The sequence below is a fragment of the Oncorhynchus tshawytscha genome, linkage group LG16, assembly GCF_018296145.1.
Source record: "Oncorhynchus tshawytscha isolate Ot180627B linkage group LG16, Otsh_v2.0, whole genome shotgun sequence".
Classification (NCBI taxonomy): domain Eukaryota; kingdom Metazoa; phylum Chordata; class Actinopteri; order Salmoniformes; family Salmonidae; genus Oncorhynchus; species Oncorhynchus tshawytscha.
In genome coordinates this window covers 76,453,271-76,741,628 of record NC_056444.1, presented here as the reverse complement: position 1 = coordinate 76,741,628, position 288,358 = coordinate 76,453,271, and the positions used below count along the sequence as shown (strand labels likewise).

The following is a 288,358-nucleotide window of genomic DNA, read 5'->3' as shown; positions in this document are numbered from 1 at the left end:
CCCTATATCTGTATATAACCATGTTATTTTCTTCTCCTTATATCTGTATATAACCATGTTATTTTCTACTCCCTATATCTGTATATAACCATGTTATTTTTTACTCCCTGTATATAACCATGTTATTTTCTACTCCCTATATCCGCATATAATCAAATCAAATCAAATCAAATTTATTTGTCACATACACATGGTTTGCAATGTTAATGCGAGTGTAGCGAAATGCTTGTGCTCCTAGTTCCGACAATGCCGTAATAACCAACAAGTAATCTAACTAACAATTCCAAAACTACTGTCTTATGCACAGTGTAAGGGGATAAGAATATGTACATAGAGATATATGAATGAGTGATGGTACAGAGCAGCATAGGCAAGATACAGTAGATGGTATCGAGTACAGTATATACATATGAGATGAGTATGTAAACAAAGTGGCATAGTTAAAGTGGCTAGTGATACATGTAATTACATAAGGATGCAGTAGATGATATAGAGTACAGTATATACGTATACCTATGAGATGAATAATGTAGGGTATGTAAACATTATATTAGGTAGCATTGTTTAAAGTGGCTAGTGATATATTTTACATCATTTCCCATCAATTCCCATTATTAAAGTGGCTGGAGTTGAGTCAGTGTGTTGGCAGCGGCCACTCAGTGTTAGTGGTTGCTGTTTAACAGTCTTATGGCCTTGAGATAGAAGCTGTTTTTCAGTCTCTCGGTCCCAGCTTTGATGCACCTGTACTGACCTCGCCTTCTGGATGATAGCAGGGTGAACAGGCAGTGGCTCGGGTGGTTGTTGTCCTTGATGATCTTTATGGCCTTCCTGTAACATCGGGTGGTGTAGGTGTCCTGGAGGGCAGGTAGTTTGCCCCCGGTGATGCGTTGTGCAGACCTCACTACCCTCTGGAGAGCCTTACGGTTGTGGGCGGAGCAGTTGCCGTACCAGGCGGTGATACAGCCCGCCAGGATGCTCTCGATTGTGCATCTGTAGAAGTTTGTGAGTGCTTTTGGTGACTACTCCCTATATCTGTATATAACCATGTTATTTTCTACTCCCTATATCCGTATATAACCATGTTATTTTCTACTCCCTATATCCGTATATAACCATGTTATTTCCTACTCCCTATATCTGTATATAACCATGTTATTTTCTACTCCCTATATCCGTATATAACCATGTTATTTTCTACTCCCTATATCCGTATATAACCATGTTATTTTCTACTCCCTGTATATAACCATGTTATTTTCTACTCCCTATATCTGTATATAACCATGTTATTTTCTACTCCCTGTATATAACCATGTTATTTTCTACTCCCTATATCTGTATATAACCATGTTATTTTCTACTCCCTATATCTGTATATAACCATGTTATTTTCTACTCCCTATATCCGTATATAACCATGTTATTTTCTACTGCCTATGTATAACCATGTTATTTTCTACTCCCTATATCTGTATATAACCATGTTATTTTCTACTCCCTATATCCGTATATAACCATGTTATTTTCTACTGCCTATGTATAACCATGTTATTTTCTACTGCCTATATATAACCATGTTATTTTCTACTCCCTATGTCTGTATATAACCATGTTATTTTCTACTATCTATATCTATATATAACCATGTTATTTTCTACTCCCTGTATAAAGCCATGTTATTTTCTACTCCCTATATCCGTATATATCCATGTTATTTTCTACTCCCTATATCCGTATATAACCATGTTATTTTCTACTCCCCATATCCGTATATAACCATGTTATTTTCTACTCCCTATATATAACCACGTTATTTTCTACTCCCTATATCTGTATATTACCATGTTATTTTCTACTCCCTATATCTGTATATAACCATGTTATTTTCTACTCCCTATATCCGTATATAACCATGTTATTTTCTACTCCCTATATATAACCATGTTATTTTCTACTCCCTATATCTGTATATAACCATGTTATTTTCTACTCCCTGTATATGTATATAACCATGTTATTTTCTACTCCCTATATATGTATATAACCATGTTATTTTCTACTCCCTGTATATAACCATGTTATTTTCTACTCCCTATATCTATATATAACCATGTTATTTTCTACTCCCTGTATATAGCCATGTTATTTTCTACTCCCTATATCTGTATATAGCCATGTTATTTTCTACTCCCTATATCTATATATAACCATGTTATTTTCTACTCCCTATATATGTATATAACCATGTTATTTTCTACTCCTGTATATAGCCATGTTATTTTCTACTCCCTATATCTGTATATAGCCATGTTATTTTCTACTCCCTATATATGTATATAACCATGTTATTTTCTACTCCCTGTATATAACCATGTTATTTTCTACTCCCTATATCTATATATAACCATGTTATTTTCTACTCCCTATATATGTATATAACCATGTTATTTTTCTTCTTTATTTTTATTAGTTATTCATTGTGACATGTCTTTTTTGTATTTTTAAAAGTATTTTAAACCTGCAGTGTTTGAAAAGGACCCACAAGTAAGCGTTTCACTGTTAGTTTACACCTCTTGTCTACAAAGCATGCATTCAAATAACATTTGATTTGATTTGAAGTCCTACACCCTATACACTTGTGGAAATTTGAGAGGATTTGACAGGTGTAAGCAATATGGTAGTAGTTCCACCTTGCCCTTTAATAGGCTAGGTGGAAGCTTCCCATATTGCTTCTACCAATAAAATCCGCTCTGATCTCCACAAGTGCACAGGGTTTAGGGGTCCATTTGTGATTAGATGTCTTACATGTCTGCCCTCCCCTTCCCCCCCCTCCCTCCCCCTCCCTCCCTCCCTCCCCCCCCCCTCCCCTCCCTCCCTCCCCCTCCCTCCCTCCCTCCCTCCCTCATTCTCTTCGGGTGTACCGTTTCTAAAGTGCTTATGATGAAAACAATTTTCTCTGTAAATCCACCGGAAAACACAGCTTTGATTATTTTTCTCCTCGGTGTGACTACAGGTTAAAGTTCTTTATCTCAGCTAGAGACTCTTCATAATGTCTCTCTAAAATATACAGTATAACACATTATAAACCAATATATACAGCATAACACATTATAAAGTGTTTTGGCTTCACTTTATAGGCGAGGATGGACCAAATGCCTCCAAGAAAAAACAGAAAAACAATTGTAGTCATAACTTGCACGCAACAATATGACATAGTTTCAACACATGGACTGGTGGTTCTGGAGGAGAGTCATTTGACATAGTTTCAACACATGGACTGGTGGTTCTGGAGGGGAGTCATTTGACATAGTTTCAACACATGGACTAGTGGTTCTGGAGGGGAGTCATTTGACATAGTTTCAACACATGGACTGGTGGTTCTGGAGGGAGTCATTTGACATAGTTTCAACACATGGACTAGTGGTTCTGGAGGGGAGTCATTTGACATAGTTTCAACACATGGACTAGTGGTTCTGGAGGGGAGTCATTTGACATAGTTTCAACACATGGACTGGTGGTTCTGGAGGGGAGTCATTTGACATAGTTTCAACACATGGACTGGTGGTTCTGGGGGAGTCATTTGACATAGTTTCAACACATGGACTGGTGGTTCTGGAGGGGAGTCATTTGACATAGTTTCAACACATGGACTAGTGGTTCTGGAGGGAGTCATTTGACATAGTTTCAACACATGGACTGGTGGTTCTGGAGGGAGTCATTTGACATAGTTTCAACACATGGACTAGTGGTTCTGGAGGGGAGTCATTTGACATAGTTTCAACACATGGACTGGTGGTTCTGGAGGGGAGTCATTTGACATAGTTTCAACACATGGACTAGTGGTTCTGGAGGGGAGTCATTTGACATAGTTTCAACACATGTACTGGTGGTTCTGGAGGGAGTCATTTGACATAGTTTCAACACATGGACTGGTGGTTCTGGAGGGAGTCATTTGACATAGTTTCAACACATGGACTAGTGGTTCTGGAGGGGAGTCATTTGACATAGTTTCAACACATGGACTAGTGGTTCTGGAGGGGAGTCATTTGACATAGTTTCAACACATGGACTAGTGGTTCTGGAGGGGAGTCATTTGACATAGTTTCAACACATGGACTAGTGGTTCTGGAGGGGAGTCATTTGACATAGTTTCAACACATGTACTGGTGGTTCTGGAGGGGAGTCATTTGGCAGAGTTGTTTGGCAGATAGCATGGGAGAGTTGGTTGAACACTCCAAAACTGTACATGTCCTACATAGCTATCTAGTGTTATATAAAACATTAAACAGAATCATCACATTTTCATAACTTAGAGTGCGGTACATTCCAGCTTTTCTTGGGATTTTTGTCCCAAATGACCCCCTATTCTTAATATAGTGGACATCGTTGCACATCATTCCTAATCGTTATATATCATTGCACATCATTACACATCATTATACATCATTGAACATCATTGAACATCATTACACATCATTATACATCATTATACATCATTACACATCATTATACATCATTATACATCATTGAACATCATTGCACATCATTGAACATCATTGCACATCATTGAACATCATTGCACATAATGCGTGATAGTACATATTCTGCTGTTCTACGGGTTTTTTTCACCACGATGCAAGATGCTCCTCTGCCCCATTTCAAAAACCAAACCAAAACAATAACAAATGCACCTGGGGCAACCAGTGGGTCTGTTTCACCTTACTCAGATCTCAGCTTTTAGGTTATCGGTCCTGCTACAGTACAAAGCCTGCATAGCTGTTGTTAAGGCTATCTGTCTTACTACAGTACATAACCTATTACATATCTGATGTTAAGGCTATCTGTCCTACTACAGTACATAACCTATTACATATCTGATGTTAAGGCTATCTGTCCCACTACAGTACATAATGTACTACATATCTGATGTTAAGGCTATCTGTCCTACTACAGTACATAATGTACTACATATCTGATGTTAAGGCTATCTGTCCTACTACAGTACATAATGTACTACATATCTGATGTTAAGGCTATCTGTCCTACTACAGTACATAATGTACTACATATCTGATGTTAAGGCTATCTGTCCTACTACAGTACATAATGTACTACATATCTGATGTTAAGGCTATCTGTCCTACTACAGTACATAATGTCCTACATATTTGGCTCCCTTTCCCCTATATAGTGCAGTACTTTTGCCCAGAGGTCTGTGCACTATATAGGGAATAGGGTGTCATTTCACATTGCCATGTGTCTCTGACTAGTTCACACAATCCTTCATAAATCCATTGGTATAAAAAAGGTAAGCAGTGTAAGGAGCATGTCAAGTGATGTCTTGCCATTTGGGATTGGGTTGTGGTTGGATTAGGTTGTGGTTGGATTAGGTTGTGGTGGGATTAGGTTGTGGTTGGATTAGGTTGTGGTTGGATTAGGTTGTGGTTGGATTAGAGGAGGTGTGACGCAATCAATGGAGGCTGGTGAGGGAAGGACAGCTCATAATAATGGACGAAATTGAATTAATTGAACGGCATCAAATACATAGAAACCATGTGTTTAAATATTTCAATGTATTAATTTCCAGCCATTACAATGAGCCCTTCCTCTAATTTAAAGTGCCACCAGCCAGCACTGAATGCATTTCTTTATATAGATGTTGACTTCCAAAATCCGAGGCGCTTTGCCACTAGTATCTGATGGAACCAAGGAGCAGCTGGGACATGGTTGTGAAGTTGATTTGAGGTATGCTACATCTGTCTACTTATCTGTCTTTTCATATGCTTGTTAAGCAGACAGGTACTACATTTCAAGCGTCTGGTCTCTCTCTGTGTGTGTGTGTGTTTTGTTTGTGACCTCTGACATTTTTCTCCCATTCTTCCATCGTTATTACCAAATTTCTCCTTCTGTCGACAACCACTCATGTTCATATACCTGCCAGCCCTTCCTCTCCCTCACTTCGCTCACACTCACCTCCCTCACCTTCCACCACCAGAGATCAAAACCTCTCCTCCATCATTCATCTTATCCATGGTTTCCTGCTATTTCCTGCTATCTAAACCTCCCTCACTCTAACCAGGTGCAGAGAAAAACAGAAGATGATGTACTGTACATTGAACAGTAACACTTTATTTGGATAGTCCATCTGTAGATGCTATACTGATTATCAATAACATTTCAACACTCTGCTAACCCTAACCCTAGCCTTAACCCTTATCCTAACCCATAAACTTAACCCTTACTCTAACCCTAACCTTTACCCTTACTCTAACCCTTACTCTAACCCTAGCCCAAACCCTAACCTTTACCCTTACTCTGACCCTAACCTTTACCCCTACTCTAACACTAACCTTTACCCCTACTCTAACCATAACCTTTACCCCTACTCTAACCCTAACCTTTACCCTTACTCTAACCCTACCCTTAACCCTTATCCTAACCCTAACCTTTACCCTTACTCTAACCCTAACCCTTACTCTAACCCTAGCCTTAACCCTTATCCTAACCCATAACCTTTACCCTTACTCTAACCCTAACCCTAGCCTTAACCCTTATCCTAACCCATAACCTTTACCCTTACTCTAACCCTAACCCTTACTCTAACCCTAACCTTTACCCTTACTCTAACCCTATCCTTTACCCTTACTCTAACCCTAACCTTTACCCTAACCCTAACCCTATCAATAACATTTCAACACTCTGCTAACCCTAACCCTAGCCTTAACCCTTATCCTAACCCATAAACCTAACCCTAACTTTTACCCTTACTCTAACCCTAACCTTTACCCTTACTCTAACCCTAAACGTAACATTTCAACACTCTGCTAACCCTAACCCTAGCCTTAACCCTTATCCTAACCCATAACCTTTACCCTTACTCTAACCCTAACCTTTACCCTTACTCTAACCCTAGCCCAAACCCTAACCTTTACCCTAACTCTAACCCTAAACGTAACATTTCAACACTCTGCTAACCCTAACCCTAGCCTTAACCCTTATCCTAACCCATAACCTTTACCCTTACTCTAACCCTAACCTTTACCCTTACTCTAACCCTAGCCCAAACCCTAACCTTTACCCTTACTCTAACCCTAAACGTAACCCTTACCCTTTACCCTAACCCTAGCCCTAACCCTAACCTTTACCCTTACTCTAACCCTAACCTTTACCCTTACCCTAACCCTAGCCCTAACCCTAACCTTTACCCTTACTCTAACCCTAAACGTAACCCTTACCCTTTACCCTAACCCTAGCCCTAACCCTAACCTTTACCCTTACTCTAACCCTAACCTTTACCCTTACCCTAACCCTAGCCCTAACCCTAACCTTTACCCTTACTCTAACCCTAAACGTAACCCTTACCCTTTACCCTAACCCTAGCCCTAACCCTAACCTTTACCCTTACTCTAACCCTAACCTTTACCCTTACCCTAACCCTAGCCCTAACCCTAACCTTTACCCTAACTCTAACCCTAACCCTTACTCTAACCCTAACCTTTACCCTTACTCTAACCCTAACCCTAGCCTTAACCCTTATCCTAACCCATAACCTTTACCCTTACTCTAACCCTAACCCTTACTCTAACCCTAACCTTTACCCTTACTCTAACCCTAACCTTTACCCTAACCCTAGCCCTAGCCCAAACCCTAACCTTTACCCTTACTCTACCCTAACCTTTACCCTTACTCTAACCCTATCCTTTACCCTTACTCTAACCCTAACCTTTACCCTAACCCTAACCCTATCAATAACATTTCAACACTCTGCTAACCCTAACCCTAGCCTTAACCCTTATCCTAACCCATAAACCTAACCCTAACTTTTACCCTTACTCTAACCCTTACTCTAACCCTAGCCCAAACCCTAACCTTTACCCTTACTCTAACCCTAACCTTTACCCCTACTCTAACCCTAACCTTTACCCCTACTCTAACCCTAACCTTTACCCCTACTCTAACCCTAACCTTTACCCTTACTCTAACCCTAACCTTTACCCCTACTCTAACCCTAACCTGTACCCCTACTCTAACCCTAACCTTTAGCCTTACTCTAACCCTAACCTTTACCCTTACTCTAACCCTAACCTTTACCCTTACTCTAACCCTAACCTTTACCCTTACTCTAACCCTTACTCTAACCCTAACCTTTACCTTTACCCTTACTCTAACCCTAACCTTTATCCCTACTCTAACCCTAACCTGTACCCCTACTCTAACCCTAACCTTTAGCCTTACTCTAACCCTAACCTTTACCCTTACTCTAACCCTAACCTTTACCCTTACTCTAACCCTAAAAGTAACCTTAGCAAACAGGTGCTTATCAATAGATACATTGTTGATAGTATGACCATCTGTAGAACATCTACAGATGGACTATCCAAATAAAGTGTGACTCATTGAACTGTTCTGTCCTCTGTTCTCCTCTCTGTTCTTCTGTAATTCTTATTAATAATGCCCATCCCACCATACCAAACAAAACAGGAACATATAAGAGCTGAACTGAAGACCATGTTCATTTCACAGTTCTGATACATGTCATGATATTTGATGGTGTAAATAATTCTCAGTCACAAAGTCAGTAGTGTTGATAGTGTGAAGTCAGTGGTGTTGATAGTGTGAAGTCAGTAGTGTTGATAGTGTGAAGTCAGTGGTGTTGATAGTGTGAAGTCAGTGGTGTTGATAGTGTGAAGTCAGTAGTGTTGATAGTGTGAAGTCAGTGGTGTTGATAGTGTGTGAAGAAATTGTAATTATTCGCCTACCTCCTCATGCCTTTTGCACACAATGTATATAGACTCTCCTTTTTTCTACTGTATTATTGACTTGTTTATTGTTTATTCCATGTGTAACTCTGTGTTGTCTGTTCACACTGCTATGCTATATCTTGGCCAGGTCGCAGTTGCAAATGAGAACTTGTTCTCAACTAGCCTACCTGGTTAAATAAAGGTGAAATAAAAAATATATATAAAAAAATAGTGTGAAGTCAGTAGTGTTGATAGTGTGAAGTCAGTAGTGTTGACAGTGGGTTTATTTTCCAAAAATGTTTGGCATAATGGCTGTTTTATCCACCACATCTACCAGCTCAGTAAAGTAAAGTAGTTATCTCTCTCTCTCGCTCTCTCTCTCTCTCTCTCTCTCTCTCTCTCTCTCTCTCTCTCTTTCTCTTCCTCTCTCTCTCTCTCTCTCTCTCTCTCTCTTCCTCTCTCTCTCTCTCTCTCTCTCTTTCTCCCTCCCCCTCCCCCTCTCTCTCTCTCGATGGCACTGTGTGGTTTTGGTTTAAAATAACCATTTCTGCCAATCACAGACAAACAGACCTTTCTTCGTCTCACTCCTCAGGGTGCTGATCAATCACTAAACTGAACCTAATGAACTTGAAACCATGGAAAGAACCCTCCATCTGACAAGTAGTGTGTTTCTTGAGATAAACAATGTTCTTGTTTGTGGAGAAAATGAGGGAAAATAACCAAATCGGCTTCCAGAAAACCAATAGGATTTACGGTCAAATTACATACAACAGACAACCATCCAATTAAATCTTCAACATTAATCTCTTGGAATGCCCTCATCCCATGACCCAAATATGGGGGAAGGGTAACAATGTTTTGAGTCATCATCACCTCACTCTCCTTTTAAACCTTCACTGCAATTTGTTCTATGCTATATTTTACATTCTGCAAAAAAAATCACAAGCTTGCTTTTCTCCTTGAGTATTTGTTGAGAACATTTGTCTAATAATTGACTAACAAGCTAGGCCAACTGTTGGCAGAATTTCCAGGGCAATTGTTTAATTTGCTAGTGTCAAAAGAGGTTGGACCGATGAGACCATCAGATTCTCCCGGAAAATTTCAACCTATAGCCTCCAAGACACTCAGACATGCTCCGAATTTGAATTAACATATAATTGAAGGTACTTAACTCTTTTGAATTGGCTAGATTTAAATTCAACTTTAAGGACACTGGATAGGAGGTGTGTCTCTCCGAACCAAGATGGCCGCATTTAACAATCATTGGCGGACACAACATAGGCATTAGCACCTTCTGTTCTCTGTCAACTCCTCTCACCGTCTCTCCTCTGGTCCTCTCGTTTTCCATAGACATACAAAACAGAAACCCACGAAACAGGTCGTAGCAAAAGACAAGGGCTTTGAAAACACAAAGACCCACAGTCACATTTTATATTTCACCCCCCCCCCCTCCTCTCATTTTCCCTCTCTGTCTCTAATATTAAGGCATAGCATTTAATACTATCCTGCCCTACCCTGTTGGGGTGCCTCAGACAAACACACACGCATGCACATGCACACCCACACACCCACACACACTCACATAAACCCACGCACACACACAAACTGGCTGCTAGGATGCTTTATGAAAAGCTAATGTCCTATCCACTTTGCAGGGTCCTAACCTCTGTTTCAATAGAATGTCTTCCGTTTGGAGCAATGCCTAGAAACAACCGTGACTAACATTCTATTTAAAAAAAAATATTGACCCTTTATGAAAGTCACGCTGAGACCAAGGTGAGCACTGTAGATACAAAACTATGCATATCTATACAATAAAAACACTTAATATACAACTAATCCACACTATCATACATACAAAACAAGCATTAAAAACAAATATATTCATCAATAAACAAGTCCTCTAACAGCCGTCTGAGAAGCCCTCGAGGCACCAATTCCTCAGATTTCAGTGTGTTTTGGAGATTGTTCCAGAAACACTAAAATCATTCCATCGGAGATCAAAGGGACCTCCAACATTAGCCATCCCTGAACCTGCATTTGATCCATGGCCTAATTTTAAAATATATATTTGACCAGGCAAGTCAGTTAAGAGCAAATTCTTACTTACAATGACGGACTAGGAACAAAATAGATGGCATCATGAGGAGGGGACATTATGTGGATATATTGAAGCAACATCTCAAGACTTCAGTCAGGAAGTTAAAGCTTGGTCGCAAATGAGTCTTCCAAATGGACAATGACCCCAAGCATACGTCCAAAGTTGTGGCAAAATGGCTTAAGGACAAGAAAGTCAAGGTATTGGAGTGGCCATCACAAAGCCCTGAACTCAATCCTATAGAAAATTTGTGGGCAGAACTGAAAAAGCGTGTGCGGGCAAGGAGGTCTTACAAACCTGACTCTGTCAGGAGGAATGGGCCAAAATTCATCCAACTTATTGTGGGAAGCTTGTGGAAGGCTACCTGAAACATTTGACCCAAGTTAAACAATTTAATGGCAATGCTACCAAATACTAATTGAGTGTATGTAAACTTCTGACCCACTGGGAATGTGATGAAAGAAATAAAAGCTGAAATAAATCATTCTCTCTACGATTATACTGACATTTCACATTCTTAAAATAAAGTGGTGATCCTAACTGACCTAAGATTGGGAATTTGTCTGTCTGTCTGTCTGTCTGTCTGTCTGTCTGTCTGTCTGTCTGTCTGTCTGTCTGTCTGTCTGTCTGTCTGTCTGTCTGTCTGTCTGTGTCTGTCTGTCTGTCTGTCTGTCTGTCTGTCTGTCTGTCTGTCTGTCTGTCTGTCTGTCTGTCTGTCTGTCTGTCTGTCTGTCTGTCTGTCTGTCTGTCTGTCTGTCTGTCTGTCTGTCTGTCTGTCTGTCTGTCTGTCTGTCTGTCTGTCTGTCTGTATGTCTGTCTGTATGTATGTACTGTATGTACTGTATGTGCTTGTGCGTACGTGCGTACATGATGAATGGTATCTAGGATCAGACGTCAGCAGGTCTTAACTGTGGCTGTGAGCTCACTTTCCACTAACTCCCAGCTTACATGGTGCTGCATTACTTTTGACCAGACCACATTAGGAACAAGGTGCCATTTCAGACACGGCCCTAATCTTAGAGCAGTTTACCACCAGAGATTCCTCCAACGTCACGCAGAGTTAGAAACAATTCACTGCTAGAACGGCCAGAAGACACAAAGCTTGGTAATAGGACAGACAGGCCAGGATGGGATCAGAACGTTATAAACCCATGGTCCTCTCTTTCCTGGGAACACACAGGCTCTCGCATATATACACACACACACATCCTGGTCTGGCCTGGGAACTACAGGGGTCATAACCACATTCATTTACAGATACTGAATGCATCCCTCCCTCAGATTGGCTGCTGCTCTCTGAAAGTAGATATGGATGACCAGATGAAAGAGAAACAGAGAGAGAGCCAAACAAAGAGAGAGAGAGAGAAACAGAGAGAGAAAGAGAGAGAGAGAGAAAGAGAGAGAGAAAGAGAGAGAGAGAGAGAGAGGCTATGTGCAAACTGCCCTCAAAATTAGGTGGAAACTGAGCTGCACTTCCTAACCTCCGGTGCCAAATGTATGACCATATTAGAGACACATATTTCCCTCAGATTACACAGATCCACAAAGAATTTGAAAACAAACCCAATTTTGATAAACTCGCATATCTGAGAGAGAGAGAGAGAGAGAGAGAGAGAGAGAGAGAGAGAGAGAGAGAGAGAGAGAGAGAGGAAGAGAAAGAGAGAGAGAGAGAGAGAGAGAGAGAGAGAGAGAGAGAGAGAGAGAGAGAGAGAGAGAGAGAGAGACAGAGACAGAGACAGAGACAGAGAGAGACAGAGAGAGACAGAGAGAGACAGAGACAGAGACAGAGACAGAGACAGAGAGAGAGAGAGAGACAGAGACAGAGACAGAGACAGAGACAGAGACAGAGACAGAGAGAGACAGAGACAGAGACAGAGACAGAGACAGAGACAGAGACAGAGAGAGAGAGAGACAGAGACAGAGACAGAGAGAGACAGAGACAGAGACAGAGACAGAGACAGAGACAGAGACAGAGACAGAGACAGAGACAGAGACAGAGACAGAGAGAGAGAGAGACAGAGACAGAGACAGAGACAGAGAGAGACAGAGACAGAGACAGAGACAGAGACAGAGACAGAGACAGAGACAGAGACAGAGACAGAGAGAGAGAGAGAGACAGAGAGAGAGACAGAGAGAGAAACACAGGGTGGCATAATGCATAACAAATAGAACAGCACATCCTAAAACAGCAAGTTTGTGTCTGGGACTTAACTCTGTTACTTAACTAGATTTTCACCTGGAGAGTCTTTCATGTTCAGCACACCTGACTTCAAATATAATTATACTTCTCTCAAATGCTTTGTGCTGTGCTTGATTTAGCTTGCCTGGTGCGATGGAATTGTCCCAAAAGTACAAAATTCCCCCATCTCACCTGGTAATCAAACGCTTGAACCAATTGAAAGAAAACTGATTCTATTTGAACCCAGGGCACAGTGTCTCAGAGTAGGAGTGCTGACCTAGTACTACAGACCTAGTAGTAGGTCATGTCCATGTAATCGTATTATTCAGTAAAAGGCTAAACTGATCCTAGATCAGCACTCATACTCTAGATGCTTTATGAATAGGGGCTCAGGTCTCTCTCTGTCTTTTTGTCTCTCTCTTCCCCCTCTCCCTCTCTCTTTTACTGTCTCTCTCTCTCCCCTCTCCCTCTCTTTTACTGCCTCTCTCTCTTTTACTGCCTCTCTCTCTTTTACTGCCTCTCTCTCTCTCCCTCTCTTTTACTGCCTCTCTCTCTTTTACTGCCTCTCTCTCTCCCTCTCCCTCTCTTTTACTGCCTCTCTCTCTTTTACTGCCCCTCTCTCTCTCTCTCCCTCTCTTTTACTGCCTCTCTCTCTTTTACTGCCTCTCTCTCTCCCTCTCCCTCTCTTTTACTGCCTCTCTCTTTTACTGCTCTCTCTCTCTCTCCCTCTCTTTTACTGCCTCTCTCTCTCTCCCTCTCTTTTACTGCCCCTCTCTCTTTCTCTCCCTGTCTTTTACTGCCTCTCTCTCTCCCTCTATTTTACTGCCTCTCTCTCTCTTCCTCACTTGTACTGCCTCCCTCTCCCTCTCTTTTACTGCCCTCCTCTCTCTCCCCCCTCTCCCTCTTTATTTGACTGCCTCTCCTCGGTCTCCCCTTCCCTATGTATCTTCCCCATATCTTACTCCGAATTCTTTCCCATATAATCTTGTATCATATAACAACCGCTTTTCCGGATAAAAACAAAAATATCTCACTGTCCATTCAGTGTTTTTATGCTCTGATAGCCACTCAGTCTCTATTGGCCTTCCTACTTCCTTCCCTTCCTCCCTCCTCCTTTGCTCCATCCCTCCTTTTCTCCCTCATTCCTTCCCTCATCCCTCCCTCCTCTCCATCCCTCCTTCCCTCCTTCTATCCCTCCCTCCTCTCCATCCCTCCTTCCCTCCTTTTCTCCCTCCCTCCTTCCATCCATCTCTCCCTCCTCCTCTTCCTCCCTCGCTCTCTTCTTCTCTTCTTCCCTCCCTGTGACCTTCTCCTCCCCCTCTCCTCCCTGATATTGAATAATGAGAAACAGCTATTCCAGGACCTTAGACGAAAGAAACTCTCAAATCTGCTCTTATGACTAACATGATGTTGTTGCCACATTTTTAAACCTCACTTCAAAGCCACTATATATTTTTTTTGCCTGAGATCAAATCTTTGCCGGTTATAGTATATGTACTGTATGTAGCCTATGTTACCTTTACATGATTGCAGTGCTATGAAAGTATGATAAAATGATGAATATTGGTAAATGTAATGGTTGAAAACCCCATTATTTTCTCTGAAATGCGTGTAAGGTAGAGCGTGTGGTGTAATTGCAGAGTCATTTCTGTTCTGCAAGTACGTTTAATTAGTTTGTTGTATTTTTTTATTTATGCATTTTTGAGGGCAAATCATTATCAAATTAACTTTTTGTTATTGTTGATGCTGTTGACATTATTGTTGTTGTAGACATCTTTATTCTGATAGCCCTTATTTTATTATTTTGAATGAAAGGTTGTTGTTAGCCTCTCTCTATTATGACCACACCTCAAGCCGCAAATGGCAACCTATTCCCAATATACAGTAGTGAGTGTGCTCCCTATTCCCATTAGGGCTCTGGTCAAAGGTAGTGCACTACATGGGGAATAGGCTGCCATTTGGAACACACACAAATATCTCAATCCAAAACACCGCTGAGCTTATTTTACACCGTCAGAGGGATAGTCTTACTGTATGTAGCTCTGTCCTATAATAAATCAGAATAGTTTTAAAAAATGCAGGACTGAGCCTTTAAACACACCTCAGCTTGTTATCATGGGCCAGACATCGCTAAAGACATCCATCGAATTATGAGCTGAGAATTCAGCCATAACCAATCATAGCGTGACACTCAGAACATTAGGCGTAACGATTTGGAATACATTATACACGGCAGAGGGGAATCCGGTAATTCAAGATATAAACACAACACTGGGACAGACTCACAGACACAGACTCACAGACACAGACTCACAGACACAGACTCACAGGCACAGACTCACAGGCACAAACTCACAGGCACAAACTCACAGGCACAAACTCACAGACACAAACTCACAGGCACAGACTCACAGACACAGACTCACAGGCACAGACTCACAGGCACAGACTCACAGGCACAAACTCACAGGCACAAACTCAGACACAGACTTACAGGCACAGACTCACAGGCACAGACTCACAGGCACAGACTCACAGGCACAGACTCACAGACACAGACTCACAGACACAGACTCACAGGCACAAACTCACAGACACAGACTTACAGACACAGACTCACAGGCACAGACTCACAGGCACAGCCTCACAGGCACAGACTCACAGGCACAGACTCACAGACACAGACTCACAGGCACAAACTCACAGGCACAGACTCACAGACACAGACTCACAGGCACAGACTCACAGACACAGACTCACAGACATAGACTCACAGACACAGACTCACAGGCACAGACTCACAGGCACAGACTCACAGGCACAGACTCACAGACACAGACTCACAGACTCACAGGCACAAACTCACAGGCACAGGCACAGACTCACAGACACAGACTCACAGGCACAGACTCACAGGCACAAACTCACAGGCACAGACTCACAGGCACAGACTCACAGACACAGACTCAGAGGCACAAACTCACAGGCACAGACTCACAGGCACAGACTCACAGGCACAGACTCACAGGCACAGACTCACAGGCACAGACTCACAGGCACAGACTCACAGGCACAGACTCACAGGCACAAACTCACAGGCACAAACTCACAGGCACAGACTCACAGGCACAGACTCACAGGCACAGACACACAGACTTACCGACACAGACTCATAGGCACAGACTAGATGTCAACCGATTATTATTTTTCAGCGCCGATACCGATTATCGGAGGGCCAAAAAAGCCGATACCGATTAATCTGCCTGCCACGTTCTGACCCTAGTATTTGTGTTATTTGTTTGTTTGAATTGGTCAGGACGTGAGTTGGGTGGGCATTCTATGTTTTGTGTTTCTAGGTTGGTTTTCTGTGTTCGGCCTAGTATGGTTCTCAATCAGAGGCAGGTGTTGTTAGTTGTCTCTGATTGAGAATCATATTTAGGTAGCCTGGGTTTCACTGTTTGTTTGTGGGTGATTGTTTCAGTGTCTGTGTTTGTTTCACCACACAGGACTGTTTCGGTTTTCACATTTATTGTTTTGTATATTTGTAGTGTTCTCGGTATTCTTCTTTATTAAAGATGTTTAACACTCACCACACTGCGCTTTGGTCCTCTCCTTCCCAGGAAGAAAGCCGTTACACTGCCGATTTGTATATATATTTGTAGTGATGACAAATACAACAATACTGAATGAACACTTTTATTTTATCTTAATATAACACATAAATAATATCTATTTAGTCTCAAATAAATAATGAAACATGTTCAATTTGGTTTAAATAATGCAAAAACACAGTGTTGGAGAAGAAAGTAAAAGTGCAATATGTGCCATGTAAAAAAGCTAAAGTTTCAGTTCCTTGCTCCGAACATGAGAACATATGAAAGCTGGTGGTTCTTCAATATTCCCAGTTAAGAAGTTTTAGGTTGTAGTTATTATAGGAATTTTGACGTGTCGACTATTTCTCTCTATAACATTTGTATTTCATATACCTTTGACTATTGGATGTTCTTATAGGCACTTCAGTATTGCCAGCCTAATCTCGGGAGTTGATAGGCTTGAAGTCATAAACAGCGCTGTGCTTCAAGCATTGCTAAGAGCTGCTTGCAAATGCAATAAAGTGCTGTTTGAGTGAATGCTTACGAGCCTGCTGCTGCCTACCACCGCTCAGTCAGACCGCTCTATCAAATATCAAATCATAGACTTAATTATAATAAACACACAGAAATACAAGCCTTTGGTCATTAATATGGTAAAATCCGAAAACTATAATTTCGAAAACAAAACGTTTATTCTTTCAGTGAAATACGGAACTGTTCCGTATTTTATCCAACGGGTGGCAACCCTAAGTCTAAATATTGCTGTTACATTGCACAACCTTCAATGTTATGTCATAATTATGTAAAATTCTGGCAAATTAATTACGGTCTTTGTTAGGAAGAAACCCAGTTTGCAACAAGCCAGGCAGCCCAAACTGCTGCATATACCCTGACTCTGCGTGCACTGAGCACAAGAGAAGTGACACAATTTCCCTGCTAACATGCATTTATTTGAACTAAATATGCAGGTTTAAAAAAATATACTTCTGTGTATTGATTTTAAGAATTGATGTTGATGGTGTTGGATTCGAAATGTTGAACATTGAGATATTAAAGACATGATAGATCAGCCACATACTATATAAAGGAGTGAGATCTATAGAAAGACAGAGTGGCTGTGGAATGTGCTGTGTGGACGGGAGGAGATCAAAGGATTGCTATAGGGGAGACGGATGGACATCTGTGGACTAGGCGAAGGAGGGGTTGAGGTCAGGAGGTCAGGTCAGATCCCCTGAAGGGAGTTATAAGGGTTTATTATCCTATTACCCTCTTCCTGTGGAACCATAAAATGTAAGGATTGGAGAGCAGGACGAGTGTCTTAAGTGGGATATATGATGTGATGTTGAGAAATGTTTTGCTGTCTAAATTACAGCTGTAAAGACCCTATGGGCAGAATTAAACTTCTCTAGTGTCTGTGAGTTATTAACTCTGAAAAATAATAACCTAACAATGGTTAGGTACATTTGTGAAACGAATGTGCTTTTTTCGCGAATGAGCTTTTGTTAAATCATCACCCGTTTGGCAAAGTTTAAGTAGGCTGTGATTAGATGAATAATTAACAGGCACCACATTGATTATATGCAACACAGGACAAGCTAATTAACCTAGTAATATCATCAACCATGTGTAGTTAAATAGTGATTATGTGAAGATTGATTGTTTTTTAAAAGATAAGTTTAATGCTAGCAACTTACCTTGGCTCATTGCAGCCACAAGGTCATTTTGACGCGGCACTCCCGTAACAGGTGGTCAGCTTGCCACGAAGTCTCCTCGTGGATTGCAATGTAATCGGCCATAATCGGCGTCCAAAAAGCCCGATTGCCGATTGTTATGAAAACTTGAAATCGACAGACTCACAGACACAGACTCACAGGCACAGACTCACAAGCACAGACTCACAAGCACAGACTCACAGACACAGGCACAGACTCACAGGCACAGACTCACAGCCACAGAGTCACAGGCACAGACTCACAGACAGACTCAGACACAGACTCACAGGCACAGACTAACAGGCACAGACTCACAGACACAGACTCACATACACAGACTCAGACACAGACTCACACACACACAGATGTACACAGACAAAAACAGACAGACAGACACAGGCACACAGAAATACACACACACACACTCACACATACACATAGATATTATCAATCAGTCTTGGAACCACACTGACATGAGTCCTTCTCTTGTCTCCCTCTGCTCTAACAGAGTACTATTCACCCCACTACCTCTCTCTCCATCTCTCTCCCTCTGTCTCCCTCTTCTTTTTCCCTCTCTTCCTGTCCCATCTCTCCGAACAGGGCTCTCACAGTGACAACACTCTCATTCAACCACAGCCACATTTTCCACCTCCACAAACATAATCATTATCACCACAATGAAGTGAATTATGTTAGCACTCACCTACTCTGGATACCCTGGAGAAGTATGTGGACATATACTTACAGATGTCTGAAGAACATATGTACACACGAGCGCACACACGCACGCACACACAAGCACACGCACGCACACACAAGCACACGCACAGGCACAGGCACACACACAACCTTGGCAACCTTGGCACCAGATGGAACGTTGGTCATAACATTCTGTCGACTCCTGTCTCCTCTCGTAGCAGACGTAGACATATTTATGATACAAAATACACCACCCACCTATACAGCACTACAAACTGTGCTTGTTCAAAATCTCAAATAATAGTAAGTAAGGGATGGGTCACTAAAGTCGATTTGACATGTAAATAAACCATTCATTCAAGAGTTTGTTTATTATTTATTTTTTTCATTCATTTGTTTGTTCATTCGTTCATTCATTCAGTACGGTGATTGGTGAGATAATCAACCCTAGGTTATGGCCTACTAGGAGGTTTAATCATAGACATACTATACATTCCCATACATGTAGGCTATATATTCAGTGCAAAACAGAACGAACAGAATTCCATCTAGATCCAGGTGCTGACTTTGGCAGGAACAACTATACTATACATATGTGTTTATACCTCATTTATACATCATTATAAACTGGGTGGTTTGAGTCCTTTATGCTGATTGGTTGAAAGATGTGGTATATCAGACTGTATACCACGGGAAAGTAAAATACATGAATAATACTATTTACTGCTCTAATTACAATGGTAAACAGTTTATAATAGCAATAAGGCTCCTCGATGGGTTGTGGTATATGGCCAATAAACCACAGCTAACGTCTGTATCCAGACGTCGTGCCTAAGAACAGCCCTTAGCTGTGGTATATTGGTGCATTCTGAAAGTATTCAAACCCCTTGACTTTTTCCACATTTTGTTACGTTACAGCTTTATTCTAAAATGTATGTAAAAAAAAATGTAGCTCATCAATCTACACACAATACCCCATAATGAGAAATAAAATAAAACATTTAAAACAAAGCAAAAAAACAGAAATATCACATTTACATAAGTATTCAGACCCTTTTACTCAGTACTTTGTTGAAGAGCCTTTGGAAGCAATTACAGCCTCGAGTCTTCTTGGGTTTGACGCTACAAGTTTGGCACAACTGTATTTGGGGAGTTTCTCCCATTCTTCTCTGCAGATCCTCTCAAGCTCTGTCAGGTTGATTGGCAAGCGTCGCTTCACAGCTATTTTCATGTCTCTCCAGAGATGTTCGATCAAGTTCAAGTCCGGGCTCTGGCTGGGCCAATCAAGGACATTCAGAGACTTGTCCCGAAGCCACTCGTGCGTTGTCTTGGCTGTGTGCTTAGGGTCGTTGTCCTGTTGGAAGGTGAACCTTTTCCCCAGTCTGAGGTCCTGAGCACTCTGGAGCAGGTTTTCATCAAGGAGCTCTCTGTACTTTGCTCTGTTCATCTTTACCTTGATTCTGACTAGTCTCCCAGTCCCTGCCGCTGAAAAACACCATGCTCCACCGTAGGGATGGTACCAGGTTTCTTCCAGGCGTAAAGCTTTCCATTCAGGCCAAAGAGTTCAATCTTGGTTTCATCAGACCAAATAATGTTGTTTCTCATGGTCTGATAGTCCTTTAGGTGCCTTTTGGCAAACTCCAAGCGGGCTGTCTTTTACTGAGCAGTGGCTTCTGTCTGGCCACTCAACCATAAAGGCCTGATTGGTGGAGTGCTGCAGAGATCGGTATCCTTCTGGAAGGTTCTCCCATCTCCACAGAGGAACTCTGGAGCTCTGTCAGAGTGACCATGGGGTTCTTTGTCACCTCCCTGACCAAGGCCCTTCTCCCCCAATTGCTCAGTTTGGCCAGGCGGCCAGCTCTAGAAGAGTCTTGGTGGTTCCAGATTTCTTCCATTTAAGAATGATGGAAAATACTAAATACTAATAATCTTGGGGACCTTCAAAGCTGCAGACGTTCTTTGGTGCCCTTCCCAGATCTGTGCCTCGACACAATCCTGTCTTCGAGCTCTACGGACAACTCCTTCAACCTCATGGCTTGGTTTTTGCTCTGACATGCACTGTCAACTGTGGGACCTTATGTCCAATCAATTGAATTTACCACAGGAGGGCTCCAATCAAGTTGTAGAAACATCTCAAGGATGATCAATGGAAACAGGATGCACCTGAGCTCAATTTCGACTCTCATAGCAAAGGGTCTGAATAAAGTATTTTTATATAAATTAGCTAAATGTTTTTTTTTAACTGTTTTTGCTTTGTCATTATGGGGAGTAGATTGATGAGGATTTTTTTTGTATATAATCCATTTTAGAATGAGGCTGAAACATAACAAAATGTGGAAAAAAGGGAAGGATTCTGAATATTTTCCGAATGCACTGTATAACACAAACCCCCCAGGTGCCTTATTGCTTAAATATACATTGTACTGTATACATCATTGGGGCTTGTTCTCAGAGCCTTCTAGGGGTTCTAACTCTGACTCTGAGTTTATTAACAACTTTACATCTTCACAGTGTTTACACTGTCTTTCCGTTGGCTCCATTTATTGTTACTCTAAAACATCCAGGAGGAGAGTTTGGTTATCTCTGTAAATATTGTTGGAGTCTTCCTGTTGGAGTCTTCCTGTTGGAGTCTTCTTGTTGGAGTCCACTGGTCTTTGGGTTTCTATTTGTGTGTCTAGATCATTTTGTGATGACGAAGTGAGATTGATACACCTCTATTGTATACCTCTCTCTCTTCTGCCCCATCCGCCCATCGATCCATCTCCCTGGTCTGTCTTCCATTCTCCTGTTCTATCCATCTCTCTCTTTCTGTCTTCTATTCTCCTGTTCTATCCACCCCTCTCTTTCTGTCTTCTATTCTCCTGTTCTATCCACCCCTCTCTTTCTGTCTTCCATTCTCCTCCTCTATCCACCCCTCTCTTTCTGTCTTCCATTCTCCTGTTCTATCCACCCCTCTCTTTCTGTCTTCCATTCTCCTGTTCTATCCACCCCTCTCTTTCTGTCTTCCATTCTTCTCCTCTATCCACCCCTCTCTTTCTGTCTTCCATTCTCCTGTTCTATCCACCCCTCTCTTTCTGTCTTCCATTCTTCTCCTCTATCCACCCCTCTCTTTCTGTCTTCCATTCTCCTGCTCTATCCACCCCTCTCTTTCTGTCTTCCATTCTCCTGCTCTATCCACCCCTCTCTTTCTGTCTTCTATTCTTCTCCTCTATCCACCCCTCTCTTTCTGTCTTCTATTCTTCTCCTCTATCCACCCCTCTCTTTCTGTCTTCTATTCTTCTCCTCTATCCACCCCTCTCTTTCTGTCTTCTATTCTTCTCCTCTATCCACCCCTCTCTTTCTGTCTTCTATTCTTCTCCTCTATCCACCCCTCTCTTTCTGTCTTCTATTCTTCTCCTCTATCCACCCCTCTCTTTCTGTCTTCCATTCTTCTCCTCTATCCACCCCTCTCTTTCTGTCTTCCATTCTTCTCCTCTATCCACCCCTCTCTTTCTGTCTTCCATTCTTCTCCTCTATCCACCCCTCTCTTTCTGTCTTCCATTCTCCTGCTCTATCCACCCCTCTCTTTCTGTCTTCCATTCTTCTCCTCTATCCACCCCTCTCTTTCTGTCTTCCATTCTCCTGTTCTATCCACCCCTCTCTTTCTGTCTTCCATTCTCCTGTTCTATCCACCCCTCTCTTTCTGTCTTCCATTCTCCTGTTCTATCCACCCCTCTCTTTCTGTCTTCCATTCTCCTGTTCTATCCACCCCTCTCTTTCTGTCTTCCATTCTCCTGTTCTATCCACCCCTCTCTTTCTGTCTTCTATTCTCCTGTTCTATCCACCCCTCTCTTTCTGTCTTCTATTCTCCTGTTCTATCCACCCCTCTCTTTCTGTCTTCTATTCTCCTGTTCTATCCACCCCTCTCTTTCTGTCTTCTATTCTTCTCCTCTATCCACCCCTCTCTTTCTGTCTTCTATTCTCCTGTTCTATCCACCCCTCTCTTTCTGTCTTCCATTCTTCTCCTCTATCCACCCCTCTCTTTCTGTCTTCTATTCTCCTGTTCTATCCACCCCTCTCTTTCTGTCTTCTATTCTCCTGTTCTATCCACCCCTCTTTCTGTCTTCCATTCTCCTGTTCTATCCACCCCTCTCTTTCTGTCTTCCATTCTCCTGTTCTATCCACCCCTCTCTTTCTGTCTTCCATTCTTCTCCTCTATCCACCCCTCTCTTTCTGTCTTCTATTCTCCTGTTCTATCCACCCCTCTCTTTCTGTCTTCTATTCTCCTGTTCTATCCACCCCTCTCTTTCTGTCTTCTATTCTCCTGTTCTATCCACCCCTCTCTTTCTGTCTTCTATTCTCCTGTTCTATCCACCCCTCTCTTTCTGTCTTCTATTCTCCTGTTCTATCCACCCCTCTCTTTCTGTCTTCTATTCTCCTGTTCTATCCACCCCTCTCTTTCTGTCTTCCATTCTCCTGTTCTATCCACCCCTCTCTTTCTGTCTTCCATTCTCCTGTTCTATCCACCCCTCTCTTTCTGTCTTCCATTCTCCTGCTCTATCCACCCCTCTCTTTCTGTCTTCCATTCTTCTCCTCTATCCACCCTCTCTTTCTGTCTTCTATTCTCCTGTTCTATCCACCCCTCTCTTTCTGTCTTCCATTCTTCTCCTCTATCCACCCCTCTCTTTCTGTCTTCCATTCTTCTCCTCTATCCACCCCTCTCTTTCTGTCTTCCATTCTTCTCCTCTATCCACCCCTCTCTTTCTGTCTTCCATTCTTCTCCTCTATCCACCCCTCTCTTTCTGTCTTCCATTCTTCTCCTCTATCCACCCCTCTCTTTCTGTCTTCCATTCTTCTCCTCTATCCACCCCTCTCTTTCTGTCTTCCATTCTTCTCCTCTATCCACCCCTCTCTTTCTGTCTTCCATTCTTCTCTTCTATCCACCCCTCTCTTTCTGTCTTCCATTCTTCTCCTCTATCCACCCCTCTCTTTCTGTCTTCCATTCTCCTGTTCTATCCACCCCTCTCTTTCTGTCTTCCATTCTCCTGTTCTATCCACCCCTCTCTTTCTGTCTTCCATTCTCCTGTTCTATCCACCCCTCTCTTTCTGTCTTCCATTCTCCTGTTCTATCTATCTCCCATGGGTTTACTAAAGCAAGTAGTTAGATCCAAACAAACGAGTAAAAGCCATCCTTTGCTCCTCTGTCACCTGTCCTTTAAAAGCCAACCCTCGCACCTCTATCACCTGTCCTTTAAAAGCCAACCCTCGCACCTCCAGCACCTGTCCTTTAAAAGCCAACCCTTGCACCTCTATCACCTGTCCTTTCCTCTCTTCATACCCCTGAGTGGTTGGGATGGGGTTGGCGGGGGGGTTGGGGTCGGGGGGGGCTTCATGACAACGATCAAGTTCAGTTTGCGTCGCTGGCCCCCGGGTGGGCGGAGTTTACTCATTTTAGATCATCCCATTGGTTCTTCATCTCTACCCTCTCTTGGGCAAAATAACTCCACCATTGATCGCAAGAGCAGCTAATGACCAATTTGATGGCTCCAACACAGTTACACCAAAATAAATCAAATCGAATCAAATGTTATTTGTCACATGCACCGAATACAACCTTACAGTGAAATGTATGCTTACAAGCCCTTAACCAACAATGCAGTTTTAAGAAAAACAAGTGTTAAGAAAGTATTTATTTCCTAAAATAAAACTGAAGTAAAAAAGGTTTTATAAAAATAAGAAGAAAATAGAAAAGTAACAACTAATTAAAAAGAAACAATAAAATAACAGTAGCCAGGCTATATACACAGGGTACCGGTACAGTGTCAACGTGCGGGGGCACTGGTTAGTCGAGGTAATTGAGGTAATATGTAGGTAAAGGTAAAGGGACTATGCTTAGATCATGAACAGAGACCAGGCGGCAGGTAGCCTAGTGGTTAGGGCGTTGGGCTAGTAACCGAAAGGTTATTAGAGCAAATCCCTGAGCTGACAAGGTAAAAATCTGTTGTTCTGCCCCTGAACAAGGCAGTTAACCCACTGTTCCTAGTCTGTCATTGTAAATAACAACTTGTTCTTAACTGACTTGCCTAGTTAAATAAAGGTTAAATAAATAAAGAGCAGCAGCAGTGTACAAATGGGAGTGGGTCAATGAAAATAGTCTGGGTAGCCATTTGATTAGCTGTTCAGGAGTCTTATGGCTTGGGGTAGAACCTGTTAAGAAACCTATTGGACCTAGCATTGGGGCTCCGGTACCACTTGCCGTGTGGTAGCAGACAGAACAGTCTATGACTAGGGTAGGTGGAGTCTTCGGCATTTTTTTACGGCCTTCCTCTGACATCTCCTGGTATAGAGGTCCTGGATAGCAGGAAGCTTGGCCCCAGTGATGGGCAGTTCACACTACCCTGTGTAGTGCCTTGTGGTCGGAGGCCAAGCAGTTGCCATACCAGGCAGTGAGCATCCAGTGAGCATCCAGTCAGGATGCTCTCAATGGTGCAGCTGTATAATTTTTGAGGATCTGAGGACTCATACCAAATCTTTTCAGTCTACTGGGGGGGAATAGGCATTGTCGTGCCCTCTTCACGACTGTCTTGGTGTGTTTGGACCATCATAGACCATAAAGTGGATACCAAGGTACTTGAAGCCTTCAACCTGCTCAACTATAGCCCCGTCGATGAGAATATGGTAGTGGCCCTGCAGCCTTGTGAATGTTGACTTTTTTTAAGGTCTTACTCACATCAGCTACAGAGAGTGTGATCACACAGTCGTCCGGAACAGCTGGTGCTCTCATGCATGCTTCAGTGTTGCTTGCCTCGAAACGAGCATAGAAGTAATTTAGGTCGTCTGGTAGGCTCATGTCACTGGGTAGATTACGCCTGTGGTTCCCTTTGTAGTCCATAATAGTTTGCAAGTCCTGCCACATCTGACGAGCATCGGAGCTGGTGTAGTGCGATTCATTCTTAGTCCTGTATTGACACTTTGCCTGTTTGATGGTTCGTCGGAGGACTTAACTGGACTTCCTATATGCATCTGAGTTAGAGTCCTGCTCCTTGAAAGCGGCAGCTCTACCCTTTAGCTCAGTGTGGATGTTGCCTGTAATCCATGGCTTCTGGTTGGGGTATGTACGTACGTACGGTCACTGTGGGACGACGTCATAGATGCACTTATTGATGAAGCCAGTGACTGATGTGGTGTACTCCTCAATGCCATTGTAAGAATTCCAGAACATATTCCAGTCTGTGCTAGTAAACAGTCCTGTAGTTTAGCATCTGAATCATCTGAACACTTCCTGCTTTAGTTTTTGCTTGTAAGCAGGAATCAGGAGGATAGAGTTATGGTCAGATTTGCCAAATGGAGGGCAAGGGAGAGCTTTGTATGCATCTCTGTGTGTGGAGTAAAGGTGTTCGAAAGTAAATGTAACATTCTGGTAGAAACTAGGTAAAAACAGATTTAAGTTTCCCTGCATTTAGTCCCCGCCTTTGGATGAGCATTTTCTTGTTTGCTTATGGCCTTATACAGCTCGTTGAGTGCGGTCTTAGTGCCAGCATCAGTTTATGGTGGTATATAGACAGCTACGAAAAATATAGATGAAAACACTCTTGGTAAATAGTGTGGTCTACAGCTTATCATAAGATACTCTATCTCAGGCGAGCAAAACCTTGAGACTTCCTTAATATAAGATTTTGTGCACCAGCTGTTTTTGAAAAATAGACTCCTTGTCTTACCGGATGCACGGAAAACCCCGCCAGCTGTATGTTATCCATGTTGTCATTCAGCCACGACTCGGTGAAACACAATATCTTACAGTTTCTATTTCCCGTTGGTAGGTTAGTCTTGATTGGAGCTCATTCATTTTATTATCCAATGATTGCACGTTGGCTAATAGGACTGATGGTAGAGGCGGATTACCCACTCGCCATCAGATCCTTACAAGGCAGCCCGACCTACGTCCCGATATCTCCAGCTCTTCTTTAATTGAAAGACGGGGATGTGGGCCTTGTCTGGTGTCTGAAGTAAATCCTTTGCGTCCGACTCGTTAAATAAAAATATCTTTGAATGATTGAATCTAGGCCGACATTTCTTCCATGTCCATTTATAGAGTGATAACATGGAAACATTCTCTTTATTGACTTTCCTGGCGTTATCCCTCCTATCTCTCCTCCTCCTCCCCTGTTTTTTTCTTCTTCTATCTCTTCCCAATATGCTTGTTCTGCTGTTTACCCCCCTCTCCCCCTTATCCCTAGAAAGGTGTGAGTGTGTGTGTGTGTGTTTGTGTGTGTGCGTTTGTGAGTGAGTGAGTGTGTGTGTGCATGTTGGTGTGTGCTCGTGCGTGCATATGTGTGTTTGTGCATGCGTCAGCAGTGCTACAAAAGAGAGAGAGAGGGACCAGGCATCACTAGAACAATAAACGAGGGAGAGAGATACACAAAGAGGAGGAGGAGAAGAAAAATAACAGATGATGAGGAAGATAAGGTACTGCGGGGAAGAGGGAGGACTATCAGAGAGAGACAGTCATCATAGCCAGGAAACATCTGCTCTTTTTATTTTATCTTTATTTAACCAGGCCAGTTGAGAACAAGTTCTCGTTTACAACTGAGTCCTGGACAAGATAAAGCAAAGCAGTGCGACAAAAAAAAAAAACACAGTGTTACACATGGAGTAAAACAAACATACAGTCAATAATACAATAGAAAAATCTATTTACAGTGTGTGCGAATGGAGTAAGGAGGTAAGGCAATAAATAGGCCATAGTAGTGAAGTAATTACAATTTAGCAAATTAACGCTGGAGTGATAGATGTGCAGATGATAATGTGCAAGTAGAAATACTGGTGTGCAAAAGAGCAAAAAAGTAAATAAAACCAATATGGGGATATATGGGGATATATGGGGACTCACCCACAATATATGGGGACTCACCCACAAACAGGACCAAGCCTGACCTGCTGAGGAGTGACGGACTCCATCCTAGCTGGAGGGGTGCTCTCATCTTATCTACCAACATAGACAGGGCTCTAACTCCTCTAGCTCCACAATGAAATAGGGTGCAGGTCAGGCAGCAGGCTGTTAGCCAGCCTGCCAGCATAGTGGAGTCTGCCACTAGCACAGTCAGTGTAGTCAGCTCAGCTATCCCCATTGAGACCGTGTCTGTGCCTCGACCTAGGTTGGGCAAAACTAAACATGGCGGTGTTCGCCTTAGCAATCTCACTAGGATAAAGACCTCCTCCATTCCTGTCATTATTGAAAGAGATCATGATACCTCACATCTCAAAATAGGGCTACTTAATGTTAGATCCCTTACTTCAAAGGCAATTATAGTCAATGGACTAATCACTGATCATAATCTTGATGTGATTGGCCTGACTGAAACATGGCTTAAGGCTGATTAATTTACTGTGTTAAATGAGGCCTCACCTCCTGGCTACACTAGTGACCTTATCCCCCGTGCATCCCGCAAAGGCGGAGGTGTTGCTAACATTTACGATAGCAAATGTCAATTTACAACAAAAAAAATGACGTTTTCGTCTTTTGAGCTTCTAGTCATGAAATCTATGCAGCCTACTCAATCACTTTTTATAGCTACTGTTTACAGGCCTCCTGGGCCATATACAGCGTTCCTCATTGAGTTCCCTGAATTCCTATCAGACCTTGTAGTCATAGCAGATAATATTCTAATCTTTGGTGACTTTAATATTCACATGTAAAAGTTCCCAGACCCACTCCAAAAGGCTTTCGGAGCCATCATCGACATGTCTCTGGACTTACTCACTGTCACAGTCATACTCTGGACCTAGTTTTGTCCCATGGAATAAATGTTGTGGATCTTAATGTTTTTCCTCATAATCCTGGACTATCGGACCACCATTTTATTACGTTTGCAATTGCAATAAATAGTCTGCTCAGACCCCAACCAAGGAACATCAAAAGTCATGCTATAAATTCACAGACATCACAAAGATTCCTTGATGTCTTTCCAGACTCCCTCTGTCTACCCAAGGACACCAGAGGACAAAAATCAGTTAACCACCTAACTGAGGAACTCAATTTAACCTTGCGCAATACCCTAGATGCAGTTGCACCCCTAAAAACTAAAAACATTTGTCATAAGAAACGAGCTCCCTTGTATACAGAAAATACCCGAGCTCTGAAGCAAGCTTCCAGAAAATTGGAACGGACATAGCGCCACACCAAACTGGAAGTCTTCCGACTAGCTTGGAAAGACAGTACCGTGCAGTATCGAAGAGCCCTCACTGCTGCTCGATCATCCTATTTTTCCAACTTAACGGAGGAAAATAAGAACAATCCGAAATTCCTTTTTGATACCGTCGCAAAGCTAACTAAAAAAGCAGCATTCCCCAAGAGAGGATGGCTTTCACTTCAGCAGTAACACCGGTTGTTTACAAAGCATATGACAAATACAATTTGATTTGAGAAACCAGACCACTCCCCACACTCTCAGACGAAAGTCTACTGTCTGTCTGAAACTGTCCCTTATGATCACTGTTAGGGGTAATGCGTTACAAAGTAAAGTGTTAGAGTAGCCTACTCAGATTACTTTTTGTGGTAACGAGTAACCTAAAGCGTTAGCTTTTCAATTTAAGTAATCAGTGTAGGAGATAAGTAAGGTTGTAACATAACAAGTTACTTTAAATGCAATGCAAGACTGCTTACGATTACCAGTCAACCAATACAGTGTTGCAAACTCCCGGTTTTACAGAAATCCTGGTTGGAGGATTCCAGGTTTCCAGGAATTTTACAACCAGGATTTCTGGAAAACCTGGGAATTTGGGGAAAATGGTGTGGATTTTGTAACCTTAGCTTTGTATTATCTCTGAAAGACAAAATGTTCATCTGTAGACTTACTTTAGCATCCATCCATCCGTCTTGTCACTACGGAAATTTCAGGTCTGCTAGCCAGACCATCCATCTATGTCCTTCACTACCATTAACGTGATAGAGCACAGTGAATAGATCTAATATAATAACTTGATTCTGGGATGAATAGTGGTTAGAGGCATCCTACTGTGACCATATGTATCATGTATGCATCCCATCCTATGTAGTGCACTATCTTTGACCAGTGCCCATAGGTGTTTGGTCAAAAGTAGTGCACTATATTGGGAATGGTGTGCCATTTGGGATGCAGACCACATGAATGGCATGCTGAGGTAGGAATAAATGTACAGGTTCATGAATAATTGAAATATTTCTTTAAATAAATGATTTAACGGACAATACATATATTAACATAGGATTGGTAAGGTGGAGTGAGTGAATAGATGGATGTGTTTCCCCTTGAAAGTCACCCAACTGAAACCTTTCTGTGTGTGTGTGTGTGTGTGTGTGTGTGTGTGTGTGTGTGTGTGTGTGTGTGTGTGTGTGTGTGTGTGTGTGTGTGTGTGTGTGTGTGTGTGTGTGTGTGTGTGTGTGTGTGTGTGTGTGTGTGTGTGTGTGCCTCCATATGTATTTACATGTTTTCCTACATTATCAGGACCCCAATTTCCTAACAATTCACCCGAATATCCTGAAAAGTTAGGAAAACAAAATCTTTTTTTGAAAAGTCAGGACTTTTTTTCAGGTCCTGAATGTATTATTTTGCTGTTTTAAATTTAAGGGTTGGGGAAAGGGGGATACCTAGTCAGTGGTAAACTGAATGCGTTCAGCTGAAATGTGTCTTTTGCATTTAACCCAACCCCTCTGAATCAGAGCGGTACGGAGGGCTGCCTTAATCGACATCCACATCTTCAGCACCCGGGGAACAGTGGGTTAACTGCCATGCTCAGGGGCAGAATGACAGATTTTTACCTCGTCAGCTCAGGGATTGAGCCAGAAACTGTTTGGTTACTGGCCCAACGCTCCAACCCTCAGGTTACCTGCTGCCCCATGGGTTAGGTTTAGGGTTAGGGAAAATAGGATTTTTAATGGTCAAAGATTTTTACATTCCAAAAAGTCCAGAAATGTAATGAAAATAAAGCTGTGTGTAAATAAAAAGAAGAGAAGGACAGTGTGGAATAAAGGTGGCTGAGCCTGATGAACTCTAAGCCCTTTACATCGACAAAACAACATTTTATTAGTGAAATAATCCTGCCAATATCTCTTCACCGAAATACAGCATCCGTCGAGCACATTGGGCCCAAATTCCTCACATGTCTTTGCTATTAACGAGACAGGTGACAGATAATAGCTTCCTCAGATGTTCCATACTGCTGCCAGCTCCTACCTTCAGCTCCAGGTGTTTTCCTGACACTACTGTCCTCCATACATCTCCCTCCCATCAGACAGAAAAGCAGACTGACGAACTGACGTTGGGCCTGGTTCAATGTATTTCTATCCCCCAGGGCAAAGGAACGTCCATCAGTCCATGATTGACCACATGATTGATTCACTGAACATTATACAACGAAGTGCACTGCAGAGCGTTCAACATCGCCATTAGAACAAGGACGTCTGGTCGAGGAAATGCTCAAATGCTTTGCATAAGAAAGTAAGGACCCTGATCAAAAGGACCCTGATCAAAAGGACCCTGGTCAAAAGTAGGGTGCCATTTGGAACGCAAGCTAACCATCTCAGAGGAAAACAGCAATCATTTCATTTCTGGACTCGTTACTATACTCCAATGCTGAGTTGGAAATGAGCCTTAACACGTGGGAGAATGCTCAGCCAGAGTAGGAGAACGTTTTAATAGAAGAGGACATTGAAATGTTTGCACTTGGGGTTCCACCATAGAAATAGAATGATACAGACTATGGGCAAAGATCTTTACAACTAAAGCAACATAGATCACAGTTTCCAATGGCAACAAATGAGTCATAGTGGAGAGGACAAGCAAGGAGGTGGGCAGAGCCAATCACCATCTAGTGAGATCCTATTGGCATGTTCTAGCATGTATCTGCGGGCAGAGCCAATCACCATCTAGTGAGATCCTATTGGCTTGTTCTAGCATGTATCTGTGGGCAGTGCCAATCACCATCTAGTGAGATCCTATTGGCTTGTTCTAGCATGCATCTGCGGGCAGTGCCAATCACCATCTAGTGAGATCCTATTGGCTTGTTCTAGCATGCATCTGCGGGCAGAGCCAAGCACCATCTAGTGAGATCCTATTGGCTTGTTCTAGCATGTATCTGCGGGCAGAGCCAATCACGATCTAGTGAGATCCTATTGGCTTGTTCTAGCATGTATCTGCGGGCAGAGCCAAGCACCATCTAGTGAGATCCTATTGGCTTGTTCTAGCATGTATCTGCGGGCAGAGCCAATCACAATCTAGTGAGATCCTATTGGCTTGTTATAGCATGTATCTGCGGGCAGAGCCAATCACCATCTAGTGAGATCCTATTGGCTTGTTCTAGCATGTATCTGCGTGTGCAATAACTAAATTCACCTTTGCACTCCGAAACAATTTTTATTTTGCAAAGCGTAAAGTCCACAAAACTTAGTGCTCTCTGTTCATAACAGATTCTAGTTTTGGGAACAGAAAACTGTATTGAGATAAAATGTTTCATTGATGAGAAGATTTGCAGAATGTCAGCCAAAATCCATCTCGTTCCATCTTCTCCCACTACCGGCTAGTGGGCTTCCTCTCACTACCATATTCTGTGGGTTCCATGTTGGTAGTCTCCTGCTCATGTTGGTAGGCTCCTGCTCATGTTGGTAGTCTCCTGCTCATGTTGGTAGGCTCCTGCTCATGTTGGTAGGCTCCTGCTCATGTTGGTAGGCTCCTACTCAAGTAGACCATTGTGATGTATTTAAAACTGCCGCAAGAGTTGGTATAGGCTTGGAAAGTGGAGATGTCACAAACTGCCAAAAGGTTAACATTACTGTAGACACCTCGCAGTTCTCATGCTTAGCTAGTCAGTGAAGGTTGTTATAGCACCTGGCATTACCATGTCTCCAAACATGATGCAGTATCTCCAGTTGTGATGGCAGTGCCAACACTTCAATGCAGCGTGTGAGTCTTTGTAGTCACGTGTGGTTAAATTAAAGCTGCAATATGTAACTTTTGGGGTGACCCAACCAAATTCACATAGAAATGTGATTTATAGATGTGCTGTAATGGGAAAATTGAGAGTGAGCAAATGTGAACGATGATGAAGTGATCAAGATTCCACCTGCTGACGCTAACCTGGCATGTTGTTTCAATTTGGCATTGTCCGGATGGGTGGCAGTATATTTGCATCTCACACCTTCCAGTGGAAATCTCAGGGGAAAAGATGATCCCATGGAAGTCCTGGGGTCACTGATACTACAAGAGGTGTGACGACTGATGAAAACTTGAATTGACGAAATTGGTGTTACTGTGTGAATTAAATGATCATGTTTGGATCGTTTCAAGAGTTTATAAAGATGCTGCACATTTTGATGTCTTATTGCATTGTATGTTTTCTGGTTGATATATTTCAGTGACTGGATTGGTCAAAACATTCAAATTGAGTTGATGAGATTAGAATCTGGGTGTTTTGCTCCTGCCTGTAATGAGTGGGCGGTGAGTCGGATGCAGGTGCAACAGTTTAATAAAACAACAAAACCAAGAAGATGACACTAACATAATGCAGAACACTGATACACAAGAACAATACCAACTGAGAGAACCTGGGAGAGTTATATATAAAGGGGAGGAAATGATGAAGGGAATCATAATGATTCACAGGTGCATGTAACATCGAGGGGAGCCCGGAGTACTCTGTCAGATCCCTACTGGACTCCCGACGTCGTGGGGGTCGGCTCCAGTATCTATTGGACTGGGAGGGGTATGGCCCAGAATAGCGGTGTTGAGTTCTGGTGGAGGACATTCTGGACCCCAACATCATCCGTGATTTTCACCTTTGCCACCCGGACCGACCCACTCCTCGTCCTCGGGGTCGTCCCCCTGGTCGGCGTCGTCCTGTGGCTAGAGCCGCAAGTCATCAGAGTACTAACCACCGGTCCTGGGATTCATCATTACGCACACCTGGCACTTATAGTTACACGCACCTGCGAATCATTACCTGGACTCCATTACCTTCATCATTTCCTCCCCTTTAGATGTCTCTCTCCCAGGTTCACTCATCAGTTTCTATTGTTCTTGTCTATCGGCGTTTTGCCTTATGTTAGTGTCGTGTTCTTGGTTAGAGTGTGCGGCTCTCCTTTATTTTTTGAAGTGTTCCACTCTGCTAGCCAGCACCTCGCCCTAAATAGGTGTGTGTGTCTTTCACCCCCTAAATCATTCTGTAATGTAACATGTATTTCATGTACACTGTAATTGTTTGAGTGTCAATTATTTCGTGATTAATAATTTAAATCTTTTACTTTCGGTTTTGAACACCACCTTCAAGTAGCTGAAAATACAATGTTTTTGGTGATGGAAAACAATATTTCACAGAGGTTTAGATGGTACAATGATTCTCTACACTATCCTAGCTGGTTTTGTCACATAAACTGAAATTAGGCGAACTATTGCAATTTTTGCCACCAGGAAATGGTGGAGCTATTTCTTTGTAGTGCATCTTTTAAATGTGTCTCACTGGTTTTCTGTCAAAGCGTTATTATTGTTTTCTTAAACAGACTACTCACACCCTCCCTGTCTGAGTTACATGGCATAATCAAATGTTTTCCTCCTGGCTATGATCACAATAGGTTTCCTCTTAGTGATTTACACCGGTCCTAGGCATAAAGAATAATATTTCTTTGTGTTTACGGGCTGCCTGATGTACTTTCATTAAGTGTTAACTATCCATCTTTGGCCAGAAGCCTTCCTCCTGCTGCTTCCCCTTCGTGTTCTCACTCCACTGGTTCACTTTAATAGAGGAGAAGTGGATCAGGGATTGATGTGACATCATGGCCACGTCCCAAATGACACCCTATTCCCTATTTAATGCACTACTTTTGACCAGGGCTCTGGTCAAAAGTAATGTCCTATGTAGGGAATAGGGTGTCATTTGGGACAAAGCCAATGTCCTGTTTGGAGACAGGATAATCATATTACACTCGTTTCTGAGAACTCTGGGCCGTGTTACAACTTCCATCGGTAGAACATCAAAAGAGTTTGATTGAAGGTGGCATGTGAGGAGAATCTGGCACTGCTCGAGTTCTAGAGCTCTCTGGCTTCAGTTGTGACATCATGGGACACTCCATTGGCTCAGGGCCAGCTCCATGCTGGTCTACTCTGCTCAAGCAGGGAGAAAGACAATACTCCTGGTAAAACACACTTTTATCTGTGTGCTTGTGGCGTTGAAATGAAAACAGAGACAGTGTACACACACAAACACACATACTGTGTGCACACAACAAAGTCTGTTTTTGAAACATATACACACACACACACATCCTCTCTCTATCATGATTAGTCAAGTCAAATTCATTTTAAGTGCTTTTAATCGGGGTCACAAAACATGTTACATAATTCAATATTGACCTACCTACACAGGTGTGTTGAGGTGCCAGGTAAGGTGTGTTGAGGTGCCAGGTAGTTTGTAGTTACCTACCTACCTACACAGGTGTGTTGAGGTGCCAGGTAAGGTGTGTTGAGGTGCCAGGTAGTTTGTAGTTACCTACCTACCTACACAGGTGTGTTGAGGTGCCAGGTAAGGTGTGTTGAGGTGCCAGGTAGTTTGTAGTTACCTACCTACCTACACAGGTGTGTTGAGGTGCCAGGTAAGGTGTGTTGAGGTGCCAGGTAGTTTGTAGTTACCTACCTACCTACACAGGTGTGTTGAGGTGCCAGGTAGAGTGTGTAGATACCTACCTACACAGGTGTGTTGAGGTGCCAGGTAGAGTGTGTAGATACCTACCTACACAGGTTTGTTGAGGTGCCAGGTGGGGTGTGTAGATACCTACCTACACAGGTGTGTTGAGGTGCCAGGTAGAGTGTGTAGATACCTACCTACACAGGTGTGTTGAGGTGCCAGGTAGAGTGTGTAGATACCTACCTACACAGGTGTGTTGAGGTGCCAGGTAGAGTGTGTAGATACCTACCTACACAGGTGTGTTGAGGTGCCAGGTAGAGTGTGTAGATACCTACCTACACCGGTGGGTTGAGGTACCAGGTAGAGTGTGTAGATACCTACCTACACAGGTGTGTTGAGGTGCCAGGTAGAGTGTGTAGATACCTACCTACACAGGTGTGTTGAGGTACTAGGTAGAGTGTGTAGATACCTACCTACACAGGTGTGTTGAGGTGCCAGGTGGGGTGCTTAGATACCTACCTACACAGGTGTGTTGAGGTGCCAGGTGTGGTGTGTAGATACCTACCTACACAGGTGTGTTGAGGTACCAGGTAGAGTGTGTAGATACCTACCTACACAGGTGGGTTGAGGTGCCAGGTAGAGTGTGTAGATACCTACCTACACCGGTGGGTTGAGGTACCAGGTAGAGTGTGTAGATACCTACCTACACAGGTGTGTTGAGGTGCCAGGTAGAGTGTGTAGATACCTACCTACACAGGTGTGTTGAGGTACCAGGTAGAGTGTGTAGATACCTACCTACACAGGTGTGTTGAGGTGCCAGGTGGGGTGCTTAGATACCTACCTACACAGGTGTGTTGAGGTGCCAGGTGGGGTGTGTAGTAGCCTACCTACACAGGTGTGTTGAGGTGCCAGGTGGGGTGTGTAGATACCTACCTACACAGGTGTGTTTAGGTGCCAGGTGGGGTGTGTAGATACCTACCTACACAGGTGTGTTGAGGTGCCAGGTAGGGTGTGTAGATACCTACCTACACAGGTGTGTTGAGGTGCCAGGTGGGGTGTGTAGTAGCCTACCTACACAGGTGTGTTGAGGTGCCAGGTGGGGTGTGTAGTAGCCTACCTACACAGGTGTGTTGAGGTGCCAGGTGGGGTGTGTAGTTGACTACCTACACAGGTGTGTTGAGGTGCCAGGTGGGGTGTGTAGATACCTACCTACACAGGTGTGTTGAGGTACCAGGTGGGGTGTGTAGATACCTACCTACTCAGGTGTGTTGAGGTACCAGGTGGGGTGTGTAGTAGCCTTGTCACAAACCCTAAAACAGGAAGCCTGGGGAAGTTCCAGGACAGAAAGCAGCTAAAGAGGAGTCGGAACCAGGTGGAAATCAGGGCTCTCCAGATTAGTGTCGTAGGAACAACAGTGCGTGAGGACAGAAAATGCCCATCATACTGTAGGCCTATCGCTGCACTGGCAATGGATGTAATAGGATGCGGTGCTAAGTGGATTCACATAGATGATATACTGAGAGATTGGAGAGTTTACAACTAGACAAAAAGCAAAGGTTCATTTGAGAATACAAATACACAGAAACACGGACACATTACAGACTTACCCCTTCCCCTCTTTGTTGCAGGATTGTGATATGTGATTCATCCACACTTACAATAGTTCATTTTGAATAATAGTTGAACAATTAAAACAAGTTTAACACTCTAAAGAATCAACACTTCATCACTTCAAAATGTACAAATAAGCTAACTGGTATGTAAATATTAGACATCTTAGTCTAAACAACAACAGATCATGGAGTAGTAGCAAGTAGGAATTTATTACTAAAGCATCATTTCAGACAAACAGAAAAAAGGACCTGCCCCATCCAGTATAGTCATCTACACACTCACTTTACTGACAGTACAGTAGCCTACACACTCACTTTACTGACAGTATAGTAGCCTACACACTCACTTTACTGACAGTATAGTAGCCTACACACTCACTTTACTGACAGTACAGTAGCCTACACACTCACTTTACTGACAATATAGTAGCCTACACACTCACTTTACTGACAGTACAGTAGCCTACACACTCACTTTACTGACAGTATAGTAGCCTACACACTCACTTTACTGACAGTACAGTAGCCTACACACTCACTTTACTGACAGTACAGTAGCCTACACACTCACTTTACTGACAGTACAGTAGCCTACACACTCACTTTACTGACAGTACAGTAGCCTACACACTCACTTTACTGACAGTACAGTAGCCTACACACTCACTTTACTGACAGTACAGTAGCCTACACACTCACTTTACTGACAGTACAGTAGCCTACACACTCACTTTACTGACAGTACAGTAGCCTACACACTCACTTTACTGACAGTACAGTAGCCTACACACTCACTTTACTGACAGTACAGTAGCCTACACACTCACTTTACTGACAGTATAGTAGCCTACACACTCACTTTACTGACAGTACAGTAGTCTACACACTCACTTTACTGACAGTACAGTAGCCTACACACTCACTTTACTGACAGTATAGTAGTCTACACACTCACTTTACTGACAGTACAGTAGCCTACACACTCACTTTACTGACAGTACAGTAGTCTACACACTCACTTTACTGACAGTACAGTAGTCTACACACTCACTTTACTGACAGTACAGTAGCCTACACACTCACTTTACTGACAGTACAGTAGCCTACACACTCACTTTACTGACAGTACAGTAGTCTACACACTCACTTTACTGACAGTACAGTAGCCTACACACTCACTTTACTGACAGTACAGTAGCCTACACAGTAAAGTGAGTGTGTAGGCTACTGTACTGTCAGTAAAGTGAGTGTGTAGGCTACTGTACTGTCAGTAAAGTGAGTGTGTAGGCTACTGTACTGTCAGTAAAGTGAGTGTGTAGGCTACTGTACTGTCTAAGACACTGCATCCTGAGTGGCACAGCGGTCTAAGGCACTGCATCCTGAGTGGCACAGCGGTCTAAGACACTGCATTCTGAGTGGCACAGCGGTCTAAGGCACTGCATCCTGAGTGGCACAGCGGTCTAAGGCACTGCATCCCGAGTGGCACAGCGGTCTAAGGCACTGCATCCCGAGTGGCACAGCGGTCTAAGACACTGCATCCTGAGTGGCACAGCGGTCTAAGGCACTGCATCCTGAGTGGCACAGCGGTCTAAGACACTGCATTCTGAGTGGCACAGCGGTCTAAGACACTGCATCCTGAGTGGCACAGCGGTCTAAGGCACTGCATCCTGAGTGGCACAGCGGTCTAAGGCACTGCATCCTGAGTGGCACAGCGGTCTAAGACACTGCATCCTGAGTGGCACAGCGGTCTAAGGCACTGCATCCTGAGTGGCACAGCGGTCTAAGGCACTGCATCCCGAGTGGCACAGCGGTCTAAGGCACTGCATCCTGAGTGGCACAGCGGTCTAAGGCACTGCATCCTGAGTGGCACAGCGGTCTAAGGCACTGCATCCCGAGTGGCACAGCGGTCTAAGGCACTGCATCCTGAGTGGCACAGCGGTCTAAGACACTGCATCCTGAGTGGCACAGCGGTCTAAGGCACTGCATCCTGAGTGGCACAGCGGTCTAAGACACTGCATTCTGAGTGGCACAGCGGTCTAAGACACTGCATCCTGAGTGGCACAGCAGTCTAAGGCACTGCATCCTGAGTGGCACAGCGGTCTAAGGCACTGCATCCTGAGTGGCACAGCGGTCTAAGGCACTGCATCCTGAGTGGCACAGCGGTCTAAGACACTGCATTCTGAGTGGCACAGCGGTCTAAGACACTGCATTCTGAGTGGCACAGCGGTCTAAGACACTGCATCCTGAGTGGCACAGCAGTCTAAGGCACTGCATCCCGAGTGGCACAGCGGTCTAAGGCACTGCATCCTGAGTGGCACAGCGGTCTAAGACACTGCATCCTGAGTGGCACAGCGGTCTAAGGCACTGCATCCTGAGTGGCACAGCGGTCTAAGACACTGCATTCTGAGTGGCACAGCGGTCTAAGACACTGCATCCTGAGTGGCACAGCAGTCTAAGGCACTGCATCCTGAGTGGCACAGCGGTCTAAGGCACTGCATCCTGAGTGGCACAGCGGTCTAAGACACTGCATCCTGAGTGGCACAGCAGTCTAAGGCACTGCATCCTGAGTGGCACAGCAGTCTAAGGCACTGCATCCTGAGTGGCACAGCGGTCTAAGACACTGCATCCTGAGTGGCACAGCGGTCTAAGGCACTGCATCCTGAGTGGCACAGCAGTCTAAGGCACTGCATCCTGAGTGGCACAGCAGTCTAAGGCACTGCATCCTGAGTGGCACAGCGGTCTAAGACACTGCATCCTGAGTGGCACAGCGGTCTAAGGCACTGCATCCTGAGTGGCACAGCGGTCTAAGGCACTGCATCCTGAGTGGCACAGCAGTCTAAGGCACTGCATCCTGAGTGGCACAGCGGTCTAAGACACTGCATCCTGAGTGGCACAGCGGTCTAAGACACTGCATCCTGAGTGGCACAGCGGTCTAAGACACTGCATCCTGAGTGGCACAGTGGTCTAAGACACTGCATCCTGAGTGGCACAGCGGTCTAAGACACTGCATCCTGAGTGGCACAGCGGTCTAAGACACTGCATCCTGAGTGGCGCAGCAGTTTTGTAACATTTGAAAAATGTATTTACTTACTTGAATAGGTTCTCCCACTGCCTCCGTTTATTAGGGTCCTTATGGTATTTTTGATATTTTATTAGGATCCCAATTAGCTGTTGCAGAAGCAGCAGCTACTCTTCCCGGGGTTCACACAAAACAGGAAACATGACACAATACAGAACATTAATAGACAAGAACAGCAAGGAGAGAAGTACGTTTTTTTTTTTTTTTTAAAGGCACACTTAGCCTACATATCAATACATACATACAAACTATCTAGGTCAAATAGGGGAGAGGCGTAGTGCCACGAGGTGTTGCTTTATCTGTTTTGGAAACCAGGTTTGCTATTAATTTGAGCAATATGAGATGGAATGGAGTTCCATGCAATAATGGCCCTATATAATACTGCACGCTTTCTTGTACTTGTTCTGGATTTGGGAACTGTGAAAAGACCCCTGGTGGCATGTCTGGTGGAGTATGTCAGAGCTGTGTGTAAGTTGACTATGCAAACAATTTGGGATTTTCAACACATTAATGTTTCTTACAAAATAACGGGCAATCTTCACTATTTTCAGTGGTAGTATATAACACACAGCATCTGTTCTACGGGCGTGTGGGGGGAGAGTTCTTGAAATTGATCATCCAATAAAAATCTTGCGGCTGGGAGCCAGCGGTCCATTCAAACTGTTTTTCCAATCGGCAACAACGTGATTTTGGAGGTATGGCAATGTGAGACTAGGTGTGTAGTTACCTACCTACAGTACACAGGTGTGTTCGGGTAGTGCCAGGTGGGTGTGTAGTTATCTACCTACAGTACACAGGTGTGTTCGGGTAGTGCCAGGTGGGGTGTGTAGTTACCTACCTACAGTACACAGGTGTGTTCGGGTAGTGCCAGGTGGGGTGTGTAGTTGACTTAACTGAGTCAGCCTATAGTTATTCATAGATTGTGGTATTCAGGTATTCATGGTGAACAGGCAGGCCACAACAGGAAACCCCATATTGCTTACCACAGGTTGTACATGTTTAGTAACAATGTTGTGAACAAAGGGGGGATTAAGTAACGAGACAGTGTGAAAACAACAAACTAATAATAAGGACAGGAGTAAAATGTCAGTGACGCAGTAAACACATAGCGACATCTTAAACAGTATTGTATATGTACACTCTCTCTCTCTCTCTCCCTCTCTCTCTCTCTCTCTCTCTCTCTCTCTCTCTGTCTCTCTCTCCAACAACAACAGCATCAACAACAACAACAGCATCAACTACCATATAGGTTGCAAACAGTATAGTATATCTAGCCTATTGCAATGGGTCTCTCTCTCTCTCTCTCTCTCTCTCTCAAAATTCAATTCAAAGGGCTTTATTGGCATAGGAAACATATGTTTACATTTCCATCGCAAGTGAGATAAATCATAAACCAAAGTGAAATAAACAATAAAAAATTAACAGTGAACATTACAATCACAAAAGTTTAAAAGGAATAGAGACATTTCAAATGTCATATTATGGCTATGCACAGTATAAGTCTATGTACAGCCTCTCTCTCTCTGATATAGTTCATTGGTATGTATAAAAACATTGGCTCCCCTCCCCTCTGGATGTTAGCTCCTCCTCCCATCCTAGAGGACAGCTAGTTTGACCCAGGAGGAGGGGAAAATGGGAGGAGGAGAGGGAGGGAGAGTGAAGGAGGGATGGTAATAGCAGACGGAGCTTAAATTCAGTCCAGTCAGTGAGTAGTCTCTCAGAGGTAGCAGAGGAGAGAGAGACACACACGGAGCCTGGCAACTAATGGATTACTCTCAGACTGTTGTGAACTACACAGCAGCCAAATGCCATTAACCACAAGGCAAATTCAGTACTGACATATTGACACACATTTAACTACAGCCTATAACACCCTACAAGCTCTGAACACATTTAGATCACATAACATTTGAGACAGACAGTTCTAACACTGGTCTCTTGATCTACATTAGCGTAAACAGACAAACTGATTCAATGATCCCTCACACAAACACAGAGACAATGACCATGCATGGACTTCAATGTTGAATCAAAGGGACAAAGATGTGAATTGTGGTGAGGATTTGGACACCTTTGTGAAACATCACTGAAGAGGATCACAAGCAAAAGTAAGTACAGTCCCTCACCTTTTAACTCACCTCAGCGTTTAGCTACCTTTCACTTTGTCTAGTAACGGAATCTTTCAGATGTTACCGCAGCTGTCTATTTGTCTGAGCACGGCAGTTTACAACAATTGATATTCAGTGAGGTGAGTGTGTGTGTGTGTGTGTCTATGTGTGTGTGTGTGTGTGTGTGTCTGTGTGTGTGTGTGTGTGTGTGTGTGTGTGTGTGTGTGTGTGTGTGTGTGTGTGTGTGTGTGTGTGTGTGTGTGTGTGTGTGTGTGTGTGTGTGTGTGTGTGTGTGTGTGTGTGTGTGTGTGTGTGTGTGTGTGTGTGTGTGTGTGTGTGTGTGTGTGTGTGTCATAAACAGACTTTGCATACTGACAGACATGATGAGAGACATAGCCTCGACATTCAGATGTGTGTCTCTCGAAAATAAACAGAGTCATGCTATGTAAATGTCGCCAGCTTTATGTCAACACACCTGATAGACTTATCTCAGTTAGTTCATTCCTTGGTGTGTGTGTGTGTATTGATTCCTATGGGAGGTCCTGAAATATGACTGTGTATAGATCAGCTAAATCATCAGTGTGATCCATTTTGATCCATTTTGATGTTGATGGAAAATGAGTCTCTCCTTTTGTCTCTCCTTTTGTGACAAGGACATAAAGGCCAGCACGCTATATGTGCTCCGTATATCACCTTAGTCTATTGACGCACCCATGCGTCAATCTAAGTAACATAATAAAGAAGCTAGAGATTATTTTTTGTTGCATGGGCTGTGTCTGAATCCGCCACATCCGCCTATGTCAGTCTTCCACATCTGTGGTGGAAGGTGGCCAATCTACAGCGGTGTTTGTCAGACCTTAAGACATCCCAAAAAATCTTCTCACAAAAACGCCTGTATTGTCCGAATGGTTGGCCTAAAAACGAACATTGTTTTCAAACAGACTTTTAGTTAAGTACAGAAAGGCCAGCACACTACATGCTCTGTATATCACATTTGATGACATTGTTTGACCTGATGATACTCTGGATTGAAACGTTGTCATTAAGGAGGTTAAAAGTGGTACAAGGTGATATTTGTATTATTCTTTACCTTTATTTAACCAGGCAAGTCAATTAAGAACAAATTCTTATTTACTATGACAGCCCAAGAACAGTGGGTTCAGGGGCAGAATGACAGATTTTTACCTTGTCAGCTCGGGGATTTGATCTAGCAACCTTTCGGTTACTAGGCCAACGCTCTAACCACTAGGCTACCTGCCACCCCAGCTTTAAGGTGCTATGAGGTGGTATAAGGTGCTATAAGGTGGTATGAGGTGCTATAAGGTGGTATGCGGTGGGATAAGGTGGTATGAGGTGCTATACAGTGGTATAAGGTTGTATAATGTGATATGAGTTGGTATAAGGTGGTATGGGGTGGTATAAGGTGGTATAATGTTACCACAGCTGTCTGTTTGTACAAGGTGGGGTGGTATAAGGTGGTATGAGGTGCTATAAGGTGGTATGGGGTGGTATAAGGTGGTATAAGGTGGTATAATGTTACCACAGCTGTCTGTTTGTATAAGGTGAGGTGGTATTAGGTGGTATGAGGTGCTATAAGGTGATATGGGGTGGTATAAGGTGGTATATGGTGGTATGGGAGACTGCTCACGGGCATCTGCAGGAAGCCTCTAATACCCAGAAGCGCTTTGCCGACAGACGCCGCCAAACTACGCCACTCTTTCACCCTGGACAGCTTGTGTGGCTCTTTACTAGAGGCATCCGGCTCCGCCTCCCCTGCAAAAAGTTCTGTCCTCCCTTCAAGAACCCATCACATCAACCCTGTCACGTATCGCCTCCAGTTACCCCATCAGTATAAAATCTCCTCGTCCTTCCATGTGTCTCTATTGAAACCGGCCACCTCCAGTCCTCTTCATCCTCCAGTCCTCTTCATCCTCCAGTCCTCTTCATCCTCTAGTCCTCTTCACCCTCCAGTCCTCTTCATCCTCCAGTCCTCTTCATCCTACAGTCCTCTTCATCTTCCAGTCCTCTTCATCCTCCAGTCCTCTTCACCCTCCAGTCCTCTTCATCCTCCAGTCCTCTTCATCCTCCAGTCCTCTTCACCCTCCAGTCCTCTTCACTCTCCAGTCCTCTTCATCCTCCAGTCCTCTTCATCCTCCAGTCTCAACCCACAGTGTGCCCCCACCGGTGGACGTTGGAGGGGAACCTGCTTACGCCATTCAGGCCATCCTTGATTCCAAAAGCCTGAGAGACCGCATCCACTATCTAGTGGACTGGGAAGGATACGGGCCTGAAGACCGGTCCTGGGTCCCTGACTAGGACATCCTCAACCCAGAGATGATTCAGGCATTCCACCGTAACCGTCTGGACCGTCCCGCTCCCCGACCTCGGGATCGACCCCCAAACTGATCAACGCAGAATGTCGGGTCAGTCCACGACCTTGTCGAACCAGCCTGTCGGACCTCGCCCCCAAGGTAGGCGGCTGCCTCTGCTTCCCAGCCCGCCTACTCCACACTCCAGTGGTCGACAGGGGGGGGTACTGTAAGGTTCTGTATTTAATTTCTTAGTCAACCTTGTGTTTTGTTCATTGTGTTCTTGAACATAGCCCTGTACATTGATTTCACCTGTGTTAGTTACTCACCTGATCTCATCAGCTCCTTATTTAGTTGAGTTCATTCTGTTTGTGCCTTTATGAGGTATTGTTCGTTTCGACTCTACTAAGCCTTTTCCTAGCTCGTTTGTGATAACCAGTTATAGCCTTCAGTCCTAGTTTTGTTTCACCTGCCTGTTTTCCTACCTGTGTATGACAATTGCCTGCCTGTGACCACGATTCCTACCTTCTGCGAAGGCGAAATAAACACCTGCCACGCTCTGCGCATTACAATGTCACATCCGGCTGTGACTGGGAGTCCCATAGGGCTGCGCACAATTGGCCCAGCATCGTCCGGGTTTGGCCGGGGTAGGCTGCCATTGTAAATAAGAATTTGTTCTTAATAACTAACTTGCCTAGTTAAATAAAGGTTAAATAAAAAATATAAAAACTAAGGTGGTATGAAGAGTATATAGTGTGTGGACCTTTCTGTTCTTTTCATGTACACCCCTAAGCCCAGTTTTGAGATTTTTGTAGGTTTTGGTTATCACTCCAACCATTTCTCCCTACTTCCTTCCCCCTGCTGTAGGGACACTCAGAGAAAGGGCAGGACACGCGTGAGTAGGATAGGATGACCATGCACTGACAGAAAGGTGAGAGCCAAGAGAGGCAGGGAGAAAATATAGACTCACCTTGGTGTGTGGACTCACCTTGGTGTGTGGACCCACCTTGGTGTGTGTGTGTTTTATGTGTGTGTTCGTGTGTGTGTGTGTGTGTGTGTGTGTGTGTAATAATAATTATCCAGATATACACTCATAAAGTATTAATAATAGACAGACGGAGACAAGATCTAAAATGGCTTTGATGGCTTTTCATATCGTTCATCTAATAAGGAAAATAATCTTGAAAATCTTCAATCATTACATTTGATATTTATGTTGATGACCATCCTTATAAATGGATGCTTGTTATTAAGTAAGAAGGTAGTAAATTCTTTAGTAAGTAATTCTTAGTAATTCTTTATGTCAAACACCCAGATGATTCCTCTCATTTCCTTCTTGGCACACTCTACAGTATTGGTATGCATATTTTAATCAGAGGAAAAGACAGATGTTCGAATTGCTTTCTTGTTTGTGCATACTGAGCTTCCATCAGGAAAACGAATGATCGTTTAGTATCAAAGGGTGTTTCTTGTTCTGATGATTCAGTTATACTGAACAAAAATATAAACGCAGCATGCACCAATTTCATCGATTTTACTGAGTTACAGATCATATAAGGAAATATAAGGAAATTCTTAAAACGACGTAGGTAGAGAAATGAACATTCTATTCTCTGGCAACAGCTCTGGTGGACATTCCTGCAGTCAGCATGCTTGTTGCACGCTCCTTCAAAACTTGAGACATTTGTGGAATTGTGTTGTGTGACAAAACTGCACATTTTAGAGTGGTCTTTTATTGCCCCCCGCTATTTAACTTCTTATGGCTGCAGGGGCAGAATTGAGTAGCGCCCAGAGTAAACTGCCTGCTCCTCAGTCCCAGTTGCTAATATATGCATATTAGTATTATTATTGGATAGAAAACACTCTGAAGTTTCTAAAACTAAATGATGTCTGTGAGTATAACAGAACTCATATGGCAGGCAAAAACCTGAGAAAAAAATCCAACCAGGAAGTGGGAAATCTGATGTTGGTTGATTTTCAACTCAGCCCCTATTGAAGTTACAGTGGGATATTGGTCATCTTGCACTTCCTAAGGTTTCCACTAGATGTCAACCGTCTTTAGAAACTTGTTTGAGGCTGTGAAGTGGGGCTGAATGAGAGTGGATTGAGTCAGATGTCTGGCAGCAGTCAGGCGCAGAGAGCAAAAGGATGTGGGAAAAAACACGCTTTAATGTCCAGGAAAAATAACATAAACAAAAGTAGGAAAACAAATGAACAGAAATATTAACGGACAGCGCGAAACCCAAAATGCAAACAAAATACACTCTAACACAAAACAGACGAACAAGCCCGCACGAAACAGAAGCGGGCTGAACCAACTTAAATTAAATTACCCCACCCTAACAACCAAACAAGAAACAGGTGATACCAATTAGACAAAACCAAACGAACACAGGACAAAGGATCGATGATAGCTAGTAGACCGGTGACGACGACCGCCGAGCGCCACCCGAAAAAGAAGGGGAGTCACCTTCGGTAATATTCGTGACATGGACATTATCGAACAAATCAAACATTTTTTGTGGACCTGGGATTCCTGGGACTGCATTCTGATGAAGATCATCAAAGGTAAGTGAATGTTTATCTTGTTATTTCTGACTTCTGTTGACTCCAACATGGATATATGTTTTTGTTCTCTGAGCGCTGTTCTCAGATTATAGCATGGTTTGATTTTCCGCAAAGCTTTTTTGAAAGCTGACACAGCGGTTGCATTAAGGAGAAGTATATCTTTAATTCCATGTATAACACTTGTATTTTCATCAACATTTATGAGTATTTCTGTAAATTGTTGTGGCTCTCTGCAAATTCACTGGACTTTTTGGAACTACTGAACATAACGTGCCCAATGTATCCTGAGATTTTTTGATATAAATATGAACTTTACCGAACAAAACATACATGTTTTGTGTAACATTAAGTCCTATGAGTGTCATCTGATGAAGATCATCCAAGGTTAGTGATTAATTATATCTCTATTTGTGCTTTTTATGACTCCTCTCTTTGGCTGGAAAAATGGCTGTGTCTTTCTGTGGCTTGGCTCTGACCTAACATAATCGTTTGTGGTGCTTTCACTGTAATGCCTATTTGAAATCGGACACTTTGGTGATTTTAACAACAAGATTACCTTTAAAATGTTATAAGATATTTCTATGCTTGAGGAATTTTAATTATGAGATTTCTGTTGTTTTGAATTTGACGCCTTGCACTTTCACTGGCTGTTGTCATATCGATCCCGTTAAAGGGATTGCAGCCCTAAGCAGTTTTAATCAGCTTCTTGATATGCCACACCTGTTAAGTGGATGGATTATCTTGAGAAATGAGGAAGTTTCACTAACAGGGATGTAAACAAATTTGTGCACAACATTTTAAAGAAATGTTTTTTTGTGCGTATCAAACATTTCTGAGATCTTTTATTTCATCTCATGAAACACTTTACAACTTGCATTTATATTTTTGTTCAGTATACATTTGGAACTTGTGTGGATATGATCCCCAAAATCTGATAGTTTTAGAGATTTTTCCAATAGAATCCTATAGGATTTTGTGTCACCTTTATCAAAATCCTATTGTACTACTTTTATCTTATTGGAAATAAAAAAGTAATCATATTGGATGTTATACGAATCTTGCAGTCCTATAGGATTTTGTGTCACCTTTATCAGAATCCTATTGGAATCCTATTATTGGACTACTTTTTTCTCTATTGGAAATCAAAAGTAACCGATTGGATCTATATTTTTTTAACTTTTTAAAAATTTGACAAAACATGCACATACAGGTTGAAGACGGAAGTTTACATGCACTTTTGTTGGAGTCATTAAAACTCGTTTTTCAACCACACCACAAATTTCTTGTTAACAAACTATAGTTTTGGCAAGTCAGTTAGGACATCTACTTTGTGCATGACACAAGTAATTTTTCCAACAATTGTCTACAGACAGATTATTTCACTTATAATTCCAGTGGGTCAGAAGTTTACATACACTAAGTTGACTGTACCTTTAAACAGCTTGGAAAATTCCAGAAAATGATGTCAGCTTAGAAGCTTCTGATAGGCTAAATGACATCATTTGAGTCAATTGGAGGTGTACCTGTGGATGTATTTCAAGGCCTACCTTCAAACTCAGTGCCTCTTTGCTTGACATTATGGGAATATCAAAATAAATCAGTCAAGACTTCAGAAAAACAATTGTAGACCTCCACAAGTCTGGTTCATCATTGAGAGCAATTTCCAAATGCCTGAAGGTACCACGTTCATCTGTACAAACAATAGTACGCAAGTATAAACATCATGGGACCACGCAGACATCATACCGCTCAGGAAGGAGACGCGTTCTGTCTCCTAGAGATGAGCGTACTTTGGTGCGAAAAGTGCAAGTCAATCCTAGAACAACAGCAAAGGACCTTGTAAAGATGCTGAAGGAAACAGGTACAAAAGTATCTATATCCACAGTAAAATGAGTCCAATATCGACAACCTGAAAGGCCGCTCAGCAAGGAAGAAGCCACTGCTCCAAGCCCACCATGAAAAAGCCAGACTACGGTTGCAACTGCACATTGGGACAAAGATCGTACTTTTTGGAGAAATGTCCTCTGGTCTGATGAAACAAAAATAGAACTGTTTGGCCATAATGACCATCGTTATGTTTGGAGGAAAAAGGGGGAGGCTTGCAAGCCGAAGAACACCATCCCAACCGTGAATCACAGGGGTGACAGCATCATGTCGTGGGAGTGCTTTGCTGCAGGAGGGACTGGTGCACTTCACAAAATAGATGGCATCATGATGCAGGAACATTATGTGGACATAATGAAGCAACAGCTCAAGACATCAGTCAGGAAGTTAAAGCTTGGTCGCAAATGGGTCTTCCAAATGGACAATGACCCCAAGCAAACTTCCAATGTTGTGGCAAAATGGCTTAAGGACAACAAAGTCAATATATTGGAGTGGCCACCACAAAGCCCTGATCTCAATCCTATAAAGAATTTGTGAGCAGAATGGAAAAAGCATGTGCGAGCAAGGAGGCCTACAAACCTGACTCAGTTACACCAGCTCTATCAGGAGGAATGGGCCAAAATCCACATAACTTATTGTGGGAAGCTTGCGGAAGGCTACCCAAAACCCTTCACCCAAGTTAAACAATTTAAAGGCAATGCTACCAAATACTAATTGAGTGTATGTAAACTTCTGACCCACTGGGAATGTGATGAAAGAAATAAAAGCTGAAATAAATCTAATTTCACATTCTTAAAATAAAGTGGTGATCCTAACTGACCTAAGACCGGGAATGTATACAATGAGTAAATGTCAGGAATTGTGAAAACTGAGTTCAAATGTCTTTGGCTAAGGTGTATTTAAACTTCCGACTTCAACTGTACAAACAACAACATACAGACACACACAAACATCCACAGCATCACCCCTTCCCAGACTCACCTGCTCTTAACCCCATCTCACGCGCTGCCTCAAGCTGACCTGTTCACCTTGTCCGGGACCTGCTGTTTTCGACTCTCTCTCTCACTACCCCACCTGCTGTCTCGACCTCTGAATGCTCGGCAATGAAAAGCCACTTGACCTGTTGCGCCCTCTACAACCACCGTGATTAATATTTGACCCTGCTGGTCATCTATGAACGTTTGAACATGTTCAAGGCCTTCATGGCCATGTACTCTTAGAGCATGGTCCCTGCCTTTCTAGGGAGTGTTTCCTAGCCACCGTGCTTCTACATCTGCATTGCTTGTTGTTTGGAGTTTCAGGTTGGGTTTCTGTACAGCACTTGTGACATGTGCTGAGGTAAAAAGGGCTTAATGAATACATTTGATTGATTGAACCCAACTAGGGCCGGCTCCAGGCATAAGAGACATAAACGGTCGCCTAGGGCCCCACGCTGTTAAGCCCCCCAGTTAGAATAATAGAATAAACAAGGTGCAAATTAGAAATTTGTGCATCAACAATTTTTCTATTGTTATGTCAGTCACTGACAGTCAGCGAACAATGTTTTTTATTGATAAATTAGTCTAGCCAGCTGTCTACAGTTAATCATGGTACTCACTTAGTAATCATGGTCTAATACCGCCCGGTTACACAGGGGACGTGCCCAGGGGCCCTGAATTCCATGGGGCCCTCATTGATTTTATTAGTCACTCTCATTCAGATATCATTAACATGGCATAAGTCGTTGGCAAAATGTGTAGAATTGCAGGAAATGTAGATTAAAACATATATTTTTCTCTTCACCAACCGAATCTTGCTTAAGGCCCTCAAAAGACTAGAACCGGCCCTAAACCCAACAACCCCCTTGGCCTTGATGGTCTATTGTGTAAATACAAAGATGTGTGCAAGTCGAACGGTGCCAACCTGAATTGACCATGACTCAAGGAGAGAACCCTCAATGCAAATCAATCAGCTACACAACTGTGTGTAATGCGGGTCGGTGAGTAATGGCTGTATCAGTGTGTGCAATGAGGTGTTGTCGGCTCTATTAACATTTAATAGGTTGTTTTGGCAAGGTATGCTATTGTGGGACAAAGATTTCACCTGTATTGTTGCATGTCTTTAATCGTGCTATAAAGGCTGAACTGCTGAAAGGGGAGTTATAGAGAGATTGAGTGGACAGATTGATGATGTGGGAGCTACAGGATACTTCAGGAGATCAAGAGAAGCCAGCTTCTGGATTTGACTTTCACAGTATAGGCTGCATAGAGAGTGTTTTGGACATGCCGCCCTCCGCAAACCGATAATGATTAATATGGACTGAAAGTTCATTTGACTTTCAAATCGACTGGACAAGGTCACAAAAAGGCAATACAACTCCTAAGTGAGTAGTCGGGGTTCTGATAGTTTGTGGTGTGGGAGAGTTAAAGTGTAGGTGGACAGCTAGAGGACAACACCAGTCTATAATGGTAATGTTCTGTTCCCATGTGTTCCAGAACAGAATACTGATCAGAGGTTCTAGAAGTGCACGGCACCCACAGTGTGTGTCAGCGACTGAATCATCCTGGCTCAGCTGAATAATGTGTTACTGATTGGTATGTAAGTAAAGTATTTGACAATATGGAACGAGCTGAGCAGTGTAGCATACAGCCGACTGCTCCACTTTAACGCTGCTTGCTTAGTTGGTTCCCAGTACAACATGTCGTAAGACAGAAAGCTCACACACAAAAGGTTGAGCCATGCATTTTTTCCAGGGAGGCAGGCAGATAGCTCTGTTGTTGCATTTGTTGTGTGTGTGTGTGTGTGTGTGTGTGTGTGTGTGTGTGTGTGTGTGTGTGTGTGTGTGTGTGTGTGTGTGTGTGTGTGTGTGTGTGTGTGTGTGTGTGTGTGTGTGTGTGTGTGTGTGTGTGTGTGTGTGTGTGTGTGTGTGTGTGTGTGTGTGTGTGTGTGTGTGTGTGTGTGTGTGTGTGTGTGCGCGTGCGTGTTCTTAACTGACTTGCCTAGTTAAATAAAGGCAAGAAAATAAAATATTTCTTATTGGACCATCATGGTTATATGGTTACTTTGACAATGTAAGTGTCAAAAAGAAGAAGAGAAAGATGAAAAGTTGGAAAGACAGACAGACAGACGGAGACAGTCATACAGACAGACAGACATACAGACAAACGGAGACAGACATACATACATACAGACATACAGACAGACAGACAGACAGACAGACAGACAGACAGACAGACAGACAGACAGACAGACAGACAGACAGACAGACAGACGGACAGACGGACATACAGACAAACGGAGACAGACATACAGACATACAGACATACAGGCAGACAGACAGACAGACAGACAGACAGACAGACAGACAGACAGACAGACAGACAGACAGACAGACAGACAGACAGACAGACAGAGACAGACAGACAGACAGACGGAGACAGACAGACAGACAGACAGACAGACAGACAGACAGACAGACAGACAGACAGACAGACAGACAGACAGACAGACAGACAGACAGACAGACAGACAGACAGATAGATAGATAGATAGATAGATAGATAGATAGATAGATAGATAGATAGATAGATAGATAGATAGATAGATAGATGGATGGATGGATGGATGGATGGATGGATGGATGGATGATGGATGGACGGACGGACGGACGGACGGACGGACGGACGGACGGGACGGGCGGGCGGGCGGGCGGGCGGGCGGGCGGGCGGGCGGGCGGACGGACGGACGGACGGACGGACGGACAGACAGACAGACAGACAGACAGACAGACAGACAGACAGACAGACAGACAGACAGACAGACAGATAGACGGAGACAGGCAGAGACATGGACATAGACAAAGAGTGAGATGGAGACAGAGATGGTCAGGCAGGGAACACAGAGAGAGAGGTTTGAAAGTTCTTCCATTTGGCAGACAATATTTAAAAAATATATATTTTTAGCTCTGAAGTTGAACCAACCGTTTTTATGAATGCCCGTACAGTATAACTCTGTCTAATTAGTGCTACCTGCTCGCTCTGCCAACCAAACTCAAACCCACTGCTCTTCTCTGTGTGTGTCTGCGTGTTTTTCCACACGTGTGTGCCTGCGTGCATGCGTATGTGAGTATGTGAAAAGGAGACATTCACATTTCGCACATTTCACATTCAGTCTCACAGCACATTTGGCACGTGTCTCATTGAGCCTGGTCTGACAGATGGAACATGTGTGAGCGGAGACAGAGAGAGGGAGAGAAAGACAGAATATTCCTTTGGAACTTTTGTGAGTGTAATGTTTACTTCACTTTTGCTTGTTATCTATTTCACTTGCTATGGCAATGTAAACATATATTTCCCATTAAAATAAAGCCCTTTGAAATGAAATTGAATTGAACTGACAGAGAGCGAGAGAGAGAGAGCGATAAAGAGAGAAAGGCATAGAGAGGAAAACAGAGAGGAGGAGATGGTGAAAGTTGTAACCGATCCCTACAATGTTTTCTCCAGCACTGTAACTACCTGTTTGGAGTCAGGGTAAATCCCTAAGGCACTAAAAACATTTCTATAAGCTTCTGTAAGATAGAGGGAGAGGGGGAGAAAAAGAGGGAGAGGAGAGGGGGACAGAGAGGCATGTATGGAGGTGTGAAGGGGGACAGGAAAACGGATGGTTCCAGAAGGAAAGCAGGAGGCAGGGATCAGGTTTATTTGTTTTAATCAGAGTAAAAGCTGCAGCCGTTATGTCAATATCAAATCATTTCTGGGTAACAATTAAGTACCTTACTGTAATAGATTTCCTTTTAAACGGCCAAAAATAGCTATTTTTGTCGTTGCAAAAAAACGATTCTCAAGCAAGAATTTTGCTAGGACTGTCTGGGAGTGGTCTGACTGGGGAGGGGAAAATGGAAAACTAGCTGTTATTGGCAGAGAGGTTTGGAACTCTCTTTGTTATTGGTCTATTAACCAATTTACCGCAAGGTGATGTAACCATGGAAAGCCGAAACTCCCACCCATGAGAACCTGCTGATTAGAAGTTCCTGTGTAGATTTGTATTTTCAACCAGGAACTATCAAGAAATAACACTGATACATTTTTTGACACCTTTACAGTGTTAGTTAGATGTTGTACAATATGATTAAAAAAACTGAATTTGGACTTTACTGGGCCTTTAAGGTAAATAAAGGCTCTGAGGGGAGTGTGGGGCTGGGCTACAGACCATCTCACAAAATATGACGGAACAATTTCTAATTCGCACGAAGGTTGTAAATGGGATTGTTTTCTGCCAGTGAGATTAGCAGATATTGGGCTGTATGACTCCCACCTCTCTAATAACTCTATACATCAAATAATCAATGTGAAAAATTACTGATGTAAAGAGTGGTGTGTGTGTGTGTGTGTGCGTGCGTGCGTGCGTGCGTGTGTGCGTGCGGTGCAGCTCTTCACCAGATCATTCATCAGTGAAAATCATGCTTATCGTGCATTTTGTGTAACATAGAGGCAGGGTTGCACGGGAAGAGGATTTTTTATTTATTTTATTATCTGAGAACAATATGACCCAAATAGCCTCCTCTTCCTTATATAACGCCTTATATAGGTCTTTTTTACTCTTCTCTTTTACTTTAATGCAATATACAATAACATGACCAACAGTGTCAAAAGCTTTAGACAGGTCCACAAACAAAGCAGCACATTTCATTGTAGTGTCTGAAGCATTGACAAGATCATTAATAACTCCAGTGGTTGCTGTACTAGTGCTCTGCCCAGGCCTAAATCCTGACCGGTTTACATTCAAAATACATTTCTCAGATAAAAAAGGTATACATTTACCAAGGCTGCACCCTCTACAACCACTGTGATTACTATTATTTGACCCTGCTGGTCATTTATGAACATTTGAACATCTTGGCCATGTTCTGCTATAATCTCCACCCGGCACAGCCAGAAGAGGATTGGCCACCCCTCATAGCCTGGTTCCTCACTAGGTTTATTCCTAGGTTCCTGCCTTTCTAGGGAGTGTTTCCTAGCCACCGTGCTTCTACACCTGCATTGCTTGCTGTTTGGGGTTTTAGGCTGGGTTTCTGTACTTTGGGATATCAGCTGATGTAAGAAGGGCTTTTATAAATAAATACATTTGATTTGTTTGATTTGATTCGAGAAGGCAGCCTTGAAATGGGGTGATAATTCTGAAGATCCCTACTATGCCCACTCTTATGGCGCGGCAGCACAAGAGATGATTTCCATACTTCTGGAATATTTCCTGAGAACAATGTTGAATTAAAAATGTGGGTTAGTGAGCCAACAATGATGGGAGCTGCACACTGAAGCAGACCAAATCAAATCAAATGAAATGTTATTGGTCACATACACATGGTTAGCAGATGTTATTGCGAGTGTAGTGCAATGCTTATAATTCTAGACCTGAAAGTGCAGCAGTATCTAACAGGTCATATCTAACAATTCCACAACAAAACCTAATATCTAACAAATTCCACAACAAAACCTAATACACACAGTTGAGTAAAGGAATGGGATGAGAATATATAAGTATAAAATATATGGATGAGCAGTGACAGAGCGGCTAAGATGCAATAGATAGTGAAGAAGAGATAGTGAAGGATACAGTATACAGTATATACAGTGAGGGAAAAAGTATTTGATCCCCTGCTGATTTTGTACGTTTGCCCACTGACAAAGAAATTATCAGTCTATAATTTTAATGGTAAGTTTATTTGAACAGTGAGAGACAGAATAACAACAACAAAAATCCAGAAAAACGCATGTCAAAAAATTTATAAATTCGTTTGCATTTTAATCAGGGAAATATGTATTTGACCCCTCTGCAAAACATGACTTAGTACTTGGTGGCAAAACCCTTGTTGGCAATCACAGAGGTCAGATGTTTCTTGTAGTTGGCCACCAGGTTTGCACACATCTCAGGAGGGATTTTGTCCCACTCCTCTTTGCAGATCTTCTTCAAGTCCTTAAGGTTTCGAGGCTGACATTTGGCAACTCGAACCTTCAGCTCTCTCCACAGATTTTCTATGGGATTAAGTTCTGGAGACTGACTAGGCCACTCCAGGACCTTAATGTGCTTCTTCTTGAGCCACTCCTTTGTTGCCTTGGCCGTGTGTTTTGGGTCATTGTCATGCTGGAATATCCACGACCCATTTTCAATGCCCTGGCTGAGGGAAGGAGGTTATCACCCAAGATTTGACGGTACATGGCCCCGTCCATCGTCCCTTTGATGCGGTGAAGTTATCCTGTCCCCTTAGCAGAAAAACACCCCCAAAGCATTATGTTTCCACCTCCATGTTTGACGGTGGGGATGGTGTTCTTGGGGTCATAGGCAGCATTCCTCCTCTTCCATTTAGCATCTCCTGGCTTCCAGACATAGCCTACAAGCCATTTTAGTCTAATAAATCCATTTAATATAGCCTACACTAATCCATTATTTATTTTAGACAGGTCTAAAGAAGTCTGATTTGAAGAAAATGTAGTCTATTTCAGAAGAAAATAATACTCTGAGTTGTCCTTATTTTAGGTCCTGATGTGGCTATGCCAAATGGCTGTGGGCTACACTGTTGCTCCTTTGCACCCCAGTGTCTCTACTTGCACATTCATCTTCTGCACAGTGGGACGGGTGTGAGGGGTTAGGAGGTAGGGAGGGGTGAAGTGAAGAGGTAGCGAAGGGTATGCCCAGAGGGCAACAGGAGTTGCCTTATGATCGCTTATGATTCTAGATTAAATATAAAACAGGGGCCACTGGGGTCTGAGGCTCAGACATAGGCAGGCCAAGAGATTCTCTAATGAGAGAGAGAGAGAGAGAACGAGAGAGAGAGAGAGAGAGAGGGGGGGGGAGAGAGAGCACACAAAATATATATAAACATCAGTGCCACAGGTAACTTCTACAAAGCTGTGAAAATATCTGAGGGACAAGGCAAGAAGGGCCTTCTTCACCATCAAAAGGAACATAAAATTCTAATTATCAATTGTGATCTGGCTAAAAATACTAGAATCAGTTATAGAACCCATTGCCCTTCATGGTTGTGAGGTCTGGGGTCCGCTCACCAACCAAGAATTCACGAAATGGGACACCCACATCCGTGTACAACGTAAAACACCAAATAATGCATGCAGAGCAGAATTAGGCCGATATCCGCTAATTATCAAAATCGTTTTTGGCCCTAAACAGAGAGTACACTGTTTCAGAATACCTGACCACTATGACTGACCTAAAATTAAGGAAAGCTTTGATTATGTACAGACAAAGTGAGCATAGCCTGATATTGATAGAGGCCGCCGTAGGCAGACCTGGCTCTCAAGAGAAGACATGCTATGTGCAGACTGAGGTGGAAAATGAGGTGGAAACTGAGCTGCACTTCCCAACCTCCTGCCAAATGTATGACGATAATAGATACACATATTTCCCTCAGATTACACAGACCCACAAAGAAAAACAAATCCAATTTTGATAAACTCCGATATCTACTGGGTGAAATACCATAGTGTGCCATTACAGCAGCAAGATTTGCGAATGAGTATTTCTCTCTGTAATAAAGCCTTTTTGTGGGTAAAAACAAATTCTGATTGGCTGAGCCTGGCTCCCCATTGGGTCGGCCTGACTCCCAAATGGGTGGGCCTAATTGCCTTCGTCAAAGTACCCAGACAAAGCCAAACGGAGAAGGGGACAACTGGCTACTGTGTCAGTGGTTGACAGCATTGTGAAGTTCCTCTCTGACATTGAAAACACGTGTTTGTTCAACCCAGAAGTAAGACTTGAGGCTTCAGGGCTGCCTACTGCGGTGACAGGCCATGGCTTTAAGTTTACGTCCACCATGGTGCACATAACCCTCAATCTTCTCAATCCTCCAAACAAATTACTCCAGACCAAATCAACAGATCTTTACACTGGAGTCAGAGTGGTCCGCAATGTGTTCTAGTGCGTCGATAAGCTGAGGTGTGACAGCGATTTCGAAGCCATTTGGGCACAGTGCCAGTGGCACTGACTCAAACAAATGATGACATTATGTAAGTACAAATCTCAAACAATATGTGGTGGACAGTACAGTAGGCCAGCAGGACAGAGGAGTGTAAAAGCATGTTGGATGCTGTCGTTGGTGAAATGTCAGAACGATTCAGCAAATGCAACAGTCAATTGGTGGAGGCCCTGTGTGCCCTTGACCCAGAGAGTAATGACTTTCTAGATGTGAAAAATGTAAAACCACTGCTGGATCTAAGTAAAACAGACTTGATTGAAGCTGAGTTCAATGTCGCTCACTAGTTTTTGCAGACTTAAATCGCCCGCTACAGCTCCAACGAGGATAAATGGACCCCACTTGATATCCTGCAACGATTCTCTGGGCCTCTCTCCTAATCTTCCTAATTTTCCACTTTGACAAACTTGTTCAGTCAGCACAATAGAAGAATGCTACACCCGAGGAAATCTAAACTAATCCAACTGGCATTTGAGTGTGATCATACAATAAGATGTTTAGGGAGAATGGAATAATGGCAGCCTATTCTTGGTAGCCTATTGGTTGTCGTGGTTGTAAAGGGAACTGTACGTAAACGTGTTTATGGTAGGCTGGCATTGCTTCATTGATTATGTGGGTCAAATCATTGTAGTAGGCTGTAGGCTGTATCTCACTGTAGTAGGCTGTAGGCTGCATCTCACTGCAGTAGGATGTAGACTGTAGACTGCATCTCACTGTAGTAGGCTGTAGACTGTAGCCTGCATCTCATTGTAGTAGGCTGTAGGCTGCATCTCACTGTAGTAGGCTGTAGACTGTAGACTGCATCTCACTGTAGTAGGCTGTAGGCTGTAGCCTGCATCTCACTGTAGTAGGCTGAAGGCTGCATCTCACTGCAGTAGGCTGTAGGCTGTAGCCTGCATCTCACTGTAGTAGGCTGTAGGCTGTAGCCTGCATCTCACTGTAGTAGGCTGAAGGCTGCATCTCACTGCAGTAGGCTGTAGGCTGTAGCCTGCATCTCACTGTAGTAGGCTGAAGGCTGCATCTCACTGCAGTAGGCTGTAGGCTGTAGCCTGCATCTCACTGTAGTAGGCTGTAGGCTGCATCTCACTGTAGTAGGGTGCAGGCTGTATCTCACTGTAGTAAATCAAATCAAATCATATTTTATTGGTCACATACACATGGCTAGCAGATGTTAATGCGAACGTAGTGAAATGCTTGTGCTTCTAGTTCCGACCATGCAGTAATATCTAATAAGTAATCTAACACGGTAATCACGACTACCTTTTACACGCAACTGTAAAGGAATGACTAAGAATATGTAGAAAAAATATATGGATGAGCGATGGCCGAACGGCATAGGCAAGATGCAGTAGATGGTATAGAGTACAGTATATACATATGAGATGAGTAATGTAGGGTATGTAAACATTATATAAAGTGGCATTGTTTAAAGTGACTAGTGATACATTTATTACATCCAGTGTGTAATTATTAAAGTGGCTAGAGATGAATCAGTATGTTGGCAGCAGCCACTCAATGTCAGTGGTGGCTGTTTATCAGTCTGATGGCCTTGAGATAGAAGCTGTTTGTCCCGTCAATGTAGATAAGGGGGTGCTCCCTCTGCTGTTTCCTGAAGTCCACAATCATCTCCTTTGTTTTGTTGATATTGAATGTGAAGTTATTTTCCTGACACTTCACTCCGAGGGCCCTCACCTCCTCCCTGTAGGCTGTCTCGTCGTTGTTGATAATCAAGCCTACCACTGTAGTGTCGTCTGCAAACTTGATGATTGAGTTGGAGGCGTGCATGGCCATGCAGTCATGGGTTAACAGGGAGTACAGGAGAGGGCTGAGAACGCACCCTTGTGGGGCCCCACTGTTGAGGATCATCAGGGTGGAGATGTTGTTTCCTACCTTCACCACCTGGGGGTGTCCCGTCAGAAAGTCCAGGACCCAGTTGCACAGGGCGGGGTCGAGACCCAGGGTCTCAAGATTAATGACGAGTTTGGAGGGTACTATGTTGTTGAATGCTGAGCTGTAGTCGATGAACAGCATTCTTACATAGGTATTCCTCTTGTCCAGATGGGATAGGGCAGTGTGATTGCGATTGCGTTGTCTGTGGACCTATTGGGGCGGTAAGCAAATTGGAGTGGGTCTAGGGTGTCAGGTAGGGTGGAGGTGATATGATCCTTGACTAGTCTCTCAAAGCACTTCATGATGACAGAAGTGAGTGCTACGGGGCGATAGTCGTTTAGGTCAGTTACCTTAGCTTTCTTGGGAACAGGATCAATGGTGGCCCTCTTGAAGCATGCGGGAACAGCCTATTGTAGTAGGCTGTAGAATGTATCTCACTGTTGTAGGCTGTATCTCACTGTAGTAGGCTGTATCTCACTGTAGTAGGCTGTCGGCTGTAGGCTGCATCTCATTGCAGTAGGCTGTGGGTTGCATCTCACTGTAGTAGGCTGTAGGCTGCATGCATCTCACTGTAGTAGGCTGTATCTCACTGCAGAGGCTGTAGGCTGCATCTCGCTGTAGTAGGCTGTATCTCACTGTAGTAGGCTGTATCTCACTGCAGTAGGCTGTAGGCTGTATCTTAATCTAGTAGGCTGTATCTCACTGTAGTAGGCTGTAGGCTGTATCTCACTGTAATAGGCTGTAGGCTGTATCTCACTGTAGTAGGATGTAGGCTGTATCTCATTGCAGTAGGCTGTGGGTTGCATCTCACTGTAGTAGGCTGTTGGCTGCATGCATTTCACTGAAGTAGGCTGTATCTCACTCCTGTAGGCTGTAGGCTGCATCTCACTGTAGTAGGCTGTATCTCACTGTAGTAGGCTGTCGGCTGTAGGCTGCATCTCATTGCAGTAGGCTGTGGGTTGCATCTCACTGTAGTAGGCTGTAGGCTGCATGCATCTCACTGTAGTAGGCTGTATCTCACTGTAGTAGGCTGTATCTCACTGCAGTAGGCTGTAGGCTGTATCTCATTGTAGTAGGCTGTGGGCTGTATCTTAATCTAGTAGGCTGTATCTCACTGTAGTAGGCTGTAGGCTGTATCTCACTGTAATAGGCTGTGGGCTGTATCTCACTGAAGTAGGATGTAGGCTGTATCTCACTGTACTAGGCTGTAGGCTGTATCTCACTGTAGTAGGATGTAGGCTATCTCACTGTAGTAGGCTGTATCTCACTGTAGTAGGCTGTAGTCTGCAGGCTGCATCTCATTGTAGTAGGCTGTGGGTTGCATCTCACTGTAGTAGACTGTAGGCTGCATCTCACTGTAGTAGACTGTATCTCACTGTAGTAGGCTGTCGGCTGTAGGCTGTGTCTCACTGTAGTAGGCTGTAGGCTGTGTCTCACTGTAGTAGGCTGTAGGCTTTATCTCACTGTAGTAGGCTGTAGACTGTGTCTCACTGTAGTAGGCTGTAGGCTGCATCTCATTGTAGTAGGATGTGGGTTGTATCTCACTGTAGTAGGCTGTATCTCACTGCAGTAGGCTGTAGGCTGTATCTCACTGTAGTAGGCTGTATCTCACTGCTGTAGGCTGTAGGCTGTATCTCACTGTAGTAGGCTGTAGGCTGTATCTCACTGTAGTAGGCTGTGGGCTGTAGGCTGTGTCTCACTGTAGTAGGCTGTAGGCTGTATCTCACTGTAGTAGGCTGTAGGCTGTGTCTCACTGTAGTAGGCTGTAGGCTGTATCTCACTGTAGTAGGCTGTAGGCTGTATCTCACTGTAGTAGGCTGTGGGCTGTATCTCACTGTAGTAGGCTGTGGGCTGTATCTCACTGTACTAGGCTGTGGGCTGTATCTCACTGTCATAGACTGTGGGCTGTATCTCACTGTAGTAGGCTGTAGGCTGTGTCTCACTGTAGTAGGCTGTGGGCTGTATCTCACTCTGGTAGGCTGTAGGCTGCATCTCACTGTAGTAGGATGTGGGCTGTGTCTCACTATAGTAGGCTGTGGGCTGTATCTCACTCTGGTAGGCTGTAGGCTGCATCTCACTGTAGTAGGCTGTGGGCTGTGTCTCACTGTAGCAGACTGTATCTCACTGTATCAGGCGGTTGGCTGTTTCTCACCCTAGTAGTCTGTGGGCTGTATCTCACTGTAGTAGGCTGTAGGCTGCATCTCATTGTAGTAGGATGTGGGTTGTATCTCACTGTAGTAGGCTGTATCTCACTGCAGTAGGCTGTAGGCTGTATCTCACTGTAGTAGGCTGTATCTCACTGCTGTAGGCTGTAGGCTGTATCTCACTGTAGTAGGCTGTAGGCTGTATCTCACTGTAGTAGGCTGTGGGCTGTAGGCTGTGTCTCACTGTAGTAGGCTGTAGGCTGTATCTCACTGTAGTAGGCTGTAGGCTGTATCTCACTGTAGTAGGCTGTAGGCTGTATCTCACTGTAGTAGGCTGTGGGCTGTATCTCACTGTACTAGGCTGTGGGCTGTATCTCACTGTCATAGACTGTGGGCTGTATCTCACTGTAGTAGGCTGTAGGCTGTGTCTCACTGTAGTAGGCTGTGGGCTGTATCTCACTCTGGTAGGCTGTAGGCTGCATCTCACTGTAGTAGGATGTGGGCTGTGTCTCACTATAGTAGGCTGTGGGCTGTATCTCACTCTGGTAGGCTGTAGGCTGCATCTCACTGTAGTAGGCTGTGGGCTGTGTCTCACTGTAGCAGACTGTATCTCACTGTATCAGGCGGTTGGCTGTTTCTCACCCTAGTAGTCTGTGGGCTGTATCTCACTGTAGTAGTCTGTGGGCTGTATCTCACCGTAGTAGTCTGTGGGCTGTATCTCACTGTAGTAGTCTGTGGGCTGTATCTCACTGTAGTAGTCTGTGGGCTATATCTCACTGTAGTAGTCTGTGGGCTGTATCTCACTGTAGTAGTCTGTGGGCTGTATCTCACTGTCGTAGTCTGTGGGCTGTGTCTCACTGTAGTAGTCTGTGGGCTGTATCTCACTGTAGTAGTCTGTGGGCTGTATCTCACTGTAGTAGGCTGTGGGCTGTATCTCACTGTAGTAGTCTGTGGGCTGTGTCTCACTGTAGTAGTCTGTGGGCTGTATCTCACTGTAGTAGTCTGTGGGCTGTATCTCACTGTAGTAGGCTGTGGGCTGTATCTCACCCTAGTAGTCTGTGGGCTGTATCTCACTGTAGTAGTCTGTGGGCTGTATCTCACTGTAGTAGTCTGTGGGCTGTATCTCACTGTAGTAGTCTGTGGGCTGTGTCTCACTGGTTATTTGGATCTCCATTCACCTTCTTTTAGTTGTATTTGTTTACTGTTCATGTAACTAAATGTATAGTAGGCTGTGGGCTGTATCTTAATCTAGTAGGCTGTATCTCACTGTAGTAGGCTGTATCTCACTGTAGTAGGCTGTAGGCTGTATCTCACTGTAATAGGCTGCGGGCTGTATCTCACTGAAGTAGGATGTAGGCTGTATCTCACTGTACTAGGCTGTAGGCTGTATCTCACTGTAGTAGGATGTAGGCTATCTCACTGTAGTAGGCTGTATCTCACTGTAGTAGGCTGTAGTCTGCAGGCTGCATCTCATTGTAGTAGGCTGTGGGTTGCATCTCACTGTAGTAGACTGTAGGCTGCATCTCACTGTAGTAGACTGTATCTCACTGTAGTAGGCTGTCGGCTGTAGGCTGTGTCTCACTGTAGTAGGCTGTAGGCTGTAGGCTGTGTCTCACTGTAGTAGGCTGTAGGCTTTATCTCACTGTAGTAGGCTGTAGGCTGTGTCTCACTGTAGTAGGCTGTAGGCTGTAGGCTGCATCTCATTGTAGTAGGATGTGGGTTGTATCTCACTGTAGTAGGCTGTATCTCACTGCAGTAGGCTGTAGGCTGTATCTCACTGTAGTAGGCTGTATCTCACTGCAGTAGGCTGTAGGCTGTATCTCACTGTAGTAGGCTGTAGGCTGTATCTCACTGTAGTAGGCTGTGGGCTGTATTTCACTGCAGGTGGCTGTGGGCTGTAGGCTGTGTCTCACTGTAGTAGGCTGTAGGCTGTATCTCACTGTAGTAGGCTGTAGGCTGTGTCTCACTGTAGTAGGCTGTAGGCTGTATCTCACTGTAGTAGGCTGTAGGCTGTATCTCACTGTAGTAGGCTGTGGGCTGTATCTCACTGTAGTAGGCTGTGGGCTGTATCTCACTGTACTAGGCTGTGGGCTGTATCTCACTGTCATAGACTGTGGGCTGTATCTCACTGTAGTAGGCTGTAGGCTGTGTCTCACTGTAGTAGGCTGTGGGCTGTATCTCACTCTGGTAGGCTGTAGGCTGCATCTCACTCTAGTAGGATGTGGGCTGTGTCTCACTATAGTAGGCTGTATCTCACTGTAGTAGGCTGTAGGCTGTATCTCACTGTAGTAGGCTGTGGGCTGTGTCTCACTGTAGCAGACTGTATCTCACTGTATCAGGCGGTTGGCTGTATCTCACCCTAGTAGTCTGTGGGCTGTATCTCACTGTAGTAGTCTGTGGGCTGTATCTCACCGTAGTAGTCTGTGGGCTGTATCTCACTGTAGTAGTCTGTGGGCTATATCTCACTGTAGTAGTCTGTGGGCTATATCTCACTGTAGTAGTCTGTGGGCTGTATCTCACTGTAGTAGTCTGTGGGCTGTATCTCACTGTAGTAGTCTGTGGGCTGTATCTCACTGTCGTAGTCTGTGGGCTGTGTCTCACTGTAGTAGTCTGTGGGCTGTATCTCACTGTAGTAGTCTGTGGGCTGTATCTCACTGTAGTAGGCTGTGGGCTGTATCTCACCCTAGTAGTCTGTGGGCTGTATCTCACTGTAGTAGTCTGTGGGCTGTATCTCACTGTAGTAGTCTGTGGGCTGTATCTCACTGTAGTAGTCTGTGGGCTGTGTCTCACTGGTTATTTGGATCTCCATTCACCTTCTTTTAGTTGTATTTGTTTACTGTTCATGTAACTAAATGTATAGTAGATTTTGTAATGCCTTTATCAATGTAATATTTTGTTTACTCGGCTTGTTATGGCTGTTATGTTCTCTTCGCATTCATTCGTTCACAGCTTGTCAGTATTCTAAGCCAAACCGCTATTCAGTATTTTTGTTTGCATGCATAAATAACTTGGCTACTACTTTCAGCATTTAGTTTGAATTATTTTGGTAAGACATCTGACGGTATGGCTGCATTCACGTAAGCTGTATATCTCTCTCGTAGCCTCTATTAATTACCATAACGGCTTTAGTGTGTATGGTGCTGTCCATTGTGCTGACACAGTCCAGCGGAGATAGGCTTATAGGCTGTTATTTTAAAAAGTACTCAATCAATGGTCTTGGAGTTTCGGCATATGAACTTGATGTTTATTGTGGTTTTGCGTGATATAAGCAGGATTCAAAATAATTCCAACGCAAGAACCCTCCAAAATTGTGCCCCCCTCGCTGATTTTAAACTGTCACTTTACCCTGATATGGCCACATACGCATACTGTACCACACACACACGGGCGTGCACTCACACACACACACACACACACACACACAGATGTACGAACGTGCACGCGCACACACACACACACACACACACTTCAGAGAGAAAGAGACTGGTTCTGCTCTTCTTCTTCTCTCTTAATCACTCCCTGCCTGCTGAGCAGAGTGGGCCAGCCCATGGGCCAAGGTTAGAGCGATGCAGCTGTGTTGCGTTGTCACGCCTCTACAGCTGAGCTGGGTTCAAATACTATTTGAAATCATTTCAAATACTTTATCTGTACTTGATTAAACTTGTCTGGCTTAATGGACCAATATAATATACCCAAAACTTTAAACCCTGCCCATCTGGTAATCTAGACAGTATAGTGCAAAAGCTCAAAGTATTTGAAAGATTTCAAATAGTATTCGAACCCAGGTCTTCTCTACAGATACATTCCTCTGGCAGAGAGCAGGACAGTTGGTAACACTTTAGAAGAATAAGTCATGCTGTATTATCACACTTACCAGGCAGTATAAACATTATTTCTAGCAGCAAATTGCCCATTAAGTGGCTGTTGTAGAACTGATTGCAAACCTTGTAATTTCTTGTTAGTCATACCCAATTAAGAAATAATATGAGTGGAGCTATGTAAGTTTCCAAATATATATTTCCAGAACAACCTGACCTCTAACTCTCAAAGTGAGTATTATACCCAGGTAGTCTGTTATTGTAAATAACTAGTGATTCTTAACTGACTTGCCTGGTTAAAGAAAGGTTATATACATGTAAATAAATACCGGTATATAAAACGTATATTCAGATGGATTTTACATCCCACTTCCTGATAACATCAGTCATGTCACACCTGTTGTCACCATGGTAATTCTAGAACCATTATGACCTAGTTACCTGTCCCTTCTTCTTCTTCTTCAATTGTCCACCTTCTCCTCCACCTGCCTTATCTTTCATCTGTCTTCACCTATTCTGTTATTATTACACCTAATCTGGGTAGCTAGTCCTCTATCCATACTCTCAGCACTCTCTCTTCCTCCACCACCCCTCTCTCTCTCTCCTCCTCCTCCTCCACCCCTCTCTCTCTCTCTCTCTCTCTCTCTCTCTCTCTCTCTCTCTCCTCCTCCTCCCCTCTCTTTCTCTCTGTCTGTTTATTTGGTCTCCGTATCCCACGACTCTGTTTCTCAAATTGTCAGTTTCATTCATATCAATTATATTTACTTTTGTGCTATTTATTTATAAATGGGAGAAAATAAACTGGATTTTATTGGGATCAAGAGAGGGTGTGATTGGAGGGGAGAGAAAGAATGTGAACATAGGAAGGCAAGAGAGAGAAAAAAGAGAGAGAGAGAAAAAAGAGAGGGAGAGGAGGAATGTATGGGGTATAAACGAGGGATGAGAAAGATTATGAGAGCGAAGGATAGAGGGATAGAGATAGAGGGATACAGGCAGAGAAGGATAGAGAGAGAGAGAGAGAGAGAGAGACGGGGGATAGATAGAGGGAGAGAGAGGGGGATAGAGGGATACGGAGAAAGAGAGAGGGAGAGAGGGAGAGAGGGATACAGAGAGAGTGGGATAGAGGGAGAAGAAGTCATATCAAGCCGGGGAAAGTATGAGAATGAAAACAGCTGAAAGCAGGATTTATGTCAGACAGAAGGAGAGAGTTAGACAGACAGACCAACAAACATACTGTAGAACTGTTACCAACACTAAATAACTGTCACCAACACTGTGGCACTGTTACCAACACTGTGGAACTGTTACCAACATACACACTGTAGAACTGTTATCAACACTGTAGAATTGTTACCAACAGACACACTGTAGAACTGTTACCAACAGAGTAGAACTGTTACCAACAATGTAGAACTGTTACTAACCCAGTGGACCTGTTACCTACACTGTGGAACTGTTACCAACAGACACACTGTAGAACTGTTACCAACACTGTAGAACTGTTACTAACACTGTGGAACTGTTACCAACAGACACACTGTAGAACAATTACCAACACTGTGGCACTGTTACCAACACTGTGGAACTGTTACCAACACTATGGAACTGTTACCAACACTGTGGAACTGTTCCCAACACTGTGGAACTGTTACCAACAGACACACTGTAGAACTGTTACCAACAGACACACTGTACAACTGTTACCAACACTGTAGAACAATTACCAACACTGTGGAACTGTTACCAACAGGCACACTGTATAACTGTTACCAACACTGTAGAACTGTTACCAACACTGTAGAACTGTTCCCAACATTGTGGAATTGTTATGAGCACTATTGAGCTGTTACCAACACTGTAGAAATGTTACCAACACTGTGGAACTGTTACCAACACTGTGGAACTGTTACCAACACTATGGAACTGTTACCAACACTGTGGAACTGTTCCCAACACTGTGGAACTGTTACCAACAGACACACTGTAGAACTGTTACCAACAGACACACTGTACAACTGTTACCAACACTGTAGAACAATTACCAACACTGTGGAACTGTTACCAACAGGCACACTGTATAACTGTTACCAACACTGTAGAACTGTTACCAACACTGTAGAACTGTTACCAACATTGTGGAATTGTTATGAGCACTATTGAGCTGTTACCAACACTGTAGAAATGTTACCAACACTGTGGAACTGTTACCAACACTGTGGAACTGTTCCCAACACTGTGGAACTGTTACCAACAGACACACTGTATAACTGTTACCAACTCTGTGGAACTGTTACCAACACTGTGGAACTGTTACCAACACTGCAGAACGGTTGCCAACACTGTGGAATTGTTACCAACACTGTGGAATTGTTACCAACACTGTGGAATTGTTACCAACACTGTAGAACTGTTTCCAGCACTGTGGAAATGTTTCCAACAGACGCACTGTAGAACTGTTGCCAACACTGTCGAACTGTTACCAACACTGTGGAACTGTTAACTGTTACCAACACTGTGGAACTGTTACCAACACTGCAGAACGGTTACCAACACTGTGGAATTGTTACCAACACTGTGGAATTGTTACCAACACTGTGGAATTGTTACCAACACTGTAGAACTGTTTCCAGCACTGTGGAACTGTTTCCAACATACACACTGTAGAACTGTTACCAACACTGTAGAACCATTACCAACACTGTGGAACTGTTACCAACAAACACAATGTATAACTGTTACCAACACTGTAGAACTGTTACCAACAAACACACTTTGGAACTGTTACCAACAGACACACTTTGGAACTGTTACCAACACTGTGGAACTGTTACCAATAGACACACTGTAGAACTGTTACCAACACTGTGGAACTATTGCCAACAGACACACTGTAGAACTGTTCCCAACACTGTGGAATTGTTATGAACACTGTGGAACTGTTAGCAAAAGCTTGGAACTGTTAGCAAAAGCTTGGGACTGTTACCAACACTGTAGAACTGTTACCAACACTGTGGAACTGTTACCAACACTGTAGAACTGTTACCAACACTGTGGAACTGTTACCAACAGACACACTGTAGAACTGTTACCAACACTGTAGAACTGTTACCAACACTGTGGAACTGTTACCAACACTGTGGAACTGTTACCAACACTGTAGAACGGTTACCAACACTGTAGAACTGTTATCAACACTGTAGAACTGTTACCAACACTGTGGAACTGTTACCAACACTGTAGAACTGTTACCAACACTGTGGAACTGTTACCAACACTGTGGAACTGTTCCCAACATTGTGGAACTGTTACCAACAGACACACTGTATAACTGTTACCAACTCTGTGGAACTGTTACCAACACTGTCGAACTGTTACCAACACTGTGGAACTGTTAACTGTTACCAACACTGTGGAACTGTTACCAACACTGCAGAACGGTTACCAACACTGTGGAATTGTTACCAACACTGTGGAATTGTTACCAACACTGTGGAATTGTTACCAACACTGTAGAACTGTTTCCAGCACTGTGGAACTGTTTCCAACATACACACTGTAGAACTGTTACCAACACTGTAGAACCATTACCAACACTGTGGAACTGTTACCAACAAACACAATGTATAACTGTTACCAACACTGTAGAACTGTTACCAACAAACACACTTTGGAACTGTTACCAACAGACACACTTTGGAACTGTTACCAACACTGTGGAACTGTTACCAATAGACACACTGTAGAACTGTTACCAACACTGTGGAACTATTGCCAACAGACACACTGTAGAACTGTTCCCAACACTGTGGAATTGTTATGAACACTGTGGAACTGTTAGCAAAAGCTTGGAACTGTTAGCAAAAGCTTGGGACTGTTACCAACACTGTAGAACTGTTACCAACACTGTGGAACTGTTACCAACACTGTAGAACTGTTACCAACACTGTGGAACTGTTACCAACAGACACACTGTAGAACTGTTACCAACACTGTAGAACTGTTACCAACACTGTGGAACTGTTACCAACACTGTGGAACTGTTACCAACACTGTAGAACGGTTACCAACACACTGTAGAACTGTTATCAACACTGTAGAACTGTTACCAACACTGTGGAACTGTTACCAACACTGTAGAACTGTTACCAACACTGTGGAACTGTTACCAACACTGTGGAACTGTTCCCAACATTGTGGAACTGTTACCAACAGACACACTGTATAACTGTTACCAACTCTGTGGAACTGTTACCAACACTGTGGAACTGTTACCAACACTGCAGAACGGTTACCAACACTGTGGAATTGTTACCAACACTGTGGAATTGTTACCAACACTGTGGAATTGTTACCAACACTGTAGAACTGTTTCCAGCACTGTGGAACTGTTACCAACATACACACTGTAGAACTGTTACCAACACTGTAGAACAATTACCAACACTGTGGAACTGTTACCAACAAACACAATGTATAACTGTTACCAACACTGTAGAACTGTTACCAACAGACACACTTTGGAACTGTTACCAACAGACACACTTTGGAACTGTTACCAACACTGTGGAACTGTTACCAATAGACACACTGTAGAACTGTTACCAACATTGTAGAACTGTTACCAACAGACACACTGTAGAACTGTTACCAACACTGTGGAACTATTGCCAACAGACACACTGTAGAACTGTTACCAACACTGTGGAACTATTGCCAACAGACACACTGTAGAACTGTTCCCAACACTGTGGAATTGTTATGAACACTGTGGAACTGTTAGCAAAAGCTTGGAACTGTTAGCAAAAGCTTGGGACTGTTACCAACACTGTAGAACTGTTACCAACACTGTGGAACTGTTACCAACACTGTAGAACTGTTACCAACACTGTGGAACTGTTACCAACACTGTGGAACTGTCACCAACAGACGCACTGTAGAACTGTTGCCAACACTGTCGAACTGTTACCAACACTGTGGAACTGTTAACTGTTACCAACACTGTGGAACTGTTACCAACACTGTGGAACTGTTCCAAACATACACACTGTAGAACTGTTACCAACACTGTAGAACTGTTCACAACACTGTGGAATTGTTATGAACACTGTGGAACTGTTACCAACACTGTAGAACGGTTACCAACACTGTGGAATTGTTACCAACACTGTGGAATTGTTACCAACACTATGGAACTGTTACCAACACTGTGAAACTGTTACCAACACTGTAGAACTGTTTCCAACACCGTAGCGGTTACCAATCTGTAGAACGGTTACCAACACAGTGGAACTGTTACCAACACTGTATAACTATTAGCAAAACCTTGGAATTGTTACCAACACTGTAGAACTGTTACCAACACTGTGGAACTGTTACCAACATACACACGGTAGAACTGTTACCAACACTGCGGAACTGTTACCAACAGACACACTGTAGAACTGTTACCAACACTGTGGAACTGTTACCAACATACACACTGTAGAACTGTTACCAACACTGTAGAACTGTTACCAACACTGTGGAACTGTTACCAACACTGTGGAACTGTTACCAACACTGTAGAACGGTTACCAACACTGTAGAACTGTTATCAACACTGTAGAACTGTTACCAACACTGTGGAACTGTTACCAACACTGTAGAACTGTTACCAACACTGTGGAACTGTTACCAACACTGTGGAACTGTTCCCAACACTGTGGAACTGTTACCAACAGACACACTGTATAACTGTTACCAACTCTGTGGAACTGTTACCAACACTGTGGAACTGTTACCAACACTGTGGAACTGTTACCAACACTGCAGAATGGTTACCAACACTGTGGAATTGTTACCAACACTGTGGAATTGTTACCAACACTGTGGAATTGTTACCAACACTGTAGAACTGTTTCCAGCACTGTGGAACTGTTACCAACATACACACTGTAGACCTGTTACCAACAGACACACTGTAGAACTGTTACCAACACTGTAGAACAATTACCAACACTGTGGAACTGTTACCAACAAACACAATGTATAACTGTTACCAACACTGTAGAACTGTTACCAACAGACACACTTTGGAACTGTTACCAACAGACACACTTTGGAACTGTTACCAACACTGTGGAACTGTTACCAATAGACACACTGTAGAACTGTTACCAACATTGTAGAACTGTTACCAACAGACACACTGTAGAACTGTTACCAACACTGTGGAACTATTGCCAACAGACACACTGTAGAACTGTTACCAACACTGTGGAACTATTGCCAACAGACACACTGTAGAACTGTTCCCAACACTGTGGAATTGTTATGAACACTGTGGAACTGTTAGCAAAAGCTTGTAACTGTTAGCAAAAGCTTGGGACTGTTACCAACACTGTAGAACTGTTACCAACACTGTGGAACTGTTACCAACACTGTAGAACTGTTACCAACACTGTGGAACTGTTACCAACACTGTGGAACTGTCACCAACAGACGCACTGTAGAACTGTTGCCAACACTGTCGAACTGTTACCAACACTGTGGAACTGTTAACTGTTACCAACACTGTGGAACTGTTACCAACACTGTGGAACTGTTCCAAACATACACACTGTAGAACTGTTACCAACACTGTAGAACTGTTCACAACACTGTGGAATTGTTATGAACACTGTGGAACTGTTACCAACACTGTAGAACGGTTACCAACACTGTGGAATTGTTACCAACACTGTGGAATTGTTACCAACACTATGGAACTGTTACCAACACTGTGAAACTGTTACCAACACTGTAGAACTGTTTCCAACACCGTAGCGGTTACCAATCTGTAGAACGGTTACCAACACAGTGGAACTGTTACCAACACTGTATAACTATTAGCAAAACCTTGGAATTGTTACCAACACTGTAGAACTGTTACCAACACTGTGGAACTGTTACCAACATACACACGGTAGAACTGTTACCAACACTGCGGAACTGTTACCAACAGACACACTGTAGAACTGTTACCAACACTGTGGAACTGTTACCAACAGACACACTGTAGAACTGTTACCAACACTGTAGAACTGTTACCAACACTGTGGAACTGTTACCAACACTGTGGAACTGTTACCAACACTGTAGAACGGTTACCAACACTGTAGAACTGTTATCAACACTGTAGAACTGTTACCAACACTGTGGAACTGTTACCAACACTGTAGAACTGTTACCAACACTGTGGAACTGTTACCAACACTGTGGAACTGTTCCCAACACTGTGGAACTGTTACCAACAGACACACTGTATAACTGTTACCAACTCTGTGGAACTGTTACCAACACTGTGGAACTGTTACCAACACTGTGGAACTGTTACCAACACTGCAGAATGGTTACCAACACTGTGGAATTGTTACCAACACTGTGGAATTGTTACCAACACTGTGGAATTGTTACCAACACTGTAGAACTGTTTCCAGCACTGTGGAACTGTTACCAACATACACACTGTAGACCTGTTACCAACAGACACACTGTAGAACTGTTACCAACACTGTAGAACAATTACCAACACTGTGGAACTGTTACCAACAAACACAATGTATAACTGTTACCAACACTGTAGAACTGTTACCAACAGACACACTTTGGAACTGTTACCAACAGACACACTTTGGAACTGTTACCAACACTGTGGAACTGTTACCAATAGACACACTGTAGAACTGTTACCAACATTGTAGAACTGTTACCAACAGACACACTGTAGAACTGTTACCAACACTGTGGAACTATTGCCAACAGACACACTGTAGAACTGTTACCAACACTGTGGAACTATTGCCAACAGACACACTGTAGAACTGTTCCCAACACTGTGGAATTGTTATGAACACTGTGGAACTGTTAGCAAAAGCTTGTAACTGTTAGCAAAAGCTTGGGACTGTTACCAACACTGTAGAACTGTTACCAACACTGTGGAACTGTTACCAACACTGTAGAACTGTTACCAACACTGTGGAACTGTTACCAACACTGTGGAACTGTCACCAACAGACGCACTGTAGAACTGTTGCCAACACTGTCGAACTGTTACCAACACTGTGGAACTGTTAACTGTTACCAACACTGTGGAACTGTTACCAACACTGTGGAACTGTTCCAAACATACACACTGTAGAACTGTTACCAACACTGTAGAACTGTTCCCAACACTGTGGAATTGTTATGAACACTGTGGAACTGTTACCAACACTGTAGAACGGTTACCAACACTGTGGAATTGTTACCAACACTGTGGAATTGTTACCAACACTATGGAACTGTTACCAACACTGTGAAACTGTTACCAACACTGTAGAACTGTTTCCAACACCGTAGCGGTTACCGATCTGTAGAACGGTTACCAACACAGTGGAACTGTTACCAACACTGTATAACTATTAGCAAAACCTTGGAACTGTTACCAACACTGTAGAACTGTTACCAACACTGTGGAACTGTTACCAACATACACACGGTAGAACTGTTACCAACACTGCGGAACTGTTACCAACAGACACACTGTAGAACTGTTACCAACACTGTGGAACTGTTACCAACAGACACACTGTAGAACTGTTACCAACACTGTAGAACTGTTACCAACACTGTGGAACTGTTACCAACACTGTGGAACTGTTACCAACACTGTAGAACGGTTACCAACACTGTAGAACTGTTATCAACACTGTGGAACTGTTACCAACACTGTGGAACTGTTCCCAACACTGTGGAACTGTTACCAACAGACACACTGTATAACTGTTACCAACTCTGTGGAACTGTTACCAACACTGTGGAACTGTTACCAACACTGCATAACGGTTACCAACACTGTGGAATTGTTACCAACACTGTGGAATTGTTACCAACACTGTGGAATTGTTACCAACACTGTAGAACTGTTTCCAGCACTGTGGAACTGTTACCAACATACACACTGTAGAACTGTTACCAACACTGTAGAACAATTACCAACACTGTGGAACTGTTACCAACAAACACAATGTATAACTGTTACCAACACTGTAGAACTGTTACCAACAGACACACTTTGGAACTGTTACCAACAGACACACTTTGGAACTGTTACCAACACTGTGGAACTGTTACCAATAGACACACTGTAGAACTGTTACCAACATTGTAGAACTGTTACCAACAGACACACTGTAGAACTGTTACCAACACTGTGGAACTATTGCCAACAGACACACTGTAGAACTGTTACCAACACTGTGGAACTATTGCCAACAGACACACTGTAGAACTGTTCCCAACACTGTGGAATTGTTATGAACACTGTGGAACTGTTAGCAAAAGCTTGGAACTGTTAGCAAAAGCTTGGGAATGTTACCAACACTGTAGAACTGTTACCAACACTGTGGAACTGTTACCAACACTGTAGAACTGTTACCAACACTGTGGAACTGTTACCAACACTGTGGAACTGTCACCAACAGACGCACTGTAGAACTGTTGCCAACACTGTCGAACTGTTACCAACACTGTGGAACTGTTAACTGTTACCAACACTGTGGAACTGTTACCAACACTGTGGAACTGTTCCAAACATACACACTGTAGAACTGTTACCAACACTGTAGAACTGTTCCCAACACTGTGGAATTGTTATGAACACTGTGGAACTGTTACCAACACTGTAGAACGGTTACCAACACTGTGGAATTGTTACCAACACTGTGGAATTGTTACCAACACTATGGAACTGTTACCAACACTGTGAAACTGTTACCAACATACACACTGTAGAACTGTTACCAACACTGTAGAACAATTACCAACACTGTGGAACTGTTTCCAACAAACACAATGTATAACTGTTACCAACACTGTAGAACTGTTACCAACAGACACACTTTGGAACTGTTACCAACAGACACACTTTGGAACTGTTACCAACACTGTGGAACTGTTACCAATAGACACACTGTAGAACTGTTACCAACATTGTAGAACTGTTACCACAGACACACTGTAGAACTGTTACCAACACTGTGGAACTATTGCCAACAGACACACTGTAGAACTGTTCCCAACACTGTGGAATTGTTATGAACACTGTGGAACTGTTAGCAAAAGCTTGGAACTGTTAGCAAAAGCTTGGGACTGTTACCAACACTGTAGAACTGTTACCAACACTGTGGAACTGTTACCAACACTGTAGAACTGTTACCAACACTGTGGAACTGTTACCAACAGACACACTGTAGAACTGTTACCAACACTGTATAACTGTTACCAACACTGTGGAACTGTTACCAACACTGTGGAACTGTTACCAACACTGTAGAACGGTTACCAACACTGTAGAACTGTTATCAACACTGTAGAACTGTTACCAACACTGTGGAACTGTTACCAACACTGTAGAACTGTTACCAACACTGTGGAACTGTTACCAACACTGTGGAACTGTTCCCAACACTGTGGAACTGTTACCAACAGACACACTGTATAACTGTTACCAACTCTGTGGAACTGTTACCAACACTGTGGAACTGTTACCAACACTGTGGAACTGTTACCAACACTGTAGAACGGTTACCAACACTGTAGAATTGTTACCAACACTGTAGAACTGTTTCCAGCACTGTGGAACTGTTACCAACATACACACTGTAGACCTGTTACCAACAGACACACTGTAGAACTGTTACCAACACTGTAGAACAATTACCAACACTGTGGAACTGTTACCAACAAACACAATGTATAACTGTTACCAACACTGTAGAACTGTTACCAACAGACACACTTTGGAACTGTTACCAACAGACACACTTTGGAACTGTTACCAACACTGTGGAACTGTTACCAATAGACACACTGTAGAACTGTTACCAACATTGTAGAACTGTTACCAACAGACACACTGTAGAACTGTTACCAACACTGTGGAACTATTGCCAACAGACACACTGTAGAACTGTTACCAACACTGTGGAACTATTGCCAACAGACACACTGTAGAACTGTTCCCAACACTGTGGAATTGTTATGAACACTGTGGAACTGTTAGCAAAAGCTTGGAACTGTTAGCAAAAGCTTGGGACTGTTACCAACACTGTAGAACTGTTACCAACACTGTGGAACTGTTACCAACACTGTAGAACTGTTACCAACACTGTGGAACTGTTACCAACACTGTGGAACTGTCACCAACAGACGCACTGTAGAACTGTTGCCAACACTGTCGAACTGTTACCAACACTGTGGAACTGTTAACTGTTACCAACACTGTGGAACTGTTACCAACACTGTGGAACTGTTCCAAACATACACACTGTAGAACTGTTACCAACACTGTAGAACTGTTCCCAACACTGTGGAATTGTTATGAACACTGTGGAACTGTTACCAACACTGTAGAACGGTTACCAACACTGTGGAATTGTTACCAACACTGTGGAATTGTTACCAACACTATGGAACTGTTACCAACACTGTGAAACTGTTACCAACACTGTAGAACTGTTTCCAACACCGTAGCGGTTACAGATCTGTAGAACGGTTACCAACACAGTGGAACTGTTACCAACACTGTATAACTATTAGCAAAACCTTGGAACTGTTACCAACACTGTAGAACTGTTACCAACACTGTGGAACTGTTACCAACATACACACGGTAGAACTGTTACCAACACTGCGGAACTGTTACCAACAGACACACTGTAGAACTGTTACCAACACTGTGGAACTGTTACCAACAGACACACTGTAGAACTGTTACCAACACTGTAGAACTGTTACCAACACTGTGGAACTGTTACCAACACTGTGGAACTGTTACCAACACTGTAGAACGGTTACCAACACTGTAGAACTGTTATCAACACTGTAGAACTGTTACCAACACTGTGGAACTGTTACCAACACTGTAGAACTGTTACCAACACTGTGGAACTGTTACCAACACTGTGGAACTGTTCCCAACACTGTGGAACTGTTACCAACAGACACACTGTATAACTGTTACCAACTCTGTGGAACTGTTACCAACACTGTGGAACTGTTACCAACACTGCAGAACGGTTACCAACACTGTGGAATTGTTACCAACACTGTGGAATTGTTACCAACACTGTAGAACTGTTTCCAGCACTGTGGAACTGTTACCAACATACACACTGTAGAACTGTTACCAACACTGTAGAACAATTACCAACACTGTGGAACTGTTACCAACAAACACAATGTATAACTGTTACCAACACTGTAGAACTGTTACCAACAGACACACTTTGGAACTGTTACCAACAGACACACTTTGGAACTGTTACCAACACTGTGGAACTGTTACCAACACTGCAGAACGGTTACCAACACTGTGGAATTGTTACCAACACTGTGGAATTGTTACCAACACTGTAGAACTGTTTCCAGCACTGTGGAACTGTTACCAACATACACACTGTAGAACTGTTACCAACACTGTAGAACAATTACCAACACTGTGGAACTGTTACCAACAAACACAATGTATAACTGTTACCAACACTGTAGAACTGTTACCAACAGACACACTTTGGAACTGTTACCAACAGACACACTTTGGAACTGTTACCAACACTGTGGAACTGTTACCAATAGACACACTGTAGAACTGTTACCAACATTGTAGAACTGTTACCAACAGACACACTGTAGAACTGTTACCAACACTGTGGAACTATTGCCAACAGACACACTGTAGAACTGTTACCAACACTGTGGAACTATTGCCAACAGACACACTGTAGAACTGTTCCCAACACTGTGGAATTGTTATGAACACTGTGGAACTGTTAGCAAAAGCTTGGAACTGTTAGCAAAAGCTTGGGAATGTTACCAACACTGTAGAACTGTTACCAACACTGTGGAACTGTTACCAACACTGTAGAACTGTTACCAACACTGTGGAACTGTTACCAACACTGTGGAACTGTCACCAACAGACGCACTGTAGAACTGTTGCCAACACTGTCGAACTGTTACCAACACTGTGGAACTGTTAACTGTTACCAACACTGTGGAACTGTTACCAACACTGTGGAACTGTTCCAAACATACACACTGTAGAACTGTTACCAACACTGTAGAACTGTTCCCAACACTGTGGAATTGTTATGAACACTGTGGAACTGTTACCAACACTGTAGAACGGTTACCAACACTGTGGAATTGTTACCAACACTGTGGAATTGTTACCAACACTATGGAACTGTTACCAACACTGTGAAACTGTTACCAACATACACACTGTAGAACTGTTACCAACACTGTAGAACAATTACCAACACTGTGGAACTGTTACCAACAAACACAATGTATAACTGTTACCAACACTGTAGAACTGTTACCAACAGACACACTTTGGAACTGTTACCAACAGACACACTTTGGAACTGTTACCAACACTGTGGAACTGTTACCAATAGACACACTGTAGAACTGTTACCAACATTGTAGAACTGTTACCAACAGACACACTGTAGAACTGTTACCAACACTGTGGAACTATTGCCAACAGACACACTGTAGAACTGTTACCAACACTGTGGAACTATTGCCAACAGACACACTGTAGAACTGTTCCCAACACTGTGGAATTGTTATGAACACTGTGGAACTGTTAGCAAAAGCTTGGAACTGTTAGCAAAAGCTTGGGACTGTTACCAACACTGTAGAACTGTTACCAACACTGTGGAACTGTTACCAACACTGTAGAACTGTTACCAACACTGTGGAACTGTTACCAACAGACACACTGTAGAACTGTTACCAACACTGTAGAACTGTTACCAACACTGTGGAACTGTTACCAACACTGTGGAACTGTTACCAACACTATGGAACTGTTACCAACACTGTGAAACTGTTACCAACATACACACTGTAGAACTGTTACCAACACTGTAGAACAATTACCAACACTGTGGAACTGTTACCAACAAACACAATGTATAACTGTTACCAACACTGTAGAACTGTTACCAACAGACACACTTTGGAACTGTTACCAACAGACACACTTTGGAACTGTTACCAACACTGTGGAACTGTTACCAATAGACACACTGTAGAACTGTTACCAACATTGTAGAACTGTTACCAACAGACACACTGTAGAACTGTTACCAACACTGTGGAACTATTGCCAACAGACACACTGTAGAACTGTTACCAACACTGTGGAACTATTGCCAACAGACACACTGTAGAACTGTTCCCAACACTGTGGAATTGTTATGAACACTGTGGAACTGTTAGCAAAAGCTTGGAACTGTTAGCAAAAGCTTGGGACTGTTACCAACACTGTAGAACTGTTACCAACACTGTGGAACTGTTACCAACACTGTAGAACTGTTACCAACACTGTGGAACTGTTACCAACAGACACACTGTAGAACTGTTACCAACACTGTAGAACTGTTACCAACACTGTGGAACTGTTACCAACACTGTGGAACTGTTACCAACACTGTAGAACGGTTACCAACACTGTAGAACTGTTATCAACACTGTAGAACTGTTACCAACACTGTGGAACTGTTACCAACACTGTAGAACTGTTACCAACACTGTGGAACTGTTACCAACACTGTGGAACTGTTCCCAACACTGTGGAACTGTTACCAACAGACACACTGTATAACTGTTACCAACTCTGTGGAACTGTTACCAACACTGTGGAACTGTTACCAACACTGCAGAACGGTTACCAACACTGTGGAATTGTTACCAACACTGTGGAATTGTTACCAACACTGTGGAATTGTTACCAACACTGTAGAACTGTTTCCAGCACTGTGGAACTGTTACCAACATACACACTGTAGAACTGTTACCAACACTGTAGAACAATTACCAACACTGTGGAACTGTTACCAACAAACACAATGTATAACTGTTACCAACACTGTAGAACTGTTACCAACAGACACACTTTGGAACTGTTACCAACAGACACACTTTGGAACTGTTACCAACACTGTGGAACTGTTACCAATAGACACACTGTAGAACTGTTACCAACATTGTAGAACTGTTACCAACAGACACACTGTAGAACTGTTACCAACACTGTGGAACTATTGCCAACAGACACACTGTAGAACTGTTACCAACACTGTGGAACTATTGCCAACAGACACACTGTAGAACTGTTCCAAACATACACACTGTAGAACTGTTACCAACACTGTAGAACTGTTCACAACACTGTGGAATTGTTATGAACACTGTGGAACTGTTACCAACACTGTAGAACGGTTACCAACACTGTGGAATTGTTACCAACACTGTGGAATTGTTACCAACACTATGGAACTGTTACCAACACTGTGAAACTGTTACCAACACTGTAGAACTGTTTCCAACACCGTAGCGGTTACCGATCTGTAGAACGGTTACCAACACAGTGGAACTGTTACCAACACTGTATAACTATTAGCAAAACCTTGGAATTGTTACCAACACTGTAGAACTGTTACCAACACTGTGGAACTGTTACCAACATACACACGGTAGAACTGTTACCAACACTGCGGAACTGTTACCAACAGACACACTGTAGAACTGTTACCAACACTGTGGAACTGTTACCAACAGACACACTGTAGAACTGTTACCAACACTGTAGAACTGTTACCAACACTGTGGAACTATTACCAACACTGTGGAACTGTTACCAACACTGTAGAACGGTTACCAACACTGTGGAACTGTTATCAACACTGTAGAACTGTTACCAACACTGTGGAACTGTTACCAACACTGTAGAACTGTTACCAACACTGTGGAACTGTTACCAACACTGTGGAACTGTTCCCAACACTGTGGAACTGTTACCAACAGACACACTGTATAACTGTTACCAACTCTGTGGAACTGTTACCAACACTGTGGAACTGTTACCAACACTGTGGAACTGTTACCAACACTGCAGAATGGTTACCAACACTGTGGAATTGTTACCAACACTGTGGAATTGTTACCAACACTGTGGAATTGTTACCAACACTGTAGAACTGTTTCCAGCACTGTGGAACTGTTACCAACATACACACTGTAGACCTGTTACCAACAGACACACTGTAGAACTGTTACCAACACTGTAGAACAATTACCAACACTGTGGAACTGTTACCAACAAACACAATGTATAACTGTTACCAACACTGTAGAACTGTTAACAACAGACACACTTTGGAACTGTTACCAACACTGTGGAACTGTTACCAATAGACACACTGTAGAACTGTTACCAACATTGTAGAACTGTTACCAACAGACACACTGTAGAACTGTTACCAACACTGTGGAACTATTGCCAACAGACACACTGTAGAACTGTTACCAACACTGTGGAACTATTGCCAACAGACACACTGTAGAACTGTTCCCAACACTGTGGAATTGTTATGAACACTGTGGAACTGTTAGCAAAAGCTTGGAACTGTTAGCAAAATCTTGGGACTGTTACCAACACTGTAGAACTGTTACCAACACTGTGGAACTGTTACCAACACTGTAGAACTGTTACCAACACTGTGGAACTGTTACCAACACTGTGGAACTGTCACCAACAGACGCACTGTAGAACTGTTGCCAACACTGTCGAACTGTTACCAACACTGTGGAACTGTTAACTGTTACCAACACTGTGGAACTGTTACCAACACTGTGGAACTGTTACCAACACTGTAGAACGGTTACCAACACTGTAGAATGGTTACCAACACTGTAGAACTGTTCCAAACATACACACTGTAGAACTGTTACCAACACTGTAGAACTGTTACCAACACTGTGAAACTGTTACCAACACTGTAGAACTGTTTCCAACACCGTAGCGGTTACCGATCTGTAGAACGGTTACCAACACAGTGGAACTGTTACCAACACTGTATAACTATTAGCAAAACCTTGGAATTGTTACCAACACTGTAGAACTGTTACCAACACTGTGGAACTGTTACCAACATACACACGGTAGAACTGTTACCAACACTGCGGAACTGTTACCAACAGACACACTGTAGAACTGTTACCAACACTGTGGAACTGTTACCAACAGACACACTGTAGAACTGTTACCAACACTGTAGAACTGTTACCAACACTGTGGAACTATTACCAACACTGTGGAACTGTTACCAACACTGTAGAACGGTTACCAACACTGTGGAACTGTTATCAACACTGTAGAACTGTTACCAACACTGTGGAACTGTTACCAACACTGTAGAACTGTTACCAACACTGTGGAACTGTTACCAACACTGTGGAACTGTTCCCAACACTGTGGAACTGTTACCAACAGACACACTGTATAACTGTTACCAACTCTGTGGAACTGTTACCAACACTGTGGAACTGTTACCAACACTGTGGAACTGTTACCAACACTGCAGAATGGTTACCAACACTGTGGAATTGTTACCAACACTGTGGAATTGTTACCAACACTGTGGAATTGTTACCAACACTGTAGAACTGTTTCCAGCACTGTGGAACTGTTACCAACATACACACTGTAGACCTGTTACCAACAGACACACTGTAGAACTGTTACCAACACTGTAGAACAATTACCAACACTGTGGAACTGTTACCAACAAACACAATGTATAACTGTTACCAACACTGTAGAACTGTTAACAACAGACACACTTTGGAACTGTTACCAACACTGTGGAACTGTTACCAATAGACACACTGTAGAACTGTTACCAACATTGTAGAACTGTTACCAACAGACACACTGTAGAACTGTTACCAACACTGTGGAACTATTGCCAACAGACACACTGTAGAACTGTTACCAACACTGTGGAACTATTGCCAACAGACACACTGTAGAACTGTTCCCAACACTGTGGAATTGTTATGAACACTGTGGAACTGTTAGCAAAAGCTTGGAACTGTTAGCAAAATCTTGGGACTGTTACCAACACTGTAGAACTGTTACCAACACTGTGGAACTGTTACCAACACTGTAGAACTGTTACCAACACTGTGGAACTGTTACCAACACTGTGGAACTGTCACCAACAGACGCACTGTAGAACTGTTGCCAACACTGTCGAACTGTTACCAACACTGTGGAACTGTTAACTGTTACCAACACTGTGGAACTGTTACCAACACTGTGGAACTGTTACCAACACTGTAGAACGGTTACCAACACTGTAGAATGGTTACCAACACTGTAGAACTGTTCCAAACATACACACTGTAGAACTGTTACCAACACTGTAGAACTGTTCCCAACACTGTGGAATTGTTATGAACACTGTGGAACTGTTACCAACACTGTAGAACGGTTACCAACACTGTGGAATTGTTACCAACACTGTGGAATTGTTACCAACACTATGGAACTGTTACCAACACTGTGAAACTGTTACCAACACTGTAGAACTGTTTCCAACACCGTAGCGGTTACCGATCTGTAGAACGGTTACCAACACAGTGGAACTGTTACCAACACTGTATAACTATTAGCAAAACCTTGGAACTGTTACCAACACTGTAGAACTGTTACCAACACTGTGGAACTGTTACCAACATACACACGGTAGAACTGTTACCAACACTGCGGAACTGTTACCAACAGACACACTGTAGAACTGTTACCAACACTGTGGAACTGTTACCAACAGACACACTGTAGAACTGTTACCAACACTGTAGAACTGTTACCAACACTGTGGAACTGTTACCAACACTGTGGAACTGTTACCAACACTGTAGAACGGATACCAACACTGTAGAACTGTTATCAACACTGTAGAACTGTTACCAACACTGTGGAACTGTTACCAACACTGTAGAACTGTTACCAACACTGTGGAACTGTTACCAACACTGTAGAACTGTTACCAACACTGTGGAACTGTTACCAACATACACACTGTAGAACTGTTACCAACATACACACTTTGGAACTTTTACCAACAGTCTAGAACTGTTACCAACACTGTAGAACTTTTACCAACACTGTAGAACTGTTACCAACACTGTAGAACTGTTACCAACACTGTAGAACTGTTACCAACACTGTAGAACTGTTACCAACACTGTGGAACTGTTACCTACAGACATAGATGGGTTAGCTGACAACATCACAAAAACGATGTGCGCACTTCCATAGCGCAGAAGTCAGCCTGTTGTTGTGATTCTGGATGTTTTGACTGATTTCATATCAATGTTAATATGACTAACATTCGCTATCTAGATAACCAACATATGTAACAATGTATTTGACAAACAAGTGCTAATTGTGCTAATTTATTTATGTTTTCAATTAACATTGGAGCCAAAAATATAGCTTACATGTTGTCAATAATTTAAGCCAACCTGTTCTATTTCGTCCCATAGTTGCGCACACCTTGATTTAGTTGCTAAACAACCAACCCATCTATACTGTAGAAGTGTTCCATAAAAGCACAGCTTTACTGACCTACATACACACTGACAGGAAATATGCAATAAGTTGAAAAGTTGAATCACATGACAATATTTGACTTGTTTGATTAAATATTGTGTTTGACTGTATTGTTCAAACATAATAATTTTGTGGTAATGGTGATGAATGATAAGGCCGTCAAATATTTGTTTTATAACAAGACAATGAAATGACCTGTAAAAGTTATTTAAATCTTCATGACAAAACCTACCAGGAAGATCGCAATCAATGAAACAAAGAGTCTGCGCTGGCCCTAATGGGGCCTATTTTAGTGCTCTGTCTCTCTCTTGCTGTCTCTATCGCTCTATATATCTCTCTCTCTCTCTCGCTCTCTCTCTCTCACTCTTTGTCTCGCTGTCTCACTCACAACACTCTCCCTCTGTCTCTCTCGCTCTCTCTCTCTCACTCTTTGTCTCGCTGTCTCACTCACAACACTCTCTCTCTGTCTCTCTCGCTCTCTCTCTCTCACTCTTTGTCTCGCTGTCTCACTCACAACACTCTCCCTCTGTCTCTCTCGCTCTCTCTCTCTCACTCTTTGTCTCGCTGTCTCACTCACAACACTCTCCCTCTGTCTCTCTCGCTCTTCCATTTCCTTGCTAGAAGCATGAAGCTCTATTCCCAAAATCACAGAGTTTGTGCCTGTTATATTGACCTTGGAAGAAGTCAATGAAAGATGCCAGAAGTTTTGACAAGATGTCTGGACAGAGACAATGATAAGACGTAGGAAGGAAGGGGAGAGGGATAGTAAGACAACTCGTCTGTCCAACAAATTGGGGGGGCAATTGAATATAATTTAATAAAAATGGGATTATCCCAAACTAACAAACCAATGGTTTATTATCAGATCTTAACCCGAAATGTTTATTTTAACGTAAACAAACAAGGTAAGCTTGTGACTCGCATGCTCCTTGTAGAGACCGGAGTTGGGATTTAGCACTCGGTTATTTCCACAGGCCCTCTGTGCCCTCTCCCTCCACAAACAAACTCAGGAAGCGATTTTATCGTTATTCTTTTTCTAAGGTTTCTGTTGTTTTATTTTTGTTATTACTTAGGCATGGAAAGTATCTCAGAGAAAACGGGTTGGGATGGATTAGGCCACTCCTCTCTGACATCTGCGCTGGCAGGAAGAAACAACCTCACTTCCTCCCTCTTCTCCGACTTCACGTCCCTCAACAGTTCTCATGGAGGCGCAGGGTCCTACTATTGGATTATCCCAGAGAACGCCTCAACCACCACGCCCCAAGCCTTACCCCAGCCCAGGGTGAGGGATCTGGGCCTGGCCCGGGCCGAGATAGGGGTGCTGGGCCTGGTACTGGCCCTGACTACCCTAGGAAACGGCTTTGTACTGTGGGTGCTGCTTCGCAGGAGGAAACAAAACGCTCCCATGCACCTGTTCATGGTCAACCTGTGTCTTGCTGACCTGGTGGTGGCGCTGTTCCAGGTGAGACTGACACCTCAGGGTATGGAGTCGACTCCAGTTTTCTTGAGATTGATCCCAACCCTGTTCTGGTTGCTAGGCACCACATTGGTGTACTCAACATCAGTAGCCTATGAGTGATCTATGTAATGAGGACATATTGTTACGGTACAGCTAGCTAGCATGACCACTCTAGTATGTTTACTAATGGCTTTGATTATAACAATATGAATGAGTCAACTATTCCCCAACCCTCTAACGTACTGACATACTGGCTGCACTTATGTATTGAGTGTGGACCTGTCAGTTAAGCACACATTCGCCCACCATTGTGTGGTGGACTGGGCGCAGTTCTCAAAACACAATGGAAATGGCCTGATCATTCAAATAAATATTATTTTTTATTCCATTGCTTTAGGAGCTAGTCTACTCTGTTTCTATATCCACACTAGCATCATGTATTGATTAATGGATTCTAAGTAGTATGCTAGTATCTAACATAGCAAAGTTTAATATCCTCCTGTTTCCTGTCCGTCCCTTAGGTACTTCCCCAGCTGGTATGGGACATCACAGGAAGGTTCCAGGGGCCGGATTTTCTGTGTCGCTCAGTAAAGTACCTGCAGATCGTAGGGATGTTCGCGTCCTCCTATATGATCGTTGCCATGACGGTAGATCGGCACTATGCCATCTGCTGCCCACTACAAGCCTACCGTGGTGGGTCTGTGTCGCGCTGGAACACCCCTATCATGACGGCCTGGGGCTTGGCCCTACTGCTCTCCATACCACAGGTAGGAACGCTATCACTGCCCCCTGACCCTAACCCTGACCCTAACCCTGACCCTAACCCTAACCCCGACCTTAAACCTGACCCTAACCCTGACCCTAACCCTGACTCTAACCCTGACCCTGACCCTGACCCTAACCCTGACCCTAACCCCGACCCTAACCCTATCATGGGGCCTGACCCTACTTCTCTCCAAACCACAGGTAGGTACTGTAGGGGACATTGAACCTACCCCTAGCCTCATGTCCACATCCCAGCTCAACCCTAACCCTAGCCTCATCCCTAACCCTAGCCTCATGTTCCCATCCCAGCTCAACCCTAACCCTAGCCTCATCCTTAACCCTAGCCTCATGTCCACATCCCAGCTCAACCCTAATCCTAGCCTCATCCCTAACCCTAGCCTCATGTCCACATCCCAGCTCAACCCTAACCCTAGCCTCATGTCCACATCCCAGCTCAACCCTAACCCTAACCCTAGCCTCATCCCTAACCCTAGCCTCATCCCTAACCCCAGCTCAACCCTAACCCTAGCCTCATCCCTAACCCTGGCTTCATGTCCACACCCCGGCTCAACCCTAATCCTAGCCTCATCCCTAACCCTAGCCTCATGTCCACATCCCAGCTCAACCCTAACCCTAGCCTCATCCCTAACCCTGGCTTCATGTCCACACCCTGGCTCAACCCTAATCCTAGCCTCATCCCTAACCCTAGCCTCATGTCCACATCCCAGCTCAACCCTAATCCTAGCCTCATCCCTAACCCTAGCTTCATGTCCACATCCCAGCTCAACCCTAACCGTAGCTTCATCCCTAACCCTGGCTTCATGTCCACACCCCGGCTCAACCCTAACCCTAGCCCTAACATGACAGCCTCTGCCTACTTACCGTTGATTTAAGCTTGACCACCGTTGACTTCACCCAACAAACCTTGAGGTAGAGCTGCCCTCAGAACAAGATGGAGGTAGAGCTGCCCTCAGAACAAGATGGAGGTAGAGCTGCCCTCAGGACAAGATGGAGGTAGAGCTGCCCTCAGAACAAGATGGAGGTAGAGCTGCCCTCAGGACAAGATGGAGGTAGAGCTGCCCTCAGAACAAGATGGAGGTAGAGCTGCCCTCAGAACAAGATGGAGGTAGAGCTGCCCTCAGAACAAGATGGAGGTAGAGCTGCCCTCAGAAGAAGATGGGGGTAGAGCTTCTCTCAGAACAAGATGGAGTAGAGCTGCCCTCAGAACAAGATGGGGGTAGAGCTGCCCCCAGAACAAGATGGAGGTAGAGCTGCCCTCAGAACAAGATGGAGGTAGAGCTGCTCTCAGGACAAGATGGAGGTAGAGCTGCCCTCAGAACAAGATGGAGGTAGAGCTGCCCTCAGAACAAGATGGAGGTAGAGCTGCCCTCAGAACAAGATGGAGGTAGAGCTGCTCTCAGGACAAGATGGAGGTAGAGCTGCCCTCAGAACAAGATGGAGGTAGAGCTGCCCTCAGAACAAGATGGAGGTAGAGCTGCCCTCAGAACAAGATGGAGGTAGAGCTGCCCTCAGAACAAGATGGAGGTAGAGCTGCCCTCAGAACAAGATGGAGGTAGAGCTGCCCTCAGAACAAGATGGAGGTAGAGCTGCCCTCAGAACAAGATAGAATAAATAGAATAGAATAAAAGTAGATTTCCCATCCAGGATGGAAATGTATACTTGGCATCACCTGACATTAAAATAATCACATGCACATGCATTCTCACATCACATACACTTAAACCAGTCAGTCCATCCTACTGCGTAAACTGAAAACATAGAGGACATTGATACATTCGCTCACAAATGACTACTGCTCCAACTGCACTGGATAGATGAGTACATATACCGGTACAATTTACACTGCACTTAGTTGTCCTACAGCACAAGCAACAGCACTTGGCCTGAAGCGTCTGCCAGAGGGAAACCTTACAAATTGAGGGTGTAGTAGAGGGTGGGAGGGGTCTCCACCTGCGGGTGTAGTAGAGGGTGGGAGGGGTCTCCACCTGAGGGTGTAGAGGGTGGGAGGGGTCTCCACCTGAGGGTGTAGAGGGTGGGATGTCCACATTGATGTGGTGGGCACTTGACCGGCACAATTCTTGAAGGTTGTTGGCCTGTTTAAAATAGCCGTCCCCATCTGACGTAGCATCTTTAAAAAATTGTCCCACCAGAGCCATGTCATCTGCGTACTTGAAACGGCTCACATTGTTTCCTTGGATTTTCATCTCGTTAGAGTATATAGAGAACAACAATGGTGAAAGGACACAGAGAGGGCCCCATTCCTGAGGACCCTCTGTGGTCAGGGTCAGTTAATCAGAGAGGGCCCCATTCCTGAGGACCCTCTGTGGTCAGGGTCAGTTAATCAGAGAGGGCCCCATTCCTGAGGACCCTCTGTGGTCAGGGTCAGTTAATCAGAGAGGGCCCCATTCCTGAGGACCCTCTGTGGTCAGTCAGTTAAAAAGTCCTTGATCCAACATGTGAGGCCTCCGGTGACATTCAAGTCCAGCAGTCGTTTCAGCAGTGTGTGTATATGCATTGTATTGAAAGCTGAACTAAAATCAATGACTAAAATGTGTGCATATGATTTTGCATGTTGAAGGTGACTAGCCACCATGTTCACCAAGGTCAGGGTAGCATCCTCAGTCTCCCTCTGTGCCTTATAGGCAAACTGTAATGGGTCCAGTTGCTCTGCTATGGACAGGGTAAGGTGCTTACTGACAACCCTTCACCATGCATTTGGCCCAAAGGGGCATGAAGGCCACAGGTCGAAAGCCATTTGTTGATTTGGCCCTTGGCTTCTAAGGCACCGGTACAATGGTTGGCACCTTCCAGGAGTTTGGCACTGTGCAGGTGCTCAGCAGGAGTTGAAACAGTTGTGTGAAGACTCTCTTGTAGCTTGTCGGTGCAGACCTTCATTACTTGCCCTGTAGTGCGTCTGGTCCCGATGCTTTGTGTGGCTTAATATGTGACAGGCATGAGGCCACCTTGTTCTCTGGTATCTGAACAGGAGAGGAATTGGGGATGCTGTCACATATTTGGTTGACATTCGTCTTTAAAAATCAACGGTGTCAAATCTTCCTTCAGGTCATTTACAAAGGATGTACAGTCTGCAATGTGATTGTTCTCTGTTCTCTTCCTCTCTCCTCCCATCATTACATTCCGTCCCATGCTTGTCTTGGATTGTTCTCTGTTCTCTTCCTCTCTCCTCCCATCATTGCATTCCGTCCCATGCTTGTCTTGGATTGTTCTCTGTTCTCTTCCTCTCTCCTCCCATCATTACATTCCGTCCCATGCTTGTCTTGGATTGTTCTCTGTTCTCTTCCTCTCTCCTCCCATCATTGCATTCCGTCCCATGCTTGTCTTGGATTGTTCTCTGTTCTCTTCCTCTCTCCTCCCATCATTACATTCCGTCCCATGCTTGTCTTGGATTGTTCTCTGTTCTCTTCCTCTCTCCTCCCATCATTGCATTCCGTCCCATGCTTGTCTTGGATTGTTCTCTGTTCTCTTCCTCTCTCCTCCCATCATTGCATTCCGTCCCATGCTTGTCTTGGATTGTTCTCTGTTCTCTTCCTCTCTCCTCCCATCATTGCATTCCGTCCCATGCTTGTCTTGGATTGTTCTCTGTTCTCTTCCTCTCTCCTCCCATCATTGCATTCCGTTCCATGCTTGTCTTGGATTGTTCTCTGTTCTCTTCCTCCCATCATTGCATTCCGTCCCATGCTTGTCTTGGATTATTCTCTGTTCTCTTCCTCTCTCCTCCCATCATTGCATTCCGTCCCATGCTTGTCTTGGATTGTTCTCTGTTCTCTTCCTCTCTCCTCCCATCATTGCATTCCGTCCCATGCTTGTCTTGGATTGTTCTCTGTTCTCTTCCTCTCTCCTCCCATCATTGCATTCCGTCCCATGCTTGTCTTGGATTGCCTGTACAGAACCTCTGCTCCTAAATTCATTTTCTTTCTCCTTTACAGCATCCGTATCTACTTTCAGGAAATAAAACTTAATTTAATTTAGGCACATTTTCAATTTCTTAGACACCCTTGGCTACTTTTAGGGAAATAATAATAATTTTTGTGTTAATGACAGTATCCTCACAGAACTGGATGTAAGATGTGATACTGTCTGTCAACTCATGGGGTTCCCTACAACGGTCAAAGAACCCCCCACAGTCTGTGACATCAAAGCAGTCCTTGAGCTCCTCCCTGCTCTCCTCTTTCCATGCCTGAATGGATTTCTCTACAGGTTTTCTGCATTTCACCAGCTGGCTGTATCTCGATAGGAGACGGACAGCGTTATGGTCTGATTTTCTGATGGATGCTCTGCACACTGCCTTGTATGTGTCATCTATGTTGCCACAACACTGTTCCACAATGCGCGTTGAGCGAGTCGGACAAGTGACGTACTGTTGCAGAGTGGGGAGGAGAGAGCGTATTAAAATCCCCAAGCACAAATGCTGTCTGGTCAGCCGATCGTGAAATTGAAGCATTGAACCAGTCTGTAATCCTGTCAGCAGCTTCCTTATTGTTAGGTCCAGGCACGTATACTATATATACACTGCTCAAAAAAATAAGGGAACACTAAAATAATACATCCTAGATCTGAATGAATGAAATATTCTCATTAAATACTTTTTTCTTTACATAGTTGAATGTGCGGACAACAAAATCACACAAAAGTTATCAATGGAAATCAAATGTATCAACCCATGGAGGTCTGGATTTGGAGTCACACTCAAAATTAAAGTGGAAAACCACACTACAGGCTGATCCAACTTTGATGTAATGTCCTTAGTACAAGTCAAAATGAGGCTCAGTAGTGTGTGTGGCCTCCACGTGCCTGTATGACCTCCCTACAACGCCTGGGCATGCTCCTGATGAGGTGGCGGATGGTCTCCTGAGGGATCTCCTCCCAGACCTGGACTAAAGCATCCGCCAACTCCTGGACAGTCTGTGGTGCAACGTGGCGTTGGTGGATGGAGCGAGACATGATGTCCCAGATGTGCTCAATTGGATTCAGGTCTGGGGAACGGGCGGGCCAGTCCATAGCATCAATGCCTTCCTCTTGCAGGAACTGCTGACACACTCCAGCCACATGAGGTCTAGCATTGTCTTGCATTAGGAGGAACCCAGGGCCAACCGCACCAGCATATGGTCTCACAAGGGGTCTGAGGATCTCATCTCAAATCAAATCAAATTTTATTTGTCACATACACATGGTTAGCAGATGTTAATGCGAGTGTAGCGAAATGCTTGTGCTTCTAGTTCCGACAATGCAGTAATAACGAGCAAGTAATCTAACTAACAATTCCAAAAAAAACTACTGTCATACACAGTGTAAGGGGATAAAGAATATGTACATAAGGATATATGAATGAGTGATGGTACAGAGCAGCATAGGCAAGATACAGTAGATGATATCGAGTACAGTATATACATATGAGATAAGTATGTAAACCAAGTGGCATAGTTAAAGTGGCTAGTGATACATGTATTACATAAGGATGCAGTCGATGATATAGAGTACAGTATCAACGTATGCATATGAGATGAACAATGTAGGGTAAGTAACATTATATAAGGTAGCATTGTTTAAAGTGGCTAGTGATATATTTACATCATTTCCCATCAATTCCCATGATTAAAGTGGCTGGAGTAGAGTCAGTGTCATTGACAGTGTGTTGGTACTCTCGGTACTTAATGGCAGTCAGGCTACCTCTGGCGAGCACATGGAGGGCTGTGCGGCCCCCCAAAGAAATGCCACCCCACACCATGACTGACCCACCGCCAAACCGGTCATGCTGGAGGATGTTGCAGGCAGCAGAACGTTCTCCACGGCGTCTCCAGACTCTTTCATGTCTGTCACATGTGCTCAGTGTGAACCGGCTTTCATCTGTGAAGAGCACAGGGCGCCAGTGGCGAATTTGCCAATCTTGGTGTTCTCTGGCAAATGCCAAACATCCTACCTGAGGTAGCGCCTCGGTATAGGCTACCTCAGGTAGTGCCTCGGTATAGGCTACCTCAGGTAGTGCCTCGGTATAGGCTACCTCAGGTAGTGCCTCGGTATAGGCTACCTCAGGTAGTGCCTCGGTATAGGCTACCTCAGGTAGTGCCTCGGTATAGGCTACCTCAGGTAGTGCCTCGGTATAGGCTACCTCAGGTAGTGCCTCGGTATAGGCTACCTCAGGTAGTGCCTCGGTATAGGCTATCTCAGGTTTGTACCTCGGTATAGGCTACCTCAGGTAGTACCCCGGTATAGGCTACCTCAGGTAGTACCTCGGTATGGAACACCTCAGGTAGTACCTCGGTATAGAATACCTCATGTAGTACCTCGGTATAGGCTACCTCAGGTAGTACGTCGGTGTAGGCTACCTCAGGTTGTACCTCGGAATAGGCTACCTCAGGTAGTACCTCGGAATAGGCTACCTCAGGTAGTACCTCGGTATAGGCTACCTCACGTTGTACCTCGGTATAGGCTACCTCAGGTTGTACCTCAGAATAGGCTACCTCAAGTTGTACCTCGGAATAGGCTACCTCAGGTTGTTCCTCGGTATAGGCTACCTCAGGTAGTTCCTCGGTATAGGCTACCTCATATAGTACCCCAGAATAGGCTACTTCAGGTAGTACCTCGGTATTGGCTACATCAGGTAGTACCTTGGTATAGGCTATCTCAGGTAGTTCCTCGGTATAGGCTACCTCAGGTAGTTCCTCGGTATAGGCTACCTCAGGTAGTACCTCGGTATAGGCTACCTCAAGTTGTACCTCGGAATAGGCTACCTCAGGTAGTACCTCAGAATAGGCTACCTCAGTTAGTTCCTCGGTATAGGCTACCTCACGTTGTACCTCGGTATAGGCTACCTCAGGTAGTACCTCGGTATTGGCTAGCTCATGTAGTACCTCGGAATAGGCTACCTCAGGTAGTACCTCGGTATTGGCTACATCAGGTAGTTCCTCGGTATAGGCTACCTCAGGTAGTTCCTCGGTATAGGCTACCTCAGGTAGTTCCTCGGTATAGGCTACCTCAGGTAGTACCTCGGTATAGGCTACCTCAGGTAGTACCTCGGTACAGGCTACCTCAGGTTGTACCTCGGAATAGGCTAGCTCAGGTAGTACCTCGGAATACGCTACCTCAGGTTGTTCCTCGGTATAGGCTACCTCAGGTAGTTCCTCAGTATAGGCTACCTCAGGTAGTTCCTCGGAATAGGCTACCTCAGGTTGTACCTCGGTATAGGCTACCTCATGTAGTACCTCGGTATAGTCTACCTCAGGTAGTACGTCGGTGTAGGCTACCTCAGGTTGTACCTCGGAATAGGCTACCTCAGGTAGTACCTCGGAATAGGCTACCTCAGGTAGTACCTCGGTATAGGCTATCTCACGTTGTACCTCGGTATAGGCTACCTCAGGTTGTACCTCAGAATAGGCTACCTCAAGTTGTACCTCGGAATAGGCTACCTCAGGTTGTTCCTCGGTATAGGCTACCTCAGGTAGTTCCTCGGTATAGGCTACCTCATGTAGTACCCCGGAATAGGCTACTTCAGGTAGTACCTCGGTATTGGCTACATCAGGTAGTACCTTGGTATAGGCTATCTCAGGTAGTTCCTCGGTATAGGCTACCTCAGGTAGTTCCTCGGTATAGGCTACCTCAGGTAGTTCCTCGGTATAGGCTACCTCAGGTAGTTCCTCGGTATAGGCTACCTCAGGTAGTTCCTCGGTATAGGCTACCTCATGTAGTACCCCGGAATAGGCTACTTCAGGTAGTACCTCGGTATTGGCTACATCAGGTAGTACCTTGGTATAGGCTATCTCAGGTAGTTCCTCGGTATAGGCTACCTCAGGTAGTTCCTCGGTATAGGCTACCTCAGGTAGTTCCTCGGTATAGGCTACCTCAGGTAGTTCCTCGGTATAGGCTACCTCAGGTAGTTCCTCGGTATAGGCTACCTCAGGTAGTACCTCGGTATAGGCTACCTCAGGTAGTACCTCGGTATAGGCTACCTCAGGTTGTACCTCGGAATAGGCTAGCTCAGGTAGTACCTCGGAATAGGCTACCTCAGGTTGTTCCTCGGTATAGGCTACCTCAGGTAGTTCCTCAGTATAGGCTACCTCAGGTAGTTCCTCGGTATAGGCTACCTCAGGTAGTACCTCGGTATAGGCTACCTCAGGTTGTATCTCGGAATAGGCTACCTCAGGTTGTACCTCGGTATAGGCTACCTCATGTAGTACCTCGGTATAGTCTACCTCAGGTAGTACGTCGGTGTAGGCTACCTCAGGTTGTACCTCGGAATAGGCTACCTCAGGTAGTACCTCGGAATAGGCTACCTCAGGTAGTACCTCGGTATAGGCTACCTCACGTTGTACCTCGGTATAGGCTACCTCAGGTTGTACCTCAGAATAGGCTACCTCAAGTTGTACCTCGGAATAGGCTACCTCAGGTTGTTCCTCGGTATAGGCTACCTCAGGTAGTTCCTCGGTATAGGCTACCTCATGTAGTACCCCGGAATAGGCTACTTCAGGTAGTACCTCGGTATTGGCTACATCAGGTAGTACCTTGGTATAGGCTATCTCAGGTAGTTCCTCGGTATAGGCTACCTCAGGTAGTTCCTCGGTATAGGCTACCTCAGGTAGTTCCTCGGTATAGGCTACCTCAGGTAGTACCTCGGTATAGGCTACCTCAAATTGTACCTCGGAATAGGCTACCTCAGGTAGTACCTCAGAATAGGCTACCTCAGTTAGTTCCTCGGTATAGGCTACCTCACGTTGTACCTCGGTATAGGCTACCTCAGGTAGTACCTCGGTATTGGCTACATCAGGTTGTACCTCGGAATAGGCTAGCTCATGTAGTACCTCGGAATAGGCTACCTCAGGTAGTACCTCGGTATTGGCTACCTCAGGTAGTTCCTCGGTATAGGCTACCTCAGGTAGTACCTCGGTATAGGCTACCTCAGGTAGTACCTCGGTATAGGCTACCTCAGGTAGTGCCTCGGTATAGGCTACCTCAGGTAGTGCCTCGGTATAGGCTACCTCAGGTAGTGCCTCGGTATAGGCAACCTCAGGTAGTACCTCGGTATAGGCTACCTCAGGTGTGCACCAGATAGATGACATGCTGGCTTATTGTGTTTTGCTTTTTGTGTGTTTGTGTGAATATTGATGTGTACTGTATATTGTTGTGTATATTGATGTGTGTTGTGTATATTGATGTGTTTTATGTGGATAGATGGGTATACAGGACTGATCTGTGAAAGAGGCATTGGTCTCAGCATGACTAAAGGTTAAGTAATAGTCTCAAAGGGACACTTCTTCCCTGACCCCAGAGCCTGCAGTCAAATTCAAGATATACCCATTTTCGGCTTGTTTTTTGTATCATGAGTTCAGTGGAAGTTTCCTAGACAGTGTGGCCTCCTGTTCTGTTAGTTAGAAATGTACAGTGCCTTGCGAAAGTATTCGGCCCCCTTGAACTTTGCGACCTTTTGCCACATTTCAGGCTTCAAACATAAAGATATAAAACTGTATTTTTTTGTGAAGAATCAACAACAAGTGGGACACAATCATGAAGTGGAACGACATTTATTGGATATTTCAAACTTTTTTAACAAATCAAAAACTGAAAAATTGGGCGTGCAAAATTATTCAGCCCCTTTACTTTCAGTGCAGCAAACTCTCTCCAGAAGAAACAATGCAAAACGTTATGTTTGGCGTAAAAGCAACACAGCTCATCACCCTGAACACACCATCCCCACTGTCAAACATGGTGGTGGCAGCATCATGGTTTGGGCCTGCTTTTCTTCAGCAGGGACAGGGAAGATGGTTAAAATTGATGGGAAGATGGATGGAGCCAAATACAGGACCATTCTGGAAGAAAACCTGATGGAGTCTGCAAAAGACCTGAGACGGACGGAGATTTGTCTTCCAACAAGACAATGATCCAAAACATAAAGCAAAATCTACAATGGAATGGTTCAAAAATAAACATATCCAGGTGTTAGAATGGCCAAGTCAAAGTCCAGACCTGAATCCAATCGAGAATCTGTGGAAAGAATTGAAAACTGCTGTTCACAAATGCTCTCCATCCAACCTCACTGAGCTCGAGCTGTTTTGCAAGGAGGAATGGGAAAAAATTTCAGTCTCTCGATGTGCAAAACTGATAGAGACATACCCCAAGCGACTTACAGCTGTAATCGCAGCAAAAGGTGGCGCTACAAAGTATTAACTTAAGGGGGCTGAATAATTTTGCACGCCCAATTTTTCAGTTTTTGATTTGTTAAAAAAGTTTGAAATATCCAATAAATGTCGTTCCACTTCATGATTGTGTCCCACTTGTTGTTGATTCTTCACAAAAAAATACAGTTTTATATCTTTATGTTTGAAGCCTGAAATGTGGCAAAAAGGTCGCAAAGTTGAAGGGGGCCGAATACTTTCGCAAGGCACTGTATTTGGTTTTGACTCCCTCACCACTCCCTCCCTCCATCCTCGCCCTTTTCCCTCCCTCTCTCCCCCCTCCTCAATCTGTCCCGTCCTTCCTCCCTCAGTTCTTCATTTTCTCGCGGTCGGAGGTGTCTCCAGGAGAGTTTGAGTGCTGGGGTCACTTCGCTGAGCAGTGGGGGCTCAAGGCCTACATCACCTGGATGACCCTAGCAGTGTTCTTACTGCCAGCACTAATCATCACCGTCTGCCAGGTACTGTCTACTACTGAAACGTGCACGCGCACACACACACACACACACACACACACACACACACACACACACACACACACACACACACACACACACACACACACACACACACACACACACACACACACACACACACACACACACACACACACACACACACACACACACACACACACACACACACACACACACACACACACACACACACACACACACACACACACACACACACACACACACACACACACACACACACACACACACACACACACACACACACACACACACACACACACACACACACACACACACACACACACACACACACACACACACACACACACACACACACACACACACACACACACACACACACACACACACACACACACACACACACACACACACACACACACACACACACACACACACACACACACACACACACACACACACACACACACACACACACACACACACACACACACACACACACACACACACACACACACACACACACACACACACACACACACACACACACACACACACACACACACACACACACACACACACACACACACACACACACACACACACACACACACACACACACACACACACACACACACACACACACACACACACACACACACACACACACACACACACACACACACACACACACACACACACACACACACACACACACACACACACACACACACACACACACACACACACACACACACACACACACACACACACACACACACACACACACACACACACACACACACACACACACACACACACACACACACACACACACACACACACACACACACACACACACACACACACACACACACACACACACACACACACACACACACACACACACACACACACACACACACACACACACACACACACACACACACACACACACACACACACACACACACACACACACACACACACACACACACACACACACACACACACACACACACACACACACACACACACACACACACACACACACACACACACACACACACACACACACACACACACACACACACACACACACACACACACACACACACACACACACACACACACACACACACACACACACACACACACACACACACACACACACACACACACACACACACACACACACACACACACACACACACACACACACACACACACACACACACACACACACACACACACACACACACACACACACACACACACACACACACACACACACACACACACACACACACACACACACACACACACACACACACACACACACACACACACACACACACACACACACACACACACACACACACACACACACACACACACACACACACACACACACACACACACACACACACACACACACACACACACACACACACACACACACACACACACACACACACACACACACACACACACACACACACACACACACACACACACACCCTTAATCATCACTGTTTGCCAGGTACGACAACAAGGACACAACACAGTGTGATGACAGAACAAACATAGAATAGAAATTAGTCCTTTGCCTTTTTCCCAAGACACACAGACACATACACACACACACATTGAGAGGAGCAGCGTCAGCCGCGGTGCGATGCTCCTGGAGGGTGCCTTGTTCTACGGTACAACCTGGGATCAGAGACCAGCAGCCCTCTTGTTACCAGTTCAGTTCCCATTTCATTATCACCCGCGTCTTAAACTATGGCTTTTTCCCAAATTGCACTCTATTCCTTAAATAGGGCACTATATCAGAGGAGGCTGGTGAGAGGAGCTATAGACAGGAGGCAGAGGAGAAGACAGGCTCATTGTAATGGCTGGAATGGAATCAATGGAATGGTACCAAACACATCAAACAAATGGAAACATTGATTTCATTCCAGCCATTACATTGAGCCTGTCCTCCTATTGCTCCTCCCACTAGCCTCCTCTGCACTACATAGGGAAAAGAGTCCTTTAGGCTACTTGCCACCCCCGAGGCAATGAAATACACAGAATCCAAAAACTGAAGCATGTCAAGCATGAATAAAACGTGTTCTGTTTTGATGGAGCGGTATTTGGCAGGCATTGTTGAACAAGCTCCAGGTGGTCAGTTCTATCAGATCAGACTGAACAGGCTCAGTGGCTGGTGTTATGTAGCATCCCGTGGGAGTTGTTTCCGATGGCCTAATTAACACAGCCCTCTGTAGACTCCCTGCTGTGTGGCCAGCCTGTCAGAACACTACCCACCGTGAGGTACCCCACAGGGAACCAGAATATCAGACAAATGAACCAGAACCCAGCCAAAGATTAAGGACATTGAATTAATTAAATATTATTTGAAATCTTTCATATACTTTGAGTGTTTGATTTAACCTGCCTGGAGTTCCCCAGATCGGTGTGTTTGCCATTTCGGTGTGTTTGCCATTTCGGTGTGTTTACCATTTCGGTGTGTTTGCCATTCTATTGGTTCCAATGTTCAAATCAAATCAAATGCTATTCGTCACATGTGCCGAATACAATAGGGTGTATACCTTACAGTGAAATGACCCTAACCGACAGTGCCGTTTCAAAAAATACAGATAAGAATATGAGATAAAAGTAATAAGTAATTAAAGAGGAGCAGTAAAAAATAACAATATATACAGGGGGGTGGCGGTACAGAGTCAATGTGCAAATGCACCGGTTAGTTGAGGTAGTATGTACATGTAGGTAGAGTTATTAAAGTGACTATGCATAGATGACAACAGAGAGTGGCAGTGGTGTGGTGTGGAGGGGGAGGGCAATGTGAATAGTCTGGGTAGCCTTTGACTAGATGTTCAGGAGTCTTATGGCTTGGGGGTAGAAGCTGTTTAGAAGCCTCTTGGACCTAGACTTGGCGCTCCGGTACCGCTTGCTCTGTGATAGCAGAGAGAACAGTCTATGACTAGGGTGGCTGGAGTCTTTGACAATTTTCAGGGCCTTCCTCTGACACCACCTGGTATAGAGGTCCTGGATGGCAGGAAGCTTGGCCCCAGTGATGTACTGGGCAGTTCGTACTGCCCTGTGTAGTGCCTCGCGGTCGGAAGCCGAGCAGTTGCCTCCGATGGTGCAGCTGTAGAACCTTTTGAGGATCTGGGGACCCATGCCAAATCTTTTCAGTCTCCTGAGGGGGGATATGTCTTGACATTCCAAGTTCAAGACTGTCATGGTGTGCTTGGACCATGTTAGTTTGTTGGTGATGTGGACACCAAGGAACTTGAAGCTCTCAACCTGCTCCACTGCAGCCCCGTCAATGATAATGGGGGCATGCTCAGTCCTCTTTTTCCTGTAATCCACAATCATCTCCTTTGTCTTGATCACGTTGAGGGAGAGGTTGTTGTCCTGGCACCACACGGCCAGGTCTCTGACCTCCACCCTATAGGCTGTCTTGTTGTTGTCTGTGATCAGGCCTACCACTGTTGTGTCATCAGCAAATTGAATGATGGTGTTGGAGTTGTGCTTGGCTGAGCAGTCATGAGTGAACAGGGAGTACAGGAGGGGGCTGAGCATGCACCCCTGAGGGGCCTCCGTGTTGAGGATCAGTGTGGCGGATGTGTTGTTACCTACCCTTGCCACCTGGGGTGGCCTGTCAGGAAGTCCAGGATCCAGTTGCAGAGGGAGGTGTTTAGTCCCAGGATCCTTACCTTATTAATGAGCTTTGAGGGCACTATGGTGTTGAACGCTGAGCTGTAGTCAATGAATAGCATTCTCAAATAGGTGTTCCTTTTGTCCAGGTGGGAAAGGGCAGTGTGGAGTGCAATAGAGACAGCATCATCTGTGGATCTGTTTGGGCGGTATGAAAATTGGAGTGGGTCTATGGTTTCTGGGATAATGGTGTTGTTGTGAGCCATTATCCGGCCTTTCAAAACACTTCATGGCTACAGACGTGAGTGCTACGGGTCATAGTCATTTAGGCAGGTTACCTTATTGTTCTTGGGCACAGGCACTATGGTGGTCTGCTTAAAACATGTTGGTATTACAGACTCGGACAGGGAGAGGTTGAAAATGTCAGTGAAGACACTTGCCAGTTGGTCAGCGCATGCTCGCAGTACACGTCCTGGTAATCCATTTGGCCCTGCACTCTTGTGAATGTTGACCTGTCTAAAGGTCTTACTCACATCGGCTGCGGAGAGCGTGACCACACTGTCTTCCAGTACAGCTGGGGCTCTCATGCATGTTTCAGTGTTATTTGCCTCGAAGCGAGCATAGAAGTAGTTTAGCTAGTCCGGTAGGCTCGTGTCACTGGGCAGCTCTCGGCTGTGCTTCCCTTTGTAGTCTGTAATAGTTTACAGGCCCTGCCACATCCGACGAGCGTCAGAGCCGGTATAGTACGATTCGATCTTAGTCCTGTTTTGACGCTTTGCCTGTTTGATGGTTCAAAGGAGGGCATAGCTGGATTTCTTATAAGCTTCCGGGAAAGCGGCAGCTCTAGCCTTTAGCTCAGTGCGGATGTTGCCTGTAATCTATGGCTTATGGTTGGGGTATGTACGTACGTACGGTCACTGTGGGGACGACGTCATAGATGCACTTATTGATGAAGCCAATGACAGCTGTGGTGTACTCCTCAATGCCATTGGAGGAATCCCGGAGCATATTCCAGTCTGTGCTAGCAATCCTGTAGCTTACTTAGCATGTGCTTCATTTGACCACTTTTTTTTATTGATCTAGTCACTGGTGCTTTCTTTTTTCATTTTTGCTTGTAAGCAGGAATCAGGAGGATAGAATTATGATCAAATTTGCCAAATGGAGGGTGAGGGGGAGCTTTGTGTGCATCTCTGTGTGTGGAGTATAGGTGGTCCAGAGTTTTTTTCCCTCTGGTTGCACATTTAACATGTTGATAGAAATGAGGTAAAACTGTTCCAGGCAAGCACAATCAAGCTCAGCCACAGTATTTGAAATTATTTCAAATAGTAGTTGAACCCAGGTCTGATCAAATGATGACCTTAACGTGGTTTGGCAGGACATTGTTCTAAGACCCAGACCTGGCCTGCTGGAGTCATGTGCTTTTTTCGGAAACAGAATTTAGGACTTTTAATTGAGTTACAAAGGACAATAAGTCTGTGTTGGGATGATTGGGTTTAGGAATCTGTTCCAAAATAGTTTTTTATTGTCTACGTAAATTTTTTCTATTAGTTTTAACTATACTGAATAAAAAATATAAGTGGAACATGCAACAATTTAAAAGATTTTACAGTTCATATAAGGAAATGTGTCAATTTAAATAATTTCATTAGGCCTTAATCTATGGATTTCACATGACTTTGCAGGGGCGCAGCCATGGGTGGGTCTGGGAGGGCATAGGCCCACTCACTTGGGAGCCAGGTCCACTCACTTGGGAGCCAGGTCCACCCACTGGGGAGCCAGGCTCAGCCAATCAGAATTATTTTTTCTCCACAAAATGGCTTTATTAGACAGAAATACTCCTCAGTTTCATCAGCTGTCCGGGTGACTGGTCTCAGATGATCCCGCAGGTGAAGAAGCCTGAAGTGGAGGTCCTGGGCTGGCGTGGTTACAAGTGGTCTGCGCTTGTGAGGTCGTTTGGACGTACTACCAAATTCTCTATAAAGACGTTGGAGGTGGCTTATGGTAGAGAAATTAACAATAAATTATCTGGCAACAGCTCTGGTGGACATTCCTGCAGTCAGCATGCCAATTGCATGCTCCCTCAAAAGTTGAGACATCTGTGGCATTGTGTTCTGTGACAAAACTATACATTTTAGAGTGGCCTTTTATTATCCCCAACACAAGGTGCACCTGTGTAATGATGATTCTTGATATACCACACCTGTCAGGTGGATGGATTCTCTTTTTTATTTTATTTAACCTTTATTTAATTAAGAACCAATTCTTATATACAATGAAAGGCCTCCTAAGAGGGGTGGGGGCTGGGATTAAAAATATAAACACAGGACAAAACACCCATCACGACAAGAGAGACACCACAACACTACATGAAGAGAGACACCACAACACTACATAAATAGAGACACTACATGAAGAGAGACACCACAACACTACATGAAGAGAGACACCACAACACTACATGAAGAGAGACACCACAACACTACATAAAGAGACACCACAACACTACATAAAGAGAGACACCACAACACTACATAAAGAGACACCACAACACTACATAAAGAGACACCACAACACTACATAAAGAGAGACACCACAACACTACATAAAGAGAGACACCACAACACTACATAAAGAGAGACACCACAACACTACATAAAGAGAGACACCACAACACTACATAAAGAGAGACACCACAACACTACATAAAGAGACACCACAACACTACATAAAGAGAGACACCACAACACTACATAAAGAGAGACACCACAACACTACATGAAGAAAGACACCACAACACTACATAAAGAGACACCACAACACTACATAAAGAGAGACACCACAACACTACATAAATAGAGACACTACAACACTACATAAAGAGAGACACTACAACACTACATAAAGAGAGACACCACAACACTACATAAAGAGACACCACAACACTACATAAAGAGAGACACCACAACACTACATAAAGAGACACCACAACACTACATAAAGAGAGACACCACAACACTACATAAAGAGAGACACCACAACACTACATAAAGAGACACCACAACACTACATAAAGAGAGACACCACAACACTACATAAAGAGACACCACAACACTACATAAAGAGACACCACAACACTACATAAAGAGACACCACAACACTACATAAAGAGAGACACCACAACACTACATAAATAGAGACACCACAACACTACATAAAGAGAGACACCACAACACTACATAAAGAGACACCACAACACTACATAAAGAGAGACACCACAACACTACATAAAGAGAGACACCACAACACTACATAAAGAGACACCACAACACTACATAAAGAGAGACACCACAACACTACATAAATAGAGACACTACAACACTACATAAAGAGAGACACTACAACACTACATAAAGAGAGACACCACAACACTACATAAAGAGACACCACAACACTACATAAAGAGAGACACCACAACACTACATAAAGAGACACCACAACACTACATAAAGAGAGACACCACAACACTACATAAAGAGACACCACAACACTACATAAAGAGACACCACAACACTACATAAAGAGAGACACCACAACACTACATAAAGACACCACAACACTACATAAAGAGAGACACCACAACACTACATAAAGAGACACCACAACACTACATAAAGAGAGACACCACAACACTACATAAAGAGACACCACAACACTACATAAATAGAGACACCACAACACTACATAAAGAGAGACACCACAACACTACATAAAGAGAGACACCACAACACTACATAAAGAGAGACACCACAACACTACATAAAGAGACACCACAACACTACATAAAGAGAGACACCACAACACTACATAAATAGAGACACTACAACACTACATAAAGAGAGACACTACAACACTACATAAAGAGAGACACCACAACACTACATAAAGAGACACCACAACACTACATAAAGAGAGACACCACAACACTACATAAAGAGAGACACCACAACACTACATAAAGAGACACCACAACACTACATAAAGAGAGACACCACAACACTACATAAAGAGACACCACAACACTACATAAATAGAGACACCACAACACTACATAAAGAGAGACACCACAACACTACATAAAGAGAGACACCACAACACTACATAAAGAGACACCACAACACTACATAAAGAGAGACACCACAACACTACATGAAGAGACACCACAACACTACATAAAGAGAGACACCACAACACTACATGAAGAGACACCACAACACTACATAAAGAGAGACACCACAACACTACATAAAGAGACACCACAACACTACATAAAGAGACACCACAACACTACATAAAGAGAGACACTACAACACTACATAAAGAGAGACACCACAACACTACATAAAGAGAGACACTACAACACTACATGAAGAGAGACACTACAACACTACATAAAGAGAGACACTACAACACTACATAAAGAGAGACACCGCAACACCACATAAAGAGAGACACCACAACACTACATAAAGAGAGACACTACAACACTACATGAAGAGAGACACTACAACACTACATAAAGAGAGACACTACAACACTACATAAAGAGAGACACCACAACACTACATGAAGAAAGAGGAGAAATGTATTTTTTAAAATCTCATTCCAGATCCGGATCTTCAGAGAGATTCACAACAACATCTATCTGAAGTCAGAGAGGATGGTGTCAGCAGAGCTCAAGAAGAACAATGCTGTCATCTTCCGCTTCCACAGAGTCAAAAAGGAGGACGGTAGAATGACAAGGGAGCGGGGGAGAGGAGGAGGAGGAGGAGGAGGGGGGGGAGGAGGAGGAGGAGGAGGAGGAGGAGGAGAAGGTGCGAGAGGAGCTGGAGGAGAAGGGGGAAGAGGCGGGAGAGGAGGAGGAGGGGGAAGAGGAGTAGGAGAAGGACAGCTTCTAAAGACTATGAACAACAACCCCTCCAGCTCCCCCTTCTCCCCCCTGTCTACAGCTGTGCCCCCATCAGACTGCTATGACTACCCGTCCCCCTGCCCACAGTGCAGCAGCAGTCACAATGACCACACAGCAGCAGCAGTGCAGCAAAACCCCTTCAACATCCCAGATAACCTCCCCGTCCCCTCCACCACTGTCCTTAGTGACCGAAGGGGCTCCAGTACAGCTGTAGTTCCCAGATCACATGGCTCCCATGGCCCAGTCACCTCTGGTGGATGTAGTGGTGGTTCAGTGCCTCCTAACAATGGCGGTTGCTACTGCCATGAGTCCTACACCTCCTTCGAGCTCCCCTCCTCAGCCCGGCATGTCCCCTCTCCACGCCCCTCCCTGGAGTACCCTCCCGCACCCCCACCCCCTGGCCCTGACTCCCCCTCCATCTCCAAAGCCATGTCTAAGACGGTGAGGATGACTTTAGTGATAGTGTTGGTGTACACAGTCTGCTGGTCCCCCTTCTTCATCGTCCAGCTGTGGGCCGCCTGGGACCCCAACCCTCCAGACCAAGGTAAGAGGTCCAAGAAGCACACACGAACGCACATACAGGGGCTGTGGCAGTCATTACACTTTGTCAGTCGGTGATTGTCAAGGAAATAATTGCTGGTGTCCCGTAATTGACCGTTAATTAACATAAACTTATTTATCATCTCCTGGCTTCCACGCATAGCCATTGATGTAGACCTTTGGAACATCTACATTTAAAACATCAATTTAATATAGCCTACACCATCACAACAAATCCATTATTTATTTTAGACAGGCCTAAAGAAACATGATATTAATAAAATTTAGTCTATTTCAGAAGAACAGAATAGCATACTTCGTGATTTCCTTATGTTAGGTCCTGATCTGGCTATGCCATATGGCTGTGGGCAATACTAGTTCATTTAGCAGACAAGATTTGCTTATAATTCCGTGGCATTATTTTATATGTTATAGTATGAAGAATACAATTGAACATAGCTGAATAAAATAGAAAGGATATTTTCTCCAAACGATTTCTGAGGGAGTGCACACAAATTAACAAAGAAACAGGTCCTCCTTTATGCTTAACTTAGAGTTATTTATGCAACTTTAGTTGTGATTCAAAGGTTGGGCTATATGTTTAGATTTTTTGTACATTCTAAGGCTGCATTTCAAATGATGATTTGAAAAAAGTCTCATGAAAGGCATGAGCTCTGCTCAGTTTCTTGTGCAGGCTGCACACACTTCATCAGTCTCACAATTTGACAAGCACTTAATAATGCATTGAATTTCCCGGTGGCATCCCCTTTGTGTGGCTGTAATGCCCCCTAACCCATGCCTTGTGTGGCTGTAATGCCCCCTAACCCATGCCTTTTGTGGCCAGTGGCCGTTGTGCCCTGGGCTAAATATAATAATTATAATTCCCTTCTCCTGGCTGCGTGCTCTGAAGCACCTCTCACTCACATGGCTCTCTCAGATATCTACATTATTATTAGCCAATGCCCGTCACGTGATTGGGTCTTTCTCACTGCCCACTCTTTTGTTTGTCAGCCAACAAGATGAGTAGGCCTGATGAACAGGAAAAGCACTAGCCTATGTCAATCTACAATTCCAAGTAGTATAAAAATCGCCCTATTCTGTTGGTCAACTTGTCCTTCTGTGTGAGAAATAAATATTCCAAACACTCTGGGACAGTTGTGGGATGCGATAGATCCCCAAAGCAATGAGGCTGATGCAACAGATCAGAAGGTTTAGCTTAAAATGTTGATAAACTATGAAGCTATTTCTTCACATTATAAGAGCAGCAATGTGCACATGGCAGTAGGCTATAAGGGCGAATGTTCCAAATTCAATCAATTAGTGGGAAAACACCATTCTTAAAAGTGATCACAAATGCATTAACGCTTTAAAACTTGTTCAGGATTGGTGGGTCCCCTGCGGGACAGTTTAGCTGAAGTAGGCTAATGCGATTAGCATGAGGTTGTATGTAACAAGAATATTTTCATTTTAAGAAGTTATTTGGCCACTTTAGTTGTGATACAAACCTTATCAAAACATATAGACCTATGGGCTAGGCTACATGAGGTGTGATACTAACCTTATTAAAACATATAGGCCTATGGGCTAGGCTACATGAGGTGTGATACTAACCTTATTAAAACATATAGGCCTATGGGCTAGGCTACATGAGGTGTGATACAAACCTTATTAAAACATATAGGCCTATGGGCTAGACTACATGAGGTGTGATACTAACCTTATTAAAACATATAGGCCTATGGGCTAGGCTACATGAGGTGTGATACAAACCTTATTAAAACGTATAGGCCTATGGGCTAGACTACATGAGGTGTGATAGTGACCTTATTAAAACATATAGGCCTATGGGCTAGACTACATGAGGTGTGATACGAACCTTATTAAAACGTATAGGCCTATGGGCTAGGCTACATGAGGTGTGATACTAACCTTATTAAAACATATAGGCCTATGGGCTAGACTACATGAGGTGTGATACTAACCTTATTAAAACATATAGGCCTATGGGCTAGACTACATGAGGTATGATACTGACCTTATTAAAACATATAGGCCTATGGGCTAGGCTACATGAGGTGTGATACTAGCCTTATTAAAACATATAGGCCTATGGGCTAGACTACATGAGGTGTGATACTAACCTTATTAAAACATATAGGCCTATGGGCTAGACTAGATGAGGTGTGATACTAACCTTATTAAAACATATAGGCCTATGGGCTAGACTACATGAGGTGTGATACTAGCCTTATTAAAACATATAGGCCTATGGGCTAGGCTACATGAGGTGTGATACTAACCTTATTAAAACATATAGGCCTATGGGCTAGACTACATGAGGTGTGATACTAACCTTATTAAAACATATAGGCCTATGGGCTAGACTACATGAGGTGTGATACTAACCTTATTAAAACATATAGGCCTATGGGCTAGACTACATGAGGTGTGATACTAACCTTATTAAAACATATAGGCCTATGGGCTAGACTACATGAGGTGTGATACTAACCTTATTAAAACATATAGGCCTATGGGCTAGACTACATGAGGTGTGATACTAACCTTATTAAAACATATAGGCCTATGGGCTAGACTACATGAGGTGTATGACTATGATTTGAAAACGTTGCAATAAAAGGCATGCGCTGTTTCTTGCCTTACTGCACACAAGCTGGGCTTCATTCACAAGTGATAATGTATCATTCACAAGTGATAATGTATCATTCACAAGTGATAATATATCATTCACAAGTGATAATGTATCATTCACAAATATTTTCACCGATCAGACTATTCTTGATTTAATCTTGTCTTTACATATACTAAATAATATATGTGTGAAATTAGTTTGGATTTAGAATGGCCATTATCATGCACCTGTCTCGGAACGGGCAAATACATGTCATCTATGCACTTCAATAGCGAATGGAGGACGCAAGCAAAGCAATGTGCTTAATATTAGGAAACTTGAGAAATAAATATAGTCAGCCTATAAAAAGCTAATGGGATCTCTGTTTTCTCACGCAAATTAATAGCCTAAAGATATGATGCGCAACATTAGCTCATGGGCTCTCATTAAATCACATCAAACTATATTTGCCACATGCAGGCTAAAATAAAAAGTAATAATAAAAAGTACCACAATAAAATTAACAATAACGAGTCTATATACAGAAGGCACCGGTACCGAGTCAGTGTGCGGAGGTACAGTCTAGTTGTGGTAATCTGTACATGTAGGTGGGGGTGAGGTGACTATGCATAGGTAACAAACAAACAGCGAGTAGCAGCAGTGTACAAGAGTGGTGATTTTTATGAATTGTCCAGCAGTCTAATGGCTTGGGAGTAGAAGCTGCTGAGGAGCCTTTTGGTCCTAGACTTGGCGCTCTGGTACCGCTTGCCGTGCGTTAGCAGAGAAAACAGTCTATGGGTGATGGGAGTCTCTGACAATCTTATGGGCTTTCCTCTGACACCACCTATTGTATAGGTCCTGGATGGCAGGAAGCTTGGTCCCAGTGATGTACTGGGCTGTTCGCACTACCCTCTGTAGCGCCTTACGGTCAGATGCCGAGCAGGTGCCATACCAGGTGGTGATGCAACCAGTCAGGATGCTCTCGATAGTGCAGCTGTAGAACCTTTTGAGGATCTGGGGACCCATGCCAAATCTTGGTGGTCTCCTGGGAGGGAAAAGGTTTTGTTGTGCCCTCTTCACGACTGTCTTGGTATGTTTGGACCATGATAGTTCGTTGGTGATGTGAACATCAAGGAACTTGAAGCTCTCGACCCGCTCCACCATAATCCTGTCGATGTTAATGGGGGCCTGTTCGGCCCGCCTTTTCCTGTAGTCCACGATCAGCTCCTTGGTCTTGCTCACATTGAGGGAGAGGTTGTTGTCATGGCACCACACTGCCAGTTCTCTGACCTCCTCCCTACAGGCCGTCTCATCGTTGTCGTATTAAGTGTTTGATTTGATTTTCAATTACGTTTGCATTGATGTCAGAATGATTAGAGGGACAATAGTGCCGAATTTGACTGAGGTCATGACCGCCGGTGTGTCGGTAATGCGGTCACCATAACAGCCCTACACATTCACACACACACAGAAACACGCATGCACATAGTACACACAGAAACACACACACAGAAACACACACTGAGCACACTGAGCTCCTCTGTATGTCCAAAAACACCCTGGAGTTTGCCTTAGATTTCAATACAGAGTGAATTTGATTCCTTTCAACCTCTAGACCCCAAGTCGTATTCTAAGTTTAATTTTGGGAATAAATCTATGGTGAATATAATATTTTAGTCATTGAGGTCAAAATAAATATGATCTTCTCTTCATATCCAGAACAGTGGAGGCTGGTGGGAGGATGTCTCATAATAATACAACGCATGAAAACCAAGTGTTTGATCAGTTATACCTGTCGATTTATCCCGTTGCATCCATTACTATGAGCACTTGCTCTGATTCACTGATTGACTATAATTTATGTAACACCACCGTAACATAACTCAACTCAACTAGCACTCTGTCAAGTGTTGGAGAGAAAGCCTATGTTGTTGTCCAAGTTTAGCTGGCAGTGCATGGTAAAGCAAAGCAGAGCACATCAATAAGCCAAGTCATCGCTGACAGTACAGCTGCCTTCCAACTTCTAAACTCTGGGTTTATTTTTTCTTCTCTCATCTGAAGCACAGAACACTCCTCAGCGTCAGTAAATTACCTGTTTTCATCCCCTGTTGCTCGCACACCCCTTACAGGTGTTCACATTTGTGTCCTAGAGAGGGAGGAGGTCAGTGCAGAGAGGGAGGAGGTCAGTGCAGAGTGTCCTAGAGACGGAGGAGGTCAGTGCAGAGAGGGAGGAGGTCAGTGCAGAGAGGGAGGAGGTCAGTGCAGAGTGTCCTAGAGACGGAGGAGGTCAGTGCAGAGAGGGAGGAGGTCAGTGCAGAGAGGGAGGAGGTCAGTGCAGAGAGGGAGGAGGTCAGTGCATAGTGTCCTAGAGGCGGAGGAGGTCAGTGCAGAGAGGGAGGAGGTCAGTGCATAGTGTCCTAGAGGCGGAGGAGGTCAGTGCAGAGTGTCCTAGAGACGGAGGAGGTCAGTGCAGAGAGGGAGGAGGTCAGTGCAGAGAGGGAGGAGGTCAGTGCAGAGAGGGAGGAGGTCAGTGCATAGTGTCCTAGAGGCGGAGGAGGTCAGTGCAGAGATGGAGGTCAGTGCAGTGACCTAGAGAGGGAGGAGGTCAGTGCAGATTGTCCTAGAGAGGGAGGAGGTCAGTGCAGAGAGGGAGGAGGTCAGTGCAGATTGTCCTAGAGAGGGAGGAGGTCAGTGCATAGTGTCCTAGAGGTGGAGGAGGTCAGTGCAGAGATGGAGTTCAGTGCAGATTGTCCTAGAGAGGGAGGAGGTCAGTGCAGAGTGTCTTAGAGAGGGAGGATGTCAGTGCAGATTGCCCTAGAGAGGGAGGAGGTCAGTGCAGAATGTCCTAGAGAGGGAGGAGGTCAGTGCAGAGTGTCCTAGAGAGCGAGGAGGCCAGCACAGATTGTCATACATAAAAACTGAATATCAGAAGTTAGAAGTGGCCTAATTATATAGGTAAAGTTTCAAGGTTTTTGTTCCAGAAGGAAATTTACAGGACTTGTAATAGAGCCAAAAACTGGGGAATCGTGAACAGTTAGTACCATTATTCAGTACGGAAACGATTATATATTCATTTTTCTCTGTTGTTCCCAAAGAAAAGGAGGGGATTTATGACCTTTACCTCTTTATTGTGGTGTCCCAAGTGGCACAACTCATCGATCCTTTTCACGGATGGGCTATTACAGCAGACGACTGGAGATATATGCAATGTCTGATTTGTTATTTCTACCCATCTACCAATCACGTCCCTTTATGAGCCTTTCGAAAAGCTCCCTGGTCTTTGAAGTTGAATCTGTGCTTGAAATTCAGTGCTTGACTGAGGGACCTTACAAATGTATGAGGGACAGAGGAAGGGGTGGTCATTCAAAAATCATGTCAACCAACCCCTTTTATTTCACACAGAGTGAGTCCATATAACTTATGTGATTTGTTAAGCCAAATTTGACTTCTTAACTATACTGAAGAAAAATAGAAACGCAACATGAATCAATTTCAAAGATTTTAGAGAGTTACAGTTCATTTGAGGACATCAGTCAATTGAAACATATTTATTAGGCACTAATCTATTGATTTCACATGACTTGGCAGGGGTGCAGCCATGAGTGGGCCTGGAGGGCATAGAACCACCCACTTGGGAGTCATGCACAGCCAATCAGAATGAGTTTTTCCACACAAAAGGGCTTTATTACAGACAGAAATACTCTGTTTTCTTTGCACTTTGACATTATGGAGTACTTTGTGTAGATCAACGACAAACAATCAGAATTACATCTATTTCAATCCCACTTTGTTGCGCAACAACATGTGAAAACAGTTTAACTGTAGACTTTCTATAGGCTCTGTACCGTATATGTCTTTGTCTTGCCGTGTGTGGGTGTGTCTTTGCGTCATGTGTCCTCTCTCTCTATGTAGGCGTGGCGTTCACCATCCTGATGCTGCTGGCCAGTCTGAATTCATGTACCAACCCCTGGATCTATACCTTCTTCAGCAGCTCTGTGTCCAGGGAGCTACAGGCCCTGTTACGCTGCAGACCAAGAACCCCGCGCAGGGGCTCCATACCTGACGACTCCACCACCACACACACCTCCACCACCACACACACCTCCACCACCAAGGACAGCCTCTACTGACACACACACGTACGGTACCAGTCAAAAGTTTGGACACACCTACTCATTCAAGGGTCTTTCTTTATTTTTTGCTATTTTCTACATTGTAGAATAATAGTGAAGACATCATAACTATGAAACAACACATATGGAATCATGTAGTAACCAAAAAATTGTTATCTCAAATATATTTTATATTTGAGATTCTTCAAAGTAGCCACCCTTTGCCTTGATGAAAGCTTTGCACACTTTTGGCATTCTCTCAACCAGCTTCACCTGGAATGCTTTCCCAACAGTCTTGAAGGAGTTCCCAGATATGCTGAGCACTTGTTGGCTGCTTTTCCTTCACTCTGCGGTCCAACTCATCCCAAACCATCTCAATTGGTTGGGTGATTGTTCCAGGTCATCTGAAGCAGCACTCCATCACTCTCCTTCTTGGTCTAATAGCCCATTCACAGCCTTGAGGTGTGTTGGGTCATTGTCCTATTGAAAAACAAATGATAGTCCCACTAAGCGCAAACCAGATGGGATGGCGTATCACTACAGAATGCTGTGGTAGCCATGCTGGTTAAGTGAGCCTTGAATTCTAAAAAAAATCACAAGACAGTGTCACCAGCAAAGCACCCCACACCATCACACCTCCTCCTCCATGCTTCACGGTAGATCTCACAAAGACACGGCGGTTGGTCTCAAATTTGGACTCATCAGACCAATGGACAGATTTCCACCGGTCTAATGTCCATTGCTCATGTTTCTTTGGCCCAAGCAAGTCTCTTCTTATTGGTGTCCTTTAGCAGCGGTTTCTTTGCAGCAATTCGACCATGAAGGCCTGATTCACACAGTATCCTCTGAACAGTTGATGTTGAGATGTGTCTGTTACTTGAACTATGTGAAGCATTTATTTGGGCTGCAATTTCTGAGGCTGGTAACTCTAATGAACGTATAGTCTGCAGCAGAGGTAACTCTGGGTCTTCCTTTCCTGTGGCGGTCCTCATTAGAGCCAGTTTCATCATAGCGCTTGATTGTTTTTGTGACTGCACTTGAAGAAACTTTAAAAGTTCTTGAAATGTTCCGTATTGACTGACCTTCATGTCTTAAAGTAATGATGGACTGTTGTTTCCCTTTGCTTATTTGAGCTGTTCTTGCCATAATATGGACTTGGTCTTTTACCAATCTATCTTCTGTATACCAACCCCACCTTGTCACAACACAACTGATTGGCTCAAACGCATTAAGAAGGAAAGAAATTCCACAAATTAACTTTTAACAAGGCGCACCTGTTAATTGAAATGCATTCCAGGTGACTACCTCATGAAGCTGGTTGAGAGAACTTCAAGAATGTGCAAAGCTGTCATCAAGGCAAAGGGTGGCTACTTTGAAGAATCTACATTTTTGTAGTATTGTATTATTTCATAGTTTTGATGTCTTCACTATTATTCTACAATGTATAAAATAGTACAAATAAAGAAAAGCCTTGAATGAGTAGGTGTGTCCAAACATTTGACTGGTACTGTATATACACACGTGTAGCTATATAGAGAAGACACAAGCACAAAATACACACACACTTCACCGAGAACAGCTTGTACTGTCTCTCTCTCTCTCTCACACACACACACACACACACACACACACACACACACACACACACACACACACACACACACACACACACACACACACCTTTGACCATCGGACAGCCCGCACTGACCCCATCATGGAAACAAGGACAGCTGTGTTATGGCCGGGAAGGAAGGACCCCTATGAAATATCACCTGTCTGTCTGCCCCTTCTGTCTCCTCACCCACTCACCGAGGAGGTTGTTATTGAACGAGAGGAAAAACGTGAGTGAGCCATGAAATACAGACCTAAACAGCATGGAATATAAACGTACTGTACATTGATTCATTTGAGGCTACTGTCTCTACATCTCTGTTTCTGTCTAAACAGAATAGTACAATTATAGTAGGAATGTGATTCCCTTCACGGCTAGTCACTTCACCCCATGCAAGAGAACAGGAGGAATGAACTGCATGCCTAACGTACAAAGCTCGCTACGACTATGCAGAGAGAGAGAGAGAGAACTGGAAAGGACGTTTCTTGGAAGAAGAACAAACACAGGATGACAGGGATATTACAACTCTGAGAGCAATCCTTCGAGAATGGTCAGAAGAGGGAAAGCATTATGGATAAACTTCAGTAAATCAACAAAATGGATTCTAAATGCATGCTTGAGGTGGAATTCAGAATTCATCAACTCAAGTTTCAAGAACAGAAAGAATGAACAATGGTGACTTGTGAAAGGCTGGGGAAGAGAGGAGAAACACTCAATGATGCAGTAACATCAGGCCTAGAGAGGTATCTGAATAAATGATACTAGACACAAGAGAGAGAGAGTAAGAGAGAGAGAGAGAGCAGATATATATAGTACTTGTTAGAAGTGCAACACCACCCTTATGTCTGAGTGTCATGTGTATAACTCATAAACACAACGTGACTCTTCACACCCTGGCTGAGAGACACACTGAGGTGCACAACTAATTAACTTCTGTAAATAACAATGAAAGATATGAAAATAAAGATATCACATTGCTAATATGCAGTGATTGACCATATCTTTGATATGTGGTGTCAAGTGCACGCACAAGTAATAACACAGCGTGTAAAATAAATAAAGGAATTGATCGAATGCAGACCACACAACAAAGGAAACTACAAATATAACTTTTTGCAACAGCACACACCAGTGTATGACCATTCCATTTAAATCGATTCAAATTGTATAATATATTTATTTAAAGTATGTCAGAGGAACAGTACGATCATTAGTATTTATAAATTGTGTAAGAGATTATGATGAATGCATGTACGATATCTATCCTATAATTGTAAAGGCTCCGACAGAGATGTACTTGAGAAAAGTGATACAGAACAAAAAAGACGAAATACCAAATATTTGAATACTACAGTATCTATATAGGAAACAAAGCATAATCACATGTTCAAGTCTTAAGCACAGTAACAATGCAGATGACATTTCTAAAATGAATTTAGCACACTTTAGTAGGCCTAAAATGACTTGTATTGTTTAAATATAGAATGAGAGCATCAAATCCAATCTAATCACATTGTATTTGACACAGGCGCCAAGTACAACAGATTACAACCTTACCGTGAAATTAAAAAGTTAAGAAAATATTTACCAAATAAAGTAAAGTTTTAAAAAAGTAACAAAAATAATCCTTAGTGTATTATGGTGAAACTATCATTCCGTTGATATCAGGATCCAAATTAGCCTGGTCTCAGATCTGTTTGTGCTGCTTAGCCAACATCTATGGTCATTGTCATGGCAAGGCAGACCAAACAGATCTGAGACCAGGCTAGATCCAAGTCACTCACAGCCAAACAAAGTGCCTGTATTGTTGTAGCAGCAATGTAAGATATAGTAGAGAGAGCCTAGCCAGGTCCTAGATCTGTTTGGGCTGTCTTGCCAACTGACCAGTTGGCACAAGACAATACAAACAGATCTGTGACCAGGCTAGGGCCCCCTCCTAGGACAATATGATACAGTATTTACTTTAGTTCTAGGGCCTCCCTCCTAGGACAATATAATACTGTATTACTGTAGTAGATGTGTCTCCCTCCTAAGACAATATAATACATTATTTACTGTAGTAGAGGGGTCTCTCTCCCAGGACAATATAATAGTGTATTTATTGTAGTAGAGGGGCCTTCCTTCCTAGGACAATATAATACTGTATTTACTGTAGTAGAGAGGGTTGCCTCCTAGGAAAATATAGTATTTAACTGATTGTAGTAGAGGGGCCTCCCTCTCAGGAAAATACAATACTGTATTTACTGTAGTAGAGGGGCCTTCCTTCCTTGGACAATATAATACTGTATTTACTGTAGTAGAGGGGCCTGCCTCCTATGGCAATTCAGTACTGTATTGACTGTAGTAGAGGGGCCTCCCTCCTAGGACAATACAATACTGGATTTACTGTAGTAGAGGGGCCTCCCTCCTAGAACAATACAATACTGTATTTACTGTAGTAGAGGGGCCTCCCTCCTAGAACAATACAATACTGTATTTACTGTAGTAGAGAGGCCTCCCTCCTAGAACAATACAATACTGTATTTACTGTAGTAGAGAGGGTTGCCTCCTAGGAAAATATAGTATTTAACTGATTGTAGTAGAGGGGCCTTCCTCTCAGGAAAATACAATACTGTATTTACTGTAGTAGAGGGGCCTTCCTTCCTTGGACAATATAATACTGTATTTACTGTAGTAGAGGGGCCTGCCTCCTATGGCAATTCAGTACTGTATTGACTGTAGTAGAGGGGCCTCCCTCCTAGGACAATACAATACTGGATTTACTGTAGTAGAGGGGCCTCCCTCCTAGAACAATACAATACTGTATTTACTGTAGTAGAGGGGCCTCCCTCCTAGAACAATACAATACTGTATTTACTGTAGTAGAGGGGCCTCCCTCCTAGAACAATACAATACTGTATTTACTGTAGTAGAGGGGCCTCCCTCCTAGAACAATACAATACTGTATATACTGTAGTAGAGGGGCCTCCCTCCTAGAACAATACAATACTGTATATACTGTAGTAGAGGGGCCTCCCTCTCTTTTAGGATGAATCTAACCAGGTTATTATTAGGCAGACAGACAAACCACAAAGGACAGGGATCAGTTTCATATTACATCAGACTGTGAGTCATGCTATATGTTCCAGATATGTTTATATCTCTTATTTATTCTATGTCTAAACAAACGAGAAATGTAAATATGTCAGTTCACATTGTTACTTCCTTCTGTTGACGTATGTACAGATGTATGTTTTCGTTATATTTTCCATTCCTTTACTTTGAAATTATTATATACTACATAGACCCTTCATGCATGACATACTTGTGACGACAATAATCTGTTACAAGTGTTTTGTAAGATTATTACTATGAGCTACATACACTGAGTATACCAAACATTGCGAACACCATACTAACGTTGAGTTGCACCCCCCGCCCCCTTCAATTCGTCAGGGAAAGGACTCTACAAGGTGTCGAAAGTTCATTGCAGTTCTTGACTCAAACCAGGTACATCTGGCACCTTCTACCATACACCATTCAAAGGCACTTAAATATTTAGTCTTGCCCATTCACCCTCTGAATAGCACACATACACAACCTGTCTCAATTGTCTTAAGGCTTAAAAATCTTTCTATAACCTGACTCCTCCCCTTCATCTACACTGATTGAAGTGGATTTAACAAGTGACATCAATAAGGTATCATAGCTTTCACCTGGATTCAACTGGTCAGGCTACGTCATGGAAAGAGCAGGTGTTCATGTTTTGTACACTCAGTGTACGTACATGTTGTATCTTTATCTGTGTATAAAATTAAATCCATATATCAATGTGTCTACCAATTTCAAATCAAACTTTGACCAGTGTGGTTTGTGAACTGAACATATGTGGCCAGATGGTGCAGTATAAGTATAGGAGGTCAATTACAGTAGACTGATGGTCATGGTGACTCAACACTTCTCTATGATTTGTGTTCAATATTATGTCCTTGATACACTGCCGAGCCGAGCCAAGTCAAGCAGAACCGTGGTTTTCACATTCCTGAGCCAAGTCAAGCAGAACCGTGGTTTTCACATTCCTGAGCCAAGCTAAGCCAAGCAGAACCGTAGTTTTCACACTACTGAGCCAAGCAGAACTGTCGTTTTCACACTACTGAGCCAAGCCAAGCCAAGCCAAGCCAAGCCAAGCCAAGCCAAGCTGAACCGTAGTTTTCACACTACTGAGCCAAGCCAAGCCAAGCAGAACTGTAGTTTTCACACTACTGAGCCAAGCCAAGCCAAGCAGAACCGTAGTATTCACACTACTGAGCCAAGCAAAGCCAAGCAGAACCGTAGTATTCACACTACTGAGCCAAGCCAAGCCAAGCAGAACCGTAGTATTCACACTACTGAGCCAAGCAGAACCGTAGTATTCACACTACTGAGCCAAGCAGAACCGTAGTATTCACACTACTGAGCCAAGCAAAGCCAAGCAGAACCGTAGTATTCACACTACTGAGCCAAGCTAAGCCAAGCAGAACCGTAGTATTCACACTACTGAGCCAAGCCAAGCCAAGCAGAACCGTAGTTTTCCAGTCTGGTTACTCATGATCCACCATAGTTGCGGTAACCTTGAAGGAATGATGTGATAAGGAAATATCCACGCCAGTGTCAAAAAACTTCTGTGGGTTCTCTTCTGGAACAGAGATGGTCTTTATCTGTCCAGGACACTCTCTAGCCTGGCTTTCATATATTTTCAATCCGCCATAGGTAAGTTCACCAGGAATAACATGGTCACACAGCTATGTTCCCTAGGAATAACATGGTCACACAGTTGTTCCCTAGGAACAGCAGCTATGTTCCCTAGGAATAACCTGGTCACACAGCTACGTTATCTAGGAATAACCTGGTCACACAGCTACATTCTCTAGTAATAACATGGTCACACAACTACATTCTCTAGTAATAACATGGTCACACAACTACGTTCTCTAGTAATAACCTGGTCACACAGCTACGTTATCTAGTAATAACCTGGTCACACAGCTACGTTATCTAGTAATAACCTGGTCACACAGCTACGTTATCTAGGAATAACCTGGTCACACAGCTACGTTATCTAGGAATAACATGGTCACACAGCTATGTTCCCTAGGAATAACCTGGTCACACAGCTACGTTATCTAGGAATAACCTGGTCACACAGCTACATTCTCTAGTAATAACATGGTCACACAACTACATTCTCTAGTAATAATATGGTCACACAACTACGTTCTCTAGTAATAACATGGTCACACAGCTACATTCTATAGGAATAACATGGTCACACAGCTATGTTCCCTAGGAATAACATGGTCACACAGTTGTTCCCTAGGAACAGCAGCTATGTTCTCTAGGAATAACATGGCCACACAGCTACGTTCTCTAGGAATAACATGGTCTCACAGTTATGTTCTCTCAGAATAACATGGTCACACAGCTATGTTTCCTAGGAATAACATGGTCACACAGTTGTTCTCTGGGAATAACATGTTCACACAGCTACGTTCTCTAGGAATAACATGGTCACACAGCTACATTCTATAGGAATAACATGGTCACACAGCTATGTTCCCTAGGAATAACATGGTCACACAGTTGTTCCCTAGGAACAGCAGCTATGTTTTCTAGGAATAACATGGTCACACAGCTACGTTCTCTAGGAATAACATGGTCTCACAGTTATGTTCTCTCAGAATAACATGGTCACACAGCTATGTTTCCTAGGAATAACATGGTCACACAGTTGTTCTCTGGGAATAACATGTTCACACAGCTACGTTCTCTAGGAATAACATGGTCAAACAGCTACACAGCCGGCTAAGCGTGTCCATCTGTGGCACAACCACAACTAAAGACTAGAGAAACAAGAGGATGGGAACAAAAACAGAAACAAGATTTCCTCAAGAAATACAACATCGTTCCTAGAAACATTTCCCTATTGTCTATTAACATGTCTTCGCAGGGGCAGTCTTGCCTATCAGACTTGCCTGACCGGGGACGAACATAAAACACCAATGTCTGTTATAATCTTGAATGCTGTCAGAGGACCTTTATAGATGGCAGTCAGACCAGGACTAGTGGTCATTGTAATATGCCAGGTGCTCGGTTCAGAGCTCCGGCTGTGCCCAGAGGAATTTTTTATTACTTTAAGCATCTGCTTTGGCCTGCCTGGAGTGCCAGATCGACAAGGATCGCAGTTATTGGACTATTCTATTGTCCCGTTAAGCCAGGCAAGCTCAATCAAGCGCAGATAAAGGCATTTTAAATTATTTAAAATAGTATTTGAACGCAGGACTTTGTTCATATAGAGGACTCATGCTGATTGCATCTGGGTTCGGCTCATTCTGTCTGATGTCTCCAGTCAAGGTCACTTCTTCATTACAGAGACGGCTCTGCAGGGTCGGCTGCCTGGATCGGTGCGTGTGTGTGACAGGGTATGACAGAGCGTGTGTGTGTGTGTGTGTGTGTGTGTGTGTGTGTGTGTGTGTGTGTGTGTGTGTGTGTGTGTGTGTGTGTGTGTGTGTGTGTGTGTGTGTGTGTGTGTGTGTGTGTGTGTGTGAATGAGAGAGAGAGTATTAGAGAAATTAACAACCTGCTGTGTGACTGTATGAATGGCCTGCCCGGTGACATACAAGGTTGATGTAACAGAACATGATGTAACAGAATAGGAAAAGCAAACAATCTGGTCAGACCATCACGTTATTCAAATACAAAGCTTTTCTTTCTTTCTCTCTTTCATTCCCTTGATGACTTTTTATTTAGCGAGGCGTATCTAGAGACTAGTTGGTCAGAACAGCTGCAAATATTATTTTGGGAGTTTGTTTCTTACCAGGACAGGCAATTGCGGTGCCAATACTTACGACTAAAGTTGAACTGCAACTGTTTGCAACCTCATCAGTCATACTCTTAATATAGTCACACATTGTTTTGTTAAGCTGGATATCAAAATCCCCCAAATTGCTCTGTGAATACTTTTGACAGGAGTTTGTTTTTGTATTATTTGTATTATCGCTTGAGGTTATTTTGTTTAGCAGCCAATATAATCAGGGTGAAAGTTTATTGCTTAACACCCACCTGTTGTTGCCATGGTTATGGAGTGTTTAAAAAAAAAGGTTTTCTTTCTAGGCCTGTGTTTTTCCATACCTGTTGAAGAACCTGGGATTTGTCCAACCTGGTAAAAACAGACATGTGGTCCAGAGAGAAACAAGTGATATCTTTTTATGAGTGCTCTTTTCTTTCTTTTGTACTTCTTTTCCAGGTTTTATGGGAAACGTAGGTCTAAGAAAAATACCTGCTCTTGCGCACTTTACAATTGCATTTCACAGACACTGAAATATAGTATGTTAGCATGTCTGAGTCTTTTGAAATGTGTTTCAAAAGATAATTGCTGTGTCATGGTGCTGTGACCAGTGTGTGTGAAAGACAGAGAAACTCTCAGACGATTTACTCGGAGCCCACTGGGCATAACCCGGTAGAATCAACATTGTTTCCACATCATTTCAACCCCAAACATCGATGTGATGTCATTGAATCAACATGGAAAACTGATTGGATTTGCATAAAGTCATCAACGTAAGGGCATTTCGTCTTTTTTTCCCCTAAACTTTGAACCTAAATCTAATGACATGGTGAAATGTTTGATTGATTTCAAGTTGAATTCACCAAATCTGAACTTAACCAAATGTAAATCAAAATGTTGAATTGACGTCTGTTCCCAGTGGCTATTCCCTTTGAAGTGCACTACTTTTGATCAGAGTCCTATTATAGGGAATAGGGTGCCATATGGGACAGGCCCATAGGCCTACTCTCAGAGACAAACTGTAAAACAATTCCCATAGATCAATAGTGAGCGTTACAGCATATGAACCATCCGTTATTCTCAGTAACATACCAGTGTCTGCTGTTCAGCCACAGGTGGTACTCTACTGTATCAAACAAAATATATAACATAATAACTCTTCTATTACTGTTGATGGCTTATTAAACTGTTATGTTTAGCTCTTCAGCAACGAAACCCTCCTCCAAACTGAAGGGCCTCAACAAAGGCGTCCGTCCGTCCATCCGTCCGTCTCTCTCTGTATTTTTCCCTCTCTCTCTCTCTGTCTGTCTGTGGTAGAAAACAGCCGGTCGGGACCGGTAGCTACTACTTCATTTGAAATGAATTTACGTGACGCCAGTTTCCACTCCTATGGTGTCTGCGGCCCAAAGCCCCAGCCTGGCTGTGTGTGTGTGTGTGTGTGTGTGTGTGTGTGTGTGTGTGTGTGTGTGTGTGTGTGTGTGTGTGTGTGTGTGTGTGTGTGTGTGTGTGTGTGTGTGCGGAGGCCTCCGGAGCAGAGCCTGTTTTACACCTCCTGACAGAGAACAGACACAATGCTACACTACAGTACACTACAACCAAATTACCCCATTCTCTAATTCAGGGTTTCCCAAACTCCTCAATGGTTGGAGTGCCCTTCTCCCAATCCTAACCCCACACTCCAAAACCTAACCCCACACTCCAAAACCTAACCCCACACTCTAAATCCTAACCCCACACTCTAAATCCTAACCCCACACTCTAAATCCTAACCCCACACTCTAAATCCTAAACCCACACTCCCAATCCTAACCCCACACTCCCAATCCTAGCCCCACACTCTAAATCCTAACCCCACACTCTAAATCCTAACCCCACACTCTAAATCTTAACTCCACACTCCAAATCCACACTCCAAATCCTAACCCCACACTCTAAATCTTAACTCCACACTCCAAATCCACACTCCAAATCCTAACCCCACACTCTAAATCTTAACTCCACACTCCAAATCCACACTCCAAATCCTAACCCCACACTCTAAATCCTAACTCCACACTCTAAATCCTACATACGGAGCCAGAGATGGGCTAGCAGACAGACTCTCTGGCTGACTTTCTTTTCAACAACTATCAGTGAACTGAAGAAATGTTGATACAAGTAATGGGCTGTTGTATGTTTCATCGATCATGAGGAATGTGTAATCATTCACAGGACACGGCCCACCACATTAACTAATACTGTTACCCCACCCTCAAACAACTGAAACAAATGGGATTTCTCTTTTCAACAATGATGATGTTTCCCCTCTTCTATTTAATCTCTTATTCGTGTGAAGAATTTGTAACCTCTAGGTAGGCAGAACAATTACAACTAACGTATTTATTTACATCTAGTCTCATGAAAGTACTGTGTTGATATATTGTACAACTAATAAAGAAACAAAGAAAACTATTCCTGTACTTAAACATTTAAACCTTTCCCAGTGCACAAAACTGGTTGCAATGACACAATTTCAACCATATTTCAACCAGTAATGACATCTGTTCAACCAACTGTTCACTCTGGGTTGCTGACGTGTGCACTACTATTCCCTATATTCCAAATGTCTCTGGTCAAAAGTAGTGCACTAAATAAGGAATATTGTGCCATTTGGGACCATGACTAGGTTGACGGCTGAAGACAAATATAGTCGATGTTAATCGGAGAGGCCCTAACAACACAGCGGATGGCATTTAGATATGTAGTGTTAATCCAAGAGGCCCTAGCAACACAGCGGATGGCATTTAGATAGGTGGTGTTAATCCAAGAGGGCCTAGCAACACAGCAGATGGCATTTAGATATGTGGTGTTAATCCAAGAGGGCCTAGCAACACAGCGGATGGCATTTAGATATGTGGTGTTAATCCAAGAGGGCCTAGCAACACAGCAGATGGCATTTAGATATGTAGTGTTAATCCAAGAGGCCCTAGCAACACAGCAGATGGCATTTAGATATGTGGTGTTAATCCAAGAGGGCCTAGCAACACAGCGGATGGCATTTAGATATGTAGTGTTAATCCAAGAGGCCCTAGCAACACAGCGGATGGCATTTAGATATGTGGTGTTAATCCAAGAGGCCCTAGCAACACAGCAGATGGCATTTAGATATGTAGTGTTAATCCAAGAGGCCCTAGCAACACAGCAGATGGCATTTAGATATGTAGTGTTAATCCAAGAGGCCCTAGCAACACAGCAGATGGCATTTAGATATGTAGTGTTAATCCAAGAGGCCCTAGCAACACAGCGGATGGCATTTAGATAGGTGGTGTTAATCCAAGAGGCCCTAACAACACAGCGGATGGCATTTAGATATGTGGTGTTAATCCAAGAGGGCCTAGCAACACAGCGGATGGCATTTAGATATGTAGTGTTAATCCAAGAGGCCCTAACAACACAGCGGATGGCATTTAGATATGTGGTGTTAATCCAAGAGGCCCTAACAACACAGCGGATGGCATTTAGATATGTGGTGTTAATCCAAGAGGGCCTAGCAACACAGCGGATGGCATTTAGATATGTGGTGTTAATCCAAGAGGGCCTAACAACACAGCGGATGGCATTTAGATATGTAGTGTTAATCCAAGAGGCCCTAACAACACAGCGGATGGCATTTAGATATGTGGTGTTAATCCAAGAGGGCCTAGCAACACAGCGGATGGCATTTAGATATGTGGTGTTAATCCAAGAGGGCCTAGCAACACAGCGAATGGCATTTAGATATGTGGTGTTAATCCAAGAGGGCCTAGCAACACAGCAGATGGCATTTAGATATGTAGTGTTAATCCAAGAGGCCCTAGCAACACAGCAGATGGCATTTAGATATGTGGTGTTAATCCAAGAGGGCCTAGCAACACAGCGGATGGCATTTAGATATGTAGTGTTAATCCAAGAGGCCCTAGCAACACAGCAGATGGCATTTAGATATGTGGTGTTAATCCAAGAGGCCCTAGCAACACAGCAGATGGCATTTAGATATGTAGTGTTAATCCAAGAGGCCCTAGCAACACAGCGGATGGCATTTAGATATGTGGTGTTAATCCAAGAGGCCCTAGCAACACAGCGGATGGCATTTAGATATGTGGTGTTAATCCAAGAGGGCCAGCAACACAGCGGATGGCATTTAGATAGGTGGTGTTAATCCAAGAGGCCCTAGCAACACAGCAGATGGCATTTAGATATGTGGTGTTAATCCAAGAGGGCCTAGCAACGCAGGGAGGGCCATTAGACAGAGAGCAGGGAGAAAGAAAGGAAGGGTTAGCCATATCAGTACGTACTGTATGGGTCAGTCCCAGGTTTGGTCTCAGTTTATTTGTTCATTCCATTTACAGTACATCTCCTGATCCACTTGTTCCTTTGTTTCCCTTCCCAGTCATACCATAGCACAGGAACAGGCTTGGTGATTGGGAGTGTCTTCTATGCATGCTCTCTCTCACAGCTAACATGTACTTTGTACATTGTTTAGTTAATACAGTGTATATCGTGTTACCTGAACTAAAGTACGTTATTCTCTTATCACTGATCTTCACAAAAAATATTACATAATGTCAAAGTGAAAAGAAAATTCTACAAATGAAATAACTAAAATGCACAGTTTACAAAACATTAGGAACACCTTCCTAATATTGAGTTTCATTCTACAAGGTGTTGAAAGCGTTCCAAAGGGATGCTGGGCCATGTTGACTCCAATGCTCCCCACAGTTGTGTCAAGTTGGCTGGATGTCCTTTGGGTGGTGGACCATTCTTGATACACACGGGAAACTGTTGGGCGTGAAAAACCCAGCAGCGTTGCAGTTCTTGACACAAACCGGTGTTCCTGGCACCTACTACCATACCCCGTTCAAAGGCACAAAAATATTTGACCTGGCCCATTCAATAATGAGCAGATATTGCACAATGCAGGTGTGCAAAACTCTTATGAGACTTTCCCAAGAAGACTCACAGCTGTAATCGCTGCCAAAGGAGTTTCTAACATGTATTGACTCATGGGGGGTGAATACTTATCTAATCAAGGTGTACTAGTGTTTATTTTTCAATAATCATAATTTTTTGGGGCATTTTACTCCTACATAGTATTTTGTGTAGATTGTTGACAATTACAATTAAATCAATTTTAATCCCACTTTGTAACAAAATAAAATGTGAAGAAATCCAATTGGGGTGTGGACTTTTCTTTAGGCACTGTGTGTATATATATATAAATAAATATATACACACACACAACTGCACCATACGTGCGAGTGCGCACACACAAACCTATGTCCCCTTAAATATATATATCCTGACACCAGGCAAATGACCTCACATGTAGGCAGCAAATATGATAAACCACAGTGGTCATAAGAGTTAAGTAAAACAAAACAAAATACCCTGTTTAGTCAAAAGCTGGTTTTGGGAAGATTTGTTTGGTTTGTGTCCCAAATTGCACCATATATATATACTATATGCGTATACTGTAATACTCAATGTCACACTGTCTAGTTCCCAGCAGGCAATCACTAAAATAGAAACGCTTCCTTTAAATCCATCGATAAGCCTAGACCAGACACTGCTACTGTATAGAGGCCAGACACTGCTACTGTAGAGGCCAGACACTGCTACTGTATAGAGGCCAGACACTGCTACTGTATAGAGGCCAGACACTGCTACTGTAGAGGCCAGACACTGCTACTGTATAGAGGCCAGACACTGCTACTGTTAGAGACCAGACACTGCTACTGTATAGAGGCCAGACACTGCTACTGTATAGAGGCCAGACACTGCTACTGTATAGAGGCCAGACACTGCTACTGTATAGAGGCCAGACACTGCTACTGTATAGAGGCCAGACACTGCTACTGTAGAGTCCAGACACTGCTACTGTATAGAGACCAGACACTGCTACTGTATAGAGGCCAGACACTGCTAGTGTATAGAGGCCAGACACTGCTACTGTATAGAGACCAGACACTGCTACTGTATAGAGGCCAGACACTGCTACTGTATAGAGGCCAGACACTGCTACTGTATAGAGGCCAGACACTGCTACTGTATAGAGGCCAGACACTGCTACTGTATAGAGGCCAGACACTGCTACTGTATAGAGACCAGACACTGCTACTGTATAGAGGCCAGACACTGCTACTGTATAGAGGCCAGACACTGCTACTGCAGAGAGGCCAGACACTGCTACTGCAGAGAGGCCAGACACTGCTACTGCATAGAGGCCAGACACTGCTACTGCAGAGAGGCCAGACACTGCTACTGTAGAGAGGCCAGACACTGCTACTGTAGAGAGGCCAGACACTGCTACTGTATAGAGACCAGACACTGCTACTGTAGAGAGGCCAGACACTGCTACTGCAGAGAGGCCAGACACTGCTACTGCATAGAGGCCAGACACTGCTACTGTATAGAGGCCAGACACTGCTACTGTAGAGTCCAGACACTGCTACTGTATAGAGGCCAGACACTGCTACTGTATAGAGGCCAGACACTGCTACTGTATAGAGGCCAGACACTGCTACTGTATAGAGGCCAGACACTGCTACTGTATAGAGACCAGACACTGCTACTGTATAGAGACCAGACACTGCTACTGTATAGAGGCCAGACACTGCTACTGTATAGAGGCCAGACACTGCTACTGTATAGAGACCAGACACTACTACTGTATAGAGGCCAGACACTGCTACTGTATAGAGGCCAGACACTGCTACTGTATAGAGACCAGACACTGCTACTGTATAGAGGCCAGACACTGCTACTGTATAGAGGCCAGACACTGCTACTGTATAGAGGCCAGACACTGCTACTGCAGAGAGGCCAGACACTGCTACTGCAGAGAGGCCAGACACTGCTACTGCATAGAGGCCAGACACTGCTACTGCAGAGAGGCCAGACACTGCTACTGTAGAGAGGCCAGACACTGCTACTCTAGAGTCCAGACATTACTACTGTAGAGAGGCCAGACACTACTACTGTATAGAGTCCAGACACTGCTAGTGTATAGTGTCCAGACACTACTACTGTAGAGTCCAGACACTGCTACTGTATAGAGGCCAGACACGACTACTGTATAGAGTCCAGACACTACTACTGTAGAGTCCAAACACTGCTATTGTATAGAGGCCAGACACTGCTACTGCATAGAGGCCAGACACTGCTACTGCAGAGAGGCCAGACACTGCTACTGTAGAGAGGCCAGACACTGCTACTGTAGAGAGGCCAGACACTGCTACTGTATAGAGACCAGACACTGCTACTGTAGAGAGGCCAGACACTGCTACTGCAGAGAGGCCAGACACTGCTACTGCATAGAGGCCAGACACTGCTACTGCAGAGAGGCCAGACACTGCTACTGTAGAGAGGCCAGACACTGCTACTGTATAGAGTCCAGACACTGCTACTGTAGAGTCCAGACACTGCTATTGTATAGAGGCCAGACACTGCTACTGTAGAGAGGCCAGGCACTACTACTGTATAGAGGCCAGACACTGCTACTGTATAGAGGCCAGACACTGCTACTGTAGAGTCCAGACACTGCTACTGTATAGAGGCCAGACACTGCTACTGTATAGAGGCCAGACCCTGCTACTGTAGAGGCCAGACACTGCTACTGTATAGAGTCCAGACACTGCTACTCTAGAGTCCAGACATTACTACTGTAGAGAGGCCAGACACTACTACTGTATAGAGTCCAGACACTGCTAGTGTATAGTGTCCAGACACTACTACTGTAGAGTCCAGACACTGCTACTGTATAGAGGCCAGACACGACTACTGTATAGAGTCCAGACACTACTACTGTAGAGTCCAAACACTGCTATTGTATAGAGGCCAGACACTGCTACTGTATAGAGGCCAGATACTGCTACTGTAGAGTCCAGACACTACTACTGTAGAGAGGCCAGACTGCTACTGTATAGAGTCCAGACACTACTACTGTAGAGAGTCCAGACACTACTACTGTAGAGAGTCCAGACACTACTACTGTATAGAGTCCAGACACTGCTACTGTAGAGAGGCCAGACACTACTACTGTATAGAGTCCAGACACTACTACTGTAGAGAGGCCAGACACTGCTACTGTATAGAGGCCAGACACTACTACTGTATAGAGTCCAGACACTGCTACTGTATAGAGTCCAGACACTACTACTGTATAGAGGCCAGACACTACTACTGTATAGAGGCCAGACACTACTACTGTATAGAGGCCAGACACTACTACTGTATAGAGTCCAGACACTGCTACTGTATAAAGGCCAGACACTGCTACTGTATAGAGGCCAGACACTGCTACTGTATAGAGGCCAGACACTGCTACTGTATAGAGGCCAGACACTGCTACTGTATAGAGGCCAGACACTGCTACTGTATAGAGGCCAGACACTGCTACTGTATAGAGGCCAGACACTGCTACTGTATAGAGGCCAGACACTGCTACTGTATAGAGGCCAGACACTACTACTGTATAGAGGCCAGACACTGCTACTGTATAGAGGCCAGACACTGCTACTGTATAGAGGCCAGACACTGCTACTGTATAGAGGCCAGATGTTGCCATAGAGGCATATGAAATATTCACAATGTGTCATGAATGAAGGAAAAGACTGAAAGGAATAACATAGAACACACAAAAGTTTAATGATAAAACTTAGGGCGAAATGTTTGTTTAGCATTGTATTGCTATTATATAGCTTTAAATGTATTGGTTCCTGTGACAATCTTAGATAACCCGTAGAGGGACCTATATATAGATATAAAGTGATGAGGTTTCAGCTGGAGAGAGTGTGTAGCAACACTGTTTCATTATAATGGTGTGAACAACAGACATGCAGCACACAGCTGCCACACACTGTCCAGTTGAGAGTACTGCTAATTGGTGATGGGGGAAAAAACGTTTAATGAAACCAGGAGCACTGATTTGTGTCAAGCACTGCAATGCTGCTGGGTTTTTCACGCTCAACAGTTTCCCGTGTGTATCAAGAATGGTCCACCACCCAAACGAAAACCAGCCAATTTGACACAACTGTGGGGAGCATTGGAGTCAACATGGCCCAGCATCCCTTTGGAACGCTTTCAACACCTTGTAGAATGAAACTCAATATTAGGAAGGTGTTCCTAATGTTTTGTAAACTCAGTGTATTTTAGTTATTTCATTTGTAGAATTGTTCTTTTCACATTGACATTATGGAATATTTCGTGAAAATCAGTGATAGGAGAATAATATACAGTCGTGGCCAAAAGTTTTGAGAATATTTGCAGTGTTGACCCTTCTTTTTCAAGACCTCTGCAATCCACCCTGGCATGCTGTCAATTAATTTCTGGGCCACATCCTGACTAATGGCAGCCCATTCTTGCATAATCAATGCTTGGAGTTTGTCAGAATTTGTGGGGTTTTGTTTGTCCACCCGCCTCTTGAGGATTAACCACAAATTCTCAATGGGATTAAGGTCTGGGGAGTTTCCTGGCCATGGACCCAAAATATCAATGTTTTGTTCCCCGAGCCACTTAGTTATCACTTTTGCCTTATGGCAAGATGCTCCATCATGCTGGAAAAGGCATTGTTCGTTTATCAAACTGTTCCTGGATGGTTGGGAGAAGTTGCTCTCGGAGGATGTGTTGGTACCATTCTTTATTCATGGCTGTGTTCTTAGGCACAATTGTGAGTGAGCCCACTCCCTTGGCTGAGAAGCAACCCCACAAATGAATGGTCTCAGGATGCTTTCCTGTTGGCATGACACAGGACTGATGGTAGCGCTCACCTTGTCTTCTCCGGACAAGCTTTTTTCCGGATGCCCCAAACAATCGGAAAGGGGATTCATCCGAGAAAATGACTTTACCCCAGTCCTCAGCCGTCCAATCCCTGTACCTTTTGCAGAATATCAGTCTGTCCCTGATGTTTTTCCTGGAGAGAAGTGGCTTCTTTGCTGCCCTTCTTGACACCAGGCCATCCTCCAAAAGTCTTCACCTCACTGTGCGTGCAGATGCACTCACACCTGCCTGCTGCCATTCCTGAGCAAGCTCTGTACTGGTGGTGCCCCGATCCCGCAGCTGAATCAACTTTAGGAGACGGTCCTGGTGGTTGCTGGACTTTCTTGGGCGCCCTGAAGCCTTCTTCACAACAATTGAACCTCTCTCCTTGAAGTTCTTGATGATTCGATAAATGGTTGATTTAGGTGCAATCTTACTGGTAGCAATATCCTTGCCTGTGAAGCCCTTTTTGTGCAAAGCAATGATGACGGTGCGTGTTTCCTTGCAGGTAATCATGGTTGAGAGGAAGAAAAATGATTCCAAGCACCACCCTCCTTTTGAAGCTTCCAGTCTGTTATTCGAACTCAATCAGCCTGACAGAGTGATCTCCAGCCTTGTCCTCGTAAACACCTATGTTAACGAGAGAATCACTGACATGATGTCAGCTGGTCCTTTTGTGGCAGGGCTGAAATGCAGTGGAAATGTTTTTGGGGGATTCAGTTCATTTGCATGGCAAAGATGGACTTTGCAATTAATTGCAATTCATCTGATCACTCTTCATAACATTCTGGAGTATTTGCACATTTCCATCATACAAACTGAGGCAGCAGACTTTATATTTGTGTCATTCTCAAAAACTTTTGGCCACGGCTGTACTTTAGTTCAGGTATCACGATATACACTGTATTACCTACTACTCTTAAACCTTTGGATGCCATCTATCATAGTGCCCTTCGTTTTGTTATAGTTTTGCAGTTACAGTTTTGATACTGTATCTTGTATCAAAAGGTTCGGTGGACTTTGCTAAAGACCCGTAGATGTCTTCATTACTCCCTTTTTGTTTACAAGGCCCTACTACATAAACCGAACTAGGTAAATCTGCTTGTGTGTGTGAATAAATACATATATTTTTATAATGTGTATATTTATGTACAGGGCGCATTTGGAAAAGAGACCAAAGTCTCGATATGTCTTCCCTAAAATAACCTCTTCCCTATGTCTAACCTAAAATATAGGTTAAATAAAAAATGATTGACGTCACGGCCCCTCCCTGCTCTTTCTACTGGGTTTTGCTGTGCTTACTTCCTGCGGGAGATTGGTGGGCGGAGTAGGAGTGGTGGGCGGAGCTGGGAGGGTCATCAGTGCTTATGGGGCACACCTGTGAAAGTTCAGCTGTGGCATAAAGCCACTGTTTCCCCATTCTGCAAGAGAATCCTCTCTCCATGCATACCTTTGATTGTTTCTTTGTGGCGTTGGTAGTTGACACCTAATTTACTGACCTTTATGCCTCATCTGATTAGTGTTTACTTTATTTATGGAATAAATTCATTTTGTTATTCCATTACTCAGTGTGTGGTTTCCCATTGTTTGTTACAATATTGAGCCAGGTTGTAACACTTGTTAAATCCACTTCAATCAGTTTAGATGAAGGGGAGGTGACAGGTTAAAACTGAATTATTAAGCCTCGAGAGATAGATTGTGTGTGTTCCATTCAGAAGGTGAATGGGCAAGACAAAACATTTAAGTACCTTTTGAACAGGGTAGTAGGTGCCAAGCGCACCTGTTTGTGTCATGAACTGCAACATTGCAGTTTCCGTGTATCAAGAATGGTCAACCACCCAAAGGATATCCAGCCCACTTGACACAACTGTGGGAAGCATTGGAGTCTACATGTGCCAACATCCCTGTGGAACGCTTTCGACATCTCGTAGAGTCCATGCCCCAACAAATTGAGGCTGTTCTGAGGGCAAAAGGACAGGGGGTAGCAACTCAATATTAAGGTGTTCATAATGTTTGGTATACTCAGTGCATTTGACAAGAGAGCGAGATTGGAGCAGCCACTTAAAAACAGGCTCCTTCCTCCTGTCTTGAAATGTAGAGCATTCTCTCTCCTCTCCATCAAGGCATACCACAGTGTGACAGTTATCCCTACCCCCTGAGCCTTCCTCCACAAGATGAACATAACCACTGGTTCCATTAAGAGGTTGGTGCACTACATGGCACCCTATTCCCTACATAGTGCACTACTTCTGACCAGGACCCCTAGGGCTCTGGTCAAAAGTAGTTCACCATATATATGTCCACTTGGGGGACAATCAGGGTTTCGATAGAGGCCTCAGTCTCTTTAAAGTCATGCATGACACTGTTTACAGCAGTAGGCATGTGATGCAGGGATTTACAGATATGTTTACCACATAATACGACAAACAATTGTGAAAGGAGAGAGAAAAGAAAATAGTTCATATGGATGCTAATAAAGACATATACATTAGGGAAAAACTGGTTTTAAGCTGGTGTTTTTTTTAGAATTGATCTCCACAGTTCAAGTAGAAAGGATGTTGTGAGTACATTGGAAAGATAGTGGTGAGTCAAGAGCAGGCTGATATTTATTAGGATGAATCTGGTCCTGGAGGCAGAGCGGAGCGGTTTGCATTTTATCTGTGGCCAATGACCTTGAGCCTTATTGGAAGGGCACTTGTAATATAACTCTATGGCAGGACCCAAAGGGCTGACATTTGGATGTCAACCCTTAAGGACAAACTTGGCGATGACGTAGTGTCCCTATGAGTGACAGAACACTGAGCCAATCACAGCGCAATGCTCCTATTTTTTTGCCGACACGCCCCACCAGAAAACAAAAAAGACCATGTTTGTATGCGGCTTTATTAACTCAATGATAAATATAATTTGCAAACTATATTTCTATTGTTTGCAAAAAATAATATATTGTTTGCAAACTGACATGTGACACGTATTAAATCCAAAATAACAGGCAAGCCCCTAAATATTTTGTTGCTAAAAATGTGGGGCTCAAAACAGGTGGCTCGGCCCCACTTGCACTAAATGACAGGTCTCAACTGAAAACCTATACAGTATAACAGGAATCCAATTTCACAAATCCACCCTCCTACCCCTTGACTGTTAAGACACTGTTGGCATTTTGAAGCTCACTACCTAATTTGACATATTTTGTAATGCCTCATTCCAAGTGACAAACATTCCAGTGAAATTAGAGGGGGGGGGGTATCCTGCATTCCCAGTCTATAATCCAGCCATGGTAATGCATGTATGAAGCAGCAATGTCACATCACAGACTGTAGCATGATGTACTGCAGTACCCATAATGCAAGACAGTATTGCATTATGGGTGCTGTAGAACATGCCTCACACACACACACAGGGAGTAAGACACACTAGGATAAAAATCAAACCATTTATTTATTAATTTGACCACCGAGCAACAAATAATCACCAATCCTGAAATATTTGGCCTCAGCCAGCCAGTGCAACAACAGTTACATTTAGATCAGTCAGCCACTACAAAGTTCACAGGGGCTTTATAGTCTTGCACACCAGGGTTGGTATTCAGTGTCTCAGCGTATAATGCCTGATCTGGGATCAGTTTTGCCTTTCAGATCATAAGACCGAGGGGACCGAATGCTAGATCAGCACTTCTACTCAGACCCTTGTACGTACAGAACCAGCGTTTTTTAGAGTGTTTAGTATCAGTACAGATATCACATAATACATAAGTCCTTTACAAGAAAGACCATGAACTGATGGACAGATATACTTGTCTTTCAGGGGTTAAGTCCACTGGAAGATAAGCAATAAGCATGAGGCTGTGGAAGGAAGTCAGCATTGGTCAAAAGAAAGTCCTTTCACTTTCAAAACTTGGGGTTGCTTTTGAACAAAAATGACTGCACTCAGTGGGGTACATTGGGTTCGATTGAGGTGTACGTCATTTATTTTTGGTTGACAAAACAATGGCTTCTTCTAGGAATTGATCGAAAATAATCAGCCTGCGTTGAAAATATAAAATAATTACAAAACAAATTGTTCTAGTTCCGTATCTCAAAATGGATGGTGGCATATTGTTGTTCTGCCAAAGGTATGCTCAGGTTGGATTGTTAGAAAAATCACCAGCATTCAAAAATCTTTCAGAGAGACAGTTGTAGAGAACCTTGGGACGTGTAGTCCTTTATGCCTGGATGGTGCTCTTAGCGCTAAAAGCCAGGTAATACACCAGGATGCCAATGAGAGCAGCCATAACCTCAGTAGGCACCCACGGGCCGTTCCACGCTCCCTAGAATAGACAAGACAAAGCCGCAGTTAGGAAGGAATCTCAGATGAGAATGAGGTACACTAGGAGTTTCCAATTTTCAAATTGTATTGTGCGTAGAAGACACATCCATAAGTGGTGATCGGTATTCATTGGTTATGCTCTTCACAGACTCACCCTGTGATCTACATTGACAGAGAAAAGGGGCTGGATGGATTCTACATCCTCGTTGTTCCTCTGGGCCTGGATAAAACAAACAATACAAAAACAGACAAACATTTGCATATGGCTAAAAGCTACAGTATTTCTTTAATCAAATGGCAGGGGCACAAACAGACAAGCATGAATGCACCAGGGTTCCCGTTAGCCTGTAAATGACAGCGTTCAGCCTATAAAAAAAAAAAATAAGAAAAACGTTGATAAATAAGTGTTGCCGGCCAAATTGTCCGTGTGAGAAAAAGAAAACAATCCATTGTGAAATGCTTGTTATTAATTTATGTAAAACACCAGTGGATGTGCTCCAACTTCCAAGGCAAATATAATTCATAGGCTAATAAATCTTCAAGCTGCTTGGAAAATAATATTGGGTCTATCTTTACTTACACAAAAGACTTGAGATCCTAATAAAGGGAGGGGCAAAATTGGCGAAGAATGTGTTGATTATCCCTGTCTCCCATGTGTACACCGACAGGGTATTATTTCACACCCCCATAGGTAAGATCAACATACGACCCCCCCATAGGTAAGATCAACATACGACCCCCCCCATAGGTAAGATCAACATACGACCCCCCCATAGGTAAGATCAACATACGACCCCCCCCATAGGTAAGATCAACATACGACCCCCCCCCATAGGTAAGATCAACATACGACCCCCCATAGGTAAGATCAACATACGACCCCCCCATAGGTAAGATCAACATACGACCCCCCCATAGGTAAGATCAACATACGACCCCCCCACAGGTAAGATCAACATATGACCCCCCCCATAGGTAAGATCAACATATGACCCCCTCCCCCCATAGGTAAGATCAACATACGTCAAGTCACGACCCCACAATAGTTTAAATTACAATAAACATAACATTTGTTCACATCATCCAGTAGAACTGTAAAAATGGCTTTGGAAATAAGTGCTTTCATTCAATGCATAGCGCATGCCTTGATTCACAGGAGCATTGTAAAATAAGCTCGCTCTAAATTAACCTGCCTTACCGAATATTGTTTACAGTGCCTTTGGAAAGTATTCAGACTCCTTGACTTTTTCCACATTGTTACGTTACAGCCTTATTCTAAAATGAATTTTAAATATCCTCAGCAATCTACACACATCTACATGACAAATCGAAAACAGGTAAAGAAGTTCTTCCAAATATATTATTATAAAACAGAAAAACCTTATGTACATAAGTATTCAGACCTTTTGCTAGAAATTGACTCGAAATTGAGCTCAGGTGCAACCTGTTTCCATTGATCATCCTTTCTACTCCTGGATTGGAGTCCACCTGTGATAAATTCAATTGATTGGACATGATTTGGAAAGGCACACACCTGTCTATAGGGTCCCACAGTTGACAGTGCATGTCAAAGCAAAAACCAAGCCATGAGGTCGAAGGAATTGTCCATAGAGCTCCGATACAGGATTGTGTCAAGGCACAGATCTACAGAAGGGTACAACAAAAATGTCTGCAGCATTGAAGGTCCCCAAGAACACAGTGGCTGCCATCATTCTTAAATGGAAGAAGTTTGGAACCACCAAGACTTTTCCTAGAGCCAGCCAAACTGAGCAATCAGGAGACAAGGGCATTTGTCAGGGAGGTGACCAAGAACCCGATGGTCACTCTGACAGAGTTCCTCTATGGAGATGGGAAGGACAACCACCTCTGCAGCACTCAACCAATCAGGCCTTTATGGTAGAGTGGCCAGAAGGAAGCCACTCCATAGTAAAAGGCACGACAGACCCCTCACAGAACAAGATTCTCTGGTCTGATGAAACCAAGATTGAAGACTTTGGCCTGAATACCAAGCGTCACGTCTGGAGGAAACCTGGCACCATCCCTACGGTGAAGCATGGTGATGGCAGCATCATACTGTGTGAATGTTTTTCAGCGGCAGGGACTGGGAGACAAGTCAGGACCGAAGGAAAGATTAACAGAGCAAAGTAGAGAGAGATCCTTGATGAAAACCTGCTCCAGAGCGCTCAGGACCTCAGACTGGGGCAAAGGTTCGCCTTCCAAAAGGACAACGACCCTAAGCACACAGCCAAGACAACGCAGGAGTGGCTTCGGGACACTTGACAGAAGCTGGATCCCTTCTCGCCATGACCCCCCCACAGGTTGTTATATTATACAAATGTATTTGGAAGTTGTGTTTTATTACTGTGTAGGTGTTCTTCTAGGCTAAATGTTTTTTTGTTAATTCATTTATAATTTATAGCAGGGATGAAGACAACGGGTAATGTTTTGCTTTTCAATATAACCTGTCATGTTGGTATATTTTAACTTTACAGGCTAATATCTATTCTGTTAAGATGAATTACAATAATCTAAATGTGATTTTAAACACTGTAGGTGGACAGCACCCAATGTATATGGACATTTCTCAAACATCTGGTAAATTAAAATCTTTCCGGTCACATTGTCCAACGCCAAAGTTTCCCAACAGAATCCCTGGAATGCACCTACCTTATGCAGACAGCACGTGTGTGTGTGAGAGAGAGACACTATAGGGCCTACCTTGCGTAGAGAGCTGTAGGACTCCTCATCAAAGAACTTGACCTGGTATGTACCAGAGCTGGCCTGTTTGTGGGGCATGCTCCAGGACACCTGAGAAACAGAAAACATATGTCATACAGCTAAACACACAAGTTGCTCTTCATAAGTGCGTATTTGACATCTAGGGGCGGTTCCTGGACACCGATTAAGCCTAGTCCTGGCCTATAAAGCATTTTCAACTGAGATTCTCCATTGAGCATATTTGTTTTAGTCTGGGAAACAGCAGTGTGTGTGTATGACCAGAGCCATGTATTACCTGGTACTTGCCAACATCCTGGCCTCTAGTCACAGGGAACTGTCTTCCATTGACATCAGCATACAGAGCCACACTCTGTTGAAGGAAGACAAACATATATATATATATATATATATATATACACACACAATTACACATACATAAACTATATGTAGTTTGATAACTACAGTACCTGGGCTCCATTGGCACAGGCCAGGCTGAGCTCCACGATGAATACGGACTCAGAGGAGATGACGGCATCAGAAGTGGTGTAGGCAGAGGGTGTAATCACAGGGTCTGAACAGCTCTCACCTAAACAACAGACAGCAAAAACGTCTTTATTAGAGATTTATGGTATCAAACATTGCAAAACATGAACACATTACTTGTAAAGATATAGTTAACTCGCTAGCAAATTCTCATCAGTTAGCTACAGATGCTAACTAGCGAGCTAAGAGCTACATTTCCTTGACGTTAAGTAATTCTCTGAAATTACTTACCCGTGCACAGGCATACAAGAGCAAGAAACGCTGCTATTCTGGTCATCATGGTTGATTTATCAAAATGTGTTAACACGACTAAGAATTGTTGAACTAGTTATTTGGAGATATCACCAATTATTACAGCCACGTCTTCCTTCAAAAACCCTTTCAGACCGGTGCGCTGTAATGACGTGTACTGTATCCGCAGGATGCATTATGGGAACGTGACTCTGTTGACACGTCACCTCTCACTGATAATATATGAAATGTCTTTATTATAGGCCATTAGAATAAACTCCTAAAACAAAACCATACTGCATGATGGTACATTTATATTTAATCCAAAATCACAATTTAAAAATAGATGTACCAATCCCAGATCGGCTCTTTAAATAAACATTTGAAGGTTATTTAATTCCAGGTAACAGATACTGTGTTACTGCATTCCTTGAATTTGCCTGCTCTGATGTCGAGATCGTTCCTTGTATTGCACTGAAACTTGTATTGCACTGAAATTCATTTATTACCAACTGCTGCGCAATGTTTTAGGTCCTGACTTTCCCCTGAAAACAAAGTAACACAAGTAGGCTTAGATATACATTTTTATTTGATCAATAAAAATGCTAATTTCATTAATCCAGCCACAGCTATAGTATATGAAACCAAAATAAATCCCATTTCATTTAGCAGGTTAATGTGCTCCATTTACTCTAAATTTCAACCACTAAATTAAGAGACAGTAAATACCCAGTGAACAAAACATTAAGAACACCAGCTCTTTCAATGACATAGCCTTCACCTGGTCAGTCTATGATCCCTTACTGATGTCACCTGTTAAATCCACTCCAATCGTTGAATATTAAGGGGATAAGACCGGTTAAAGAAGGATTTGTAAACCTTGAGACAAAGATTGTGTATCTGGGCCATTGAGAGTGAATGGGGAAGACAAAAATTGTAAATGCCGTTGAACACGGTATGGTAGTAGGTGCCAGGCACACTGGTTGAGTGTGTCAAGAACTGTAACGCTGCTGGGTTTTTCATGCTCAACAGTTTCCCCATGTGTATCAAGAGTGGTCCACTACCCAAAGGATGTCCAGCCAACTTGAAATAACTGTGGGAAGCATTAGAATCAACATGGGCCAGCAGACCTGTGGAACAATTGAAAACTTGTGGAGTCCATGCCCCCCGACAAATTTAAGACATTCTGAGGGTAAAAGGGGGGTTCAACTCAATATGGTTTGTACACTCAATGTAGGTAATTCTGGCACAAACACAAAGGTTGTTTTTTAAAACAATACAGAGATATATGCACTTCTGGTTTACAATTATGATTTTCCCACCCACTGGATCAAGTAAAATACAGAGTAGGTATGTGTATATATATATATATATATAAAAATAACAGAGTATAACATATTATATTTCAGGGTACAGTTCTGAGTTGTTCATATAAAGACACAGTCTGTAACAGACAAAGATGAGAAGTTATAGACCAGTATAACAAAAATCTTAGATGCACTACGCAGAAATCTCTCCGCCATTTCCAGGTTGCTAAAATTCTAATAGTTCACCTAATTAGTATAGTGTAGAGAATCATTGTACCATCTAATCCGCTGTGAAATATATTTTCCATAAACAAAAATATTTTATTTCAGCTGGTGTACAAAACCAAAAGTAAAAGACGCAAAAACAAATTTAAGAACTGGAAGCATAGAAATAGAACAGATCTACCGCTTTTAGACTAGCTTTCAACGAGAATTAGATTTATAACATTTCTACGTGAATTTGGTCAGGTCGCCCAAAAAGTTACATATTGCAGCTTTAAGGCAAATTAAAGAGTACTTAAATTGATTTCAAAATCACAAAAGGCAATTGGTAAATCTTAAGACTTTGATATCTGTGGGAAAGATTCATCTGATAGTCACAGGTAAACCCTCTTTTTACGCTGCGGCTGTTTATCTTATATGCAGTCACTTTAACTATACATTCATGTACATACTACCTAATTGGCCCAACTAACTAGTGCTCCCGCACATTGGCTAACCGGGCTATCTTCAGTCACTTTAACCATATCTACATGTACATACTACCTTAATAATCAGTCTGACTAAGCGGTGTCTGTATGTAGCCTCGCTACTGTATATAGCCTGTATTTTTACTGTTGGTTTATTTCTTTACTTACCTATTGTTCACCTAATACCTTTTTTGCACTATTGGTTAGAGCTTGTAAGTAAGGATTTCACTGTAAGGTCTACTACACCTGTTGTATTCGGCCACGTGACAAATAAACTTTGATTTGAGACAGAGAAAGAGGGATACCTTATCAGTTGTGCAACGGAATGCATTCAACTGAAAATTTAACCCAACCCCTCTGAATCAGCGCTTCTACCCGCCAGGCTACCTGTAGACGTAAAGCTAAGCGCTGGACTGCGAGAAGAACATAAAACAGTCTATAATATTTCAGCAACATTTCAGTACCGTAAGAAACATAACCGTTTACACATTTTCTTTTCTACTGTACGATACATTGCAATTAGGAAAATAGGTGGACAGTATAACCGTTTCAAGTCTCAAAACTCTGCAGTGAACCGATATACCTAAGAAACAGTCGCTCAAATATAAATCACACAAACACATCTACATATAATACGTTTAAGTGGAGCTGGAGGTGTTGCTGTCTAGGCCATCATGTCCTGGGATGTAGGATGAACCTAGCAGAGAGTAGCTATAAAGTGCTGCAGTTAAATCTAAGAGACAGATCCTAACTGTTACTACTTCACTACAGCATGTTATTACAGATGCAGTTTGAGCCTCCTACTTCCTTTGTTTACACTCAAATGTTAAATGTGCTTGAAACAGCCAGGGAATGGTTATGGAAAGACAAAATGGTGTTAAATTGAAATAACATTGAAATACACAGACATGAATGAATGAATTAAAGGCATGCAGAGGGGAAGATGACATGGTCCCGTGTGGCTCAGCTGGTAGAGCATAACACTTGCAGCACCAGGGTTTTGGGTTTGAGTCCCACAGGGGACCAGTATGAAAATGTATGCACTCACTACTATAAGTTGCTCTGGATAAGAGTGTCTGCTAAATGACTAAACTGTACAAATGTAAAGTGATGAATTCGTCTGAAAGCGGTGTGTGTGTGTGTGTGTGTGTGTTTACAGGCAAGACTGAACCGCTCAACGGAGGAGCATTACTATGGAAATAAACATGCACAAACACACCCCCACTCTCTCATACGGCACACAGTTGTTCAAATATACGAGACACACCAAGGATTTGTATGTCATCCAACAGCATTGACTTGATGTGTGTGGTCGAAATGCGTGTTCAGAGCTCGCTGGTGAGAGGCCCCTTGCTCTGGATGTTTCTCATGATCGCCTGAACCACCTCAGAGGTGGTGCCCTGCCCCCCGATGTCAGCTGTGTGCAACTGCAAGAGAATAGTAAATACTGTGATACCAATCACATTGTCTGCTTCGGTCGACATTCAGAGGTTAAATATTTCACAATGTTGACAACAGAAATAACACAATTGTTGTTCTACACATTTCTTTCAGAATATTCTGCAACATCACTCTCCCCTGTATAGGTCTCAAAATGACTATCCATCACACCTAACTAGAGGATGCTGGTGGGAGGAGCTATAGGGCTCATTAAAATGGCCATCCTCCTGTAGCTCCTCTCTGCAGACACCTCAAAAAGGCATTCTACACGGGTAATAAATCAGTAGGTACATTAGAAACATTTTGAACACTAGAAGAGACTCTATAGAGAAGCATACATTTGATTACAGGTTGGACTAGAGAGTGTCAAAGATGAATTTGAGAAATGCCAAGCTATATTAACATAATTTTAAAAGAAAAACGCTCTTTATTGGCCTGTGCTCTGTTGATAACTGGCCAGACCGGTCTCTCAGGAGGTGAGCAGGCAGGTCAGGTGAGAGTACCGGGCAGGTCAGGTGAGAGTACCGGGCAGGTCAGGTGAGAGTACCGGGCAGGTCAGGTGAGAGTACCGGGCAGGTCAGGTGAGAGTACCGGGCAGGTCAGGTGAGAGTACCGGGCAGGTCAGGTGAGAGTACCGGGCAGGTCAGGTGAGAGTACCGGGCAGGTCAGGTGAGAGTACCGGGCAGGTCAGGTGAGAGTACCGGGCAGGTCAGGTGAGAGTACCGGGCAGGTCAGGTGAGAGTACCGGGCAGGTCAGGTGAGAGTACCGGGCAGGTCAGGTGAGAGTACCGGGCATGTCAGGTGAGAGTACCGGGCATGTCAGGTGAGAGTACCGGGCAGGTCAGGTGAGAGTACCGGGCAGGTCAGGTGAGAGTACCGGGCAGGTCAGGTGAGAGTACCGGGCAGGTCAGGTGAGAGTACCGGGCAGGTCAGGTGAGAGTACCGGGCAGGTCAGGTGAGAGTACCGGGCAGGTCAGGTGAGAGTACCGGGCAGGTCAGGTGAGAGTACCGGGCAGGTCAGGTGAGAGTACCGGGCAGGTCAGGTGAGAGTACCGGGCATGTCAGGTGAGAGTACCGGGCATGTCAGGTGAGAGTACCGGGCAGGTCAGGTGAGAGTACCGGGCATGTCAGGTGAGAGTACCGGGCATGTCAGGTGAGAGTACCGGGCATGTCAGGTGAGAGTACCGGGCATGTCAGGTGAGAGTACCGGGCATGTCAGGTGAGAGTACCGGGCATGTCAGGTGAGAGTACTGGGCATGTCAGGTGAGAGTACTGAGCATGTCAGGTGAGAGTACTGGGCAGGTCAGGTGAGAGTACTGAGCAGGTAAGTGTATTGCGCATAGTGACAAGTGTGCAGTGAGGTGAGAGGACTTGACTTACCTGAGTCTCGTTCATGGTCGTAAGGACTGCATTCCTGATCATAGTGGCATAATCGTGGAGCCTGAGACACACAAAAGGACAATGACTTTCATACCCTTTGTTCTGCCCAACAAGTCGACAGCAAATTCAGATTATACTGTACATACACATCATCATGGTTTAGAAACATCACCTTCATTAGACTATGCAAGGTGAACTCACTTGAGGTGATCTAGCATCATGCAGCTGGCCAGTAGCATGGCAGTGGGGTTAGCAATGTTCCTGTCAGCAATACTCTTCCCTGTGTTCCTGGTGGCCTGAGAGACATATAGAGAAAGAGCATATTGCCAGATCAATGATATACAGTGCATTCGCAAAGTATTCAGACCACTTTACATTTTCCACATTTTGTTAAGTTACAGCCTTATTTTAAAATGGATTAAATTGTTTTGTTTTTTATCCCCCTCATCAATCTACACAAAATACCCCATTATTAACAAAATAAAAAACAGGTTTTTATACATTTTTGCTAATTTATAAATAAAAAATGAAATATTACATTCACATAAGTATTCATCGATCCCAATGGGATAGAAACATTGTCTGTTGTTGGGGCATCTCAATAAACCACTGTGGAAGCATAATATTATCAGAGTTGTGGACACTACAGGTGCCCAGTGGACTGACCGTTTCGAAGACAGCATAGTCACGGCCATAGTTGGCCCCTGGCACCAGCCCTGGTCCTCCCACCAGGCCAGCACACACATTGCTAACCACATTACCATACAGGTTGGGCATCACCATAACGTCAAACTGCTGGGGCTTAGACACTAGCTAGGAAATGAGAGAGGGATAGGTTAACAACACAAATAAGCATTAGTAACACAGACAAAACAGACTTAAAATATATTTAAAAGCAGGGATAGGAACCTTCTTTGCCTGGTCCCAGATCTGTTTCTGCCGTTTCGCCAAGTGCCAACTCATGGCAATATCAAAGACCGCAGGAGTTGGTGAGTCAGCGCAAACCGATATGAGACCAGGCTAAAACTTACTGGTGTGCCTCTATCATAAAGAGAGCATTGATTTTCATACCTGCATGGTAGTGTTGTCGACTATCATGGCGTCGAAGGCAATGTCAGGGTATCCAGCAGCCACCTCTCGACAGCACTGCAGAAACAGACCATCTCCCAGCTTCCTGTAAAGGTGAGAAAACAGGATGTTCAACAACACCTTGGTTGTAATATATGTAATGTATACCAGATAGGTCTGAGTACTATCTATCCAAATGTAATGTATATGAAAAAACTATATCTTGCTAAGTAACTACTGTAAAAAAAAAATTAAAAAGTACCACGTAAAAGTAACAAAAAAAACCTTGTCCTCCGAAGAGGTGTATGGGCAAATAAAAATATATACAGTACCTGTCAAAAGTTTGGACACACCAACTAATTCAAGGGATTTCTTTATTTTCGCTATTATTATGGCAAGAAAAGCTCAAATAAACAAAGAGAAACGACAGTCCTTCATTACTTTAAACATGAAGGTCAGTCAATTCGGAAAATGTCAAGAACTTTGAAAGTTTCTTCAAGTGCAGTCGCAAAAATCATCAAGCGCTATGATGAAACTGGCTCCCATGAGGACCTCAGATTTCAGCCCAAATTAATGGTTCACAAAGTTCAAGTAACAGACACGTCAACATTAACTGTTCAGAGGAGACTACGTGAATCAGCCCTTCATGGTTGAATTGCGCAAAGAAACCATTACTAAAGGACACCAATAATAATAAGAAACTTGGTTGGGCCAAGAAACATGAGCAATGGACATTAGACCGGCGGAAATCTGTCCTTTGGTCTGATGAATCCAAATTTGAGCTTTTTGGTTCCAACCACCGTGTCTGTGAGACGCAGAGGTGAATGGATGATCTCTGCATGTGTGGTTCCCACGTGAAGCATGGAGGAGGAGATGTGATGGTGTGGGGGTGCTTTTCTGTTGACACTGTCAGTGATTTATTTAGAATTCAAGGCACACTTAACCAGCATGGCTACCACAGCATTCTACAGCGATACGGCATCCCATCTGGTTTGCACTTAGTGGGAATATAATTTGTTTTTGACAATGACCCAAAACACACCTCCAGCCTCTGTACGGGCTATTTGACCAAGAAGGAGAGGGAAGGAGTGTTGCATCAGATGACCTGAGCTCCACAATCACCCGACCTCAACCCAATTGAGATGGTTTAGGATGAGTTGGACTGCAGACTAAAGGAAAAGTACTCAGTATATGTGGGAACTCCTTCAAGACTGTTGGAAAAGCATTCCTCATGAAGCTGGATGAGAGAATTCCAAGAGTGTGCAAAGCTGTCATCAAGGCAAAGAATGGTTATTTGAAGAATCTCAAATATATTTTGATTTGTTTAACACCTTTTTGGTTACTACATGATTCCATATGTGTTATTTCATAGTTGAGGTCTTCACTGTTATTCTACAATGTAGAAAATAGTAAAAATAAAGAAAAACCCTTGAATAAGTAGGTGTGTCCAAACTGGTACTATACATTGGTTGCATTCTGACTGTACCCTTCTTCTGGAAGTGTGCACTTAACTTGTTCACTCCACCTCATGCTTTTCAAAGCATTGAAATAGCGTACGCATGGGCTAGGGGGCGGGGTCAGTTTCCACCATATTTGTTACACAAATGTTTTCTTTAAACATCTATGAGGCGGAGTGTACGAATGCACACTTTGGGGAAAAGGGTAGAGAATTGGACCGTAGCCCCAAAGTACTCAGAGTGTGAGTCATTATAACACATCTAGTGGAATACATAGACACCTCACTGACTGACTGACCTGACCTGCCGTCCCTGACTAAATGACCTGCCGTCCCTGACTAAATGACCTGCCGTCCCTGACTAAATGACTGACTTACATGATGTTGGCCTTGTGAACTGCAGTGACCCTCTTGCGACCTTTCTCCCGGGCCAATTTAAAGGCATACTCAGCGATTCTCAGGGAGTTAGTCCGGGTGATGATCTTGAGACACTCCACCACCCCTGATACACTCTACAGCACAAAGGGAAGGAGAGAGGGATGCTAACGCAGGTTATTTACAGCAAAGAGTGGAAATGGAAAAACACAAAGGGATGAGTTGAGGGAGTAAAATTGCGTGTCTGCCTGTGCGTGTGCCTGTGTGCGTCTAACCTCATGCTCCAGACTGCTGTACTCTCCCTCAGTGTTCTCCCTGATGATCATGATGTCAATGTTGTTGTGGCGAGTCTGAACTCCAGGGAGGGATTTACAGTGCATGACGTTGGCATACAGGTCCAGACTGGTGCTGTGGGACAGAGAGACAGAGATGGGGGAGACAGTGTAAGCTGACAGGGCTGGACAGAGAGACAGAGATGGGGGAGACAGTGTAAGCTGACAGGACTGGACAGAGAGATGGAGGAGACAGTGTAAGCTGACAGGACAGAGAGATGGTGGAGACAGTGTAAGCTGACAGGACTGGACAGAGAGATGGAGGAGACAGTGTAAGCTGACAGGACAGAGAGATGGTGGAGACAGTGTAAGCTGACAGGGCTGGACAGAGAGATGGTGGAGAAGGTGTAAGCTGACAGGGCTGGACAGAGAGATGGAGGAGAAGGTGTAAGCTGACAGGGCTGGACAGAGAGATGGAGGAGACAGTGTAAGCTGACAGGGCTGGACAGAGAGGTGGAGGAGACAGTGTAAGCTGACAGGGCTGGAAAGAGAGATGGAGGAGACAGTGTAAGCTGACAGGGCTGGACAGAGAGATGGAGGAGACAGTGTAAGCTGACAGGGCTGGACAGAGAGATGGAGGAGACAGTGTAAGCTGACAGGGCTGGACAGAGAGGTGGAGGAAACAGTGTAAGCTGACAGGGCTGGACAGAGAGATGGAGGAGACAGTGTAAGCTGACAGGGCTGGACAGAGATGGAGGAGACAGTGTAAGCTGACAGGGCTGGAAAGAGAGATGGAGGAGACAGTGTAAGCTGACAGGGCTGGACAGAGAGATGGAGGAGACAGTGTAAGCTGACAGGGCTGGACAGAGAGGTGGAGGAGACAGTGTAAGCTGACAGGGCTGGAAAGAGAGATGGAGGAGACAGTGTAAGCTGACAGGGCTGGACAGAGAGATGGAGGAGACAGTGTAAGCTGACAGGACTGGACAGAGAGATGGTGGAGACAGTGTAAGCTGACAGGGCTGGACAGAGAGATGGAGGAGACAGTGTAAGCTGACAGGCTGGACAGAGAGATGGAGGAGACAGTGTAAGCTGACAGGGCAGGACAGAGAGATGGAGGAGAAAGTGTAAGCTGACAGGGCTGAACAGAGAGGTGGAGGAGACTGGGCTGGACAGAGAAAGCCACAAAAGACCATTTGGGATAGAGATCGGTGCCCCATTAGCAGCAACAGAGCACTCAAGGAAGAGGTCCTCTGTCTTTTTTAAATAAACGATTGGATAGAAACCTTTACTTACCGGAGGAGATTGTTTCTGGACTTGTGGGAAGCAGGCAGGGTGTGGAGGGTCTCAATGTTACCTACAAACACACAAACAAAAACACAAGCATGTTGACTGTTTTATAGGTATTCTATAGAACAGTGTTTCCCAAACTAGTCCTGGGGACCCCCTTGGGTGCACATTTTGTTTTTTGCCCTAGCACTACACAGCTGATTCAAATGACCAACTTGTCAAACTTTGCTTATTTGAAATCACCTGTGTAGTGCTAGAGAAAAAAACAAAATGTGCACCCAGGGGGGCACCCAGGGGGGTGGGCAGGACCGAGTTTGCTATAGAATACAGACACAACGTATCATATGACACAGTGACTGACACAGCTGCAGTTAATGGACAATAGGATTAAATAACTAGAAGAGGCCTACAATTTGAATACAAAATCTCTTCAGTACTTCTCCCATAGAAAGTGCCTCCCCATTCAAGTGCATAATGGGTGGACTGGCAGCCATTTTTTAAACCTTTATTTAACTAGACAAGTCAGTTAAGAACAAATTCTTATTTTCAATGACGGCCTAGGAACAGTGGGTTAACTGCCTGTTCAGGGGCAGAATAACAGATTTGTACCTTGTCAGCTCGGGGATTTGAACTTGCAACCTTCCGGTAACTAGTCCAACGCTCTAACCACTAGGCTACCCTGCCGCCCCATTGCAAATGTGCCCATGAGTTCACCAGTCACATTGCCAGGGTTAGAGCTTCCAAGGCCTTCCCATGGATTCTACAGTTTCTCCTACCTTTGAGGGCCACTCCGTTACGGCGGATGGCTGTGATGGCGTTGTTGATGTCATCCTCGGTAGCTGAGCTGACATTCACGACCTCAAAGTCCACAGGTACACAGCTGAACCTATAGAGCACATTAACACGGAAGGATGTATGGGAAGGACAACTCAATGACTCAGTCATTCTACCTCAACTTATTTGTTGTACTGTACAACTATGGGCATGAGACATATTGATGTCTATAAGCTGAGAATATCCTGTTATGAACTTGGAACAAGATAGCCACTCACTACCATTCGCATTTAAAGGGATACTTTAGGATTTGGGCAATGAAGCCCTTTATCTACACTGAACAAAAATATAAACGCAACATGTAAAGTGTTGGTCAGATGTTTCATGAGCTAAAATAAAAGATCCCAGACGTTTTCCATATGCACAACAAGATTATTTCTCTCAAATGTTGTTTACATCCCTATTAGTGAGCATTTCTCATTTGCCCAAAAAATCCATCCAATTTACAGGTCTGGCATATCAAGAAACTGATTAAACAGCATGATCATTACACAGGTGCACCTTGTGCTAGGGACAATAAAAGGCCACTAAAATGTGCAGTTTTGTCCCACAACACAATGTCACAGATGTCTCAAGTTGAGGGAGCATGCTATTGTCATGCTGACTGCAAGAATGTCCACCAGAGCTGTTAACAGAGAATTGAACGTTCATTTCTCTACCATAAGCCATCAACGTTGTTTTAGAGAATTTGGCAGTACATCCAACCTGCCTCACAACCGCAGACCACGTGTAACCCAGTACCTCCATATCTGGCTTCTTCACCTGTGGGATTGTCTGAGACCAGCCACCCGGACAGCTGATGAAACTGTGGGTTTGCACAACCAAATTTCTGCACAAACTGTCAGAAACCGTCTCAGGGAAGCTCATCTGTGTGCTCGTTGTCCTCACCAGGGTGTTGACCTGACTGTAGGTCTGTGTCGTAGCCGACTTCAGTGGGAAAATGCTCAACTTCGATAGCCACTGGCATGCTGGAGAAGTGCGCTCTTCACAGCTGAACCCCGGGGTCAACTGTACCAGGCAGATAGAAAACAGTGTGTCTGGTGTCGTGTGGGCAAGCAGTTTGCTGATGTAAATGTTGTGAACAGAGTACCCCATGGTGGAGGTGGGGTTATGGTATGGGCAGGCATAAGCTACGTAAAACAAACAATTGCATTTTATCGAGGCCAATTGACGTGCCATTCATCCGCGGTTATCACCTCATGTTTCAGCATGATAATGCACAGCCCCCATGACGCAAGGATCTGTACACAATTCCCAGTTCTTCCATGGCCTGCATACTCACCAGATTTGTCACCCACTGAGCATGTTTGGGATGCTATGGATCTACATATACGACAACGTGTTTCAGTTCCCGCCAACATCAAGCAACTTCGCACCAGATATTGAACGGTTTTGTGATCCAAGCCCCTACATTTTTTTTTTTTAAAGGTATCTTTGACCAACAGATGCATTTCTGTATTCCCAGTCGTGTGAAATCCATAGATCAGGGCCTCATGAACTTATTTCAATTAACTGATTACTTTAGATGAACTGTAACTCAGTGAAATCTTTGAAATTGTTGCATGTTGCGTTTATGGTTTTGTTCAGTTTTGTTCGCCAGAGTCAGATGAACTCATGGATAAAAATTTAAATAATCTGCGTGCAGTTTGAGGAAAGTTGCTAGTAGATACCACAGACTTCAAGTCATTGCGCTAAAGCCAGTTAGCATTGTCAAGCGAAACGACCTCTAACTTCCTTCACACTGGATGCAGAGACAAAAGAAATGTATCCATTACTTCATCTGACTCTGGGCAAGTAGATAAAATCCTGAAGCATCTGTTAAATAAACTGTTAAATTAATTAACTGTTATAAGTGTTTATAAGCCATGAATGCTATGACCAGTTATAATACAATAAGCAGACCTTAAGAGCTCCCAGGCACATATTAGTGGCTATGTGTTTAGAAGATGTTGATGAGGTGCGAATAACAGCTTATAAACACGTTATAGACTGTTATAAAGCATATTTGACTGACCTGAAGAGCTCCTTTACGTGATTGAGCAGTTCTGGTCCAATACCATCTCCAGGTATCAGAGTTACAGTGTGTCTGCCACCATACTTCGCAGGAGGGGGCTGAAATGCATACATTTTTTTGTTATCCTTGCACACTTTTCTGTCAGAGTTACCAGGCTGCACCGAAAGCAAATCAAACTATGGTTGTGTTCCAATGGTGTGAATAAGGCGTGTTGTGTGTGTTGTGTAACGTGGGAATGTGATGAACGGTGATGTAATGCAACGCGGTACTTACAATGATTTGTCCCTATTAGTTGTAGAAACGGCCGGAAAAGCAGAACAATACAGTGAGAGATTAGCAAAGCACCAGAAAACAAACAGTTGCCCTACACCTCAGATTGCGAGCTCATTAATGATCCCGTCTCCCTAGAGGGGAGAGGGGAGTCTTGGATCAGGTTACAAATGCTCAGCCTAAAGGTGACAACGGAGTTAGTTAGCTAGCCAATTTTGTCACACCAAATCAACCAAACAATAATAAATACCAAGCAGAAGTGTCAAGAGCTCCATCTGAAATGTTTAAATCTGACAGAGTGGCAGTGTGAATCTTGTGCTGCTCATAGTAAGATACCTGGGTAGGCTAGCTACATCACCAGTACCATGCCTCAAATAGACATACTTGATAGCAAGCAAGCCTTGTGATTTCTGACAGTCAAGTGTACTAGGCAACTCACCATGTGCCTAAAATGCACATTATAAACTGGTTGGTTCGAGCCCTGAATGCTGATTGGCTAACAGTCGTGGTATACCACGGGTATGACAAAACATTTATTTTTAATGCTATAATTACATTGCCAACCAGTTTATATTAGCATTAAGGCACCACGGAGGGTTTGTGGTATATGGTCAATATACCACGGCTAAGGGCTGTGTCCAGACACTCAGCGTTGCGCATAACAACTGCCTTATTGTTTAAGTAAGAGGCCTAGCTACCCTGTTCTCTGCACACTCTGCCAGACAGCTAGCTACTGTGACCTCTGCCTGACAATCAGACTGCGATTGGTCTGGTTCATAGTTAGATTAATGCCATACATTGGCTTGGAAAATTTCCTCACACAAGCTCTACGAGCCAGAATATTGAATAAAATTATATTTTAACAGTTGTCTGTGTAGTTGGTCCTTTTGGCGGTAGGAATGTGAGACAATATATCCACAGGAAAGTATAATTAAATCACCTTATCAAAGTGCTGGTAGTGTGTTCACATTTCTATTACCTGAAGCATGTGCAGAACCATGTAAACACTTACAGGAGCTCAACAAGTACGCATCAGTGGTGTGCATGTATTTTCATATTGTGCACATGCATGAGGTGATAGAAATCTGAACACACTACCAGAGCTTTGAAACGTTGATTTAATTATACTTTCCTGTGACTATATTGTGACAACCCTGGGTTTTTCTAAGCACGGAAATCGACCCTGCCGCACGAGCATGCTTTTGCGGAACAGCTGATAGCGCGCCGGACCTCGGGCTAGAAGGTCGAGGGTTCGAGACCTGCTCCCTGCTGTTTCATTACAATATTGTCTCACATTCCTACCTGCAAAAGGAACACCCTAAAATGAGTTAACATTTAATTGTATTTAACAGTCTGGCTTTTATTTAACGCTAATTTCTGCCTGAAGTAGAATTCAACCCAATTCCACATCGGGTTGGTTTCCATGTAACTGTACTCTCTGCACATTCACAAGATCTAGCTACAGTAGGCCTACTCAAACCACCACAGATAGCCTATCTGATGCAGGTTCCAAGATGGGCACTCACTACTGTTGATTTCTCTCTGCGACTGCTCACTGTGGCTCCAAATACCTCAGGAAACAGAAGAACAGGACAGGGCGTTAGATAACTCAACTTGTGGTTCACGTGGTCGGTGAGTCCCTTTGGGTCTTTCTAGAGATAAGCAACAATACAGTATACCGTATGCATGTCAAATGAGAAAGTAGCAATGGGAGGGATATTGGTTAACACTGATAGTGACATGCGCTTCTTGCTAATGCTAACCAGAAATGACCTTGTATTATAGCCCAGAAACACAATTTCTCTCAATTATGTATGTAGTTTATTTGCCATCATAACTGTGAATCATAAAACTCGGTCTTACTTTTGCTGTCGTTGCCAACCGTCCACCCCAAATGGGTTTAATGATTTTGGACATTGATATCACTGCACTGGAGGCGGCCATCTTAACGGAATCCGACTAATGCCGTTAACGCGCATCTGCTCGTGCCCACGCTACAGAGAGAAGAATCGATAGAGGTCCTATTATAACATTATTGTATTATTAAATTACTAATAATTATTCGTATTCTAATTCCCAATTCTATGGAATAATATTGCCACATTAGAGCTCGAGCTGTTCATAAGACAGTTTACCATATAATTTTGTAATCTATTCTGCCTCCGTAGTATAGTTTATGTAATTATTTAGGTGGTGATATTCCCCCCCCATCATAACATGAACAAAATGTATGACGCGTGGAGGCACCTTAATGAGTAACCAATGATTTACTGTATGTACTGTACACACATGGGAGTAATGCCGCGTTCAAAACAACTGGGATCTCGGAGATCGCGGACTTCCGACTTCAGTGTGTTCAAAACCAGGAACTCGGAAAAAAATCTAATTCGGTTACTCCTGTCTCTTTCTGGGGCTCAGACGTTCCGACCTGAAAATCACTGACTTTGTGATTTGAATTCGTATTTTTCCGAGTTCTGAGTTGATTTGAACGCGGCATAACAGTGGAAAGACGCATGCGCGCAGACTCGAGGCTGACGTCACAGAAAATGAAACGCTCAAAACTAATCAGCAAGATCGCACGCTTGAAGAAATTAAGATAATTTCTACGTGCTTGTCGTAACTGGAACGATGCAAACACTACAGACGCTGAACTAAGCCTCCCAAATCATATTTTAGTGTCCAAGTTTGTCTTACCAGGAAAGGTGAATTTTCACGAAGGAAATCTAGATGAGTTTGCCTTGGAATAAATAACAGTGGGTGTTTCCTTTTTGCTCTCATTGCAGTGGGCGCCTTTCCACTTTTTGCCTTTGTCTTGTCGAATGCATCTCGAAATAACTATCTTGCTTGCTTGCCAAATTGTATCATTGATAGAGATTCCTGTAATTTGCTCAAAAGTATCCTTTTAATGTTTTCAAACATTGTTGTTTCAATGAAACTGCCACGAAATTACCAGAAAAGCCCATGTTCTTTCTAACATGACTATATTATTCTCATTGTTTTCTGTAGCACTACTTGCCGGTCTGTCTGCCTTAGCTTCTGAAGAAAATAAATCATGAGATTGGCAGGTAGGAGTGTGTCTTGTCTGTGAGAGTGTGTCCAGCTGTCTTTTTAGTTGTATCTAATGAATGTCATGTATTGTTGCTGAGAAAGAGCCTATTCTAATGGAATGTCGCTGTGTGCCAGGGCCTCTGCGAGCTGTTGCTGTGCTGCTATTGGTGGGCCTCACCTGGGTGTTAGCCAGCTCCATACTTGGAGGGGACAGCAACTTGGTGGTCAAACACTTCTTCAGTGGTAAGACGACGACAACCTTACTATCTGACGTCTAGCACCCACAATAGTACAGTGCCTTCGGGAAATATTCAGACCCCTTTACTTTTTCTAGATTGTTTTACGTTACAGCCTTATTCTAAAATTGATAACATATATTTTTTCTCATCAATCTACACACTACCCCATAATGACAAAGCAAAAACAATTTTGTTTTGTTGAAATGTTTGAATGTATATTAAAAAAAAAACTTATTTACATGACTTAAATTGAGTTCAGGTGCATCCTGTTTCCATTGAACGTCTTGGTAGTGTTTCTACAACTTGACTGGTGTCCACCTGTGGTAAATGCAACAGGACAAGGACCTTAACTAATTCAGGATCGGTGGGTCCCCTGCAGGACAGTTGCGCTATAGTAGGCTAATGCGATTAGCGCAAGGTTGTAATTAACAAGACCATTTCCCAGTACGTAGACATATCTGATATTGGCAGTTGCTATTACAGTGAAATAATACAATGCTATTGTTTGAGAGTGCACAGTTTTTAACATAAAGCTATTAATAATCAAGTTAGGCACATTTGGGCAGCCTTGGTACATTTTGAACAGAAGTGCAATGGTTCATTGGATCAGTCTAAAACGTTGCACATACACTGCTGCCATCTAGTGGCCAAAATCTATATTGCACCTGGGCTGGAATAATACATGATGGCCTTTCTCTTGAATTTCAAAGATGATGGTACAAAAAACGGTTGGCTTTTTCTTTGTTTTACCAGATCTAATGCATTCTCCTACATTTCTTTCACATTTCCACAAACTTCCAAGTGTTTCCTTTCAAATGGTACCAAGAATATGCATATCCTTGCTACAGGCAGTTAGTTTTGGGTATGTCATTTCAGGCGAAAGAGACGTGCGTTGTGCATCCATGCAACACTCACCTTTTTCTTGGACCATGGCCTCCCTGCGGCCTCAGTGGATTAGTCCACTGAGACATGCGCAAGTCAGACAGGTCTCTCATGCCATAAGAAAAATAAATATATTTGCGACTGCTTTATAAAACATCTTGGTCGACCGACCAACCGATCGGTTGTTTGGTTGAGGTCAGCCCTAGTTGACAATCTAGCGATCCCACATTCTTCCACAAAGTACAGCTAGCTAAATAAAATTAATAGTCAACACCAAACAATGACAAACTGTCACGCTGCTAATGTATAATACATGCAATGGTTATTGTTAATCTAAAATGAGCAATTCAATGTATACCTGAGAACCTGAAGTTGCCATCCCAAGTTTTAAACACAATAGCCTGGGGGATGGGTGCACCAAGGTTGGAAACCCCAAGGTTAAACAAAGCCTACATTATTGCTTGCCTGACCTTTGCCTTATCTGATGAATCTCAGTTTCTGCTGTTTCATGCTTATGAGAGCACTAGGGTATGGAGAGAACCACATTAGTACATGCATCCATCATGCCAAGTGTCAACGTTGTAGGCTGGTGATGATCGTGTGGGGTATTTTTTGAATTCATTGCCAATCAGGTGCATCCCTTCATGGCAGCAGTATATCCGTCTGCTAATGGATTTTTCAGCAGGATAATGCCCCTTGCCACAAGGCTAGGATTGTCCAGGAATGGTTCCACGAACATCAATCCAATTGAGCGTCTGTGGGATGAGATGGAACGAGATATTCGGTGTAGAGATGCACTACCAGAAAACTTGGCACAACTGTGGGAAGCATTGGAGTCAACATGTGCCAGCATCTGGACTGCTTTCAACACCTTGTAGAGTTCATGCCACAACAAAATGAGCCTGTGCTGAGGGCAAAAGGGAGTGCAACTCAATATTAGGAATACGTTTCTAATGTTTTGAAAGATAATTGTGTGTGTGTGTGCACTATTTTAATAGCAGGACACTGAAGAGTAAGAATTAGGCTGTTTGAGAAGGTTTGAATCCTAAGCAACCTGCATAGACATTGTTTGAAGTACAATAGACTAAAATAGCTTTGACCTACTACAGTAGCTGTGTGCTAAAAAAAACTTGGAGTAGGCATTGTGGCGCTCATGTGAATTTCCCTTTTTCGGCTTCAGACCAATGCCTACTTCTGACAGTTTTTAATAGGCTAGGGCTGGGAATTGCCAGGGACGTCACAATGCAATGGTTAAGGGCTTGTAAGTAAGCATTTCACTAAGTTCCTGTTGTATACCTGTTGTATTCGGCACATGTGACTAACAGTTGATCTGATTTGGAATACGATGTTATCACCACACTTAGTGCCGTCAGTATTCACACCCCTTGATTTTTTCCACATTTTGTTGTTACAGCCTGAGTTTAAAATGTAGTAAATGTAGATTATTTTTGTCACTGGTCTACACACAATACCCCATAATATCAAAGTGGAGTTGTTGTTTGACATTTTTATAAATGAATTACAAATAGAAAACAGATGTTTTGAGTCAAGTATTTAACCCCTTTGTTATGGCAAGGCTAAATACGTTCAGGAGTAAACATGTGCTTAATAAGTTGCATGAATTTTTGAATAACTATCTTATCTCTGTATCCCACACACACAATTATCTGTGAAGTTCCTCAGTCGAGTAGTGAATTTCAAATACAGATTCAACCACAGACTAGGGAGGTTATCCAATGCCTCTCAAAGAAGGGCACCTACTGGTAGATGTATTTATAATTTTTAAAAAGCAGGCGTTTAATATCTCAGAGTGGTGAGGTTATGAATTACCCTCTTGGATTGGGTATCAGTACACCCTCTCACTACAGAGTTACAGGCCTTCTTCCTAATTCAGTTGCCGGAGAGGAAGGAAACTGCTCAGGGATTACACAGCGGCCAATGGAGACTAAAACAGTTAGTTTGAATGGCTGTGATAGGAGAAAACAGGATAGATCAACATTAACTCATATCTATATTTTCTACAGGGACAAACGAGGAGCCAACAGCTGGTATGTGAGAAGTTAAGACCATTATTTACAGTGGCAATCACAAAAAGTAATCCTTTTGGAACCTAAACATTTCAATGTCAGTGGGACAGTGCTAATCTATGTCCCTCAGTTGAGCACCATATTCCCAGCTTGGGTACGCTTTCATTCTAATGTGCTAATTTGTGTGTCCTCTCCTCTTCCAGAGCCCAAACACCACAGGTACAAGTGTGGTCTGTCGGCTCCCTGTCCTCAGAAACATCTGGCTTTCCGCATCGTCTCTGGAGCCGCCAACATCATTGGGCCCAAAATCTGCCTGGAGGATAAGATGTGAGAATTATTGTACATCATCGGGGCCATCACACTTCTTACACCAATGTATCAATGTCACCACCAACCACCTCACTCTCTCCAGCTTGTCTCCGTTTCCTTTTATTTCTCATGAACTCTTTCTGCCATCATATCATCTTAACCCTGAAGTTTGTCTGAAGAGCTGAATGCAAGTATTTGTCTTATTTTGCTTTCCTTCATTAGCCTGATCCCAGATCTGTTTGGGCCATCTTGCCAAAAAATAACCGAAGGAGTGGTTTTGTCTGTAGCGTCTTTCTGTCTGTCTATGGTTGCTCCTTCATTGTCAGAGTGTAACAATGTATAGATGAACTCTTCAGGGGTTAGTTTCCTGAAAGTTTAGTAGCTCTAATCTCATCTTTCATCTACTGCCTACAATGGGTTTATGATCATCTTAAATCTAACCAGTAAATTATCACATTTTTATTGTTCACATACACATATTTAGCAGATGTTATTGCGGGTGTAGCCAAATGCTTGTGCTCCTAGTTAGTACGTTAACCAACCCAGGTAAAGTGTTGGTACTTACGGTTCCTCCAATCTTTCCTTTTCTCTCCCTCAGCCTTGTCAGCAGTGTCAACAACAATGTTGGTAGAGGACTAAACATTGCTTTAGTAAATGGTAATTAGAATAATCTCTGACAAATTGTTCAAAGTTATGTTTCAAGTTAATTTGTGCAGTTGTGATTTTGACTTGACTGTTGCACAGATTGCTAACTTTAAATGATTTCATGTTTCTGCTCATCAGGGGTATCTGGAGATCTCTTGGACACAAAATCATTTGATATGTGGGCAGGAGGTAAGAGGATTAAACACCTTTATACTGATGTCCTGGTGTCATTTGGTGCATGTTCGTAATATTTAAATGAGTTTATTTTATACATCATTATCTTGAATATTTTCACTGAGGTTAAAAGTTAAACGCCCCTCTACATATTGTTCAGTTAAATACAGTTTTTTTTTTTTTACCTTTATTTAACTAGTCAAGTCAGTTAAGAACAAATTCTTATTTTCAATGATGGCCTAGGAACAGTGGGTTAACTGCCTGTTCAGAGGCAGAACGACAGATTTGTACCTTGTCAGCTCTGGGATTTGAACTTGCAAACTTTCGGCTGCTAGTCCAACGCTCTAGCCACTAGGCTACCCTGCCACCACTTCATCCTACCCATCTGTCTTCCCATTCTCAGATGTTACTGACCTGTTGAAGTATCTCCTACCTTTACATGAGGGAACACTTGTGTTTGTAGCTTCCTTTGATGATCCTGCCACAAAGTAAGAGTCTAACATGGACATTACTAAGTGAGCCCCAGTCCTGTGCAATGCTTTCAGCGCTGTGTGGTTATAATATGACGCTTCATGGCACATGACTCACACACACAGCACTAAAGGGGTTGTTTTACAGTCACCACAATCTTGTAAAATGCTTAACAAATCCAAATTGAACATATTGACGACTTGTAAATCTACCAGTCTATTCTTACAATTGTAAACATTACTAAGTGAAAATTATATTTGGTGTTAAACTATACAAAAATGGTATGTTGTACTGTATGGCAGGGCTTCCCAAACTCAAAATGGACATTCATCTAGCTAGCCTACTTTACTGCGACTGTCTGTCTCCCTCTCCTAACACCCGCGGCAGATTAAATGACGAGGCTCGTCGTCTGTTTGAGGAGCTGGGTAGCACAGCAGTGAAGGAGCTCACCTTCAGAGACAGCTGGGTGTTTTTAGGAGCCAAGGGCATCGAGAACAAGAGTCCATTCGAACAGGTAGACTACCTTTACTTAAAGCCTAAACTATATATCATTTATACCGTACGAACAACGCAAGAGCGCCAAGCAAAATGGCTATCCAGCGTAGTTGCGGCGTTTATAATTGGATGTGCTTGTACATCTACGTGTGCAGAGATAAGGATACGTGACCTCTGTGATTACGCGTGATGACGTATCTGTACACTCACTGTTCTCCTCATAGCTCTGCTCGTAACTCTGTCCATATTATAGCTACACTGTGTTATATCTATGGCTGTCAGTGTTTGTTCTGTAAAGCCTAATGTTCTTACCCTCTCTCTGCCTGTGTCTCTCTCTCTCTCACACCCCCAGCGTATGAAGAACAGTAAGAACAGTAACAAGTACGAAGGCTGGCCTGAGTCTCTGGAAATGGACGGCTGTGTCCCCCTCCGTTCCCCTTCAGAGGGTTAAACACACTCTGCTTGTATCCCTCCCTTCCTCCACTCTTCTCAGATGATGCTTATGACCTACATGGATCCAATGCTTTTAAATACTGGGAGTGTGCAAGACAAGTGCACACTTTGGGAGAAGGGCTGGAGAGTTGGAACGCAACCTGTTTCTAAGGACTAGAACCTTTTGAGAACGAAGGGCCCTGGTTCTAAGGACTAGCACCTTTTGAGAACGAAGGGCCCTGGTTCTAAGGACTAGCACCTTTTGAGAACGAAGGCCTCTGGTTCTAAGGACTAGCACCTTTTGAGAACGAAGTCCTCTGGTTCTAAGGACTAGCACCTTTTGAGAACGAAGGGCTCTGGATTTAAGGATTAGCACCTTTTGAGAACGAAGGCCTCTGGTTCTAAGGATTAGCAGCACAGATCTATCTGGAGAAACTGGAGCAGCAGAAGCATTGACTATGACATTTTGACTCGCCTCGATTTACAGGCTTCCTCACATTCCTTCTCTTTAATGAAACTTGTGGACGGACTGGGACCATACATTTCCCCCTGCGTTTCTATCACACCGGCCCTTTTCTGAGTCTCTCAGCACCCATTATTAGCCAAACGATCATTTAGACAAGCCCACATAATGGGCTTAAGATGGCCCTATGGCCAGTCTGTCCCTAATGAGACATGAGTATGGTATTGGTTTTGCACGACTACAGTTGGATAAATGATGCTCTGTTACAATATCATGTAACTACAGGGAGGTAAAGACTCTTACAATACTTATTTTTTTTCCTTCACTTTTTGTTATTTTTGTCAAGTAACACGTGCTGCAAAGGACATCTTCTCTTGAGTGGACTGACTCACTGTCACAATGCTGGTAGCAAGCTGGCCTGATGGTTGATATGCTAACTTGTTGAAGCAACTGTTTGGACTTGACATTTGAACTAGGAATTGATTTAAGTGTTTGAGGCTTAATGTTCCTGAGAATGACCACGTAGGAGGACATGGATATTTCAGAGACCAAATGGTTGATGCACAGATAAGGGAACAAATTATGCTGGATAGAAAAAAATAATATATTAAAGAAGTAATGCCTGTAAAACCCTGCAAATGCACAGGAAGAGGGCAGATAAGGCTGCCTATATGAATGGAAATCGCGAACAGAATACAATTAGGATTCACTAGCAACATATTATTGCTGGCTGTTCTAGGAAGGATATTGTATGTTATGATAAATTAAAATTAAAATACATTAATATATATTTTAAACTATATGCATAGTTTAATATATTAAATTGTAGATTTCAATCTAGTTGTGCTAGCCTGAGTGCCAGTCTGTTTGTTCCATCATGCCAACTTGTAGTCATGTCAAACATTTGGCTTGACAAGGTGTAATGGAAGCACAAACATATCTGGGACCAGGTTAAAGTGCTAATAACCTCCACCTTTTATGTGAGGGTTACCCTGGGGTTCGGATGTGGGGCTACACCAATGCCATGATTACTGTATGTATGTGATGACCTTTGTATGCTTGCAATGCTCAGTGATGGAAAAGTACTGGGTAAATGGAGATGTACTGCTTTAGTTCTCAGGCTGAGAATTGTCTGCACCTGCTGACAGTCACACAGACTCAAGGCTGAGATAGTAGAGTGAGAAACCAGTCTAGACATGTTTTTCTCATTTTAGATACTTTGTATAACAATGTTAAGATATGATTGACGGTAGGTTGTATAAAGAGTGTTGTCTCTTGTTTCGCCACACAGATGTTTACTATAGACTATTGAGGTATTCTCTATGCAAAACTGTCTGCAATTGCATTTTATTACTAAAGAGTTTTATACCAAGGTTTCTGTGTCATCTATCTTAAAGGAAACTTACATCACCCCATGCAAAGGACCAACCAACATTTTCTGAAAGAGAACAGTGATTTCTGCACAGCATTTTACTCAAATACATTCTGTCAAAATTTTCCAATCTTGTGTATTTAACTTGGAATAGAACTAGTCTAGAATCTTATAGATACTTATTTTTACACCTCGTAGGCTATATTCATGGTTTGATTTCACACTAGAGTGGACTTCAGTGCCTAAAACATGATTGTACTGTTGGATAACAACACTATTCATGCTTTTACCTGTGTATCTCAGGCCTTGTCCTTACTGTTGTTTATTTGGATAATGTATTACTTATTTTATTTTTTTCAATTTGATAGGTATCTTGTGTATTTTGTCCTCTGAATTTTATTAAATATACACCACTTGTTACATTTTCAATACACTCAAAACAAACTTCGCAGAATGTTTTGGTCCTGGAATAAGTGCTTTGAGACGAAGTGAACTATAGAATTCTACTATTCATTTTTGTGACTTACACTTTTTTTCTTTTTTTTAAATAAATCTCTGTGTGCGGTGTGGTTCAGCCTGAGGGACAGTCTGTATGTGCTATCATGCCAATTCTTATGTCAATGATTGTCATGGCTTGACAATGAGCAGTGGAGTTCGCAAGAGCGCAAACCATCTAGGACCAAATACTGTTTTGAGTGAATATCCTATCCTTTAGGCTATCCTTTGTGGAGTATGACTGCATGTTAAGTATGTATTTGGTCATCTGATCTGGTCAATCTTCTTTACGGGTTGATGTAATGACAATGTGAACGATTGAAAAAGCTGATGTCAACTCAACGTACAGAAGACATAAACTGACCCTAGGTCAGCACTGATGCTCTTGAGACATACAGTGCAGCCCTTGGTTCCCTCCTGTCCATTATCTTAAAATCGAAGCTGATCCTAGATCAGCACGTCTCCTCAGTCTTGTTACATGCAGCCCCAGATCTGTGGGAAGTCATGCATAATGCCCCCATCTGCATGCTCCGTGAAGAATAGGAAGCAGTGTCATGCACCGTGGACAGACAGAAGTCATCTGTTTAAATCCATTAGGGGGCGCCAAAAGACGGGGTTATTCAGTTCATTCTGTACTTGTGTGAGTGCCTTAACAGGGGTCTGCGGAATGGGAAGAAAATGGCCCCCTTTCACTGAGATCTCCTTTTCCTCTTTGTCATGTTTTGTGGAACGTGATCATTATTCCATCTGTACGCTTTTGGGGCATTATGCAAATTCTATGCTAAACCCTGTCCTTGAATTTGAGCCGATGCATAAGAAATGGGGAAATGACGGCTAAACATCAATTTCACAAATGACAAGTCATAGATTTTTTTGTTACGTGCAATTACAGACATGTCTAGCATGCCCAATCTAAATGTAAGAAGAAGAACTCAATTGTCATGTAGAGCATATCATTTACATAACCGTATTTGCAAGACAACAATGTAATGGAGCTTACTACTGTGTAATGCAATATTTCATTCAAATGGGAGAGGCCACAACAGAATGGAGGCGAGTTGAATGCCGCCCTCTTGTGGCCCATTTCAGCAGCGCTCGCGTGCGCACATCAGAGCCTCCTCGCGGGTTGTCGAGAGGAATGGAGAAGCCAGCAAGCGCGTGCAGTTACACCTTGTACACAGATGGCCGTGTGACTCCTATCTTGTAAATTATGTACATAAAGTAACGTCTGAAGGTATCTGCATGTATAAGTGTATATACATTTATGTCGCATCATCTGTGTGGCACATACCGTTAGACCTCCTGCCTGCTCTAGTGTAGATTTAGAAAGACTCGACTCTAGTTGGGATTTTCAAACTTGGATTTACCGACACGCACTAATGGTGAAGCTCAAATTTTAAAAATGATATCATTTGAAAATGAGTCGTATCTTGCATAATCTGATGGAATATTGCTGTTAAAATCATTATAGGCAATGAAGTGCAATTTAAAGGTCGCTTGAGCAACGTTTGAAATAATTTGTGTAGCTACATAACGGAATATAAATTATAGGGCTTGTTTAGCTAGCTTGCTAGCTGTCTGTGTTACCAGTTTGCCTAAAAAAAATCAGAACGAACGTCACGAGATGATACATTTAGGTAAGTGCAGTTTTCTTGTTTTCTTGCTACATTGTTTCAATTGTAACGAATTTCCAACAGTGCTGGACAGCTTGGAATAGAATCCCTATTTCTGTTCACCAGGGTAGCTTAGGTGTTGCAATCTGTTATTGTACGCTAACTACCATGATGTCTAATTGGGGAGTTAAACGCTTCTACTCGGTGATATCGTGCCTCACATTTTCTTATTTAATCCCCAGCACAGGGCAGGCTTCAAAATGCATATATTTTTTCATAGGTTACATTGTTTGCGTTATGTCGGATTTCTGTAGTGCTGGATAGCCTAGTATTCGCGCCCGTGCGCCTGCTCCATGGAAAATGCAATCAAATGTATTATTTGCCAATTGCTTGTTACGTTAGTTTAGCTTCCCCTGCTGAAACAACAAATATATTGTCTTATTATAACCTGGTGTATCCATTTATGATTTTTGTGGGATTTCAATCTGACGTGTCAATCATAAATTATAGCAAACCCTCGCGCACTAGGTGACAACATGTATCCTGCCACGGCTTCTACAGTCTGTTCCAGCCAGCAAGAGGAGCCTGTTGAGGAAGGACCTGCGCTTGGCCGTGTTGTGTTTATTGTAAACAATATCAGGCTATAGGCTATAAACACCATCATTAATTGCGTTTTGCTTTTATGTTAAAGTCAAATTAGAATCCATCAACATGATGTGTCTTCTGACGACAACCACACATGGCCCTATACTACAGCCTGTAAAAATTACTATCATTGGCTGTCACTGGCTTGTCCATTTGTAAATCAGAATTGCCATTGCCAAATTATTATCCTCTTCTTTATTATTAAATGTTTTATATATATATACATATACATAGTGATGATTCAAAATACATATTTTTTGTTTAAAAAAAGTTTGTTAAAAGAGAGCATCAAAGCACTGGTATAATGTTTTATTGGTTCCCCCCACTGGGAGTAATAGCAGATGGTAGCGTTTGAAATGGCACCCTATTCCCTATATAGTGCACTACATTGAACAGAGCCAATAGGGCCCTGGTTAAAAGTAATGCACCATATAGGGGATATGGTGCCATTTTTGGTTCAGCCATGTCCTATAATAGTGATGTACTCAAGTCATTATCAGACCACTCCTTCTTGATAAAAATGCTGAGGACTTAATACATTAACCCCCTGATCCCAGTCACTGAAAACCATAAAGAGTACAGCTTACAATAAATCACTATTCTAATATAAACTATGAAACAGTTTGGTTCAGAGGTGACACTCAGTAGCATAGAAATAAAATGTGTGCCGTGGTCTGAGAGGCTTTGGCCATTCTGTTAATCCAATTTGATCAGTAGTATGATATGTAGTGGCCTAGACCTAAAACAGCAGGCCTGTCAATCCACCACGGGCGAGGGCGAGGGCTCCATCCACCACGGGCGAGGGCTCCATCCACCACGGGCGACCATGGACGAGGGCTCCATCCACCACGGGCGAGGGCTCCATCCACCACGGGCGAGGGCTCCATCCACCACTGGCGAGGGCTCCATCCACCATGGGCGAGAGCTCCATCCACCACGGGCGACCATGGGCGAGGGCTCCATCCACCATGGGCGAGGGCTCCATCCACCACGGGCGAGGGCTCCATCCACCACGGGCGAGGGCTCCATCCACCACGGGCGAGGGCTCCATCCACCATGGGCGAGGGCTCCATCCACCACGGGCGAGGGCTCCATCCACCACGGGCGAGGGCTCCATCCACCACAGGCAAGGGCTCCATCCACCACAGACGAGCTTCCATCCACCACAGGCGAGCTTCCATCCACCACGGGTGAGGACTCCATCCACCACTGGCGAGGACTCCATCCACCACAGGCGAGGGCGCCATCCACCACGGGCGAGGGCTCCAGGAATATTAAACCACTTTAGTAGCATGTGTAGTTGGCCTAGTTATAGTAATAAAAGTGCTCATTCAACCATAGAGATGGGAGCTTGAGTAGATGATGCTCCACTCCAGTAGTAGGCCTAGGTCCCTTCAGTAACATGTGTAACTCCTAATACTAAATGATTTCAGGTCAGAGGTGATCAGCTCAGTAGTATGTTGTATTAAAACAGCTTAATTCATCCATTGGGATCAGAGCGCCATCTCAGTAGTAGACCTAAGACACTTTAGTAACATGTTGTAATCCTGACTCATCACAGATACATCCGCTGATTAAGGCCCTCTCACCTGGATTAGTTAGACTGTTGAGTGGGAGAGGGGAGGACAAGGGACAGAAGAAAGGAGGGGACAGGAGAAATCAGTAAAGAGGAGAAGAGGGGGGAGGGGATGGGAGGACGGTGTTGGAGAAGAGGAGAGGGGACAGGGGAGGACAGGAGAGAGGGGGAGAAGAGAAGGAGACAGGAGAGGAGAGGGACAGGAGAGAGGAGAAGAGGAGAGTCAACAGGAGAGGAGAAGCGAGCAGAGAGGGGAGGACAGGAGAGAGGGGGGAAGAGAAGGAGACAGGAGAGGAGAGGGACAGGAGAGAGGAGAAGAGGAGAGTCGACAGGAGAGGAGAAGCGAGCAGAGAGGGGAGGACAGGAGAGAGGGGGAGAAGAGAAGGAGACAGGAGAGGAGAGGGACAGGAGAGAGGAGAAGAGGAGAGTCGACAGGAGAGGAGAAGCGAGCAGAGAGGGGAGGACAGGAGAGAGGGGGAGAAGAGAAGGAGACAGGAGAGGAGAGGGACAGGAGAGAGGAGAAGAGGAGAGTCGACAGGAGAGGAGAAGCGAGCAGAGAGGGGAGGACAGGAGAGAGGAGAAGAGAAGGGGACAGGAGAAGAGAAGAGAGGGGGAGTGGGACAGCAGAATAATAGACGGTTAGATAATACTCCTTCCTCTCACTCGTCTCTCTGAGTGATCTCACTCGCACTTGCACTCGCACTCTCTCTCTCTCTCTCTTCCCTCCTCTCTCTCTCTCTCTCTCTCTCTCTCTCTCTCTGAGTGATCTCACTCGCACTCGCACTCTCTCTCTCTCTTCCCCCTCTCTCTCTCTCTGAGTGATCTCACTCGCTCTCCCCCTCTCTCTTTCTCTTCCCCCTCTCTCTCTGAGGGATCTCAGTCCCCCCCTCTCTGAGGGATCTAAAGGTCCTCTGTGTGCTTGCTACCTACACTGCCCTCAGTGTCACATGCTTGACCTGGATTGGACAATAGTAGTTGTTGTGTTTTTAAGTCTTGGGTTCCTCCAATGGGAAGAGAACAACCACTGTGTGTTTGAGTGTTGTATGGAAGCTCCAAGTCCCAGTCTAAATACAGGACAGGAGAAACACTATCAAAGAGTCGGATACTGTGATGGAGATTATGATTAGAGGAGAGGAAGGAAGTTTAACTTCTCTTTTCAAAGTTAGATAAGGCATTTTATGTCTTTGAACATCTCTCCTCAAAATAGATTCTTATTGTAAACTGTGTTGTTGTTGTTGTTGTTGGACGGTCTGATGTCTGTGTACAAGTGCACATTTTCATTCAGCTTCTATCCAAATACATTCCTCTTCCTGGTATGTTGCTCAAGTCTAGACCTGTTAGCTGAAGCTGTGTGTTTTGGGCATTGATATACAGTTTAAGTCGGAAGTTTACATACACTTAGGTTGGAGTCATTAAAACTTGTTTTTAAACCACTCCACAAATTTCTTGTTAACAAACTATAGTTTTGGCAAGTCGGTTAGGACATCTACTTTGTGTATGACAAGTAATTGTTCCAACAATTGTTTACAGACAGATTATTTCACTTATAATTCACTGTATCACAATTACAGTGGGTCAGAAGTTTACATACACTAAGTTGACTGTGCCTTTAAACAGCTTGGAAAATTCTAGAAAATTATGTCATGGCTTTAGAAGCTTCTGATAGGCTAATTGACATAATTTGAGTCAATTGGAGGTGTACCTGTGGATGTATTTCAAGGCCTACCTTCAAACTCAGTGCCTCTTTGCTTGACATCATGGTAAAATCAAAAGAAATCAGCCAAGACCTCATACATTTTTTTTTGTAGACCTCCACAAGTCAGGTTCTTCCTTGGGTACAATTTCCAAACGCCTGAAGGTACCACGTTAATCTGTGAAAACAATAGTACGCAGGTAAACACCATGGGACCACGCAGCCGTCATACCGCTCAGGAAGGAGACGCATTCTGTCTCCTAGAGATGAACGTACTTCGGTGCGAAAAGAGCAAATCAATCCCAGAACAACAGCAAAGGACCTTGTGAAGATGCTGGAGGGAACAGGTACAAAAGTATCTATATCCACAGTAAAACGAGCAAGGTAGAAGGTAGAAGCCACTGCTCCAAAACCGCCATAAAAAAGCCAAACTACGGTTTGCAACTGCACATGGGGACAAAGATCATACTTTTTGGAGAAATGTCCTCTGGTTTGATGAAATAAAAATAGAACTGTTTGGCCATAATGGCCATCTTTATGTTTGGAGGAAAAAGAAGGACGCTTGCAAGTCAAAGAACACCATCCCAACCGTGAAGCACAGGGGTGGCAGCATCATGTTGTGGGGGTGCTTTGCTGCAGGAGGGACTGGTGGACTTCACAAAATACATGGCATCATGAGGAGGGGAAATTATGTGGATATATTGAAGCAACATCTCAAGACATCAGTCAGGAAGTTAAAGCTTGGTCGCAAATGGTTCTTCCAAATGGACAATGACCATAAGCATACTTACATAACCAAAGTTGTGGCAAAATGGCTTAAGGGCAACAATGTCAAGGTATTTGAGTGGCCATCACAAAGCCCTGACCTCAATTCCATAGAACATTTGTGGGCAGTACTGAAAAAGCGTGTGCAAGCAAGGAGGCCTACAAACCTGACTCAGTTACGCCAGCTCTGTCAGGAGGAATGGGCCAAAATTCACCCAACTTATTGTGGGAAGCTTGTGGAAGGCTACCTAAAACGTTTGACCGAAGTTAAACAATTTAAAGGCAATGCTACTAAATACTAATTTAGTGTATATTAACTTTTGACCCACTGGGAATGTGATGAAAGAAATAAAAGTTGAAATAAATCACTCTCTCTACTATTATTCTGACATTTCACATTCTTAAAATAAAGTGGTGATCCTAACTGACCTAAGACAGGGAATATTTAATAGGATTAAATGTCAGGAATTGTGAAAAACTGAGTTTAAATGTATTTGGCTAAGGTGTATGCAAACATCCGACTTCAACTGTAAATTAGTCAGACTGTCCCAGGTGTTGCTTTATATAGGCTCTTTACCCAGCATCTCTGTTCATCTCGGTATCCATCCCTCATCACATACGTCCAACCAGAGAAATAAATTAAGCTTTTACATGAATCATGCATTGACCCCAGGACAGTTCCAGTTACGGTATGCCTTTAGGATTTTCCAGTAGCCTTTGATTGAATACAAAATGACTGGTACTTGATACTTTGACTAATAGGACACATGCTTTCATCTCGTCATCAAAGTACTGTATCACTATTCATCCTTCTGAGATTGAAATGTAAGCTCAGATGTCTGAATGATAGATACCTGCTACTGATGTCTGAATGATAGATACCTGCTACTGATGTCTGAATGATAGATACCTGCTACTGATGTCTGAATGATAGATACCTGCTACTGATGATTGAATGATAGATACCTGCTACTGATGTCTGAATGATAGATACCTGCTACTGATGTCTGAATGATAGATACCTGCCACTGATGTCTGAATGATAGATACCTGCTACTGATGTCTGAATGATAGATACCTGCCACTGATGTCTGAATGATAGATACCTGCCACTGATGAATGAATGAATGATAGATACCTGCTACTGATGTCTGAATGATAGATACCTGCTACTGATGTCTGAATGATAGATACCTGCCACTGATGTCTGAATGATAGATACCTGCCACTGATGAATGAATGAATGATAGATACCTGCTACTGATGTCTGAATGATAGATACCTGCTACTGATGTCTGAATGATAGATACCTGCCACTGATGTCTGAATGATAGATACCTGCCACTGATGAATGAATGAATGATAGATACCTGCTACTGATGTCTGAATGATAGATACCTGCTACTGATGTCTGAATGATAGATACCTGCCACTGATGTCTGAATGATAGATACCTGCCACTGATGTCTGAATGATAGATACCTGCTACTGATGTCTGAATGATAGATACCTGCCACTGATGTCTGAATGATAGATACCTGCTACTGATGTCTGAATGATAGATACCTGCCACTGATGTCTGAATGATAGATACCTGCCACTGATGTCTGAATGATAGATACCTGCTACTGATGTCTGAATGATAGATACCTGCTACTGATGTCTGAATGATAGATACCTGCTACTGATGTCTGAATGATAGATACCTGCCACTGATGTCTGAATGATAGATACCTGCCACTGATGTCTGAATGATAGATACATGCCACTGATGTCTGAATGATAGATACCTGCTACTGATGTCTGAATGATAGATACCTGCCACTGATGTCTGAATGATAGATACCTGCCACTGATGTCTGAATGATAGATACCTGCTACTGATGTCTGAATGATAGATACCTGCCACTGATGTCTGAATGATAGATACCTGCTACTGATGTCTGAATGATAGATACCTGCTACTGATGTCTGAATGATAGATACCTGCTACTGATGTCTGAATGATAGATACCTGCCACTGATGTCTGAATGATAGATACCTGCCACTGTACAAATGCTCCCACAGTTTTATTGTGCAACGTTTTTATTGTGTAAAGGTCTTCATCAGGCTCAGATGTCTACAATCCTTTGAATGGCCTTATTTAGGTGTGTTGCCAGGCAGAGGACAGTGTAGCAACAACTCTTGTATTCAAACTTTTCTTTCTTTCCAACACACAGACAAACACATTCATACACACACATTCATACACACACACACACCTCCCTGGCGGTCGGTTTCGGTGCTGTGCTCACAGGATTAATCAGCAGGAGCTAACGAGCAGGCCTTTAACGGGCTTATGAGAGTTCCTCCATCTGTGTCCCCTCCTCCCCTCACCAGTGTCCCACCTCCCCCCTGTCCCCTCCTCCCCTCACCAGTGTCCCGCCTCAACCCCGTCCCCTTCCCATGTCCTCTTCCGTGGCAGGTCCTCGCCCTCGTTCCCCTTTCCTACCTGCGTTCCTTCATCCCCCGCCCCCCTTCCCCTTCATCCACGTCCCTCCCCCAGTCCTCGTGGGGTTATTTAAGATACTATTTGAAGAGGTAGGGTTTCAGAAGTTTTTGGAAGTTAGGCAGGGACTCCACTGTCCTGACTTTAGGGGAAGCTTGTTCCACCATTGGGGTGCCAGGACAGAGAACAGCTTTGACTGGGCTGAGTGGGAGCTTCCCTACCGCAGGGGTGGGATGCCAAGAGACCAGAGGTGACAGAACGGAGTGCTTGGGTTGAGATGTAGGGTTTGAGCATAGCCTGAAGGTATGGAGAGGTATTTCCCCTTGCAGCTCTGTAGGCAAGCACCTTGAAGATGATGCGAGCTTAGACTGGAAGCCAGTGGAGTGTGCGGAGGAGCAGGGTGACATGGGAGAACTTGGGGAGGTTGAACACCAGACGGACTGAGCTATTCTGGCTAAATTGCAGGGGTTTGATGGCAGCAACGGGGACCCCAGCCAACAGAGAGTTGCAGTAGTCCAGACAGAAGATGACAAGTGCCTGGATTAGGACCGGCACCACTTCCTGTGTGAGTAAAGGTCGTATTCTACCGATATTGTAGAGCGGGTCACTGCTTTGATGTTTGCAGAGAACAACAGGGTGTTGTCCTGGGTCACAGACATGCCAAGTCTCCCCGGCCCCCTGAAGGGTTTGAACCCACCTGTAGTGTGGGTCGATAGGGCAGCGTGGCACCGGGGCACCAATGCAGTGACCCCGATAGGGCAGCGTAGCACCGGGGCACCAATGCAGTGACCCCGATAGGGCAGCGTGGCAGCGGCACACCAAAGCAGTGACCCCGATAGGGCAGCGTGGCACCAAACACAAATAGATCACTATTTAAGTCAATGATGTCATAATGAGTGTATTGGCGGCGATTTGTGCAGTGATTTTATTTCTATGACCAAACTGCTGTGCCCTGGACGGAGCAATACGCCACAGGGCAAAACCCACCGAGCTTCTGCTCCTTATGCTCCTAGTCACAGTCAGTGGCCATGTCTGAATACCAATACTAGCACACTACACACTTAAACTGCATTTCGGCGTTTGATCTAGTAGAATTCACTCGTCTTTTCCGACATGTTTGACAACATCTGATAATGAGATAAATTGATGCGCTGTACCAAAATGAATGACTGGCGGGCATAGGATGGCGCCTTCCGAGTACTATTTCTACAAATTTCACATATTATTTAAAAAAAATGTATTGTATAATATTTAGTACACTAGTATGGGTATTCGAACACAACCAGCCACTCAGCCTATGGAAATATTACTATGCTAATGGAATCAAATAGCTCCAGTCATTTTCCTCTATCCCCAATCCATCCACTCTCATTCCTCTCTTTTTCTCATGTTCTCTGTCCTATTCATCCCTGTGCAAACAGTAGTTGTTTTTGTTCAAGCAGAAATGTAGCTATAGTCACTGCTTTCATTCACACAAACACTGGCATATTTAATCAGGGAGAATCCCCCACAACCCCCTTTTTTGTCTGTGCCCCCCCTTCATTTCTCTCTTGTTCTCTTTCACACAACATTTTTCCCACCCCTTCAAACCAGCCAGCCCCATTGCTTCTTTCTCCGCACATTTACAGTCGCTCTGGTCCAGGGTTAAGTGCCTTGCTCAAGGGCATATCAACAGATTTTTCACCAAGTCGGGTCATGGATTTGAACCAGCAACTTTTTGGTTACTGACCCAACGCTCACCTGCCGCTCTTTTTCTCTAAATCTCTCTCCCTCTCTCGTGCTCTCTCTCTCTCTCTCTCTCTCTTTCAATTTGGAACCTTGATGTCCCCTCTCTCCACTCTCATTCCCTTTCTGTCCACACACACACACACACACACACACACACACACACACACACACACACACACACACACACACACACACACACACACACGCACACACACACACACACACACACACACACACACACACACACAAACACTGCACCCCCCAACACACACATGCACGACCACGCACACAGTGAAACACAAACACACACTGGCACGCACCCCATTCCCCAGGCTCCTCCTTTGTCCGCCTGACTAAATCACCAGAAGTTGTTCAGTCCCAGGGGATTAATGTGTGTATGCCCATGAAGGGAGGGATGAAAAAGAAGGGAGAGAGGGAAAGCGGGAGCACAGTGTTTGTTATGTTTGCAGTGCAGCGACTCTATGGTACAGAGGGACCCTCTGTTGTCCATGTCCATGGTGTACTATGTGATGGAGACTGTGGTAGCCTAAATTGTGTGATGGAATTTAGTTTCCCATGCTTGCATTAGCCTGTACATTAACTACCTTTTCAAACTTTGAGTTCATGTTTCATTAGAGAAGTATGGGGTTACCATGTGATACATTTTACTGTAGCTAGTTTGTCATGTTTGCAGTAGACTGTAAAAAAAAATCTACTTTGAGTTCCAGTTTCATAGAGAAGTTTGGGGTTAAATGGAACTGAGCAGTAATTGGCAAAAACGATTCGTAATAATCACCTGAAAGAGTCATGATGATTTCTGCTGTGCATTAAAAAAATATATATATTAGGCTGCATGTCAAGTCTACACACCTATATGGTCCATAAAGGGCCTGGAGGGACAGGGAGGCAGAACACAGCTGGATGTTCAGATCTCATTACATGTAGGCCTACTTGATGTAACTCCATTATTGCAAGGCTGAAGGGATGAGATTCAGACCAGCAGTGACATGATGTGATTGTGAACATGTGCCTTCACACAAAAACACAGGGTCTACGATCCAAATGGCAACATATTCCCTATATAGTGCACTACTTTAGACCAGAGACCTATGCACCCTATTTCCTATATAGTGCACTCCTTTTGATCAGGGCCCTGGTAAAAAGTAGTGCACTATTTAGGAAATATGTTGCCATTTGGGACACACACCATACAAAGCCTCCCAAAACCAGGCTTTGTCTAAGCAGTATTTTGTTTGTTATCCTTATCTCTTATGACCACTGATATTTATCATATTTTGCTGCCAATTTGGGAGGTAATTTCCCTGGTGTCAGGATTTGTTATTTTTTTTAAAGAGGACATGTGTTTGTGTGCACGCACGTATGGTACAGTTGTGTGTGTATTAGAGGTCGACCGATTAATCGGAATGGCCGATTAATTAGGGACATTTCAAGTTTTCATAACAATCGAAAATCAGTATTTTTGGGCACCGATTTGGAATATATAAAAAAAACATATATATTTTTTTAACACCTTTATTTAATCTTTATTTAACTAGGCAAGTCAGTTAAGAACACATTCTTATTTTACAATGACGGCCTAGTAACGGTGGGTTAACTGCCTCGTTCAGGGGCAGAACGACAGATTTTCACATTGTCAGCTCAGGGGATCCAATCTTGCAACCGTACATTTAACTAGTCCAAGGCTATAACGACTTGCCTCTCTCTCTCGTTGCACTCCACAAGGAGACTGCCTGTTACGCGAATGCAGTAAGCCAAGGTAAGTTGTTAGCTAGCATTAAACTTATCTTATAAAAACAATCAATCAATCATAATCACTAGTTAACTACACATGGTTGATGATATTACTAGATATTATCTAGCGTGTCCTGCGTTGCATATAATCTGACTGAGCATACAAGCATACAAGTATCTAAGTATCTGATGGTAGGCAGAAGCAGGCACGTAAACATTCATTCAAACAGCACTTTCTTTGCGTTTTGCCAGCAGCTCTTCATTGTGCGTCAAGCATTGCGCAAACTTCTACAGATGCACAATCGAGAGCATCCTGGCGGGCTGTATCACCGCCTGGTATGGCAACTGCACCGCCCTCAACCGTAAGGCTCTCCAGAGGGTAGTGAGGTCTGCACAACGCATCACCGGGGGCAAACTACCTGCCCTCCAGGACACCTACACCACCCGATGCTACAGGAAGGCCATAAAGATCATCAAGGACATCAACCACCCGAGCCACTGCCTGTTCACCCCGCTGTCATCCAGAAGGCGAGGTCAGTACAGGTGCATCAAAGCTGGGACCGAGAGACTGAAAAACAGCTTCTATCTCAAGGCCATCAGACTGTTAAACAGCCACCACTAACATTGATTGGCTACTGCCAACACACTGTCAATGACACTGACTCTACTCCAGCCACTTTAATCATGGGAATTGATGGGAAATGATGTAAATATATCACTAGCCACTTTAAACAATGCTACCTTATATAATGTTACTTACCCTACATTATTCATCTCATATGCATACGTAGATACTGTACTCTATATCATCGACTGCATCCTTATGTAATACATGTATCACTAGCCACTTTAACTATGCCACTTGGTTTACATACTCATCTCATATGTATATACTGTACTCGATATCATCTACTGTATCTTGCCTATGCTGCTCTGTACCATCACTCATTCATATATCCTTATGTACATATTCTTTATCCCCTTACACTGTGTATAAGACAGTAGTTTTTTTTTGGAATTGTAAGTTAGATTACTTGTTTGTTATTACTGCATTGTCGGAACTAGAGGCACAAGCATTTCGCTACACTCGCATTAACATCTGCTAACCATGTGTATGTGACAAATAAAATTTGATTTGATTTGATTTGATTTGTGAGCCTTGGAGTTGTTGTTTCCCTTGCTCTGCATGTAATGACAATTACAACAATACTGAATGAACACTTATTTTAACTTAATATATCAATAAAATCAATTTAGCCTCAAATAAATAATGAAACATGTTCAATTTGGTTTAAATAATGCAAAAACAAAGTGCTGGAGAAGAAAGTAAAAGTGCAATATGTGCTATGTTAGAAAGCTAATGTTTAAGTTCCTTGCTCAGAACATGAGAACATATGAAAGCTGGTGGTTCCTTTTAACATGAGTCTTCAATATTCTCAGGTAAGAAGTTTTAGGTTGTAGTTATTATAGGAATTATAGGACTATTTCCCTCTATACCATTTGTATTTCATTAACCTTTGACTATTGGATGTTCTTATAGGCACTTTAGTATTGCCAGTGTAACAGTATAGCTTCCGTCCCTCTCCTCGCTCCTCCCTGGGCTCGAACCAGGAACACAACGACAACAGCCACCCTCGAAGCAGCATTACCCATGCAGAGCAAGGGGAACAACCACAAGCTCAGAGCGAGTGACGTTTGAAACGCTATTAGCGCGCGCTAACTAGCTAGCCATTTCACTTCGGTTACACCAGCCTCATCTCGGGAGTTGATAGGCTTGAAGTCATAAACAGCGCAATGCTTGACGCACAACGAAGAGCTGCTGGCAAAACACACGAAAATGCTGTTTGAATGAATGCTTACGCACCTGCTTCTGCCTAGCACCGCTCAGTCAGATACTTGTATGCTTGTATGCTCAGTCAGATTATATGCAACGTAGGACACGCTAGATAATATCTAGTAATATCATCAACCATGTGTAGTTAACTAGTGATTATGATTGATTGATTGTTTTTTATAAGATAAGTTTAATGGTAGCTAGCAACTTACCTTGGCTTACTGCATTCGCGTAACAGGCAGTCTCCTTGTGGAGTGCAACGAGAGAGAGGCAAGTCGTTATTGCGTCGGACTAGTTAACTGTAAGGTTGCGAGATTGAATCCCCTGAGCCGACAAAGTGAAAATCTATTGTTCTGCCCCTGAACGAGGCAGTTAACACACCGTTCCTAGGCCGTCATTGAAAATAAGAATGTGTTCTTAACTGACTTGCCTAGTTAAATAAAGATTAAATAAAGGTGTAATTTTTTTTAAATTAGGCATAATAGGCGCCCAAAAATACAGATTTCCGATTGTTATGAAAACTTAATCGGCCATTCTGATTAATCGGTCGACCTCTAGAAAGGGCAGTGTGGAGTGTAATAGTGATTGCGTCATCTGTGGATCTGTTGGGGCGGTATGCAAAATGTAGTGGGTCTAAGGTTTCTGGAATAAGGATGTTGATGTTAGCCATGACCAGCACTTCATGGCTACAGATGTGAGTACTACCGGTTGGTAGTCATTAAGGCAGGTTACCTTAGTGTTCTTGGGCACAGGCACTATGGTGGTCTGCTTAAAACATGTTGGTATTACAGACTCGGACAGGGAGAAGTTGAAAATGTCAGTGAAGACACTTGCCAGGTGGTCAGCACATGCTCGCAGTACATGTCCTGTTAATCTGTCTGGACCTGCGGCCTTGTGAATGTTGACATGTTTAAAGGTCTTACTCACATCAGCTGCGGTGAGCGTAATCACATAGTCTTCCGGAACAGCTGGTGCTCTCATGCATGTTTCAGTATTATTTGCCTCGAAGTGAGCTTAGAAGTAGTTTAGCTCGTCTGGTGGGCTCGTGTAACTGGGCAGCTCTCGGCTGTGCTTCTCATTGTAGTCTGTAATGGTTTGCAAGCCCTGCCACATCCGACGAGTGTCAGAGCTGGTGTAGTGCATCCACTGTATTGATGCTTTGTCTGTTTGATGGTTTGTCAGAGGGCATAGCTGGATTTCTTATAAGCTTTCGGGTTAGAGTCCCGCTCCTTGAAAGCGGCAGCTCTAGCCTTTAGCTCAGTACGGATGTTGCCTGTAATCCATGGCTTCTGGTTGGGGTATGTACGTACGGTCACTGTGGGGACGACGTCATCGATGCACTTATTGATGAAGCCAATGACAACTGTGGTTTACTCCTCAATGCCATTGGAGGAATCCCAGAACATATTCCAGTCTGTGCTAACAATCCTGTAGCTTAGTATCTACTTCATCTGACCACTTTTTTATTGATCGAGTCACTGGTGCTTCCTGCTTTAATTTTTGCTTGTAAGCAGGAATCAGGAGGATAGAATTATGGTCAGATTTGCCAAATGGAGGGTGAGGGACAGCTTTGTATGCGTCTCTGTGCGTGGAATAAAGATGGTCCAGTGTTTTTTCCTCTGGTTTCACATTTAACATGCTGATAGAAATTTGGTAAACGGATTTAAGTTTCCCTGCATTAAAGTCCCCAGCTACTAGGAGCGCCTCCTCTGGGTGAGCGTTTTCTTGTTTTCTTAAGGCAGAATACAGCTCATTCAATGCTGTCTTAGAGCCAGCCTCAGATTACAGCTATGAGTCTTCTTGGGAAAGTCTATAAAATCTTTGCACACATGGATTGTGCAATATTTGCCCATTATTCTTTTCAAAATTATACAAGCTCTGTCAAGGGGTTGGGGATCATGGCTAGACAGAAATGTTCAAGTCCATAGATTTTCAAGTAGGTTTAAGTCAAAACTGTAACTAGGCCAATCGGGAACATTCACTGTGTTCTTGGTAAGCAACTACAGTGTATATTTGGCTTTGTGTTGTAAACTATTGTCCACTGAATGGTGAATTACTGGTATAAAGCAGACTGAAGCAGGTTTTCCTCTAGAATTTTTCCTAAGCTTAGCTCCATCCCATTTCTTTTCATCCTGAAAAACTCCCCAGTTTTTGCCGATGTCAAGCATACCCATACCAGGATGCAGCCCCCACCAAGCTTGAAAATAAGGAAGCTGTTACGCTGTGATATTTTGTGTTGAATTTGCCCCAAACTGAAGGCTTTGCATTCAGGCCAAAAAGTGTATTCCTTTGCTGTGTTTTTTTGCAGGATTACTTCTGTGCTTTGATGCATGTTCTGGATTATTTCTATCATTCTTTTCTATCTGTCATTTAGGTCATTATTGTGGAGTCACTACAACGTTGTTGATCCATCCTCAGTTTTCTCCTGTCTCAGCCATTGAACTTTGTAACCGTTTTAAAATGAACAATGGCCTCATGGTGCCATCCCTAAGCAGTTTCCTTCCTGTCCTGCAGCTCAGTTCAGAAGGACGACTAGATCGTTGATGTGTCTGGGTGGTTTAATACATAATCCACAGCATAATTATTATCTTGACCATGCTTAATGACATATTCAATGTCTGATTTGTTATTCTTACCCATCTACCAATCACTGCCGTTCTCTTTGAGGCTTTCGATAAGCTCCCTGCTCTTTGTAGTTGAATCTGTGCTTGAAATTCAATACTTGTGTGTTTGTGTTTGTGTGTGTGTGTGTGTGTGTGTGTGTGTGTGTGTGTGTGTGTGTGTGTGTGTGTGTGTATCAAATCAAATCAAATTTTATTTGTCACATACACATGGTTAGCAGATATTAATGCGAGTGTAGCGAAATGCTTGTGCTTCTAGTTCCGACAATGCAGTAATAACCAACAAGTAATCTAACTAACAATTCCAAAACTACTGTCTTATACACAGTGTAAGGGGATAAAGAATATGTACATAAGGATATATGAATGAGTGATGGTACAGAGCAGCATAGGCAAGATACAGTAGATGGTATCGAGTACAGTATATACATATGAGATGAGTATGTAAACAAAGTGGCATAGTTTAAGTGGCTAGTGATACATGTATTACATAAGGATGCAGTCGATGATATAGAGTACAGTATCTACGTATGCATATGAGATGAATAATGTAGGGTAAGTAATATTATATAAGGTAGCATTGTTTAAAGTGGCTAGTGATATATTTACATCATTTCCCATCAATTCCCATTATTAAAGTGGCTGGAGTTGAGTCAGTGTCAGTGTGTTGGCAGCAGCCACTCAATGTTAGTGGTGGCTGTTTAACAGTCTGATGGCCTTGAGATAGAAGCTGTTTTTCAGTCTCTCGGTCCCAGCTTTGATGCACCTGTACTGACCTCGCCTTCTGGATGATAGCGGGGTGAACAGGCAGTGGCTCGGGTGGTTGATGTCCTTGATGATCTTTATGGCCTTCCTGTAACATCGGGTGGTGTAGGTGTCCTGGAGGGCAGGTAGTTTGCCCCCGGTGATGCGTTGTGCAGACCTCGGTTGAGGGCGGAGCAGTTGCCGTACCAGGCGGTGATACAGCCCGCCAGGATGCTCTCGATTGTGCATCTGTAGAAGTTTGTGAGTGCTTTTGGTGACAAGCCAAATTTCTTCAGCCTCTTGAGGTTGAAGAGGCGCTGCTGCGCCTTCTTCACGATGCTGTCTGTGTGAGTGGACCAATTCAGTTTGTCTGTGATGTATATGCCGAGGAACTTAAAACTTGCTACCCTCTCCACTACTGTTCCATCGATGTGGATAGGGGGGTGTTCCCTCTGCTGTTTCCTGAAGTCCACAATCATCTCCTTAGTTTTGTTGACGTTGAGTGTGAGGTTATTTTCCTGACACCACACTCTGAGGGCCCTCACCTCCTCCCTGTAGGCCGTCTCGTCGTTGTTGGTAATCAAGCCTACCACTGTTGTGTCGTCCGCAAACTTGATGATTGAGTTGGAGGCGTGCGTGGCCACGCAGTCGTGGGTGAACAGGGAGTACAGGAGAGGGCTGTACTCCCTGTGTGTGTGTGTGTGTGTGTGCATGCCTTTGTGTGTGTGCATATGTGTGTGTTTGTGTATGCGTGTGCATGTATACATGCCTGTGTGTGTGTGTGTTTGTGTATGCGTGTGCATGTATACATGCCTGTTTGTGTGTGTGTTTGTGTATGCGTGTGCATGTATACATGCCTGTGTGTGTGTGTGTTTGTGTATGCGTGTGCATGTATACATGCCTGTTTGTGTGTGTGTTTATGCGTGTGCATGTATACATGCCTGTGTCTGTGTGTGTGCTTGCGTGTCTGTAAATGTGTGTGTAGGAGAGAGTCAGTGACTGTGAGGGAGAGAGGGATGGGCTGTGTCAGTGTGAATGTGTTTGATGCACTGTGATAACTCTGTTCCATGGGAACTCCTTGCCCTGGGGACACTGGGGAATAAGCTCGTGTTTAAAGGAGATATTCCCCCGTGTCACCTATTTCCTGCTGAGGCCTTACCTATCGACCCATGTCTGTCTCATTCATAGACTCACTTATATAATGTCTGTCCCCTTTCCCCACTGTCTGGTCCCAGATCTTTTTGTGCTGTCATGTCCTATTCATTTTCAATGACCATAGGAGTTGGTAAGATAGCACAAACAGATCTGGGATCTGGGATCTGGGGCTAATGTCTGTCCTATATAATATGTTTGTCTCCACTCTGGTTCCTTTCCCTTGTTTGTGGTCACATCAATTGATAAGGTCAAAGGACAGGAAAGGACAAAGAGAAAAGTTCAGGTTAGCACTGTAATGTGAAAGAGGTATAAGTCAATTGAGAGGTTTGGAATACTATTACTGTAGCTACCTGACTAGACAGCAGCTGGACCTACAGTACATCTATGACATGTATCTACAGACAGAATAGAGTTTGTGCTCTTTATAGTTATAGTGTCTGCCTTTCATCTTTGTCTCAATCCTCATTCTGTAAACAGACTATAGCCTTAATGTAGGCCACAGATGGAGGAGCTTGCAATAGCATGTATTACTGTACTGTATGGTCTAAGTAGTAATGTACAGTGCCTTCAGAATGTATTCACACCCTTTGACTTTTTCCTCATTTGTTGCGTTACAGCCTGAATTTAAAATTGATTAAATTTAGATTTTGTTTCACTGGCCTTCGCACAATACCCCATATTGTCAAAGTGGAATTATGTTCTTCGAAATGTGTGCAAATTAATAAAAAATAAAAAGCTGAAATGTATTAACAAAGTATTCAACCCTTTTGTTATGGCAAACCTAAATATGTTCAGGAATAAAAATGTGCTTAAGTCACATAATAAGTTTCATGGACTCACTCTGTTTTAATTATTTTTTAATGACTACCTCATCTCTGTACACCACACATACAATTATCTGTAAGTTCCCTCGGTCGAGTAGTGAATTTCAAAGACAGATCCAGGGACATTTTCCAATGCTTCGCAACGAAGGGCACCTATTGGTATATGGGTAAAAAAAAGCAGACATTGAATATCCCTTTGAGCATGGTGAGGTTATGAATTTAGCTTTTGGACGGTGTATTAATACACCCTGTCACAAGAAAGATACAGGCGTCCTTCCTAACTCAGTTGCAGGAGAGGAAGGAAACCGCTCAAGGATTACACCATGAGGCCAATGGTGACTTTAAAATAGTTACAGAGATTAATGGCTGTGATTGAAAACTGAGGATGGGTCAACAACATTGTCGTTACTCCACAATACTAACCTAAGTAAAAAATAAGGAAGCCTGTTCAGAATACAAATATTCCAAAACATGCATCCTATTTGCAATAATGCACGAAAGTAAAACTGCAAAAAATGTGGCAAAGAAATTAACTTTATGTCCTGAATACAAAGCTTTATGTTTGGGGCAAATCCAATACAACAAATCACGGAGTACCAGTCTTCATATTTTCAAGCATGGTGGTGGCTGCATCACGTTATGGGTATGCTTGTCATCAGCAAGGACTAGGGAGTTTTTTTATTTATAAAAAGTAACGGAAAAGAGCTAAGTACAAGCAAAATAGTTCAGTCTGCTTTCCAACAGATTCAGCAGGACAATAACCTTTCAGCAGAGCAATAACCTAAAACACAAGGCCAAATCTACATTGGAGTTGCTTACCAAGACGAAAAGGCTGTTACTGTGTAATAGAGTAGCTACAAGTACGAGTTGACAGATATCGCTAAGAGTTGACAGATCGCTAAGAGCATCCCTCTGCTCATGAATGAATAATGAAGGAATGAATGGTCCATAGTACTGAATCATCCATTTTTAATCATCAGAACAGGATTTAGTACCACTGTATTGACTAATGGTCTCCACCATTGGTCTCCACCAAACACAACTAAAATTGCAACACACTCACTAAATTCTGATTGATGACAAAGTCAAAGTGAGTTCCTCAAACCTCATATTATGCTATGACAGATTCCTTAGTTTATGAAGTCTATGAAGTATGAACACTTTTTAGGAGTGCTGGGCTGTAGAAAACTTTGCTTAGTTGAACTGGCCCTGTCATCAGGGTTTTTGATTAACAGATTTTAATGGTTCCTTCCCTCAGAGTAGGCCTACATTATCTCAAGTCTCACCATACATGGGCAGCTTGTAGCATGGCCTGTTCTGACATGGCCTGTTCTGACATGGCCTGTTCTTATTTTTTTTAAACTTTATTTTACCAGGCAAGTTAGTTAAGAACACATTCTTATTTTCAATGACAGCCTAGGAACAGTGGGTTAACTGTCTGTTCAGGGGCAGAACGACAGATTTGTACCTTGCCAGCTTGGGGGTTTGAACTTGCAACCTTCCGGTTACTAGTCCAACGCTCTAACCACTAGGCTACCCTGCCAATCCAAATTGAATGAACCACCTGACAGTCTTCAGAATGAACCCAAAAACACTGGAAACATGGAACATGCCATCTGTGTTATCCAGCATCCTATTACTGGATAATTTCTTCAGCAGACTTATGAGGGTTGAAACTGAAAGAAACAGTCGGTATCGGCTGGCTGGCAAATTAAGGATTGTAGCAATTTAGAAGATAACATTTTGCTACTAGCTACTAACAACTGCAGAAATAGAAAATACATTGCAGAATATTGCCTTTTTTAGAAGGCAATCAACGCTTGAGATGGAACAGACACTGGGGAAATGCCTGGGAGTAACAGCATAAATTGGTGCTAGCCAGGCAGTGTTTAAAGTGTCCTATTAGGAATAAGTTACATTCAAAATGAGGAAATCATTCCTCTGAGGAGTGTATGAACATTTCTCCATTAATAAGAACAATTTGATTTGATAGGATTTTACACATTGTGAGCAGGCATTCTTTGACAGACAGGACTGACTGTGGAAAGGAATATAGTACCAGGATATAGCTGAGAACTTTGATTATTCTCAGATCTTCCCTCTGTGCAGTCCCCCACTGACCTCACCATCATACCCAGAACATTAAACAAAAACAATCTCAAACATCAAACTGAAACTGGTGTTCTTGGAAATGAATGATTTGAATATGACTTGAACAGTGGAAAGTTATTCGCATGTCTCTATACTAGCCTGCTGAATACTAATGTGTTTGTTTGTTTTCTTCACAGGATTTACCTGAGGAGATTCACCTTAAGACTTTGACAGAGAAGATTATCTAGAAGAGGAGGAAGAGGCCCTAGCTTCCCTCAGCTTCCCTCTCTTTCCCAGAGACATTAAACACTTTCTTCTGCCTCAGCGTGTGTATATAGTAAGATTGGCTGAGGCGAGGCTTTATTGAGGTGTCTATTGACTTTAGTCCCCTTGGTAAGGTGCACAGGAAAGGGTATGCACTTTAGGAGATGGAGAGAAAGAAAGTAAGGACAGAAAGCTAGGACGGAGTGGAGATAAGAAGCACTGTGCTGCTCATCCTCTTTATGCCTCTGTAAAGACTCTAAAGAAAGGAGAGAGCAGGACGGGAGCCTCTAGTGGCAGGGCCCAGCCCCGTAGTCACCAGCAACACTGGAACAGCAGCAGCCAGAGAACCTAGAAGGTGGGTAAGAAGAGGACCACAGAAAGAGAGGAGAGACGGGGACTGAACAAGAACCAGAGGGTCGGAGGAGGAGGAGAGGACGGGGAGCAGGAGGGGCATCCCCATGGCGACGGACCCTGGAGAACCCACGGGGACAGAGGACTCCTCAGAGAAAACTGATGGAGCGCGAGAGGAGGAGACGGAGCAGGAGGATGGCAGGAGGGAAAGGACGCAAAGTACCCCCTCTGACTTCCCCTCCTCCCAGGCTCAGGAGAGGAGAGCCGCCGAGGGTAGGGATACAGGAGAAGGACCAAGAGGAGGCGGAAGTAGAGGAGGGCGAGGAGAGATGGAGGACAGAGATGTTAAGGAAGAGGAGATACCTCCGTTTAGACCTATGTCTCTCTCCACACCCTCATCCCCGGCTGCGACCGTGGTGGCTTCAGGGTCAGGAGGTCACGGGCCGAGGCTGAGGAGAGAGAAGCGTTTCTTCAGGAAAAGTGTGGAGATCTGCGAGGAGGAGGACGAGGTGGCGGCAGACCCCCCAGAGGTGTCCCACTCCGCCTCCCACCTGGATTCAGTCTTCACCCTCACCGGGGCCCAGGCCGCTACTGCCACCGCCGCCTCAGCTTCCGCAGCCCTAGGACACGACACCGCTCACCATGACCCATCCAGCCCCAGCACCACCCAGGACCCCGGGGCCAAGGATGCCCCCTCCTCCGCCCCTGCCCAGACGGGGAAGGAGAGGGACAGGGAGCAGGAGGAGGAGGCAGAGATGAAGGCCGTGGCCACCTCGCCGGGGGGGAGGTTTCTGAAGTTTGACATTGAGCTGGGGAGGGGAGCCTTTAAGACCGTTTACAAAGGCCTAGACACTGAGACCTGGGTGGAGGTGGCCTGGTGCGAACTACAGGTAAAGATCAATACTCTCTCTTTCTAGTTCTCTCGAGGCTAGACACTTTTCAGACATTATGCCGACCCAAAACAAATTGTACTGCCTTGGATATGTTTTTTTCAGCACGCCTCCAGCAAGTATGATGGATGCATATGCAGACAAGCTCAGTACAGCTTGGTTTGGCTCGGCTCAGTTTTTTGCAGGCCAGATCAGTACAGCTTGGTTTGGTTCGGCTCAGTTTTATGCAGGCCAGATCAGTACAGCTTGGTTTGGTTCAGCTCAGTTTTATGCAGGCCAGATCAGTACAGCTTGGTTTGGCTCGGCTCAGTTTTATGTATGCCAGATCAGTACAGCTTGGTTTGGTTCGGCTCAGTTTTATACAGGCCAGATCAGTACAGCTTGGTTTGGTTCAGCTCAGTTTTATGCAGGCCAGATCAGTACAGCCTGGTTTGGTTCGGCTCAGTTTTATGTATGCCAGATCAGTACAGCTTGGTTTGGTTCGGCTCAGTTTTATACAGGCCAGATCAGTACAGCTTGGTTTGGTTCAGCTCAATTTTATGCAGGCCAGATCAGTACAGCTTGGTTTGGTTCGGCTCAGTTTTATGCAGGCCAGATCAGTACAGCTTGGTTTGGCTCGGCTCTGTTTTATGTATGCCAGTTCAGTACAGCTTGGTTTGGTTCGGCTCAGTTTTATGCAGGCCAGATCAGTACAGCTTGGTTTGGTTCGGCTCAGTTTTATGCAGGCCAGATCAGTACAGCTTGGTTTGGTTTGGCTCAGTTTTATGTATGCCACGGTTTGATTTCTGGTTTATTGCAACAGTGAGTAAGTATGTTAATTACATGTGAGTGGTCTCTAGAGGTAATGGCATGGAAGGTGTAGGGATGTAGTACTAATCAATGGCAACAATATATTGTGCTGATTTTACTGGTCTGTTTGGAAAATCTATAGCTATTACTTTTGTATTAAATTACACACACCATAATGCATGACTTCAAGTCAGTTGAAATCTTCCCAGGACCCGCACACAAACACACACACACACACACACACACACACACACACACACACACACACACACACACACACACACACACACACACACACACACACACACACACACACACACACACACACACACACACTCACACACCTAATGCTTCCCAAGAGTCTTCTCAGGAGCTTCTCTCTTCCCTGGGATAATCTCAGCCTGTTGTCTGCTAACTATTCAGTCTGAGATTCAGACTCACAGCAGCACATTGGAAACAGAAAGAGAGCGAGACAGAGAGACAGAGAGAAAGGGGGGGGTGTACTTTTGCTGCACTCAGGAACACATGAAAAATGCATGATATAGTAGTAGGTACACTCCGTGTGAAAGGCTAGTAGGCTAGTCTACCACGACTGTGTGAAAAGGCTAGTAGGCTAGTCTACCACAATTGTGTAGAAAGGCTAGTAGACTAGTCTACCACAATTGTGTGGAAAGGCTAGTAGGCTAGTCTACCTCGGATGTGTAGAAAGGCTAGTAGGCTAGTCTACCACGACTGTGTGAAAAGGCTCGTAGGCTAGTCTACCACGGCTGTGTGGAAAGGCTTGTAGGCTAGTCTACCTCGGCTGTGTAGAAAGGCTGGTAGGCTAGTCTACCACGGCTGTGTGGAAAGGCTAGTAGGCTAGTCTACCACGGCTGTGTAGAAAGGCTAGTAGGCTAGTCTACCACGATTGTGTGGAAAGGCTAGTAGGCTAGTCTACCACGATTGTGTGGAAAGGCTAGTAGGCTAGTCTACCACGACTGTGTAGAAAGGCTAGTAGGCTAGTCTACCACGACTGTGTAGAAAGGCTAGTGGGCTAGTCTACCACGGCTGTGTAGAAAGGCTAGTGGGCTAGTCTACCACGGCTGTGTAGAAAGGCTAGTGGGCTAGTCTACCACGGCTGTGTGGAAAGGCTAGTAGGCTAGTCTACCACGGCTGTGTAGAAAGGCTAGTAGGCTAGTCTACTACGATTGTGTGGAAAGGCTAGTAGGCTAGTCTACCACGATTGTGTGGAAAGGCTAGTAGGCTAGTCTACCACGACTGTGTAGAAAGGCTAGTAGGCTAGTCTACCACGACTGTGTAGAAAGGCTAGTAGGCTAGTCTACCACGACTGTGTAGAAAGGCTAGTGGGCTAGTCTACCACGGCTGTGTAGAAAGGCTAGTGGGCTAGTCTACCACGTAGGTGTTAGACTAGCGGAGTTGGCTGTGGAGCTAATGCTACATAGCAGCTGTGTCCAAACTCTCTCTCAAATGGCACCCTATTCCTTGTGTAGTGCACTACTTTTGACCAGAGCCCTATGGGTAATGAAGCAAATTGTTTGGAATTGAAATTTCAGTTTACTTCTTGAATTGAACGGATTGAAATGCAATTGTGTTAGAGCACTGCTTATAAGACTAACCACCTCCATTGCTCCCCTCTAGCCTTTAGCTCGATTTCCCTGTTTAATAACAGTACTGCGTTTTCAAATATTTGTAATGTTTTATTCAGATAGTATTGAAGTAGAGGGGTAGATGAATGAGGAGAGGAGACCCAGTAGGGAGGATTGATGTCCCGTCTCCTGGGGTGACAGACAGATATTTATGTGTGCTATGTGAACTGTGTTATGTGAACTGTGTTACCATTAGACCACTAGATCACGGGGCTCTACACATAACAACCTCTGTATCCTTCCACCTTTCAGCTCTGTCCCTACTGCTTTTACCGTAAATCACATCGAGTGTTACCACTAGACTGCTTGTAGAGCTATGACCACCAGCTCTGCTCTTACCGTAAATCAGTCCCACCAGCCAACCGACCGCTCTGGTTTAGATCACTTACCACTCCAACTGGTCACACCATCAAAGGCAGTCAGCAGCAGCCAACCATACCTAAGCACTTAGGAAAGCCAGACATCCTCAACCAGAGACTTACTGAGGCAGTAGTAGTAGTGTGTACCATTTACTTTGGTAGTAACATGTTTATTGTACCACCAGAGAAGGAAACCTGCACTATGATTGTATGAACTCTGCATTGGCCCTTATTTCAAGTAATGAAAACAGTGTTCTTGATCTTGGATTTGCAAACATACTCTAGGCCTTTTCCACCTTATGAAAACTGTTTAAAATGAGAGAGATGAAGTGAGAGAGGGAGAGCGTGGGAGGAAGGGAGGGATGGAGAGAGAGTTAGAGACTGATGAGCCAAATAGAGGATTAACATGGCATGACTCCCAGAGAGTGGCAGTCTGGCTAATGCACACACACACACATGGTTGGATTTGTGTGTGTGCCACACTCTCACACCTCTCTCACTAGCCCTCTCTTTCCCTCCCTCCCCCTCTCCTCCCTCCCTCCCTCCCTCTTTGTCTGCGAGAGTGAGTATACAGAGTGATCCAGGGAGTTAATTACAGTGGGTGCCTGTCAGGCGGGAACAAAAACCCTGCACAGACAGCACAACTAACTGGTCTGGGGTGGTCTGGGCTAGGGTAGAAACCCCAAAAACCCTGCACAGACAGCACAACTAACTGGTCTGGGGTGGTCTGGGCTAGGGTAGAAACCCCAAAAACCTTGCACAGACAGCACAACTAACTGGTCTATGGCGGTCTGGGCTAGGGTAGAAACACCAAAAACCCACCCCACTGGCTTGCTCACCCCAACCCTCTCTTCTCCTGTCAGCCCATTGAGCCCACACCGGCCTGACCCAATCCAGCCCAAATCCACCCAAACCACCCATTCCACCAAATCCACCCAAACCACCTATTCCACCCAATCCACCAAATCCACCCCAATACAGCCCAAATCCACTCGGTCTACCCAATCCAGCCCAAATCCACCCAGTTTACCCAATCTAGCCCAAATCCACCCAGTCCACCAAATCCAGCCCAAATTCACCCAGTCTACCCAATCCACCCCAAATCGACCCAATCCATCCCAAATCCATCCAATCCAACAAAATCCACCCAGTCCACCCCAAAATCCATCCAATCCACCCAAATCCACTCAATCCACGCTGTGTGGGAATGTATCAGTGTCCAAGAGTGTGTGACTGTGTGTGTGTGTGTGTGTTTAGAATGAGCCAGACAGCCAGGCGAGGGACAGCTGGATAAAGCTAGTGTAGCCTAGAGAGTAACCTATCCAGGTATGACTGGTTCGACCAGTCTTCTTCTTTTCTGGTTTTATGATGGTCCGCAAACAAATGTTTCTAGGTGCATGCTGCCATCTACTGTATGGGTAGTGAACGAGGAAAATTCTTCACACTTTCTCCACCTAGGAGACACACTAGACAGCCCTTACTCTTGTCACCTCTGTCTCCTTCACCATAAAAGGGCACTTCAGGAATTCGTTGCATGTTTGCCACCACAATTGCAGCATTTCGCCTCAGCTGGCATATGATATTCCTCCCGTGCCTTTGGAAAGTATTCAGACCCCTTGACTTTTTCCACATTTTGTTACGTTACAGCCTTATTCTAAAATTAATCAAAAATATTTTTAAAATCCTCAGGAATCTACACACAATACCCCATAATGATGAAGCCAGCACAGGTTTTTAGACATTTTTGCAAATTTGTTCAAACAAAACAACAGAAATACCTTATTTACTTAAGTATTCAGACCCTTTGCTATGACACTCGAAATTGAGCTCAGGTGCATCCTGTTCCCATTGATCATCCTTGAGATGTTTCTACAACTTGATTGGAGTCCACCTGTAGTACATTCAATTGATTGGACATGATTTGGGAAGGCACACACCTGTCTATATAAGGTCCCACAGTTGACAGTGCATGTCAGAGCAAAAACCAAGCCATGAGGTCGAAGGGATTGTCTGTAGAGCTCCGAGACAGGATTGTGTTGCGGTACAGATCTAGGGAAGGGTACCAAAACATTTTTGCAGCATTGAAGGTCCTCAAGAACACAGTGGCCTCCATCATTCTTCCATGAAAGAAGTTTGGAACCACCATGGCTCTTCATAGATCTGGGCGCCCGGCCAAACTGAGCAATCGGGGGAGAAGGGCCTTGGTCAGGGAGGTGACTAAGAACCCGATGGTCACTCAGAGCTCTAAAGTTCCTCTGTGGAGATGGGAGAACCTTCCAGAAAGACAACAATCGCTGCAGCACTCATCCAATCAGGACGTTATGGTAGAGTGGCCAGACGGAAGCCACTCCTCAGTAAAAAGCACATGACAGTTTGCTTGGAGAAACAAGATTCTCTGGTCTGATGAAACCAATATTGAACTCTTTGGCCTGAATGGCAAGCGTCACATCTGGAGGAAACCTGGCACCATCCCTGCAGTGAAGCATGGTGGTGGTAGCATCATGCTGTGGGGATGTTTTTCAGTGGCAGGGACTGGGAGACTAGTCAGGATTGAGGCAAAGATGAACGGAGCAGAGTACAGAGAGATCCTTGATGAAAACCTGCTCCAGAGCACTCAGGACCTTAGACTGGGGCGAAGGTTCACCTTCCAACAGGACAATGACCCTAAGCACACAGCCAATACAACACAGGAGTGGCTTCGGGACAAGTCTCTGAATGTCCTTGAGTAGCCCAGCCAAACCCCAGATTGTACACCAACGCTCCCCATCCAACCTGACATATCTTAAGAGATCTGCAGAGAACAATAGGAGAAACTCCCCAAATACAGGTGTGCCAAGCTTGTAGCGTCATACCCAAGAAGACTCTATGCTATAGTCACTGCCAAAGGTGCTTCAACAAAGTACTGTGTAAGGGTCTGAATTCGTATGTAAATTTGGATTCTACACTGGAATCTATTACTCCTCACTATTATATCTACTTGACACGCCATCAGTTTCAAACAAAACATCCGCTTCCACCATCTTCCGTTCCGACCAGAGAGGAGATGGAACGGCTTTTAGGTTCGCTTTACTGAAGAAAGAGGTTGCTTAGGGACGCTTTACCGCAGTAAAAGGTTGCTATGAGACAATCGTTAGGGATGTGGGAGTGATTTAAAGTGTCTTCTTAGAAACCGCAACCAGCCAGGGAAGCCTGGCCTCCTGAGGATTCACCTTAGTATTTATGTCATGTCCACACACAGAGGTGCTAATGCTCTCTCTCTCTTTCTCTCTTTCTCTCTCGAACACACACACACACACACACACACACACACACACACACACACACACACACACACACACACACACACACACACACACACACACACACACACACACACACACACATACACACACACATACACATACCCACACATAGAGCTCACACATGCATACACAAACACACATGCATACACAAACACACATGCATACACAAACACACACACACATGCATACACACACCATCCAAGGCTCCAGTTGGGGGAAACATGGTATTTCTGTGACAGACTCTCTAATCGAGATTGAATTTTGGGTGCTTTAGATTAGGGACAACAAGGTTAGTTAAAGGTGGCATTATCATGTGTTCACTCAGCTCAGACCCTGCGGGGAGAGGAGACACTCTATTGGATTAAAGACAAAGATCAAAGGTCAAACAACCACAACAAGATAATATAATAGCACAGAAAAGTGTCAATCTGATGTGGAAGAAAGGCAGATTTACTTCACATATTAATTTTTAATCTAAAAGGGCCATTGTAGCCTGGTCAGGGGGAAAGGGCCATAGTAGTCCGGTCAGGGGGAAAGGGCCATAGTAGTCCAGTCGAGGGAAAAGGGCCATAGTAGTCAGTTCAGGGGGAAAGGGCCATAGTAGTCCGGTCGGGAGAAACAAGGTCCGAAACCCCTTGTTAGTTCCAGTACAGGCGGTGTTATCATGTGTGTTCAGTCAGGCAGACCCTCTGAAGGGGAGAGGAGACACTATTGGGTTATACTGGATTACGCTGTAGGATTCAAAGATCATTGTCATGATAATCCCATAGGACTACCATTTAGGGGTTGACTGGTTCAGAGACAACCGGTAGTTCACACTAAAGAGACATACAGTCAATACAAGTTTTGGTGGTTCATTTTGTTAGCCTTTAACCTTTGTTGCTGAATAGTTTATTATTTACACATGTTTTGGGGTAGGGTGGATTGAGTGGCAAGTGTGAAAATGTTGCAGTATTTAGCAATAATAAATAAGAATATGGTAGCAGCAGTAGATGTGTGTGTTAATGGATACTTTGGGATTTTGGCAATTATTTAATTGCTGAACACTTGAACTTGACTGACCACCTGTATTGACTTGCCACCCCTTAAAGGGATACTTGGGATTTTGGCAATTATTTAATTGCTGAACACTTGAACTGGACTGACCACCTGTATTGACTTGCCACCCCTTAAAGGGATACTTCGGGATTTTGCCATTGAAGCTCTTTATTTAATTCCCCAGAGTCAAATGAACTCATGGATACCATTTCCATACTGGATACAGAGACAGAAAAATGGTATCCACATATCATCTGACTCTGGGGAAGTAGATAAAGTGCCTCATTGGCAAAATCCCGAAGTAACCCTTTATGGGGTGGCAAGTCAATGCAGGTGGTCAGTCCAGTTAATGTGTTCAGCGGTCTGATGGCTTGTAGATAGAAACTGTCTCTGAGCTTGTTGATATCGGACCTCTTGCTCCGATACTGTCTGCCAGACGGTAAGGGAGTTCATGGCTGCGGTGTGTGGGGTCCTTGATGATGCTGCGTGCCTTCCTCAGGCACCATACACCACTCACTGGAGGGCCTTGCGGAAGTCGGACGTTTACATACACCGTAGCCAAATACATTTCAACTCCGTTTTTCACAATTCCTGACATTTAATCCTAGTAAAAATTCAATGTCTTAGGTCAGTTAGGATCACCACTTTATTTTAAGAATGTGAAATGTCAGAATAATAGTAGAGAGAATGATTTATTTCAGCTTTTATTTCTTTCATCACATTCCCAGTGGGTCAGAAGTTTACATACACTCAATTAGTATTTGGTAGCATTGCCTTTAAATTGTTTCACTTGGGTCAAACGTTTCAGGTAGCCTTCCACAAGCTTCCCACAATAAGTTGGGTGAATTTTGGCCCATTCCTCCTGACAGAGCTGGTGTAACTGAGTCAGGTATCTAGGCCTCCTTGCTCGCACACGCTTTTTCAGTTCTGCCCACACATTTTCTATAGGATTGAGGTCAGGGCTTTGTGATGGCGACTCCAATATGTTGACTTTGTTGTCCTTAAGCCATTTTGCCACAACTTTGGAAGTATGCTTTGGGTCATTGTCCATTTGGAAGACCCATTTTCGACGAGCTTTAACTTCCTGACTGGTGTCTTGAGATGTTGCTTCAATATATCCCCATAATTTCCCCTCCTCATGATGCCATCTATTTTGTGAAGTGCACCAGTCCCTCCTGCAGCAAAGCACCCCCATAACATGATGCTGCCCCTCCCGTGCTTCACGGTTGGGATGGTGTTCTTCGGCTTGCAAGCCTCCCCCTTTTTCCTCCAAACATAATGATGGTCATTATGGCCAAACAGTTCTATTTTTGTTTCATCAGGCCAGAGGACATTTCTCCAAAAAGTACAATCTTTGTCCCCATGTGTAGTTGCAAACCGTAGTCTGGCTTTTTATGGCGGTTTTTAGAGCAGTGGCTTCTTCCTTGCTGAGCGGCCTTTCAGGTTATGTCGATATAGGACTCGTTTTACTGTGGATATAGATACTTTTGTACCTGTTTCCTCCAGCGTCTTCACAAGGTCCTTTGCTGTTGTTCTGGGATTGATTTGCACTTTTCTCACCAAAATATGTTAAATCTAGGAGACAGAACGCGTCTCCTTCCTGAGCGGTATGACGGCTGTGTGGTCCCATGGTGTTTATACTTGCGTACTATTGTTTGTACAAATGAACGTGGTACCTTCAGGTGTTTGGAAATTGCTCCCAAGGATAAACCAGATATTTTTTTTCTGAGGACTTGGCTGATTTCTTTTGATTTTCCCATGTTGTCAAGCATGCACAAAGTAGATGTCCTAACCGACTTGCCAAAACTTTAGTTTGTTAACAAGACATTTGTGGAGTGGCTGAAAAATGAGTTTTAATGACTCCAACCTAAATGTATGTAAACTTCCGACTTCAACTGCATAAACCCAGTTTTTTTTCAGTGGGCATTGCCTATACTCACTTCTTAATTTGTTTTGTTGTGTATCAAAGTAGTGTAGTGGAGGTATTTGACTTATTAATTATGTAATACAATAGATAAATCATGCACAAAGTAGCCGACACAATCGAAAAGCACGTGAAATATATTGACATGCACACAGCCTAGTGTCTGTGTTTATATTTCATAAGAACATATGTTCTGAAATACTGGACATTTTGAACTCTAATGGTGACGATTTGACAAAATTACAGTCATGGTCCTGAATTGGACTCGCATTTTTCTGGTCTCTGTCTTGACTCGGCCTCAAACCTCTCGTCCCCCTCCCGGTCTTGACTCGGTCACGCCTCCGGTCTTGGTCTTGAATCGGTCTCTGTTAGTTTATAGTAGATAAACCTATCAATAGGAGGTGTATCTTAAACTCAGTGGTGTAAAGTACTTAAGTAAAAATACTTTAAAGTACTACTTAAGTAGTTTTTTTGGTATCTGTACTTTACATTTATTTTTTACTTCACTACATTCCTAAAGAAAATAATCTATATTTTTTTCCTAACACCCAAAAGTATTTGTTACATTTTGAATGCTTAACAGGACAGGAAAATGGTCCAATTCACGCACTTATCAAGAGAACATCCCTGGTTGTCCCTACTGCCTCTGATCTGGTGGACTCACTAAACACAAACGCTTTGTTTGTAAATGGTGTCTGACTGTTGAAGTGTGCCCCTGACTATCGGTATATTAAAAAAACAAGAAAATTGTGGAATCTAGTTTGCCATATATATGGAATTTAAACTTTTACTTTTACTTTTGATACTTAAGTATATTTAAAATCAAATACTTTTAGACTTTTCCTCAAGTAGTATTTTACTGGGTGACTTTCACTTTTACTTGAGTTATTTTCTGTTAAGGTGTCTTTAACTTTTGCTCAAGTATGACAATTGGGTACTTTTTCCACCACTGCTAAAACTGTTGTCTATTTATGGTCATGTAGAGGAGGAATGGAGAGGCCCCTCACAGTCCAAATGAAGTGGGGTTGTTTCCCCGCTGACTGGACACAGATGTCTGTCATGTTGGCTGACTGTCTTACCGGCTGTCTGTCAGGCTGACTGCTTTATAGGCCTTGCTGACCCGGAACCTGGCTAGCTGGCCGCCTGCTTAACAGGTGTCTGTTCCAAAACAGTGTCTGGTCCAAAACAGTTTCATGTTGTGGTTGGAGTCAACCTGGGTCATGTCTGAGTCTATTTACAAGCCTATGGCTTGTGACTGTGCCCTGTGAGTTACGGGCCAGGAAGTGGGACTGAAGCCGCCACACAGAATGTCTTAGTCTGTTTAAAGACAGAGTTACAGGCCTGTCACTGTGACTGGGCTGGAGACACAGTGTTGCGCACGTTACTTAACCCATTACCCATACATAGTACATTACCAAAACACATTATCAAGCATAACGTTAGTCTACTGTACTTACAACCTGATTTACAAGCCTGCCACCAGACAACACATTACCCATTCACATTACCAATTCACATTACATTACCAAAACACATTATCAAACACCTTACTAAACACTTTACCGAATACTTTTTTTATCAGGAGCAACTGTAAACAATAGCCATGTCAGACATGAATTACATCTAATTGGCCGATCTTATTGTTCACTGATAGCTCAGGGATACAATCTTACAATACACATTACCAGATTACCACACTACGCATACAGGCCATTATTAGTAGACTTTTAGGCCTGTTCATGTTCAGTAATGGGTTTTTCATTTCAGTGCTACATTGTTATTATCAGCATTAGGGGGCTGTTTGGTTTAGGAGACCAAAATAGCTGCTTTATAACAACCAGCTAAGTGGTGCAACTATATTCAGTTCATGTCCTAAATGGCACCCATTTTTATTTTTATAGGCCCTGGTCAAAAGTAGTGCACTTTAAAGAGAATAGGGTGCCAGCCCTGGTCAAAGTAGTGCACTTTAAAGAGAATAGGGTGCCAGCCCTGGTCAAAGTAGTGCACTTTAAAGAGAATAGGGTGCCAGCCCTGGTCAAAAGTAGTGCACTTTAAAGAGAATAGGGTGCCAGCCCTGGTCAAAAGTAGTGCACTTTAAAGAGAATAGGGTGCCAGCCCTGGTCAAAGTAGTGCACTTTAAAGAGAATAGGGTGCCAGCCCTGGTCAAAAGTAGTGCACTTTAAAGAGAATAGGGTGCCAGCCATGGTCAAAGTAGTGCACTTTAAAGAGAATAGGGTGCCAGCCCTGGTCAAAAGTAGTGCACTTTAAAGAGAATAGGGTGCCAGCCCTGGTCAAAAGTAGTGCACTTTAAAGAGAATAGGGTGCCAGCCCTGGTCAAAGTAGTGCACTTTAAAGAGAATAGGGTGCCAGCCCTGGTCAAAGTAGTGCACTTTAATGAGAATAGGGTGCCAGCCCTGGTCAAAGTAGTGCACTTTAAAGAGAATAGGGTGCCAGCCCTGGTCAAAGTAGTGCACTTTAATGAGAATAGGGTGCCAGCCCTGGTCAAAGTAGTGCACTTTAAAGAGAATACGGTGCCAGCCCTGGTCAAAAGTAGTGCACTTTAAAGAGAATACGGTGCCAGCCCTGGTCAAAGTAGTGCACTTTAAAGAGAATACGGTGCCAGCCCTGGTCAAAAGTAGTGCACTTTAAAGAGAATACGGTGCCAGCCCTGGTCAAAGTAGTGCACTTTAAAGAGAATACGGTGCCAGCCCTGGTCAAAGTAGTGCACTTTAAAGAGAATACGGTGCCAGCCCTGGTCAAAAGTAGTGCACTTTAATGGGAATAGGGTCCCATTTGGAATGCATTCATAATCCTAAAATGGGTTGGAGTCATCGAGCAACATCAACACACAAGGACTTGTAAGGAATTATCAGACAGACAGTAGATAATGGTTTATTTATGTTATGTGGGAGCCGTAGGAGTTGTGTAGATTATTGCATGATTGCGTCACCCATAGCAACCTATTGCCTATATAGTGCATTACTTTTTACCAGAGCCCTATAGCCCCTGGTCAAAAGTAGTGCACTATTATAGGGAATAGGTTGCCATTGGCGACGCACACCATATGTATCACACCACTTAACTTAGTAACTAGGATAATCATTCAGAGGGATTGCAGAGAGACACCCACTAGGTTGTACACAATAGGTCTCTTTCATAGCTGCCCCTATCTCTTTCACTCCCTTTCTTCCTCTGTTTCTCTCTCTTTGTTACTCTGTTGCTCCCTCTCCCCCATTTGTCTTGTGGTCAGCGTGATCTTCTTTGTTTTCTCAACCGTGTGTTTGTCTTTTGTGTATGTTATCACATCGTATACGGCCAGTTTGTTTGCTTTGCTGTAGAAAAGTGTCAATATTTTCATAGCTTAGTAGTTTTTGTAAACCACTTATAGTATCTATTTTATCGTGCATCGAATAGCTGGCCAGCGTACTGTGAGATTTGATTCTGGGTTCTGAGAATACATATTTATCAGTGAGATTTCCACTTCATTGTCAGCATTAATAGTGTTATATGCTGGTATGTTAAGCAGTCTTTAGAATGAATGGAGGATTGTGTCTTATTTATGCAGCCCCAGAGCATATATTTTACCACCCTAACATATTGTAGAGCGTGTGTGTGTGTGTGTGTGTGTGTGTGTGTGTGTTTGTCTGGGGCTGCCATGACATAACAGACAGGATAATTGACCCCAGTGACCTTTGCTGACCCCAGATTGTCTGACCTGACTCTGGTAAACACAATAGATGCACCAGGGGAGAGGCCAGAATGAATATCTCTATGGGGAGAGCTGCTGGTTCAGTGGAGAGAAAATGGGGAGGTAATGAGACAGATGGCCAGACAGGCACAGACGACAAGCAGTGACACGGGGTGGTGCTCTGATTATACACAATGACATTATGACAGATGCAGTCAGACGGTTACCAACGGAAACGACACACACACACACAATCACATTGGAAGGGAGTTAGATGCAGAGATAATGTAAAGAGACCTAGACAGCCCTAAGGACACATCCACTAACACCCAAGAGTCCCAGACATATAAAGACACTCACACATAAAGCCAGTCAGACTGTGACGCAGCAGAGAGTCTAGGAGAGGAGCGGAGATGCAGTGGGGCAGTCCCAATTTGAAGATGTTGTCTTGATGCTGAGAGAGAGAAAGAGAGAGAGAGAGAGAGAGAGAGAGAGAGAGAGAGAGAGAGAGAGAGAGAGAGAGAGAGAGAGAGAGAGAGAGAGAGAGAGAGAGACTGCATTACAATTAGATTATTTACAATGAAATGATGGTTCTATGTGTTATGTCTCCCTCAGTGCTGCCAAGGGTTACTACATCAGGTGTCGGTGGGGAAATGCAACATTTTTGTGGGTGATGCTCTTGTTTAGATTGTTGTTCCTTCTAAACTTCAAGAACTAGTTTTGAAAACATCTCATGACGTTTCTGGTCATTTAAGGGTTAGTTAAACCTATGATCGTATTTTGTGACATTTTTAATGGCCTCGTTTAAAGAAAGACATTTCCACTTACATCACTTACATCATGCCGCGTTTGTCAGCTGACTGGGAAGCCTAATCAGATGTTAAGGCCAGACCAGCTACAACCTATTCCTGTTACAGGCCAGCCATTTGAGCATGTGATTATTGATTGTGTTGGCCCCTTACCCCGTTCTAAAGCTGGTAGCACCTACATGTTAACTGTGATGTGTCAGGCTACGAGATCCTGCAGCCCATCCACTTCACAACATTACCACTAAGTCTGTTGTGAAGGTTTTGTCACAGGTCATCTACCTTTTTTTGGAATGATTAAGATGATTCAGAGCGATCAGGGTTCCAACTTCACTTCGCACATATTTGCACAGGTCTTGTGATAATTGCGTATTAATTGCGTACTGCACTGAATTAGAACGTGACAGGGAAGAGGGGTTACCGTGGTTGCTGCTCGCTGTTAAAGAAGTATCACAAGTGAGCACTGGGTTCAGTCCTAATGACCTTGTTTTTGGTCATACTGTGCTCTATTAAAGGGGGATTGGAAGGTGGTTGAGCCTCGCCCAAATTTGTTGTCATATGTTAGTGGTTTCCTACATAGGTTGTATGGAGCTTGTGAAATGGCTAAAGAAAAACTAGCATCCTCTCAGGTGAGAATGGAGCAAGGAGACCCTTGCCTTAATCTGGGCGTTGCAGCATTTTGAGGTACAGTGGGGCAAAAAAGTATTTAGTCAGCCAACAATTGTGCAAGTTCTCCCACTTAAAAAGATGAGAGAGGCCTGTAATTTTCATCATAGGTACACTTCAACTATGACAGACAAAATGAGAAAAAAAATCCAGAAAATCACATTGTAGGATTTTTTATGAATTTATTTGCAAATTATGGTGGAAAATAAGTATTTGATCAATAACAAAAGTTTATCTCAATACTTTGTTATATACCCTTTGTTGGCAATGACAGAGGTCAAACATGAACCAGACAGGTGCTAGTTAGAGGATGGTAGTTATCATGAATCTGACAGGTACTAGTTAGAGGATGGTAGGTTTTTTTTGTAGTTTCTTGCTTTGTTTTGCAATATGGCCATCATGCCTTGTCACCACTTGTTGCAATTGTCACGTCTGGGGTTACCCCGCCTCAGGTCATGACCTTTGGTTGTTGTCCTATTCAGTCTAAAGCGTGATGTTGAATGATGCCTAAGAGACCACAAGTGACAAGGTCAACTGAGGTCAATGACCACAAAAAACCCACAATGCTTTATTTGTTCTTTTTACGGTGACAATTGTTAGGACAGCTGCCATTTGTGAAATGGCTAAGGGGCCCATATTCTTCAACATTAATTTATTGATATCATACATAAATGTGTCCTGTCATCCAATCATACATAAATGTGTCCTGTCATCCAATCATACATAAAAGTAAAATCATTCAGCAGTTCCTAATAGTATAAAAGCATGTGGAATGGTTCTGACTTAGTTTTGTTTTCTTTACCCTGTAATAGAGAAGTGTTTGAGTCTGTCATTTCTCCTGGGTTGAAATGAATATGTATTGCATAGCATATTTTATGTGCTGTATGTTTTCTAACAGTGTACCTGCATCACAATTTCTCATCAAGTAGCTGAATATATCCAAAGTGTGTATTTGCCAGAAGCCAACAGAGGAGCCAGTCAGTAGTCTGCTGTGTGTGTATGTGCTGTGTGTGTGTGCTGTGTGTGTGCTGTGTGTGTGCTGTGTGTGTCTGTTTCCACCATGAGTGTGGCTGTCTGCATGTGTGTGCACGCGCATGCATGTGTGTGTATGTATACTTCTGTATGTGTGTGTGTGTGTGTGTGTGTGTGTGTGTGTGTGTGTGTGTGTATGTATTCCCCAATGATATACTGCCAGTGAATGGATTTCTGCAGCATCCACCATACGGGGCCTAATAGCAGCGTGGCAGATGCATCTGAATGAGTTGTACAGGCTGAGGTGGGGTGTTGGCTCTCCACTGATGCAGAGGAAACTACGTTCCGCTGCAGCCATCTAGTGGTCGTAGGTGTGTAATTAAATTAAACATGGTTGCTTGGTAGTGTAAAGAGACCTGGCTGATAGGTATAGTTCTCCTGTATTAGATCTGTTGTTGACAGTACTGTTTCCTAATAGGTATAGTTCTCCTGTATTAGATCTGTTGTTGACAGTACTGTTTCCTAATAGGTATAGTTCTCCTGTATTAGATCTGTTGTTGACAGTACTGTTTCCTAATAGGTATAGTTCTCCTGTATTAGATCTGTTGTTGACAGTACTGTTTCCTAATAGGTATAGTTATCCTGTATTAGATCTGTTGTTGACAGTACTGTTTCCTAATAGGTATAGTTCTCCTGTATTAGATCTGTTGTTGACAGTACTGTTTCCTAATAGGTATAGTTATCCTGTATTAGATCTGTTGTTGACAGTACTGTTTCCTGATTGGTATAGTTCTCCTGTATTAGATCTGTTGTTGACAGTACTGTTTCCTGATTGGTATAGTTATCCTGTATTAGATCTGTTGTTGACAGTACTGTTTCCTAATAGGTATAGTTATCCTGTATTAGATCTGTTGTTGACAGTACTGTTTCCTGATAGGTATAGTTATCCTGTATTAGATCTGTTGTTGACAGTACTGTTTCCTAATAGGTATAGTTCTCCTGTATTAGATCTGTTGTTGACAGTACTGTTTCCTGATAGGTATAGTTATCCTGTATTAGATCTGTTGTTGACAGTACTGTTTCCTGATTGGTATAGTTCTCCTGTATTGGCTCTGTTGTTTACAGTACTGTTTCCTGAAGCATTCTCCACGTAAACTCAGGTTTAGTATATTCATCGTCACCTGAAAGCATTCTTCTTGTCACAGGTTTCAGGTTCAGTGTATGGTGATGGTGGAATGTGCAAAAGTGTGATCCTATGCCACTTTAAAACAGACCGAAGCACTTTAAACCCATTGTTTGTTTTTGTACAATATTAGGAGTGTAGCACTGAACGCTGTCTAGGCTGTGGGTATGTTCTTACTGATGAAGACCTTTGGGGTCGAAATGTTGGCCTGCTGGAGCATTCACCAGTGTGCAGGTATCGATCTTTGTAACTTGATCTCACAACCAAGTGCTCTCACTGATGTCTACTTATGTCTAACCTGCGTTGTGTGTATTCTTGTGTGTCTACAGGACCGTAAGCTGACCAAGGCGGAGCAGCAGCGTTTTAAGGAGGAGGCAGAGATGCTGAAGGGGCTCCAACATCCTAACATTGTTCGTTTCTATGACTCCTGGGAGTCAGTGCTGCGAGGGAAGAAGTGCATTGTCCTGGTCACCGAACTCATGACCTCGGGGACACTCAAAACGTGGGTAGAAGACAAACACACACAGACAGACCGACATACACATGTACACCACTGCTCAGCGTCAAATAGGGTTACACCAAAGAGATGACGGCTCACTGTAGCTTCCTGTAAATTGGAACCAGTGAGTTGGCTAATCAGAGCATTCATGAGGATGTTCTCTCTGTAGAAATAAGGTCTCACTTTAAATAAAGTATTTCTCATGAAGTTTAATGAAGCCTCTATAAGCCTTATATAGATGCATCACAAATCACTTATAACCAAAAATGGCCTACCGCCTCGCCTCGATGTAGCAACATTTTTTACAATGGATATAATTAGAGACTCAGAGATACAACATCATACACTGCAGTTGAGGAACAATGGGAAAGTAATTCTGCTTTGAAAGTTGATAAATGTGTCACTACACTTTTGAGAAAATGGTCCTTGAATGTTTTGGTACATCTACTGGAGAGCTCTTCTTTGTCTACACCCATTCAGCATCGCTCACACCCTCTTAAGCCTTAGCCCCCACCTATCTCTTTAGGATTCACATGTGAGGCCATGTGCTAAACAGAGTGAGTATGGTAGTGTAGTAAAGAACCATAGATATCAAGACTAAAAGTGGTGAAAGTAGTAGCCTACAATAAGGGAAACCTCCAGGTAAAGTCACACTTTATCTAGTCTTTGGTGCAGGTCATGTTGTTCTTCACATTACCGTCTCTGGTAAATACACACTATATCAAATCAAATCTAACTTTATTTGTCACATGAACAGGATACAGAAGGTGTAAATGCTACAGTGAAATGGTTACTGGTATATTTGCATAGTAGCAATATCAAAAATAGAAAGTGTCCAGATAAAAGATATTGCATAAATATTTTATAATTATTAGAGATGATGCTTACCCAGACACGCTTGTCTAAATTGATGGGTCACGTGAAATAAATGCTATAACAACCCTCCAGTCACATCTAGCTAAGTGGATCGGTCACTATTGTCTAGACATGGACACATGTTCAAGAAATACAATAGATGGCCGTAATCACCCGCAGACACACCTGGCTAACTTGATGGGTCATGTAATCATCTGGCAAAGTGTAGTCTTGTTTAGACATGTAACTAGCTAGCTAAACAATGAACCATAAATCCAACTCATAGCTACAGTATAAACAGATTGTCATAGCTAGCCACCATGCATGAAATGCTGTTGTATGAATCTGCAGGTAGCTAAAGCTAACCAACTAGGTTCAGTGTTAGCTATCTAGCTAACATTGAGTTTGAGTTTGAGTTTATTTTTATTTTTACAGGGACAGTGCACATTAATCAACGTTTCAGTAAAAGTGCCGGTTTTAGCCAGCCGGCTAATTTTCAACCGCAGTCTATTAGGCTATAACTAGCAATGCAAATGGCTTTCAGAGATACTAACAATATTCCTACACAGATCATACACGTAACATTCGCTAGCTAGCTAACAGTATGCTTTAACTTGCAATGAAAACAACATTCTGACAAAATTGAAGCGTATAATATCTGAAAATGTAGCTAGACTCTTACCCATATACATGGGTAAGACAAAACAGACAAAACAGAAAAGACATGCTGCCGTAAAGCAGAAAAGACATGCTGCCGTAAAGCAGAAAAGACATGCTGCCGTAAAGCAGAAAAGACATGCTGCCGTAAAGCAGAAAAGACATGCTGCCGTGAAAAGCAGTAAAGCAGAAAAGACATGCTGCCGTGAAGCAGAAAAGACATGCTGCCGTAAAGACAGTAAAGCAGAAAAGACATGCTGCCGTAAAGCAGAAAAGACATGCTGCCGTAAAGCAGAAAAGACATGCTGCCGTAAAGCAGAAAAGACATGCTGCCGTGAAGCAGAAAAGACATGCTGCCGTAAAGCAGAAAAGACATGCTGCCGTAAAGCAGAAAAGACATGCTGCCGTAAAGCAGAAAAGACATGCTGCCGTGAAGCAGAAAAGACATGCTGCCGTAAAGCGTTCATCCATGTATATGGGTAAGAGTCTAGCTACATTTTCAGATATTATACAGCTTGTTTGGTCCATTTTGGCAAGTCACTCCGGTTTACGTGTGCCAAAAGTAGTCCATCGCAACTTTTTCCCACTGATATTTGTTGATAGCGCCGGCTAAATTCAGGGCATCATTGTTGTTGAGAGCAGTAGCAACACTTGCATTTCTCCATGGCTAACATTATACATATATATTTTAAACGTGGTAGCAAGGATTATCTACACATACTGAGCAGCTCATGTTATAAATTGAAGCGCTCTACATGGCAGACCAATTCCAACTCATCTCTTGGCATGTCCAGCCCATCCATTATCTCAGCCAATCATGGCTAGTGGGAAGGTTCCTCGCTTTTTCCGTGGCTAAACCAACTAGGCTTGCAATTTAACAATTTTATTTGTATTTACAAATGTCGTACACGCTTGTTATTAAGGCACATGAAAGTTCACATGTTCCAAAAGGCATTTCTGCTAAAAAAAAAACTCATTTTTATTTCAAAATATATATAAAATCATTCAAATGCCTCTCCTGTGAAGTAGTGACGTGCGACATACACCTAGCTTCTTGAAATGTGTCACAAATGTGGTCATACAGTTGTTCCTCTGTCGATATAAACCATAATCATTATACTGTTGACCTTAGTTATAATATTTTGTCCTGTCCGGTCTGGTCCTGACTGCAGGTATCTAAAGCGCTTCAAGGTGATGAAGCCTAAGGTCTTGAGGAGCTGGTGTCGTCAGATCCTGAAGGGCCTCCAGTTCCTCCACACCCGGACCCCTCCCATCATTCACAGGGACCTGAAGTGTGACAACATCTTCATCACGGGCCCCACCGGCTCCGTCAAGATAGGAGACCTTGGACTGGCTACTCTCATGAGGACTTCCTTTGCTAAGAGTGTCATAGGTAACTAACGATCATCAGTTGTTGTCTTATGTTATGGGAAGGGTATTGACATTTCTAATGAGCCACAGGTATGTCAGAACTCTTGTGAGTAAGATTTCCAATGTATTTATTACAAATGGCAATTCATCTTGAATAGGTGCTAATGTATCTCTCTGTTGTACAAATGGCTTTTAGAATCTGTGGTCACTCTGCAACATAATGAATATTTTATAAGCTGCCCCAACTCTCCAACAAGGCAGTATGATCTGTGTACAGTCTCTGCTGTGATTATTGTTGCTCTTAGGTCGAGCTCTAGTGTACTGACTTGCCACTCAAAGGGAATGTTAAATGGATTTTGGCAATGAGGCCCATTATCTACTTCCCCAGAGTGGATACCATTATTATGTCTCTGTGTCCAGTATGAAGGAAGTTAGAGGTAGTTTCACAAGCCAATGCTAACTATCATTAGCGTAATGACTGGAAGTCTATGGGTATCTGCTAGCATGCAAAAAAAATATTTACAATTCACACATGCATATGACACATGTACATGTGTGACATTTTATACATATAAGTACCCAGCAAATATAAGTACCCAGCAAATATAAGTAGCCAACAAATGATTATTCATCAGGTTATTAACCTTTTCAGTTGGCTCTGCTGTCCTGTCTTCCAGGTACTCCTGAGTTCATGGCTCCAGAGATGTACGAGGAACATTATGACGAGTCAGTGGACGTCTATGCCTTTGGGATGTGCATGCTGGAGATGGCCACCTCAGAATACCCCTACTCAGAGTGCCAGAATGCTGCACAGATCTACCGTAAAGTCACCAGCGTAAGTCTGGGTTCCTGGAACTACAGTCCATTTGCACTTTGGTTGGCCTAGTCTCTCTATTCCCTACTTCTGCAAGATCTTTCTCTTGAATGTCCTTCATAAAATTCCCTTTGTCCCTTTTGCAGTCTTGTCTTTTCCCTACTCCCCCCATATTCAGTAAATGATTATACACTACATATGCAAATTTGTAGATTTGGCTATTTCAGCCACACCCATTGCTGACAGGTGTATAAAATTGAGCACACTGCAATGCAATCTCCATAGACAAACATTGGCAGTAGAATTGCCTTACTGAAGAGCTCAGGGACGTTCAACGTGGCACCGTCATAGGATACCACCTTTGCAACGAGTCAGTTTGTCAAATTTCTGCCCTGCTAGAGCTGCCCAGGTCAACTGTAAGTGCTGTTTTTGTGAAGTGGAAATGTCTAGGAGCAACAACGGCTAACCCGTGAAGTGTTAGGCCACACAAGTTCACAGAATGGGACCGCCAAGTGCTAAAGCGCGTAACGAGTCAAAATTGTCTATCTTCGTTTGCAACACCCACTACAGAGTTCCAAACTGCGTCTTGAAGCAACATCAACACAATAACTGTTTGTCGGGAGCTTCATGAAATGGGTTTCCATGGCAAAGAAGCCGCACACAAGCCTAAGATCACCATGTGCATTGCCAAGTGTCGGCTGGAGTGGTGTAAAGCTCGACGCCATTGGACTCTGGAGCAGTGGAAACGTGTTCTCTGGAGTGATGAATCACCCTTCACCATCTGGCAATCCGATGGATGAATCTGGGTTTGGCAGATGCCAGGAGATGCTACCTGCCCCAATGCATAGTGCCAACTGTTAAGTTTGGTGGAGGAGGAATTGTTAAGTATGCGTAACTGGCTGTAAGGGAGTCAGGCTCAGGAGAGCAGAAGTTGGGTAGCCAAAGGAGCCTTTTATTTCAGTGAACAAAACACACGGCACTAAGAACACTAAACACAATATGGGTTGACATAACCCAGCGCAAATCAGTCTAGCGTGCACATACACGAAACAACAAACGTTTTTCCACAAATTTGGAAGTATGCTTTGGGTCATTGTCTATTTGGAAGACCCATTTTTGACCAAGCTTTAACTTCCTGACTGATGTCTTGAGATGTTGCTTCAATATATCCACATAATTTTCTTGCCTCATGATGCCATCTATTTTGTGAAGTCCACCAGTCCCTCCTGCAGCAAAGCACCCCCATAACATGATGCTGCCACCCCCATGCTTCAAGGTTGAGATGGTGTTCTTTGGCTTGCAAGCCTCCCCCTTTTTCCTCCAAACATAACGATGGTCATTATGGCCAAACAGTTCTATTTTTGTTTCATTATACCAGAGGACATTTCTACAAAAAGTACGATCTTTGTCCCCATGTACAGTTGCAAACTGTAGTCTGGCTTTTTTATGGCGGTTTTGGAGCAGTGGCTTCTTCCTTGCTGAGCGGCCTTTCAGGTTATGTTGATATAGGACTCGTTTTACTGTGGATATAGATACTTTGTACCTGTTTCTTCCAGCATGTTCACAAGGTCCTTTGCTGTTGTTCTGGGATTGATTTGAACTTTTTGCACCAAAGCACATTCATCTGTAGGAGACAGAACGCGTCTCCTGAGCGGTATGACGGCTGCGTGGTCCCATGGTGTTTATACTTGCGTACTATTGTTTGTACAGATGAATGTGGTACCTTCAGGCGTTTGGAAATTGCTCCCAAGGATGAACCTGACTTGTGCAGGTCTACAATTGTTTTTATGAGATCTGTGCTAAAATCTTTTGATTTTCGCCATGAATGTCAACCAAGGAGGCACTGTGTTCGAGGCACTGTGTACACCTCCAATTGACTCAAATTATGTCAATTAGCCTATCAGAAGCTTCTAAAGCCATGACATCTTTTTTTCTGGAATTTTCCAAGCTGTTTAAAGGCACAGTCAACTTAGTGTATGTTAACTTCTGACCCACTGGATTTGTGATACAGTGAATTAGAAGTGAAATAATCTGTCTGTAAACAATTGTTGGAAAAATGACTTGTGTCATTCACATAGTACATAGTACCTTGTGGAGTGGTTGAAAAATGAGTTTTAATGACTCCAACCTAAGTGTATGTAAACCTCAGACTTCAACTGTATATTACTGCCCGTGTAGGATGGAGTAGTCCCATCGTCTAAAGTATATTATTGTCCATGTAGGACGGAGTAGTCCCATCTAAGGTATATTATTGTCCATGTAGGACGGAGTACTCCCATCGTCTAAGGTATATTATTGTCCATGTAGGACAGAGTAGTCCCATCGTCTAAGGTATATTATTGTCCATGTAGGACGGAGTAGTCCCATCGTCTAAGGTATATTATTGTCCATGTAGGACGGAGTAGTCCCATCGTCTAAGGTATATTATTGTCCATGTAGGACAGATTAGTCCCATCGTCTAAGGTATATTATTGTCCATGTAGGACAGAGTAGTCCCATCGTCTAAGGTATATTATTGTCCATGTAGGACGGAGTAGTCCCATTGTCTAAGGTATATTATTGTCCATGTAGGACAGAGTAGTCCCATCGTCTAAGGTATATTATTGTCCATTTAGGACAGAGTAGTCCCTTCTAAGGTATATTACTGTCCATATAGGACAGAGTAGTCCCATCTAAGGTATATTATTGTCCATGTAGGACAGAGTAGTCCCATCTAAGGTATTTTACTGTCCATATAGGACAGAGTAGTCCCATCTAAGGTATTTTACTGTCCATATAGGACAGAGTAGTCCCATCTAAGGTATTTTACTGTCTATATAGGACAGAGTTGTCCCATCATCTAAATTATTGTATGTTCTATCACCCCCCCCACTCGTCATCTGTTTCTCTCTCTCTACTCTCACTGTACCTCTATCTCTCTTTCCCTCTCTGTCTACAGGGTATAAAACCAGCCAGCTTTGATAAAGTCAATGAACCAGAGATTAAAGAGATCATCGAGTGCTGCATCCGCCAAGACAAGAATCAGAGGTAAGCAGTTTTACCTCCCCCCTCTCTTTCTCTCTTACTCTCTCTGTCTTTCTGTCTCTGTCTCTCTCAATTCAATTGAATTTCAATTTAAGGGCTGTATTGGCATGGGAAACATATGTTAACATTGTCAAATTACGTGATGTAAAAATTAATTCGGTGGACTGTCTAAAGTGATTAATACCGCTGACCCCGGCACACAGATCAGGCATGGGTTCAACTCCAGCCCACTGCCCTTCTGACTTGCCCCTCTCCTACTGTTCCTGTCATCTCTTCTTCACTGTCTTATCCAATAAAAGGACATAAGTGGGAATTTGTTCTTTGCTTGATGTGTTCTCTCTCTCTGCAGGCTGTCCATCCGGGACCTGTTGACCCACGCCTTCTTTGGGGAGGACACTGGGGTGCGTGTGGAGCTGGCGGAGGAGGACATGGGGTATCAGGAGTGTCTGGCCCTCAGGATCTGGGTGGAGGATCCCAAGAAGCTGAAGGGCAAACACAAAGACAACGAGGCCATTGAGTTCAGTTATGACCTGGAGAATGACAGCGCAGAAGAGGTGGCTCTGGAGATGGTGAGAGAGGGGGAGATAGAGAGGAGGGGTGGGGGGAACCTAGAGAGCGACAGTGCTGAGGAACTAGTGGGGGAAGGAGAGGGGATGGTGAGAGAGGGGGAGAGAGAGAGGAGGGGTGGGGGAACCTAGAGAGCGACAGTGCTGAGGAACTAGTGGGGCGAAGGAGAGGGGATGGTGAGAGAGGGGGAGAGAGAGAGGAGGGGTGGGGGGAACCTAGAGAGCGACAGTGCTGAGGAACTAGTGGGGGAAGGAGAGGGGATTGTGAGAGAGGGGGAGAGAGAGAGGAGGGGTGGGAGGAACCTAGAGAGCGACAGTGCTGAGGAACTAGTGGGGGAAGGAGAGGGGATGGTGAGTGAGGGAGAGAGAGAGAGGAGGGGTGGGAGGAACCTAGAGAGCGACAGTGCTGAGGAACTAGTGGGGGAAGGAGAGGGGATGGTGAGTGAGGGAGAGAGAGAGAGGAGGGGTGGGAGGAACCTAGAGAGCGACAGTGCTGAGGAACTAGTGGGGGAAGGAGAGGGGGAGAGAGAGAGGAGGGGTGGGGGGGGAACCTAGAGAGCGACAGTGCTGAGGAACTAGTGGGGGGAAGGAGAGGGGATGGTGAGTGAGGGAGAGAGAGAGAGAGAGATGGTGAGACATTGATACCCTTTTCACACTATGGTACCAACCCGAAACGTACTCTGCGCGTTATTTGTTATTTTAGATTGTCCTTTCTAGCATGGCCCCAGGCCAGCACAGTACAGTACAGTACAGTAAAGGTCGACTCAGCTCATTAGTGTGAAAATGATATGAGAGAGAGCAGTGCAGGTCGGAACAGGAATAACTAGGGCTTCTCAGAGAACTACAGGGAAGGTGAGAGGGCCACAGGAAAGGTGGGGTCTGGAGTTGCTTTGATGTATTGCAAAGTCCACGGCTCATTAATCAAGGTTTCCTTGCAATGCTTTGAATGTCTCTCTCCACCTCCCTCTCGCTCTCATTCTCTCACTGTCTTACTCTCCCTCTCGCTCTCTCGCTCCACCCCTCCCCCCCTCCTTTTCTCTCTTCCCCCTCCTCGCCAGGTGAAGTCGGGCTTCTTCCATGAGAGCGATGCTAAAGTGGTGGGGAAATCCATCCGTGACCGTGTCACGCTCATCAAGAAGTCCCGTGAGAGACGCCAGCAGCAGCTGCTCCAACAGCAGCAAGGCTTTGATGAGAGACGGGACTCCACCCGCACCTCCTCCTACACCAACACTTACCCCTCCTGCACCTCCTCCCTGGGGCCTGGGGTGGCTGGGCTGACAGGGCGAGGCGGGGGAGGTGGTGGGCAGGGGGAGGCTGAGGAGATACCAAAGGCAGATCAGCATATGAGGCAACAGCAGCAGATCCACAGTGGGAATCCTCTGAGCCTGCCCACAGGTACGACTCTATCAGAAGCTTACCAGTTCCTACTGTACAATACACATACACTGACTGTACAAAACATTATGAACACTTTCCTAATATTGCCAGCCCCCAGCACCCCCTTTTGCCCTCAGAACAGCCACAATTCATTGGGGACTTGGACTCTACAAGGTATCGAAAGCATTCCACAAAGATGCTGGCCCATGTTGACTCCAATGTTTCCCACAGTTGTGTCAAGTTGGCTGGATGTCCTTTGGGTGGTGGACCATTCTTGGTACACACGGGAAACTGTTGAGCGTGAAAAACACAGCAGCGTTGAAGTTTTTGGGTCCCATGTGGCTCAGTTGGTAGAGCATGGTGCTTGCAATACCAGGGTTGTGGGTCCGATTCTCATGGGGGAAAAAGTACAAAATGTTAGCGTCTGATAAATTACTAAAATGTAAAATGTTAACAAAAACCAAACCCGGTTCGAAGGCACTTAAATATTTTGTCTTGCTCATTCACCCTCTGAATGGCACACATACACAATCCATGTTTCAATTGTATCAAGGCTTAAAAATCCTTATTTAACCTGTCTCCTCTCCTCTACATTGAAGTGGATTTAACAAGTGACATCAATAATGGATCAAAGCTTTCACCTGTAATTACCTGGTCAGTCTATGTCAATGAAGAGCAGGTGTTCATAATGTTTTGTATACAAATGCCACGTTCAAAACAACTGGAAACTCGGAAATCGCAGACTTCCGACTTCAGTGCGCTCAAAACAACTGAGAACTCGGGAAAAAAACGAGCTCCGACTGGGAAATATCGATTTGAATGGTCATCCAACTCGGAATTCCAACATTGGAACTCGGGCCTCTTTCTAGAGCTCTGACTTTCCTACCTGAAAATCACTGACGTCATGATTTGACCTCGTATTTTTCAGAGTTCCCAGTTGTCTTGAACGCGGCATTAGTGTACATACAGTACCTACCACCGTAACAACATCAAACAAAGTATATTGAACATGTAACAGATACACATATTTTTGGATTGTGGACAGAATGATACCAGTATAAAAAATTTGTATGAAATATTTTCAATATCCCCCCCAAAATATATTGTTTCACACCTCCCATTGTATTTACTTCAGGAGGGGAGAGCATTGTTTCAGCCAGCTGTGAGTCCTATGCCAATGGCCAGAGCCAGGCGTACCCTCAGCAACGGGAGTCCTACGTGCTTTCTCAATCCAACCTCCCTGCTGCTGCTTCGGCAAGTCTATGGCTACATATCAAATACCACCCTATTCCCTATGTACTGCACTAGTTTTGACCAGGGCCATGTAGTGCACCATGTAGAGTCTAGGGTGCTATTTGGAACATACACAATGTTATGGTTGTTCCTGTTTTGGAGAATCCAGTTTACAAAGAGATTGAAATCTTATTTTCACTCAGCAACCCTGCAATCACATTAACTTATATTGTCTATTATTTATTTTTAGGCAATTATGGCCCACACCAAAATGTTCCCAATTAGTCAGAGCAGAGGAGTTCCGAGTGTGCTTATTGGTCAGAGTAGTGGGATTGCCGGCATGTCCATTGGCCAAAGTGGTGGTGGGGCTCCTGATGGTCAGGAGACTTACGTTCAGCCTGTTGCCATGCCAACACAGGTTTCACCAGATATACCACAGCAGTATTCACAGGTGAGTGGATCTGCATCTCTATCGACCCTGGTCTCTCAAAAACACTACAGTTTGAACCTTCCCAAATAACTCTTCATCTTCACCTTAATATTTTATCAGTTCTTTAACAATACTGACAATTCCAAATATCATAATTATGCTTTCATGTTCTTTGAAACTGTTTATAATTCTTTGATTAAATCATATGATTAATATTTACACTTACCTTCTCTCTCCACCTCAATCCTCCCTCTCCTCTCTTACCATAACTCCCTCTGCCCACCTGACCATCCCTCTGTCACCCTGCGACTACAATCCACCAACAATCTCAGTCATACCACTCAGATGGGTCACAGATTTCACAAATGGCCCCTTCCCTGTCCTACGCACCCCCAGTCTCCCCCCAAGCCCAGCTCAACATCCTCCCAGCTCCCATGTTAGCGGGGGACCCAACAGGACGAGTGGGGGCCATGGTCCCTCTCCCACAACAGGCCCAGGCCAACGTCACTCCCAATGTCATCCAGATGACACCCCAGCCTTTAACCCAGCAAGCACTGCCTGACATGATCCCACAGCAGCAGACCATTGTTCAACAACAACAACAACAACAGATACTGATTGAGCAACAGCAGCAGCAGCAAATGGAGGCTCAACAAGCCGCCCTGCTTCAGCATCATCAACAACAACATCAACAACAGGCCAGTGTAATTCCCCAGAACCAGGCGGTACAGCAACAGATGGAACAACAGCAGCAGCAACAGCAGACTATAGCAATCCAACAGCAACAAACTACTGAGCCACAGCAGCAAGTGTATGTGCAGCAAGCTTTGGTTCAGCAGCATCAGGCCTTACTACAACAACAACAACAATCAATGGAACAACAGCAGCATCAGGCCTTACTACAACAACAACAATCAATGGAACAACAGCAGCAGCAGGCCTTACTACAACAACAACAACAATCAATGGAACAACAGCAGCATCAGGCCTTACAACACCAACAACAATCAATGGAACAACAGCAGCAGCAGGCCTTACAACACCAACAACAATCAATGGAACAACAGCAGCAGCATCAGGCCTTACTACAACAACAACAATCAATGGAACACCGGCAGCATCAGGCCTTACTACAACAACAACAATCAATGGAACAACAGCAGCATCAGGCCTTACAACACCAACAACAATCAATGGAACACCGGCAGCATCAGGCCTTACTACAACAACAACAATCAATGGAACAACAGCAGCATCAGGCCTTACAACACCAACAACAACAATCAATGGAACAACAGCAGCATCAGGCCTTACTACAACAACAACAACAATCAATGGAACAACAGCAGCATCAGGCCTTACTACAACAACAACAACAATCAATGGAACAACAGCAGCATCAGGCCTTACTACAACAACAACAACAATCAATGGAACAACAGCAGCATCAACAACAGGGATTGTCATTGCAGCAACAGCAATTGGATCAAACCCAAGCCTATGCGCAACCACCGCAAATTGACGTACAACAGCAGCAACAACTGCAGCAGCAGCAACAGCAGCAAATATTGTTACTACACCAACAACACCAGATAGAACATCAGCAACAACAGCAAGCAATGTTACTAGAACAACAACAGCAAGTGTACATACAACAGCAGCTTGAGCAACAGCAGCAACAGGCTTTGCTACAACAGCAACAACAGGCGCAACTACAACAGCACCAACTGGAGCAGCAGCAAGCGTTGTTACAACAGCAGATATTTGAGCAACAGCAGCAGCAAGCTCTGTTACAACAGCAGCAACAAGAGCAGCAGCAACAGCAAGCCTTAAAGCAACAGCAACAACAGGCACAACTACAACAGCACCAGCTAGAGCAACAGCAAGCACTCCTACAGCAACAACAGCAACAACAACAACAACAACTGGAGGCTCACCAAGTGAGCCAGATACAACAACCACAAATTGATTTACAACAGCTGCAACAACAACAGCAAGCTGTGCTGAAACAACCGACCCAACTACAACAACAGACGGTCATCAGTCATCCAGTCGACCCACAGCACCAGCAGGCTGTGCTTCAGCAACAGTTGGAACAACAGCAAGCCATGCTACAACAGCAACAGCTTCAACAGCAACAAGTGATTTTACAGAAGCAGCAATTAGAGCAACAACAGCAGCAAGCTCTGTTACAACAACAGATTGAACAACAACGGCAACAGCAGGCATTGCTACTGCAACAACAAGCGGAGAGAATTAACCAACAGGGTTTGCTACAACAGCAGCAGCAACAGATTCAACAACAGCAAGAGACTGGGCAACCGCAGCAGCACCAGCAAACCACCATAATTCAAGTACAACAAAGCGAGAAACAAGAGACCGCTTTAATTCTGCAACAATGTGAGCAGCTGCAAGCATTGATTCAACAGCAACAGATTGATGTATGTATGTTGCAACAACAACAGCAAAACCCTGCTTTGTTTCCACCTAGTCACACTAGTCACACTAGTCACACTAGCCTAACCCAGCAGCAACTGACAGAACAACAGCAAGTGGTGCTGATACAACAACAACAACAACTACAACAACAACAACAAAAACAACCTATCTTACTGGAGCAACAACAACAGGCGTACGTTGCACAGCAACATCAACAGCACCATCAGAGCTCTATCATTGAACTTCAGCCTCAGATCCCCCTTATGGCCCCAGCCATACCAGCAGCAGAGGTTATACAGGACATTCAGGTCCAAGCTCAGATAGCCGCCCAGGGTCAGGAAGTGATACCTGTAGCCATTCAGCTACAGATTTCCAGCCAAGCTCTACCGGCTGTAGTGCAAGCCCATGCCCAAGTCCTGGCCCAGATTCAAGCTCGGAATGAAGCTCACCCTCAGAGCCAGGGCAATGTCTCAGTCCCAGTACTCCAAGCCCAGACCCAGCCTCCACACCAAGCCCAGCCCCAGATGATCGAGGTCCAGATTCCATCTCACATGGTGGCCCCAATCCAGGCACCAAGTCCTCCGATCCCTATCCAGCCTCAGGTTCCTCTGGTACAGGCTCCCCATCAGATGCCAGCTCTAATACAGACCCAGGCGCCAGGGCAGTCAGTCATCCAGCAGACTCCCCAGCCTTTGCACCCAACCCAGGCCCTGACTCAGACTCAGATTCCAGAAGTTCTTGAGACTCAGATGATGCCTCCTAAGCACCAGAGCACAGCTCTGGTCCAACCCCAACCTCCAGTCTCAATACCCCCCATGCAAAGCCAGGTCCAGCCTCAACCCCAGCACCAGTCTTTAGTGCAGCCCAGTGTTCAACTTCCAGAGGTGGTGCAGCCTCAACTCCAGCACCAGGCTCCGGCCGGCCTATTGGCACCGCAGTATGTCACTGCACTTCAGCCCACACAACAGCAAACCATGCAGCCAGTCCAACAGCAACATCAGGGCATCACTCAACAAGTTTTACAACAACAACAACAACAGCAGATACTGAAGGATCAACAACAGGAGATCACTCAACAAGTACAACAACAACAGCAGATACTGAAGGATCAACAACAGGAGATCACTCAACAAGTACAACAACAACAGCAGATACTGAAGGATCAACAACAGGAGATCACTCAACAAGTACAACTGCAACAGCAGATACTGATGGATCAACAACAGTCCATGCTGCAGAACCAGCAGATGATGTTGTCCCCTGGATCTGTTGGTGTTGGAACTGTCCTTGCAGCCCCTGCAGCCAAGGTCATAGACCCTACCACCTTGGTCTCTGCTTCGCCCCAACACATACAACAACAGACTGGACAAGCTCCAGCCCCCATCCAGCTGGCTCTGCAGTCCCTTCCCCCTCAGCAGCAGCAAGTCTCAATTCCCACTCTCACCCGAAGTCAACTGACTTCTCCACTTCCTCAGATCCCCACACATCTGTTGCCCCAGCAGCCCACTGTTAACCCAGCACAGATAGCAGCCCCCAGTAACGTGCCCCAGCTCGGGACTCAGACTAGAGCCCTACCCCTCTACAGTCAGGTAGGAGCAGGAGGTCCTCCACCATCCCCCCAGCACCAGGCTCAACTGACGAAGCCGCTACCCGCCCACACACACACCCAGACGGCCATGCAAGCTCTCGCAAACACTCACACCCAGACACTGGCCCAGACGAAGGTCCACACCGAGACCCAGCTCGCTGAGGCCGCATTGGTGGCTGCCACCACAGAGCAACAGCACCCTCCAAATCCCCCCCAGGCTACTTCCCTCCCTCTTACACACATGCCCCCCTTCCCCACTCATACAGCATCTCACCCCCACCCTGCCTCCCTGCCACCCCTCCGTCCTGCTACCCCTGGCCCAGAGACCCAGCCCACCCCACCAGAGAGTCAGCTAACCCTGCCTGGCCTGGCTGATGGGCCCCCGGGACCCACTTCTCCCCCGTCTGTTGCCGCCGCTGCTGCTCAGACCCTTGATTCTAACGCCCCTTCGCTGCTGCCCCCAACCTCAACCTCGCTCCCAGACTGTGACCCTGCTCTGCTGAGCATTGCTCAGGTACAGAAGTGCATGCCACTCTACCACTACAGCAGACTGTTCCACTACTACCACTATCTGCAGCCAATAACCAGCCGGTTCTAGAAATGTGAATACAGTAGAGAGAAATCTAAGGGCCGCACCCTTTTTAAGATGCAGAATAAAACACATTGTTTATTTTTTTGAAGAAAAGCTCCTTTTACTCAGTTACGCTAAGTACATTTGTATGGTACTCGTTCAGATTTAAACTTAGCAGTACTACAACAACATGATCAAGTGTTTTCCTTTAACTTACATTAAAATACAGTCATTTTTAATTGATTCCCAATTCAGTTCAGTTTCAGTTTTTATTAGTCAAATAATGGTTTGGTATGTATTTTTTCTTTGTGTGTTTTTGTTGTTTTCTGAATGTCTGTATGTATTTGTGTGTGCGTTGGTCTGTCTGTGTGTCTGTCTCTATCTATGTGGCTCTACAGGAGAGTCCGAAACAGTCTGGCACAGAGGGACACTCCACTTCAGGGTATGTGTCACATCATTACTCTCAAAGTCGGTCCCAATTCGCTGCCTAGCTCTAGCCCCCTGGCCCTGTCACGTCAATGTTAGCACATCTATACGGTAGAAGTGATATGGCGGATGCTTCACCACTACACTGTATATACCTATCCAGACCCTTCAGATCTGCAATCATCCAAGGGTTAAGGCCAAGGGGAAGGGCTACAGACCGGTTGTCAATTTTATACTGCTCGTTTGTTTTTCATTTTGAATGCCAAGCCCTCTTCCATGTTAGAAAAGGTTATGCCCAATACTGTACATGAAGTATTAACAATAGGATTACTATTCATTTGACCGCAGCTCTGTTCCAGACAATGGGGATGGGGATTTACAGATGTTGGCCAATGGGAGACTAGAGAGGGTGAAGTCTCAGAGGAGATTGTCCTATCGGGGGCCAGAAAAAGGATCACATGCATTTCAACTAACCATGATTCAGGTATAGTATCCCTAATAGTAAAGATTTCTAAAGAAATGGTCATGTCCAAGACATTTTTGTGTCCAAGACACAGAACAACATGGTTTCTCTTCCTGTGCTCCGTAGGTGTCCGGCTCTGGGGACAACATGGTGGAGTGTCAGCTGGAAACCCACAGCAACAAGATGGTCACCTTCAAGTTCGACACTGAGGGAGATGCACCTGAAGACATTGCAGATTACATGGTGACTAGACCAACACACAGTTATACATGGACATTGTATGGGATTATAGCACCACAAACATCTACCTGTTTGGATATATTATATATGATATATATATTAATGTTTAATTATATTATATTGGATGGGATGAGGATTTTTGCAGCAAGCGCTCTCATTTGGTCTAATGCCAAGTTCCCCATGCAGCCTTTGTTTGGTCCATTAAGTTTAGTTTTAAAAAGTGTGTTATTTTGTGTATCTATTTGTGTATCTGTAATGGCTTGTGTAGGTGGAGGAGGATTTTGTCCGTGAATCAGAGAAAGAGACATTCGTGGAAGAGCTGAGGTCCATTGTCAAGAGAACTCAGGAAATTCTCCTCACACATCAACAGGTCTGGTTTGAAAACATTGGCTGCATCCCAAATGACACTGTATTCCCTACATAGTGCACTACTTATGTCTAGAACCCTACGGCCACTGGTCAAAAGTAGTGAACTACAGAACCCTACGGCTACTGGTCAAAAGTAGTGCACTAGAGAACCCTATGGCCACTGGTCAAAAGTAGTGAACTACAGAACCCTACGGCCACTGGTCAAAAGTAGTGAACTACAGAACCCTATGGCCACTGGTCAAAAGTAGTGCACTAGAGAACCCTATGGCCACTGGTCAAAAGTAGTGAACTACAGAACCCTATGGCCACTGGTCAAAAGTAGTGCACTAGAGAACCCTATGGCCACTGGTCAAAAGTAGTGCACTAGAGAACCCTATGGCCACTGGTCAAAAGTAGTGCACTAGAGAACCCTACGGCCACTGGTCAAAAGTAGTGCACTAGAGAACCCTATGGCCACTGGTCAAAAGTAGTGCACTAGAGAACCCTATGGCCACTGGTCAAAAGTAGTGCACTAGAGAACCCTACGGCCACTGGTCAAAAGTAGTGAACTACAGAACCCTACGGCCACTGGTCAAAAGTAGTGAACTACAGGACCCTACGGCCACTGGTCAAAAGTAGTGAACTACAGAACCCTACGGCCACTGGTCAAAAGTAGTGCACTAGAGAACCCTACGGCCACTGGTCAAAAGTAGTGCACTAGAGAACCCTACGGCCACTGGTCAAAAGTAGTGCACTAGAGAACCCTACGGCCACTGGTCAAAAGTAGTGAACTACAGAACCCTACGGCCACTGGTCAAAAGTAGTGAACTACAGAACCCTACGGCCACTGGTCAAAAGTAGTGCACTACATAGGGAGATAGGAAGGGTGCCATTTGGGACATAACCATTATGTAATGTCTGTTTGGCTCTTTTCTACTCTAAATCTTTACAGACATACAGTTTTTAATGCTGAACACCATACACACAGTACAGACAGGGTACCATATGTCATGCTTTGAATATAATGTTGCCTTGAAACATGTCTGTCTGGTCATTTTCTCCTACCATTATGGAAACAATATGTCAGGAGCCATGTTTTATAGTACGGCAAAAATAAAAGAAGTTAAGCCTGCACACTCACGAGCTCCACCCTGTACTTTTATTAGTAAACAAACAACGTTTCCATCCTGCAAGGTGAACACTGAACATACAGAGAGCTAATGTCATATGTTTATGGTGTATGGGGAACATACAGGGGCCCTTACAGTAGCTAATGTATTGGAGCAACCGTAACTAATCTGATTTTTTACCATGTAATTCTGCCTGTACATGTAAACTCAGCAAAAAAAGAAACATCCTCTCACTGTCAACTGCATTTATTTTCAGCAAACCTAATATGTGTAAATATTTGTATGAACATTCAACAACTGAAACATAAACTGAACAAGTTCCACAGACATGTGACTAACAGAAATTGAATAATGTGTCCCTGAACAAAGGGGGGGTCAAAATCAAAAGTAACAGTCAGTATCTGATGTGGCCACCAGCTGCATTAAGTACTGCAGTGGATCTCCTCCTCATGGACTGCACCAGATTTGCCAGTTCTTGCTGTAAGATGTTACCCCACTCTTCCACCAAGGCACCAGCCAGTTCCTAGACATTTCTGGGGGGAATGGCCCTAGCCCTCACCCTCCAATCCAACAGGTCCCAGACGTGCTCAATAGGATTGAGATCCGGGCTCTTCACTGGCCATGGCAGAACAATGACATTCCTGTCTTGCAGGAAATCATGCACAGAATGAGCAGTATGGCTGGTGGCATTGTCATGCTGGAGGGTCATGTCAGGATGAGCCTGCAGGAAGGGTACCGCATGAGGGAGGAGGATGTCTCTTCTGTAACGCACAGCATTGAGATTGCCTGCAATGACAACAAGCTCAATCCGATGATGCTGTGACACACCGCCCCAGACCATGATGGACCCTCCACCTCCAAATCAATCCCTCTCCAGAGTACAGGCCTCGGTGTAACGCTCATTCCTACGATGATAAATGCGAATCCGACCATCACCCCTGGTGAGACAAACCGCAACTCGTCAGTGAAGAGCACTTTTTGCCAGTCCTGTCTGGGTCAGCGACGGTGGGTTTGTGCCCATAGGCAACGTTGTTGCCGATGATGTCTGGTGAGGACCTGCTTTACAACAGGCCTACAAGCCCACAGTCCAGCCTCTCTCAGCCTATTGCGGAAAGTCTGAGCACTGATGGAGGGATTGTGCGTTCCTGGTGTAACTCGGGCAGTTATTGCCATCCTGTACCTGTCCCTCAGGTGTGATGTTCGGATGTACCGATCCTGTGCAAGTGTTGTTACACATTGTTTGACACTGCGAGGATAATCAGCTGTCCATCCTGTCTCCTTGTAGCGCTGTTTTAGGTGTCTCGCAGTATAGACATTGCAATTTATTTCCCTGGCCACATCTGCAGTCCTCATGCCTCCTTGCAGCATGCCTAAGGCACGTTCACGCAGATGAGCAGGGACCCTGGGCATCTTTCTTTTGGTGTTTTTCAGAGTCAGTAGAAAGGCCTCTTTAGTGTCCTAAGTTTTCATAACTGTGACCTTAATTGCCTTAATTGTAAGCTGCTAGTGTCTTAACGACCGTTCCACAGGTGCAATTTAATTAATTGTTTATGGTTCATTGAACAAGCATGGGAAACAGTGTTTAAACCCTTTACAATGAAGATCTGTGAAGTTATTTGGATTTTTACGAACTATCTTTGAAAGACAGGGTCCTGAAAAAGGGACGTTTCTTTTTTTTGCTGAGTTTATGTTAACATGGTCTGTTCTGTGTCTTCCTGTTGTCCCACCAAGACTGGCTCTATGGAACAGCTGCATGTGAGCACTCCAACAGGCACAGCAAGTGAGTTACAATCTAAAATGGCACCCCATTCCATATATGATGCACTACTTTTGACCAGATTCCTATGACCCCTTATCAAAAGTAGTCCACTACAGATCCCTATGACCCCTTATCAAAAATAATGCACTACAGTATATAGGGAATAGGGTGCCGTTTGGGAGGCAACACTTCCTCCCTCCCCTCTCCCTCGCTCCTCTCTCCCCTCTCCCTTCCTCCCTCTCTTCCTCCCTCCTCTCTCCCTGCCCTCTCCCTCGCTCCTCCCCCTCCCTTCCTCCCTCCCCCCTCCCTTCCTCCCTCCCCTCTCCCCCTCCTTTCCTCCCTCCCTCCCCCTCCCTCCCCTCTCCCTCTCTCTCTCTCTCCCCCTCCCTTCCTCCCTCCCCCTCCCTTCCTCCCTCCCCCTCTCCCTCCCTCTCTCTCCCCCTCCCTCCTCCCTCCCCTCTCCCTTCCTCCCTCCCCTCTCCCTCGCTCCCTCTCCCCCTCCCTTCCTCCCTCCCCTCTCCCTTCTCCCTTCCTCCCCTCTCCCTTCCTCCTTCTTTTTCCTCCCTCCCTCCCCTCTCCCTTCCCTCCCTCCCTCTCCCTCCCCTCTCCTCCTCCCCCCCCCTCCCTTCCTCTCCTCCCCTCCCCCTCCCTTCCTCTCCTCCCTCTCTCTCCCTTCCCCTCCTCCCTCTCCCTTCCTCTCCCCTCTCCCTTCCTCCCTCCCTCTCCCTTCCCTCCTCCCTCTCCCCTCTCCCTTCCTCCCTCCTCTCTCCATTCCTCCCCACCACTCCTCCTACAGGCTATAATCTACTGATCATAGAATAAACATTTTCATAAAATAGATGATATTGTAATAAACCTTTTACATAGTTCCATTGACATGATGTAATATCTCTCTATCTTCTTGTTGAAATACTGTTGTTTTTTTACACTCAAATAGCAGTCGATACAAACTGATATGAATGTGTATACAACATTTTAATGGACAAGAGGAACAAAATAAAACAAACAAGAGAAACAATTTAAATCAATAATGTCCCGTGGTCTTAAAGCCACTCATTATTCAAAGAGCAGAAATATGGGATTGGTGACCTCAGTCCATTTGTTTTGGCTGCTAGTGTTCCTGTCGGTCAATGTGATTCGGTCAGGGTGTATCCAGTCCCTGAATTTAGATTTTAAGAGGCTGACTTTGAAGACGGTGAAGAGTTGTGTCCATCTTTGGTGAAGCCGGGGTAGGGACAGGGTCATCATGCTCTCTTCTACTAGACTATACATGGTCATAACGTGGTGATTTGACAAATGTGGCTTAACCCTTTTGCCCTTCTTTATAAAGCATTATGAATGATTTCTGTTTAAGGCAGCTTCCTTTAGCCTTTTTTTCATTAATGTGGGATATTTTTATACAGGATTTCTCTTTATCTTCCAGCACCCCAGTCAAGCATCTCTGTAGGCCAGGATCAATTTGAAGGCTTTTCCATGCGAGAAATTGCCAAAAAACTGAAGATCTCGTACAATGCTGTGTACTACTCCCTTCACAGAACAGTGCAAACTGGCCCTAACCAGAATAGAAAGAGGATTGGGAGGCCCCGGTGCACAACTGAGCAAGAGGACAAGTACATTAGAGTGTCTAGTTTGGGAAACAGATGCCTCACAGGTCTACAACTGGCAGCTTCATTAAATAGTACCCGCAAAACACCAGTCTCAACATCAAGAGTGAAGAGGCGACTCCGGGATGCTGGCCTTCTAGGCAGAGTTCCTCTGTCCAGTGTCTGTGTTCTTTTGCCCATCTTAATCTTTTATTTTTATTGGCCAATCTGAGATATGGCTTTTTCTTTGCAACTCTACCTAGAAGGCCAGCATCCTGGAGTCGCCTCTTCACTGTTGACATTGAGACTGGTGTTTTGCGGGTTCTAATTAATGAAGCCGCCAGTTGAGGACTTGTGAAGTGTCGGTTTCTCAAAAAGAAGGACCTTTCTAAGTAACCCCAAACTATATGTATATATATATATATATATATATATATATATATATATATATATATATATATATATATATATATATATATACAGTGCCTTGCGAAAGTATTCGGCCCTCTTGAACTTTGCGACCTTTTGCCACATTTCAGGCTTCAAACATAAAGATATAAAACTGTAAAACTTTTTTGTGAAGATATTTAGAACTTTTTAACAAATCAAAAACTGAAAAATTGGGCGTGCAAAATTATTCAGCCCCTTTACTTTCAGTGCAGCAAACTCTCTCCAGAAGTTCAGTGAGGATCTCTGAATGATCCAATGTTGACCTAAATGACTAATGATGATAAATACAATCCACCTGTATGTAATCAAGTCTCCGTATAAATGCACCTGCACTGTGATAGTCTCAGAGGTCCTTTAAAAGCGCAGAGAGCATCATGAAGAACAAGGAACACACCAGGCAGGTCCGAGATACTGTTGTGAAGAAGTTTAAAGACGGATTTGGATACAAAAAGATTTCCCAAGCTTTAAACATCCCAAGGAGCACTGTGCAAGCGATAATATTGAAATGGAAGGAGTATCAGACCACTGCAAATCTACCAAGACCTGGCCGTCCCTCTAAACTTTCAGCTCATACAAGGAGAAGACTGATCAGAGATGCAGCCAAGAGGCCCATGATCACTCTGGATGAACTGCAGAGATCTACAGCTGAGGTGGGAGACTCTGTCCATAGGACAACAATCAGCCGTATATTGCACAAATCTGGTCTTTATGGAAGAGTGGCAAGAAGAAAGCCATTTCTTAAAGATATCCATAAAAAGTGTCATTTAAAGTTTGCCACAAGCCACCTGGGAGACACACCAAACATGTGGAAGAAGGTGCTCTGGTCAGATGAACCCAAAATATAACTTTTTGGCAACAATGCAAAACGTTATGTTTGGCGTAAAAGCAACACAGCTCATCACCCTGAACACACCATCCCCACTGTCAAACATGGTGGTGGCAGCATCATGGTTTGGGCCTGCTTTTCTTCAGCAGGGACAGGGAAGATGGTTAAAATTGATGGGAAGATGGATGGAGCCAAATACAGGACCATTCTGGAAGAAAACCTGATGGAGTCTGCAAAAGACCTGAGACTGGGACGGAGATTTGTCTTCCAACAAGACAATGATCCAAAACATAAAGCAAAATCTACAATGGAATGGTTCAAAAATAAACATATCCAGGTGTTAGAATGGCCAAGTCAAAGTCCAGACCTGAATCCAATCGAGAATCTGTGGAAACAACTGAAAACTGCTGTTCACAAATGCTCTCCATCCAACCTCACTGAGCTCGAGCTGTTTTGCAAGGAGGAATGGGAAAACATTTCAGTCTCTCGATGTGCAAAACTGATAGAGACATACCCCAAGCGACTTACAGCTGTAATCGCAGCAAAAGGTGGCGCTACAAAGTATTAACTTAAGGGGGCTGAATAATTTTGCATGCCCAATTTTTCAGTTTTTGATTTGTTAAAAAAGTTTGAAATATCCAATAAATGTCGTTCCACTTCATGATTGTGTCCCACTTGTTGTTGATTCTTCACAAAAAAATACAGTTTTATATCTTTATGTTTGAAGCCTGAAATGTGGCGAAATGTCGCAAAGTTCAAGGGGGCCGAATACTTTCGCAAGGCACTGTATATACAGTTGAAGGCAGAAGTTTACACAGACTTAGGTTGGAGTCATTAAAACTCGTTTTTCAACGACTCCACAAATGTCTTGTTAACAAACTATAGTTTTGGCAAGTTGGTTAGGACATCTACTTAGTGCATGACACAAGTCATTTTTCCAACAATTGTTTGCAGACAGATTATTTCACAAATAATTCACTGTATCACAATTCCAGTGGGTCAGAAGTTTACTTACACTAAGTTGACTGTGCCTTTAAACAGCTTGGAAAATTCCACAAAATTATGTCATGGCTTTAAAAGCTTCTGTTAGGTTAATTTACATAATTTGAGTCAATTGGAGGTGTACCTGTGGATGTATTTCAAGGCCTACCTTCAAACTCAGTGCCTCTTTGCTTGACATCATGGGAAAATCAAAAGAAATCAGCCAAGACCTCAGAAAAAAAATTGTCAACCTCCACAAGTCAGGTTCATCCTTGGGAGCAATTTCCAAACCCCTGAAGGTACCATGTTCATCTGTATAAACAATAGTACGCAAGTATAAACACCATGGGACCACACAGCCGTCATACCGCTCAGGAAGGAGACGCATTCTGTCTCCTAGAGATTAACGTACTTTGGTGCGAAAAGTGCAAATCAATCCCAGAACAACAGCAAATAACCTTGTGAAGATGCTGGAGGGAACAGGTACAAAAGTATCTATATCCACAGTAAAACGAGTCCTATAAAGACATAACCTGAAAGGCCACTCAGCAAGGAAGAAGCCACTGCTCCAAAACCGCCATAAAAAAGCCAGACTACGGTTTGCAACTGCACATGGGGACAAAGATCATACTTTTTGGAGAAATTATCTGGTCTGATGAAATAAAAATAGAACTGTTTGGCCATAATGATCATCATTATGTTTAGAGGAAAAAGGGGGAGGCTTTCAAGTCGAAGAACACCATCCCAACCGTGAAGCCCGGGGGTGGCAGCATCATGTTGCGGGGGTGCTTTGCTGCAGGACAGACTGGTGGACTTATCAAAATAGATGGCATCATGAGGTAGGAAACTTATGTGGCTGTATTGAAGCAACATCTCAAGAAATCAGTCAGGAAGTTAAAGCTTTGTCGCAAATGAGTCTTCCAAATGGACAATGACCCCAAGCATACTTCCAAAGTTGTTGCAAAATGGCTTAAGGACAACAATGTCAAGGTATTGGAGTGGCCATCACAAAGCCCTGACCTCAATCACATAGAAAATTTGTGGGCAGAACTGAAAAAGCGTGTGCGAGCAAGGAGGCCTACAAACCTGACTCAGTTACACCATTACTGTTAGGAGGAATGGGCCAAAATTCACCCGACTTATTGTGGGAAGCTTGTGGAAGGCTACCCGAAACGTTTGAACGAAGTTAAACAATTTAAAGGCAATGCTACCAAATACTAATTGAGTGTATATAATCTTTTGACCCACTGGGAATGTGATTAAATAAATAAAAGCTGAAATAAATCATTATTATTCTGACATTTCACATTCTTAAAATAAAGTGGTGATCCTAACTGACCAAAGACAGGGACTTTTTACTCTGATTAAATGTCAGGAATTGTGAAAAACTGAGTTTAAATGTATTTGGATGAGGTGTATGTAAAAATCAGACTTCAACTGTATGTATATTTATTTATAAAAATAATAAAATCAGAACATAGTCTGGTCTCAATTTACAGTTGAGAGTTAGAATAGTAGAATACAGCAGGTGCAATTTCAACATGTGGTTGTGCATCAGCAGTTTTTCTCTTACGTCAGTCACGGACAGTCACACAATTAGCTCATGTCAGCTAACATTTTTTGGGGATTGGTAAGTTAGTTCAGCGGCCAGCTATTTAAACTTGTAGTAATCATGGTCAAATTACCGACCACAGGGCCACCATTGATGTTGTTAGTCACTCTCACTCAGATCTCATATTCAAAACTGCAAACATTTCTCTCCACCTTATGGCAAAATGTGTAGAATTGCATGAAATGAGTTGTTGTAACATTGAAAAATGTTAATGGCGGTGGCAACAAGCTTAGGTCCCCCAAAAGGCTAGAGATAGCTCTGACTGTGTGGGTGTGGATGTGGGGACACAGACTCGCAAGCCACTGCGACCCTTCATGAGGAATTTCGATCCATCAAAGTTGCCTATCCCTGCTATAGGCTTTATGAAGTGTTGATGAAGCCTTGAAAGTTGAAGTTAGTTTAAAGTGGGCCTTTTTATATATTATTTTATGTTCCAGTGGACGGGGCGCCCCAGTCGTCTCCGGTGGGCAGATGGAGGTTCTTCATCAACCAGACCATCAGACATAGAGACTCCACATCAAGCCAGGGAGGAGCGTCAACCCCTCCACCTCTCTCGACCGGCGAGTTCAGGGTGCCTCAGCCTACAGACACTGACCCAGGTACAGTAACAGGATGACACCTGGGCCTGGGCTAACAGTCATTTAACACTTGGCAGTCATATCCTTTTCACACTACCAAGCCCTCCTCAAAACCAGTAGGGGTTGAAATATTTTCTGAATTGTCTTGTGCAGTAGTGTCCTGCTCCATTAACAGGCTTTGCACTGTACAGAAAATGTACATTTTCTAACACAGTTCCAGCAACTAGGGTGCAAGCGTAACCAGGCCAGCGTAGTACGGCTGGGCTCTGCTCAGTAGTGTGAAGAGGGTACATTCTGCTGTGTTTGGTTCTGTCTGTTGAGTAACACCAACTAACCCTCTGTACCTCCTCTCTCTGGTCTGCTTTGATTGGTCGACATACTCTAGAGTGGGATGGAGGATCCCAGAGATCGGACTCCTCCTTTGCTGAAATGGTTTCCTCTCCTCCTATCTGCCCCACCTCCACCTTGTGTGCCCTGGCCTCTGCCTCCTCCCCCCCTGCCTCCACCTGCGTCTCTACCATTTCTACCCCTGCCTCCATGTCTGCCCCCCCAGCCACTGCTGCCCCCACTCCTGACACGACTGCCTCTGCTGCCTCTGACAGAAGTGTTTCTGACCTGGCTTCTACTAGTGGAGCTGTTGCCTCAGTCCTACACCCAGTCCCTGCTGCCTCAGCTGGTCTAGACCTGCAGGCTTCCATCCACCAAATTTCCAGTACAACCACAGCAACATCCTCCATTCCAACCCATGTCCCAAACACCGCTACCAACCTCCCAGTCCCTGCCATGGTAGCTGCTTCTGCCACCATTGCGCCCTCTACCACAGACTGTCTAACTGAAGCTCTGACCTGCTCCATGGTGAGCCAGGGCCAAGGCTCAAGCCTGGGGGATGTAGTGACGGTGGCAGCCCCAGGGCAGTGTGTGTCTGGTGGGGGCCACTCATCCACCGGCTCCATCCACCCTCCAGTGGCTGTGGCTACAGCTGTGGCCTCTCCTTCTGCCAGCCATGCAGTTCTGGAGCAGCAGCAAAACACTCTGCCTCAGATTCAGTGCATGGCAACCCAGCCTCAGGCTCTGCCTCAGATTCAGTGCATGGCAACCCAGCCTCAAGCTCTGCCTCAGATTCAGTGCATGGCAACCCAGCCTCAAGCTCTGCCTCAGATTCAGTGCATGGCAACCCAGCCTCAAGCTCTGCCTCAGATTCAGTGCATGGCAACCCAGCCTCAAGCTCTGCCTCAGATTCAGTGCATGGCAACCCAGCCTCAAGCTCTGCCTCAGATTCAGTGCATGGCAACCCAGCCTCAAGCTCTGCCTCAGGCCCAGGTCCAGTTACAACAGCAGCTCCAGACAATGCAACAGGTACAGCAGCAGCAACAGCAACAGCAACAACAACAACAAACCCTGCAGGCTGTGCAACTTCAACAGGTACAGCAACAACAGCAAGTGTACCAAGAGCAGATACAACTGCAGCATCAGCAGCAGCAACAAGCGTTGCAAAAATCTATTGAACAGTTGCAGATGCTGCAACAGAAACAACTACAGCCACAACAACAACAACAACAACAACAACAACAACAGCAGCAGCAGCAGCAGCAGCAGTCTCAGCTACATTTACAGCCCCAGCTCAGTCAGACAAAGCCATTACAAAAACAGTGTATGTCCCTGCAACCACAGACAGAGATGTTGCCACTGGCACTACAACAACAGATGCATCAACTGCCTGTCCAAATGCAGAACACACAGTGCAACACACAGTTACACATTCAACAGCCACAGCTACACCAGTTACCACCACAGCAACAACTACACCAGTTACCACCACAACAACAACTACACCAGTTACCACCAAAACAACAACAGCCACAGCTACACCAGTTACCACCACAACAACAACAGCCTCAGCTACACCAGTTACCACCACAACAACAGCCACAGCTACCCCAGTTACCCCAACAACAACAGCCACAGCTACACCAGTTACCACAACAACAACAGCCACAGCTACACCAGTTACCACCACAACAACAACAGCCACAGCTACACAAGTTACCACAACAAGAGCCACAGCTACCCCAGTTACCCCAACAACAACAGCCACAGCTACACCAGTTACCACAACAACAACAGCCACAGCTACACCAGTTACCACAACAACAACAGGCACAGATACACCAGTTACCACAACAGCCACAGCTACACCAATTACCACCACAACAACAACAGCCACAGCTACACCAGTTACCACCACAACAACAACAGCCACAGCTACACCAGTTACCACAACAACAGCCACAGCTACACCAGTTACCACAACAACAGCCACAGCCACAGGTACACCAGTTACCACAACAACAACCACAGCCACAGGTACACCAGTTACCACAACAACAACAACAGCCACAGCTACACCAGTTACCACAACAACAGCCACAGCTACACCAGGTACCACAACAACAACAACAGCAACAGGCAGCGATTGACCTGCAGCAACTGCATCAGCAACAGTTAGGTCTGGAACAGACACTAGATATTCAGCAGCAACAGGAAATGTTCCAACAACAACAACAGTCTTTTATGGCTGGAACTGCCATACAGGGAGATGTGTTACAGCAGCAACCTGCACTGCTAGCCCAGTCAGTGAACCAACAGTATGTCCAACAACAACCAGTACAGCTACTAAACATGGCACTGGTGCAACAACAGCAAGCTCATCAACAACAACAACAACGACAAGAGGTTAACCCTCAGCAGAAGCATCAGGTGCCCCAGCAGGAGCAGCCGTCGTTCCAACAGTCAGAGTGGGAGCTGTCTACATGGGAGGCCATTGTGACCGAGGATATAGTCAGTCACTCTGCACCTCTACACCACTCCTCAGACTCCACTCTGCCCCTCAACATTAACACAACCTCCGATGCCCCCCTACACCCCCTCTCCCTCACCCTGACACCCTCCCCAGTCCAACCATCCTCTGTGGCTGAGTCGGACAGCGAGGGCCCTCCCAAAATCGAGTTTGTAGACAACCGCATTAAGACTCTGGATGAAAAGCTGAGGAACTTGTTGTATCAGGAGTATAGTAGTGGGGCAGCTGTGACGGGGGGAGCTGCTGTGGTTTCTACCTCAGGTCCCACCGCAGTGTCAGCAGCCTCCACATCGGCAGGAGGGGTCAAATCCTCGGAGCCGCAATCGCTCCATCTCTCCTCCTTCCCTACTCCTGCCTCCTCCTCCTCAGACACCTCTCCTCATTCCTCCTCCTCCACCACCTCCTCCACCACCTCCCGCTCCTCCTCTACCTCTCCTGACCTGGAGAGGGGGAGAGGAGTGGGGGAGGAGGCTCCTCCAACAGGCCCGGTGGAGCAGCAGCCCGCCCCGTCTCTCTCCTCCGCCTCCCCCCCTTCCTCTCCCCTGGCCCCGCCACATGGAGACTCTGCCGGGCCACCGCCTATCCCTGGAGAACCCACCTTTCTTGTAAGTGAGGTGCACATATCTGAATAGTGTTTGATTGACTTCTTCCTGAAACATTTAGTAAAGATCACTGCTTTGATTGCCTTGATTGCCTGTTATAAATTGATAGATACATGTATTTTTCGATGCTATGGTTCTTGTAATGTACTTATGATATTTCAGTATCTCTCCTTTTCTCTCTGAGTGTCTCTACCATTACCCCCATGGCTGCAGCCACTCTTACCTTATCGCTGTGTTACCTATCCCCTCCAGGCTGCCCCCTCTCACTCTGACACCAGTACCCCAGGAGAAGTCACTACGTGGCCCCCCAATCTGCACCCCGTCCCCCTGGGCCATCGACTGCCACAGCATAATGCAGGAGGTGGATATTTTGGCCTAAACCTGACATGTCCTAGTATCAGAAATCCCGTTAGCAAGAAATCCTGGACTCGCAAATTCAAAAGCTGGGCGTGCAAACTGCGCCACTCCGCCAGCTTGTTCAAGAAGCCCAGAGTCAAGCAAGGTAGCGTGTTTATAGAGAGAGAGAGAGAGAGAGAAAGAGAGGTTGAATGGGGTGTTTGTTGGTGGGGGTGTTTATCTAAAATACAAATGTTGTCTAGTTACCTTTAGTGTAATTCTGTTTAGTGTAACATAATCTTTATGGTTTGCATGGGGGGGGTTACTCACCCTGCCTGAGGGGGTTACTCACCCTGCCTGGGCCTGCATGAAGGGGTTACTCACCCTGCCTGAGGGGGTTACTCACCCTGCCTGAGGGGGTTACTCACCCTGCCTGGGCCTGCATGAGGGGGTTTACTCACCCTGCATGACGGGGTTACTCACCCTGGCCCTGCCTGGGCCTGCATGAGGGGGTTACTCACCCTGCCTGAAGGCGGTTACTCACCCTGCCTGAGGGGGTTACTCACCCTGCCTGGGCCTGCATGAGGGGGGTTACTCACCCTGCCTGGGCCTGCATGAGGGGGGTTACTCACCCTGCCTGAGGGGGGTTACTCACCCTGCCTGGGCCTGCATGAGGCGGGTTACTCACCCTGCCTCAGCCTGCATTAGGCCAGAATAATGTAGAAAAGAAGAGAGAAGAAAGAGAGAGATGGGGGGATCAAATCAAACTTTATTTGTCACATGCACCGAATGCAACAAGTGTAGTGTAGACCTTACCATGAAATGCTTACTTACAAGCCCTTAACCAACAGTGCAGTTCAAGAAAGAGTTGTGAAAATATTTACCAAGTAGACTAAAATAAAAAGTAATAATAAAAAGTAACAAAATAAAATAACAATAACCAGGCTATATACAGGGGGCACCGGTACTGAGTCAATGTGTGGGGGTACAGGTTAGTTGAGGTAATTTCTACATGTAGGTAGGGGTGAAGTGACTATGCATAGATAATAAACAGCGAGTAGCAGCAGTGTAAAAAATAAATGGAGAGGCGGGGTGTCAATGTAAATAATCCAGTGGCCATTTGAGTTATTGTTCAGCAGTCTTATGGCTTGGGGGTAGAAGCTGTTAAGGAGTCTTTTGGTCATAGACTTGGCGCTCCGGTACCCCTTACCGTGCGGTAGCAGAAAAAACAGTCTATGACTTGGGTGCCTGGAGTCTTTGACACTTTTTTGGGCTTTCCTTTGACTCTGCCTAGTATATAGGTCCTGGATGGCAGGACACTTGGCCCCAGTGATGTACTGGGAGGAGGAGGAGGAGATAAGAGGAGAGTGTAGGAAGAAAGAGATAGATGTGGGGATGAGGAGGAGGAGAGAAAGGGAGAGTGTAGGAAGAAAGAGATGGACAATATAAGGAGGCTGATGATGAGTTTACATCTGTAACCCTGGAGATTGGAATTGCACCTGGCTACTTGCTGCACCCAGGATATGAGAGCATTAGACCCCTTTATGACCCCCACCAGCCTGCCACACCCCCACTCTGCTCTCAGAGGGTAAAGGCACCTCACACTTTGAGTGCTCACTCACACTTGGCAAATGTCATGACAATCACCCCATTAGAAATGCAATACATTATGCAATGCTTTAGAAATGAGTCAATTGCCTGCCAGTATATTCTGTATGTAATATCCTAGATAATTGACTATACATTGTGCACATTGTTCAGTGCAGGGTTTAGAAGCAACTACCTATTCGGGTTCTTTCTTACCTGCATAGGCTTTTATAAGGCAGTCATTGTAAATAAGAATTTGTTCTTAACTGGCTTGCCTCGTTAAATAAAGGTTAATTAAAAAGAAAATAAATAATAAAATATAAGGCTGAGCCAATAAGCCATATTGTTTTAGAAGACTGCTATGCTTGCATGTATTAGTGTGTTCCACTGTAGTTTAGTTATATGTGAATGTTTATTGTAGATATAGCATGAACATACAGCACGTTACATACCTTATGTTCAACATCTGCGTGTATCACAGGAGGCTGCTGAGGGGAGGACGGCTCATAATAATGGCTGGACCGGAGCAAATGGAATGGAATCAAAGACCTGGAAACCATGTGTTTGATACCATTCCACCAATTCCAGTCATTACCTCAAGCCCGGTCTCCCAAATGAAGGTGCCACCAACCTCCTGTGATATACACACTTTCTGTTTAAAAGCTGCCAAATATCATACAACACGGACAACATCACTGTTTATCCAAGTGAATTCATAATGTCAATCAATTCATTGATTGGTTGATTGATTGATGTTGATTGGTTGATTGACGTGTGATGTTAGTGTGGGGGATAGTATGTTATTGGGACACTGTCTTTGAGTGTGTGAGAGAGAATGGATGTGTGTGGGTGGGTGAGAGAGAATGGATGTGTGTGGTTGGGTGAGAGAATGGATGTGTGTGGGAGAGAGAGAATGGATGTGTGTGGGAGAGAGAGAATGGATGTGTGTGGGGGTGAGAGAATGGATGTGTGTGGGTGGGTGAGAGAATGGATGTGTGTGGGTGGGGAGAGAATGGAGAATGGGTGGGGGAGAGAATGGATGGGAGAGAGAGAATGGATGGAATGGATGTGTGTGGGAGAGAGAGAATGGATGTGTGTGGGGAGAGAGAATGGATGTGTGGGTGGGAGAGAGAATGGATGTGTGTGGGTGAAAATGGATGTGTGTGGGAATGGTGTGAGTGAGAGAGAGAATGGATGTGTGTGGGTGGGTGAGAGAATGGATGTGTGGGTGGGTGAGAGAATGGGTGGGTGGGTGAGAGAATGGATGTGTGTGGGTGGGTGAGTGAGAGAGAATGGATGTGTGTGGGTGGGTGAGAGAATGGATGTGTGTGGGAGAGAGAGAATGGATGTGTGTGGGGAGAGAGAATGAGAGAGAATGGATGTGTGGGTGGGAGAGAGAATGGAATGGATGAATGTGTGGGTGGGGAGAGAGAATGGATGTGTGTGGGAGAGAGAGAATGGATGTGTGTGGGAGAGAGAAATGGATGTGTGTGGGTGGGTGAGAGAATGGATGTGTGTGGGAGAGAGAGAATGGATGTGTGTGGGTGGGAATGGATGTGTGTGGGTGGGAGAGAATGGATGTGTGTGAATGTGGGTGGGAGAGAGAGAATGGATGTGTGTGGGTGGGTGAGAGAGAATGGATGTGTGTGGGTGGGTGAGAGAATGGATGTGTGTGGGTGGGTGAGTGAGAGAGAGTGGGTGTGTGTGGGTGGGTGAGAGAATGGATGTGTGTGGGTGGGTGAGAGAATGGATGTGTGTGGGAGAGAGAGAATGGATGTGTGTGGGAGAGAGAGAATGGATGTGTGTGGGAGAGAGAGAATGGATGTGTGTGGGAGAGAGAGAATGGATGTGTGTGGGTGAGAGAGAATGGATGTGTGTGGGAGAGAGAGAATGGATGTGTGTGGGTGGGAGAGAGAATGGATGTGTGTGGGTGGGAGAGAAAATGGATGTGTGTGGGAGAGAGAGAATGATGGGTGGGAGAGAGAGAATGGATGTGTGTGGGTGGGTGAGAGAGAATGGATGTGTGTGGGGGAGAGAGAATGGATGTGTGGGTGGGTGAGAGAGAATGGATGTGTGTGGGTGGGAGAGAGAATGGATGTGTGTGAGTGGGTGAGAGAGAGAGAATGGATGTGTGTGGGTGGGTGAGAGAGAATGGATGTGTGTGGGTGGGGAGAGAGAATGGATGTGTGTGGGTGGGAGAGAGAATGGATGTGTGTGAGTGGGTGGGGATAAACTGATGCATATGTTATACTAACTGACCCCTCCCCTAAAATAGATTTATATTTTATGTTATGATTAATCACTTATCTACCACACTTCCCCACATCCCATAACATGTCATGCTTATTTAAGCATGATTTTATTGTAGATGTACTGTATCTTTAGTTGTCCTTTTTGTTTATTCCTGTTGCTGTAATAAAAGGACAGAAAAGCACTGTAAAAATACTATAGTTTTCTAAATCAACGTAATGTACGCACACTTTCCCATTGTCATGCATGTACTGTTAACTTGTATACAATGCATACAGTCACAGGGTGGTGTGCTGATGCTGATGGGATGTCGTGTGATTCAATGATTTTTAACTCTGTTCTTCTGTGTTTGTGGTGTCTGTGTGTCCATGTCTTATCTCTGTGCTGGTCGGTGTGTCCCTCTTTGTGTGTGTTTGTCTCTGTGGCTCTACCTTGTCCACACTCATGTGAATGTCTGTCTCTATGCCTGTCTCTGTGTTCTTGTCTCTCTGTGTTCTTGTCTCTCTGTGTTCTTGTCTCTCTGTGTCCTTGTCTCTCTGTGTATTCTCTTTCTCTTCCCCTTGTTTTTCATTCACCCTCTTTTTACTAGATGGTCACTCTAGAGGCAGCCAGGCAGTCAGAGAGGGAGCTTCCTCCAACCCTACCCACTCACTCAAGGGACGATTTCGGGTACGGCCCATCCAGAAAAAAAAACTAGCCCCCTAGAAAATAGATCTGAAAGGATTAGATAGGTATAAGAATTATGGTAAAATATCCACCCAGTGTACGAGGGGACAAGATACCTACTACCACATCTAATCAATTATTTCAGATCTATGAGGTGCCTAGAACTTTCTGATAATCCTGAAAATCCCTTCCTGTTTAAATATCAGAATACGCTGGTGGGGGAGGAACACAATCAAAGTTAATGACTCACATTTCTCCAGGTCACCGCAGTGCCTCAGCTCCCCGAGGCCTCTCCCCCCAAAGAGGCAGCCTCCGGTATAGGCAGCAGTCACAGGAAAGTGGGGCGCTTCTCTGTCACCCAGACGGAGGCCCAAAGAGAGGAAAAAGAGCTAACAGACAGCTCCCCTGTGTCTCCTGACCTGGAGAGAGAAAGGAGGAGGGCCCAAGGGAAAGAGGGAGAGGAAGGGAAGAAGAATGCAGCACTGAGCCACCCGCCCCGAGGACATGGGCATGGTCACTCACCCCTAGGCAGTAGTGATGATGAGGAGAGTGAAATGGGGGATGAAGACCTGAGGAAGGAGCTGCACAAGATGAGAGAGAAGTGAGACATGGAAGGGACAAGGAAAGATTAGATTATAATGAACCCAATCAAGAAAGAAAGAAACTGAAGTATCTACTGAATTCACCTTTTTCCCATTTTGACTAACCAATTTGTATTCTCTTCCTCCCTCCCATTCCACTTCATCCCTGCCTGCCTATATTCTCAAATGTCCTCACTTTTTCCTCCTCAATTATTTCTGTATCTCTATTCTGTCTCTCTTTCATTAATGATCTCCCAAACTCCATTCTGTTAATTTCCCTTCCTCCCTCCTCCCTTTCTCCCCTTCCTCTTTCCTCTCCCTGTGTTCTACCTCTTGCCAGACACATCAAGGAGGTGGTGTCCCTGCAAGCTCAGCAGAACACAGAGCTCCAGGAGCTGTACAAACAGCTCCGCTCCCTCCAAGAGCACCGGCCGACCCTGCCTTTGCCCCGCACCCCAACCCTCCCCTCGGGAGCGCCAGCCCTCTCCCCCCGCAGGCCCCGCACGGCCAAAGCCAAGCTCCGGCCCAGACCCCACTCCCACATAGACAACAATGGAGTCACTGGTCACCCTGGTAACCAATCACTCTTCCTGGGTCTACTTTTGGTCTTTCAATCTCGATCTCCTTGTATTTTTCTCTCTCTCCATCCTCCTTCCCCCTACACACAACACCCCATAATGACAACGCAAAAACAGGTTTTTAGATATTTTTTCTCATGTATTAAGAAATGTAAAACAGAAATACTTAATTTACGTAAGTATTCAGACCCTTTGCTATGAGACTTGAAATTTAGTTCAGGTGCATCCTGTTTCCATTGATCATCCTTGAGATGTTTGTACAAGTCCATCTGTGGACATGATATGATTTGGAAAGGCACACACCTGTCTATAGGGTCCCACAGTTGACAGTGCATGTCAGAGCAAAAACCAAGCCATGAGGTCGAAGGAATTGTCCATAGAGCTCCGAGACAGGATTGTGTCGAGGCACAGATCTGGGAAAGGCAGTTAACCCACTGTTACCCGGTAGGCCGTCATTGTAAATTAGAATTTGTTCTTAACTGACTTGCCGAGTTAAATAAAGGTAAAAACAAATAAAAAAATGGAGTTTGCCTAAAGGCACCTAAAGGACTCTCAGACCATGAGAAACAAGATTATCTGGCCTGATGAAACCAAGATTGAACTCTTTGGCCTGAATGCCAAGCGTCACGTCTGGAGGAAACCTGGCACCATCCCTACGGTGAAGCATGGTGGTGGCAGCATTATGCAGTGGGGATGATTTTCAGCGGCAGGTACTGGGAGTCTAGTCAGGATTGAGACAAAGATGAATGGAGCAAAGTACAGAGAGATCCTTGATGAAAGCCAGCTCCAGGGCGCTCAGGACCTCAGACTGGGGCAAAGGTTCACCTACCATCAAGACAATGACCCTAAGCACACAGCCAATACAACGTATGAGTGTTTGATCAGCTTTCGAACCCAATGGAACATCTCTGAAGAGACCTGAAAATAGCTGCGCAGCAACGCTCCCCATCCAACCTGACAGAGCTTGAGAGGATCTGCAGAGAACAATAGGAGAAACTCCCCAAATACAGGTGTGCCAAGATTTTAGTGTCATACCCAAGAAGACTCAAGGCTGTAATCGCTGCCAAGGTGCTTCAACAAACTACTGAGTAAAGGATCTGAAATCTTATGTAAATGTGATATTTCCATATATTAAAAAATAAAATAAAAATAGCAAACATTTCTACAAACGTGTTTTTGTCATTAAGGGGTATTGTGTGTAGATTGATGAGGGGGAAAAAACAATCAAATAACTTTTTGAATAAGGCTGTAACGAAACAAAATGTGGAAAACGTCAAGGGATCTGAATACTTTCCAAAGGCGCTGTACATGTGATATCTGACTGTCTGTTGTATCTCGTGAAGGTATCCAGCTGTCCAGTAGTTTTTCAGGCGGAGAACAGAGCAGACTACCACCGTACTGCAACCCAGAACACACCAGCCTACTGACTACTAAAAGAGGTAAGTAAAGGTTTCACCAAAACATAAGACTATTCCTCTTCCTCTGAATAAAGTGTTTGATTGAATATCTTCCCTTTTTCTTTTCTCAGACCACAGTCCTCCCTCCCAAGGTGCCAGGAAGAGCACGTTCACAGATGACTTGCACAGACTGGTTGATGATTGGAGGAAGGATACAGTGGGTCCCACCCATCCCAAGCCCTCGCTCAATCAAATCAAGCAGATTCAGCAGGTGCAGGAGTTGAGAGGCTGGCCACAGCCCACAGAGGTAAAGTACAAGGTCCACCCACTTGTGACCTATACGTACAGTTGGTGTACAATTCAGTCTATGACTGCAAGCTACCAATAACTACTACTACTACTGTTGTTAATACTGCTACTGTTACTACTGTTACTACTACTATTACTACTGTTGTTACTACTACTACTACTACTGTTATTACTACTACTACTACTACTACTGTTATTACTACTACTACTGTTGTTACTACTACTACTACTACTGTTGTTACTACTACTACTACTACTACTGTTATTACTACTACTACTACTACTGTTATTACTACTACTACTACTACTGTTATTACTACTACTACTACTGTTGTTACTACTAGTACTACTACTGTTGTTACTACTACTACTACTACTACTGTTACGACTACTACTACTACTGTTGTTACTACTACTACTACTGTTACTACTACTACTACTACTACATGAGTCAGAAAAATGTTTTGAGTCTAATAAATCCATGTAATATAGCCATCATAATAAAATCCATTGTTTCTTTAGTTGTGATAGGCCTATAAACCTGTGAATGAATATAAGAGCTACATGATACAACTCTATATTGAGGATTTGGAAAAGTTGCAAAAAAAGGCATGCACTCTGATCCTTGCACTTCAAGCAGCGAGAGAGAGAGAGAGAGACAATTGCATTGATGCTCTGCTTGTGTAGCAAGAAAGTTGGTGGATATCAAATCAATTTTAGATGAAATTAAAATGATGAAATTAAAAGTGAAATGAGAAAGAAAGGCTACAATGACAAAAAGCCAACAGTTAGGATGCTATTTACACTATAATCTGAATGGAGTTATTGTTATGTTTAGGCTAACTGTAGGACAGTGAGAAGTGCAGTAACATTATGGCTAGCCTCAATTAGTTTATTATATCTCGGTTTGATGCAGTCAGACAGGTAATATGTAATCGGATTGGGACGATAAGTTACTAGCAATAAGTCTGTCTAGAGCGAGATAACAGTGGTTACGGTCTCTCCCTCCGTGCTGCGGTGCTCCGAGCCTTTTAATAAAGTAGCAAACCATTGGCTTTTCTGCTGCTTCCCTCACTCGGATCGGACCGGTTGTCCTTTAGATCCTTTTGGAACAGGTTTTAAAAATGCATATTGAGTCCGGGGCTTTCCCATGTCTAATTCGGAGCGTAAACTCTAACTCCCATCACTATTTGTCCTCATCATTCAGATTATTCAAATTCAATAATGATGTGTTTAGAGACTGATTAGAGGAACAATAGAGCACTTATTACCAGGCTATTAGCAAGTTTGGTAGGCTACTCATCAGCGCCATTCATTTGCAGTTTTGGACTGGGATTATAGTGACCAACGGTCATAGGCAATTTGACTGCCGTCATGACTCGTGACTGCCTGTGTGGCGGTAATACGGTCACCGCAAAAGCCCTAGTTATTACATACATTATAATGGTATGCTTGGTGTTATGGTGCTCATTAGTGTGTCTTGGCTGTCATCTTTCCAGGTGGCTCCTCCAGGTTGGTTCCCTGTGGCACCACTGAACCCCCAGGCCTCCCCAGCCCCAGCTCAGTACACTGCTGGGGGGAGCCTGAGCCAGTGGAGCGGGACGGGGAGACCACCAGGATCACAGCAACAACAACAACAAACGCACATGCCTCAAGTCCCACAGCTGCAGCAAAGTTTACATCTCCAGCAAGCCCAGCCTCCTCACCCATTACAGATACAGCCCTTTCAGCAATCACCTCTATGCCTACAACAACAGCCCCTAATCCAGACTCCACTACTGTCTCAGTCCCTGGCTCCTGTACAGCCACAGACTGGGCAACAACAGATACCCAAGCAGCCCAATGTAGGTGTAGGAGCCTCACCACCGAATCAGAATCAACCTCTGTTGCCTTCCCAGATACCCCAAATGGCCCCGTCATCTGAGCTGGCCCTAGCGCAGCCTGGGTGTCTGATTCCTGGGTCTAGCACAACCACGGTGGTGGGAACCATAGACACTGGACCTGCTGCTGCTGCCACCGGTGTCCCCGGAGGGACATTCTGCTCCTCCTCCTGCTGCTCTGCTGCAGCTCAACCATCCAGTGCCAAACTTCACCCCACGCCCCCAACCTCAACTCTTCCTCTGGGACAGCAGTGAAATGAAGAAAATTAAAAAAGGGAAGAGTGATGTCGATTATGATGGAACGAGGGAAGGAGAAAAAAAGATGGAGAGTGTGTATGTTATGAGAGTTAAATGTCTGAGAATGAGAAAATGGACGCCAGTGGGTGTGTAAAGTTGAGATGGGGAGTGAATGAGAGAGATGGTTGAGTCTATGTAGAGTATGTAGAGTAGAGTATGTGCAGACAGAGGGGAAATTTGGAACTCTGGTGGGGTTATTGTTGTGTTTGAGTGTTGAGATGTACAAACTTGCGTAACGTTTGTGTGTGTATTTGTGTGTGTGTGTTTGTGTTGCCATTGATTTTCTCAATACATATCTCTTGTGTGTTTTGACACCAAGTAACAGTCATGTTATTTTTTTAAATCCAACTAATTTGGACCCTGAACTCTTCTCCCAAGCAGAGACATGAAGGAACACAAACATTATGACATTATTATTGTATTTTTTATTTGTCAATGCTTACTTATATTGAAAAGGACTATGGATTTTAGAAGTGCAATTACTAACTGTCATCTAAATGTTATCATCCTGTATTGTTTGTAAGGCATTTAACAAAATATTTTTGTAGAAGCACGTTGACAACAATCAACCAGACATTTACAAGCCAATACAGTGAGCCAACACCTTATATGAACATAGCACAAATGTTTCAACAGGCTACCAATGAGATGTAAAGCAGTTACAACAACAGCATGTTACAGTAACACCACAGAGCATGGTAAAAATGGTGCTACCTGGCTATTATCACTACCACAATGTCACTATGCATACTGTTGTACGGTGTAGTGCACTGGCAAGGCATGTACTTTGTGTATTGTTATATTTTACAGTGATAAGTAGTGGTAACAACTAGGTTAGAAGATTTCAAATAACATGTTGATGAGTAACATGAATCAATTCTGATCAATTGATTTCCTCAATACACTGAAAAATGGATTTAATTGATGAATATGTTCAGTGGGCTTTCATTTAAATCTTACTGAATAAACACTCATCGAGACTAAAACTGCATGATTTTACGGCTACAGCATACCTTGACTTGCCTGACTTTAGTGCAATCTACTTACAAGTGTTTATATATATATATATAAAAGCACTTGTATATATATCACGTCTGCTGCTGTGCACAACAGAAAACATTTGTTTTAGATAAATGTGTTATTTCCTCTACCAGTTTCAGCCCTGCATATTGAAGGTGTCATCCAAGGAAAACAATGATGAGAAAACAAACAAAATGCCAAGTCATTTCATGGTAATGGAGAACCCATGTAAATGTATAGGGGCTGTTCTCATATTGCCTTTTGGAATGAATACTTTACTGTGTGTGTGACTGTGCACCAAAAACGTGGACTATGTACAAGAAGTGCTATAGTTTCTAAACGGTTCACCCTATATGATGAAAATACCCTCAGATTAAAGCCGACAGTCTGCACTTTAACCGCATATTAATTGTATAATTTCCAATCCAAAGTGCTGGAGTACAGAGCCGAAACATCACATCATGTGTCACTGTCTCAATACTTTTAGAGCTCACTGTATGAGACAGACTGCTTCATAGTGAATTGAAAACTCACCCTAAAACTACTGAAAGTGGAAGGATGAAAACAAAACATTGACATTTCTATTGGGGAGCTAAAACAGTTTGTGCTTACGCTTATGGTTGTTCAAAAAGTAAAACCGTTACAAATTGCATATGAATATAGAGTTTAACATAATGGTTTTCAGTATTTGTTTTTTTTATGAGACAACCCACATTTTCACAGTAATATAGTTGCTGATTATTAGTGGAGTGGAGGAAGTGCTGTCAAGTCAACACTAACATGTTGACCATATGTCACAGCTTAATGATATTCATGAAAAGGAAATGTGGAACTCACCCTTTCCTGAAGTGTTACCAAAATGTAATCTAAAAGAAGAAAATATTATTTTTGTATTTTGAAATGGGGTTGTACAAAATGTAAAATGTGTTCTTCTGATCAACATTTAAAATCTGAGGTTATCTGATACTAGAAAACATTGGTTCTCATCTCTGTTGATGGAGTCCCCCTCATGCATATATTACAGCGAGGGGGAAAAAGTATTTGGTCCCCTGCTGATTTTGTATGTTTGCCCACTGACAAAGAAATGATCAGTCTATAATTTTAATGGTAGGTTTATTGAACAATGAGAGACAGAATAACAACCAAAAAATCCAGAAAAACGCATGTCAAAAATGTTAGAAATTGATTTGCATTTTAATGAGGGAAATAAGTATTTTACCCCCTCTCAATCAGAAAGATTTCTGGCTTCCAGGTGTCTTTTATACAGGTAACAAACTGAGATTAGGAGCACACTCTTAAAGGGAGTGCTCCTAATCTCAGTTTGTTACCTGTATAAAAGACACCTGTCCACAGAAGCAATCAATCAATCAGATTCCAAACTCTCCACCATGGCCAAGACCAAAGAGCTCTCCAAGGAAATCAGGGACAAGATTGTAGACCTACACAAGGCTGGAATGGGCTACAAGACCATCACCAAGCAGCTTGGTGAGAAGGTGACAACAGTTGGTGCGATTATTTGCAAATGGAAGAAACACAAAAGAACTGTCAATCTCCTTCGGCCTGGGGCTCCATGCAAGATCTCACCTCGTGGAGTTGCAATGATCATGAGAACGGTGAGGAATCAGCCCAGAACTACACGGGAGGATCTTATCAATGATCTCAAGGCAGCTGGGACCATAGTCACCAAGAAACCAATTGGTAACACACTACGCCATGAAGGACTGAAATCCTGCAGCGCCCGCAAGGTCCCCCTGCTCAAGAAAGCACATATACATGCCCGTCTGAAGTTTGCAAATGAACATCTGAATGATTCAGAGGACAACTGGGTGAAAGTGTTGTGGTCAGATGAGACCAAAAATGGAGCTCTTTGCCATCAACTCAACTCGCCGTATTTGGAGGAAGAGGAATGCTGCCTACGACCCCAAGAACACCATCCCCACCGTCAAACATGGAGGTGGAAACATTATGCTCTGGGGGTGTTTTTCTGTTAAGGGGACAGGACAACTTCACCGCATCAAAGGGATGATGGACGGGGCCATGTCCCGTCAAATCTTGGGTGAGAACCTCCTTCTCTCAGCCAGGGCATTGAAAATGGGTCGTGGATGGGTATTCCAGCATGACAATGACCCAAAACACACGGCCAAGGCAACAAAGGAGTGGCTCAAGAAGAAGCACATTAAGGTCCTGGAGTGGCCTAGCCAGTCTCCAGACCTTAATCCCATAGAAAATCTGTGGAGGAAGCTGAAGGTTCGAGTTGCCAAACGTCAGCCTCAAAACCTTAATGACTTGGAGAAGATCTGCAAAGAGGAGTGGGACAAAATCCCTCCTGAGATGTGTGCAAACCTGGTGGCCAACTACAAGAAACGTCTGACCTCTGTGATTGCCAACAAAGGTTTTGCCACCAAGTACTAAGTCATCTTTTGCAGAGGGGTCAAATACTTATTTCCCTCATTAAAATGCAAATCAATTTATAACATTTTTGATGTGTTTTTCGGGATTTTTTTGGTCGTTATTCTGTCTCTCACTGTTCAAATAAACCTACCATTAAAATTATAGACTGATCATTTCTTTGTCAGTGGGCAAACGTACAAAATCAGCAGGAGAACAAATACTTTTTTCCCTCACTGTATGTTCATCTTAGACTATGTGTTGAAACAGAGCTACATCATGTTTCAATTACGAGAGGTTTTGTCAGCGTGGATATATTCATAGGGTTATCTCAACTTGTTTTATCTCTATGGTAATATTGTCTTACATTTCACATCTTGACTCACTGGACAAACAACAAAACATTATCAAGGGGCAGGCCTAGAATATCTGTAGGCCATTAGGATCTTCTATATGACACATATTTGAGTGTCCAGATCTTACACTAGATTCGGAACCAATGATTTATAAAGATATTTAAACAGAAAAACATATAAATAAAACGTATGTTACTGGTGATTTAGCCTCTGTAAAATGTTAACTAATTTAATTGTTGATTTTATTTATGTTTTGTAACTAATCAAAATAAATGGTGTTAAACATCAAACTGTTAATGGGCATTTTGTTGCTTATTCTATTGGACCCACACCTGTCCTCAATTTCCCCAGTCTTGTTTGAAATAATGGTTGAAATAATGTATTTTATTACAGAACTAGGTGGATAGGGTGTAATAGCTGCTTGTTAGGGTTATTACAGTTGAATGATTACCTCCCTGTAATGTAAATATTGTTTCATTTTGTCGGCCTACATCACATATTATCCATTATATAGAACAGATACTGTAGAGGCCGCTCCAACAATGAAAATAAATGTCTTCAAAAATGGAAGGCATTTGGGAGGAGGTAAGATCAGGTGGGACTATTCCAGCCAATGACAGGGCAGATACGCGTGTGAACAACAGGCACAACGGTGTCCACTAGTTACCACAAGCACAAAGTCAAAATGGGCTATATCGTAAGAATTCATGAAAACAAAAATGTGCTTTTTGGTCTTAATTTAAGATTAGGGTTAGCCATAAGGTTAGCAGTGTGGTTAAGGTTAGATTTAAAAGCACATTTTAAGAGGATACATTGTGGAAGTAGGCGGGGTTGTATTTTGTGGCTGTGGTAACTAGTGACAACCAGGACCAACTCCGAAATGAAGTGTTTTTTCTCAAAGTTACCGGGATATCACATATCCTACTTATATCGATACACTCATAACAACCTAATCATTACGAAATTTATATTCAATTAAATAAGCCACACGTAGCAAATAAGCCATTACATTTTTTGTTAACCAAATTCAAGACTCACTCATTGACCTCCATACAAAAATGCATCGCCCAGCTAGCGAAAAAACGCCACCTGCTGGAGTAGACAGTTTTCGGGACCAGTTATGCCGCTCGCTTCGCCTCTTCCTCTCTGCCTACATTTGAAGGCCCGCTACTAGCGCAACGTTATTGTTATTTCAACTGCAGACAGTCTCTTTGCGAGTGATTTGAAATGCCGTTGCTCCATCACAAATGTCTTTATGTTTTAGTTGTTTATAGTAACATTGCTCATGTAGTTGTATTTTAATCTATTCAAACCCTGCAATATATATTTGGTGACAAACTACACACCTGGACATAATTTGTGGCAAAAAAACCTATGCATTAACGGAATTTTTAAAATACTTATCGCTGCATAATAAGGCCTCATCGATCCTCGGCCTTTCGTACGGATTTTACCGATTTCGAATGCTTGGCCGGCGGCCTCTGCAGCAACCAGACAATTCAAATCCCGGTAAGAAATGATTTCGGACCGATTTTCTGCACGTGCAACTTACATACAGCTACTCCAATACGTTTAGTTGTTGTCATGAACGAATATGAAATACTAGATATTAAACTATATAGATTAATACAGATTTATCCGATTAGCTATCGCGTTGCATACGTTAGCCAACGGTGGCTAGCCTTTTTCTGCTAGCAGCTAAGTTAGTGAATAAACAGCAGTTATAGTAGCCAAATACTGAAATGTGTTGTCTTGAATTGCAACTAACTAATATATAGCTAGTCATTCAATACAAATTATTACCAGCTTGCTAGCCATCGGTAACGTTAAATTAACTGTACTTTTCGTTTGTTAGCTAACATTAGTTTACATAGCTAGCTAAGTTACTTAAGCCATTATTGTTAGCCAGGGTGCAATCTTTACGTAACGTTATGTAGCTAAGCTGCTAGCTAATGTTATTTTCCTACCTAGTACTAGCAAGCTAACGTTACTTATCTTAATTAAAAATCAGACAAACATCATTATTGGCTGTGAAAGCTGTCAGTTTGCAAGGCCTACCCCTCCCCATACGCCATGTTATTATTATTTAGCCAACTTTTGTAGCAATATTGTTTAATATGCATCTTGTTAGCTAGCTATATTTAGCTAATCGGGGACTAGCTTGCTAGTCAAGACTCACTGCTAGCAAGCCAAGTATAACGTTAGTAGCTAACTAACGAGAAACTTTCTGTTAGTAAGACTAGCCTATATTTCTTACCCTTAACCTTACACCCAAATCCCTGTATACGTTTTTAACAGATACGTTTGTGCTCTCTTTTCTACACGTTCAACAGGTTCCTGACCATGGCCTGTACAGTATGACAGGCACCTAGTCCCAGTGAAGTGAGACAACCGTTAACCTGTTACTGGCACTGCCCTGTGCTGCTTCAGTACCCTCACCTTTTTAACTATATATATTAAGCACTCAATGCAACCCTAACGTATTTCCAATTTAGACTATCACGTGTAGTGCTGTCTCATTCTCAGTAGATTTAGGGCCAACTGTCAGTCAGACACAGAGCAGTGCTAGTTCCCATACACTCCCAGTATGGCGTCGGTTCCAGTATACTGCCTGTGTCGCCTACCCTATGATGTCACACGCTTCATGATCGAGTGTGACATCTGTCAAGACTGGTTCCATGGAAGGTAAGTTATATTTCAGTGTCATCTTTACTAATTTCCAACTTTTTACAGTAGGCTAGTTGAGTAAATTGGTTTTGTTTATTGTGTACATTGTTGTTTGTTTAGTTGTGTTGGAGTGGAGGAAGACAAAGCAGCAGAGATTGACCTGTACCACTGCCCCAACTGTCAGGTCACCCATGGGCCCTCTGTCAGTAAGTCCCTCTTGTCACTTTCAATTTGATTTCCAGGCTGTCTTGTTATATTTTACATGCATTTCAGACCTGTTTGAATCTATTGCATCTGGTGTGCTAGTTCTGAATACTTTTAATATGTGGAATGGCTGGGGGTACTCAAGGAGAGGTTTAGTAAACCCAGCTCTACAGGAATGCACATGCCAATACACATGCCAATTCCTCTGTGTCTTTGGCCTTCTGGTCTGCCTTTAGTAGTGTGGTTCTGGTTGTAATCCCAATCTGTTGTTGTCCCCTTTATGTTCTGCAGTGAGAAAGCGGCGTGGAGGAACCAAGCAGGCTGATGCTGGAGCCACTGGAGGAAGAGACACTTCTGGTCGACCGGTAAAGACTGGCACTCCACAGTTTGTCAGTGAGCTACGTAGCCGCACCTTCCCAAGGTAAACCTACCATATTACATTATGTCTATACAGTACATGTTCATTCTCTTCCACACTGTCTTTATATCTACTATTTACATTTACCTATAATCACCCCCTCCCAGAGGAAGAACCCAATCTGACACCTAAATGAATTCAAGCGTAAAGCTTCTGCTTGGGTACATATATTTGTCTTACTTTTTAACTCGGCAGTGTTGGGAATGGGTTCGTTAGTAAACATTTCAATGTAAAGTCTACACCTGTTGTATTTGGCGCATGTGATCAATCATATTTTAATTAATTTTATTTGACATACAGTATAGTGTCTCAACTCTATCCGAGTGGTCCAGAATATGGCCTTTTAAATCTGCATTTTGTATTCAGTTAATGTATCATTGTGGAGTGACACTGATAATTATTTCTAGCTCTACAGTTCTGCCCTGGTTCCCTCTGTTGAAGTAATAATAATAAGACTTTTCATTTGTAAAGTGCTTTTCTCACACCTGAGGCTCTGAAGAAAATAACAAATAAAATAGTCATTTTCTATAAAGCTCTGTTTTTAACTGTGCCTTAAACCATGCCAGAAACTCTGCAGCCCTGATAGTGACTGGAATTGTGTTCCACAGCCAAAGAGTCACACAACTGAAAGCCCTGTCATCCATATCAAATTGTATTGGTCACATACACATGGTTAGCAGATGTTATTGTGAGTGTAGTGAAATGCTTATGCTATTAGATCTGACAGTGCAGCAGTATCTAACAGGTAATATCTAACAATTCCACTACAAAACCTACTACACAATCTAGTAAAGGAATGAGATAAGAATATATAAATGTAAAATATATGGATGAGCAATGACAGAGCGGCTAAGATGCAATAGATAGTGAAGGATACGTTATATACATATGAGATGAGTAATGTAAGATGTGTAAACATTCTTGAAGTGGCATTATTAAAGTGACTAGTGTTCCATTTATTAAAGTGGCCAATGATATGTCTGTAGGTAGGCAGCTGCTTCTCTGTGCTACTGGTGGCTGTTTAACAATCTGATGACATTGACATAGAATGTGTGGGGCAGGAGGGTAGGATGAGGTCAGGCAGGTACTTGGGTCCAGAGTTGTGGATAGCTTGGTTGGTGTGAACCAGAATTTTAAAGTCAACGCGTGAGCATATGAGGAGCCAGTGGAGGTGTGGGTAGGAAACGTGCAGCACAGTTCTGGACATATTGTAGCCTTAGGCACTTGGCAGATGTGCCAACAAACAGGGCGTTATGATAATCCAGACGGGATGAGATGAAGGCATGGATGAGTTGCTCAGCTTCAGGCTGTGACGTCATAGGTCTTAACGTGGCAATGTTCCGTAGACAGAAACACACTTGATGTGGGTAGAATTTTGCATCATAATACCATGACATCCACATTGAGTTTACTGTCAAATTGTGCGCATGTTGATTTTGTCCATCTGCACCAGACGCCTTCATGATATAAAAGTTAAAATACCAAAACCAACTGTTAACCAGCTATATTAATTTGGGGACAGATCGAAACACATGGACATTTAGCTAGCTTGTTATTGCTTGTTGTGGCAATACCAGTTTCTTTAGCTAATCCACTCACTGTACTCATGTGCCAAAGAGACTGGCCTTTGTCATCTTCATATATGAACATTCCATCATTAATGAGCTCGAGGAGAACTGAGGAATTCATCCTGATTCGATAACCCTCACAGCTATCCTCCAATCACACCGATTTATGCAAATATTGGAACTTTTTTTCTCCACAGAACACATTGCTATCTGGTTGCTCACATCTAAATTCTCAAACTAAATACATACCGCAATTCCAACCACAAAACGTCTTATTTTTTTTAATTTTTAAGCTTGCTCATTTCAACTGGCCCATCTAACAGCTAAATATTTGTTTTTTACTTTGTTATAAACACTAATTCAATTTGAGGCAACACATGTTGTCATGGAAAATATTCATGTTATTGACAACAAGCAATGAGCAACTTTGCTGTAAAATCCAGTGCATATTAAATGTTGAGATTCCAGAAAGGCCAGTCTCTTTTTGCACTGGCAAGGAGTGGAATGTTAGCTAAATAGATTGGTACTCTGACTAGTGGTGTTTGTCTATTCTAGTTATTCAATTTCTATATGTCCCTCACGCTCTCCCAATCTGTGTTTTGTTCAGTGCTGACGAGGTGCTGTTGAAACCGTCGGGGGCCCAGCTGACTGTAGAGTTCCTGGAGGAGCGTTCCTTCAGTGTTCCCGTGATGGTCCTCAGGAGGGACGGCTTGGGCATGAGCCTTCCCCCGGGGAACTTCGGAGTCAATGACGTAGAGCACTATATTGGTAATCCTCCCTGTTTTTAGGGCCCTTTTGGTTTTACATGCCTTTAGTTTGATATGTGGTGGTTTTACCCACATAATTAAATAGAACACTGAGTTATATTCTCTGCTATGGTACCTTAGTTGCATTTATACATGATTTATTTTACATTTATTCAACTAGGCAAGTCGGTTAACAACAAATTCTTATTTTTAATGACTGCCTAGGAACAGTAGGTTAACTGCCTTGTTCAGGGGCAGAACGACAGATTTTTACCTTGTCAACTCGGGGATTCGATCTTGCAACCTTTCGGTTACCACTAGGCTACCTGCCGACCCATGCACTGACTAGAAGTTACCCTGGATAATAGCATCTGCTTAATGATTGAAATGTCAATGTAAACCTCCCACAGTACACCTGCTCTTCCACTAGTCACATCTCAACGACATTTCATTACCATAGGAGATGTGACCTAGTGTAGGTTATCAGAGTAACCTAATATCTTATCTCCCGCAACACTTTTTTGTTGAAGTTGTATATGATCATGGTTAGGGCTGTGGCAGTCATTAGATTTCTTTAGCTGGTGATTGTCAAGAAAATAACTGTAGGTCTCACGGTAGTTGACCGTTAATTAACGTAAACATATTTAGCTTCTCCTTGCTTCCACGCAAAGCCTACAAGCTACTGATGCAGACCTTTGGAACATCTACATTTTTAAAAAGTCTAATACATCCATGTTATATAGCCTACACATCACGTTAAAGCCATTATTTATTTTAGACCGGTCTAAAGAAACATGATATGAAGAAAATGTAGTCTATTTCAGAAGAAAAGAATAGCATACTATGCGTTGTCCTTATGTTAGGCCCTGATCTGTCTATGGCTGTGGGCAACACTAGTTCATTTAGCAGACAAGATTTGCTTAGAATTCCATGGCATTATTTTCTATGTTATAGTATGAAGAATACAATTGAACATAGCTGAATAAAATAGAAAGGATATTTTCTCCAAACAAATTCTGAGTGCACACTAATCTGTGTTGAGCGGTTATTTATGTAACTTTAGTTGTGACACAAATGTTGGGCTTAATATTTAGATGTTTAATACTTTCTAAGGCTGCATAATGCAACTCTAATGATGATTTGAAAAAGTCGCATGAGCTCTGCTGTTTTTTGCACAGGCTGTACATACTTCATCAGTCTCTCATTCACAATTTGACAAGTATTTGATAATTCCTTGAATTTCCCAGCGGCATCCCCCTTGTGTGGCTGTAATGCCCCCTAACCCATGCCTTTTGTGGCCAGTGGCCATTGTGCCCTGGGCTAAATATAGTAATTATAATTCCCTTCTCCCAGCTGCATGCTCCAGAGCACCTCACTCAAATTGTATTTTTATCTTTTAAATTGTACCTTTATTAAACTAGGCAAGTCAGTTAAAAACTTCTTGACGCTACCAATCCCTGTAGCGGGATAATTTTTGTCTGCAACCGCTGAATAGCATAGCGCAACAGTCAAATAATATTACTAGAAAATATTCATATTCATGAAATCACAAGTGCAATATTTTGAAACACAGCTTAGCCTTTTGTTAATCACCCTGTCGTCTCAGATTTTGAAATTATGCTTTACAGCGAAAGCAATCCAAGCGTTTGTAAGTTTATCGATAGCCTAGCATAGCATTATGTACACTTAGCATCAGGAAGTTTGGTCACGAAAAGCAATCAAATTAACCGTTTACCTTTTGATCTTCGAATGTTTTCACTCACGAGACTCTCAGTTACACAGCAAATGTTCCATAAAGATTATTTTTATACCCAAAATACCAATGTTTGTTTGTCGTATGTTCAGAAATCCACAGGAAAGAGCGGTCATGACAACGCAGACGGAAATAATAATCTTCATAATGTCCACAGAATCATGGCAAACTTTTTTTTATAATCATTCGTCGGGTAGTTTTTAAAATATATATTCGATAATATATCAACCGAGTGTGTAGCTTTTTCCATAACAGCGGGAGGAACAATGGTGCGCAATTGAGTGAAGCGGCCATCTCACTCTGAGAGCCCCCACCTCTCCACTTACGCAATGTGATCCTTCACGCTCATTTTTCAAAATAAAAGCCTGAAACTATGTTGACACCTTAGGGAAGCCACAGAAAAAGGAATCTGGTTGATATCCCTTTAAATGGAGGACGGGCATAATAGTGCCCCCTAGCTTCAAGAGGTTATTCTTATTTTCAATGACGGCCTTGGAACAGTGGGTTAACTGCCTGTTCAGGGGCAGAACGGCAGATTTATACCTTGTCAGCTCGGGGGTTTGAACTTGCAACCTTCCTAATAGACCAACACTAGCCACTAGGCTACCCTGCCGCCCCAAATGTCTCTCCGTCACGTGATTGGGTCTTTCCTCACAGGCTACAAGTGAAGACGGACACATCAGGGACGCAACTGCACGCATCCCATTCCGAGGCGCATATTGGAACAACTGTCCACTAATACTTTTCGTGAGCCAACAAGAGGAGTAGGCCTAACGAACAGCAAAGCACTAGCCTATGTCAATCTACTATCCCCCAAAGTACAAAAGTCAACCTATTCTGTGCGAGAAATAAATATTCCAGATATGGTCTGGAACAGTTGTGGGATGTGATAGATCCCAAATCAATGCAACCACTTCCATCAAACAAACTTTTTTAAGCAATGAGGCTAACACAACAGACCAGAATGTTTTAGCTGGTACTCAGTGTAGGTTATCAGAGTATGTAACCTAGTGTTGATAAACTAATAGGCTATTTCTTCACATTGTAAGCGCAGCAATGCGCACATGGCAGTAAGTGTGAATGTTCCATTAGCGGGATAACTCCATTCTCAAAAGTGACCGCAAATGCCATTATGCATATAATGATTTTATTAGAAAGGTGCATTTTTATGGTGAAAATTCTTCCCCAAACTAGAAACTCACGCGCTGCGTATATACAGTGCCTTCCGAAAGTATTCGGCCCCCTTGAACTTTGCGACCTTTTGCCACATTTCAGGCTTCAAACATAAAGATATAAAACTGTATTTTTTTTGTGAAGAATCAACAAGTGGGACACAATCATGAAGTGGAACGACATTTATTGGATATTTCAAACTTTTTTAACAAATCAAAAACTGAAAAATTGGGCGTGCAAAATTATTCAGACCCTTTACTTTCAGTGCAGCAAATTCTCTCCAGAAGTTCAGTGAGGATCTCTGAATGATCCAATGTTGACCTAAATGACTAATGATGATAAATACAATCCACCTGTGTGTAATCAAGTCTCCGTATAAATGCACCTGCACTGTGATAGTCTCAGAGGTCCGTTAAAAGCGCAGAGAGCATCATGAAGAACAAGGAACACACCAGGCAGGTCCGAGATACTGTTGTGAAGAAGTTTAAAGCCGGATTTGGATACAAAAAGATTTCCTAAGCTTTAAACATCCCAAGGAGCACTGTGCAAGCGATAATATTGAAATGGAAGGAGTATCAGACCATTGCAAATCTACCAAGACCTGGCCGTCCCTCTAAACTTTCAGCTCATACAAGGAGAAGACTGATCAGAGACGCAGCCAAGAGGCCCATGATCACTCTGGATGAACTGCAGAGATCTACAGCTGAGGTGGGAGACTCTGTCCATAGGACAACAATCAGTCGTATATTGCACAAATCTGGCCTTTATGGAAGAGTGGCAAGAAGAAAGCCATTTCTTAAAGATATCCATAAAAAGTGTTGTTTAAAGTTTGCCACAAGCCACCTGGGAGACACACCAAACATGTGGAAGAAGGTGCTCTGGTCAGATGAAACCAAAATTTAACTTTTTGGCAACAATGCAAAATGTTATGTTTGGCGTAAAAGCAACACAGCTCATCACCCTGAACACACCATCCCCACTGTCAAACATGGTGGTGGCAGCATCATGGTTTGGGCCTGCTTTTCTTCAGCAGGGACAGGGAAGATGGTTAAAATTGATGGGAAGATGGATGGAGCCAAATACAGGACCATTCTGGAAGAAATACTTTCGCAAGGCACTGTATGCCAGTTAGGCTCTACACCTGTTGAAAAGCTAATTAATGTGCTTCATTTTGAGAAGTTATTTGGCCACTTTAGTTGTGATATTAAAACATATAGGCCTATGGGCTAGGCTACATGAGGTGTGATACTGACCTTATTAAAATATATAGGCCTATGGGCTAGGCTACATGAGGCGTGTGACTATGATTTGAAAAAGGCATGAGTTTCTTGCCTTACTGCACACAAGCTGGGCATCATTCAGTGATAGGCTAATAGTGTCACCCTTCAGACTATTCTTGATTTAACCGTGTCTTTACATATACTAAGTTATATATGTGAAATTTGTTTTGATTTAGAATGGACATTATCATGCACCTGTATCAAAACAGGGGTCGCAGAAAAACATGTCATGTAATCTAGGCACTTAAATAGCGAATGGAGGATGCTTTTCTCATGGTTCAATTTCATGCCAGCCAGGTAGGCTGCTTCTCTTTACAACAGGAGTATAATGTGCTTAATATTAGGAAAATTGAGAAATATATAATATATATTACACAGTAGGCCTAGCCTATAGAAAGCTGATGGCATCCTCTTTTTAATAGAGGCCATCACTCTGTTTTCGCACATAATTCCATAGCCTATAGAATGAGCTCATGGCCTCTCATGAAGTGTTTGATTAGATTTTCAGTTACATTTGCATTGATGTCAGAGTGATTCGAGGGACAATAGAGTACTGAGTACCAGGCAGTTAGAAAGTTTGGTAGGCTTCTAATGACCATCAGCAGCATGAAATCAAATGTATTGGTCACATACACATGTTTAGCGTCAGACCTTGGAGAAGCCTAATTACCGTGACTAAACGGTCACGTTGAATTTGACTGCCACCATGACTCGTGACCGCTGGTGTGGCGGTAATAAACTCACTGTAACAGCCCTGATCACTATAGGATAATAAAGTCTGGGGAGCAGCAAGATGTGATTATGTGTTGATTGCGTGTTGTCTGTAGGTCCAGACAGGGTGATTGATGTGATTGACGTGTCTCGCCAAGCTGACCTGAAGATGTGTCTAGGGGACTTTGTGGAGTACTACAACAGCCCCAACAGAGACCGAGTCCTCAATGTCATCAGCCTGGAGTTCTCTGAGACCAGGTACACTGCTTGTTCTTAGGTCACTTCGATCCACTCATTGGTTGGTATTGGTCTTTAGGGGTCTTCCGGTCCACTCATTGATTGGTATTGGTCTTTAGGGGTCATCCGGTCCACTCATTGGTTAGTAATTGCTCTCTAGGGGTCTCCTTGTCACCAGTACATCAGTTGGTTGATCAAAAGTTACATTTTGCCAGAGCCATACTGAGAGTGTAAGAAATGACTTGGCATAATTGTTTCTGCAGAAAATAATATTTTAATTACTGTTGTAAAATCTGGTGTTTTAAATATACAAAATGTCAATGTTCTGTACCAGGCTGTCCAATCTGGTGGAGACTCCAAAGATAGTGAGGAAGCTATCGTGGGTAGAGAACCTGTGGCCTGAGGAGTCAGTGTTTGAGCGGCCCAACGTCCAGAAGTACTGCCTCATGGGGGTCAAGGACAGCTACACAGACTTCCACATCGACTTCGGAGGCACCTCTGTCTGGTACCATGTACTACGGGTAAGAAGAGCGCCGTTATGGGACAATTGGGGGCCAGATTGTGAAAAGGGACAGTTGGCACTACGCAATCTTCCTGCTGTGCTGACATGCACAATTGGATAGTTATACACTGAGACTCTTACCTCCTTCACTAGCTTTAAGCACCAGCTGTCAGAGCAGCTCACAGATCACTGCACATAGCTCATCTGTAAATAGCCCATCCAATCTACCTCATCCCCATTCTGTTATATCTTGTTCCTTTGTACCCCATTATCTCAACTTGCACATCCTACCAGTCCAGTGTTTAATTGCTATATTTGAATTACTATGCCACCATGGCTTATTTATTGCCTTCCCTCTCTTATCCTACCTTATTTGCACATGCTGTGTATAGATTTTTCTACTGTATTATTGATTGTATGTTTGTTTATTCCATGCGTAACTCTGTGTTGTATGTGTCAAACTGCTTTGCTTTATCTTGGCCAGGTCGCAGTTGCAAATGAGAACTTGTTCTCAACGAGCCTACCTGGTTAAATAAAGGTGTTCTCAATGAGCCTACCTGGTTAAATAAAGGTGTTCTCAATGAGCCTACCTGGTTAAATAAAGGTGTTCTCAATGAGCCTACCTGGTTAAATAAAGGTGTTCTCAACGAGCCTACCTGGTTAAATAAAGGTGTTCTCAACGAGCCTACCTGGTTAAATAAAGGTGTTCTCAATGAGCCTACCTGGTTAAATAAAGGTGTTCTCAATGAGCCTACCTGGTTAAATAAAGGTGTTCTCAATGAGCCTACCTGGTTAAATAAAGGTGTTCTCAACGAGCCTACCTGGTTAAATAAAGGTGTTCTCAACGAGCCTACCTGGTTAAATAAAGGTGTTCTCAACGAGCCTACCTGGTTAAATAAAGGTGTTCTCAACGAGCCTACCTGGTTAAATAAAGGTGTTCTCAACGAGCCTACCTGGTTAAATAAAGGTGTTCTCAACGAGCCTACCTGGTTAAATAAAGGTGTTCTCAATGAGCCTACCTGGTTAAATAAAGGTGTTCTCAATGAGCCTACCTGGTTAAATAAAGGTGTTCTCAATGAGCCTACCTGGTTAAATAAAGGTGTTCTCAATGAGCCTACCTGGTTAAATAAAGGTGTTCTCAATGAGCCTACCTGGTTAAATAAAGGTGTTCTCAATGAGCCTACCTGGTTAAATAAAGGTGTTCTCAACGAGCCTACCTGGTTAAATAAAGGTGTTCTCAATGAGCCTACCTGGTTAAATAAAGGTGAAATAACAAATACAGAACATTAAAAATACCTGCTCTTTTCATGAGACTGACCAGGTGAAAGCCATGATCCCTTAATGATGGTACTTGTTAAATCCACTTCAATCAGTGTAGATGATGAAGGGGAGGAGACAGGTTAAAGAAGGCTTTTTAAGCCTTGAGGCAATTGAGACATGAATTGTGTATGTGTGCCATTCAGAGGATGAATGGGCAAGACAAAAACATTTAAGTGCCTTTTGAAAAGTTATGGTTAGTAGATGCCAGGCGTAGGACAGTTGCAGTGACCGTATTACCGGCAATCACGAGTCATGACCGCAGTCAAATTCCCCGTGACTGTTGGTCAAAATAATCCCAATCCAAAACTGTGAAAATGAAGGCCGCTGATTTGTAGCCTACCAAACCTGCTAATGGCCTGGGACTCTGCTCTCTATTGTTCCTCTAATCACTCTCTAAATTAGTGGTCCCCTACCGGTTGATCTCCAAGCCATTCCTAGTCGATCGCCAAACATTTCTGTGAAAAACCCAACAATAATGCCTTGTCTTCCTATTTGTTTGGAGCTGTTGACAGTAGATGCACTTGATTCTGCAGCCCTAGTGCCTGACTAGTAAAGGCCCACTGCACTACTTTTGTGAAAGTACCCACCCCCCAAAAAAAAAAACTATATATATATATATTTTTTTTTTCATTCTGATTTTTCTGAACCCTCAGCCACCCTACTTCTTAAGGCTATGCTAATGTTATTATTTGTGGCTTGCCTTTTTTAATATCAAGGAATATTTCACTTTTTCTGGTCATAGGAGTAACATGAGACTATTGGTTTTCTTATCTTCCTAGTTGTTGTATCTATATCTTTCTAAGTTTCTAACAGAGATGGGGTTGCAACTCAATATTAGGAAGGTGTTCCTAATGTTTGGCATACTCACTATATAGGTGTTGTGGTATATTTAACATTTTAAATGTATTTTATCCATTACTGCCTATATGTTGTTCATAATTGTACGTGCTGTGTCTGCCTGATGGATGAAAATGAGCTCTGCTGCTAACATGCTGGCCAGACAGGCTCTGTGCATGGGTCTGCATTAGAGGTCGACCGATTTAGGAATTTTCAACGCCGATACTGACTATTGGAGGACCAAAGAAAGCCGATGCCGATTTATAAAAATTTATTTTTCTTTTTTTAATGTATTTGTAATAATGACAATTACAACAATACTGAATGAACACTTTTATTTTAACTTCATATAATACATCAATAAAATCAATTTAGCCTCAAATAAATAATGAAACCTGTTCAATTTGGTTTAAATAATGCAAAAACAAAGTGTTGGAGAAGAAAGTAAAAGTGCAATATGTGCCATGTAAGAAAGCTAACGTTTAAGTTCCTTGCTCAGAACATGAGAACATATGATAACCGGTGGTTCCTTTTAACAGGAGTCTTCAATATTCCCAGGTAAGAAGTTTTAGGTTGTAGTTATTATAGGACAATTTCTCTCTATACGATTTGTATTTCATATACCTTTGACTATTGGATGTTCTTATAGGCACTTTAGTATTGCCAGTGTAACAGTATAGCTTCCGTCCCTCTCCTCGCCCCTACCTGGGCTCGAACCAGGAACACATCGACAACAGCCACCCTCGAAGCAGCGTTACCCATCGTTCCACAAAAGCCGGGGCCCTTGCAGAGCAAGGGGAACAACCACTCTAACTCTGAGTGAGAGACGTTTGAAACACTATTAGCGCGCACCCCGCTAACTAGCTAGCCATTTCACATCGGTTACACCAGCCTAATCTCGGGAGTTGATAGGCTTGAAGTCATAAACAGCTTGAAGCACAGCGACGGGCTGCTGGCAAAACGCACGAAGTGCTGTTTGAATGAATGCTTACGAGCCTGCTGGTGTCTACCATCGCTCAGTCAGACTGCTCTATCAAATCATAGACTTAATTATAACATAACACACAGAAATAGGAGCCTTTGGTCATTAATATGGTTGAATCCGGAAACCATCATCTCGAAAACAAGATGTTTATTTTTTTCAGTGAAATACAGAACCGTTCCGTATTTTATCCAACGGGTGGCATCCATCAGTCTGAATATTCCTGTTACATTGCACAGCCTTCAATGTTATGTCATAATAATTCTGGCAAATTAGGCAGCCCAAACTGTTGCATATACACTGACTCTGCGTGCAATGAACGCATGAGAAGTGACACAATTTCACCTGGTTAATATTGCCTGCTAACCTGGATATCTTTTAGCAAAATATGCAGGTTTGAAAATATATACTTCTGTGTTTTGATTTTAAGAAAGGCATTGATGTTCTTTTTCGCGAATACGCACCGCATCGATTATATGCAACGCAGGACACGCTAGATAAACTAGTAATATCATCAACCGTGTGTAGTTATAACTAGTGATTAAGATAAGTTTAATGCTAGCTAGCAACTTACCTTGGTATCTTACTGCATTCGCGTAACAGGCAGTCTCCTCATGGAGTGCAATGTAATCAGGTGGTTAGAGCGTTGGACTAGTTAACTGTAAGGTTGCAAGATTGAGCTGAGATTGAGCTGAGCTGACAAGGTAAAAATCTGTCATTCTGCCCCTGAAAGAGGCAGTTAACCCACCGTTCCTAGGCCGTCATTGAAACTAAGAATGTGTTCTTAACTGACTTGCCTAGTTAAATGTGTATAAAGAAAAAGAGAACTGTGTCCAAAAATACCGATTTCCGATTGTTATGAACTTGAAATCGGCCATTCCGATTAATCGGTCGACCTCTAGTCTGCATGTTGATTTTGTCAATCTGCACCAGACGTGTTAAAATACCAAAACCAACTGTTAACCAGCTATATTAATTTGGGGACAGGTCAAAACACATGGACATTTAGATGGCTTGTTGTTGCTAACACATTTGTCCTTGGAGATAAACATTGGGTTGTTATTTTACTTGGATTGCATATGGTAATTTTTTAGCTGGAACTTTGTAGAAGTTTTATCCATGTTGAGTCATACAAAATCATCTGTTCTCTACTCCGATAAAAAGGGGAAACCTAGTTCATTTTTAGTTTGTTTTCATTGATAAGTTCATCCTTCTTCTGTGGATTTTATATGGCAGTTGGCAACCTACTTTTAATGTGCATTACCGCCACCAACTGGAGTGTGGATCTTTCAATCACCACCGTGGGTATAAGTAGATGGAAGAGGCGGGACATCAAGCGTCTGAAATGGAACCAAGTTCTATGTTAGTGCCAGGCTATGCAGACTCAGGCTATGCAGACCCAGGCTATGCAGACTCAGACTATGCAGACCCAGGCTATGCAGACCCAGGCTATGCAGACCCAGGCTATGCAGACCCAGGCTATGCAGACCCAGGCTATGCAGACCCAGGCTATGCAGACCCAGGCTATGCAGACCCAGGCTATGCAGACCCAGGCTATGCAGACCCAGGCTATGCAGACTCAGGCTATGCAGACTCCCGCGAGCAGTTTGTTATTATTATATCAAATGTATGTGTACATTTTATATTGCAACTATCGCACACGCAACGTGGCCAGTCTGATCAGCATGCAAAGCTTACGTTCATGTGGAATAAAATGTTGATCAACTGAAAGGTTGATTTTAATAAGCACTGTTCGATAAATGTCTGTCTCTCTCTCAGGGTGAGAAGATCTTCTACCTGATCTCCCCCACGCCGGCCAACCTGGCCCTGTTTGAGCGCTGGAGCTCCTCGTCCAATCAGAACGAGATGTTTTTCGGGGACCAGGTGGACATGTGCTACAAGTGTTCCGTCAAACAAGGAAACACACTCTTCATCCCAACAGGTATTCGCCCTCGCTCTTCATCCCAACAGGTATTCAGTGTTTTCAGAAGTTTCTCAGGTCTAAATCAGTCCCTGATTAGAGGGCAATGATGAAAACACAGTGGAACTGGCTTTGAGTTCCAAAGTTGAGTTTGAGGGGTGTAGAGTACATCCATGTAGTGTACTATTAGGTACACCCATCTAGTACTGGGTTGGACCCCCCCCTTTGCCTCCAGAACAGCCTGAATTATTTGGGGAATGGATTTTACAAGCTGGGAACGTCCTACAGGGATGTTTGTCCATGCTAACGCAATGTCATCCATGGACTCATGCTGCTTACACCAAATCCTGACTCTGCCATCAGCATGACTCAACAGGAACCGGGGTTCGTCAGACCAGACAATGTTTTTCCACTTCTCAATTGTCCAGTGTTGGTGATTGTGTGGTCGTCTGCTGCAATAGCTCATCCATGACAAGGACCAACGAGTTGTGTGTTCCGAGATGCCGTTCTGCACACCACCGTTGTACTGTTTGTGGCCCGCCTGTTAGCTTGCTTGATTCTTGCCATTCTCCTTTAACATCTCATCAATAAGTTGTTTTTGTCCAAAGGACTTCCTCTGACTGGATGTTTTTTGTTTGTGGCACCATTCTTGAGAAACCCTAGACAATGTTGTGCGTGAAAAGCCCAGGAGGCCCGGCCGTTTCGGAGATCCTGACTCCGCCGTGCCTGGCACCGATAATCATGCGCTCAGTCGCTTAAGTCACTCATTTGACCCATTCTAACATTCAATCAAACAGTAACTTGGATGCCTGTCTGCCTGCTTTGTATAGCAAGCCATGGCCACGGGACTCATTCTGTAGGAGTGATCCATTTTTGTGAACGGGGTGGTCTACCCAATAAACTGTCCTTTGAGTGTATGTACAGGTGACAGTCCTGGTACCGGCCTGCTATTGTGTTTGACATGCAGTACATTTCCGGTGGAGTTTGTCAGAACTCAGTATATTATGTGCGAATAGTACATGCATAAATTAATAGTTTAACTGTATATGTGTGAGTTGTTCACATGTACCTGTGTGTGTGTCTCAGGATGGATCCACGCTGTGCTGACTCCTGTGGACTGTGTGGCCTTCGGAGGGAATTTCCTACACAGCCTCAACATTGACATGCAGCTCCGGTGAGTCCCTTCACCCCTGCCTCTACCTAAAACAGTCACTTCACCTACGGTACTCCGCTTTCCTCAACTGATCTTAGCAGCCTCTCTCTCCACATCAAAACTAGAATGCCATTTGGAAAAATGCTCAAGCAATACATGGCGGCAGGTAGCCTAGCGGTTAGAGCGTTGAGCCAGTAACTTGTCGGTTTGAATCCTGAGCCGACGTGGCTCTGACGTGCCCTTGTTGCTCCTATAATTCACTCTGGATAAGAGCGTCTGCTAAATGACTCAAATGTACATTTATATTACCATTGTACCAGAATAGAATGTATAGTATGTATTCCTACTATACATTCTATTATAAACTGGGTGGTTCCAGCCCTAAATGCTGATTGGCTGACAGCCGTGGTATTTCAGACTGTGTACCACAGGTATGACAAAACATTTATTTTTACTGCTCGAATTACTCCGCGTTGGGTCGTGTGTAAGAACAGCCCTTAGTCGTGGTATATTGGCCATATTCCACATACCCCTTGGGCCTTATTGCTTAAATACCAAATGTCTAATACCATTCTCTCTGTGTTCTCTTCCAATCAGAGCATATGAAATAGAGAAGAGGTTGAGTACAGCAGACCTGTTCAGGTTTCCAAACTTTGAGACAGTGTGTTGGTATGTTGGCAAGCACCTGCTAGATACATTCAGAGGTGAGGTGCTTCATCATAAATCATTGTTTTTTTCCCACCTCTGCTGAACTGCATTTTTATTTGGGCAATGTTTGTCAGGAACCTTATAACTTCTATACTGGTCTACTTTACAGGTCTGCGAGAGAACCGCAGACACCCTGCTTCCTACCTGGTCCACGGAGCCAAGGCCCTCAACAATGCTTTCCGCATGTGGACACGCAAAGAGGTGAGTCTTTATTGTAGGCCCCCTTATGAATGCATTAATTAAGCCTTTATAGCAGCTACATAAGACATAATAACACCTGTCATAGGCAGTCATAAACATTATGAACAATGGCATGAAGGTGTCATGAAGCTAGTTATATTGGGCGCAGTAGTCTTTGTTTTGTGATGTTTTTGTGCTCTGGCCAGTCGCTGACTGACCACGAGGTGGAGATTCCAGAGACCATCGAGACTCAGCGGCTAGTGAAGGACCTGGCCAAGGAGATACGACTGGTTGAGGTAGGCAGGGGGAAATATTTCATAGAGTACACTGACCGAGCCAAGCTACTGGGTTGGCCTGGTTGTTCGTCCACCATAGAAAATATCTGAGCCAGTGTAGTTCAGGTCGCACCTATAGTGTGAGGTACTATCAAATTTCAGTCTGGCTTACTGAGACTACTCCGTCTTCTCCTGTCTGTCACCACAGGACATCTTCCAGCAAGGCCGTCCTGCGGCTCCTTTCACCTCTACACAGGGCTTCCCCATCCCCCTCCCCAAAGCCTCCCCTCTAGCTGTCTCCCAGAGTCCAAGCCGCCCCCCAGGGAGGAAGAGAGGCCCCAAACCCAAGGATATGTCCCCTAGCCCTAAGAAGAAGGGTCAAAAGGGCGTAATGAAAGAGGCAGGCGAGTTGGACCTCCTGGAGATCCACACCAAACACACACTGAAGAAATTCCAATGTGGAAACAAGAAAAACAAGAAGGTATGACTGATTGTTCAACAGACCTTTTGACCTCAACATTTCCCCCTCTGGGACAAATAAGGTTGAAAGTCTAAATGTACTTTGGCTCTCAGCCTCACATTGTTAATGTGTATTATAGTGAAATGCTAACAAGATTGTGCCATTCCTCTCCTTCTCCAGTTAGAGCTGCCTCAGGAGTTTGCAGGGAAAATGAGCAAGAGCAAACTGAAACTGGTGCTGACCAACGGCAAAATACAGGGGTAAGACTGGGAGGTCAGGAGACTCTTCAGTATCTTCACGCCAAATCTTCATCTCTCTTTTTTTTTCTGTCTGTCTGCCTGCCTCTGTCGGCCGGCCTGCGCCTCTCTCTCGCTCTCTCTCTGTGTGTGTGGCTATCTGCCTGCCATCCTCTCGGTCTGCCTGCCATCCTCTCGGTCTGCCTGCCATCCTCTCGGTCTGCCTGCCATCCTCTCGGTCTGCCTGCCATCCTCTCGGTCTGCCTGCCATCCTCTCGGCCTGCCTGCCATCCTCTCGGTCGGCCTGCCTGCCATCCTCTCGGTCGGCCTGCCTGCCATCCTCTCGGTCTGCCTGCCTGCCATCCTCTCGGTCTGCCTGCCTGCCATCCTCTCGGTCTGCCTGCCTGCCATCCTCTCGGTCTGCCTGCCTGCCATCCTCTCGGTCTGCCTGCCTGCCATCCTCTCGGTCTGCCTGCCTGCCATCCTCTCGGTCTGCCTGCCTGCCATCCTCTCGGCCTGCCTGCCTGCCATCCTCTCGGCCTGCCTGCCTGCCATCCTCTCGGCCTGCCTGCCTGCCATCCTGGCAGGCTGTCTATCTATCTGGCTGGCTAGCGTTCTGCCTGCTTGGCTTGCTCGCTGTCTGCCTGCCTGGCTGCAGTCCTCTTGTCAGCCTGCCATCCTCTCTGGCTGTCTGCCTCACTGGCTGCATGCTTCTCTCTGGCTGTCTGCCTGCCTCTCTCTCTCTGGCTGTCTGTCTGCCTGCCTCTCTCTCTCTGGCTGTCTGTCTGCCTGCCTCTCTCTCTCGCGCTCTTTCGCTGGCTGCCTGTCTGCCTCTTGCTCTCTGGCTGGCTGCCTGCCTCTCGCTCTCGCTGGCTGCCCCTGCCTCTCGCTCTCGCTGGCTGCCCCTGCCTCTCTCTCGTACTGTTCTTGCTACATTTCAGTGTCATCCATCCTTATTTCTGCCCACAGGAAGAAGGGAGGTCGTTCAGGCATAAGTAACAGTGCGGGCCGTGCCTCTCAATTCCAGCACCATGCTATGGGAGGGTCTACCTTGTCAGATTTTGAGTCCGAGGACGAACTGCAGATTGATGAAACTCCCCCTCCACGACGCAAGGCTGGAGGATCTAGCAAGAAGAAACTCAGTGGTGAGAGAGTACATAATCTAGTTTGAATGTAATATGTAGTGGGGAGCACCTGCTTCATAATAGCATTCATTACTAAAGCCTACAACAGTTTTCTGCTCCTGTTGGGGCATTCAGTTCATCCTACTGAGCCTTGAGAAGGAAGGTTTTTAAAGAGTTCTTTGGGTCAGTGAGTGTTATCGTTATTAAATTGTATTGGTCGTATACATACTGCGAGCCAGGCCTAATCGCTCAACATCAATGCCCAACCTCACTAATGCTCTTGTGGCTGAATGGAATCAAGTCCCCACAGCAATGTTCCAACATCTAGTTGGAAGCCTTCCCAGAAGACTGGAGGCTGTTATAGCATCAAAGGGGCGACCAACTCCATATTAATGGCCATGATATAGAATGAGATAGAGTTAGACGAGCATACTGTTGGTCATGTAGTGTATTGTGCGGGGTAGGTTCTGTCGGTTGGTGGCGCCACAAACTAGAACCCACCTCATGTCTGTATGCCTAGATCGTGGATCTCCCACAGATGGATCGTGAGCTACTAGTAGCTACCAGCCCACCTGTGAGTAGCTCGCCAAGCAATTCTAAAAGTACATGCTATTTTTTTTCATGTGTTCCATCATTAACTGTGATAAACATAAAGCTCCCTGCTACTATCCAATCAAAGCCACAGTGTCATTATGTCACCCCTGGTTAGCCAAACGTTACACAATATCTGGGTCGGAAAGATAGGCACGTTGGGCAAGTAACCGAAAGGTTGCTGGATCGAGTTCCCGAGCTGACAAGGTAAACATCTGTCATTCTGCACCTGAGCAAGGTAGTTACCCCACTGTTCTCCGGGCGCCGATGATGTTGAAGGCAGTCCCCCGCACCTCTCTGATTCAGAGGGGTTGGGTTAAATGCAGAAGACACATTTCAGTTGAATGCATTGTTGTACAACTGACCCTCTTTCTTTCCCTTTCCAAATACATTTCCAGCAATATTGTCTGTTTATCACTCTGTATGTACCAGTTAATGGTGCCAATGATGAACAGTCTGGTGGCTAGATAGTTTTTCTATTTTACAATGTTAACTGCAAAGCTGGCTTACCTAACTGAACTAACAATGATTATTGGCCATTGTTTTACAAACTCTGCCATGACTTGTTGCAGCAGTACGCCTCATAGCAGAAACATCGCTAGACCGACACTTTCCTCTCTTGCTAGATGTGCAATTAAAAGAGAATTACACACAAAATCGAATGGTCTTCAACATCCATTTTCAGAAATACTAAATATAATTCTTATGGGGCCTGTCATGCCAAATACTGTTTATTAACCATTATTTTACCAGGTATATTGACAGAAAACACATCTCTTCTACTCATCCCCAGGTCCTTTGTGTACAAGAGAATGTGCCTATTTGAAAGGTGTGTGTGTGTGTGTAGCTTGCGACATGTTTATTATTTTTTTTAAGTAGCTCTTGTGCAAGAAAAGGTTGGAGACCCCTGGCCTAGATCGTATTCCATCAGGGCACACTTGGCAACAAAATGAACAACCCTTGTCCCCTCAGGTCTACCCCGGAAGCTACCAAGGGCCAAGCCTTGCTCTGACCCCCATCGCATCAGGGAACCCGGAGAGGTTGACTTCGACATTGAAGAGGACTACACTACAGATGAGGAGGAGACCATGACTGTCCATGGAGTGAAGGGTGGAGCCGGGGGCATCCTGGACCTGCTGAAAGCCAGCAAACAGGTGGCAGGGCTGGACTCTGCTCTCAGGTAGGACCTGCCTCGCAATTCCAGACACTTAATCAGCACTCTGAATACATTTTGTTTCAGACTATCATGTATTTTATTTTTTCTGAAGTCAAGTGGATAATGGAGCCAACGAAATGTGGAAGATGAATGTGTTACACTTTACTTCCATTAACATTACTGAGAAGCTTGGACGACTTGCGTAATCAAAGTTTTTGCAACAGATCTAATTTGAATTCTTACTCAAACTACCTCTCTATCTCTCTCCTCCAGTGAGGAAGCACCAGCCTCTCCCAGCACACGAGAAGCCATTCAGGGCATGCTCTCCATGGCCAACCCTCCTTCCTCTTCCTCCTCTTCTTTGTCATCCTCCTCTTCCTCCCCTCTCTCAGTCTCTGGAGGGCTGTCTGAGGGACTGGGATTAGTCAAAGAGAAAGGAGGGAGAGCCGTGTGGGTGACAGGAGACAATAAGAGCAGAACAGGAAGTGCCTCTAAAGAGAAGACGACGTTCCAGCGTCCCGGGAAACGGCCTGTCAAGCGGCCGGTCCGTCACCTTAGTGATGAGGAGAGCACAGATGAGCAGGAGACTCTTGGCACCTGTTTTAAAGACGCAGAGTATGGTGAGTCATAGGCTGTGTGCTTCCATATGACACCCTAGTCCCTATATAATGTACTACTATTAACCAGGCAAGTCATAGGAGGAAGGAGCACTGCTGCCTCGGAGGCTGCTGCCCTCGCCCTGGGGCCGTTCATTTTGGAATGGTCTCAAATAGGGCTGTGGTGGTCATAACATTTTGTCAGCTGGGAATTTTCTTGCAAATGACTGCCGGTCTCACAGTAATTGACCGTTAATTAACATGTTTACGTTCTCCAGGCTTCCACGCATACAAGCTGCGCCTTTGGAATAACTTGATTTAAAATAAAAATTGAATAAATATAATTTTAATATAGCCAACACCATCACAATAATATCCATTAATTGGGAGGGTAAGCGAGAGACTCTCCTCCTCTGCTTTTGTGGTAAGTAATTAAGATGATATCTAATCAATTGAAGATGGGATTAAATGAGAAAGAAAAGGTAGCCTCCTATTCTGGTTATGAAATTCACGGAGTTGTTGTGTGTACTGTAGGACGGTGAGAAGCACAACGTTATGGCTAGCCTCTATTAGCCTAGTTTCTCTCAGGTTGATTCAGTCAAGACGGGTAGGCCAACTATGTAATCAGATGGGATGATAAATAACTAGCAAGAAGTGAGTCTAGTGCCAGATAAGGGGTTGGATCTCCCTCTACCTGCTCCGAGCCTCCAGTGCATAAGCGGCTTGTGGATTTGGGGAAGCTTATTTTCACCATTAAAAATGTACCTTTTTATAATAAAGCATTCCATGCATCATCACATCATTTGCAAACTTATGTAAGAGAGCTTCTATTCCTAATGTGATGATTCAATTTGATAGTCATAATTTACACTAGTAATATAACTCAATGTTTGCAAAAGAGACTACTGTTCAATGCAGCGAATAGTGGCTTAAAGTAGGCTAAGCTATATCAGATACATTTCTCCTTTTCTTTCCACAGGGAAATGTTATAAACACATTTCATGCAATTCCACTATACTTTATTTGTCTGAAGACATTAGCACAATCTTTTTTTAATAGGACAGACCATTTTAAGGTAGGCTACTTTGCTGACTGACGAACAGATCAATAAAAATGATGTTGTCTGATCCATGTAATCGGCCTTCAAAAAGGGGACACATACAATATGACGTCCATTTAACCTGGAGGAGGAAATGATTGTCCAAAAACAAACAAACGTGGTACTGGCCCAATGAGAGACAGTGAATTTGCACACTCACCAGGGATATGGCCCATGTTCTCCGCTAGTGCCAGTAAGATAGGCTACTGTTTGCTCAAGTTGAGCATTTTGATAACTCAAAGACAGATTGGAGTCTTTTCATTGCCATCTCTTTATAGCAATAGCCATTTGCTTTCCAAAAAAGTTACCACAATTTGTATTTAAAAATATATATATATATATTGCAATATGCCTGGCTGGGTCTGTTTTTCACTGACAGTCACAACTCAACAATATACTTTTATTTATTTATATATATTTTATATATATACACACACGCACTCACTCACAACATTACCGAAAGTATGTGGACACCTGCTTGTCAAACATCTCCTCCCAAAATTATGGGCATTAATATGGAGTTGGTCTCCATATTGGTTGGTGGGCCGGACACCGCGAACACTGGGTACTGGTAAATACAACACAACCAACTAACAGCATAACACAACACACAGCTCTCTGTGCGGGTTGCTAGAATATTGTGGGCGCTCCTTATTTATCAAAGTTTGTATGAAAACTCATAGCTGTATTTGCGTTTCATTGACGATTGGGCTCTGTCAGAATTTGTGGCTAACATTAGTACATTTGATTACAGTGGTGAGTGAGAATGACAAATCAGTGGCTGATAACACATCATCTGTTGCTGAACGACAGCGCCTCATAGAGTGCTCTTTAAGAAAACTGCATTAAAAATATCCAGTAAACCGCAAAGCACCCGGGCATCTCCCACCTGCGCAGCTGCCAAGCTGAGCAGAGACCGCTGCTAAGCAGAGAGCGCCCTGAACCTAGAGCGCAGTTGCACTTGGCCAAATAAATTCCAGTAATTTATGCATTTACGCTGACACTTCGCGACCCATCATTAACAGGGTCGTGACAAGGGCCGGCCCTGTACCTTCTGCTGCGCTAGGCAAGACAAACATGCAGTTGTGGTGTGTTGATTGGGTGAAAACATGTTGGCTGAAAAAGTCTCAAAATAATGGTGGATAATGAAATTAGAAGTTTCAGAGAATAGTGTAAAATAAGCTTTGTCAATGACCCAGCCTTAATGAATTTTGTTTATTTACACATCGAATTTGATTGTCCAACATCAGTTTCAGGATTTATTTATTTCATCACCGCCTGGTGGTCTCTTTCCTCTGCTATGGTGTTGCATTGCAGTCAGCGATTTGTTTTCTCCATGGTCCTGGAATCAAATCATCTGTTTGCTTGGACACCAGCCTGATCTCCAGCTCCTTCCACCTCTGGAAACTATTGAGGTGGCACAGATTCTTCTAGTCCCTTTTCCATCCCTGACCAGCGCAGATTTGCACTCGTGTGAAATAAGTTTTCAGCAAAAACAAAAGGCTGCATCATTTTGCTTGGAATAGACAAGCCATGGTCTCCACTCTCTCCCAGTTCGCCATCCTCCTATTGAAGTGGGCCACCGAACACTTTAGTTGCCCCTCTAATCTTGGGATATTCCCCTCCTTATCCTGATGTGACCCAGCCTGCACGAACATACCCCATAAAGATCCATTCATATATTTTGGCCACTCTCTGGAATCTTATGTTTTTTGCCCTGTGAAGACCCTACTATATTGGACCCGGACTCAGATTCGTCGCTCCCCATCCCTGACGACGGTGCTGCTGCTGCTGAATCCGACTCCCAGACAAAAACACAAGATCCCAGTGAGTGGCCAAAATATGAATGGATCTTTACGGGATATGTTCGTGCAGGCTGGGACACATCAAGATAAGGAGGGGAATCTCGGTGAATGAATGGCCTGGCCTCAGGCTTGTCATTCTCCACACCTGCTGATGGACATTGCTGCACACTGAGATTTCACCAGCGAATTTCTTTGGTTTATAGATTGTGCCTCTCTTCATTTTTTATATATATTTTTTTATATTCGCTTCCTGATAGTTTCTTAAACATGGTAGCAAATTGTTTCAAATCTCTATAGCTCACTTTTAGCAAAAATTATATCCACTAGTAGTAGCTATCTAACGTTAACAGGCTAGGTTAGGCTATTGCCTTAATCACTAATTGCCTTCATCACACACAAACATAAAAATAAAATGAATTGGCAGATTCATTTTTATTAATGTTTCACAATTGGATAATCCCATATAAACACACATCACCATAGCTACGAAGGATAGTGGGAGTGAACTTCGAGAGAAGTGGAATGAGGTGGGGGCGGGAACTGCAGCAACGCTATGAACTGGTGTCTGGGGTGCCGCCGGCGGTGTAGGAGCTGATCAGGGGCGCCGGTGGGTGGCAGCCAATTGTCAAAATGCAGCCCCAAATTCAAGTGCCGCCGCAGGCGGCTGCCTAATCTTGCCCAATGGGAGGGCCGGCCCTGGTCGCGACCAATACTTTAAAGGCTGGATTAGAGGGACAATAGAGCGCCAAGTACCAGGCCATTAGCACGTTTGGTAGGCTACTCATCAACACTGTTCCTTTGCAGAGTTTTTGATGGGATTACCGTGACCAACGGTCAAAGGGAATTTGACTGAGGTCATGACTCGTGACTGCCAGTGTGGCGGTAATATGTCACCGCAACAGCCCTAGTCTCAAATATGCACACTCTGCCTAACTGGTTCCCGGGCGAGCTAAAAACGAACGCACAAACATCTTAGCTTGTCTAAATCATAGTCCAATCAGGGAACTATGGATAATTAACTAAATGTGAATGATCCAATGATGTCACAGTCATTATCCTTGACTGTCTGTGTTTTCAGTCTATCCGTCCTTAGAGTCTGATGAGGAGGACCAGGTCAAGAGGAAGAGGAACTGGGGCGACACTCCTTGGAGCCCCAAAGGTACTCATTACTGAAGTCCCTGAATGTTAGACTGGACATATTTCATCACCAAATCGGCAAAGGAAATGTGTTGATACTTAGTTGAACATTTTAGAAACCATTTGGTAGGGGGATTTGATTAATTCCACTAAAATCTTCTCTTGTTCCCTCAGCCCGGGTGACCCCCACCCTGCCCAAACAGGAGCGCCCAGTAAGGGATGGGGCCAGAGTGGCGTCTGTGGAGACTGGCCTCGCTGCAGCTGCTGCCAAACTGGCACAACAGGTGAGAGGAGGGGACATATGTCGGAGGAGGACCTACTTTTAGCAATAAACAAGCTTTTTAAGTTGAATTACATTGTCCTCCAAGTGTTGCTGTATCTCCTCTCCACTTCTGCGGGCAGTTTGGGACAAGTTAAAGTTCTGACAGGAAGGGCAGTTGGTAGTAGTGCCTTTTTTTAATAAAATCTTATAGGCATTCAAATAGATATGACAACCATCAAAGACATGTTTTCTCTCAACTGTCAATTGAGAGTCAGATGTCAAAACGCCATGCTCCAAGGAACTAGGGAAGCTGAGTGCGTGTCAACTGTTCTGTTTGTTTATTCATCCAGGAGATCCAGAAACCCACCAAGAGGAAATACACCAAAAAGCCCCGCCCTGTTGCCCCACCACAGCCCCCTCGGGCTGAGCCGTCTCCTCCCTCCCCCCCTCCGGCCCCGGAGCCTCCCACCCCTGACTTCAGCCCTGAGCGGAGGATGGAGTGCTACTCTGCCAGCCTACTGGACCATGAGTACACGGCAGGCCCTGGCCCGTTCGGTCCTGGAGGCCCCAGAGGGAGTGCTGCTATGGCTCCTGGGGTGTTCCTCACCTCCAGACGACCCTCCCTCTCCCCCCAGAACAGCAGCACTTACTCCCCCTCAGCAACCTCCCCCGCTGGGCTAGCCAGCCCCGGCAGCGCTGGAGCTGGTGGAGGTAAGTACACATCACAGCACATAGACATGAGTTGTGTTCATTAGGGCACACAACAGAAAACGTTTCAAAGCATTTTGCAATGGAAAATGATAGTCCCTCCCTGTATGTCTCTGTTTTCTTCCATTTGGTGTCTAATGAGCAAGACCCTGCACATTGACATTCACCAATGTGACAAACTATTTTCTTACCCATTGCCTCCTCCTTCCTTCATCTCAGGGAAACGTCCAAAGAAAGGACTTGCAACAGCAAAACAGAGACTAGGAAAGATTCTGAAAATACACCGCAATGGGAAGCTTCTCCTGTGAGATGCTTTTGGAGATATGGATGGAGAAAGATTTTTAGGAATGATTCTCGGAGGAAAGATGGATGCAATTTTAAAGAGGACTTAAAGGACGTGACTGCTTTAAGAGACTGTGTTTATTTTGTTGTTCTATAATTCAACTTTTGTTCATCTGGTGTCCTCACCTAAACCTGTCATCCACTTTTCCACCCTATACCCCTTCCCAGTCCCATTTAATAATTAATCATTGCTTGAATCTATATAGCGCTTTTCTAGCGCTGAAATATTCACATTCTGCTTTGGTACTCTGCTTTCACATTTGGGATTATTCATACCTTCATATGAATATATTGAGAAGCATCTCAACATTTAGTTGGTCATGCACTGCTCAGATCAATGAAAAACATATGGTCAATTAATTGATCTGTCTAATCATCAATCAAACCATTTAACTTACATGAAGGAATCATGTATTCATCAAATTGGCAATGAAAAATGTCTGAAATCTATTTTAGTTGATAAGTTATATGACCCATTCTTCCTTTGACGTGGGTCTCCTTTTAATGTGCACAAGCGCCCAGGATTGAGGGCAATGGGGTGAATGTTTTAAATGGGAAATAATGCATTTCCTGACAATTCAGTCAAATGGGATTTTGAGTTTGTTTTTAGTTTGGGATTATTTATTTTCAAATAGCTTTTATATTTATTTTGTGGTAGTAGGAATGCTTGCCTTTCCAGTTCTGTGTTGTCATCCATGTTCTCACCTCACTTTCAACACCTCAAGTTCACGCCATCTTTTGTATTTATTTGACTACTCTAGGTTATTCCTTTTATTCACCACCTGGGTTTTTCTTTTTCCCCCATGTACAAAGCAACCAAACCTTTTTAAAGGAACAGTGCAGTCAAAAATGTATTTTCTGTGTTTTTATATATATTTTCACACTGAGGTAGGAATAATATTGTGAAAATTATGATTATTCCCTTTTAGTGTACAAGCTGTTTGAAAAGTCCACCTGGAATTTCAGCCTGTTTTAGTCGGATGGAGTATTGGTCTGCCTGGTGACTAAATTAGTTAATAGACCAATAAGAAAGCGTTCCAAACCTCTCTGCCAATAACAGCTAGTTTTCGGTTTTCCCCTCCCCACTCAGACCACTCCCAGACAGTCCTAGCAAAATTTTTACTTGAGAAATTGCTCTTTTGCTAAAAAAAAACCACTTATTTTTGTACCTTTTTAAAAAAAATAATAATAATAATACCCAAAAAAAGCACCATGAGGTAATTAATTGTTTCCCAGAAAATATTTTATATTGAGATAACAGCAACATTGGACATTTTTAATTATGTGAAACCTGTCAGAGTTTTCACTTGTGTTTTTGATTCTATTCATTTAACAGATTGGTACCTAGGTTACATTTAACTCACATCTGGATGAAGTTGTGTTTTTAGATGTGTATATTTTTGAATTGATATAGCCATCCGTTCCATTAGTACTGTTATGACATGAACAGTCTGGTTCCTAATAATTTTCCAATCCACCATGGTTTGTATTCAAGTCTTTAGTATTATACACTTGAGCCAGCAGTTGTAGAATGCATCCCAAATGGTGCCCTATTCTCTAGTGCACAATTTTTGACCAGGGCCCATTTGAGTAGCATACGATTTCAGGAATAGGGTGCTGTTTGGGATGGAGACGTAGAATGTGTTTTATTTAAAGAACGTGCTACACATTTAGACATGCAGAGTTGTAGTTTTATCTAAGGATATTGATGTCTGGAAGCTATGGATTTGATAATGATTCCGAAATGTACATAATTGTTGGAATTTTGTTTTTATATAGTTCAAAGGAAGTATTTCTTAACATACCTTGTATAAAATAAATGTCATTTGGAGAACTGTATGCAATAGTCTTAAGTATTGTTTTTTTTTTTTTGTATGCAGTAATTGTCATTCTGTTTAGTTGGTTGTGTTATAATTAAGCAGTAAGGCCCGAGGGGGTGTTGTATATGGCCAATATACCACTGCAAAGGGCTGTTCTTAAGCATGACGTGACGTAGAGTAGCCGCGGTATATAGGTCATATACTACAAACCCACAAGGTGCCTTATTGCTAGTAATTAGAGCACTAAAAATACATGTTTTGCCATACCCGTGGTATACAGTCTGATATACCATGGCTGTCAGCCAATCAGCATTCAGGACTCGAACCACCCAATTTATAATGGTAGTAAGGCACCTCGGGGGGTGTGGTGTATATGGCCAATATACCACGACTAAGGGCTGTTCTTATGCACGACGCAACGCGGAGTGCCTGGTCACAGCCCTTAGCCGTGGTATATTGGCCATATACCATAAATGCCTGAGGTGCCTTATTGCTATTATAAACAGGTTACCAATGTAATTAGAACAGTAAAAAGTTATTTTTTGTCATACCTGTGGTATAGTCTGATATCTTGGCTTTCAGCCAATCTGCATTTAGGGCTGGAACCACCCAGTTTATAATGAAGTTTGTTCTCAGTAGCTCTGCTCTTATTGTTTTATCTGTTTTCCCTTATGTTATCATTTAGTATTAATAATATTTACTCTTGTCAATGTATCTGTTAGATGTGAAAAGCATTGACCTGGAGGAAATATACTTCCCTTATTATTTGTGTGGCCTGCAGTTGTTCACCAGTACCAAAAAGGCCCTGTACTCACTCATGTTGTACTACTGATGTACGCATTTTAACAGAATGGTTGTGTGATATACTACAGAGTTTGTCTGTACAAAGTTTCTCCACATCACTTCTGTAATAATTGTTATGCTAAAAAAAAAACTTTGTTGTGCCACAACAGTTGTGTGAAATGTGTTGTACATCATTTGTACAACCTGAGTATACAAGACCAAATAGTACAACCTTTTTATTGGGCCAGTACTGTTACATTGTTTGTTTTACTACTCTTTTCTCTGCAGTTGACCCCTGTCTTAAACCATACCTGGGTTAAAACACTATTTGAAATCATTCAAAATACTTTAGCTGTGCTCGATTGAGCTTGCCTGTTTCAGTGAAACCAATAGAAGTCCCAATAGTGCAAACCCTTCCCACCAGACCTGGCACTCCAGGCAGGCTGAAGCAAACGCTTAAAGTATTTTAAACATTAGAAATAGTGTTTCAACTCAGATCTGTCTTCGACCAGTTTAAAAGCTTCATAGCTGGACAGATGGTGGCGACACTGAAACGCACATCAATCTCAACTGTATGTTCAAGATTAATGGTTCTGACTGCTATTATTGTAATATTAAAACAAGGAACATATTGTATTAAACACACCAATACTTTACATGTATTTGGACGTACATTTCTTTCCTCTTCCTATAGCATTTCTACCAAGGACTTTCAGAGGGTGTGTCTGCACCATCCCTTATTCTTTATCATTGCAAAGGAAGGCATTTTGATTTTTGATGATTTTTAAAAAATGAGTAACTGAGCCATTGCGATTTTCTATTGCGATGGTTTATTAAAGTGTGGAACACTTTCTCTCAGGGTTTTATTGTGTATCTATATTGTGCTTATTAGGTAATGGTGATAATTACATTTACACAAGCTGTAGAAAAATATCACAATCACATTTGAAAATGATTTCAATAGCATTTGTATTCCATGTACTGATTTAAATGTTAGGTGATTATCCATCTGGTTTTCAGAGAGCTTGAATTTTCATATTATGCGTAATTAAATCATATACTTTCAAAGCTCAGTCATATGTTTCCATGTCCATTACCCATCAGACTCATTTCATAATTATTGAGGAATTGTTTCTAAGACCGGTCTCAAGTTGGCAACCCGAGGGCTGCTGGGCTCATATTCACAAAGTGTGCTGATTAAGTTTATCCTGTCCCATATAATCTTATCTAAAAGGCTAAACTGATCCTATATCAGCACTAAGGTACCATTTCCTGTCGTTGTGCCCTTGAGCAAGGGACTTAATCCCTAAACTGCTCTCCATCCAGAGGTGCTGCTCTGTCTCCACATTTTTTTGTGACAGCCTGAAGTCAAAATGGATTAAATACCTGTCTTTTCTCTCACCTATCTACACGAAAACATTTCAATTTAGTACATTTTACATACAGGCTGTAAAACAGCCAACGCAGAAAAAGTCAAGGGGTGTGAATACTTTTGAAGGCACTGTATTTATATTTCAATACTATGAGGTTGGAATAATCCTGTGAAATAATGAAAATTATGATGCCCTTTTTAATATAAGAGCTGTTTAAAAAGATTGCCTGATATTTCAGCCCGTTTTGGTGGGGAATTTTGGTTTAAAAAAAACAGCGTTCCAAACATGTTCATGCGAATATAAAATATGCGCATTTTCCATCAATTTCACTTGTTGAGAAAAGTCTGCGTGAAGAAGTAGGGAAGCACAACTTTTGCGCTTAAATTCCAATGTACCAAATAAAAACTACAAGTTAACTCTACTGATTGTTTTGTCAGTAAAATGTTGCATAAAGGAAGCCTGCATTTTGTGACCGTAGCATACGTGTACGTATGTAGTGCAGGACCAAATCGGAGAGCGAGGTAGGAAAGTCCATGTAAAGCTTTATTTATTTTTTTGGATTTTAGAACTACTTTAAATAAGTCTACACGAAACACATACCTTATCTTGGTTAGACGTTTTGATAACTGCCCAAAATCTCTCGGACAAGGTCACTTTTATCAATAATTAGCATTGCACATTTTTTTAAAGAAAATATTGGCGAATTTATCGATACAACTCACCTTGTCCGGGAGAATTACACAGCTATCAAAACATCACGCTAAGGTAAGCCTACACCAAATACACAATTAAATTGTTTAAATTGATTCACAATGTGAAAAATGAATGGAACCATTTCCAGCCATTTATTGGTATTTTGACACGTACACTGTGGCGGACTATAGGACAGGCACCCCCAAGTGTCTGACCAACTCTGCTGTGTAGCAACCTAGCGGTGCCAAAAGCCCTGGTCTGTTCTTCGTCGATGAGGTTTATCGGCGGTTGGCATTCCATAAATGTTGCATTACCGCCACCTACTAGACTGGAGTACAACTCCCTTATACGTTGCTTTAAAAAAATTATCCCACCATCTACCACTACACTCACAAAAATAAATAAAAAAATAAAATGATAAAGAATAACACCACCCTACTCCACTATTTAAATCTATTTCGTCCTACCTAGGGTTGCACATTTTGGGGAATATTCAGAGGTGGGAATGAACAAGAATATATGCAAATTAATATTAATATCATTTAAATGTAGATGTTTTTTGCATTGGATATATTTATCATATGAGGCAGAAACATAAACCTTTATCATAAGTAGACATAATTGCAAATGATTAAATCCTTACAATAGAAATGTAAAAAACAATTTAGTTATGAATTGAACTTTAATTAAATGAGTTGACTCTTCACTTGAGATGATTTAACTGAACAAAAAAAAGAAAGGGAATATTGAATGATCCCCAATGATCCATCGCATCTCCCAAAAACATTTTTCAACATACATGGTAAAATGGAACCAATATACACAGGCAGTTAGGAAAGCAATGGCTAGCTTTCTCAAGCAGGAAATGTGCATCCTGTAGCACAAACTCCAAAAAAGTTCTAGGACACTATAAAGTCCATGGAGAATAAGAGCACCTCCTCCCAGCTGCCCACTGCACTGAGGCTAGGAAACACTGTCACCGCTGAGAAATCTATGATAATTGAGAATTTTAATAAGCATTTTTCTACGGCTGGCCATGCTTTCCACCTGTCTACTCCTACCCCGGTCAACAGCCCTGTACCCCACAGCAACTTGCCCAAGCCTCCCAATTTCTCCTTCACCCAAATCCAGATAGCTGATGTTCTGAAAGAGCGGCAAAATCTGGACCCTGACAAATCAGCCGGGCTAGACAATCTAGACCCTCTCTTTCTAAAATGATCCGCCAAAATTATTTCAACCCCTATTACTAGCCTGTTCAACCTCTATTTTGTATAGTCTGAGATCCCCAAAGATTGGAATGCTGCTGCGGTCATCCCCCTCTTCAAAGGGGGAGACACTCTAGACCCAAACTGCTACAGACCTATATCTATCCTACCCTGCCTTTCTAAGGTTTTCGAAAGCCCAGTTAACAAACAGATCACCGACCATTTCGAATCGCACAGTACCTTCTCCGCTATGCAATCTAGTTTCCGAGCTGGTCATGGGTGCACCTCAGCCACGCTCAAGGTCCTAAACAATATCATAACCGCCATCGATAAGAGACATAACTGTGCAGCTCTATTCATCGACCTGGCCAAGGCTTTCGACTCTGTCAATCACCACATTATTATCGGCAAACTCAACAGCCTAGGTTTCTCAAATGACTACCTCGCCTGGTTCACCAACTACTTCTCAGACAGAGTTTAGTGTGTCAAATCGGAGGGCCTGTTGTCTGGACCTCTGACAGTCTCTATGGGGGTGCCACAGGGTTCAATCCTCGGGCCGACTCGTCTCGATGTCGCTCTTGCTGCTGGTGATTCTCTGATCCACCTCTTCGCAGACGACACCATTCTGTATACATCTGGCCCTTCCTTGGACACTGTGTTAACTAACCTCCAGATGAGCTTCAATGCCATACAACACTCCTTCCGTGGCCTCCAACTGCTCTTAAATGCAAGTAAAACTAAATGCATGCTATTCAACTGATCGATGCCCACACCTGCCCGCCCGTCCAGCATCACTACTCTGGACGGTTCTGGCTTAGAATATGTGGACAACTACAAATACCTAGGTGTCTGGTTAGACTGTAAACTCTCCTTCCAAACTCACGTTAAGCATCTCCAATCCAAAATGAAATCTAGAATCGGCTTCCTATTTCGCAACAAAGCATCCTTCACTCATGCTGCCAAACATACCCTCGTAAAACTGACCATCCTACCAATCCTTGACTTTGGCGATGTCATTTACAAAATAGCCTCTAACACTCTACTCAGCAAATTGGATGCAGTCTATCACAGTGGCATCCCCTTTGTCACCAAAGCCCCATACACTACCCACCACTGCGACCTGTATGCTCTCGTTGGCTGGCCTTCGCTTCATATTCGTTGCCAAATCCACTGGCTCCAGGTCATCTATAAGTCTTTGCTAGGTAAAGCCCCGCCTTATCCCAGCTCACTGGTCACCATAGTAGCACCCACCCGTAGCACACGCTCCAGCAGGTATATTTCACTGGTCAAAGCCAATTCAGCCTCTCCTTCCAGTTCTCTGCTGCCAATGACTGGAACGAACTGCAAAAATCACTGAAGCTGGAGACTCATATCTCCCTCACTAGCTTTAAGCATCAGCTGTTAGAGCAGCTCACAGATCACTGCACCTGTACATAGCCCATCCAACTACCTCATCCCCATACTGTTATTTATTTGATTTATTTTGCTCCTTTGCACCCCAGTATCTCTACTTGCACATTCATCACTCCAGCGTTTAATTGCTATATTGTAATTATTTCGCCACTATGGCCTATTTATTGCCTTACCTCCCTTATCCTACCTCATTTGCACACACTGTATATAGACTTTCTTCTATTGTATTATTGACTGTATGTTTGTTTATTCCATGTGTAACTCTGTGTTGTTGTTTGTGTCGCACTGCTTTGCTTTATCTTGGTCGCAGTTGTATATGAGAACTTGTTCGCAACTGGCATACCTAGTTAAATAAAGGTGAAATAAAATGATAGTCTAGAAACTAAAGCTTTGGTTGTCTTCCTCTCAGGCTTCCATGTCTTCTCCCTGGACCTCCTCAATGTCCACCACTTGAACATCAGACTCTGAGGCCTCATCTTCACTGTCACTTTCCAACCTTGTTGAGTATGGCTCATTGTCGGCCTCAAATTCGCCCAGATGGCCACCAATTTTTCAACCCTTGTATTGGTCAGCCTGTTGCGTGCTTTGGTGTGTGTGTTCCCAAACAAGGACCAGTTGCGCTCTGAGACGGTTGATGTTGGTGGAATTTGGAGGATGATGCAGGCAACAGGGGAAAGAAACTCAGATCCACAAAGTCCCTTCCACCAGGTGGCTGATGAGATATGTTGGCACGACTGCAACATTGCATCTCCATTCCAAAGCCCTTGCTTGGAAGTGTACTTTGCCAGACTGCCAAGAACCTTGCCCTCATCCAGGCCAAGGTGGCAAGACACGGTAGTGATGACACCATATGCCTTGTTGATCTCTGCACCAGACAGGATGCTCTTGCCAGCATACTTGGGGTCCAACATGTATACTGCAGCATGCATGGCCTTCAGGCAGAAATCTTCACACTTTTTGATGTATTTCAGAACTGCAGTTTCCACTGCTTGGAGCAACAGTGAAGTGGGCAGGGCAGTACGGATTTTTTATCTTATATCTGCAAGCAGAGTCTGAACATCAGACAGGATGGTATTGTCTCCCTCAATCCGTGCAATGGCTACTGCTATAGGTTTCAGGAGTTTCAGGCTGCTTACCACTCTCTCCCAAAATATATCATCCAGGAGGATCCTCTGATGGGGCTGTCCATATCGGCAGACTGTGATATGGCCATTTCTTGGAGAGACTCCTTCCCCTCCAGGTGACTGTCAAACATGATGACAACATTACCCCAAAGGGTGTTGCTGGGCAGCTTCAATGTGGTGCTCTTATTCTTCTCATTTTGCTTGGTGAGGTAGATTGCTGCTATAACTTGATGACCCTTCACATACCTAACCATTTCCTTGGCTCTCTTGTAGAGTGTATCCATTGTTTTCAGTGCCATGATGTCCTTGAGGAGCAGATTTCATGCATGAGCAGCACAGCCAATGGGTGTGATGTGAGGGTAAGACTCCTCCACTTTAGACCAAGCAGCCTTCATGTTCGCAGCATTGTCTGTCACAAGTGCAAATACCTTCTGTGGTCCAAGATCATTGATGCAGTGTTGAGACCAGTGTGTCTGTTGTCCCTTGTGTCTGTGCTCTTGCATTATACTAGTTGAGGGGTGGAGATGTAGTTCATTATTTCTTGCCCACGAACATTCGACCACCCATCAGAGATTATTGCAATACAGTCTGCTTTCTCTATGATTTGCTTAACCTTTACTTGAACTCTGTTGAACTCTGGATCCAGCAAATTAGTAGATGAAGCATGTCTGGAGGGGTGTATACTGGGTGTATACTGGGTGTATACTGGGCAAAGAATATTCAGAAATCTCTTCCAATACACATTGCCTGTGAGCATCAGAACCAGTTGCATACACAGCTCGAGCAAGACATTCTTCAGCATCTCTCCGACTATGTTCCTCCATTGAGTCAAAGGTACCAGCCAAAAGTTTGGACACACCCACTCATCCAAGGGTTTTTCTTTATTTTTACAATTTTCTATATTGTAGAACAATGGTGAAGACATAAAACCTATGAAATTACACATATGGAATCATGTAGTAACCAAAAAAGTGTTAAACAAATAATTTAAAAAATGATTTTAGATTCTTCAAAGTAGCCACCCTTTGCCTTAATGACAGCTTTGCACACTCTTGGCATTCTCTCAATCAGCTTCAAGAGGAATGCTTTTACAACAGTCTTGAAGTCGTCCCCACATATGCTAAGCACTTGTTAGCTGCTTTTCCTTCACTCTGCGGTCCAACTCATCCCAAGCCATCTCAATTGTGTTGAGGTCGGGTGATTGTGGAGGCAAGGTCATCTGATGTAGCAATCCATCACTCTCCTTCTTGGTCAAATAGCCCTTACACAGCCTGGATGTGCGTTTGGGGTCATTGTCCTGTTGAAAAACAAACTATAGTCCCGCTACACGCAAACCAGATGGGATGGCGTATCGCTGCAGAATGCTGTGGTAGCCATGTTGGTTAAGTGTGCCTTGAATTCTAAATAAATCACCAACAGTGTCACCAGAAAAGCACCCACACCCCATCACACCACCTCCTCCATGCTTCACGGTGGGAACCACACATCATCATCTGTTCCCCTACTCTGTGTCTCACAGACATGGTGGTTGGAACCAAAAATCTCAAATTTGGATTCATCAGACCAAAGGACAGATTTCCGCCAGTCTACTGTTCATTGCTCATGTTTCTTGGCCCAAGCATGTCTCTCATTGGTGTCCTTCATTATTGGTTTCGTTGCAGCAATTCGATCATGAAGGCCTGATTCACGCAGTCTCTTCTGAATAGTTGATGTTAAGATGTGTCTGTTACTTGAACTCTGTGAAGCATTTATTTGGGCTGCACTCTGAGGTGCAGTTAATGCTAATGAACTTATCCTCTGCACCAGAGGTAACTCTGGGTCTTCCTTACCTGTGGCGGTCCTCATGAGAGCCAGTTTCATCATAGCGCTTGATGGTTTTCGCGACTGCACTTGAAGAAACTTTCAAAGTTCTTGAAATGTTCCGCAATGACTGACCTTCATGTCGTAAAGTAATGATGGACTGTCGTTTCTCTTTGTTTATTTGAGTTGTTCTTGCCATAATTTGGACTTGGTCTTTTTCCAAATAGGGCTATCTTCTGTATACCACCCCCTTTCCTAGCCACCGTGCTTCTACACCTGCATTGCTTGCTGTTTGGGGTTTTAGGCTGGGTTTCTGTACAGCACTTTGAGATATCAGCTGATGTACGAAGGGCTATATAAATACATTTGATTTGATTTGATTTACCTTGTCACAACACAACTGATTGTCTCAAACACATTAAAAAGGAAAGAAATTCCACAAATGAACTTTGTTTTTAATATATATGTATTTTTAAATGTTTATGCTTTATTGGATAGAGACAGTGGGAAAGACAGAGGAGAGAGTGTGCTGAAATTTGCAGTGGGCAGGATTCGAAGCCCTGCTGCAACGGTATATGTGCATCGGAGGCTGTGGCTTAGACCACTAGACCACCCTAGGCTACCACACATTAACTTTTAACAAGGCACACCTGTTAATGTCATGCCTGTCCCCGTTCCCCCTCCCTGGCGCTCAAGGCGCCATGCTCCCCAGCATTACGCACACCTGCCTTCCCTAATTCCCTCCTTAATTGTTGTTTGTCGTTGTTTACCCGTGTGCTGACGCTGTTCCTGTCTCGATACCTGTCTGTTCCTGAATAAATGTTGACTCCCCGTATCTGCTTCTCATCCCCAGCATCGGTTATTACAGTTAATTGAAATTCCTGCCAGGTGACTACCTCATGAAGCTGCTTGAGAGAATGCCAAGAGTGTGCAAAGCTGTGATCAATACAAGGGTTGGCTACTTTGAAGAATATCAAATATATTTAGATTACTTTAACACTTTTTTGGTTACTACATGATTGTTATTTGTGAGTGTTATTTCATAGTGTTGATGTCTTCACTATTATTCTACATTGTAGAACATAGTAAAAATAAAGAAAAACCCTTTAAACTTTTGACTGGTACTTTACAGGTAGGAGCAAAGTGACTATGCATAGATAATAAACAGTGAGTAGCAGTAGTAGCAGGGGGGGGTCAATGCAAATAGTCCAGGTAGCCATTTGATTCATTGTTCAGCAGTCTAATGGCTTGGGGGTAGAAGCTGTTAAGGAGCCTTTTGGACCTAGATTTGGCACTCTGGTACTTGCTGTGCTGTAGCAGAGAGAACAGTCTATGACTTGGGTGGCTGGAGTTTTTGAAAAATTGTTGGGCCTTCCTCTGACACCGCGTAGTATAGAGGTCATGGATGGCACTACCCTCTGTACCCTCTGTGTTACCTCACGGCCGGATGCCGCGCAGTTGCCATACCAGGCGGTGATGCAAGCAGTCAGGATGCTCTCGATGGTGCAGCTGTATAACGTTTTGAGGATCTGGAGACCCATGCCAAATCTTTTCAGTCTCTTGAGGGGGAATAGGAGTTGTCGTGCCCTCTTAACAACTGTCTTGGTATGTTTGGACCATGATAGTTCGTTGGTGATGCGGACGCCAAGGAACTTGAAGCTCTCGACCCGCTCCACTGAAGCCCCGTCGATGTGAATGGGGGCGAGTTCGGCCCTCCTTTTCCTGTAGTCCACGATCAGCTCCTTTGTCTTGCTCACATTGAGTGAGAGGTTGTTGTCCTGGCACCACACAGCCTGGTATCTGACCTCCTCCCTATAGGCCAATCCTTTCTTTGGATTGGTGGATACATCTCATTATTGTAATCCTTTTTTCAATATTCGATGAGGGTTGTTGATGTCAACCGCCTGTATTCAATAGAGAGAGATGCTATCCTACTAGCCTTATGCCATGAATATGCATAGCCATCTCGAGACAACTCCGATATAAAGTGTTTTTTCTCAAAGTTGCCGGGATGTCACGTGTCCTACTTATATCAGTACACTTGTAACAATTTATGCATTAACGTCACCTGCTGGAGGGAGACAGATTTTCCGCCAAGTTGGGCCTCTTTCTTCCACTGTCTTTCTGGGTTGACTCTCTCAGGCAGGATGAAAACGACAACATCGACCATGATCCTTTACTAGTTACGGCCACTTCCACCATGATCCTTTACTAGTTACGGCCACTTCCACCATGATCCTTTACTAGTTACGGCCACTTCCACCATGATCCTTTACTAGTTACGGCCACTTCCACCATGATCCTTTACTAGTTACGGCCACTTCCACCATAGTCCTTTACTAGTTACGGCCACTTCCACCATGATCCTTTACTAGTTACGGCCACTTCCACCATAGTCCTTTACTAGTTACGGCCACTTCCACCATGATCCTTTACTAGTTACGGCCACTTCCACCATGATCCTTTACTAGTTACGGCCACTTCCACCATGATCCTTAGCGATTTTTTGTTGCCATTCAGAACCATTTAGCAATATGGCACGCTTCAAATTCAAATACTTCCGGCTTCATTCACCATCAGGAGTTTTCCATAGGAATACATGGATGACGTCAGCCCTATCACTCTACTGGTTTTAATGTCTATGCATAGAAGCTAGTGATGACCGAGTTCCCTCCCCACCACTGGATTGTCACCAACGATGATATATATGAATGGACAAAGCCATCAATCACATGACACCATTCATTCCTATGTGAAGACTCATTGAAGCCAAATTAAGTTGGTTAAGATGGCGTCTTGAGGACACATAACATCACAGAGTTTCTAAACCCAGAGGCGCAACATCACGAGACTTCCAGGAATGCTTGCAAAACAGACTAAGCAGACCAGGTCTGAGAAGTTAATAAGATGCATTTTAAATCATTCCTTGGTTGTTAGTTCTGTTGAACTAACAACCTTGTGAAAGTGACAAACTGACAGTTTTTCATTTTCGCCCAAAAACACCTTTATATCGAAGGAGTGCATTTGATTTGATGGCTTGCACATGTGCAGTTCAGCACGAGATGACCTTTTGATGTATACAAACCCTGGATTGCTGATGCTATGTATGTCTTTTATTTAACCTTTATTCGACTTTTAATATTGTTAAGTATTTAATATATATTTAATATACTCCCAAGTAGGAGCAATCCTCCATAGTAATGAATGGAATTCTACGCTATTTCAATTAAATCAGGGATGGGCAACTGGCGGCCTGCGGACCAAATATATATATATATATATATATATATACAGTGTGTTTTTTTCCGTTTTTTTGTTGTTGGGGGAACTCAGTCGGGTCTTAACTTACTTTCAGAATAATGGAATACACAAGGTGTATTTTTTAAATTATAATTTGATTTTAAGCCTCCGAAATGTTTGTGTCATCATCGCAAATCAACTGCATTACACTTAAAAAACACTTAAACTTCAACCAGTAAAATGGCTCTTTGGCTAGCTTTTGCTACTGCCTATATCAATGATCGTTAGTATTCTAATTAACAACTGCTTCATCAAAATAGTTATTTTGAAAATATCACAACCAAATATAATCTTAGGTACTGTTCATGAATGAAAACATCATTGTAAGAATATGAGAACCACAAAAAGTTATGTTTAGAAATAATAAACATGTAAACCTAGCCTTTGTTTAATGGATACAGATGGTGATGGCTTTCTTACTGCCGCGCGCATCTATGCGTAATGTCAGTGTGTTGTGTACTGGAAAAGGGTATTTTGGGTTAGTTAGTTAGTAGGGTAATGGTTCCATTTTCCCATGTTGCATCACAAAGTGTAATGGCTCTATATACTACTGTTCAGTTGGGGGCAGTAATGCAACATATTGGATGCCAACCGCGGTTAAACCCCACTGAAGAAGAACATGCGCAGTTTGA

At 43.7% G+C, this 288,358-nt stretch overlaps 7 protein-coding genes across 13 annotated transcripts; 5 read left to right on the top strand and 2 right to left on the bottom strand.

The window, feature by feature from the left end:
- Window positions 1-42,060: 42,060 nt before the first annotated feature.
- LOC112215238 (vasopressin V2 receptor) lies at window positions 42,061-114,358 on the top strand. The gene is made up of 7 exons (XM_042299664.1): window positions 42,061-42,451; window positions 86,580-86,968; window positions 87,487-87,732; window positions 98,247-98,393; window positions 106,720-106,841; window positions 107,436-107,563; window positions 114,104-114,358. Exons 2-7 carry the CDS (start codon window positions 86,582-86,584, stop codon window positions 114,319-114,321), a joined length of 1,248 nt encoding a protein of 415 aa, XP_042155598.1. The 5' UTR covers window positions 42,061-42,451; window positions 86,580-86,581; the 3' UTR covers window positions 114,322-114,358.
- A 21,552-nt stretch (window positions 114,359-135,910) lies between these two features.
- On the bottom strand, window positions 135,911-140,479 carry LOC112216374 (translocon-associated protein subunit delta). Its single transcript, XM_024376330.2, has 6 exons — window positions 140,289-140,479; window positions 139,982-140,100; window positions 139,810-139,884; window positions 139,515-139,604; window positions 136,951-137,016; window positions 135,911-136,797 (listed from the first exon to the last, which is right to left on the bottom strand). Exons 1-6 carry the CDS (start codon window positions 140,335-140,337, stop codon window positions 136,693-136,695), a joined length of 504 nt encoding a protein of 167 aa, XP_024232098.1. The 5' UTR covers window positions 140,338-140,479; the 3' UTR covers window positions 135,911-136,692.
- A 375-nt stretch (window positions 140,480-140,854) lies between these two features.
- LOC112216372 (isocitrate dehydrogenase [NAD] subunit gamma, mitochondrial) lies at window positions 140,855-155,715 on the bottom strand. 4 transcript variants are annotated; one of them, XM_042299663.1, is made up of 14 exons: window positions 155,697-155,715; window positions 154,544-154,674; window positions 154,207-154,251; window positions 152,684-152,695; window positions 152,411-152,508; window positions 150,339-150,448; window positions 149,569-149,629; window positions 148,279-148,411; window positions 148,007-148,140; window positions 146,176-146,278; window positions 145,771-145,917; window positions 145,306-145,400; window positions 145,105-145,165; window positions 140,855-143,711 (listed from the first exon to the last, which is right to left on the bottom strand). In XM_042299663.1, exons 2-14 carry the CDS (start codon window positions 154,622-154,624, stop codon window positions 143,610-143,612), a joined length of 1,182 nt encoding a protein of 393 aa, XP_042155597.1. In that variant the 5' UTR covers window positions 154,625-154,674; window positions 155,697-155,715; the 3' UTR covers window positions 140,855-143,609. The 4 variants fall into 4 exon arrangements, with proteins under 4 accessions (XP_042155597.1, XP_024232092.1, XP_042155596.1 ...); XM_024376324.2 differs by lacking the exon at window positions 155,697-155,715 and adding an exon at window positions 155,375-155,696; XM_042299662.1 differs by lacking the exon at window positions 155,697-155,715 and adding an exon at window positions 154,816-154,834.
- On the top strand, window positions 155,195-163,806 carry LOC112216373 (protein FAM3A). 3 transcript variants are annotated; one of them, XM_024376329.2, is made up of 10 exons: window positions 155,195-155,382; window positions 155,687-155,745; window positions 155,864-155,971; window positions 158,874-158,897; window positions 159,080-159,203; window positions 159,784-159,842; window positions 159,969-160,019; window positions 160,408-160,492; window positions 160,863-160,989; window positions 161,323-163,806. In XM_024376329.2, the coding sequence occupies exons 2-10, from the start codon at window positions 155,733-155,735 to the stop codon at window positions 161,419-161,421; spliced, it is 690 nt and encodes a 229-aa protein (XP_024232097.1). In that variant the 5' UTR covers window positions 155,195-155,382; window positions 155,687-155,732; the 3' UTR covers window positions 161,422-163,806. The 3 variants fall into 3 exon arrangements, with proteins under 3 accessions (XP_024232097.1, XP_024232094.1, XP_024232095.1); XM_024376326.2 differs by having other exon boundaries at window positions 155,195-155,433; XM_024376327.2 differs by having other exon boundaries at window positions 155,195-155,433; window positions 155,684-155,745.
- Window positions 163,807-164,863: 1,057 nt separating this feature from the next.
- LOC112215237 (serine/threonine-protein kinase WNK1) lies at window positions 164,864-231,231 on the top strand (the record flags this gene model as incomplete). The annotated part of the gene is made up of 18 exons (XM_042299939.1): window positions 164,864-165,369; window positions 185,460-186,767; window positions 203,470-203,642; window positions 206,324-206,544; window positions 207,200-207,357; window positions 210,275-210,363; window positions 210,710-210,929; window positions 211,985-212,321; window positions 213,439-213,599; window positions 213,787-213,987; window positions 214,299-218,507; window positions 218,963-219,006; window positions 219,339-219,474; window positions 219,580-219,696; window positions 219,962-220,063; window positions 222,903-222,951; window positions 228,820-228,981; window positions 229,346-231,231. Coding segments are annotated over exons 2-18 (9,048 nt in total), but the record flags the coding sequence as incomplete, so codon positions are not given.
- Window positions 231,232-231,350: 119 nt separating this feature from the next.
- Window positions 231,351-244,408, top strand: LOC121839638 (serine/threonine-protein kinase WNK3-like). Its single transcript, XM_042299659.1, has 8 exons — window positions 231,351-232,422; window positions 232,672-232,921; window positions 237,182-237,261; window positions 237,519-237,859; window positions 238,180-238,412; window positions 239,761-239,856; window positions 239,946-240,121; window positions 241,623-244,408. Exons 1-8 carry the CDS (start codon window positions 231,505-231,507, stop codon window positions 242,256-242,258), a joined length of 2,730 nt encoding a protein of 909 aa, XP_042155593.1. The 5' UTR covers window positions 231,351-231,504; the 3' UTR covers window positions 242,259-244,408.
- Window positions 244,409-247,061: 2,653 nt separating this feature from the next.
- LOC112216368 (histone lysine demethylase PHF8) lies at window positions 247,062-276,054 on the top strand. 2 transcript variants are annotated; one of them, XM_024376319.2, is made up of 21 exons: window positions 247,062-247,573; window positions 248,398-248,749; window positions 248,852-248,937; window positions 249,227-249,356; window positions 251,529-251,689; window positions 256,701-256,842; window positions 257,156-257,342; window positions 262,242-262,404; window positions 263,470-263,557; window positions 264,134-264,240; window positions 264,354-264,445; window positions 264,631-264,720; window positions 264,908-265,180; window positions 265,340-265,419; window positions 266,365-266,540; window positions 268,083-268,290; window positions 268,540-268,886; window positions 272,845-272,925; window positions 273,078-273,187; window positions 273,516-273,876; window positions 274,093-276,054. In XM_024376319.2, the coding sequence occupies exons 2-21, from the start codon at window positions 248,652-248,654 to the stop codon at window positions 274,179-274,181; spliced, it is 3,069 nt and encodes a 1,022-aa protein (XP_024232087.2). In that variant the 5' UTR covers window positions 247,062-247,573; window positions 248,398-248,651; the 3' UTR covers window positions 274,182-276,054. The 2 variants fall into 2 exon arrangements, with proteins under 2 accessions (XP_024232087.2, XP_024232086.2); XM_024376318.2 differs by having other exon boundaries at window positions 249,218-249,356.
- Window positions 276,055-288,358: the final 12,304 nt, after the last annotated feature.

Coding starts and splice junctions, on each gene's coding strand:
- LOC112215238 (XM_042299664.1), top strand. CDS start 86,582: ATGGAAAGTATCTCAGAGAAAACGGGTTGGGATGGATTAGGCCACTCC. Junction 87,733..98,246: donor TACTGCTCTCCATACCACAG/GTAGGAACGCTA, acceptor TTCCTCCCTCAG/TTCTTCATTTTCTCGCGGTC. Junction 98,394..106,719: donor TAATCATCACCGTCTGCCAG/GTACTGTCTACT, acceptor ATCTCATTCCAG/ATCCGGATCTTCAGAGAGAT.
- LOC112216374 (XM_024376330.2), bottom strand. CDS start 140,337: ATGATGACCAGAATAGCAGCGTTTCTTGCTCTTGTATGCCTGTGCACG. Junction 140,101..140,288: donor TCTTGTATGCCTGTGCACGG/GTAAGTAATTTC, acceptor TCTGTTGTTTAG/GTGAGAGCTGTTCAGACCCT. Junction 139,885..139,981: donor CCTGTGCCAATGGAGCCCAG/GTACTGTAGTTA, acceptor TTCCTTCAACAG/AGTGTGGCTCTGTATGCTGA.
- LOC112216372 (XM_042299663.1), bottom strand. CDS start 154,624: ATGGCCGCCTCCAGTGCAGTGATATCAATGTCCAAAATCATTAAACCC. Junction 154,252..154,543: donor GGTTGGCAACGACAGCAAAA/GTAAGACCGAGT, acceptor CTGTTTCCTGAG/GTATTTGGAGCCACAGTGAG. Junction 150,449..152,410: donor CACGTAAAGGAGCTCTTCAG/GTCAGTCAAATA, acceptor TGTGCTCTATAG/GTTCAGCTGTGTACCTGTGG.
- LOC112216373 (XM_024376329.2), top strand. Junction 160,493..160,862: donor TTTGATGATCCTGCCACAAA/GTAAGAGTCTAA, acceptor CACCCGCGGCAG/ATTAAATGACGAGGCTCGTC. Junction 160,990..161,322: donor ACAAGAGTCCATTCGAACAG/GTAGACTACCTT, acceptor TCACACCCCCAG/CGTATGAAGAACAGTAAGAA.
- LOC121839638 (XM_042299659.1), top strand. CDS start 231,505: ATGTTCCAACAACAACAACAGTCTTTTATGGCTGGAACTGCCATACAG. Junction 232,922..237,181: donor GAAGCCCAGAGTCAAGCAAG/GTAGCGTGTTTA, acceptor TCTTTTTACTAG/ATGGTCACTCTAGAGGCAGC. Junction 237,262..237,518: donor CACTCAAGGGACGATTTCGG/GTACGGCCCATC, acceptor ACATTTCTCCAG/GTCACCGCAGTGCCTCAGCT.
- LOC112216368 (XM_024376318.2), top strand. CDS start 248,652: ATGGCGTCGGTTCCAGTATACTGCCTGTGTCGCCTACCCTATGATGTC. Junction 248,750..248,851: donor CAAGACTGGTTCCATGGAAG/GTAAGTTATATT, acceptor TTGTTTGTTTAG/TTGTGTTGGAGTGGAGGAAG. Junction 268,887..272,844: donor TTTTAAAGACGCAGAGTATG/GTGAGTCATAGG, acceptor CTGTGTTTTCAG/TCTATCCGTCCTTAGAGTCT.